This window comes from Lithobates pipiens, unplaced genomic scaffold (assembly GCF_037356315.1).
Source record: "Lithobates pipiens isolate NorthernLeopardFrog02 unplaced genomic scaffold, aLitPip1_a1.2 Scaffold_18, whole genome shotgun sequence".
Lineage (NCBI taxonomy): Eukaryota > Metazoa > Chordata > Amphibia > Anura > Ranidae > Lithobates > Lithobates pipiens.
The window spans coordinates 112,637,979-112,926,336 of NW_027507758.1; the positions used below are offsets into that span (position 1 = coordinate 112,637,979).

At 42.8% G+C, this 288,358-nt stretch overlaps 1 protein-coding gene across 1 annotated transcript; it reads left to right on the plus strand.

The window, feature by feature from the left end:
• Positions 1-13,656: 13,656 nt before the first annotated feature.
• On the plus strand, positions 13,657-175,509 carry LOC143987361 (bifunctional protein GlmU-like). The gene is made up of 4 exons (XM_077486021.1): positions 13,657-13,817; positions 22,527-22,586; positions 147,439-147,621; positions 175,057-175,509. The coding sequence occupies exons 1-4, from the start codon at positions 13,815-13,817 to the stop codon at positions 175,315-175,317; spliced, it is 507 nt and encodes a 168-aa protein (XP_077342147.1). The 5' UTR covers positions 13,657-13,814; the 3' UTR covers positions 175,318-175,509.
• Positions 175,510-288,358: the final 112,849 nt, after the last annotated feature.

A 288,358-nucleotide genomic window follows, 5' to 3' on the forward strand; every position in this document is an offset into this window, starting at 1 on the left:
CGGAGCTCCAGCTGCCCCGAGAGACAGACAGTGGCTTTGGCCTTAACACAGGGAGTTGCGGCCATCTTGCTCCACCCAAATACTTTGTCAACGCTGCCTCCAGGCTTTCCCACCTGCCCTATGACCGGCTCTCTCACCGCAATGACACCAGAGACATCCAGCCTGTCATCTGCAGCCCGCAATCTTCCCTGTGACACTCTGGTATGCCAGCCTGAAGGACCTGGTAAGTGATAGCGGCCATCTTGCTACACCCCAGTGGCCTCCCCATCCCCTCTGGGCACTGGTCCAAGCCCCATCCACCCCTCCGGATACGCCAGCCTGGCAGATCATGGCCCCAGACGGTGATATTAACAAGCATCCACTCCCATCTGTGCAGCAACGGCCCTGGCCCCGGAGACCACATATGGTGGCCATCTTGCTACACCCTGCTGCAGTATCCACATACGCTCCTGGTCCCCTTAATCCCTTTGAGCCTGATCACTCTCTGCACAGCCACAAGAGCTGCCCAACAGGTTCAGCTGTCACCTATGGCCCCATTTATAAAGTTCATGCGCCACATGGTCTGCCCGCTCCTAGACCTGATATGTCAAGACAGAGCAACGCATACATGGGGACATTAAGGTGACCAAGGCTGAGCATAAATTTGTCCTCTCTGACCCGGATCAACTCCTAGCCTTCTTCCTCTTTCTGGAGCAGGACCCAACTGATGTACCGAACTGGTTGGACCCACCAGATGACTGCATCAGGGTGCAAGCACGTGACCCTTTCCCACAACAACGTAGGCATCCAAGGTCCACATCACAATCTATAGGCCCTAGAATGCATCAGCCTACCTCACCAAAAGATTAAGGCAACTTTAGGATGCTGCATGAAGCCATATCAACACTCCTCACATAACTAGCACCATTCTATTACACTGCTTACTTCTTGTCTCATGGACAGGTTGATGTTTGGAACCCCCCCTTTTTCCCCCTTTTTTTTTATTACATTTTCCTTCTTTGTTCCAACTGTTTTCAGTCAATTATGTTACAATGGGTGACGGAATGACCTGCTCAATACTCTAATGTCTCAAGATAGCTGGTGCAACAAATTGTCGGACCTTCACCCTGGCTTTTGTTGGTGTGCTATACCTAGTTGGGGTTCGGGAGGGACTATGGGTCTGAAAATTTCTCATGTTTGATTTGGTTATGCAATTATTGAGCTTCTAATATACTTTTGCACACTAGTCAAATCTTCATGTGTTTAGTGAATACAGGCAGAGGGACCGATAGATGGACTGATAGATGGACTGGTTGGGTCCACAGCCTTTTGCCATTGTCCACATGGACACCTATAGCTCTCTGTATAAGGTTTCTCATACACCCATTAGTTTCACCTTAAAATGTTAATCCGAACTATTACTGATTTTAGTATTGATACTCAGATTTGTTTTTACAGGGCCCCTGTTGGGGTCTGTGGATAGCATGTGTTAAAAATTATTACTCCCCCGAGAGAGGGTGATCTTGATCAGGGATATTTGCCCACACAGACCGCCACCCTCCTTCACAAATGATCCAATGTGTGTTCTACTGTTTAAATGTCTTATTATACTGATGTGCCTCAATTAAGCTATATATGCCTGTTATGCTATTGGGATCGTGGCTCGGACTTTCCACCTCAACCTCCCACCCTCAATAGGCTTGGCACGGACTGAGTTCAATAGGCTCCTTATTTAAGTGTCTCCCTACCTAGTTTTTGTCCTAGTCTATCTCTTCCATCTTACAATTTCCCCCTTCCCTATCTTTCTTCCTCTCTCTGCTGTCTATAGTCTGATTTTCTTTTTCTCATTCCACTATGGCCCACACAGTACTATCTCGTCCTCACCTAAAATTTTCCTCCTATGATGTAAATGGCCTCAATATTGCATCCAAAAGAGGGCAAATCCTCTACTGAATGCATAAACGACAGGTAAATGTGTTGCTGTTACAGGAAACACATTTCCAAAAGAATTCCACCCCTTCCTGCTCCAACAGGTACTTTAACAGATGCTTCAGTATCCTTCCACAAAACCCTCAGGGAAGGTATGTGTTCATGAAGTTCTCCTTATGGGGTACGAAGATCACTATCGCCAACCTTTACTTACCAAATACTAACTAAATATTGTCTGCTCTGTAGTACATGAGTATCTTGTCAGAATTCGCAGAAGGTAAACTAATCTTAGGCAGGGATTTTAATGCCCCCTTGGAGCCACTCCTAGACTCATCAACCTCTCACTCAGCCATCTCGTTTACTAAGCTGAGGGCATTCAGACGGGCTATTTACAACCTCTGTCTGATCGACAAAAAATCGCAACTATACTCATTTCTCACAGGTCCATCACTCTTATTGTCAGATGCACTATTTTCTTATTCATCATAGTTGTTTGGATTAGTCACCTGAATGCAAGATAGACTCAATGGTCTGGTCTGACCACTCACCTATCTATCTGACACTATCGCTCCCTTCCACTCCGATGAGGGAATGATTCACTTCTTACGAACCCTGACTGTTCCCACAAGGTTTTAGAAACCATTACTAATTTCTTAACAGATCATGCCACAGATACTACCCCACTACCCTTACAGTGGGAGGCACTTAAAGCTGGCATGCAAGGAATCTTTATTCAGATGGGGTCCTGCTTGAAAAAGGCACGATCAGCCGCAATAATGTCAGCAATGCAAAAACTTCAAGACCATGAGACCCAACATAAAAGAGCCCGAACAGTGGTGACCCTTACAGAGGTATCAACGGCTCGAACCCAACTCAAAGAATTATATGAGGCATCAGCTCATACCTATACAGACAGACTTGCCCTACATCAGTACCGATTCCAAGATAAATGCGGTAGACCGATGGCTCGCTCCCTCCACCCAAACACGTCTTCCACATTTATACCTCATATTCGGGCCCCATCTGGGGAAATGATCAGTGAGCCCTCTAAGATATAACAAACATTCCGAGATTTCTACCAAACACTTTATAATCTACCACCTGGCGTCTCTTCTAGCCCCGCCCTTACCACTAAGACTGATAGACAGTCCTATATTGAGGAAACAGCATTCCCTACATTGGATGGTGACACTGTAGAAGAGCTAGAACAGGTAATTACAGCAGAAGTGGTCTGAGGAGCGATAGCGGCCACACCATGCAGTAAAAGCCTGGGTCCCGATGGTTTCACGCCTAAATTCTACAAAATATTTGCCCTCCTACTGACCCCCTTCTTATCTAAGGTGTTCAATCCCTTATTTGAAAGCTCGCTGTTTCCTCCACAAACGCTAGACGGCCATATTGCCATTATCCCAAAACCAGATAAGGACCCAACTTTATGCGCTAATTATAGGCCCATATCGTTAATTGGAGTAGACTTAAAAATATACGCCAAAATACTATAATGCTATAATAGATTGCAGCCACTGCTCCCCCACCTCATACACCTGGATCATGTGGGTTTTGTAAGTGGTCGCAAAGCAAAGGACAACACCCTGAAAACCCTGCTTGTTACTGACTATACTTGCACCCATGATGTCCCTCTATGCCTTTTGATGGTCAATGCGGAAAAAGCATTTGACCGGGTTGACTGGCAATTCCTTCAGATGTCTCTGGCGCAGATACAGTGGTGTGAAAAAGTGTTTGCCCCCTTCCTCATTTCCTGTTCCTTTGCATGTTTTTCACACTTAAGTGTTTCGGAACATCAAACCAATTTAAACAATAGTCAAGGACAACACAAGTAAACACAAAATGCAATTTATAAATGAAGGGGTTTATTATTAAAGGTGAAAAAAAATCCAAACCATCATGGTCCTGTGTGAAAAAGTGATTGCCTCCTAAACCTAATAACTGGTTGGGCCACCCTTAGCAGCAACAACTGCAACCAAGCGTTTGCGATAACGTGCAATGAGGCTTTTACAGCGTCCTGGAGGAATTTTGGCCCACTCATCTTTGCAGAATTGTCCTAATTCAGTTACATTAGAGGGTTTTCGAGCATGAACAGCCTTTTTAAGGTCATACCACAACATCTCAATAGGATTCAGGTCAGGACTTTGGCTAGGCCACTCCAAAGTCTTCATTTTGTTTTTGTTCAGCCATTCGGTGGTGGACTTGCTGGTGTGTTTAGGATCATTGTCCTGCTGCAGAACCCAAGTTCGTTTCAGCTTGAGTACACGAACAGATGGTCGGACATTCTCCTTCAGGATCTCTTGGTAGACAGCAGAATTCATAGTTCCTTTTATCACGGCAAGTCTTCCAGCTCCTGAAGCAGCAAAACAGCCCCAGACCATCACACTACCACCACCATATTTTACTGTTGGTATAATGTTCTTTTTTATGAAATGCAGTGTTCCTTCTACGCCAGATATACTTGGACACACACCTTCCAAAGAGTTCCACTTTTGTCTCATCGGTCCACAGAATGTTGTCCCAAAAGTCTTGGGGATCATCAAGATGTGTTGTGGAGAAATTGAGACGAGCTTTGATGTTCTTTTTGCTCAGCAGTGGTTTTCTCCTTGGAACTCTGCCATGCAGGCCATTTTTGCCCAGTCTTTTCCTGATGGTGGAGGCATGAACGCTGACCTTAACTGAGGCAAGTGAGGCCTGCAGTTCCTTGGACGTTGTTGTGGGGTCTTTTGTGACCTCTTGGATGAGTCGTCGCTGCGCTCTTGGGGTAATTTTGGGCGGCCGGCCACTCCTGGGAAGGTTCACCACTGTTCCATGTCTTCGCCATTTGTGGATAATTGCTCTCACTGTGGTTCGCTGGATTCCCAAAGCTTTGGAAATGGCTTTATAACCCTTTCCAGACTGATAGATCTCAATTACTTTCTTTCTCAATTGTTCCTGAATTTCTTTGGGTCTTGGCATGATGTGTAGCTTTTAAGGATCTTCTGGTGGACCTTACTGTGTCAAGCAGCTCCTATTTAAGTGATGCCTTGATTGTGAACAGGTGTGGCAATAATCAGGCCTGGGTGTGGCTAGAGAAATTGAACTCAGGTGTGGACAACCACAGTTATAGTATGTTTTAACAAGGGGGGCAATCACTTTTTCACACAGGGCCATGATGGTTTGGATTTTTTTTCACCTTTAATAATAAACCCCTTAATTTACAAATTGCATTTTGTGTTTACTTGTGTTGTCCTTGACTATTGTTTAAATTGGTTTGATGTTCCGAAACACTTAAGTGTGACAAACATGCAAAGGAACAGGAAATGAGGAAGGGGGCAAACACTTTTTCACACCACTGTAGGTCTGGGCCTCAATATGCTATCCCGAATTATGCCCCTCTACTCCTCTCGCTCCGCTAGAATTTGGGTGAACAGCTCATTGTACCCTACATTTTCCATCCACAATGGGACACAACTAGGCTGTCCTTTATTTCCCCTTCTCTGTCCTTGTCATGGAAAACCTGGCAATCCCATGTTTCGATATTGCTCAGAATTGGTTCCTTGGGCTGCAGAGGACTCCACCATGCAACTGTCTAACCTAAGTGTAATCTACCTACCTACTACCTTACTTATACTACTACCTACCTACCTACTATCTACCTACCATACTGCCTTGACTCCTCTATCCTCATCTTCATTACCCTCTTCACTCCATATGTTACAGTGCTACACGACCACCCAAACCATAGTCTCATCAGATGGAAATTGTGACACACATAGAGTTTCCCCCTAATAGAAATCGCACTTAGCACAACAACAAAAGTCCTAGCATATTTGTAATAAGTGGGCATCACTCAATGAGTGGATAGTGCTGCTCACCGACCCTAAATAAATCATGATAAACGATATAGCTACACAGGCTTATATATCAAACTATCTAACTATTGAAGCTAAAAAATTCCCTATACCATGAGATGTTAAGGAAACGGTATTAAAATTATGTTTATCTCTTTATAGGTGTTATTGAATGACATATTTGTGTACTGTAAACTTTCCTTTCTCAATAAAATAAGATTGAATTAAAAACCATAAATGCAGTGGTGGCACAGGCCCAGGACCTCCTCCTTCAGCAAGCTCTTGCTTAAATATAGCTGGGTCCATGAGGCCTAATGCAATGCGATTCCTAAAAATCTGAGAGACAGTCCCATGTAGCACAACTTCTTTTCAGAGAGCATGTGGCACTTACAATACAGCAATCATCTCTCCTCAGTCCTCTTCAGCAGTCACATAGCTCCCAGCTGTCCCTGATTTAGAGGGACTGTCCCTCTTTCCTTCTCATTTGTCTCTTATTTTGGTCTGATGGTCTGATTTGTTCTATACTTGTATATAAAATGTACTTTTTATCTTTCAAAAAGTGTTTTCCAGTGCTTAACCTTTCATCCAATCTCTAAATTGCTGCATTTGAAAATGTCAAACGTCAGTATAAAGGAAAAAAAATTATAGAGAAAAAGAAAAAATTGCACTAAGGCAAAAAATATCTAAAAAAATAGATCTCCTATGGAGATCTATGGGAAGCTGCAACTCTGCTGTACAACATAATCTACAGTAAAAGTAAACAAAAATATAAAAAATTGCGCTAAACCTGTGTCACAAAATAATTGAATCTTGTGAAAAATTCCCCAATAATTGTGTCATCAATAGAGAAATACAACAAAATACAAAAGTGATTAAACACAAACTTATACATATATGTGCTGTGTATATATTATACAATGAAAAGTATACGTGAAAGAGTCCTCACAAAATGATAATCAACATCGATAATAACAAGTCCATGTGTTAAATGGAACACCAACACCCGTGCAACAAATGAAAAATAACAGGAAAAAAAAACTTTGTAGTGTTGCAATTTATATAAAGTCCATCCGTGAGTGAGAAATATTCATAAATGTGTGCCGTGTCCGATCCACCACCAAAGATATAAAGATTTACTTCTTACCAAAAGTCTATGACCCCCCCCATTACAGAGGATCATAAGAAGTCAGAAGAAACAGGAATTTCTTTGCACTGTGCTCAGGTACAGAACAAACAACCCGACTGAAGGTTGCCACAGGATGTCTCTCTGAAACCTTTCTCAGCTGCCTTCTTCCAGAAATCTCTTGTCTTACCTGACATCACATTTACACTCCAAACGGACACATTGGAGTACATTTACTAAAACTGGTGCACTCAGAATCGGGTGTAGCTCTGCATTTTAGCCAATCTGCTTCTGACCTCTGCTTGTTCAATTAAGCTTTGGCAATAAATTCTGGAAGCTAATTGGTTTCTATGCAGAAGTGAGAATGATTTTGCACTCTCCAGCTTTAGTAAATAAACCATATCTGTAAAAGATCTCATTGAATCAAATTTTGCCAGCCATTTTGGGTAGTCAGAATTACATTGGGCTACAATTGCTTGCAAGCTGTCAGTAACAATGACCTCTAGTGGCAAGAAACATCTATGTGAAAACAATTGCTGCCACCTAAATGTCAGTTTGCAAAGTAAAGCAGTTCAGTTGAACATCTATACAACAAGTAGCAATGCAAATGTCTCTGAGCTGGGTGCACAGAATTTGTCAAGGCAACTGCCCTGGAAGCAGAAGTGTGCTGTTTTGGCACCTTGCCTGGTAAAGATTAAGGATGATCTTCAAAAAGGGGAACTAAATAGCAAGATTTGTTCAGTTTGCTCACTTGCCCGTCCAAATATTTGGCTGCTGCAGCTGCAAGTCATTCATTTAGTGGCAGGATCTCGATGGTCACTAAATGACAGCTTCCGCTGCCTTGTTTCATATTTCATATTTGGTCAAAGACAACAGCCACGGAGCTGTCATTTGTGGAAAGAGCCTGACGAGTTGTTTGTGTTGGAGGTTGTTGGGGCATTGTTTGCTTTGACTGATGTTGATCTACATCGCTGGATGAAAGTCGTACGATCATATGCAGGGGCCATTAGAATAAGGGACTAGTTTGGGTTTTAAGGAAGTCTTCACCATTTAAGGTAAACCCCATGCCCCTCCCCAGAACAATACCAGGCCACATGCCCCAAGAAGGCTTTCCTCCCCCTTGGGTACAAGAACCTCTGTAGGGGGATGTATCAGATTCTGAAGCCCCTTTAAAATAAGGTGGGCCCTCTGATATCTGGCCCCCTCCAATTTAAATGTGCAAGGGGCTGTACCTCTTGTTACTCAAAAAAAGTGACAAAGTAAATAACCACAGAAAACAGAATTTTATTAAAAACATGTCCAACTATACTAATGGTATGATGTCACTTGCTGTAGCACATCCTACAGGTGCACCATGTTACATGCAGGTTTAAAGCATCTTCAAGCATTTTATTCTAAGAAATTATGTGTTTTAATGTTGCACTTTAAGCCCTTGTACACATGGTCGGACATTCCAACGGAAAATGTCCGATCGGACCGTGTTGTCGGATAATCCAACCGTGTGTGGGCTCCATCGGACTGTTTCCATCGGAATATCCGACGGACCAAGTTTTCCAGCTTGGCTATAAAATTTTCCGACAACATGATCCGATCGGACCTTGTCCGATCATGTGTAGAGAATTCCGATCGGACAAAGTGCCACACATGCTCATATCAAATTCCTACACCAAAGCTATTGGCTACTAGCCTGAACATAGTCCCGTCGCAACGAAATAGCGTCACCACGTTCTAAACAATTGGATTTTCCGACAACTTTGTCCGACCGTGTATATGCAACAGTTTGGGACAAAATCCATCGGACAAAATCCGACGGATTTGGTTGTCGGAATGTCCGACCGTGTGTATAAGGGCTTAGACTTCTTAAAATACCCATTGCCTGTTGACCGATATTTAAAAAATAATTATTTTGCATTGCACATGTCCCAAAATAACAGTGCATAACTACTAATGCTGTTTGTTTGTTTTTTTTACCAAAATCATGCAAATTAGCCCTGAAAAAAGTAGAGAACGTTTTGTCTCCTTTAGACTTCGATGGGGTTTGGGTGCTAAGTTCGGGGTTTGCTGATTTTAGACTGTGTTTGCGGATCCTCCAGGGAACTAAAGCAAAGCAAATTTCTTCATCACTAGTGAAGATACTTAGATTGGACATGGAGGGAAGGTAATGCATACTATTACACTTGCTGTGATCTAGAAGTCAAATGCGCATATATTTTTGAGACATATCCATTGGTTGTGGTAAATACTTTTATTTATTGGTAAGCTACTATGGGAAAGTTAGAAAACAGGGTTCCTAGGGACTAAGGATTAAAATAAACAATATTTATTACAAAATTAGGTTAAAACATTATATCCGTATAAAATGTATTACATTCATGACCCATTTTCTTTATTCCTTTTGTCCAGGGGTAGGGAACCACGGCTCTCCAGCTGTTTTGAAACTACAAGTCCCATGAGACATTGCAAGACCCTAACAATCACAGGCATGGCTCCTAGAGGCAGAGGCATGATGGGATTTATAGTTTCAAAACAGCTGGAGAGCCAAGGTTCCCTACCCCTGCTTTAGTCCATAGCGGTATTATGGTGGTGAATCCCAACATGTTTTGCCCGCTGGACTTCTTTAGGGAATGTACCGTCCGCTAAGGTGTCATGACACTAAATCAAATAAAGACAAAATATAAATATACATTGATCTCACAACAAATGTGTACATATATTCAGAAATGTGGATCCAACATGCTTACCCCATAACTATATCCACATATAATATTTAGGGTATAGATATGGATATAGTTATGAGGTAAGCACGTTGGATCAGCATTTCTGAATATATGTACACATTTGTTGTGAGATCGATGTATATTTATATTCTGTTGTTATTTGATTTAGTGCCATGACCTCTTAGCGAATGGTACATCTCCTGAGGAAGCCCAGCGGGTGAACCATGTTGGGATTCACCACCATAATACCGCTATTGACTAAAGGAATAAAGAAAATGGGTCATGAATGTAATACCTTTTATACGGATATAATGTTTTAACCTAATTTTGTAATAAATATTGTTATTTTAATGAATCGCTTAGTCCCTAGGAACCCTGTTTTCTAACTTTCCCATAGTAGCTTACCAATAAATAAAAGTATTTACCACAACCAATGGACATGTCTCAAAAATATATGCGCATGTGACTTCTAGATCACAGCAAGTGTAATAGTATGCATAATACTGCTATGGACTAAAGAAATATAGGAAATGGGTCAATAATGTATTCAATTTTATATGGATATATTGTTTTAACCACATTTTGTACGAACATTGTTATTTTAATGAATTGCTTAGTACTGGTGTTACACCTTAAAAGTCCCTAGGAACCCTCTGCCTCTACCTTTCTCAATTTAAGGGATGTGATGCTTTACTTAAAGTACAACACACCCACACTAATCCATATCATAACTTCCTCCTAAGTTTTAAGCTCCAACGAGCAGGGCTCTCTGATTTTCCCCCTGTATTAAATTGTATTGTATTTATACTGTCTTCCCTAATGTTGTAAAGCACTGCGCAAACTGTCGGCGCTATATAAATCCTGTATAATAATAATAATATTGTACTATGGGAAAGTACATTATTGTTGTGGTGAAAACTAAAGATCCAACAGACTAGTAAAGGTTTGCACTGGGTGGAAAATAGGAGAATGCAGTGTTCAGGCGACTAGTAGCCACATTTCGGCACTTGGTGGTTATTTCTGACATCTGCACACAGTTCTGACAGTGTTCACTCAGTATACTCACCTTTGCTTGCCAAGTTAAGTGGCTGGTCCAAATTTTGCACACATTTCTGTTTGCGACATCCTTTCTGCTTCTGCATGCAGGACCTGTGAAGAAACCTCAAAAACGTTATCTTCCAACTTCTATAGGTTGGTTACAAGTGCTTTGATTTGCTAGGGAAACTGGTCAAATAGGAGGGCTTATTAGGTGTTTTATCACTGTAAGTACGACACAAGTATGTAGGTCTGCTTAGTAATAAAAACTGTCTGAGCTCAATTTGGCAAATACTGATCCTATCAGATTGTAGAGGAAATATATTCAGTATTATTCTTCTGGGTCAAGATGAAGAAACCAATCATTACCATCTTGCTGGTTAAATAATAATCAGTTTTCCTCCAGCAGAGGGCGCATGAAATCCTTTATTAAAGAAGCCATCCTGTGACCTGGAATATATCACGTCATTCGTGACCTTTAGACCACAACTAATGGTCTTTTATAAGAAAACAGTGCAGCTACAAGTGTGTGTCATCCTAAAGAAAACTCTGGGTGCTGTTCATTAGTCATGGTGAGTTTAACTTTTGTGCATGTGTTGTAAGTGGAACTAACCAGCTGAACAATACATTGTGTATTCCATGGTATACATTTTTTTATATATCACTTCAGGATTTTAATATAAAATTATAAGTGCTTTGCATTTTATTACCCTATTCAAACTTTGTTGCAAAAAGTCGATTTTCAAAGTGTGCCTCTAAAATCAGCAATGTATGTTGCTTTTTGCTTAATAAACAGAAGGCTACATGGATTTTGAAGTTAGTTAAAAAAAAATAAAAAATAAACCTACATATAGGGGCATGCTCTGTTGAGTAGTAAGGATGAGCCGAACACCCCCCAGTTCGGTTCAGACCAGAACATGCGAACAGGCAAAAAAATCAGTGGAACACGCGAACACAGTTAAAGTCTATGGGACACGAACATGAAAAATCAAAAGTGCAAATTTTAAAGGCTTGTATGCAAGTTGTTGTCATAAAAAGTGTTTGGGGACCGAGTCCTTCCCCAGGGGACATGTATGAATGCAAAACAAAGTTTTAAATACTGACTTTTTTGGGGAACAGTAATTTTAATAATGCTTAAAGTGAAACAATAAAAATGAAATATTCCTTTAAATATCTTGCCTGGGGTGTCTATAGTATGCCTGTAAAGTGTTTTTCTGTGGATCATTTAACATTGCATTACTTATTCTACTTTGCTGCCTAAAAACCCCACTTTAGGGACATTTTTATTTTCTGTTTTGTACTTTTGGGGTGAGCAGCACCTTTTCACCTCTCTTTGTGTCCCTCCCTTGCTAGATTTTCTATGTTTAGAACAATACCACAGCAAAATTACATTTCTAAAGGAAAAAAGTAATTTAAAACTGATCGCAGCTGTAATGAATTGAGTCTAAGTGATATAGATAAAACTCATTGAAAAAATGGCATGGGTTTTTTGACAAAAACTTGCATTTAATCCTTTAAAATGAGCACTTTTGGTTTTTCATGTTAGTGTCCCATAAACTTTAACAGTGTTCTGCGGCTTTTGGATTTGCCGTAAACACTGCATAATGTTCGTTGTTGGCCAAACGTCCAAACAACCAAAGTTCGGCCCGAGCACCGTTCGCCCATCCCTAGAGTAGTTTATTTTGACTAAAGGCTGGTGTTCCTGGAACTAACTTGCCGGTGATGTTGGAATACACACTTGCTGCCTCTCTCACATGGCATGCCAGCAATATGAAGTTTGTCAGAGCTACCATTCAGATTTAAACCTGCTTTGGAAACTTGAATGTGATTACTTGTGCATTTAGCATACTACTGAGAATTTACACAGCACTGTCTTTAGAAAGTACAGTATAATCTCACAGCTCTCCTACTGACATTTTCATTCTGTTTTCATTCATTGAGGAAAATTAGAATAGATTTTTGGCATAAATTAAAAGTAATATACCGCTCCAGGTAGCAGCCCCAAAACATCCACCCCCCGCCCCCCCAAACAGGCTGGGTGCTGGTTCTGTGTGTGGAGCACATGCAAATGAGAAAGTCCGGACAGCCGCACTCCAAGGAAAATGTCTTTATTGAATAAAAATCAGTCCATACAGCATACAGAGGGCAGTGGAATCAAAAACTACTGACGCATTTCACACCCCTTACTGGTGCTTAATCATAGCTGCTGCTTTTGATGACACTGTCTCCGTATGCTGTATGGACTGATTTTTATTCAATAAAGACATTTTCATTGGAGTGCGGCTTTTTCGACTTTCTTGTTTGCATGATTTTCGTCATAGTTTTCAGCAATTGACGCAAATTCTGTCATTTTCACTTAGTATTCATCACTGGAAACATGCCGCTGACAAAAATTACGATGAACATATTTTTGCCAGAAATGTAACACTGCTACTGACCTTCTGTGTAGCTGTATATGTTCTTATGCCACAGAGGATTACACCAAACTAAAAGGAAAACATATTTAGTAAACCTTATGACTATAGTATAGCTGCAGCTTTTCATTAGATAGCACTTTTAGCTCACCTAGTTACCTGGAATTAAGCTAGAGCACTGCTCTTCGCTTGGGCACTCCATATAATTTGTGAAAAATTCTATGAAATTACCATTTTAACAGAAAAAATAATTGGCTGAATGATCAGACAAGGTGTAGGCCTAATCTAGATCTGCAAATGAGGGAAAAAAAGCTGTTGCCTTCAGAAGCTAAACACCACATTGGAATGCAACAGCACTCTGTGCTATGGCTGCACACAAACTGAGTGATTAGCTGTGGCCAGTTTGTATGTGGCCAAAAATGCTGTGTGCATCTAGGATTGATCAGGGCTCCTAATCTGATTATTTAAAGTGATTGTAAACGATCACCTTGCAAAACAACTAATTCAGTTTAAAATAGAAATAAAAGGCAAAACATTTATGTATAGATATAAAAACACATTATATATACCTATTTTCCCCTTTTTTATAAGTGATCACATTCCCTCTGTTCTCAGCTAAATAAGAGCTGGAGGGAGGAGAAGCAACAGCACATGGAGCTTCCCAGTGAGAGGTTTTGCAGAGGGGACCTATCAGCACAAGCAAGAGAAGCCGGAACACCAGGGATTTAACACAAAGGAAGCGTTTCAAAGAAAACAGGATACCTTTTCATACAAGTACATGGTACAGCAGGCACAGATCAAGAATATGAAATAATAGCGTAACAAAAGCTTTAAATACAAACATTGCTGATGCTGGCCATTGATTTGTGCAGGGTGCAAATGTGTGTAATAGTTGCAGTTTACTAAACAGGTACAAAGTTAAAAACAAAAAAAGCAAAGCAAGTTCAGGATGGCAAAGAGCATGCATATACTGCAAAAGAATACAAAACAGGTTATAAAAGCTTCAGACACATGGACTTTGAACAGCAATGTCTCTGTGGCTCAATCAGGGTAACACGTGACTGCATAGAAAAGTCTCTATAAGCCCTTGTACACGCGGTTGGATATTCCAACAACGAAATCCATCGGATTTTGTCTGAAACTTGTGTTGCATACACACGGTCGGACAAAGTGACGTTATTTCGTTACGACGGGATTACGTTTGGGGTAGTAGCCAATAGCTTTGGTCTAGGAATTTGATCTGAGCATGCGTGCCACTTTGTCCGATCAGAATTCTCTAAAAACGATAGGACAAAGTCCCATCGGACCACGTTGTTGGAAAATTTTATAGCCCAGCTCTAAAACTTTGTCGGTCGGATATTTCAACGGAAACAGTCCGATGGAGCCCACACACGGTTGCATTATCCGATAACACGGTCCGATCGGACATTTTCCGTCGGAATGTCCGACCGTGTGTACAAGGGCTAAGACTCTATAATAACAGAGAAATAAGATGACATCACTACTTCAGAACACAAACATCTACAGTGGGGAAAATAATTATTTGATTCCCTGCTGGTTTTGTAAATGTACCCAATTAGAAAAGAAATAAAGGGTCTATAATTGTTATCATTTTAAATGCTAGAGACAGACTATCAACCAAAAATCCAGAAAAAAAAACAGGATACCAATGTTATAAATTGAGTTGTAGTTCAGAGAGTAAAATAAGTATTTGATCCTCTACCAACCAACAATAATTCTGGATCCCACAGCCTGGCTACAGTATGTGGTACACAGATTAGTCCTGTCAATTTAAGAAGGTGCTAATAATGACAACTCATTATGTCTATAAAAGACACCTGTCCACAGACTCTCTTTCTTTCATTCAAACCTCACTATAATGGGATAGACCAAAGAGCTGTCAAAGGACTTCAGGGACAAGATTGAAAACCTGCACAAGGCTGGAATGGGCTACAAGACCATCAGCAAGAAGCTTGGTGAAAAGGAGACAACTGTTGGATCGATTATTCACAAAATGGAAGAAATAGAAAATAATCATCAATTGCCCTTGGTCTGGAGCTCCATGCAGGATTTTGCCTCATGGGGTAAGAATGATCATGAGAAAAGTGAGATTTCAGCCCAGAACTACACAGAAGGAGATTGTGAATGATCACAAGGCAGTTGAAATTGAAATTGTGTAGCATCTGCAAGGTCCCCCTTCTCAAGCAGGCACATGTACAGGCCCGTCTGAAGTTTGCAGATGAACATCTAATTGATTCAGAGAAGGATTGGGAGAAAGTGCTGTGCTCTGTGTGACCAAAATTGAGCTCTTTGGCATTAACTCGACTTGCTGTGTTTGGAGGAAGAAAAATGCTAAGAACACCATCCCTACAGTCAAGCACGGAGGTGGAAACATTATGTTTTGGGGCTCTTTCTCTGCTAAAGGTACAGGCCGACTTTGCCGCATTGAGGGGACAATGGATGGTGGAATATATTGTAAAATCTTGGATGAGAACCTTCTTCCCTCAGCCAGAACACTGAAGATGGGTCAAGGGATGGGTCCTCCAGCATGACAATGACCCAAAATATACCCCCAAGGCAACAAAGGAGTTACTAAAGAATAAGCACACTAAGGGCATGGAGTGGCCTAAACAGTCTCCAGATCTTAATCCTATGGAGGAAGCTGAAACTTCGAGTTGCCAAGTGACAGCCAAGAAACCTTAAAGAGGAAGTAAACCCCGTAATTTAATTTTTTTTTTTTATATATTTAAATGCTGTTAATCATTGCTAAGAAATACACATTTAAATTTGTCCTAAACTAGCTTTCTAAATACCTTATTTAGAAGTTTTATATTTTAGTCTCTTCCGGGTATCGGCCGCGCCATTCATCCTCCTGAATGTTGAAGCATTTATGGACGTCATTTCCGCCCCTACTAAGATATAGTCAAAAGGGGGAGAACCAGGAAGGAAAGGAGTGCAACATCGTGAGGCTTCGCTGTGTGCCGTTCTTATTGTCAGATAAGGACAAGGCAAGCAGAGAAGATGGAAATGGATATACTTAATGCGCAATCGCGGGTGACGTCACAGAAAATAGGACAATTTATATTGAAACCAAAACAGTGAGTGTACTTTCACAGGCAACGATCAGCTGCCTGTGCTATATTGATTAAGATTAGCAAAAGTAGTAGCGGAGGGTTTACAACCACTTTAACCTCCCTGGCGGTATGATTATTTCAGATTTTAGGTGCTGAAAGCGGTACAATTATTTTGCATGAAAATGTGACGTTTTATATTGTAGTCTTGTAATTCTTAGGCCGCGTACACACGGGTGGACTGTATGGCCTACTTAGTCCGTCGAAACACATTTCAGCGGACAGTCCGCTCGTGTGTGGGCTTCAGCTGACTTTTTCAGCGTGCAGTCTGGCGTACTAAGTATTTCGGATTTTTCGAAATTCTGTCCGGACCGTCATACTTTGGTTTCAGCGGACAATCCGCTCGTCAGTAGGCTAGTTCGACGGACTAAGAATGGCGCATGCTCAGAAAGGATTTACACGGCGGAAAGTTGCATTGCTGTGTATTGGACTTCCTATTTCTAGTCCCGTCGTACGTGCTGTACACGTCATCGCGCAAGCTTTCGACGGACTGTTTGTGCATCCGTGTGTGGTCAAGTCCGTTCATTCGAAAGTATGACGGACTGTCCGTCGGATTGTATGACGGACTAAGTAGGCCATACAGTCCGCCCATGTGTACGCGGCCTTAGGAATAACTCACTTAAATCTGTCCAAACCAGAGTCTAGCAGACATCCCGGATATGATAAAGTTTGAAAAATTAAATCATAAATTATAATATAATAAATAACTATAAATAATGATACCAAATAATAATATAATAATAATAAAAATTATTCAATAATGTAATCAAATCAAAAACACTGAAATTTGCTCAGTGGCAGAATTGTCGCTGTCATTACTTTTCAGTATTTGAAGACGGATCTCCTCACAAATCGCTATCGCTCAATTCTGCGAGTGACTCTAATTTACTATTGCTGTTTTCTAGCTAGTCTAAAACCTCTTTTGATGTAAAGGCACAGTTTTGGTTGCTATGGACAATCTCCAGTTTTCAGGCATAAAGAACAGTTTTTATATTATAAAACTGCATGCAGGGCACTGGGCAGACCACTAGGGACAAAAGGGGTGTGAAATAATTACATACAGCAATGTAATCTGTAAGATTACATTATACTGTATGTATAGTGTGTGTTTTACTTTTTGAATTTGGCGCCGTTCTCCGCCCCCATGAGTCACAAAGCTCGCAGGGAACAGAGCCTGGCGATGTGATACATCGATCGGAGGACAAGCCGCTCGCAGTGCGGGGACATCGCTGGATCCAGGGGACAAGGTAAGTAAGCTCATCCTGGATCCAGCGTTGCGATCCCGAGTCTGGCTCGGGGTTACCGCTAATGGTACTGAATTTTCACCCTGAGCCAGACTCGGGAATACCGCCAGGGGGGTTAAGGATTTAGAGAAGATCTGTAAAGAAGTGTGAACCAAAATCCCTCCTGAGATGTGTGCAAACTTGGTAACCAACTAGAAGAAACATCTTACCTCTGTGTTTCTCACCCAAGTACTAAGTTATGTTTTGTTTGGGGATCAAATATTTATTTTACTGAACTGCAACTCATTTTTTAGCATTTGTATCATGTGTTTTTTTTCTGGATTTTGGGTTGATATTCTGTCTCTATCATTTAAAATATACCTATAATAACAATTATAGACCCTTAATTTCTTTGTAAGTGGGAAAGCTTACAAAATCTGCAAGGGATCAACTAATTATTTTGCCACTGTACTTGTGACCATCCTTATAGACAATGGGGGTTATTTACTAAAGTAAAATCCACTTTGCACTGCAAGTGCACTTGGAAGTAAAGTCGCTGTAGATCCGAGGGGGACATGCAAGGAAAATAAAAAAAAAACAGCATTTTAGCTTACACATGACTGGATGATAAAATCAGCAGAGCTTCCACTCATTTCAGATCTAACCCTTAGATTTAGAGCGACTGCACTTCCAAGTGCACTTGCAGTGTAAAGTGGATTTGCCTTTCGTAAATAACCCCCAATGTCCCTTGCAGTGAAGTCCAGAGTAGCTCTGGTAACACAGGCAAACAGCTGTAGGGATCCAAACCCCATGGACAAAGGGTCACCCCAGTGGAACTAGAGTACTCTGGTAGCAGTTTAAAGGGTTTCTGGAAAAGCTGCATATTATTAGGCTCTGGTCTTACTGCCCACACACCAGTTAAGACTTTAGAAGATCACTCACCAGGCTGCAGATTACTTGTACCTTTGTCTCATCAGAGATGCTGATGGATGGAAGCAGAAAAAAATCTTCATGGGGAGTGCTGACACTGATAAACAGGCTGCTTGTAGAGGGACATTAAGTATGGCAATGTTTTGTGAACTACAGGGCTGTCTAAACAGGCACTGGATTTAGTAGGGCATCCAATAACATGATGAGTTATCTGATTTGTGAACTCTTGGGCTTGTACACAGAGGGGCTAGATGCAAAAGCACATCCACTCTTGTTAGATTTAATTACCATTTAAACTAAAGGGTTTTCTGTTCAGGAGAAGCAGTTTTAAAGGAACCATCACTTTCACTATGTAAATTATATACATACAGTATATAATTGCTTCTCAGTTTGAAATTTGTATTTCAATCTCCAAAAAGCTTTGGTTCTTTAAACCTGCCAAATAATTCAAAGGTCTCTTCTGTACATTCATGGCAAGAGTACTTATTTTTATAAGGAGCTTCCCAGAATCCCTATCCGCCTTTTTGGGATGTGATGGGTTTACCACTTGCCACTGAAGTCTGTATGGAGGTTTGAGGCTTATCATGTGATTATAGCGGAAGCAGATCCTCCCACAAAGTAAAATCGCTTTTAAAATTTAAAGCATACACAGTAGTTGACCTGGAGAAAATTATGTTTATCTAAAAAAAAACTGGCATTTCACATACACTATTTTGTCAAAGTTTTTGGGACACCTGCCTTTACATGCACATGAATTTTAATGGCATCCCAGTCTTAGTCCATAGGGTTCAATATTAAGTTTGTCCCACCCCTTGCAGCTATAACAACTTCAACTATTCTGGGAAGGCTGTCCACAAGGTTTAGAAGTGTGTCTATGGGAATGTTTGACCATTCTTCCAGAAGCACATTTGTGAGGTCAGGTACTGATGTTGGGCGAGAAGGCCTGGCTAACAGTCTCTGCTCTAATTCAACCCAAAGGAGTTCTATCGGGTTCAGGTCAGGACTCTGTGCAGTCCAGTTAAGCTCCTCCACCCCAAACTCACTCATCCATAGCTTTATGGGCCTTGCTTTGTGCACTAGTGTGCAGTCATGTTGGAACAGGAAGGGGCCATTCCAAAACTCTTCCCACAAAGTTGGGAGCATGAAATTGTCCAAAATGTCTTGGTATGCTGATGCCTTAAGAGTTCCCTTCCCTGGAACTAAGGGGCCAAGCCCAACCCCTGAAAAACAACCCCACACCATAATACCCCCTCCACCAAATGATTTGGACCAGTGCACAGAGTCCTGACCTCAACTCATAAACCACCTTTGGGATGAATTAGAGTGGAGAATGCGAGCCAGGCCCTCTCCTCCAACATCAGTGCCTGAACTCACAAATGCGCTTCCAGAAGAATAATCAAACATTCCCATAGACACACTCCTAAACCTTGTGAACAGCCTTCCCAGAAGAGTTGAAGCTGTTATAACTGCAAAGGATGGGCCAACTCAATATTGAACCCAACAAACTAAGACTGGGATGCCATTAAAGTTCATGTGCGTCTAAAGGCAGGCTTTCAAATACTTTTAACAATATAGTGTATATACAGACACTTGTAGGCAACCTTCTTACGGCTTAATAGTCTGACACCTGATGGCACTGGGAGCACATTGGTGCAACCATTTGTTTAACACTACGGTGAGTTTTTGGGGGGGAGGGGGCTTGGTGGCTTTAAGAAACATTCTGTCCTGGGTTTTATCTAGCTTAATTTTAGTTTTGCTATTACTTGTCCCATTTAACCCCCCCCCCCCCCCCGCAATGAAGATTTCGATCTTTTCCTACAAAATTCAAGAAGTCTTTGCAAGAAATATGATGCAAATATTTTTTAAAACAGTATTCCAGGGCATTTTTTAAATAGAGTATCTACACAGGGAAACAATCCCTCTGTTTGCATAGCTGATTATCACCTTTCCAAAAGATTTTACTCATATAGCACATACTAGTTGTTAATTGTTTTTCAACACAGGTTTTACCACAATTACCATAAACAACAGCAAATCAAAAAATGACATAATATACTGTATTAGACATTAGGATACCCTTATAATAAAACTGATAGTGTCCATGTTTCTTACTTAGATGGAAATGTTTAGTCATTCATTCATTGTAAAATATAAGACTATAATATCATTATCTATATTTTGAATGTATACAGTTACCACTTTATACATGCTGCACTGCAGGAATAGATCACATATAAATATTCTGACTTGAAGGACGAAGTTGATAAAAGATCACAAGTGAGTGTAGAAGACTGTTTAGCCTCGTACACACAATCGCATTATCCGCCAACAGCCTGTCATCACACAATTCCTGTTGAAAAATTGGATCATGCGTAGGAGGCTTTAGACTCAAAGTCATGCCCAAATAAAAATAAAATAACAAAAAACAAACAAACCAAAAAACATTAGCCTACCCTTCAAATCACTCCGCTGGGTTATGTTACTAAAGGAGTAGAAAATACCCACTTAGCAAAAGGTAATAAGGTGAAGTTGTGTTTTATGATAATATGATTTTATGTTCAACGCAAATACATTTTCTACTTGAAATGTAAAACCTTAAAATGAACTTCTACCTAAGTATACAACTGAAAGTGTTTTGTTACATGTGTTTGAACCAAAAAATACCTGTTAATCCTGCAAGAAATCCAGTAAGCTCATAACCTCCTATGCCCTTTGCAGCGTTCTCTTAGCCCTTGTACACACGGTCGGACATTCTGACAACCAAATCCGTTGGATTTTGTCTGACAGATTTTGTCCGAAACTGTTGCATACACATGGTCGGACAAAGTTGTTGGAAAATCCGATTGTACATAACGCGATGACGTTATTTCGTTATGACGGGACTACGTTCAGGCTAGTAGCCAATAGCTTTGGTCTAGGAATTTGATCTGAGCATGCGTGGCACTTTGTCCGTCCGCGTAGGCTACACATGATCAGAGTATGTCAGATCGGAGCATTTTGTCTGAAAATTTTACCGGCAAGTTGGAAAAGTTGGTCCGTCGGATATTCCGACGGAAACAGTCTGATGGAGACCACACACAGTCGGAATATCCGACAAAACGGTCCGATAGGAAACATTCCGTTGGAATCTCCAACCGTGTGTACAAGGGCTTAAGCAGCCTTATCAGCCTGATCAGTTACCTGATTTGCAAACGTCAACACTGTGAACTACACCCCCCGCCCCCTCCATGTTATGGAGAGAGGAAGGTGTTCCATAGTCCTAACAAACTTCCTGTTCTAGGGTCAAAACACTGCTCTTCCAGTAGAGTGAACACGAGTTGTCACCCTAGGACAGAAAGTATGCTCCTGGCAGAATAACCAGGTTAAGAAGAAAGAAACAAAGCCTAAAAAACAAAAAGCAATGGAGCTGTCACATCTAAAAATTGGTAATCTGCAATTTGTTACCATTTTGTTTTTGGGTTTTGAAGTAAATAAACCCCATGTATGCACTTCATTTTGTTCTTACATTTTATGAAATTTTATGTGCAAATCAGTAATGAATAACAGCTGATAAAGAGCATAGATTACATAGATAAAACTATTTTCACACTACCTCACCAGCTGCTCTACCAAAATCAATAAAATAAATACAATAAGTGTTTCACAAACACAAATAAGTAAATTGATATAAAAAAAATGTAAAAAAAATAGTAGTGCTACGCTGTTTTTTTACAAATGTTTATTTTTGTTTTTGTTTTGAATGTTTTATAAAAAAAGTATTTTTTAATATAAAAAATTTTTGGTGAATCATTTTGAATGAAGGTCTCAACACATCTGAAAGTCCCATTGTTTCTTTTTCAAAAAGTTTTTTCTACGCTATTTTTTACATTACTGAATAACAGCTGTTTAGTATATGTCTTTGTTTTTAGATTTCTTTAAGTTAAATTGTTGTTTTTTAAGTTTTGAACAAGAGCTGTTTAGTAAAGAATGCTGATTTGTATATCATACAATCAACCAATTAGATTGCGGGGAATTTTTTTCTACTGTCCCCAACTGTGTGATACACGAACAGGTCTTGCCCTATGTATTAACTCACCCTATAAATGTGCAGCAAAGATAGTAAAGTTAGTAAAGCGTTTACACGTACAATATTTGAATTAAAAGTATACATCCAGTATGAGAACTTTTTACATTTAAAGGTGGTAAACCTTTCGTTTTTTTTTGCAGTCTCCTGTTCAGTGCTTCGGGTTGTTACTGATGACAACGTGTGCATTTGCCTATATTCAGGTACATCTTCAAAATAAATGTTTTTAGCCTACTTAATTGTTAGATGATTCCCTATTGGGTGTTCCTTAGGGATGGATGAAATTAGAGGTTTTCATATCCCTGAAATTTCAGTAAAAAACATGAGATTTTAGCAACATTTTGTAATTTTGGTGAACTGTTGGGCGGTCAATAGAGAGGGCAAAAGAAGGTTATTTTTGGGGGTGAAACAGGATTTAAATGGCTCCTTTAAAAGCTCATTTCAACTATTCTTAATCAGTTCTTGAGCCAAAAACTCATGGAGAGGTGAGAACGCCTTGAAACACTGTCCTTCCTGTGCATGCACCACCAGTGACACAGACATGGCCACGAAGGAAACACCATTGTCATGGCTGTACTTCTGGGTTTCATACGCCAAATCAAGATATCCTCAGCAGTGCAGGAGTCTGGGTCTCATCCATCTCCCTATGCATGTGGTCTGTATCCATCCATCCCTCTTTCATTAAGCCACTTTTGTCTGTGCATTTTAATTGGTTTAATACATTTACATGGTTTTAATATTTACTATACTACTACTGGAGTTTCTGCATTTTTTCTTTTCCTTTTTCGTTTAAACCAACATACATCCCAGCATTACCTCATAATTTTACCTTCAAAAAATGTATGTAGCAAAAAATAGTTTTTTTGGCTATTGTAAAGGTAACTCATCCATCTTAACCATTATCTACAAAAAAAAACTATAATAATCAGACTTTACTGGTACCAGAGAGGATCAAACACACAAAATTATATAAAAATATTAATTTTATTCCAAAACATTAAAAATATTGTTGGTAAAACCATCAAATACAATTTCCTGGGCAATGTTGACCATACTAAGAAACTGTCATTAATAAGCTTTGCAAAGATGATCCAAGAGGTTGATGCTTAAATAAATAAAAGCAATGAAAAAGGAGTATGTTGTAAAATAAAAAAATAAAGCAACAGCACACAACTAACAATCAAATACACCCAAAAGAAACAAAAACATTAAGACAAAGAACATTAAAATAAATAAACTACCTTAAGGCTGGGTTCCCACCTATATGAATTGGATGCGGGTTTTTCCACATCCAATTTGCATAGCAGGAGATTGTGACTGCCTCTCTATAGATTCGGTTTACACATCTCTGCAGCAACACTGGAGCCCTGTGCGTCTTTTGGTCCTTTTCAGGTCTGATTTCAGTCCAAATTTGGCCAGTGAATGGAGATGCACCGCACTCCTGCTGTGAGTCGCTGCGTGTTCTAGTGTGAACCCAGCCTAAATATTTCCCTCACAAGAAACTCACCCTTTAAATAAAGAAAATATTGAGAGTTTCCACTTTGGCAAAATTTTTGTAAAATCACTATGCTCATTCCTAGTGCCCCTACCAAGATATGTGAACTTTCATGATAACATATTGGCAACAGAAATAAACTGATGCTATGAGGAAGGCTTTTGCCGAAACATGTTAGTGTTTTGAGGTCACACTGCTGTTTGTGCTCAAAGATTTAAGAAGAAGCAATCGAGTTGTCGCCATTCTTTTTGCAATTTTGATGTAGGGGACACAATGGCCTGAGCACCATTATTCAGCTCATCCTCCTATAAACATGCGGTAGAGCTTGGGTGAGTTTTTGTCTATACAGCCTAAATATTTCCCTCGCAAGAAGCTCACCCTTTAACCATTTGCCAACCACTGAACGCCGATATACTTCCTCACTTTGAGGATGCATATCATTGTTATGGCAGCAGCTAGCTGCCATAACCCCAGTATCCCCGTTGTTCAGCCAGCGGTCAGCTACAAGGTAAAATTGGTCTCTGCGGCAGATTCACCGCAAGATCACTTTTATCAGCGGCGGGGGTGGGGTTCCCCTCGTGCCACGCTTCGGTGCCCTCCGCCACTTACCAGAGCCATCGGCAGTGGCGGAGGCGATCCGGTCCTCTCACTGGCTGCGCATGGAGACGAGTGAGGGGAAGATGGCCACCCATCTCCATGAAACTGCAGGGCGGAAGCGACGTCAAAACGCCACTTCTGCCCATAGATCTTAAAGGGCCATTTTTTTTAAATAATTTTTTTTTAAATGAAATTTTTTTTAATTTTTTTTTTTATTGCATTTTAGTGTAAATATGAGATCTGAGGTCTTTTTGACCCCAGATCTCATATTTAAGATTATTACATTGCTTGTAATAGGAATAAAAGTGACACAATGTTTTTTAAAACAGCGTAAAAATAAAAAATAAAAGGTAAAATGAATAAGAAAAAAATAAGACATTTTTTTAAACGTGCCCCTTCCCGCTGAACTCGCGTGCAGAAACAAACGCATACGTGAGTAGCGGCCGCATATGAAAACAGTGTTCAAACCATACATGTGAGGTATCACTTGCGATCGGTAACTCAAAACATGCAGCCTGTAGGATTTTTTAAACATCGCCTATGGAGATTTTTAAGGGTAAAAGTTTGTCACCATTCCAAGAGCGGGCGCAATTTTGAAGCGGAACATTATCTTTCACAAAAAAATTGGGCTAACTTAAATACTGTTGTCTTCGTTTTTAATTTAAAAAAGTGTATTTTTTTTCAAAAAAAGTGCGCTTGTAAGACCGCTGCGCAAATAAGGTGTGACAGAAAGTATTGCAATGAACGCCATTTTATTCTCTTGGGTGTTAGAAAAAAAATATATAATGTTTGGGGTTCCAAGTAATTTTCTAGCAAAAAAAAATGTTTTTAACTGGAAAACAACACATCTAAAAAAGTAGCCTGGTCCTTAAGTGGTTAAATAAAGAAAAAATTGAGAGTTTCCACTTTGGCAAAATTTTACTAAAATCACTACGCTCATTCCTAGTGCCCCTACTAAGATATGTGAATTTTCAGGATAGCATATTGACAACAGAAATACCATAAAAAGACCAATAAGATAACAACTTTTATTTATTTTTATTTTATTTAAGCACTGGTCGTGATTAGTGATGGCCGAACGGTTCGCCCGGCGGTCGTTTCGCGGCGAATTTCCGACATTCGCGGTCCGCACGTTCGAACGCCTTTTTCCGTCGTTCGCCGCGGCGGACTTACGTGTTTAATGTATACAAGAACTTTAACCTTTGGTGACACGTTTATCATGTGATACAGGACAGCCAATTGAGACATGACAGCACATGGACACTTGTACATTCCCCCTAACCTATAAATACACCCGATCCGGTGGCCATTTTACATTCTTTCTTCTGTTACGATAGGGACAGGTTCCTGTGTGGAGTAGGGAGAGATAAACCACTAGCTATTTGGTACACAAAAGTTCTTTTCAGGACTGGTATAGGTGTTAGGTGTTGATAGGTTTGCTGTGCTGCTGATTCTTGCAGCAGCCTGAGTGTCTTTTGTTAGTTTAGAGAAAGGGAAAGGACGGTGTATGCTACAGGGACAGCCAGATTAGTCTTTCATCATCATCATCATCATCATCATCATTAGCTGTTACTATCAAGGTCCACAAAAGAGCTGTTCCAGTAACCACTAATCGTTCTCTTTTTTTGCCAATTTGTATAGGGACAGGAAGGAAGCAGTGTTGTCAGGCAGTGAGGGTAATTTTAAAGACTTGCTGTTATTATTAGTTCCACAAAGGTTCTTTTCAGGACTGGTATCAGTGGTACAGTAATAGGCTTGTACATGTATAATATTCTTTCTTCCAAATATAGAAAGGATATTATACTTGACTGCTGCCCTTCTGCTGCAGTCTGCTAAACATTCACAACTCACTTGTTCCACAAAAGTTCTTATAAGGACTGGTAACTTGGTATAGGGTGCTACGGTACATAGGCTTGAGTGCGGTACAGTCTGCTGTTCTGTAAGGACCGCTATCGGTCCACAATAGATAGGGTTGACGTGCACCACTGCTGACCGCTGCCCTATACTGCAGCAGTCCTTCAGCGGTATAGGGACTGACGTACAGTCTGCTAAACACTAATACACAACCTGCTTGGTCCACAAAAGTTCTTATAAGGACTGGTAACTTGGTATAGGGTGCTACGGTACATAGGCTTGAGTGCGGTACAGTCTGCTGTTCTGTAAGGACCGCTATCGGTCCACAATAGATAGGGTTGACGTGCACCACTGCTGACCGCTGCCCTATACTGCAGCAGTCCTTCAGCGGTATAGGGACTGACGTACAGTCTGCTAATCACTAACACACAACCTGCTTGTTCCACAAAAGTTCTTATAAGGACTGGTAACTTGGTATAGGGTGCTACGGTACATAGGCTTGAGTGCGGTACAGTCTGCTGTTCTGTAAGGACCGCTATCGGTCCACAATAGATAGGGTTGACGTGCACCACTGCTGACCGCTGCCCTATACTGCAGCAGTCCTTCAGCGGTATAGGGACTGACGTACAGTCTGCTAAACACTAATACACAACCTGCTTGGTCCACAAAAGTTCTTATAAGGACTGGTAACTTGGTATAGGGTGCTACGGTACATAGGCTTGAGTGCGGTACAGTCTGCTGTTCTGTAAGGACCGCTATCGGTCCACAATAGATAGGGTTGACGTGCACCACTGCTGACCGCTGCCCTATACTGCAGCAGTCCTTCATCGGTATAGGGACTAAGAGTTTTGTCACAGGGTCATTTAAAAAATGACAGGCAGCGGAAGAGGCAGGCCCTTCCGCAGGGGTGGTAGGGGTAGGGCAGGAGCAACAGGCTTGAGCCAAAGTGGGAAGTTGCAGAAGGTGCGTTCAATTACTTTAAAGGATGCACCAGACTTGGTTGAGTGGCTCGCTCAGCCTTACTCTTCTGCACCCTCCTCATCCTCTCGATCTGCACCCTCTTCTTCACTAGTGATGGACGAACTTCCGACGGGACGTTTCGCGAACGCGAAACGCGAACGGACACAAACGTTCGCGAAAACGACCGTTCGCCGCGGGCTCCATTGACTTCAATGGGAGGCGAATTTCGCAAACCTTTAGGTCGAATTTGCGGCCACGGGGTAATTATTAGGGGGTAGCACGTAGTCCCACCACCTGGACAATAGCATAATACATGTATGAGGTGAATTTGGGATCGATAACTACAAGCATTTTTTTTTTATTTGGGAAATTGTTCTGACAATTCAGGACTATGGAGCTAATGAAGGCAATGGAGGAGAGGGAAGGTCAGGGACCAGGGTAGGCAAACAAGAGGGTGCAGGAGATACAGAGCACTGACAGCAGCACCGTAATACAGAGCACTGACATCAGCACCGTGACATACAGCGCTGACAGCAGCTCCGTGACATACAGCGCTGACAGCAGCTCCGTGACATACAGCGCTGACAGCAGCTCCGTGACATACAGCGCTGACAGCAGCTCCGTGACATACAGCGCTGACAGCAGCTCCGTGACATACAGCGCTGACAGCAGCACCGTGACATACAGCGCTGACAGCAGCTCCGTGACATACAGCGCTGACAGCAGCTCCGTGACATACAGCGCTGACAGCAGCTCCGTGACATACAGCACTGACAGCAGCTCCGTGACATACAGCGCTGACAGCAGCTCCGTGACATACAGCGCTGACAGCAGCACCGTGACATACAGCGCTGACAGCAGCTCCGTGACATACAGCGCTGACAGCAGCTCCGTGACATACAGCGCTGACAGCAGCTCCGTGACATACAGCACTGACAGCAGCTCCGTGACATACAGCGCTGACAGCAGCTCCGTGACATACAGCGCTGACAGCAGCACCGTGACATACAGCGCTGACAGCAGCTCCGTGACATACAGCGCTGACAGCAGCTCCGTGACATACAGCGCTGACAGCAGCTCCGTGACATACAGCGCTGACAGCAGCTCCGTGACATACAGCGCTGACAGCAGCTCCGTGACATACAGCGCTGACAGCAGCTCCGTGACATACAGCGCTGACAGCAGCTCCGTGACATACAGCGCTGACAGCAGCTCCGTGACATACAGCGCTGACAGCAGCACCGTAAGCAGCCCCAGGAGGAAGTCAGCACAGCACAGGGATGGTGTGATCCCCTCATAATAAGAACCCCCAGGAGGAAGTCAGCACAGCACAGGGATGGTGGGAGCCCCTCATAATAAGAACACCCAGGAGGAAGTCAGCACAGCACAGGGATGGTGGGAACCCCTCATAATAAGCAGCCCCAGTAGAAATATGACACCGCTCAACCTCTTCAAAGAGGAGGGTAGGGGCATATAGTACGGTGTGCTTTTTTGGGTCAGGGAAGTGAGCCAAATGAATTAAGAAGGTCTGTGTGCTTGATTCCAAAAATTGTTTATAGACATATACATGGTCTACTGATCACATGTGTTGAATTCCTCCGAGATCCATGCCTCATTCATTTTTAGAAATGTGAGGTAGTTAACACTGTCGTGAGCTAGGCGAGTACGCTTATCGGTCACAATCCCCCCTGCTGCGCTGAACGTCCTTTCGGACAGGACACTGGATGAGGGGCAAGCCAACAGTTCGATTGCAAATTGGGCAAGCTCTGGCCAGAGGTCAAGCCTGCCCACCCAGTAGTCTAGGGGTTCATCACTCCTCAGAGCGTCCACATCGGCCGTTAACCCAATGTAGTCGGACACCTGACGGTCTAGGCGTTCCCTGATGCTGGATCCGGATGACACCTGTCGATGGGTCGGCTGAAAGAATGACCTCATATCCGAAGTCACCAACACATCTTCAAACCGGCCTCTTCTTGCAGGCGCTGTTGGATTGGTACCCGCAAATCCTTCTCTGGGAGTGGGAATTGCTCCTCTGCCAGCGCACGCAAAAGCAGAATGCAGCATTTCTCGAAGCAAGGCCTGGAAGTGCTGCATTCTGACAGCCCTCTGCGACGGCGGTAACATTTCCGCCATTTTGTGTTTGTACCGGGGATCTAAGTACGTTGCCACCCAGTACTGGTCCTTGACCCTCATGCTTTTTATACGGGGGTCCCTATTAAAACACTGGAGCATGAAGGCCCCCATTTGCACTCAAGCGGAAGGTATGTGGTGGTGGTGGTGTTGTTGGTGGTAGTGTCTTTGGGGGTGCACATAGCAGAGAGTGAAGAAGAGGGTGCAGATCGAGAGGATGAGGAGGGTGCAGAAGAATAAGGCTGAGTGAGCCACTCAACCAAGTCTGGTGCGTCCTTTAAAGTAATTGAACGCACCTTCTGCAACTTCCCACTTTGGCTCAAGGCTGTTGCTCCTGCCCTACCCCTACCACCCGTGCGGAAGGGCCTGCCTCTTCCTCTGCCTGTCATTTTTTAAATCACCCTGTGACAAAACTCTTAGTCCCTATACCGCTGAAGGACTGCTGCAGTATAGGGCAGCGGTCAGCAGTAGTGCACGTCAACCCTATGTATTGTGGACCGATAGCGGTCCTTACAGAACAGCAGACTGTACTGCACTCAGGCCTATGTACCGTAGCACCCTATACCAAGTTACCAGTCCTTATAAAAACTTTTGTGGACCAAGCAGGTTGTGTGTTAGTGTTTAGCAGACTGTGCGTCAGTCCCTATACCGCTGAAGGACTGCTGCAGTATAGGGCAGCGGTCAGCAGTAGTGCACGGCAACCCTATGTATTGTGGACCGATAGCGGTCCTTACAGAACAGCAGACTGTAACGCACTCAGGCCTATGTACCGTAGCACCCTATACCAAGTTACCAGTCCTTATAAGAACTTTTGTGGACCAAGCAGGTTGTGTGTTAGTGATTAGCAGACTGTACGTCAGTCCCTATACCAATGAAGGACTGCTGCAGTATAGGGCAGCGGTCAGCAGTAGTGCACGGCAACCCTATGTATTGTGGACCGATAGCGGTCCTTACAGAACAGCAGACTGTACTGCACTCAGGCCTATGTACCGTAGCACCCTATACCAAGTTACCAGTCCTTATAAAAACTTTTGTGGACCAAGCAGGTTGTGTGTTAGTGTTTAGCAGACTGTGCGTCAGTCCCTATACCGCTGAAGGACTGCTGCAGTATAGGGCAGCGGTCAGCAGTAGTGCACGGCAACCCTATGTATTGTGGACCGATAGCGGTCCTTACAGAACAGCAGACTGTAACGCACTCAGGCCTATGTACCGTAGCACCCTATACCAAGTTACCAGTCCTTATAAGAACTTTTGTGGACCAAGCAGGTTGTGTGTTAGTGATTAGCAGACTGTACGTCAGTCCCTATACCAATGAAGGACTGCTGCAGTATAGGGCAGCGGTCAGCAGTAGTGCACGGCAACCCTATGTATTGTGGACCGATAGCGGTCCTTACAGAACAGCAGACTGTACTGCACTCAGGCCTATGTACCGTAGCACCCTATACCAAGTTACCAGTCCTTATAAGAACTTTTGTGGACCAAGCAGGTTGTGTGTTAGTGATTAGCAGACTGTACGTCAGTCCCTATACCAATGAAGGACTGCTGCAGTATAGGGCAGCGGTCAGCAGTAGTGCACGGCAACCCTATGTATTGTGGACCGATAGCGGTCCTTACAGAACAGCAGACTGTAACGCACTCAGGCCTATGTACCGTAGCACCCTATACCAAGTTACCAGTCCTTATAAGAACTTTTGTGGACCAAGCAGGTTGTGTGTTAGTGATTAGCAGACTGTACGTCAGTCCCTATACCAATGAAGGACTGCTGCAGTATAGGGCAGCGGTCAGCAGTAGTGCACGGCAACCCTATGTATTGTGGACCGATAGCGGTCCTTACAGAACAGCAGACTGTACTGCACTCAGGCCTATGTACCGTAGCACCCTATACCAAGTTACCAGTCCTTATAAAAACTTTTGTGGACCAAGCAGGTTGTGTGTTAGTGTTTAGCAGACTGTGCGTCAGTCCCTATACCGCTGAAGGACTGCTGCAGTATAGGGCAGCGGTCAGCAGTAGTGCACGGCAACCCTATGTATTGTGGACCGATAGCGGTCCTTACAGAACAGCAGACTGTAACGCACTCAGGCCTATGTACCGTAGCACCCTATACCAAGTTACCAGTCCTTATAAGAACTTTTGTGGACCAAGCAGGTTGTGTGTTAGTGATTAGCAGACTGTACGTCAGTCCCTATACCAATGAAGGACTGCTGCAGTATAGGGCAGCGGTCAGCAGTAGTGCACGGCAACCCTATGTATTGTGGACCGATAGCGGTCCTTACAGAACAGCAGACTGTACTGCACTCAGGCCTATGTACCGTAGCACCCTATACCAAGTTACCAGTCCTTATAAGAACTTTTGTGGACCAAGCAGGTTGTGTGTTAGTGATTAGCAGACTGTACGTCAGTCCCTATACCAATGAAGGACTGCTGCAGTATAGGGCAGCGGTCAGCAGTAGTGCACGGCAACCCTATGTATTGTGGACCGATAGCGGTCCTTACAGAACAGCAGACTGTAACGCACTCAGGCCTATGTACCGTAGCACCCTATACCAAGTTACCAGTCCTTATAAGAACTTTTGTGGACCAAGCAGGTTGTGTGTTAGTGATTAGCAGACTGTACGTCAGTCCCTATACCAATGAAGGACTGCTGCAGTATAGGGCAGCGGTCAGCAGTAGTGCACGGCAACCCTATGTATTGTGGACCGATAGCGGTCCTTACAGAACAGCAGACTGTACTGCACTCAGGCCTATGTACCGTAGCACCCTATACCAAGTTACCAGTCCTTATAAAAACTTTTGTGGACCAAGCAGGTTGTGTGTTAGTGTTTAGCAGACTGTGCGTCAGTCCCTATACCGCTGAAGGACTGCTGCAGTATAGGGCAGCGGTCAGCAGTAGTGCACGGCAACCCTATGTATTGTGGACCGATAGCGGTCCTTACAGAACAGCAGACTGTAACGCACTCAGGCCTATGTACCGTAGCACCCTATACCAAGTTACCAGTCCTTATAAGAACTTTTGTGGACCAAGCAGGTTGTGTGTTAGTGATTAGCAGACTGTACGTCAGTCCCTATACCAATGAAGGACTGCTGCAGTATAGGGCAGCGGTCAGCAGTAGTGCACGGCAACCCTATGTATTGTGGACCGATAGCGGTCCTTACAGAACAGCAGACTGTACTGCACTCAGGCCTATGTACCGTAGCACCCTATACCAAGTTACCAGTCCTTATAAGAACTTTTGTGGACCAAGCAGGTTGTGTGTTAGTGATTAGCAGACTGTACGTCAGTCCCTATACCAATGAAGGACTGCTGCAGTATAGGGCAGCGGTCAGCAGTAGTGCACGGCAACCCTATGTATTGTGGACCGATAGCGGTCCTTACAGAACAGCAGACTGTACTGCACTCAGGCCTATGTACCGTAGCACCCTATACCAAGTTACCAGTCCTTATAAGAACTTTTGTGGACCAAGCAGGTTGTGTATTAGTGTTTAGCAGACTGTGCGTCAGTCCCTATACCGCTGAAGGACTGCTGCAGTATAGGGCAGCGGTCAGCAGTAGTGCACGGCAACCCTATGTATTGTGGACCGATAGCAGTCCTTACAGAACAGCAGACTGTACTGCACTCAGGCCTATGTACCGTAGCACCCTATACCAAGTTACCAGTCCTTATAAGAACTTTTGTGGACCAAGCAGGTTGTGTGTTAGTGTTTAGCAGACTGTGCGTCAGTCCCTATACCGCTGAAGGACTGCTGCAGTATAGGGCAGCGGTCAGCAGTAGTGCACGTCAACCCTATGTATTGTGGACCGATAGCGGTCCTTACAGAACAGCAGACTGTAACGCACTCAGGCCTATGTACCGTAGCACCCTATACCAAGTTACCAGTCCTTATAAGAACTTTTGTGGACCAAGCAGGTTGTGTATTAGTGTTTAGCAGACTGTGCGTCAGTCCCTATACCGCTGAAGGACTGCTGCAGTATAGGGCAGCGGTCAGCAGTAGTGCACGGCAACCCTATGTATTGTGGACCGATAGCGGTCCTTACAGAACAGCAGACTGTACCGCACCCAAGCCTATGTACCGTAGCACCCTAGACAGACCAAGTTACCAGTCCTGATAAAGAGCTTTGTGGAACAAGTGAGTTGTGAATGATTAGCAGACTGCAGCAGAAGGGCAGCAGTCAAGTATAATATTCTTTCTATATTTGGAAGAAAGAATATTATACGTGTACAAGCCTATTACCGTACCACTGATACCAGTCCTGAAAAGAACCTTTGTGGAACTAATAGTAACAGCAAGTCTTTAAAATTATCCTCACTGCCTGACACACTGCTTCCTGCCTGTCCCTATACAAATTGGCAAAAAAGAGTAGGCTGGAACGATTAGCTGGAACAGCTCTTTTGTGGACCTGATAGTAACAGCTAATGATGATGATGATGATGATGATGAAGAAAGACTAATCTGGCTGAGCTGTCCCTAAAATAGCAGCATACAGCGCTCTGTCCCTTTATCTAAACTGACAAAAGAAACTCAGGCTGCTGACCTAACACCTATACCAGTCCTGAAAAGAACTTTTGTGTACCAAATAGCTAGCGTTTTCTCTGTCCCTACTCCACACAGGATCCTTTCCCTACAGTGACAGAAGAAAGAATGTAAAATGGCCACCGGATCGGGTGTATTTATAGGTTAGGGGGAATGTCCAAGTGTCCATGAGCTGTCATGTCTCAATTGGTTGTCCTGTATAGTGATGGACGAACTTCCGACGGGACGTTTCGCGAACGCGAAACGCGAACGGACACAAACGTTCGCGAAAACGACCGTTCGCCGCGGGCTCCATTGACTTCAATGGGAGGCGAATTTCGCAAACCTTTAGGTCGAATTTGCGGCCACGGGGTAATTATTAGGGGGTAGCACGTAGTCCCACCACCTGGACAATAGCATAATACATGTATGAGGTGAATTTGGGATCGATAACTACAAGCATTTTTTTTTTATTTGGGAAATTGTTCTGACAATTCAGGACTATGGAGCTAATGAAGGCAATGGAGGAGAGGGAAGGTCAGGGACCAGGGTAGGCAAACAAGAGGGTGCAGGAGATACAGAGCACTGACAGCAGCACCGTAATACAGAGCACTGACATCAGCACCGTGACATACAGCGCTGACAGCAGCTCCGTGACATACAGCGCTGACAGCAGCTCCGTGACATACAGCGCTGACAGCAGCTCCGTGACATACAGCGCTGACAGCAGCTCCGTGACATACAGCGCTGACAGCAGCTCCGTGACATACAGCGCTGACAGCAGCACCGTGACATACAGCGCTGACAGCAGCTCCGTGACATACAGCGCTGACAGCAGCTCCGTGACATACAGCGCTGACAGCAGCTCCGTGACATACAGCACTGACAGCAGCTCCGTGACATACAGCGCTGACAGCAGCTCCGTGACATACAGCGCTGACAGCAGCACCGTGACATACAGCGCTGACAGCAGCTCCGTGACATACAGCGCTGACAGCAGCTCCGTGACATACAGCGCTGACAGCAGCTCCGTGACATACAGCGCTGACAGCAGCTCCGTGACATACAGCGCTGACAGCAGCTCCGTGACATACAGCGCTGACAGCAGCACCGTGACATACAGCGCTGACAGCAGCTCCGTGACATACAGCGCTGACAGCAGCTCCGTGACATACAGCGCTGACAGCAGCTCCGTGACATACAGCACTGACAGCAGCTCCGTGACATACAGCGCTGACAGCAGCTCCGTGACATACAGCGCTGACAGCAGCACCGTGACATACAGCGCTGACAGCAGCTCCGTGACATACAGCGCTGACAGCAGCTCCGTGACATACAGCGCTGACAGCAGCTCCGTGACATACAGCGCTGACAGCAGCTCCGTGACATACAGCGCTGACAGCAGCTCCGTGACATACAGCGCTGACAGCAGCTCCGTGACATACAGCGCTGACAGCAGCTCCGTGACATACAGCGCTGACAGCAGCTCCGTGACATACAGCGCTGACAGCAGCTCCGTGACATACAGCGCTGACAGCAGCTCCGTGACATACAGCGCTGACAGCAGCTCCGTGACATACAGCGCTGACAGCAGCTCCGTGACATACAGCGCTGACAGCAGCACCGTAAGCAGCCCCAGGAGGAAGTCAGCACAGCACAGGGATGGTGTGATCCCCTCATAATAAGAACCCCCAGGAGGAAGTCAGCACAGCACAGGGATGGTGGGAGCCCCTCATAATAAGAACACCCAGGAGGAAGTCAGCACAGCACAGGGATGGTGGGAACCCCTCATAATAAGCAGCCCCAGTAGAAATATGACACCGCTCAACCTCTTCAAAGAGGAGGGTAGGGGCATATAGTACGGTGTGCTTTTTTGGGTCAGGGAAGTGAGCCAAATGAATTAAGAAGGTCTGTGTGCTTGATTCCAAAAATTGTTTATAGACATATACATGGTCTACTGATCACATGTGTTGAATTCCTCCGAGATCCATGCCTCATTCATTTTTAGAAATGTGAGGTAGTTAACACTGTGGTGAGCTAGGCGAGTACGCTTATCGGTCACAATCCCCCCTGCTGCGCTGAACGTCCTTTCGGACAGGACACTGGATGAGGGGCAAGCCAACAGTTCGATTGCAAATTGGGCAAGCTCTGGCCAGAGGTCAAGCCTGCCCACCCAGTAGTCTAGGGGTTCATCACTCCTCAGAGCGTCCACATCGGCCGTTAACCCAATGTAGTCGGACACCTGACGGTCTAGGCGTTCCCTGATGCTGGATCCGGATGACACCTGTCGATGGGTCGGCTGAAAGAATGACCTCATATCCGAAGTCACCAACACATCTTCAAACCGGCCTCTTCTTGCAGGCGCTGTTGGATTGGTACCCGCAAATCCTTCTCTGGGAGTGGGAATTGCTCCTCTGCCAGCGCACGCAAAAGCAGAATGCAGCATTTCTCGAAGCAAGGCCTGGAAGTGCTGCATTCTGACAGCCCTCTGCGACGGCGGTAACATTTCCGCCATTTTGTGTTTGTACCGGGGGTCTAAGTACGTTGCCACCCAGTACTGGTCCTTGACCCTCATGCTTTTTATACGGGGGTCCCTATTAAAACACTGGAGCATGAAGGCCCCCATTTGCACTAAAGTGGAAGCGGTGTGGTGGCCTGGCTCCTGCTCATCATCCAGGATAATGTCGTCCTCTTCATTCTCCTCTCCCCATCCTCGCACAACAGGGATCCCAGAAAGGTTTAAAGCATGCTCTTCTTGCTCCTGCTCATCCGCCCCGGCACCATCCTCCTCTGACTCCTCATCAGACTCCTGTTGTTGACTTGTCTCAGATAGAGTAGCCCCCCCTGGGAATTCATCCAGCATTGCGACTTCCTCATCTTCCCGCTCCTGCTCCTCCACAGCCTGATCAATGACACGACGCAATGCACGCTCCAGAAAGAAGGCATAAGGTACCATGTCACTGATGGCGCCATGGCTGCGACTGACCAGTTTGGTGATCTCCTCAAATGGCCGCAGAAGTCTGCATGTGTCGCGCATGAGCAGCCACTGGCGCGGTGAAAAAAAACCCAGCTCCCCAGAACCGTTTCTTTCGCAGAGTTCATACAGGTAGACGTTAACTGCACGTTTCTGCTGGAGCAGCCTATCAAGCATATAGAAGGTTGAGTTCCATCGCGTCGGGCAATCGCAAATAAGACGTCTGACCGGCAGATGGTGTCGCCGCTGAATGTCAGCAAGGCGAGCCATGGCCGTGTAAGATCTTCTGAAATGGGCCGAGATTTTCCTTGCCTGCCGCAAGATGTCCTGGACCCCAGGGTATTTGACAAGGAATCGCTGCACGACCAAGTTTAAGACGTGTGCCATGCACGGCACGTGCGTGATTTTGCCCTGTTTCAATGCGCTAAGCAGATTGGCACCGTTGTCACACACCACTTTACCAACTGTCAAATTGAGCGGTGTTAGCCACTCATCTGCCTGTGAACGCAAAGCTGAAAGGAGTGCCGGGCCAGTGTGGCTCTTTGCTTCCAGGCACAACAGACGCAGCACGGCATGGCAACGTCTCACCTGGCATGTGGAATAGGTTCTGGGGAGCTTGGGCGGTGCAGTGGAAGAGACGCTAGCAGCGGAAAAGGAGGAGGCAGCTGAGGAGGAGAGGGAGGAGGATGGAGTAGGAGGAGGAGAAGAAGAGTCAGGCCTGCATGCAATCCGTGGCGGTAAAACCAAATCTACACGGGTGCCACGGGTTACATGCTTGACGGCCGTCAGAAGGTTCACCCAGTGGGCAGTAAAACTGATATACCTTCCCTGCCCGTGTTTGCTAGACCACGTGTCTGTGGTCAGATGTATCTTGGCACCGACACTGTGTGCCAGAGATACATTCACTTGCCGCTGAACATGGCCATATAGCTCTGGGATGCCCTTCTCTGAGAAATACTTCCTTCCTGGGACCTTCCATTGTGGTGTTCCAATGGCCACAAATTTGCGAAAGGCCTCCGAGTCCACCAGTTTATATGGCAGTAGTTGGCGGGCTATGAGTTCTGACAAGCCAGCCGCCAACCGTTGGGCAAGAGGGTTATCCGGCGTCATCATTTTTTTACGCTCAAACATTAGGCCCACGGAAGCCTGCCTTTTTGCAGAAAAATGTGAGCTTGGCGTGATGGAAGGTGGAGTGGAGGACAATTGTGAGGAGAGAGGAGAAGGAGAAGTAGAAGACGAGGCTGGACGGTGAGAGCCTGCAGTGTGGCTTTGTGTGTTCCGTTGCTCCCACTGGGCTCGGTGATGGCTGCTCATGTGCCTTCTTAAGGCGGTCGTCCCTAGGTGAGTATTGGGCTTACCGCGACTAACGCGTTGACTGCAAAGATTGCAGATGGCAACGCTATTGTCAGCAGCGGACACGTTAAAAAAAGCCCACACTGCGGAGCCATGTGCCGGTGTCCTGGGAGCGCCAGATGTGACCGTACATGGTCGATGACTCGCTCCTGATACATTTGCAGTCTGCTTTGTCCCTGCTGTGCAATGTAAGTCATTGCTGCTTCTCCTCCCTATCTGCTGGTCCATATCTCCCTCTGAACTCCCCTCCTCTTCCTCTCTTGTGGGCACCCACGTGACATCACTAGACACGTCATCATCAACGTCACCTTCCCCACCGCTATAAGTAGAGTAGGCAGCAACACCGGGGACCAACCTCCTCCTTGGGCTGATCTGGGTACTGGCGTCAGACTGCTGAGTAGCGCTTGTTGCTACCTCCTCTTCCTGATCCAATACCAAGAGTGGCTGCGCATCAGAAATGTCCTCTTGATATGGATCGGAAAATAATTCCAGTGACTCAAGCGGAAGGTATGTGGTGGTGGTGGTGGTGGTCGTGTTGTTGGTGGTAGTGTCTTTGGGGGTGCACATAGCAGAGAGTGAAGAAGAGGGTGCAGATCGAGAGGATGAGGAGGGTGCAGAAGAGTAAGGCTGAGCGAGCCACTCAACCAAGTCTGGTGCATCCTTTAAAGTAATTGAACGCACCTTCTGCAACTTCCCACTTTGGCTCAAGCCTGTTGCTCCTGCCCTACCCCTACCACCCCTGCGGAAGGGCCTGCCTCTTCCTCTGCATGTCATTTTTTAAATGACCCTGTGACAAAACTCTTAGTCCCTATACCGCTGAAGGACTGCTGCAGTATAGGTGAGCGGTCAGCAGTGGTGCACGTCAACCCTATCTATTGTGGACCTATAGCGGTCCTTACAGAACAGCAGACTGTACCGCACTCAAGCCTATGTACCGTAGCACCCTATACCAAGTTACCAGTCCTTATAAGAACTTTTGTGGACCAAGCAGGTTGTGTATTAGTGTTTAGCAGACTGTACGTCAGTCCCTATACCGCTGAAGGACTGCTGCAGTATAGGGCAGCGGTCAGCAGTGGTGCACGTCAACCCTATCTATTGTGGACCGATAGCGGTCCTTACAGAACAGCAGACTGTACCGCACTCAAGCCTATGTACCGTAGCACCCTATACCAAGTTACCAGTCCTTATAAGAACTTTTGTGGACCAAGCAGGTTGTGTATTAGTGTTTAGCAGACTGTACGTCAGTCCCTATACCGCTGAAGGACTGCTGCAGTATAGGGCAGCGGTCAGCAGTGGTGCACGTCAACCCTATCTATTGTGGACCGATAGCGGTCCTTACAGAACAGCAGACTGTACCGCACTCAAGCCTATGTACCGTAGCACCCTATACCAAGTTACCAGTCCTTATAAGAACTTTTGTGGAACAAGCAGGTTGTGTGTTAGTGATTAGCAGACTGTACGTCAGTCCCTATACCAATGAAGGACTGCTGCAGTATAGGGCAGCGGTCAGCAGTAGTGCACGGCAACCCTATGTATTGTGGACCGATAGCGGTCCTTACAGAACAGCAGACTGTACCGCACTCAAGCCTATGTACCGTAGCACCCTATACCAAGTTACCAGTCCTTATAAGAACTTTTGTGGACCAAGCAGGTTGTGTATTAGTGTTTAGCAGACTGTACGTCAGTCCCTATACCGCTGAAGGACTGCTGCAGTATAGGGCAGCGGTCAGCAGTGGTGCACGTCAACCCTATGTATTGTGGACCGATAGCGGTCCTTACAGAACAGCAGACTGTAACGCACTCAGGCCTATGTACCGTAGCACCCTATACCAAGTTACCAGTCCTTATAAGAACTTTTGTGGACCAAGCAGGTTGTGTGTTAGTGATTAGCAGACTGTACGTCAGTCCCTATACCAATGAAGGACTGCTGCAGTATAGGGCAGCGGTCAGCAGTAGTGCACGGCAACCCTATGTATTGTGGACCGATAGCGGTCCTTACAGAACAGCAGACTGTAACGCACTCAGGCCTATGTACCGTAGCACCCTATACCAAGTTACCAGTCCTTATAAGAACTTTTGTGGACCAAGCAGGTTGTGTGTTAGTGATTAGCAGACTGTACGTCAGTCCCTATACCAATGAAGGACTGCTGCAGTATAGGGCAGCGGTCAGCAGTAGTGCACGGCAACCCTATGTATTGTGGACCGATAGCGGTCCTTACAGAACAGCAGACTGTACCGCACTCAAGCCTATGTACCGTAGCACCCTATACCAAGTTACCAGTCCTTATAAGAACTTTTGTGGACCAAGCAGGTTGTGTATTAGTGTTTAGCAGACTGTACGTCAGTCCCTATACCGCTGAAGGACTGCTGCAGTATAGGGCAGCGGTCAGCAGTGGTGCACGTCAACCCTATGTATTGTGGACCGATAGCGGTCCTTACAGAACAGCAGACTGTAACGCACTCAGGCCTATGTACCGTAGCACCCTATACCAAGTTACCAGTCCTTATAAGAACTTTTGTGGACCAAGCAGGTTGTGTGTTAGTGATTAGCAGACTGTACGTCAGTCCCTATACCAATGAAGGACTGCTGCAGTATAGGGCAGCGGTCAGCAGTAGTGCACGGCAACCCTATGTATTGTGGACCGATAGCGGTCCTTACAGAACAGCAGACTGTAACGCACTCAGGCCTATGTACCGTAGCACCCTATACCAAGTTACCAGTCCTTATAAAAACTTTTGTGGACCAAGCAGGTTGTGTGTTAGTGTTTAGCAGACTGTGCGTCAGTCCCTATACCGCTGAAGGACTGCTGCAGTATAGGGCAGCGGTCAGCAGTGGTGCACGTCAACCCTATCTATTGTGGACCGATAGCGGTCCTTACAGAACAGCAGACTGTACCGCACTCAAGCCTATGTACCGTAGCACCCTATACCAAGTTACCAGTCCTTATAAGAACTTTTGTGGACCAAGCAGGTTGTGTATTAGTGTTTAGCAGACTGTACGTCAGTCCCTATACCGCTGAAGGACTGCTGCAGTATAGGGCAGCGGTCAGCAGTGGTGCACGTCAACCCTATGTATTGTGGACCGATAGCGGTCCTTACAGAACAGCAGACTGTAACGCACTCAGGCCTATGTACCGTAGCACCCTATACCAAGTTACCAGTCCTTATAAGAACTTTTGTGGACCAAGCAGGTTGTGTGTTAGTGATTAGCAGACTGTACGTCAGTCCCTATACCAATGAAGGACTGCTGCAGTATAGGGCAGCGGTCAGCAGTAGTGCACGGCAACCCTATGTATTGTGGACCGATAGCGGTCCTTACAGAACAGCAGACTGTACTGCACTCAGGCCTATGTACCGTAGCACCCTATACCAAGTTACCAGTCCTTATAAAAACTTTTGTGGACCAAGCAGGTTGTGTGTTAGTGTTTAGCAGACTGTGCGTCAGTCCCTATACCGCTGAAGGACTGCTGCAGTATAGGGCAGCGGTCAGCAGTAGTGCACGGCAACCCTATGTATTGTGGACCGATAGCGGTCCTTACAGAACAGCAGACTGTAACGCACTCAGGCCTATGTACCGTAGCACCCTATACCAAGTTACCAGTCCTTATAAGAACTTTTGTGGACCAAGCAGGTTGTGTGTTAGTGATTAGCAGACTGTACGTCAGTCCCTATACCAATGAAGGACTGCTGCAGTATAGGGCAGCGGTCAGCAGTAGTGCACGGCAACCCTATGTATTGTGGACCGATAGCGGTCCTTACAGAACAGCAGACTGTACCGCACCCAAGCCTATGTACCGTAGCACCCTAGACAGACCAAGTTACCAGTCCTGATAAAGAGCTTTGTGGAACAAGTGAGTTGTGAATGATTAGCAGACTGCAGCAGAAGGGCAGCAGTCAAGTATAATATTCTTTCTATATTTGGAAGAAAGAATATTATACGTGTACAAGCCTATTACCGTACCACTGATACCAGTCCTGAAAAGAACCTTTGTGGAACTAATAGTAACAGCAAGTCTTTAAAATTATCCTCACTGCCTGACACACTGCTTCCTGCCTGTCCCTATACAAATTGGCAAAAAAGAGTAGGCTGGAACGATTAGCTGGAACAGCTCTTTTGTGGACCTGATAGTAACAGCTAATGATGATGATGATGATGATGATGAAGAAAGACTAATCTGGCTGAGCTGTCCCTAAAATAGCAGCATACAGCGCTCTGTCCCTTTATCTAAACTGACAAAAGAAACTCAGGCTGCTGACCTAACACCTATACCAGTCCTGAAAAGAACTTTTGTGTACCAAATAGCTAGCGTTTTCTCTGTCCCTACTCCACACAGGATCCTTTCCCTACAGTGACAGAAGAAAGAATGTAAAATGGCCACCGGATCGGGTGTATTTATAGGTTAGGGGGAATGTCCAAGTGTCCATGAGCTGTCATGTCTCAATTGGTTGTCCTGTAACACATGATAAACGTGTCACGAAAGGTTAAAGTTCTTGTATACATTAAACACGTAAGTCCGCCGGGGCGAACGACGGAAAAAGGCGTTCGAACCCGCGGACGGCGAAAGTCGGAAATTCGCCGCGAAACGACCGCCGGGCGAACCGTTCGGCCATCACTAGTCCTGTAACACATGATAAACGTGTCACGAAAGGTTAAAGTTCTTGTATACATTAAACACGTAAGTCCGCCGGGGCGAACGACGGAAAAAGGCGTTCGAACCCGCGGACGGCGAAAGTCGGAAATTCGCCGCGAAACGACCGCCGGGCGAAACGTTCGTCCATCACTATTCTTCACTCTCTGCTATGTGCACCCCCAAAGACACTACCACCAACAACACGACCACCACCACCACCACCACATACCTTCCGCTTGAGTCACTGGAATTATTTTCCGATCCATATCAAGAGGACATTTCTGATGCGCAGCCACTCTTGGTATTGGATCAGGAAGAGGAGGTAGCAACAAGCGCTACTCAGCAGTCTGACGCCAGTACCCAGATCAGCCCAAGGAGGAGGTTGGTCCCCGGTGTTGCTGCCTACTCCGAGATCTCTACTTATAGCGGTGGGGAAGGTGACGTTGATGATGACGTGTCTAGTGATGTCACGTGGGTGCCCACAAGAGAGGAAGAGGAGGGGAGTTCAGAGGGAGATATGGACCAGCAGATAGGGAGGAGAAGCAGCAATGACTTACATTGCACAGCAGGGACAAAGCAGACTGCAAATGTATCAGGAGCGAGTCATCGACCATGTACGGTCACATCTGGCGCTCCCAGGACACCGGCACATGGCTCCGCAGTGTGGGCTTTTTTTAACGTGTCCGCTGCTGACAATAGCGTTGCCATCTGCAATCTTTGCAGTCAACGCGTTAGTCGCGGTAAGCCCAATACTCACCTAGGGACGACCGCCTTAAGAAGGCACATGAGCAGCCATCACCGAGCCCAGTGGGAGCAACGGAACACACAAAGCCACACTGCAGGCTCTCACCGTCCAGCCTCGTCTTCTACTTCTCCTTCTCCTCTCTCCTCACAATTGTCCTCCACTCCACCTTCCATCACGCCAAGCTCACATTTTTCTGCAAAAAGGCAGGCTTCCGTGGGCCTAATGTTTGAGCGTAAAAAAATGATGACGCCGGATAACCCTCTTGCCCAACGGTTGGCGGCTGGCTTGTCAGAACTCATAGCCCGCCAACTACTGCCATATAAACTGGTGGACTCGGAGGCCTTTCGCAAATTTGTGGCCATTGGAACACCACAATGGAAGGTCCCAGGAAGGAAGTATTTCTCAGAGAAGGGCATCCCAGAGCTATATGGCCATGTTCAGCGGCAAGTGAATGTATCTCTGGCACACAGTGTCGGTGCCAAGATACATCTGACCACAGACACGTGGTCTAGCAAACACGGGCAGGGAAGGTATATCAGTTTTACTGCCCACTGGGTGAACCTTCTGACGGCCGTCAAGCATGTAACCCGTGGCACCCGTGTAGATTTGGTTTTACCGCCACGGATTGCATGCAGGCCTGACTCTTCTTCTCCTCCTCCTACTCCATCCTCCTCCCTCTCCTCCTCAGCTGCCTCCTCCTTTTCCGCTGCTAGCGTCTCTTCCACTGCACCGCCCAAGCTCCCCAGAACCTATTCCACATGCCAGGTGAGACGTTGCCATGCCGTGCTGCGTCTGTTGTGCCTGGAAGCAAAGAGCCACACTGGCCCGGCACTCCTTTCAGCTTTGCGTTCACAGGCAGATGAGTGGCTAACACCGCTCAATTTGACAGTTGGTAAAGTGGTGTGTGACAACGGTGCCAATCTGCTTAGCGCATTGAAACAGGGCAAAATCACGCACGTGCCGTGCATGGCACACGTCTTAAACTTGGTCGTGCAGCGATTCCTTGTCAAATACCCTGGGGTCCAGGACATCTTGCGGCAGGCAAGGAAAATCTCGGCCCATTTCAGAAGATCTTACACGGCCATGGCTCGCCTTGCTGACATTCAGCGGCGACACCATCTGCCGGTCAGACGTCTTATTTGCGATTGCCCGACGCGATGGAACTCAACCTTCTATATGCTTGATAGGCTGCTCCAGCAGAAACGTGCAGTTAACGTCTACCTGTATGAACTCTGCGAAAGAAACGGTTCTGGGGAGCTGGGTTTTTTTTCACCGCGCCAGTGGCTGCTCATGCGCGACACATGCAGACTTCTGCGGCCATTTGAGGAGATCACCAAACTGGTCAGTCGCAGCCATGGCGCCATCAGTGACATGGTACCTTATGCCTTCTTTCTGGAGCGTGCATTGCGTCGTGTCATTGATCAGGCTGTGGAGGAGCAGGAGCGGGAAGATGAGGAAGTCGCAATGCTGGATGAATTCCCAGGGGGGGCTACTCTATCTGAGACAAGTCAACAACAGGAGTCTGATGAGGAGTCAGAGGAGGATGGTGCCGGGGCGGATGAGCAGGAGCAAGAAGAGCATGCTTTAAACCTTTCTGGGATCCCTGTTGTGCGAGGATGGGGAGAGGAGAATGAAGAGGACGACATTATCCTGGATGATGAGCAGGAGCCAGGCCACCACACCGCTTCCACTTTAGTGCAAATGGGGGCCTTCATGCTCCAGTGTTTTAATAGGGACCCCCGTATAAAAAGCATGAGGGTCAAGGACCAGTACTGGGTGGCAACGTACTTAGACCCCCGGTACAAACACAAAATGGCGGAAATGTTACCGCCGTCGCAGAGGGCTGTCAGAATGCAGCACTTCCAGGCCTTGCTTCGAGAAATGCTGCATTCTGCTTTTGCGTGCGCTGGCAGAGGAGCAATTCCCACTCCCAGAGAAGGATTTGCGGGTACCAATCCAACAGCGCCTGCAAGAAGAGGCCGGTTTGAAGATGTGTTGGTGACTTCGGATATGAGGTCATTCTTTCAGCCGACCCATCGACAGGTGTCATCCGGATCCAGCATCAGGGAACGCCTAGACCGTCAGGTGTCCGACTACATTGGGTTAACGGCCGATGTGGACGCTCTGAGGAGTGATGAACCCCTAGACTACTGGGTGGGCAGGCTTGACCTCTGGCCAGAGCTTGCCCAATTTGCAATCGAACTGTTGGCTTGCCCCTCATCCAGTGTCCTGTCCGAAAGGACGTTCAGCGCAGCAGGGGGGATTGTGACCGATAAGCGTACTCGCCTAGCTCACCACAGTGTTAACTACCTCACATTTCTAAAAATGAATGAGGCATGGATCTCGGAGGAATTCAACACATGTGACCAGTAGACCATGTATATGTCTATAAACTATTTTTTTAATCAAGCACACAGACCTTCTTAATTCATTTGGCTCACTTCCTTGACCCAAAAAAGCACACCGTACTATATGCCCCTACCCTCCTCTTTGAAGAGGTTGAGCGGTGTCATATTTCTACTGGGGCTGCTTATGATATCCCTGTGCTGTGCTGACTTCCTCCTGGGGGTTCTTATTATGAAGGGATCACACTATCCCTGTGCTGTGCTGACTTCCTCCTGGGGGTTCTTATTATGAGGGGATCACACCATCCCTGTGCTGTGCTGACTTCCTCCTGGGGCTGCTTACGGTGCTGCTGTCAGTGCTGTATGTCACGGTGCTGCTGTCAGCGCTGTATGTCACGGTGCTGCTGTCAGCGCTGTATGTCACGGTGCTGCTGTCAGCGCTGTATGTCACGGTGCTGCTGTCAGCGCTGTATGTCACAGTGCTGCTGTCAGCGCTGTATGTCACGGTGCTGCTGTCAGCGCTGTATGTCACGGTGCTGCTGTCAGCGCTGTATGTCACGGTGCTGCTGTCAGTGCTCTGTATTACGGTGCTGCTGTCAGATGCCTCTATCACGGTGCATGTGTCATTCCGGTATGTCACGCTGCTGGTGATCATCTCCTGCACCCTCTTCTTTGCCTACCCTGGTCCCTGACCTTCCCTCTCCTCCATTGCCTTCATTAGCTCCATAGTCCTGAATTGTTAGAACAATTTCCCAAATAAAATAAAAATGCTTGTAGTTATCGATCCCAAATTCACCTCATACATGTATTATGTCATTGTCCAGATGGTGGGACTACGTTTTACCCCCTAATAATTACCACGTGGCCGCAAATTCGACATGAAGGTTTGCAAAGTTCGCCTCCCATTGAAGTCAATGGGGCCCGCGGCGAACGTTCGGTTTCGCGAACGTTTGGGTCCGTTCGCATTTCGCGTTCGCGAAACGTCCCGTCGGAAGTTCGTCCATCACTAGTCGTGATGTATAACTACAGAAATTTGCTTTACTCAATTATTTTGATAAATAATCCTTGTACAATCCGATATTTAATGTTTTAAAATATAGGTTTTGGTCTATTCTCTATAGAGAGTGTTTTATGATACTTTTTCATTTTGCTCCTACCTAAACTTGAAGATCAGCAGTTTATTAGAACAAACACATTTCCTTATATGATTTTTTTTTCATATTGTTGTATAACGAACATGAGACTATTAGGAAGAGTTGCTTTAAACACACGGCTGTGGTTGTCCAGATTTAGTTCTTGTAACCTGGATTTTTACAATATGCATTATTTTTGTGGATTACTTTTATTTTTATTTGCCTTTTTACTTTTTTTTCAGTCTGTTGGAGTTACATAGATTGAAATTGTACAGCTCTGTTTTCATTCACACTGTTTTTATTCTTCTTCTTCAGGTTCTATTATTATTATTATTATTATAAAAAAAAAAAAAAAAAAATAATAATAATATTTAAAATAATTTTTCTATTACTGACATCTTCTATAGGTCTGTGCAAGTCATATATAAACAACAATGAAATCTAACCCTTAAAAAAATGCTGCTCCATTTAAATATTGTGTTTTGTTCTCCTAAACTCATTATTGAAAATGAACCCAAAAGACTTCATATTCCCATACTGAGTATCATATTCCCATTAGGTACATTACATTGTGATTTTAAAGTTCACTCTAGGAGCTGCCATGTTGAAGTGTGCAGATGCAGAGTAGTGCTACAAGGTCTATCTTCAAGCAGCTTTTCTGCAAAGGTGGTAAAGATTTAAAAATAGGCACCAAAAGCAAACATCAAACCCCTGTTTGTACATGTAAATTCTAGACTTTCTTAGTATACATTATAGCTCTGTATTTTTACACATAGGATAGCTGTGCAGTGCTAAAGTGTTTTAAATAAATTGTTATAGGTATAAGAGGACTGTATTCAAGGGTATGAGATTTCATATTGACATGCTCATGCTTTTATTTATCCTCCACTATTTATTTAATATAATATTTTTTTTATTATTATTAAACTGGAAATAATATACATTTAAAATGTTTATATTCATAATTTCATATATATTTGGAGGCAGACATCTAAGTCTAATTTAAAAGATATAAGCAACCTTCTGTCACTTTTTTTGTGAATTTTAGGTTTCTGCCTAATAAATGCTTTCAGTACTCCTCACTTAACGACCAGGTTCCATTCCAACGACCAGGTTGTTAAACAAATTGGTTGTTAACCGCTTAAGGACCGAGCCTCTTTTTGAGATTTGTTGTTTACAAGTTAAAACAGTTTTTTTTGCTAGAAAATTACATAGAACCCCCAAACATTATACATTTTTTTCTAACACCCTGGAGAATAAAATGGCGGTCATTGCAATACTTTCGGTCACACCGTATTTTCGCAGTGGTCTTATGCCTGCCCCATGCACACGGTCTGATTTTCCAATGGAAAATGTGTGATCGGATCATGTTGTCGGAAAATCCGGCCGTGTGTGGGCACCATTGGACTTTTTCGGATTTTCTGACGCACAAAGTTTGAGAGCAGGATCCAAAAATTTCCGACAACAAAATCCGATCGCATAAATTCCGATTGTGTGTAGACAATTCTGACGGTCAAAGTGCCACGCATGCTCAGAATAAACTAAGAGACGAAAGCTATTGGCTACTGGCCCGTTTATAGTTCCGACGTACGTGTTTGACGTCACCTCGTTCAGAACGATCAGATTTTCCGCCAACTTTGTTGGACCGTGTGTATGCAACGCAAGTTGCAGCCAAAATCCATCGGAAAAAATCTGATGGATTTTGTGGTCGAAATTTACAACCGTGTGTATGGGGCATTACCAGCACACTTTTTTTGGAAAAAATACACTTTTTTGAATTAAAAAATAACAGACCAATAAAGTTAGACCATTTTTTTACATTGCAAAAGATAATGTTACGCCGAGTAAATTGATACCCAACATGTCATGCTGCAAAATTGCGCCTGCTCGTGGAATAGCGACAAACATTTACCCTTAAAAATCTCCATTGGTGAGGTTTAAAAAATTATACAGGTTACATGTTTTGAGTTACAGAGGAGGTCTAGGGCTAGAATTATTGCTCTCAGTCTCGATCATGGTGATACCTCACATGTATGGTTTGAACACCGTTTTCATATGCGGGCGCTACTCACGTATGCATTCACTTCTGCATGCGAGCTCGGCGGGACGGGGTGCACTTACAATGCTTACTTTTTTTTCTTATTTATTTTACTTTTTATTTTTTATTTTTACACTGTTCTTTTTAAAAAAAAATAATAATTGTGTCACTTTTTTTCCTATTACAGAAAAAAAGCATGACAGAACCTCTTAAATATGAGATCTGGAGTCAAAAAGACCTCAGATCTCATATTTACACAAAATGCAATAAAAAAATAAAAAAATTGTCATTTAAAATAAATAAATAAATAAATGGCCCTTTAAGAGCTATGTGCATGACGTTTTGACGTCGCTTCCGCCGTGCAATGGTATGGAGATGGGTGAGGGCCATCTTCCCCTCCCTCGTCTCCATACCCAGCAAGGGACAACATCCGATCGCTGCCGACGGCTCTAGTAAGTGGCGGAGGGCACCGGAGCACGGCTGGAGGGGGGGGGGTCCTCTCCCACTGCTGATAAAAGTGATCTTGCGGCGAATCCGCCACAGGAACCACTCTTATCGGAAAGCGGACCGCCGGCCGAAGAAGAGGATACCAGGGTTATGACAGCTAGCTGCTGCCATAACAATATTCCTTTTCAAAGTTAGGATGTATATCGGCGTACGGCAGTCCGTAAGTGGTTAAACGAGGAGTCACAAGAAATCAATATTTTAAGCATTCTTAACTACTGTACTGTACTGTATTATGAAAAAAAGGTCTAAGCACAAAACTCCAGCTCATTAACCTTGTTTTAATTTGCATAAGTACAGAATGCAAATGAAAATTCTGTACTGTACTGTACAATACAATGATGTATAGCACATCATTCAGGTGGGGAGAGCTGGTCGTAAGTCTGAGCAGTCGTTAAACAGGTAAACTGTTAAACGAGGAGTATCTGTATTTCTGAAGGAGACTAGCCACTTATTTTCCCTGTTAGCTACTTAGCATTGCCAACAAAAAAAAAAAAAAATTTAATAAAACATTTTCTTTATGCTGTGCAATTCTGTAATTTTGCTTTATATGCCAGATTTCCTTTAAAAAGAGAGAGTTTATACTACCTGCAACTATATATGGGGCATATAGCAATTGGCTATATTTGCAAAGTAAAATACTTTTATGGATTAAAGTTTCAGAATAATATATTTACTGTAAGAGCCAGTATACGGAATATACTGTATCTCTGCCGGGACCATACCCAATGTCGCGCCACTAATAAAGGCTAAATACATATATTTTTCATTCTAATCCTGTAATTTCAAATAATGTTAAATAAATGTTCCAGGTAAAATTGTATCTTTCGAGAAACAAATCATATTGATAATAAAAATAAATCCGCTTTTGCTGCCTGGAATGTATGTCCTCAATAGAAATTATGTTTTCCCAGAGGTCTCTTTTTTCCTCCCAACCATATCAGTGTATTTCATATGAAGAAATGTGATCTGTATCCTTTCATATTCTGTATTTAAAAAAAAACAACTGCTATCTTCTCACATATTAAAACTCCAGACAATGCTACATGGGGTTCAGTTATCAACGTTGATTTATTTTTTTTCTTTGCTATGAAAGCAAGATTTCTTTTCAATATGTATGTTTTGTTATGAACTTTTAATTATTTGTGCATTTGCCAGAAGAATTGGAAAGTTGCACCGATGAAAGATTAAAAGCCTAGAGTAACTTCAAGGCAAGAAATGGTAGAAGGAAAATCAATTTTCCCAGCCACTGAGATTTATATAGCGCCCTTTGTTATTTAGAATCAATAGTGCAGTCTCTGTGAATAGCTGAATAATCACTTTTTGTATAGTGTTGGTATACATGTAGACTGAGTCACTGAACCTTCAGTTGCAACACTTTTTGATCATTAACAGATTTTTACTCTTATCCTGATTTCTCTACATCTGTGAATTTCACTTACTGCCTAGAGCAGAGCAATTATTCCACGCTGTGTGTCCATCGTGCCTTGCTAAAATAAATTGATTCTTCAAATACACATTTCCAGTAAATAGAACATGAAATGTAAAGCACAATAGATCTCGTAAAATGAGCGTGAACCCCCCGGTAAGATGTCCTGGAGTAAAAGGCGTTTTGTGACGTGATTATATTCACAGGGGATCCCACTGATCTTTGCTTTTATGGATGCCGCTATCACCACAATTTAACTTTGAACTGACATTTTCAACTTTAATCAGGCAGTGTTGGGAATTTTTTTTTATTCCTGCTTAAAATGTACTGTCTTGCAGGATTTTTTAAATCAATTGCCTTTTTTGCTGCTACTGAATAAGTTTGTGGTCTGCTAGGTGGTGGTGGTTTTTGGAGTTCTGCAAGAGAGAAGAGAAGGTCGGGCAGTACAAGGCAGCACACATGTGATGGAATTTTTGGCAGAGCTGTATTTATTGATTGTGTGCCAGGAACATCGAAATGATGATGGCTCTTTGTATAGACTCCACCCTTTGTGTCATGTGATTATTGGAGTGAAAAATGTTGCTTAAATGTACTATTGGAGGCAACTGACCATCTGCTTCAGATGTAGAGATCCTTTTCGATTGCATAACCACCAATCAAGAGATAGGAGAAATGGTTTTATGTTTCCTGAAATATAAGGAGTGTATTGTTTTAACATAATGGAATGCATTATAAAAAAAAAGGAATGGACAAGACTCAAGTGCACTATATGGCTACAATCACCTCAAGCAAAAAAAAAGGACACAAACAATTTTTCTAAAACAAGGTACCACAGTGCAGAGTAGTGCTATTTCACGTGTTGTGGTGCACTAAAATAAATGTTTGTCGGAGATACATGGCCCTAGCGTGTTAGGGTACTATCAAAATTGAATTGCACCAAAAAAAGGTAATGCTTGTAACGTGTCTGTTAGCTTGTGTGTTATGGCAGTGCATCACAATTGAGAGGTGTGAATGTACCCTAAAGTGTATAGATCACCAGAGTATTTTTAAAGAAATGGATTTTACCACAAAAGGTCCTGGCGATACTTACTGCTCAATGAGAAAAAAATCAACTTTTTTCTTTATTTAGAGAGTGTTTGTGTGTTCTGCAGTGTGTATTTATTCATTTTTCACAAATTCATTGAATTTATTTTAATATTGTTTGTATTTGTGTTACAGTTAATATTTAATTAATATTTGTATAAAACCACATAAACTTTTTTCCACTTATGCTTTATTTATTTCTTTAAAGAAAAAAAGTAAAATAATTGTGAGGTAATGAGGGGCCATTGTTTTAGCATATGAACAGGTATAGAATAGTTAAAAGGAACTTCATTAACCATCAGAAACCATATATGCTAATGCACTATATTAGGACACTTGCCTTTACACACACATGAACTTTAATGGCATCCCAGTCTTAGTCCATAGGGTTCAATATTGAGTTGGCCCACCCTTTGCAGCTATAACAGATTCAGCTCTTCTGGGAAGCCGGTCCACAAGGTTTATGAGTGTGTCTATGTTTGACCATTCTCCTTTCAGAAGCGCATTTGTGAGGTCAGGCACTAATGTGGACAGGAAGGCCTGGCTCGCAGTCTCCACTCTAATTCATCTAAAACATGTTCTATCGTGTTGAGGTCAAGACTTTGTGTGGCCCAGTCAATTTCCTCTACCCCAAACTTTCTCATCCATGTTTTTATAGACTTTGCTTTCTGCACTGGTCCGAATAATTTGGTGGAGGGGGGGTTGTTTTTCAGGGGTTGGACTTGGCCCCTTAGTTCCAGTGAAGGGAACTCTTAAGGCGTCAGAATACCAAGACATTTTGGACAATTTCATGCTCCCAACTTTGTGGGAAGAGTTTGGGGATGGCCCCTTCCTGTTCCAACATGACTGCGCACCAGTGCACAAAGCAAGGTCCATAAAGACATGAATGAGTGAGTCTGGGGTGGAGGAACTTGACTGGCCCGCACAGAGTCCTGGCAACCAAATAGAACACCTTTTGGGTGAATTAGAGCAGATAATGTTAGCCAGGCCTTCTCGTCCACATCAGTGCTTGACCTCACAAATGTGCTTTTGGAATAATAGTCAAACATTCCCATAGACACATTCCTAAAACTTGTGTACAGCCTTCCCAGAGTTGAAGCTATTATAGCTTCAAAGGGTGGGCCAACTCAATATTGACAATGAGAAGAAGAGAAAAGGGGTGGTTTGGGACTTTATATGAAGACATTTGATTGTACCTCCATCCATGGCATTTGAGGTATATAGGAGCAAGGTTTGAGACTTTGTGTGACACATTCAGCCAGGGAGGCAACACAACATAATGATGTCTGGTGGGCAAACCATATTTGTGACCAATATCTTGCATGATAACGATATACATCCAATATAATAAAGTAAAACAAAGAACCTTTAATTCCATAATATAGTACATAATAATATAATAATATATTGGCATAGTAACATAGTATTATCACAATAGTAACATCATAGAAACACCAGACTCATTAATATGGGTCTCCACAGTAAAAAATATAATTTAAATTAAGATTGTCAGAATCCAAAAGAGCATATTGTAGATATTAGATAAGAGTAATATGTGGGGCGTCTAATAGCTCAACACGTTTTGTGACTAATTTGCCACTCTTCAGGAGAAGATGTGGTGTAGATGTCTATAAAAGTATTAAAGGTAAATATTAGATAGGGTAATAAATAAATGAAGTAGTACAAGTGTAAGTCCCCCACTCATACTTACAGACCAGCCATGAGTCTGCACATGGGCTGGGGAGGGTGGTGTCATCAGCGCCGGGAGCTGAGGTGGTGATCCCCATAACACGGATGGAATAATTAACAAGGGAGGCAGTCCCCGGGGACAAATACCCCATGGACAGTGAACCAGGGGAGATAATTAGCGTGTGAAATAGAAAAAGATCACCAAGGAAGAAAGAAAATACAGAAGAAACTGTAAATAATAAAAATGAACTACCAATATTATACCTAAAGGCTCCTGTGTAGATATCTCAATTCAATGGTGTGCAGTGTCCACGGTAACTTGAGTCCAGGGGGTGTCTCGGATGTATGAAGTATGGATACTTCAGTGTAACTAGGGATGACCGCTATGATTTTACTATTGTGATAACACTATGTTGCTATGCCAATATATTATTATGAACTATATTATGGAATTAGAGGTTGTTTACTTTTTATATTGGATGTATATCGTTATTATGCAAAATATTGGTCACAAATATGGGTTACCCACCAGACATCATTATGTTGTGTTGCCTCCCTGGCTGCAATTTTCACACAAAGTCCCAAACCTTGCTCCTATATACAAACTCAATATTGAACTCTACGGACTAAGCCCTTGTACACACGGTCGGACATTCCGACAACCAAATCCGTCAGATTTTGTCCGAAAGATTTTGTCCGAAACTGTTGCATACACACAGTCGTACAAAGTTGTCAGAAAATCCGATCGTACTTAACGTGATGACCTTATTTCGTTATGACGGGACTACGTTCAGGCTAGTAGCCAATAGCTTTGGTCTAGGAATTTGATCTGAGCATGAGTGGCACTTTGTCCGATCTTAACTCTACACATGATCGGACAAAGTCTGATCGGATCATGTTGTCAGAAAATTTTATAGCCCAGCTTGAAAACTTGGTCCGTCAACACTCTGACGGAAACAGTCCGATGGAGCCCACACACTGTTGGATTATGCGACAAAACGGTCCTATCGGACATTGTCCATCGGAATGTCCGACCGTGTGTACAAGGGTTAAGACTCCGTGTAAATGCACGTGTCCCAAAACTTTTGGTAATGTGGTGTTTATTGGTAGCTTTCTTAGACTATATACTGTGTGCGTGTGTATATATATATATATATATATATATATATATATATACGCACACATACAAATGCGTCCAGTTAGGGTTTAAATAAACAGAAGCTTCCAATTGAGACAATTTAAATGCATGCTCACCTTATTTGGTAGTTATACTACTGGGTAATGACACCTTTTACCTACACAGGGCTCAGTGCAGGTGCCAGTTGGAGTGCCCTGAGAAATATCAGGAATTTCTTTCTTCCTGGGCAAATACCACCGAAAAAAAAAATTATTATTAATAGCAAGGGTAACAGCATATGTTCCTTGTGTGAAAGTTCTGTCCTCTAATGGATGTGTTCATTGCATATGCTGGACCACCAGCCTTGTCATTCCCCTGGATGTTGCCTCTCTTGGCCATCCCTTGCCCTCCTCTGCAGTTCCTGATAATTGGGTAATCCCCTGTGATAACTATTTGGTGTGATTAGAAATGTCCATGTTCAACAACATTGATCTCATTGGTCACAGGCCACATCTTGGCTTTCAAGTGTTAATCACTTTTGTGTCATTGTGTCCCCTGACTCTGGGTAAAGCTCAGAGCCCCTGTCAAAGCTGTCAGTAATGTCCCCTACCTCGTAATTGAAGACAGAATCATGCAGAATATTGCTGTGTGTTGATGTTCATTGCATACATGTACAAGCTAGGTTCGAATATGGCAATTAGAGAGAGAAGAGAGCATCTGATTTCCACATTGGCTTGGAACGTATTCGGGGTGTTCAGGAAGAGACTTGTCAGTCATATCTTCCTGAGAGATACATTTGTTTTAGACTCTCCTCTGGGACAGCATGTATTGATGGAACGTCCAATTATTTTCACTGGAAAACTTCTGCTATGTATCTCTCAAGCTCAGTCTGCAGAATGCAATGTAGTTGAGCTTGTAATATAACAACTGTGTTCACAATTGTTACAATTATTTCTGAAATGTGGTTAATCATTATAAGAATCTGCTTAACCAAACTTTTTTTTGTCTAAGGCCGCGTACACACGCGCGGACTGTTCGCCCAACTTTGTCCGTCAAACAGTTTCGGCAAACAGTCCGCTCAAAATTAGCATGGACGGACATGGCCACACACGACGGACGAACAGTTTGCTGAAACCGTGCGCGATGACGTGAACGGCACGTACGACGGGACGAAAAATACGACGTCCTATACACTGCATTATAACTTTCGGCGTGTAAATCCTTTCTGAGCATGCGCGGAACTTAGTTTGACGAACAAGCCTACACACGAGCGGACTGTTCGCTGAAACAAGGTTTCAGCGGACAGTTTTTCGGAAATTCCGTAAAACCTTGTTCGTCAAACTGTCCGCTGAAACTGTCCGCTGAAAGCCCACACACGAGCGGACTGTCCGCCCAAACACTGTTCAGCGGACAAAGTTGGGCGAACAGTCCGCCCGTGTGTACGCGGCCTAAGGCTTTAAAGTGAACCTCACTCAATTTTAAACATTTAAAAGTAAATGCTCTGTTTAGAAAGTACCTGCTAGTACCTGCAATAAATGTAAAAGCCTTTGCTGTGCCCTTCTTTGATTATGTTTAGTTGTGTAACTGGGGTGTGACATTTGTTGGCCTAAAGAGTAACTCCACTTTTATTGAGGAAAAAAACAATGTATGTACAGTGCATACTTTTTTTGCAGAGTCTGTTTCTGATCTGAAAGAATAGCCCTTTTTGTTTTTGGTTATGTTGTGTGCAGAGTAATGAGAGTGCCTTATTAATTATAAGCATCTGGTGCATGTTCAGAATCTTGATAAAAAAAATAGTTGCAGTGTCTGCCTCCCTTTAGAAGTGATAAAAAATTTGGAAATCTGAAAATCCGAAAATAAGAAAGGAAAATCCAAAAATTAGAAAGAACAAAAATCCAAAAATTCTAAATAATAACTAACTAATAATAATTAAATATATTATTAGATATTGGATACTATAGATATAGATGTATAAATATTGGAATTTCCTTTCAAATTTGGCTGTTAGTACATAACAAATACAAATTTATCTGAAGTTCCGAGTTATCCAAAATAAAGAATGCCGCATCTAAACAAATGGAACAAAATGAAATAATAATAATAATAAGTTATTATTATTATTGTTATTTATTATTATTAATTTGTTACGATCCATTCGTTTAGATATGACGGATAATTCATGACTTCGGATGAATTCTTATTCGTTATGTTCACTAACAGCCAAATTTGAATGGAAAATCCAATACCTATACTTTAATAGTTAGTAATAGTTAAGTTATTATTAGTTAGTTATTATTTCAGATTTTTGAGTTTCCTGTTGTTTGAATTTTCAGATTTTTGTTCTTATTTTCTGATTTTCATTCTTTTGAATTTTTGGATTTTCCTTCTTATTTTTGGATTTTCGAATTTTGAATTTCCGTATTTCTGAAATTTCAAAATTTTGAATTTCCGAATTTCTGAAATTTTGAATGTTTGAATTTCTGAATTTCTGAAATTTAGAATTTTCTAATATTCAGAAAAAGTCAGAAATTCTGATATTTCTATACTGGTAAACTATACTATTTTTTTAATTTGCTTTTTTTCCCCCACAAAAGTTGAGTTTCTCTTTAAAGTGTATCCAAAGTATTTTTTGCACATTTTGATAGTGCCAAGGAGTTAGAACCCCTGTCTGGGTTTTATTGCTGCCTGTATCTACGTTGGGGATATTCACTCTCTCTGTTTGTCCCTAAGACCACTGTCCCAAGCAGGGCTGGGACAGGGTCATCTGGAGCCCAGGGCGAAAATGCCAAACTGCACCCCCCAAAGATGTATGAGCATTATGTGTCAGCAAAAACACTGAGCACTAATCTTCATGCTTACCCCCTAAGCATAAATTCTCCTCCTCCCAGTACAATTCTGCCCCCCTGCTGCAATCCCCTTCCAAGCACAAATTTTTGTCCCCACAGTTCAAATGCCACCCCCAAAAAACATTCACCACTCCTACCACAAATCCTCTACCTCTAAAATTTACCTCCTAGTACATCTTCTCCCCCACTTCTCCCTACTTCAAATCCCTCCCTCCCAGCACAAATCTTCTCCTTACCATCCCCCCTCCTAACACAAATCTTAACACCGCCAAATTTCCCCTCTTGGAACAATACTTACTCCCTAATGCTCCCCAAATTCTCCCATCTGACTCAAGTCCCCTCCCCCCAATCTCCCTGTTGTTCCCCCCACCTCACATGATACCACAGTGCCCAGGGCAGCCGACCCGCTTGCCCACTGCTTGTCCCAGCCCTGCTCCCCAGGATCCCAAAATTTAGAGTTGTTACTAGAACAGAAATACAGGGGTCACAATGGGGACACTTCTTTCAGTCAAACTGTCTATAAGAGAATTTCTCTCACTTGTTATCACAGGAAGCAAAGGGAAATCTCCCAACTGAGACAGATGTGACAAAAAAAAAATATCCAAAAGAGAAATATCCAAAAACTATTTGTACCCATTCATAACTCTATCCTAACTAAAAAAAAAAAAATGTTGGCTTTACATATACTAACTGCAATCCAATAAGTATGTCTTTACTGGGGCTGTGTCACCAGACAGTGGAATGGCAGTTGGCACTGGCAGGGCTCAGTCAGAGGAAGTCAGGCCCCAGTAACAAAGTATAATTGAATCAGAGAGGGCACAGAAGAAGATTTTATTTTTTGGAAGAAAATTTGTGTCAAAACTTTAACATGGCATGTAACTTTAACATGGCATGTAATTTGTCTTTAGAATCATTTATGTACAGTATATGTTTTCCTTATTAGTTATGGTGAGTTTACTTGAGATCAAGTACTAAAATGTTACATTGGCATAATATGATTTCTTTTATCAAATTCTATCAGCCCAAGGCTCCTTTTTCTTACTGCCTGTTCTAAAAACCATATTGTTAACAATAATGATCATTAGCTCGAAAATCTACAGTAAAAGCTACAAGCACAGGTAAAAAAAATGTTTTGTGAAGGGGTTGAATACTTATTTCAGTCATTAAAATGCAAATCATTTTATAACTTTTTTGAAATGTGTTTTCTGGATATTTTTGTCTCCCACTCTTAAATAAACCTACCATTAAAATTATAGACTGATCATTTATTTGTCACTGGGCAAACGTACAAAATCAGCATGGGATCAAATACTTTTTTCCCTCACTATATATATATATACTACAATATATATATATATATACACAACACACTTGTGTGTTTGAGCTTTGGTGTGTACACCCTAATGCCATAGGCTGCACCCACTTATGGCTCTGAAGTAAGAGAGAAGGCAGAGACACTCTCTTACCCCTTTTATCATTTGCAATGGTAAAACCAAAAGTCAGCACGTCTATACCTGCAATATGGACGAGAATGCCCAAATGTAAAATATTTGTTTGCTCACCTGGTAAATTTATTTGTAGTCAGAGTCTTCAAGCGGGAAATGCGATATTCCTAAGAACCAAGGCCTGAGGTGTGCCTTGGCCTAGCTGGTCAGTATGCCTGAAAAGAGGGCAAAAAGACACAAATATAGGTGAAGAAGGGAAGGTAATGAGCCAACGCATATAATGGCGCGCCCGGATGGCTACAGTAAGTAGGTAGCAAGTATCCAGTAAGTATCCGCTGTGACAAGAGAAATCCACCGACTCCTGACTTGGTGATTAGAAGGAACCCCCTATAGAACTTTCGAAACTTCCCCCAAACCCAACTGAACATCCCGTGAAAGATTGGATGAGCCTGATGTCTGAGAAAACCCAGACATGAGAATGAACTGCTTGTGAAATTAGAGGATACGTGGGAGAAAGAAGTAAGGCCTGGCCTAAGAAACCCCTGCAAATGATGGCTGAGAAGATCTAAATACTTCAAACGGACACCAGTGAAAATAGCTCAGTGACCTGCCCCCCAATCCCTGGCCTACCCATACTTGGTATGGGGAAGTGAGAGGGTGAGTGCAAAAAGACCACTGGCAGGAGTGCGAAATGCTGGATATCTGATGGATGTGATGGAGTAAGTGGATAAGGCCCATACGCCATGGCAATAAACATCGTCTGAGACCTAATAACCTAGTCTGAATCCTGAATCAAGGAAGGAGGGCCAGACTTCATCCCAGGGAAACAAGTCCCATGGCATGATACAGACATACCCCAAGTGACTGAAGCCCCCCCCTACCTGAACAGGCTGGGGATCGGAAAAGACGACTGGACTGACGTCCCTGAGCAGTACTCCAGGCAACCTGCTAGACAAGATCAGAGCCAAAAGTGGAATCCAGAATCATGACGACGTTTGCCCAAACCCACCACTCAAGGACCGTCAAGGGAACGTGGCTTAGCACATACCCTGAGAGAGAATATACATCCCTGGGCGGTAACCAGGGCCTCTACGCAACAGGACGTCAACTGAAGAAAAATTGACGACTGCTGCCCAGTGGCGAAATGACATCAGCACCAATCAACTAGCCCCCAACAACAGGCAGGGCTGATGGAAGTGAGTGCAAGCATGGTTGATATCGGTATGGATGCCAAGACAGCCCAACCTTAAAACACAAACCAGAGAAATGACAGACAACCGGACATCGGACATGAGAACAACAATGCCCCTCTGCCTACCTAAGAATGAAACATGAGCAGAAATGTCAAAACCACTGTGCGTAAATGAACCTGATGATGGACCCCCCCACCCTCATGTAAGTGGTAAGTGAGCCCGAGTAACCTGCAGCGCAGAGACAGGTAATTAACTGAAAAACTCAGGGCTAGTGTACCCACAGGCCATGGTGGGTAGTCGTATGGATGTGGTGAAGGAACTTTGTATGGTGTATGGTATACGGGCGAGAAGATTGTGGACAACAATCAATTAACAAACGAAACCTCAGCCCATATGAATCTGTAGACGTGACAGATCCTGACGTGTGAGCCCTAGCTAACTGACCCAGGTACAAACATGAACGCAGATACGATGGGACATGACAATCAATGAAGACGAAAAACTACCAGAGTATGCCATGAGTGAACAACGCCCCTCTGAGAAACTTTGAGACTGAACACCAAGGCTGAAAAACTATGACAGAAAAGCTGGGCAGCAACACAAGGACATCAACGCTATGACAGAAACGCTATGACAGAAACACAAAAACGCCATGACAGAAAAGCGCCATGACATAAATGCTGAAACTTAGTGCTGATGCAGAAACATAGTGACAGAAATCCAGGGGCAGAAACGCAATGACAGCAATACCCAGACTGAAACACTAAGGCAGAAATGCAATGACAGAAATCCGGGGGCAGAAATGCTATAACACAAAAGCTGAGAAAGCAATGCAACAGTAGAATCCTGGCCAGAAATGCAATGACCGAAACACGCTGAGACTGAACGCTGAGACAGAAATGCAATGACAAAAATCCTGGGGCAGAAACGCTATGATCAAAATGCTAAGACTGAACACTGAGCCAGAATGCTGAGACTGAACACCGAGCCAGAAATACTGAGACTGAACGCCGAGCCAGAAAAATGCTGGGGCAGAACACTATGACAGAAATGCACGCAACAACAGAAATGCTGGACCGAACGCTATGACAGAAATGCTGGACCGAACGCTATGACAGAAATGCTGGACAGAACGCTATGACAGAAATGCTGGACCGAATGCTATGACAGAAATGCTGGACAGAACGCTATGACAGAAATGCTTGACCGAACGCTATGACGGAAAACGCTGGACAGAACGCTATGATGGTAAAATGCTGGACCGAACGCTATGATGGAAAACGCTGGACAGAACGCTATGAAGGTAAAATGCTGGACCGAACGCTATGACGGAAAATGCTGGACAGAATGCTATGACAGAAATGCTGGACCGAACGCTATGACGGAAAATGCTGGACAGAACGCTATGACAGAAAAATGCTAAGACAGAAACCTGGGGCCGAAAACGCCATGATGAAACACTTGCGACTGAAACGGTGGGTGCCCGGAAGACGCGCGGGGATCCCCCATGTGAGTACCAAGAGGTGAGCAGGCGGGTGAGTGCCCCCCCATGAGAACCAGGAAGTGTGCGGGCATCCCCTCCATGGCACATAGCGTAGGCTCCAGGGAGGTGAACTGGCGGGTGCGTGGCAAGTGGTCAGTGTAGGGTGGACGAATGGACGCCCCCCGCATGAGTGCCGGGAGAAACGGGCGCCCCCCCAGCGCTGGCAGGAAACACATGGATGAAAGGCAGAAGTGGGTGACGGCCCCGCCGACTGTGTGGCATTGAGCCCAGCGAAGATGGTGGGTGGACAGACAACACCCCTCACCCCTGCGTGAACACTGTGGGAAGCGGGCGGCACCCTGGCCAGACTGAGCCCTGGGGAAGTGGGTGAGAGGAGATGGATGAATGGACGCCGCCCCGCATGAGCGCCGGTTGAAGCGGGCGGCTGCACGCTGGCCAGCTGGAGCTGAGGGGAGAGTGTAAGGTGGAGGACGACCAATCACCCCCTCCCCCCGGCGGGAATACCGGGAGAAGCGGGTGGGCTGCATGCTGGAGAGCTGAGGGGAGAGTGTAGGTGGAGGACGGCCGATCACTCCCCCTCCCCCCGGCGGAAACACCGGGAGAAGCAGGCGGGCGGCCCCCAGATCTGCCGCCGCTGGCGGCGGCCGAATCACCCCCCCGTGGGAACAGGGAGCCAGATCAGCCCAGGAGAAAGGAGCTGGCGGGTGGCCGATTCATCCCCCCCCAGCGGGAACACCAGGAGAAAGCAGGCAGACGGCCCCCAAGGGGAGCCAGATCAGCCCAGGAGAAAGGAGCTGGCGGGCACGCCGATCACCAACCCCCCCGACGGGAACCCAGGGAGAAGCAGGCGGGGTTCAGAGTGATGAGGGGGTGGGTGGCGGGCAGACGGTATCCCCGGTAGTGTCTTACACCCCCCACTCCACCGTGACACGCGATTGTCACTCAGCAAGGACCCAGCAGTTTCGGCATAACCCAGAAACGCCGAAAACACTGGCCCTGACAGAGAAGGAGGCTTAAACAGCCCTCTCAGACTCCTCACACAAGGCCAGCCTTTGCACATATGCTGATCCAAAACCCAGGAACACGGTTGTCTTTTTTTTATATAAGTTGCTACAGCCAAACTTTTATAGGGCTTTATTATTGTATTATTTCTAATCTGTATTTTTACAAAACGATTCACACAGTGGCATATTTGCCTCATTTAATTATGATAATATTTTACGTAGTGCGTCAGTGTTATAATTTTCTTATCATGTAAATTGTAGGGTAAATCATCCATTAAAAAGGGTCATTTAAAAGTATAAATTGCTTTCAGAATAAAAATAATTAGATGGCCTTCACACTTAATGAATAATAAATTTGGTTTGGGAATATACCTTTATTTGTACTATGTGTATTTAGCCTATTAGTAACTATGGATGAGGTTCAAATTCACTTCGAATCCTGTGTGTATGAGGTTTTCAGACCCAGCTAAATAATGTGGGTTTTTGGAAAGTAGTAACCATAATGCAATGCCTGGCTTTCAAATGGCGTGTAGAAAGAAAAATGTTGTGTATGGTGGTGGTGGTTGTGGAAGTGAGGTGGGGGCATTATCTTTTTTCATCCATCTTAATTCTGTAGTCTCGGTACAGGATGTCCATGTCCACGTGCACTACCATGATAACAGGCTGCATGTGTCTTTCACAGGGCATATTTCAATACTGTTGATAGCAATTGAAAATTACTTACTTCAGCCCCGACTTCTGGGATTTCCAAGAGGTGTATTTGATATCACCATGCCTGAGATGGTTTACAGGCAGGAGATAGTGGGAGGTTGGGCAGAATATTGTCACCCCATTACACAAAGTGCCTTAACAAGGACCTTTACACTAGTTGTAACTTTCATGAAAACTGGTGAATAAAATAAAAATAGGCTTTCTAAGGCTAAGTTCACACTGGCATTAAAAGCAGGCATTTGAGAGGCATTAAAAATGCCCCTCAAACACCTATGCACATGATACAATAGACAGCACATAGTGCTGTTTACACAATAAAAACATTAGTGTTGCTTCAAAATTGAAGCCTCGTGTCAAGTCAGGAGGTGTTTGAAGCCTTTTTCATTGCCTCCCATTCAAGTCTATAATAACGCTTTGCAAAAACTGTGGCAGGCAGTTGTGGTGCGGTTGTGGGGCATTAAGATTAGTTTATTTACTGTAATGGAATAGGCATTTGTGGAGCAGTTTTAACACACCTTAATGCTCATCAAACGCTTCAAAACTCTAATGTCCATACTAACACTATAGGAGCATTTGTCAAGCTTTAGAAATTTTGTCAAGTGTGAAAAAGCCCTAAGTGATATCATGGTAAAGCTAAACTAATATGAGCTTTTTTTTCTCTTCAAATCTTTAGACAGGAGTGAGGCAATCAGGTAGGAAAAAATGGATCGCAGTTGCCAAAAAAAAAAAACACCAAAAAACCCGGAAAGATACAATACCAAGAGTCATAGCAAAACAGATACACTAACAGATAAAGTGATATAGATAATATAGGACTGAAGATTACATCCTCCAACATCATAAACAATTCATCCTATGTTTGAAATGTAATCCTGTAATTTCTAGATCCAATACTGCAAAGAGTAAAATCTGATGCTTACTCCAACTTAATTAAACTTATATTTTTCCTAAGGGGAAGAAAAAACCCAGACTAAAGTCAACATCCATGTGTTACTACCATCAACACAGTGGGTTGGGAAAAATATGATGTTCGTCTGGGGTACAAAAATAACAGATAACATGTATTTAATGTAACCATACTCATTTAAGTGGCCAATATCTTTCTGCAACAACTGATTGAAAGCTCTTCAATTTTCAATGCCTTAGCTTACTTTTTCTATTAATTGGGTTCTTTGTATTTTTTTATAAACAAAGTTTTGTTTGGAATGTTTAGTGCGTCAGGAAGTTGTTGCTAACAGTCTGCTCAAGGGTGCATTTTTTTTCACAGTACCTTACTGCATCCTTTGAGAAAAAAAACCTCTCCCTCGTAGTCATGGCCCTGTTCTCCCCAATATCTGAAAGGGGAAATGCTTGTGCATTACCAAGACCATTGTCAGTGATTGTGTGCTTGAATAATTACTTTGACTCTTCATAGCCAATTTGCAGGGCTATGGTGAGATTAGGAGAAGAGGAGGAGAAGGAGGAGAAAAAGCGCGCATTGGCAGCACTTGCAGATAACTGACTACCCTGTGCCTGGAAGGAGAAATAAGATAAAGGCTTTGTCAGCCACTTCACAAGCTTTTGCATGTGTTGTGGCTGAACAGCATAGCCACTCTGAAATAGAAAAGACAGACATGCCCTGACTCTAGATGGTGCTGCCTGACCATCGCTTTGTTAAATTTAATGACAATAGGGGGATAAATATGTGGTGCTTTGGTGCACACTTTGTCCACAATCTATGCTAATAAACTATTTTACCACTGGCCAATTTGTACGAAGCTGACAGCTTTCGCTTTTTTTTTTTTTTTTTTTTAAGAGTAAACATTCATATAGCTTTTAAATCTGTTGTGGCTTCTACAGCCATCTGTTAGTGCATACCTGTTACCACTTGATAAAAATCAGATGTCACAGCCAAATGTATGTATTAAAGCTTATTTTCCAAGTTAAATTGAATCAGATTGGATTCATTGCTGCTGGCTGTGTTTAAGCCAAGCTAAATGTAAATGTTAAGAAATCAGTTACACATCCAAAATATGTGATGGAAGAATACAATGTCTCTGATGCTGTCCAGGAGAATCATACTGTTCTGTAATACTGCATAAAGCTTGAGGGTTTAAAAGTTAAAAATTTACACTTATGACAACATCTTGTCTATTATTCCTGGAAATGGACAGAATTTAGTATCAGGATGCCCCCCTTTGACTTCAAAGAAGTTCACAGCTATGTTCAGATTGCATGGATTTCAAGCAGGAATTGATAAACCTTCTGGGAATTGATAGCAGGCAGATTAGATTTGCTCATCAATATTAGTGACCTTTGAATTGTAATGTGGTATCATATGTGTAACACCATGCATTGTTACTGAGAATCCAGAACTTTATTTATCCACAAAGTGGCAGCATTGAGTACTTTTACTTGCCATAGCCTTAACACAGGTGTTCAGAGTCTTCTGAGAGTTGTAGGCTAAAAGCAGAACTTTCCTCACAGTAAACCTGAAGCTGAACTACAGAGCCCTTAATTATTTGCAAGCGGTGGGAAGATATAAAAGGAAAAGCCAGGAAAGACACAAGGGGAGTTGGAGAGAGACATTGCAGAGAAAGGAGTATGTAAGCATTTGTGCCGAACTGTGCTGTGTTGTTCCAGAATGTCGAGTACAGCTAAAGGAAGCTGAGGAGGAGACTGTTAAGCTGAACACCGCGTGGACAAGGCCGCTCCAAAGAGATCGTTCAGCTTCAGGGGTATGGGAGTTACAATCAAAAGGGGCCCCTCACAGCCAGATGAAAGTCACTTTGCTGAGTTGTCACAGGGGGACTAGATGAGGGGGTTGCACCATAGCTACCAGCTAGATTCAGTTTGTATTGCCAGTTAGGCTTGCTGAGACTACAACATTGTTCAGGGTTTGCATTTAGCAGAGACAAATATATCTTCGCCATTTATTGCTGACAACCGCCATACCTTGTTTGCTATTGTGGCCACTGCCCACAAATTGCTGAGCTAAGTCACCTCCTTTGCTCCCTGCTAGGCAGAAGAATTTTTCCCTGTAGCTGCATTTAAGCTCAGTGAAAGCCATTTATAGAGGGCACTTTTGCTGTTCAAGTTCAAATGTGCCTGTTAAAGTGAACCACACCTACAATTCCACTATCCTAAACTAACCCTAGCCAGCAACTTCATATTTTTAAAGCAAACTGTGACAACATATATACATCTTAAAGGGACCTATGACAGTAACTTTTGATCTTAAAGGAAATTCTCATATTAACTCTACATCCTAAAGAGACAGCACCTTGCATTGCGCACCAACATAAGGGGCCCAACTAAGCCTGCAGAAGAAGAAACCTTCAGACTGTTTACACTCAGGGTTAATCCTTTTAGAAGTACTGGTGTGCAGGAGGTCTAACAGATTTTGCAGGCTTAAACCAAAGCCCCGTACACACAATCAGACTTTCCAACAACAAAACTGTTGAATTTTGTCCGAAGGGCGTTGTCTCAAACTTGTCTTGTATACACACGGTCACACAATTGTTGGCCCACAATTACGAATGTAGTGACGTACTAGATGTACTATATGGTTTTTCATCCCTTTAGGCTCCTTCTGCTAATTTCATGTTAGTAGAAGTTTGGTGAGTGTTGATTTGTGCTTTAGCTCTTTTCAGTTTGCGTTTTTCATTTGGTGCTTTTCAGTTCATTTCTGAATAGCCGTTCGTCAACCAGACATGTTGCAGAATCAGAGGAGATAACGTGTTATTTATTATTGGCCTTGGAGTTGCTTTGCCATTATTTTCTTGGTTGAATAATGATTTGATTTGGTATATTTTCTATATTTTTGGATGCATATAATTCACTTTTTGGTTAAGTTCTATTGGCAGATAGCATGTCTAATTTTATTTGTTTTTCTGTAAAATTAACAAGGGACACCAACATAGTTACATCTTTGATCTAAAAAACTACGGGATAATGGTGTTGGGTTAACTTGACCAAATAAAAAAATAAAAAGCATAATAATATTATTCTTGATATCATTAGAAAAAAAAACCTTTGAAAATGAGTTTGCAATAACTCCATGGGTCTCACCAGCAAAGCAGCTTCATTATTATCCCATTAAAGAAGAAGAGAATATGCGCTGCATTTGGAGATTTCATAATTTGCCACGTCACCAATGTTAATTCTCCATACTCCCTCCTAAATTGTAAGCTCTAACGAGCAGGGCCCTCTGATTCCCCCTGTCTTGAATTGTATTGTATTGTAATGTCTACCCTAATGTTGTAAAGTGCTGCGTAAACTGCCGGCGCTATATAAATCCTGTATAATAATAATAATAATTATAATTACGAGCGCTAGTTTACAAGACTGACCGCTTCTGGCTTGTCCTTGCTTCCGAGCATGCATGTTTGTACTTTGGACTTTTGTCAGACGGACTTGTGTACACACGATCGGAAAATCCGACAACACACATTTGTTGGCGGAAAATTCGAAGACATGCTAGCCAACATTTGTTGGCGGAAAGTCCAACAACAATTGTCCGATGGAGCATAAACATAGTCGGATTTTCCATCAACAGCCTGACATCGAACATTTCCTGTTGGAAAATCTGATTGTATGGACAGGGCTTTAGACTCTCCAGACTAAGGACCTACAATTGAGTTAGGCTGTTGTTTCCTTGCCAACCTTATATGTCTCACTTGGGGAGTGATCTCTCAGTCAGAGAGCTATTGTTTGTTTGTGCTTAGGGATGGCCGAACTTTCGTTGTTCGGTCATTCGGCAAACAGCCAAACAAACAGGCTGTTAGACCGTTTGTTCTCCCCCTGAACCGACCACAATGCATTGCGGCGCCGACCAGTGCATTGCAAGCCATGATTGGCTGAAGCAGTGAAAGCTTCAGCCAATCAGGGCACAGATCACTGTCAGAGTCATGATTGGACACTCTCATCTTGACTTTATCCAATCATGGCTTATTCCCACCCCACAGTATCAAAGTATTCTTTCAATGGCAGCCATTTTCAGTGTGATTTTGGCATGGAGAGATATAATACAGGGATCTGTTCAGTGCTATTAGTTTGTTAGTGTGCTACACTGTGCTATTTTGCTTCAATTTTCAGTGTACAATATTAGTTTAATATAAGTCTAGGGATAGTGTGAGTGTAGTGAGGAGGACCATCATTCAGCTTTGCATAGTGTGCAGCTAGAGTAGGTACAGCTCAGATAGTTTCACTGTAGTGTAGTGAGACCATGTCATTCATACATACATTAGTGTAGAGTAGGGATAGGTCAGATAGTTTCAGTATAGCGTAGTGAGACTGTCAGTAATCTTTACATTTGTGTATAGCTAGAGTAGGGACAGTTCAGATAGGGTCAGTGTAGTGACTGTTGAAGGCCGTCTATTTGATTGTGTTACTGCTAGTTTAACAGCATTTACTTTTGTGTGCGTTACTGCCAGGTTAACGCCATATAGTTTTGCATTCGCTACTGCCAGTTTAACGCCATATCGTTTTGTGTGTGTTACTGCCAGTTTAACGGCGTATATTTTTGCGTGCGTTACTGCCAGTTTAATGCCATTTACTTCTGCGTGCATTACTGTCAGTTTAACGTCATATAGTTTTGCGTGCATTCCTGCCAGTTTATTGCCATATAGTTTTGTGTGTGTTACTGCCCGTTTAATGGCATTTACTTCTGTGTGCGTTACTGCCAGTTTAACGCCATCTAGTTCTGTACGTCACTGTATGTTTGGCGCATTATATTGTAGTATATTATAGTGTATCCATGGAGTGTGTCTGTGTAGTGTGAGTACTCAAATAAAAGTGCATCAAACACCTCTTTACATTGATTAACCACTTGCTTACTGGGCACTTAAACCCCCCTCAGTCCCAGACCAATTTTCAGCTTTCAGCGCTGATGCACTTTGAATGACAATTGCGCGGGCATACAACACTGTACCCAAATGAAATTTTTATCATTTTTTTCCCCACAAATAGAGCTTTCTTTTGGTGGTATTTAATTACAGCTGAGAGTTTTATTTTTTGCTAAACAAACAAAAAAAGATGCAAAAAAAAAAAAAATCATGTTTAATAGTTTGTTATAAAATTTTGCAAACGGGTCATTTTTCTCCTTCATTGAAGTGCGCTGATGAGGCGGCACTGATAGGCTGCATTGGTGGGCACTGATAGGCTGCATTGGTGGGCACTGATAGGCTGCACTGGTGGGCACTGATAGGCATAGTTAAGGCGGCACTAATAGGCACAGATAAGGCGGCACCGATGGGCACAGATAAGGCGGCACTGATGGGCAAAGATAGGCACAGATAAGATGGCACGGATGGGTGGCACAGATGGGTGGCACGGATGGGTGGCACTAAGGGGCACTGATAGGTACCACTGATAGATGGGACTGATGGGCACTGATAGGTGGCACTGATAGGTGGCTCTGATAGGTGGCACTGCTGGGCACTGATGGGCGGCACTGATGGGCACTGGTAGATGACACTGATGGGCACGGATATGTGGCACTGGGGTGTAGCACCTTTGTTGAGGCAGATTGTGGGCACTGCTGGGTGGCACTGTGGGCACTGCTGGGTGGCACTGCTGGGTGGTACTGTGGGCACTGCTGGGTGGCACTGTGGGCACTGCTGGGTGGCACTTTGGGCACTGCTGGGTGGCACTGATGGGGGGCACTTATTTTTTAATCATCTTTAGTGATGAGGGGGCAGGTGGGCACTGGCAGGGGGCAGGTGGGCACTGGCAGGGCTGGCCGTGATCGGAACTGATGTCCCGATCACGGCCGCCGGTGATCGGCTCTTTTTTTTCCTCCTCGCGCTGTCAGCGCGAGGAGGAATAATAGCCGATTAACGGCTCCGTTATATCACATGATCAGCTGTCATTGGCTGACAGCTGATCACGTGATAAGGGGTCGGGATCGACCCCTTGCTCTGATCGGTGATCAGGCGAGTCTCATAGACTCGCCGATCACAGAGCGCGCCGCGCGCGCCCCTCAGGGGGCGTGCAGGCCGCTCGTGCATGGGACTACGTCAATAGACGTAGTCCCGGCAAAGGAGATCCACGCTGTAGCCGTCATTCGGCTATAGCGCGGGTCTCAAGTGGTTAAAGTGCATCTACGTATAGATTTCAATATCTTCTTTACATTTGCTTATAAACACTGCCCCCTCACTCCCAATAATGTCTGGGAGGACAACAAGGAAAGGCAGATGTTCCTTTGGCACTGTAAGAATACCAGCAACAAATGTGTCCACAGGCAAAGGTGGACGAGGAGGTCAATCCTCAGGCAGGGCATCATTTTTTCTGTTTAGTGAATTTGCCCATGCTATCCAGCCACAGAATGCAGAGGAGGTGGTGGGCTGGCTTACTAAACCTTCCTCATCCTCTGTCATGCAAGCAGAGACAAGTGTCCCCTGAAGTTACCAGAGTGGATAAACCTGCCTTCTTGTCCACATCTATTCCTGCCATAGCCCCAACATCAGCCATTCAAGAGTCAGCTGAGTTATTTGACCACAGCGTTAGCCACTTGCCCCTTGATGATGCTCAGCCATTGCTGGATTCAGATGCTGGTTCTGAGGTTGAGGATGACAGGAACTTGAGCCTAGAGAGAGGGAGGAACACTGGTAGCCAAATTGGCATTCATGTTCCCCAAGCCGCAGCGTATTGCCAAATTGTCTCCAGTGGTAATTATGAAGATGGAGGAGATGGAGATGATGATGATGATGAGGTCACTGATGCGACTTGGGTTCCAGATAGAGCAGAGGAGGAAACTGAAGGTGAGGCGGCACAACCCCAAGTAGGCCGAGATCAAGAAAGAGCAGAGAGCAGCCAACCTATTCCATCACATTCTAAAGCAGATGGCACTGTTGCACTTCTTACTTTCATCAAGAGTAAGGATGAGCCAAACACCCCCCTGTTCGGTTTGCTCCAGAACCTGCGAACAGACCTAAACTTTGTGTTCCCCTAAATTCAATTACCAGGCCCTTCAGGTCTGGTATGGATATTAAGGGGAACCCCGTGTCAAATTAAAAAAAAAAATTGACGTGGGGGTCCCCCTAAATATTCATACCAGACCCTTCAGGTCTGGTTTGGATATTAAGGGGAACCCCGCATCAAATTAAAAAAAATTGACGTGGGGGTCCCCCTAAAAATCCATACCAGACCCTTTATCTGAGAACGCAACCTGGCAGGCCGCAGGAAAAGAGGGGGGACGAGAGAGCGCCCCCCCTCCTGAACCGTACCAGGCCACATGCCCTCAACATTGGGAGGATGCTTTGGGGGGTCTGTGATGTTGATGGGGACAAGGGCCTCATCCCCACAACCCTGGCCGGTGGTTGTGGGGGTCTGCGAGCTGGAAGCTTATCAGAATCTGGAAGCCCCCTTTAACAAGGGGTCCCCCAGATCCCGCCCCCCTGTTTGAAATGGTAAGGGGGTACAAAAGTACCCCTACCATTTCACAAAGAAAGTGTAAAAATTGTTAAATAAGACAAACACACTTTTGAAAAATTCCTTTATTAAAAATAAAAAAAAGATTCCAGTGGTGCTAATCCACTCTTGCTATCCAGCGACGGATGATCATCTCTCCGGGGTCCAGCGATGGCTGATCTGATACAGCGACGGGTGATTTTTAGTCCAGCGCTGTCCATACATGCATCCGTCTTCTGTCTCCACTGCGGGGATCCCAGTGCTGACGTTTCTTATATTAGGAGGGTGGGGCCACCCGTCACCTGACCCCGCCCCCTCTGACGCTGGTGAGGGAAGCCATGGGGTTCCCCAGTGACGTATGGGTGACCCCGCCCCCCTCTGATGTAACCCATAAATCTGCAGGGGGGGCGGGATCTGGGGGTCCCCTTGTTAAAGGGGGCTTCCAGATTCGGATAAGCCCCCCCACCCGCAGACCCCCACAACCACCAGCCAGGGTTGTGGGGATGAGGCCCTTGTCCCCATCAACATGGGGACATGGTGCTTTGAGGGGTCACAGACCCCCAAAGCATCCTCCCAATGTTGAGGGCATGTGGCCTGGTACGGTTCAGGAGGGAGGCGCTCTCTCGCCCCCCCTCTTTTCCTGCGGCCTGCCAGGTTGAGTGCTCGGATAAAGGGTCTGGTATGGATATTTAGGGGGACCCCCACGTCAATTTTTTTTTATTTGACACAGGGTTCCCCTTAATATCCATACCAGACCTGAAGGGCCTGGTAATTGAATTAAGGGGAACCCCCACGCTTTTTTTTATTTATATTTTTTTATCAATTAATGAATTGTCGGCTAATACAGAGAACACTCATTGAGTGTTCACTGTATTACGGGAGCTGACAATGGAAAGTGATTTTAAAAGACTTTTTTTCCTTGCGAAATGACATTTTGTGCAGGGACAGTTCTAAGCACGGGAAACATGCACCCCTTCACAGGCATACTATAGACACCCCCCAGGTACGAAATTTAAAGGAATATTACACTTTTATTGTTTCACTTTAATCATTATTAAAATCACTGCTCCTGAAAAAACTGCAATTTTTAAAACTTTTTTTTGCATTGATCCATGTCCCCTGGGGCAGGACCCGGGTCCCCAAACACTTTTTTAGGACAGTAACTTGCATATTAGCCTTTAAAATTAGCACTTTAGATTTCTCCCATAGACTTGTACAGGGTGTTCCGGCTTTTCGAATTTGCCACGAACAGCCCAAATTGTTCACTGTTCGCTGAACAGGCGAACAGGCAATGTTCGAGTCGAACATGAGTTTGACTCGAACTCGAAGCTCATCCCTAATCAAGAGTATCTCTACAGGGTTATGGTGGGACGGCGCCACTGACACCCAAAGACCAATTTTTACGCACCTGTTATTTCTATCCAAAGTCAAAGTGACACCAGAATGTATCCAAAAAATCTCTAATCTTGTTCCCAGTGCACTAAATTGTGGCCTCATCATACACAGTAGCTCCCAACTGTTACTGAGCAAAATAAAGGCAGCTCGTAGGGAAAATTTCATTTTTTTGGCTTTATAAATGCAATTATTTCTGCAGCAGTTTCTAGACATGGTACAGATCTGCCACTTTACAGGTAGACTAAGGCGGACCCCCAGGCACTACATTGGAAGGAATTTTCAATTCTTATGCTTTCACTTTAAAAATCAAAAAATTACTGCGCATTTAACCGGTTCCCGACCAGCGCACGACGATGTACGTCGACAGAATGGCACGGGCAGGCATATTGGCGTACAGGTACGGCCAATCTTCAATGCCGCCCTGCCATCGGGAGCGCGCCGCCGCCGGCGTGCTCCCGCGCTGGTCGGGACCCCCGTGAGTCCGGTTGCGGGACCCGCGGACTCGATCGCCGTGGCCATCCCCGCGATCGTCTCACGGGACGGTTGAATGGAGGAAATGCCGTGTAAACAGCATTTCTCCATTCTGCCTAGCAACTAGTGACGCTGATCTCTGCTCCATGTGATTGGAGCAGAGATCAGTGTTCACTAAATGAAAGCCCAACCCCCCCACAGTTAGTAACACACCCCTAGGAACACTTAACCCCTACACTGCCACCCACTGGTTAACCCCTTCACTGCCAGTGTCATTTACACAAGAATCACTGCATTTATATAGCAGTGATTACTGTATAAATGACAATGGTCCCAAAAATGTGTCAAAAATGTCCGATGGGTCCCCCACAATGTCGCAGTCACAATAAAAATCGCTGATCGCCGCCATTACTAGTAAAAAAAAAATAATAAAAAATTATTAATAAAAATGCTATAAAAACTATCCCTATTTTGTAAACGCTATAACTTTTGCGCAAACCAATCAATAATCGCATGTTGCGATTTTTTTTACCAAAAATATGTAGAAGAATATGTATCGGCCTAAACTGAGGGAAAAAATGTTTTTTTTTATAGATTTTTGGGGGATATTTATTATAACAAAAAGTAAAAAATAATGCGTTTTTTTCAAAATTGTCGCTCTATTTTTGTTTATAGCGCAAAAAATAAAAACCGTAGGGGTGATCAAATACCACCAAAATAAATCTCTATTTGTGAGAAAAAAAGGACATCAATTTTGTTTGGGAGCCACGTCGCACGACGGCGCAATTGTCAGTTAAAGCGACGCAGTGCCGAATCGCAAAAAGTGGTCTGGTCTTTGACCAGCAAAATGGTCCGGTCTGTAAGTGGTTAAAAATGACGTCTTTCAAAACCTTTTTTTTATTGATACATGTCCCCCAGGGCATTACCCAAACCCCTATAACTATTGTATGCCAAATCACTTGCATATAAAGCCTTCAAAATGGGCACATTGAATTTTTGATATTTGGGTCCCATTGACTTTAATGGGGTTCGTTATTCGGGTCCAAACTTTCGCGGTGTTCAAAAGTTCGGGTGCAAACTAAACAGGCATCCGTTTCGTCCCATCCTTATTTTTGCTCTTGGTCTTGCAGGACATAGATGGCCATGCTTTAAAGTGTATTTGACTGTACTCTATTTTTACTGTGTTGATTTTCTGTGGTTTAACTGCTAATATTCAAACTGAGAACACCACAATGCACAATAAAACTGTTAGGCTACTTTCACACTGAGGCGCTTTACAGGTGATACAGCTCTAAAAATAGTGGCTGCATAGCGCCTGTAAAGAGCCTCTCCTGTCTCTCCAGTGTGAAAGCCTGAGTGCTTTCACACTGGAGTGGTGCGCTTGCAGGATGGTAAAAAAAATCCTGCAAGCTGCATCTTTGCAGCCCTGTTGGAGCGGTGCATACACCGCTCTTAAAGCGCCCCCTGCCCATTGAAAACAATGGGGCAGTGCCGCCAAACCCTTTTTTCGACCACTAGCAGAGGTTAAAACCGCCTGCTAGTGGCCGAATATTGCCACTAAAACAACGGTAAAATATTACCGCCGATGTCCACCCCCTCAGTGTGAAAGTAGCCTAAGATAAAAAACACTCATGCACTATTTGGACTTTACAAAGCAGTAAAAAAAAAGCAGGTTTGGTGTAAAATATGGAGTTAAAATACATCTGTACCTGTATAGTTTGACTGTGTAGCTTGCCTGTTACTCATTTATAGCCATTGTAAAAGATGAAACTATGCTGATTTTGAATACCCATTGATGTGATAGGGGAGGAAAAAAAACATGATTTTTGCTTGCATTGCATGATTGGATGATGGAAATGGACACAGCTTCATCTTATTAATTAAGTTAAATAAATATTCACTACCCAAAGTGTTCATACACCTTCTAATTTGAACATCCACCTTACTAATTGAGTAATCTATTTTACGTTAGTCAATCACCTTGTGTATTCTCAGTTCACTGTTGATTATGTACCTAACTTAGCTCTCCTTTCCTGTCATATGTACCCTGACTCAATACTCAGCTATGTATTTTTAGATTTGTCCACCTTATTTGCATTAACTGCATTAAAACAGAATAGGAACCTAGGAAAGGTAGCAGTTTTCACATCCCATACCTTCAATTGACATTGATTAGGATTGCAATAGGCAAAGATAAGCTGTCTTTTTGCATTGTCTGTATTGGTATGGTCCCATTAGATACCAACTTCCTGAAAGTACATCCTCCTTTGTAATTTCACCTTGGCTTAATGTAGGAGCATGAAGATTGTAGCTGGGCCCCCTGGACGTCCTCTGGGTCATAGAAGTTTGTTCAGGTTGCCTTGTGGATGATCTGGCTTCACCTTGTTTATGTATCCTATCTGCTATTCCTGGTTCAGTCTTCCAAGGGTATTGATGTTGCCTCTTGTCATGTGACATTGACTACCAAAAGATTTGTTTATTTTCGTTTTCGTTTCATTCATTTTTCTTTTCATTTATTGGTTCACTCTTTGTGATCGGCATTCGTTACTTCAGTTTAATCGTAACTTTAGATGCATTCATATTCCTTACGTTCCATTTGTTTAGATGCAGCATTTGTTCCTTTGAATAATTCGTAATTTTGGATGCATTTGTGTTCGTTACGTTCGCTGACAGTTACTTTAGCCAAATTTGAAAGAAAATTCCAATACCTATAATTGAATAGTTTATAATAATAATAAATACTAATAATGATAATAATAACTATAATAGTTAATCCTTTAATCACAATAGAAAATGTGGATTTCGGATTTACGTTCTTTTGGATTTTCACTCTTTCTGAAAATTCCTTTTGTATGCATTCATCAAGAGTCTTTCGTTCATTCGGATGCTTCCGAATGAAAGAATATGCCGAATTTTGATTTGAAAACAAGTTTGTAGGGAAACAAATTGCACACATCTAGTTGCCTCTGCATAACATCTATTTCTGTCTTCCAAGGGTATTGATCTTGCCTCTGTATGACATCTCTGCTCAGTTACAGCAGAGGTTCATCCAGTGGTAAGTCCTGAAGGCAAATCAAGTGTGCCTCAACATATTAAGATGATTTATTAAAAGATTAGAGACTGTTCACTTAAGAAATGGAATAGTCACTTTGCAAAGCAAATGTTTAGTGAGCTTAGTAAATAAGGAGAATATGTGTTTTTTTTTTATTTGCTTCACACATAATTTGGTATTCTGAGTGAACAGATTTTACTTCTTTAGTTAATCTGTCTCTTTGAGTTTTACTTAAAGAGCTCTCACTGTCTATGTTCTATCTTATGTTTTCTGTCCCTTGTTTTCATATTGGTCTCAAACCCCTTAAAATGTAATCAACACGTACCTTCTGCTCGTGACTATTGTGCATACTTATTGAGCCAACTATTCAAATGGTTCTGCCATGTAGATTTTCTGCAGTCTTTATTCCATAGAAGCCATGTTTCACTTTTGTACTGCCATGAATAAATAATTCTAAATGGAGAAAAGGAGATCAGACGGGGATATCTGATACAATAGAGCACCTCATCCCAGAATTTGTAGTTAGAAGAAATAGTACTGGGGGGATGGGATTATTGCGGTGCCTGTTTATCTAAGGTACATAGAGAGATCTAATTAAATAAAAAGAATACAAAATTTGTATGAGGTACATGATTAAAAATAGAATGCTTATTTATTTATTAAATAAAATAAAAAAATATATAGTCAGAAGGTTTACATAGATAAAGTACACAATTACATAGATTTAAGATACATGTCTACTCAATCTATTTGGTCGAAAGATGTTCCAACATGTTTCGCCATTACAATGGCTTCTTCAGGGGAACCAATACTTGACCCAAGGAGAGACGGAAAAATTAACCCTGGCTCAATCCCAAATACACCCTGCTGGCTCTGCGGGGATGCTGATCTGTGGTGCATGCTTGAATAAGGGACTATACAATCAAGCACTGCGCTTATTGTTGTGCTTAATGTTCGGTACTGTTTCCCAGTTGGATATTGATTACTGTCTCTGGATATCCCATTATTTTTTAACCCACTTCCGGGTTAGGCTGGCTGACAGCGCAACATTTCGGTCCACCTTTCCTAAGTTTTGGCGTCCCTGCTCCACATATAACCACTACAGCAATTTGATTGTGTCACCTGTGGTGGTGTATAAGGCTGGATTGCTTTCTTCTCGATAAGATTGTCCCATCCGTCGTGTATTTGGTATTGAGCCAGGGTTAATTTTTCCGTCTCTCCTTGGGTCAAGTATTGGCTCCCCTGAAGAAGCCATTGTAATGGTGAAACATGTTGGGACATCTCTGACCAACAAATAACTTTAGACCAAATAGATTGAGTAGACATGTATCTTAAATCCAAGTAATTGTGTACTTTGTCTTTGTAAACCTTCTGACTATATATATATTTTTATTGTATTTAATAAATAAATAAGCATTCTCTTTTTAATCACGTACCTCATACAAATTTTGTATTCTTTTTATTTAATTAGATCTCTCTATGTACCTTAGATAAACAGGCACCGCAATAATCCCATCCCCCCAGTACTATTTCTTCTAAATAATTCTACATGTTATAGGGGTGGTGCTTAACAGGCAACCTCCTAGAGCCATCTTGTGATGGTAGAGTTGAGAATAGAAATTGACTGGACTAAAATTACAGTGTTTCATTGTGGTCTTCTGGCAACTAGTGGTAGTGAGGTAATAATAGGAAAGACATTGTAACAATAAAACATGTGCACTTTATGTAAATCAAAGGATTAAAAAAGGCAGCAATTTCTGGTCACAACCATTCAAATGTGGAAGGATGTGTATTATAATATCCCCAAACAGGTATTTCTTGCAAAAGAAAACATATTCATGCCTTCCATGTTAGAAGTCACTTGTTTCATGATAACAAAATTTGACGTTTCTTAACGAACTCCAAAGGTAACATAAAGGGGAGAAGAGAAAAGAAAAGAAAGTACAGAACAGGAAAGAGACAAGTAAATAAAGAAGGGAAAACAGGAGATGCATCGGAGGCCACCATTTTAAACTATTTGTTTTTGCCTGAGAGATTCTGTATCCAATGTTTTCATGTGTTTAATTTACCATAATCCACAACAGTTTTGCTCTAAATAAGTTGAACAAAATGGATAAGGATTTCCAAGACCTATTGGATGCTATTCTAGCTACTAAGGGGTTAAAAACTTTCTCGCGCTATAGGAAAAAAAGTTTTGCCTTTACATACACTTTAATGGCTCTCCATATAATAAAAGTGTTTAGCTGATTTGTGTAGAACAATTGTTTAGAGGAGCATTCTCTTCACATTCTTTAATGGGAAAATTAATGCAGCCTTCCTTTTCCTTGCACCTTCCCCCACTCTTCCCAATAGGCCCCATACCAAAAGAGTACACAGCAGCTGAACTGATTGCAATTCTGCACCAACACTTATTGAGAGCTCTACCATTTTTAGTGCCAAAGCTAGATCATACTCATCATTCCTTTTTAATGGTCAGATATTGTCAACCCTATAAAATCTGGAGTACAGTGAAGATGTCCCTTGAGTGCGGTCACAAAAAGGTAAAGGTAATAAAAATCTATTGTTTGTTTTATGTGTAACTTATTTCATTATTGACTGGTAAAGCAACATCAATAAACTGCTCCTTAAGAATGTTTTTCAACTGAAAGTGCCAAATGGTTCAGTCAAATGGATGAGATTGCTTTCTAATGCTGTAGAAATCAGTTACATAAAAACAATGGAAACTAGGAAAAAACTAGGAAAAAAGTTTAAAGTTTATTTAAAGCCAATTTGTTGTAGTTTTGAATAAACTGTTAAAGGTCTGTTAGTCCTGTCAATTTTTTTATTGTGGTTTGTGTCCCTTCCGTGGAGATAGAGGGGGTTATTTACGAAAGGCAAATCCACTTTGCACTTGTAAATGCAATCGCTGTAAATCTGAGGGGAAGATCTAAAATGAGGGGAAGCTCTGATGATTTTATCATCCAATCATGTGTAAGCTAAAATGCTGTTTTTTATTTTCCTTGCATGTTCCCCTCAGATCTACAGTGACCACACTTCCAAGTGCACTTGTAGTGCAAAGTGGATTTGCCTTTTGTAAATTACCCCCAGAGTCTCTCTATTTATCCTGGTTACCTTTGTCTCTAGAACAGAAAGTGACTGGGAATACAACATTTTTGAACTGTAAAAGAAGAGGAGGTGAGGGAAAAACTGTAATGAAGTGGTTAAGCCTACCTATGCTTTTTTTAAATAAAGTTTGTATGCTTTAAAATTTCTGTTAGATTATTATTTCTGCCTGTGTTTCTATGAGGGAGATATTTACCTACTTTTCTGTCACTGTGACATGAAATGCATGGGCAGCAGACTCCGAACTCTCCCTTGTTGCACTAAAAATATGTTTTTGCTTGTGTCACTGTTGCATAGATTTCCCTTCATTTCCTGTCCTGACAGGAAGTTGGGAAAAATCTTCACATTTTTCACCAAGTTGCATTAATAATCTGATAGAACCTTTTATTTTTGTTATAGGCCAAATCAAATAATATATTACAAATAGTGTAGGGCTTTTAAAGCAAACCTGTTTTTTACATCCCAAGTTTGATTTACTTGTAAACTTTTTATGGTGAACTGAAGAGTAATTTAGCAGTTATAAAAACCATCAAATAAACATTGAAAACTCTATCCATGACCCATAATGGATCTACTGGTTGGATGAAACGGTAATAAAACTATGTTCTGAGGTGTCTAAAAAACCCAAAAATTGATGCATTGATTCTAGTGACAAAAAACATAATTTACGTTTGAACAGGATACAAAAGATACTCTAAGGAGCAGGGATTTAAAGGGAACTAAAATTACATATTTAATTAAAAATTCATAACTTTATTCAATATTGATTGAATAAAGTTATGAATTTTTAATTTGATATGTAATTCATGTTAGAAAGAGAAACATATGAACAGGCAAAAAATAAATATTAAAAACATTGAACCATTTTATTCTGAGTACTCAAACAGATAGTATTATTGGAGGTTTATATTTGTGGTACATTGAGATCAGGAGATCAGTCCCTTATTTCTGACAGATCATCCATTTAAAAAAAAAAAGAAGAAATATGAAACAAAAAAACTTTTTGGTGTAACAAAATGGGGGTTACCTCCCGGAGGGTTGGATGATGCGTTATATGGCTAGCAGCAGGAGGAGCCTTATAGGGTGGATGTTGGCTAGAGAACCCTTAAAGACATGAACAGCAAGTTAGAAACTTAGTGTGTTATCACAGAGCCACCCAGGAGATGAATCCCTAAGGGCCATTCCTTGAATTTACTCAGATAGAGAAACATCACGTGTGGACTCATAGCGTCCTCCTGCTGGTCCTTTTGTTTATGTTTATTTTTATTATGTTCATAGTTATGCTTTAATTACCAAACTACGCTAACTTCCATTCCACTGTCCAATGAGATTACCCCTGTGACCCATAAGGGAACTCTCATTGGACAGGTGTATGGCAGTTGGTGGTACTTAGAAATACACAAGAAAAACATATATAATTTGGCAATACAGTGATAAAGCTGCAAAATAAATTTGTAAAATATAGACAGGCTCTTAAAATGTAGGTTTTTAAAAAAAAATATTAGACAACTGATAAGTATGAACACTATTCATATTTTTGAAATTAGAGAGATAAATTATTCTAACATGGTTGTCAGATGATGAGTTTTTCTAGTCCCCTCAAACACATGAAACATTCAAGTGGGAAAAGAAATAGGCAGTTTTTTATTCTGTCATTAATTCTCTCTTGAAATCTTTGCAGCACTAGACTTCTTTGTTTAAGTTTGAGATATCGGAAAGTTTTAGTTTTGGTTCCTGTCAAACAAGTCGCAGTAGTGAAAAAGAGAGATCCCTATTGTTTGTTTTCCCAGAGATTACAGCAAAGATAAATAAGTGAACAATACAGGTGATTCTGTCTTGGCAGAGAGGTATAGGGCTTCTATTAGGACCTATCGAATGTATTAAGCTGGGAGTCAAAGCCCTCTGCTTTCTGCTGACTGCTTGTCTATGCCAGAAGACAATCAACCCATAAGGGTCATTTTCTGCATGAACTAACCTTTTTCCTCTCTTAAGGTTTGAAGTCTTTGTTGACAATGAGATGCTCAGTGGGAACATTAAATTAACACTTCATATTCGTGGCTGTAAATTTACTGGCAGGCTGAAAGAAAGTCAAGGAAAACAAACACTCCATCATTTCTGCTTCATTTAGCTTGTGAATGGGGACACTCTCACCTGCAGAGAAAAGAGGTCAGGCCAGACAGGGATAATTTTAATCAGACTCTCAGACTGGTCTTTAGTTGTAGTGGATTGAGTTGCATTCTGTGTTTAACGGAAAGGTGAGATTGAGGTGAGAGCAAGCAAATAGATAATAAGTACTCCGCAGAATATTTAAAAGGCCTCATTGCGGTAACCAAGGTAAGGAGTCACACTCTAATGGGTTGCCAAGGAAACGGGAAGGTCTTAAAGATTGTTAATTTTAATCGCTGGTAGAAGAAAATGTGTTGCAATCTTAATAAGGGTTTCTGATTTGTGTAAACCAGCTAAAATTACAAAAGACGTTTCTTTTCTTGTGTGGAAAATAAAAGCAGATTTCTCAGTGCTTCATTAAATAAGTTCTTCTTTTACTCCTTCAAAAGGCAGGTTTATTAGACTTTTACCCTAGAACTTTTCAAAGACTACGTTTCATCATTAGGGGTAATAAACTAAACTAAAGAAAAATATTCTTGTTTGTAAATAGCATGTTCATATTGAATGGTGACACAAATATGTTTACAAACTTGAGCAACCATCAGAGTAACATGGACAACCAATGTGCGCAGCTTATTGCCTCCCCTACCTAGTACGTGATCCTGCACTTCTGGGTCTGGGGTGCGAAAGCGCAGCACACTCCCACTATGATCACACACACTGGGAGCTGATCTGCGGGTACTGTGAACTCTATGTTCGCCAGCACCCGCCAATCATTAGACAAAGAGCCAGAACAGCGATCGGCCTATGTAAACAAGGCAGATTTCTGTTCTGTCAGTAGGGAAGGCATTGAATACAGATCATTTACTGCCACTAGTCCAAGCTCCTTCCACACAGTACACAAGCACTAGCTAAGCACACAGTTAACCATTTGATCGCCCCTGATGTTAACCCCTTCCCAGCCAGTGACATTAGTACGATGGCAGTGTATATTCGCAGTCTCACTATAAGTCGCTGAGCACCACCATTACAATTATTTTTTTATTTTTTTTAAATCATAAAAATATCCCACAGTTTGTAGACACTATAAATTTTGCACAAACCAATCAATATACAGTGCCTTGCAAAAGTATTCATCCCCTTGGCTTTTTACCTATTTTGTTACATTACAGCCTTTAGTTCAATGTTTTTTTAATCTGAATTATATGTGATGGATCAGAACACAATAGTCTAAGTTGGTGAAGTAAAATTAGAAAAATATACATATAAAACTATTTTTCAGATAATTGGCATATGCGTATGTATTCTTTCCCCTTGTTATGATGCCCATAAAACGCTCTGGTGCAACCAATTACCGTCAGAAGTCACATAATTAGTGAAATGATGTCCACATGTGTGCAAGCTAAGTGTCACATGATCTGTCATTACATATACAAACCTTTTTGAAAGGCCCCAGAGGCTGCAAAACCTAAGCAAGAGACACCAGTAACCAAACACTGCCACAAAGACCAAGGAACTCTAGGACAACAATAAGCCGTACGCTCCATAGAGTTGGGCTTTATGGCAGAATGGCCAGAAGAAAGCCATTACTTTCAGAAAAACAAAATGGAACATTTTGAGTTTGTGGAAAGGCATGTGGAAGACTACTAACATGTATGGAGGAAGGTGCTCTGGTCTGATGAGACTAAATTTGAACTTTTTGGCCATCAAGGAAAACGCTATGTCTGGCGCAAACCCAACATATCACATCACCCAAAGAACACCATCCCCATTTGAGTAGCATGACTTCCAGTTATATCCTGTAAGTGTTTTTAATCTTTTGCAATAAATGTTTCTATTTTAATACTACACTTTAGAGTGCTGCTTCCCCCTCCCTGTTTCTCTGGACAAGGGGGAGCTTTTTATTTATAGAGCATTCATGGACAGACAGTTGATAAAACACATATACATAAGTGAAAGTGATTCAAATCTTCTCAATGGTCCGCCGTCTATCCAGAGTCCAGTCGGACTCAATGGATACAACTGGTCGGCCTGAATGAACCTGAATAAGGCAGAAAACCCAATACATTAGGATATGGTAACCTGAACAGGTGAAATCCTAAAATGGTTAATAGTGGGTGACAGTAGCCAGCTCGGGAGGTGTAATTTCTGCTTTTTACGATACAGATAGCAGGCTCGATTAGTTTTATGCTTGTATGTGCGCTGCTTCTGGAGCTAAGTCAAGGAGGCAGAACACCTAATTAGACACAGACTGCGATAGGGCCGCAAGGTCATGCAAGCATGGGGACACAATGCAAGCACGAGCCAGTCCCAGGATCTATAGTATAATTAGAGGTTATGTATATGAGGTAAGTATTTCTACATCTGATATTAATCTGATCAGGAAGGTGCTGCTGCTGTCCTTCTGCTTATCTTAGATAGATATACTTTTCTTTACTTTAGACAAGTTGTCCTCTTCCTTACCTCAGCCGGTGACTAAGCTACTGTGGCTGAGCAAAACTCCTTGCCCACTTTTAATGCAGCAGAGTCACATTCTACTATTGCATGCACACCCTCTTCTCAATGGACCCTAATGAAAAAGCTATCTACTTGAGACCTGGGCATCTGGCTCATTGGATCTACTTTACACTTGGGTAACTGGGCCACTGCTGATCTGAGACAGGTATAAGGGCATATAGGTAGCATGAGGTTGGTGAGAGGTAAATTAGTCTTACATTTGGTAACAGGACAGTTAACCATACAGAAGGAAAATCAATACAAAATTTGCCAGATGATTCTACTGTAATTGAAATATAAATAAATTAAGCTAAGGATAAATTTGACATACGATCTAGCGCTGTTCCCATCTGTAGTGGAATTCCCTACTCTCACAAGTTTTGATGAAGCAGGGGTAGCCATTGGCTCCTGCTACTGTCAGTCGAGTCCTGTGACAAGGAATGGGGGGGGGGGGGGGGGGGCACGTGATGCATTGTCTTTAGATGCATGCAGCATGACTTGGGATTGAGCTGACAGGTGTGCCCCCATTGAAAGTGGCTTCCTATGGTGGCATACAGAGAAGAGGAGGTGCCAATGGTGCTTGCTGTGGGAACCCTAGAAGAGGAGGATTGGGTCCACTTTGTACAATTCTATTGCACAGATCAGGTAAATATAACAGTTTGCTATTTAAAAAAAAGTATTTAGATTTTACAATTAATTTAAGTCTGCCTGTCTCTGCCTCTAACTATTTATTGCTACATTTTTATTTATTTTCTTCATTGCATTTTGTTTTCTTCAATTAAGATACTTGTATGCAACACCTCCAACTCAATAGGGCAGTACACAAAACTGTGGGATTTTAAAGATGATTAGGCTCTCAGAAAATTAAGTACCAACACTAAATTGTATATAAAATCCAAAGTTTATTCTACTTGACTCAACCCGAGCACAGGGTAATCATCTTAAAAACATAGTTACTGTAAGTGGTAAATCTCAGTATAGTGCAAATCCTTACATAACACAAATCATACATAAATCAAAATGTAAATATAAAATGAAAAATATAACAGTGTAGAAATATGTGTCTTCAATAGTCTCTCTTTTAACTTATATCAGTATTTCGATATCACACCACTGTGTCTTGAGCCAGTGACAGTATACATTTTCACAAGTGTGTCCCATGAGCCACCTCTGAGTGCAATGCCTGCTCACCTCCAGAATCAGACCCCACTACAGAGTCTAACTTGCCTTTATTCCATTCCTCACCACTGATGCTCGGATAACTGTTTGTGCGACTTCACAGGCTTGGCTCCTCCCACCCTTACACGGTACACCCTCCTATTGGGCTTCTTCAGTGCTCTCTATTAGATAAGTGGTAAAAACATCAAGGTGTGGAATGAAACAGAAGCCCATATATTACTCCACCACTGTCAGGTCTGGGCTCAGCCCTTCCTTCTTCTTAGCTGGCCGGTCAGCTGTTGGCTAATTGCCAGCTCCTATCTCTCCACAGTGACTCACCTGTTGATGATTTCCTGTTCGTCAGTCCTGCCTACTTAAGCCGATCATCCCAGTTTACCTCTGCCTTCGCCTTGGTCAACATCACAGAGACTATCTTCTGTGTTCCTGTTAAAGACTTGCTTGACTTGGTATGGCATGGCTAACCCTCACTGGCCGTATACATATACTATACTCCAATTAGGAGAGTATTGCAAGGTATATTTACTGATAAAGTACACCAAGATGAAGCCAACAGGATCACACAGAAACTACCATTTCCCCAGAACAGCAGTGGATGAAGAGGGCAGTGATAATGAGCACCATAACGTCTTAAAATGGAAGAAAAACACACTAAAGTAATAAAAATGAAAATGAAATAAATTAAAGCAAATTAGCTATTAAATACAAAAAAAATGCAAAAGGAGCTGAGATGCTTCCATCAAAAACAAAGGGATGTTACATGAACATGCACAAAGTCAAATGAAAATAAATATAAAGGAAAAAATGCTCATATGGAGACTACTCTAGTCATGGGGCCAAGTGTCATAATTACAACAATACCTAGATGGCAATGAAAAACCCAAAGTGCAAACCCAGTATCCAAGGAGGGTGAAGACCCAGGTGTAGTCCAAGCCTCTGTGATGAATTAGACAGTAGTAAAAATGTATTCAATAAATTGTAGGAAGACTTAGAAAAGCACAAACTAACACCCCCAGTTGGGGGGCTCACTACACCCCAATCAATAAACCATAAAAAGAACCAAGAGATAGCCTATGTATGATAGAGGTCTTGCTTTTCCCAACCTGAGCAATATGGTGCAAGTGAATCCATGTTAGATATGCTGTCTAAAATATCCCTTTTATTTATGACACCAGCTGCCGCCCTTCCACCTGCCCCCTCCTCGATACTGCCCTCCTTCACTATCCTGAAAGACAAAGAAAAATGTAGGGCGATGAGACCTGGCCCACCACCAGGCATATGCCTTCTGTAAGCAAGGACTTGACAGTTCTGAACCTTGATCACAGCACTGACCCATAGTTATTTTTTATGGCATCTCCGTCATGGAATGCTTAAGAGAGTCAGTTTCCTGGTTTCTCACAATTTGAAAAATGCTGTCACTTGCAAACCTTGTCCAGATATGATTTTCAAACAATCTACCACCATTAATCTTGGGTCATCTTTGAGTGGAGTTATTTGTCTCAAGCCCTCACACAGAAAGTCCACTCTCTGTGGTCCTTTGACCCTTCCCTTACATAAAGAGTTTTTCCTGTTCACCGCTTTCAGGTTTTGTGGTATTTTTGGGGAATTCCCATCTGGCATGGTTCTCCCTATTTCTGCAATATCTCAATCCCTTTTGGATCATCTTTCGGAGTTAGCAAGTCTGGAATCTGGGCAAGGCCTTTGGTCTACTGGAAAAAATCCTGTATGCTATTCACTCGATTCTGGCCAGTGGGAGGATGGCCTCTTCCCCCATCCTAGGAGGACACCCCTAATAGACATATTCTCTTGCCTACCCTTTGAGCCTGATTCTCTGGAACAGACAGTTCCCCAGTCATCAGAGGATCCTTCTGTTAGTCGGTTTTGTAAACAGACTTTTGCTGGACCAAAGATCCCAATGCTAAAGAATAAGCATTCATTGTGTGAGTGTCCCTCTTTCTTCCTTTGAATGGATTATCCATGGCTGGAAGGCCTTGTGCTTCTCCAGGATGGTCAGCAGGCAGGACATACTGTTACCCTGCTATCGATTCTCCCTAAGGCTGATAGTTTAAGTCAAGAGCCCTTTGGGAGACCTGATCTACTATTCTCTAGCAGGTGAAAATACCTAGTTCTGTTACTAGAATTTTAACCCCCTCTTCTCAGAAAAGGACCCTGCTCTTCACAGGGGTAGGTAGGATTATTCCTAAAATAATATTTAGGAGCTAGTTAGGAAGTTTTGCAGTATGGCTTTCACACCCCATAAGCACCTATGAATGTTGCATTCTTTCTTATCATGGACCTCTCTTTGCATAAAATCCAGGGTTGAGAGTTTACAGCTCAAGCCTCTGGTTATTTACTATCTGGTCTTTAACTGAACATGCTATGTCTGTCCAACTTCTTTTCCCTGGAGTTAAGGTTTAGTTATGCTATGCATAAGTTTTCTTTCAGTTAACCTAATTTTTTTTTCTATTAGACATGGCATGTCTGATTGAACTTAGTTAATCCTTCACTTTGCTGACTGAGGCCCATAAGGCCCTGAGGTAGCCCTCCCCTTGGACAAAACAATTTCCATTATTGGTTTGGCCTTTTCTTCATCTAGCTTTGATTCCTTTGGATATTATTTTTGTGATGACTCCACATCTGTTTGATCTCTCAGATGCTATTGCCCACTTCAACTGCTTTTCTGCACATGGACCTATGGTTTAGGAATTCCTAAATGATAGACTTCAAGAAAATAAAATGTACTTACCCTTTTGAGTGATGCATGCCCTGCCGCTTCTGTGTTAATGCCTGTTCGTATTGCTTGTTCAAGATTTGAGGTAAAACTGTTAGTTAGAGACAGCATTATACCAGGGCTGACAGTGTTTTCCAGTGTTTCAACTTACTTTTGGCAGCAGTATAACTGGACTGTTTAGGAGTTCCTTGATTCCTGTGTCCATCAATAGACAAGAGATTTTGTGGTTACTACAACACTTCTATTATTATTAGGCAGCTTTAAAACAAGCCTTTACTGCAGCTGTATGTCCCAACAATGTGGTTTAAGTTATTCTCAAAGCAGCCCAGCTGACCCTGCTTCCATCAGTGAGTCAGCAGCAATCTAGTCCTCTAATCCCTAAAGCAAAAACAATGCAAGAGGTAGCAGGGGGAGCTGTGTAGTGCTTATGCTGTGAAATTTGAGCATGAATTGTTACACAGTGCCTGCACCTCAAGTGATCAGTAGAGGCTTGTTTTTAAACTCATCTACTGCTTGTTAAGAATATGTAATTTATTCAGTGTCTGCACCACAGATTCATTTCAAAGCAAGCCTGCTTGAACCAGGTATGCTCTGCCATAGATAAGTTGGTATCAAGTGATTAAATTAGGTTAGTGGGTGAGTAGTGCCTTTTCATTTAGCTGTATGTTTTCACATACACAAGGCGTATAATAAAATGATAAGTTATCTATAGATGTTATAAACCAGGCTAATGCTCATTCTGACTGTCATAGCCTTTGTTCGTGCATATATATGTATCCATAAACGTGCATGCATATGTGTGGATGCCTTTGGTACCATGATTATCTCAGGGGCAAAATCTAAGTCATAATTAGCTAAATTTAAAACTTTTCTAAGCAATGGGCACAGATCTGCGAATGATGTGACTATATGGTCAAGACTCCTACCTCCACTGGTACACACATAAACTGATTTTCTGATCTAATCATACCTATATTTTGTCTGTTGGTATTGACAGTGAATAAGGGGTCTATGTGTAACTGTTTAATAAGTAGAAATCTTTCTGTGTTGTAGTATTTTTTCTGTATAGTTAGATAATACACCAGTAGACCAGTCAGTGCTCTAAACAATGATACCAATTGGTCACTTCTATGCAAATGATCATGATGTCCCAGATCTGCATACGAACAATCCTATTAGACTAAAATATAGGCAATTGCTTATGCAAATCTGTCTTTTCTAAATCTCCATTCATGTTTGGCATTAAAATGTATCCCTCTAATTTGCTTCACAAAATGTTCTTTAACTACATTGCACTTCTGTGGAGACAAATTATCTACATCTGTCTAAAATATACTTGCCAATATAAATATGATTTCTATTTGGTATGAATATTTGTTACACGCTCTTCTTTTCCGTTTTGCTTTATTTATACAAAGAAAATTACCCGATACAATATTCATTTTCTGAGGAGATCTACATTTTTCTAATCTTGTGTCAGTATACCATGGTGATTTGTTTTGGATGTGTCCTAGCATGCCATCACCAGCCACTTCATTTACTTAAGTCTTTAGCTTATGATGCATACCGTTTTTGTTTTTTTTACAAACCACAAAACCAACTTTTTAGATGCGTTAAGAAAGGACAAATAAAAACAAATAATGCCCAAGCCAATTTCACAATCTGTTCGAAAACAGTGATTCTTGACCTGAAACACAGTTTTTTTGTTCAGTGGCGTTAAATAATCTTAAATTGGATACACACTATACAACTTTTATTGTTTGACTTCCTTTAGATTTACCAAAACCATGTAGCGCAAGGGCCTGCCTGATTGCATACAAATTTAAACTGTTAAGGTTTGACCTCATATTATATGGTTTTGGTAAATCTAAAGGAAAAAATCTAAAGAGAATTGTATAGTGTGTATGGCCCCAAACACAAACACAGTAATTCAAGGCCCCTGGTAAAATTACAGAAATGGCATTACTCACCAATTCTAGATATTTTTTATAATCTGAATTTTTATGGAAAAAAAGATATATAATTCTATATACTGTGCATACATATATATGAATATAAATATGTAAATGTGCATAAATATGCATGCAAATTGTTATGTAAATAAGTAAATACTGTATATATACTAAAAATAACTATAACTATACATTGTTAATTTAAAAGTGCCCTTGTAAATTATTATCTAAATAAGGAAATAGTTTAGGAAAGAAAATATATAAATTATAATTTGTAAAGTGTACATAAAAATTGTTATGTGAAAAATAATTTCTAATCCCTTTTTTTTTTACCACTGATATGTTTTTGCTTGAAGTGACTAATGTGCACTTTCCCCTGGCTCCTTGCATAGGCTAAACATGAACAGTTGCAGTTGCAGTCATTCATGTTTAGAGACCCATCAGCTGACTTAAATGTGTGAGGGTGTTTGGACTGTGCATGCAAGTCCAACTGACCTATAATGTCTATGGCAGCCTTAAGAGTATTAAATCATTCTCTGAAATTACTGTAAATTTGAAGAACAGGTATGTTACCAAATTGTTACATAAATATTTTTTTGTCATTATGCACTGGATATGCAATAGGTAAAAAAAACATAGTATTACATTAAGAATGTGAAAGTCCTCGAACAATTTACCTGAATTTTACAGATCTGTATGGAAGTATTTTTCTACTGTTATGTCTGTGTTCTTCGTAGCTTTCACATAACTGGTTTTCTGCATAATATACATATTCATAGAAAAACTTCCTGGGAACCAAAGCATTTGTATTTTAAAGTTTTTTTTTTTTAAGTGGCATGCAACTTATTTTTTGTCAATTGTTTTTATTTCGGCTGTGGGAGAGTAGAATCAGCACCGTGTTAAAATGAGCCTACCAGGTGGTCTGTGAAAGTAGACACACTGTGTTAAATAAACTGAAAAGCTGCGGCTCTTTGCAGTTGGCTGGCTGCTGTAGAGCCTGGCAAATGTTGCACACTGGGGGTGGCACTGATGTAGCTATTGAGATCCCAGGGAATTCTCTGTCAGGCATGGTTTACTACAATCAGAGCAGTGATTAGATTTCTTTTGATCGCAGGGTTAGTGTTCATCCTATCAAGGGACTGGGAGAGATGGGATACATATTAATGTCTAGCAGTGGGCCCACGTAATTTCCCAGAGGGTCGCAAGGTCAGGTTTGTATTTAGTTAGCTGTAATGATCTCGTTAGGGATCTGAATGGACCACCGTCCAAGCCCTTTCAGGGCTATGAACGTGCCTCCCCTTCCCCCTCTTTTCCTTACCTTGTGTGGGCTTACACAGGACATGAACTGTGATTAATGGACTTCCAGTGCTTAATAATTTGCAAAACAGTATTAAACAAGGAGAGTTAAGGACAATTGGAATTGGACACAGGAGGGGCAAGAGGTTGTTGTAAACAGAACCAGTACAATCCCAGCGCATGGAATTAACTAAGATGGATGCATACAATGACACAGCTGGCAACTGGCAGGGAGCCAGTCCAAGGATAAAGCCCTATTGCTGTGTCCAGGTGGTCAGGCTGAGCTGGGCCTTTTAACTTTGCACGTCTTGAAACAAAAATGGCAAGGGGGAAAAAGAATACACTTGCAGTGGGAAAAAAACACAATGGGAAGCCATTGAGCACAAGAAAGAAAGAGATTATGAAGCAAAGAAAGTGACAAGCTGATAATAGAAAACACGTTCAATAGTGCTAATCCTTGACATACAGGCAGAAATATGAATACTTTCGTCTTGAATTTAGATGAACTTTCACTTCAATAGTAAAATAAGAGTAGATGTTTAAGTTGGTGCTCACTAAACAATTTAAACGACTTTGAAAAAAAAAAAGTTTCAAGTTCACGATGTTGACCTGTCCAAGGTTCCTCATCAGACTCAGCCAAAACAAATAAACAAATAAACAAAGGCCATGGAAAGGAGTCCCAGGCTTGTGCGTGGGTGTGTGTCTGTCAGATCTATGACCTGCTGTGTTATAGAGACATGATTTATGGTGAGAGATTTAGGGATTCCTAAATGGGAAACAAATGAAGAGCTCTCCACAAAGTTACTAGACCTTGTTTTGGGACAATGTGTATACCTGTATTAATTTTACTAACTGCTGCTTTCCCAGTCTTTTGAATGCACTTTTTTAAAGGCCATAGAAAAAATCTTACAGAATCAACATACAAACAGATTACTACGGTAGTAGCTGGATTTCAGTTTCTGTTTTTTTTGTTTTACTCTTTTATATATGCCTTTTTATTATTTTTAGCAGTTTTTGTTGTATGTGGATTGTATTTTCCAGTCTAATATCTACATAAAACGATGTGGGACAAGCACTTCATAGAGCAGTAGGAGTAGAATAGGACTATCTTTAAATAATCAACAGGGATCGAAGGGAAAACCAACTTCACCTGTTGACTTCCAGCAGTCTGAACTTACACTATATTACCATAAGGATTGGGACACTTGCCTTTACACGCCCATGAACTTTGCCATCTAAATCCTAATTGGACATGTATTGTATGTCTATATATATATATATATATATATATATATATATATATATATATATATATATATATATATACACACATTATATACTCTAAGAAAGCTACTAATATAAACTTTATTAGCAAAAGTTTTGTGACACCTGCCTTTACATACACATGAACTTAAATGGCATCCCAGTCTTAGTCCATAGGGTTCAATATTGAGTTGGCCCACCCTTTGCAACTATAACATCTTCAACTCTTCTGGGAAGGTTGTCCACAAGGTTTAGGAGTGTGTCTATGGGAATGTTTGACCATTTTTCCAGCGCATTTGTGAGGCCAGGGACTGATGTGGATAAGAAGGCCTGGCTTGCAGTCTCCACTCTTATTCATCCCAAAGGTGTCCTATTGGGTTGAGGTCAGGACTCTGTGCAAGCCAGTCAAGTTCCTCCACCACAAACTCGCTCATCCATTTCTTTATGGACCTTGCTTTGTGCACTGGTACGCAGTCATATTGGAACAGGAAGGAGACATCCCCAAACTGTTCCCACAAAGCTGGGAGCATGAAATTGTCCAAAATGTCTTGGTATGCTGATGCCTTAGTAGTTCCCTTCACTGGAACCAAGGAGCCAAGCCCAACTCTAAAAAACAACCCCACACCCTAATCCCCCCTCCACCAAATGATTTGGACCACATAGGTCTGCAGCTACACAACTGATGGGTTTACAGAGAGCTTGGCCAAACCTTTTACTGCCTGCGGAGCAAGACATCACAGAGCTTTTGGTGAATTTGGGCAGTGTGCTACCAGCTATAAAGAAGAAATGAATAAAGGACTAATGCTAGTCTAACTGAAAACATGGCTTAGGAGCACTACAAGCACTACACCCTCTTTATGAAAAAAGAAAACAACACTGTATATATGTTCCCCCTATGCCTCTGACCAGGCCCGGACATGGAAAAAAAATAGGCATATGCATTTTAGACTGAGCAGCCCATTTTTTTCTGTTATAAACCAAATGCCCGGTGTGCTCTATGGCCAGTCTGGGCCTCACAGCCACTACTATTTACAGCTGAATCTGTTTTCACATATTTATAACCACCGGCAAGAATATACTAATTCCTCCTGGGCCGCCCCTGGCTGCTTCTTTTTGAATGTAGCCTAATAGGAAGTCCCTAAACAAGGACTTTTATGGCTGGATGACAAGGTATTTTATATATATATATATATATATATATATGAAAACTGCAGAATAAAATACTGAAAATACACTCACATTGTAAAACATGCCAGAAGCATTAGTGATCGGGTTTCTCTACTTTAAGCCTTTATCCAGTAATTAGTCCCTCTTAGTGACAGTGCCCCTGCGGATCCTCTTACTCTCCTGAAGCAGTATCCTCAGGTCCCATAACAGTTCCCAGTGATGTTGGTTCTCATCCTCTTATTTAGCTCCTCGTCCTCCTCTGTCAGGGTCATATCCATGCTCTTCCTCCTGTTCAGCCAGATCTGGCTCTCTTGGCTCCCAGACAGGTGGAGGGCCCCAGCTTTGGAGGTGAAGTGTCTGCAGAGCCTGACATGGAAGTGTTGGAAGGGTAAGTGCTTTAGTGGCTGTTCCAGCAGCCCCTCGTATTCCCTCTATCCCAGGCTCCAGGTCCAGGACCCTGCAGAGGGAACTTTACCCCAGAAATGGTGCCCCCTCCTCTCCAGTCCAGGTGATAGAAGACCTTCTGCAGCTATTGGTCCATCCCATGGCCCAGTCTATAGTAATGAGCCAGGACACTGAACAGCCACTGAATGCGGTGGGCCGCCTGCGGAAGGGAGGTACCAGGAGGTTATTCCTGGCTCCTCCTCTAGCATGACAGGTAGAAAGGGATGATGTGGGTGCCAGCCTTGTGACATACGTCTCTGGCCCACCAGGCCAACACCTGCGCACCCTATGTCTGTGCCTGCCTCTGACTAATAAACATATTCAGAAGAAATGAACATGCCATAGCTGTCAATAGTGAGGTGAGGCAGAGAAACCACAAAACTCTTTCTGACTTCTAGTGGTCTCAATACAGGGTGGCCAAAGACAAAGATTTATTATGGGTGACTGAATTAGGAGACTGGCTTTTTTTTAGCTGTCCTCCTAACATTTAGACCCCTACACACTGAGCCGCCACTGGTGTCAGTGGTAAAGCGGCGCTTTACCTTCGTTTTAGCGGTGCTATTCAGCCGATAGCGGGGATGGTTTTAACCCCCCATTAGCGGCCGAAAAGGGGTTAAATCTGCCCAAAAAATGCAGCCATTGATTTCAATGGGGAGCAGCGGTGGAGGAGCGGTGAATTCAACGCTCCTTCACCGCTTCAAAGAAGCTGCTGGCAAGACTTTGTCTGGCACCCACTCGGGCTTTCACACTGGAGTGAATGGAGCAGCTGTTTTAGGGCGTTTTTGCAGACGCTATTTTTAACGCTATAGCACCTGCAAAATGCTCCAGTGTGAAAGGGGTCTAAAGCAAAATTATTCACAGGTTTTATTTAGAGAACTATACTTCTCTGCCATGAGAATCTATAAAATATTTGAGAATGCAGTTTTTCAATACTAGTTGGTGAACAACTGATTAAAAGTTAAGAATGAAAATTACTTTTCATGGTCACATTCAGATTCAAATTATATTAGTTATATAAGTCTCAAATATTCTCTAAGATGCAGAAATCCAATAAAGATGCACTTATGAGTACAAGTGAGCACAAAGGTCATGCAGTACATGCTGGTCAGTGGTGCAGTTGTAACGCAGAGGGCTGTGGAAACTGCTCAGACAGGAACCTGGTCATCACAAGTTTAATGGTTGAACACTAAGCAGATGATATATTAAAGTCTACAGCCACTGAATAATAAATTACTTCCATGTAATCTGTATCTTTCTCTACCAGTATGTTTTTCATTATAACAGGTTACAGGTTATTTTTTTTTTTTAATAATCTAGATAACATTGGTATCTGCTTTTCTAACAATATTTGAATTAGAAAGGAAAGTTTGAGTGACATTTTCAAATGCCACATTTTGACTAGAGCCGTTACCTCATTCCTAAAAAATAAATTCTTCACATATTTTCGTGTTCACTCTCTGTACAAATAATCTTTTTTTAACATTGTACAGTGCAACACATGTTGTAACTTTGTACTAAGCGACTAAATTTGTACTAGAAAATTATAGAGGGCCTCCAGTGCAGCTCTTGATATTTCCAGAGAGCCTCACAATAGCAGCTAATTTTCCTGCATTGAGGGACATGGCACCAAGTTAGGCAGTCTATTCAAAAGGGATGGGCTGTATCTCATCTCACTTAACGCCAACATTTTTTGACCCTGCTGAATTTTTGCAGTGTACCATAATAACTTACAGCATTAGTGCCGGTGGGTGCAATAATAAGCCCCCAGCATTGGTGCCACTGAACACAATAATAACTCCCATCGTTGATATCAGTGGCTTTATTAATAAACCCAAACAGTGCTGCCAGTGGACCCCCATCATTGGAGTCAGCAAACACAATAATAACCCCCAACATTGTGCCAGTACAATAGTAAAACCTATATAATGAAAACAAAAAAGTGCAGTTCTAAACAGATACATATTACTTAAAAATCATATTCAATTCAAATCATGCAAATTGAAAGCAAATCACAAAAATTGCTAAAGCAGAAGTAAACCATTTAACAGTTTCAAAAAACAGTTACATTTCTGGCACATGCCGGGAATGTAACACTCCTATTGGTTGTGCTCTCAACCAAACTGTGAAACCATCCAATGGCTGGTGTCATAGCTGATCACATGTGCAGCATCATGGCAGTTGTAGATTAAACAGAGACCAAGATGACAGCTTCCTTGGCTGAAAACAATAGGGGGGTTTACTTCCACTTTAATCATCATACATATAACAATTTGTGATCAATCTCAAAGTGCAAGCACATTTTGTGTAGAAATCTGTGTCAGAATGTCCATACACAAGCCAATCTGTGACCAGTCTCAATTAATACAATTTGTGACAAATCTTGCTGTGCACAGAGAAGTTCACACAAAAGTGACTTGAATGCATAAGTACAAATAACTCAATGTGAAGATTCTGGTATTATTTTGGATTGCAAAGCAAGTCAACAGGAGGTGAACTTCCTAGATTTCAGAATTAAGGCTGTGGGAAGTCCATTCTGACTACACCTATTTTAAAGATACTGACCGGAATGCATACAGTACATTTCACTTAATAGTTTTTTTTTTTTATATATTCTTTATTTTTCGTTTTTAGCAAAGATGTATAAAATACTGGTATCTTTTATATCATTAAATCATTGCCCCTTTTTACAATTGTATTTCACATCCAATTACTTAACCTATCCCCCCCCCCCCTTCCCCCCGAGAAAAGAAAAAAAAAAAAAAAAAAAAAAAAAACCCCCCCCCCCTTGCCTCTCCCTTCTATTCCCTCTATTCCTCTCCCCGTCCCTCCCCATTCTCTTCACGCCTCTTGGGACCATCCTCCTTCAAGAAAGTTCTCCATTGTTGCCATTTTCCTTGATATTTTTGCCCTATTTCTTCCAGTTTCTGTATAGACTCTTCTATTACCCTTTTGTATTCTACTTTCCGCACCCATTCTGATATTGTCGGGATTTGTTTGGATTTCCAGTGAATTGGGATTAGAGATTTTGCTGCGTTCAACAGGTCTGGGACCAGTGTGTTTCTATATTGTGTGATCCCTTTCTCTGTATCGTGAAACAGACATTTCCATGGAGATTTTTCAATCCTTTCCCCTGTGACTTCAAATATAATTTCTATTATCTTCTCCCAGAAAGGGACTATTTTGGGGCAATCCCACCATATATGCTTAAAAGTCCCTGGTGCCTTGCATTCCCTCCAGCAAAGAACCCGGGTGTCTTCTCCCACTCTCTGTACTCTTTGGGGGGTCCAGTACCACCTCGCTAGTAATTTGAAGGACATTTCCGCCGTTTGGACGTCTCTTGGAAGTGAGTGGGTCATTTTAATTATTTTTCCCCTATGCTCGTCATTTCTTAATGGACCAATCTCCTCCTCCCATTTCCCTAGATATGCTGGGAACTCAGAGTCTGCCTCATGCCTTAATATTTTATAAACTTTAGAAACCCTTTTCTCTAAACATTGTGCTTCTTTAAATAATTTTTCTAATGGTCTAAGTAGTGTTTTTCCTCTCAGCGGCTGTGGGAGCCCTTGAATAAAGTGTACTATTTGCGTGTATCTCCATCTATCTAATGGCTTCTGTCCCCATTCTTGTGTAATTTCACTAAACGTGCTTATCCTATTTCCTTTCATCACTTCCGCTATTGTTATTTCCTCTCTCTTTGCCCACCTACTAAAATATAAACGCTTCTCTTTCCCTGGGAGAAAATAATTTGTATCTAAAAGTGACATTAAAGGGGAATTATAGTGCCAATTGTGCCTCTTATTAATTTTATCCCAAATTTTTAAAGTGTGTCTTGTTAAAGTGCTCGTGCTAAGCCCTAAGTCCCTATATTGGGGAGGTATCCATATCATCTTTACCAACTCCGTGCTACTTAGTGATCCCTCCAACTCTACCCAACTCTTCTCATGCTTATTGTGGTTCCAGTCAGCTATCCTTGAAATGACTATGGCTTCGTAGTATTTTTTGAAATCTGGCAATGCTACCCCTCCTTTATCTTTCTCCTTCACCAGGACATTATAGGCTATTCGCGGGTTTTTTCGTACCCATATAAAAGCTGTTATCATAGATTTTAATTTTCTAAGGTAACTTGAGGGTAAGGGGACTGGGATCATTTGAAACGTATAGATTACTAAAGGCAAAATGAATATTTTAATTGCGTTTATCCTCCCCATCCAAGTCAATCTTTTATATCTCATTTTATTTAAATTATCTTTAATTTTATTCAACAGGGGTATGTAATTAGCCGCATATAGATTAGAAACTTGCGCCGTCAATTTTATGCCTAAGTAAGACAGTTCTCCTTTGCACCACTTAAATGGGAGGTAGGTAGCTAATGCTGTCCGACTCTCCTCTGCTAGATTCAGGTTTAAAATCTCCGACTTGGTCATATTTATTTTAAAATTGGACAATCGCCCATACTGTTTGAACTCTTTTAGGAGAGTTGGGATTGTTACTCTTGGGTTGCCTATATATAGCAAGACGTCATCTGCAAATGCAGAGACTTTGTACTCCTTCTTGCCCACTCGAATACCTCTGACATCTTGATTCCTCCGGATTGCCACCAGGAGAGGTTCTAAGGCAATCACGAATAGAATCGGCGAGAGGGGGCACCCCTGCCTCGTCCCATTGAACAATTCCAGGGGGCGAGACAGGGACCCATTCACTCGGACTCTAGCTGTCGGATGTGAATATAACGCTTTGAGCCATCTCATCATCTTCTCTCCTAGTCCCATATATTTTAACGTCTCATATATAAACTCTTAATCCACTCTATCGAAAGCCTTTTCGGCATCTACCGATAGCAGTACTGTGGGGGTCTCTCTCCTGATGGCTTCCTGGATCAAGGCTATGGACTTCAAGGAGTTATCCCTCCCCTCTCGCCCCTGGACAAACCCTACCTGATCTGGATGGATCCATCTCGGGAGGAGGGTTTTTAATCTATCCACGATTATTTTCGCAAAAATCTTTATGTCCGTATTTAAAAGGGAGATCGGACGGTAGCTCTCTAGAGCTGCTGGGTCCTTATCCTCTTTTAGAATCAGTGTTATGTGGGCACAGAGAGCCTCCTCCCGAAACTTCTCCTCTACTCCTACTGCATTAAAGTAATCGCGGAGTTTCGGCGCTAAATGTTTCTGAAATTTTTTATAGTATAGAATAGAGTATCCGTCGGGGACCGGGCTTCCTCCGAGGGGGGTGTTTTTAATTGTTCTCTCCACTTCCTCTATTGTTATGGGGGCCTCTAAGGCCTCCATTTCCTCCAACTCCCCTCTTGGGAACTCCAAGCCTCGCAGGTACTCCTCTACTGCTTCTTTCCTTTTCCCCTTGTCGCCCCCTTTCCCCCTTATATTGTACAGCTCACTATAAAAGGTGTGGCAGTTCTCTGCGATTTTTGGGGTGGAATACTGCTTCTCCCCCCCTCTATCTTTAATCATTGGGATGTGGGTCCTATTTTTGTATTCTTTCACTCTTTTTGAAATCCATTTGCCTGACCTATTTCCCCATTGGTATCTTTCTTTGTTTATTTTGTGAAATGCTGACTCCCTTTCTTGTTCTAGGGTATCCTCCAGTTCTCTCTTTTTCTCTATTAACTCCTGTCTATCCCGTACCCCCATTGGCCTAGTTTTCTGCTCTAATTCATTAATCTCTCTATATAATTGGACTTTTGGTTTCTCCCTCTCCTTCTTTTTCCCCGATCCAATACTGATCAGGAGCCCTCTTGTGACTACCTTATGTGTTTCCCATAATGTGGCTCGGGAAATATCTGGTGTGTCGTTTGACTCAAAGAAGTACGACAACTCCTGTTCTATCTTGCAGATAACGTCCTGGTCCTGTATTAGGGAATCATTTAGTTTCCATATTCTCTCTGCCCCCATCTCTCCCTGTACCTCAAGTTGTACTACTACCGGGGCGTGGTCTGAAAGTGTGATTGGTTTTATTTCTGCTTTTTTGAGGTTCGTCACTAGTTGATGTTCTACTAAAATATAGTCCAGTCTGGCAAAGGAGTTATGGGGTGCTGAGAAATGGGTGTAATCCCTCTCGTTTAAGTGGCCTATTCTCCATGTATCCATTAACTGCATATTGGCCAAGGTTTTCCTCAAAGCTCTATATCTCCGCTCTGGCGCCCGGGTACAGCCCCCCGAATTATCTAGTTTAGGGTTCAGAGTCCAGTTCAAGTCCCCTGCTATAATCAATTTTCATGCTCTGAATCCCTCTACCTTCTCTAGTACCTTCTTTAGGAACTTGTCCGGATTTCTATTGGGGGCATATATGTTCACTATTGTACATTTCATACCAAGCAGTTTACCCTTTAAAAATAGGTACCTCCCTTCCGGGTCAGCCAAACGCTCCTCTATTTCGAATCTCGTAGATCTATCGAACCCCGTGACCACCCCTCTTGAGTGGGCTGATGGCGTGTCCCCATAAAACCAAAGTGGAAATTGCAGTGATGTCAATTTTATCATTGATTCGTTAGTGATGTGTGTCTCCTGGAGGCACACCACATTACCACGCAAGAATTGAAGTTCTTTGTTTATTTTATACCTTTTTTCTTTCATATTTAATCCCCTTACATTGTATGATATTACGTTAACTACCGCCATCAATCACTGTTGCCTGGGATCGGAGCTTCACGTAGGCTGACCCGAAGGCACGCACCTTTGGGGGTTGAGAGGGAGGGGGAGAGCGGCAAGGATAATGAAAGAAAAAAAAAAAAAAAAAAAACCCCCGAATCCCCCCCACCTTTGTAACCCCAACCCTTTCCCACCCCCACTCCGCAACAATACCCCTAGAAGGGTTGGTCGGAGTCCTCCCCTTTCCTTGTTGCTCTTATGGGTTTGACACATATCTCGTTGGTGTCCTCTCGTCCCCATAATTACCCGGGGTCTCACACCGGTAGCTCTCCAAGGGTCTCCTCCCTCCCCCCCTCCTCCCTCCCCCCGCATCTCCCTTCCCCATGTCTCTTTCCTTCCCCTTTCATTTCTCTGGGTCTATCTTTACGTTATCTTAGGGTGACCCCCTCTGGATTAAACTCTGCTCCTCTCCTTCTCCTCCATCTTAGGTCCCTTTGTGTAGGCCTAGTGCCCTTCTCTTCTTCCTCCCACCCTGGTAACTGGGGAGGTGTTATGTTCAACCTTTCACAAAACCCATTCAAATCCTCAGGGAATCGCAGAATTGCAGAGCGGCCCTCTCTTTTCCCTTTCAGGCAGGCTGGGAAGCCCCATTGGTAGGTTGCTCCTTCTGCCAACAACCGTTGTGTAAGGGGTTTTAGTAATCTCCTTCTCTTCAACGTTTCTGCCGCAAGGTCGGGGAACACCTGCAATTCTGCACCTTCAAAGGTCACCCCTGTCCTTGTCCTCAGTTTTTCCATTATTAAACCTCTCTCTTCCATGTAGTGGAACCTTACTATCACATCTCTAGGGGATTCCTCCCTTTCTACCCTCTGCCTAGTAATTCTGTGGACTCTGTCTATCTTTAAGGTGTCAGTAGGCTCTCTCTCCAATACCGGGTTAAATATCTGCTGTACTATACCCCCCAGTTCCCCAGTCCTATATTTCTCTGGGAGGCCTTTGATGCGTACATTCTTCCTTCTGCCTCGGTTCTCTTGGTCCTCTAATTTATACTGGAGGTTTCTGTTCGCTGTCTGGAGAGAGGAAATTTGACCTGTTATCTCATTCAACCTTTGCTCCTGGTTGTCTAATCTTACCTCTATTTCTTCCACCCTCCCGAGGATTTGGCCTATGTCTGCCCTTACTCCTGCTATTTCTATTTTTAATGACTCCTCCATTTTGGCAAACATCTCCGCTAGCATTACCTTTATTGAGGATGCCTCCTCCCCCTGGGGTATAAGTTGCGACGTCCCTTCCCTTCTATTATCCTCTTCTACTGCTATTATCTCTTCCCTTTCCTGAGGGGGTCTGCTATTATTATGGTTGGGGATACCTACTTCCTTCGAGGCCCCCATCTTGGTTCCATTTACCTTACCCCCTTTACTTTCTTCTGGTATCTTCTGCCTATTGAGTCCTGATCTCCGCATTGTTCCTGACTTAGGGCTGATCGGGCCTTCCTCTAATAAGCTAGAATTACTTGCCATATACCGCTGGATACCCCCTGGGCTGGGCACCGGCGGCACATTTTTACTTGATTTAGTTTTCCCTCTCATTCTTCCGTTTAAGTCTACCCAGTTCTTTTCTACTTCTCCCGCTCCCCTTCTCGCCCTCTGACTCCTCCTATCTATCTTCTCTTTATGATCGAGGCCTACCACTTGTTACTTCCCCTCTAGTCTATCTGGGGGTCCCCGTAAATTTCAGGTCGGGAGTGTATATAGTGAGGTCAAGATAAGCACACCCCCTTCAATCAACCAACTAGACCCAAGTGTCCTTCCCCATGAACCTGTTAGCCGGCTCTCCCTCCTTTCTATCCCTCTTACCCAGCGAGGGTAAGGATACAGCCGTAGATACCCTAAATTTGGGGGACACCGACACTAGGATCAGTTTCTACCTAGGTCTAGCTTCCACTATCCACGTCTCCACTTCCTACTACCAGACCCCGACCCCCCTTACTTCAATGGGTTTCAATGGGTTACATAGGCCCTTTGAACAAAAAGTGTCCAGATTCAAATACCAGTACAGGATAAGTATGTCGGAAAAAAAAAACCAAACAAAAATGAGGGCAGAGAGAGTCAAGAATCCGGGAGACCACTATGGGTGATGGTAGTTGTCCGCCCAGTCTTTGTCACTTTATCTACCTACATAAGTGGGCACAAGCGGCGTATCTACAAATATTCCGACTTAACACTGTAAGGAATGGCAGTAATACCAGTTGTCTACAGTATCTTTATCCGTTTAACCCTCTCCTGCCACCAGAGTGTCCTGTCCCCTTCTCCTTCCTTCAGAGCGATACTTCTCCACCTGTTACTGCCTATTACCGTGGTGCCTTCTTGGCTTCTCTATTCTAGTTCTGCTTCCCTCCTTCCAGACACAATCAAGGTGATGTAGATCTGGGCTCAAATACTGCAGAGTTAAGTTGGGGGTGTGCTGTTAGCCGGGGGGTATTTGCGAGCCCCTGTTTACCCTGATTAAGGTTCTTCGGCTTATAATCCTCTGACGTTCCCTTGCATTAGAGTCAAACTTCAGGGTACTGTTGTCAAAGCGGGGTGTTTCCAGGGCTCTACCCCCCCCTCTCAACACGTTCGGGGGCCAGAATGTTATGGTATCTCCGTTTGTACCCCCCCCCCTATTGTTTGTCACAGCTACTAACGCAGGTATTTATGATGCAAACTATTGACAACCCCACATGGGACATAAGCCGCCGCTCCGAATGCTCACTAGTACTCGCACACCTCCACCGGTCCCCTACTCAGGGCCATTCTCCTCTGTCCGAACATTGACTCGGGGGGTTAGTGTTTCGTACAACTTGGTTCGCTGTTCGGAGGGCCTGCACACCTCTACGCCTTTTCTGATTGAGCGAATCTTCAGGGCTTTTGGTTATTGCCTTTACACAGGCAGCCCCCCCTCTAATAATGCTACTATGCGCTCTCTCAATGCGAACAGAGCCTATATAGATGAGCGAGTTTAAAGCAGTCCTTTTAAAATCTTTCCAGGACTTCTTTCCTACTTTCCCTCAAATCAGCTCCTCGTGCATGCCCCAAAGAAATAAGGAAGAGTGTCTATATTATTGCGTCTCTTACTGTGCACCTCTCCGTATGTCACAATCCACAGTTCACAGAGTTCCCTCAGATCTGCTGCACTTTTCCTTTCTCCCGGGACAGCCACCCCTCACTCCCCAGCTTAACTCACGTTTTGTTGGTTTCCAGCAATCCGAGCCAGGAGCCGGCCTCTTCCAGTGTCAGACCTTACCATCCCTTAACAGAGGGACGTGTCTCTCGCTTTGCCGTGGAGGACGGATTGTTGCTGATCTTTATCTCGGGGAGTGCCTCTGACCTGCGACCTGGTGTGTCCTCTGTGTATACTGCGTGAGGCGGGGGCCCGCTGTGCTATCCTCCGCATGGATTGGAGGGGGGTGACCGGTCCGTTCGCCGCTCAGCTGTCACCGCGTGGCGGGGGAGGGAGCGATGATCCGCGGGGATTCCATAGGGCGGGGAGGGATGGAGACGCTCAGCTCGAGCCTACCTCCTGGTGCTCCGCCCCATCCCAGCGACGCAACCCCATCAGAGGTACCTTCCTCACCCCCACTGACAGAGTATGGTGGAAATTCTTGTCCATCACCTGGCTTTCACTTAATAGTTGTCATCACCTCTTTTGACTCAGGTCTGATCCTTAAAGACAATTCTTAAAACCACCCTGGTGGTATGATTATGTCAGATTTTTGCATCTTAATGCGGTACAAATTTTTTGCATAGAAATTTGGCGTTTTATATTGTTGGCCTCTAATTTTTAGTGATAACACACTTAAATCTGTCCAAACAAGAGTCTAGTAAACATCCCGGGTATGATAATGTTTGAATCACGAAATAATAAATTATAATATAATAAATAACTGTAAATAATTATAAAAAATAACAAGTTTTCAAATTTACTATCGCTGTTTTCTAGCTGGACTAAAACCACTTTTGACGTAAAGGGACACTTTTTGGTTGCCATGGACAATCTCAAGTTTCCAGGCAGAAAGAACAGTATATATCATATAAAACTGCATGCAGAGCACTGGATAAAGCACAAAAGGGATGTGAAATGATTTGATACAGTAATGTAAACTGTAAGAGTACAATGTACTGTATGTGTTAGGAATTTTGTACTTTGAATCTGCTGCCCGGCTCTGCTACCAGGTGTCTTGGCGCTCGCAGGGAGAAACCTTTGTTTTGCCACTGCACTTTTACAAGCTTAGGGGTTGAAAGTTACTTTCCTTTCAATCTCAACAAACTTCTAGGGAGTACAATATTGATATATTCATAACATGGTCTTTCAAGAATGAGGTTTATTTATTGCAATGCCTATGTGGCCTGCAATACATGGGATGAACCACACATACTTTGCAGACACATCTCAATTAACCTATTGGTAATAGTAAAAGAGGCTTCCCAGGACATAGTATCAAAATATTATGCTATGCACCATCAAACAAAATCATGTTGGTACCCTATTTATGAGTATTGATACATTTATACTGCATTGGAGAACAAGCCATATTAAAGGTGACATTTCCAGGCTTTAGACATATTGGATATACAATCATAGAATGTTTACCCCATTTGGTTTAAATATTGAATGGATGTACACTGTTTTATTAATCATAGTTGATGCAGTATTGTTACATTATAGGATACAGGTTAAAAATTAGAGTTTGCTTGCACATCCACATACTGTATATGAGTAATACTGGTAGCTGGATAATGGTTTTAGTATTGCTATTCCTCTGTTGTATTACTCCTTTTTCATTTATGTATCTTTTTAATATATTTCTTATTTTTTAGTTTTTGATTAATATAAATGTATACATTGGATGTATTTAATGCTATAGCCCTTTGACTTTTTAACACTTTTGATTTTTGTTAGGAGTTAATAGTGTTGCTCTCACTTGGATACATATATAAAGACTATACGTGATTGACATCATCCAGCCAAGCCCCTTGATGATATCATTTAGTGCCAAAACACACGGGGCAAAGCCAGACGTAATGTCATCACGCAAAGTAGCCTATAGTTGACATTTTCTCAGTTTGATATGCAGTTTGGACTGATTTTTTGATATGCTGTACCGATCTTTCTTTTAATGTGAGTGCACACATTACTTCTTAATAAAGCCTGTTTATTTTAATATGCTATACCTACACTATATAGATTGCTCTCCATTTTGTTTTTTATCTGTTTGTGAGTATGCTCTTATACCAGAGGGACAAGTGTGATCCTGGGCATTAGGAAATATTCCCACAAGCGCTAATGACAACTCAATCATGGTGGGTCATTTCATTCTGGTAAGCAGTTTGAGTTTATCGTGTTCACATTGCTTGGATATATTTTTAGATACAATAATCTTCACATTGAGTTCTTCATGCTTATGCATTTAAGTGTTTTAGGTTGGTTATACACCCTTATGTTTTAACCTTTATGAGCACAGCAAGATTTATCACAAATTGTATTAATTGCGATTGGTCTCAGATTGTGTATGGAAATTTTGACAGAGATTTCTCACATACACAACATTTGTTTACACGTTGAAATTGATCACAGATTGTTATATTTATGATGAACAACACTTATTGTGATTTGCTTTCATTTTGAAAGGTTTCTGTTGAATATGGTTCTTAAGTAATATGCATCTGCTTAGTGCTGCACTTTTATTGTTTTCATTTTATATATGTTTTGTATCAGGGCTTGTGTGGCAGCAGCTTTACAATATAGTGGACACAATAATAATCCCCAACATTGTGTCAGTGAGTGCAATAATAAAATCTGACATTGGCACCAGTGAACACAATAATAACCACTAACGTTGGAGTTTGTGGACACAAAAATAACCCCCAACATTGGTGTCAATGGATGCAATAATAACCCACAACATTCATGTCAGTGAGTGAAATAATAATACTCAACATTGATGTCAGTGGATGCAACAATAACCCCACTCCTAGTGTCAGTGAGTGCAATAGTACTCTCTAGCACTGGTGTCAGTTATATTAATCCCCCATTTTGTAATCAGTGGCAGTTAACGTTAACTTCTACCCCCATATTAATCAATAGATATAAAAGTTACCCCCCCCTTTCTCCTTCACATTGGTGGTCATAAGGAATGAACATTAGCCCTCTATCCTCCATGCATTGGTCTTCAGTGGCAGTGAAAGGTAACCCCATCATCAGTGGCAGTGAAAGGCAACCCCATTGGTGATAAATAGCAGTGCAATTTCCCATATTGATGGTAAATGGCAGTGAAAGTTAACTCCTTTTCCCCCTATTGATGGTCATTAATTGATCACCCGCGCCTGTGTGTCTCTCTCTCTGTGAGACCAGTAATTTACTGCCTCACAGTACAGCCCAGCACTTGTGGGCTACATGCAGAATGCTGACAAGACCAAATTGTTGCATGTTGCGCACCAGGGGTCTAGGGGGATTGAAAGCGTAATACTTACCATATTTACTGCTCCTGCAGCGGGAAGCACTTGTACATAATATAATGCTGTAAATCCTGTAATGGTGAAGCAGTGAAGAGAAGTGTTTTTGGAGGACTTGTCATGCAGCTATGAGGAAGCCTTCTAGGAAAAAAGCAAACTATATATACCTGGAGTCTCTTTTTAGCCAGCAAGTGGCGCTTAAGACTAATTTTACAAGTTTTCCAGCTTATCAGATGTTGTAAGAAGCATTTTTTTACAGAGTTCAATAACTCAAGCTGAAATTTACACAGCTATTGATTGTGTCAGAACGGGTTTTTTTCCTCTTTTCAGCAAGCCTGAAGGGAGGAATCTTTCTATGTACCCTTTTTTTCAGAAAACCCATATTGACTTTTTTATTTTGTAATAGCTGTACCCTAAGACTGCAGAGTTATTTGTACCCAAATACTTGTTAATTCTCTATACTATTCATATTGTCTGTTAACACTAAAACTATCTGATCATTGCTGGAAATACATGGATTTGTGGTAGATACTAACCAGTCTGTGAGAATGCACATTGATCATCAAAGTTGGATTTGAACAAATCATTGCTTTGCCTCTGAGATACGGTTGACATCAGGAGTACTTGCACTCCATATAAACATGCCACCGTTCGGGTATAATATTTTACAACCTCTATCTTGGGTCTATCGGCAACCCACCAGGCACTGCCTGAAACCAGGGGCTAAAGAAGTATGACTGAATAACTCAACACACCATTTATCTGTGCTGCCTTGCCTCACATTGTGCATTTTACTCTGCAGTTTACACCATTTGAACTGCTCTGTACCCACCCAGTTTTAAGTTGGGTTTGGGTCCCAATAATACAGCAGCAGGAAAGTGACTCTTGTAAGGGACATTGTCCTGGTGGAATCCTATAGAGATGTGAGATGCCAGTGGGTGAGTTGACCCACCAGTAGCCGCCAATTAGAAAATATTAATATCAGTTAGGAAAGATAATGCTTACAGGCTGCACTCCTCTCTCTTCTGTCCAGGCTGCAGGAGCTGGCTCTCCAGAACAAATGGGAATTATTGTCTGAGAACCTTTTTTAGATGAGGAGGGATAAGGTGCTCTTGCCGTAGTCTTTTGAGATATCCTCGTGATGTGGTCTCCATGTCCAAAGGTAACATTTATGAAATCAAACAGTTGGTTAACTGCTAAACACAATATGCAATATAGTGTATGTCATTACATATGAAGAATGTGGGTTACAGATTGCAAGATTGCCTACAGAATATCAAAAGAAATAATCAGACCAATGTAGAGAAACATTTTATAGATTCACATGGCAAAAATGTTGAGAGTTTTAAAATACAAATTATTGAATGTGTAAAGAAGCCAACAAGAGGAGGTCATAGGCTTTCAAAGTTATGTCGTTGAGAATTGTTTTGGATTTTCACTTTGAAAACTTTTATACCATGTGGTAGTAACTTTGAAAAGGACGTTTTCCATTATTATGGATAAGTTATTTATTTTTGTTACAATCCGCCTGTTGTGTTCAGGAATGTAGATGAAAAAAGAATAAAAAGTAAGAAAGAAAAACAATGTTTTTAAAAAAAAAACATGGATTAGTGAGTTTAATTTATATTTATTATTATTATTATTATTATTATTATTATTATTATTATTATACAGGATTTCTATAGCGCCAGCAGTTTGCGCAGCGTTTTTCAACATGAGGGCAGACAGTACACTCTCAATATAAATCAATACAGGAGGGACTAGAGGGCCCTGCTCCTTAGAGCTTACAATCTATTCTTGTCTTTTGAAGATGATCTTTGATAATTGTTTTTTAGTGAGTTGGTAATAAATTGTATGTTTTAACTTTTATTTTGTTGATAATGATGAGATGAATAAATAATTTTATGTTATAAGACATTTTTTTTGTACACGTGTTCTTATTGGCTTAGTGTTGAGATGGTTACACTGGATGTGAGTTTTTCACATTTTTTGTCCAGTCTAGTTTTTTTTGATAAACATTGCAACAATGATTTAAAGATAAACTATAGGCAAAACTTTTTTATAGTTTGGCTAGAGTAAGATATTGTTATAACCACTTTGCTAAAGTAAGAGAGGGTTATAACCCCTGACAGTTTTTTTTGTCATCTGTGTCTCATTGGGGAGATTTCCTTTCACTTCCTGTCCCATAGATGAAACAGGAAGTGAGAGGAAATCCCTACAAAATAAGATAATCCCTTGGGGCCCCTCAGGTAACCAGAGCTAATGTTTCCTTTGGAAGATTTCTCCTTCATTACTTTTCTGGGGACAACACAAAATTTGTGATTTTCTTTTACTTTTGGGTGATAATGGTAAACAGGAAAATTAGGGGTTAAATCTCCCTAACAGTGGCACAGACAGCAATACAAACCTAATGGCTGCTCAATATATCTCCACTCTATCCAAAATGAAAAAAAAAATAGTTTTGCCCTTAGTTATACATTAATATAATTCAGTTTCCAATTATTTGGATACATCTTTGAGCCTGATATTATTGTCACAATATTTCTTAATGGGGGTCTTCACTGCACTTTGTCTATTTACTTTATTTTATGTTACAATAGTATTGTGGTTTAACCACAGTGAAACTGCTTTTGGTACGCAGTAGAATTGTCCACTCAGCTAATAATAATAATAATAATAATAATAATAATAATAATTGAATGAATAATTAAACTGTTACAGGTGTAGCTGTTAGATTTAGATATATGGATTGTCTCTGCATGTACTTTTCTTTATAATTAAGCTCCTGTGAAGAGTGAAATGTGGCAGAGCTGTTTTGGCACCAGGTGAATTGTTGGTGCATCACTTTGCTTCAATAAACTAAAGTTGGCTTTTATGGTGGAGTATCAAAGTGTTATTATGTACAGTAATGCTATACAGTGCACATTTACCATGCCTTTGCATAGTCATGAAATCTCCTCCTTTATTTGTGTTCTCACTTAAAGTGGGGTGCCCCTAAAAAAAAAAAAAAAAAAAAATTAAAAGTCAGCAGCTACAAATACTGCAGCTGCTGACTTTTAATAATCGGACACTTACCTGTGCCAGGGTCCAGCGATGCAAGGGAACGAAGCCCCCCCTCGTTCCCCGCTCCGCTCGCAGCACCGTCATTCGCACTGTGGGCACCCGGCTGTGGCTTCACAGCTGGGCACCCACTGCATATGCGCGAGCGGCGCAGTGCACCGTTATACGCCGCACAGTCACCTGGGACAAATGACAGGTCCCAGATGACTGTGCGGCGCGAGGGGAAGTGATGTCACCAGCCCAGGCAAGGAAGAAGGCAGACTACGAGGGACCCCCTAGCAACAGGTATTTAGAGGTGAGTAAAACATTTTTTTTTCCAATTATTTTTTTATTTTATTTTTTAAAGAATTTTAAAGATTTTTTTTTTTTTTTTTTGGTGGCAACACCACTTTAAAAGATGTATGAATAAAGTCTGTCATTCTGTTGCTCTACTTTGTCAGGGAAGAACAATTAAAGCCCCCCTCATGGGTCTCTATATATGCTTCTAAATATCACAAAAGGCTATAGACTTTGAGCTTTCATTTAGAACAAATCCCATTAAAAACATATTCAGTGTATCTAAATTAGCTATGGATTGCTAACACCATGGGTGAATTGGGCAGCAGCTAAAGACAGAGTGAGGGATGGAAGGGACAACAACTATCTATTTAGTTAAACATTTTAAAACAAATGGCACTTGTACGTGGAATGGATAAATAGGTTGTAAATTAGCAGATGCTTTAGATGCATTTTATTACCTATTGTGCTCTGTTTTACCCATTGCAGCAAATAGAACATGCCCTCACTTCAATGGGAAATAAATGTTTTCCCAGTCCATCTAAGCTGTCATGGGATTCGGTTATTCAAGATGAAATACACTGTGCGTGTATATATATATATATATATATATATATATATATATATATATATACATACTGTATATATATATATACTGTATATGTATATACATATAGTATATGTTACACATATACTGTATAAAGGGTGTCCCAAAAATGTATGCACAGTTTGTATGCTTAAGTCAGTATTTATTTTTATTACCATACAGTTCCCTTTCAAATTTTAAAATAAATTACATAAATGTACTTTTTATACTTAGTGCTTGTTCTCAAACAGATGACCATTCTGGTTAAAGCATGGCTGATAACGTGATGCATAGAATCACTTTGTTTGCAACTGGGGTGCATTCTTTTTCAATGGCTATTCTTAATTTGTCAAGAGTTGCCAGTTTTGTAGCATAAACATAATTTTTTAGAACTCCCTATAAGAAAATGTCCAGTGGCGTGAGGTCTGGTGAACACTGAGGGTATTCTACTGAATCTCTTCGCCCAATCAATCTGTTTGGCAGATTCTCATGTACAGTAGATAGACCCTTATATCACGATAATAGTATGAGGATGCTCCATCTTTTTTTTGTTCCAAATAACATTTTATTATTGTTTGTATTTGCCAAATTGCCATACAAAATAAAGAAGTACACAGTTTCAAAGGTGCAAATCGTAGTATGCATCATTAATTTCAGATAGTTACTCATGAATACTGATGCTATGTTCAAAGACAGTAGTAAATATTTATCTAGTGTTATCATTTAGTCAAATATGCTTCGCTGAATCATTTAATAAATCGTAACAGTTTGTATGTGGCAATGAACCCTTGTACACACGGTCGGACTTTCCGACCGAAAATGTCCGATCGGACCGTGTGTGGGCTTCATCTGACTTTTTCAGTCGGAATGTCCGACCAACAAAGTTTGAGAGCTGGATATAAAATTTTTCCGACAACATGATCCGATCGGACTTTGTCCGTTCGTTTGTAGAGAATTCTGATCGGACAAAGTGCCATGCATGCTCAGATCAAATTTCTAGACCAAAGCTATTGGCTACTAGCCTGAACGTAGTCCCGTCGTAACTAAATAACGTCATCACGTTACGAAGATCGGATTTTCCGACAACTTTGTCCGACCGTGTGTATGCAATACCAGTTTCGGACAAAATCCGTCAGAAAAAATCTGACGGATTTTGTTGTCGGAATGTCCGACCGTGTGTACAAGGGCTAAAGCCCAATACACACTATCAGTTTTACTGCTGAGTTTTTCCATCAGATTTACCAAAACCATATAATATGAGGTCAAACCTTAGGAGTTTCAATGTGTATGCAATCAGGCAGGTCCATGTACTACATGGTTTTGGTAAATCTGAAGGAAAAACTCAGCAGAAAAACTTATAGTGTGTATGGGGCTTTAGAGTCACAAGAATACTCTATATGAAGGAAAGGAGGGGGGAAGAGGAAGAAATGGCAAAGAAATCATCGAGATAGCTTTAAAAAAAAATGTATTACCTGTTCATGGTGGGTCCTGCCGAAGGTGCCACAGCTCCCAGACCTTATTATAAGCCTCCAATCTGTCCTGCATCCTAGCCATCATTTTCTCCATCAGTTTGACATCCTTAATTCTGGAGAAAAGGCCTTCAGGGGGCGCAATGTTTCAAGTTTAGGGCTATGAGACAGCGCGCTGCTGTGAGGACATGGCACACTCATTTTTTATAGGGTGTGGGGAGCTTTAGTGGTGACAGACCTAGTAGGAAAAATGTTGGGGTCACCAGGACCAGTATCTCAAGAAGGTAGTCCAATACAGGGTGATTAGTGGGCAGCCCCAATAGATATGGAGGAGAGTACCTTTCGCCCCCCTGACATCACCAGCACCTATCTGTGCTGGTAGAATAGATGGCATGGAGTATATCTGGGGTCAGGTACCAGAATAGGAGGATTTTGTATGTGTTTTCTTTATATAGTGTACATATTGAACTCTTTGCTGCTTGAGACCATATCACCTGCCACTGTTCTATGGGGATTTCCTCATTGAGGGCTTTCTCCCATCTAGTCATGTAGCAATTCTTCCCCTGATCTTCTAGGGGGCAAGTATTTAATATCTTATAAATACCTGATATTGTAGTTAGCGCAAAGGGGGCGTCCTTGTCTGGTTTTAGAAATAGGGTAATAATGGAGCGCTGCATGTCCAAGGAAATGGGGGTGTCCTGGAGGAAGGCGTTAAACAGTTTGCATAGGTGGGAGAGTAGAAGGGGGAGAAAGGTTTCATAATATTTATAGGGCAATCTGTCCTGGCCTGGGGCTTTGAGAGATGGTAAGGATTTAATAGTCTATTCTATTTCTTCATTGGTCACAATACGTCAGAGGGTTGAAGATGGGGGATCCTGCTTTGTTCCAAATATTGTTGCATGTGATGGGAAAGGTCAAGAGAGGGGGGGTTACTGGGGATGTCCAGGTGGTTATAGAGATCCTTATAAAAATCTGCAAATGTATGGGCAATCTCTGTGGGGTGGGATAGCATGTGGCCCGATTTGCTCTTAATCTGGTGTGGGGTCTGCATGGGGGAATTTTCACATAGCTTCCTTGCCAGAAGGGAGTGCGCTTTGTTACCTTTGTCGTAGAGCAATTGTTTCAGTCTGGTCAACGCTTTTTCAATGCAGCCTAGGGCCAATTCACTGAGGGTTGCACGTAGGTTAACTATCTTTTTAAGGAGAGATATTGTAGGGGTTGAGTTGTAGTTGACGTTCAAGAACTCAGAGTTCCCTCTCTCTTTGGAATTTTGTGGCCATTGTGTCTTTTTTCATTGCGAAGGACAGTGCCATGCACCTACCTCGGAGGACTGCCTTGTGGGCTTCCCATACTGTGGGAAGAGATATATCTGGGGTATTGTTCTCCATAAAATAGAATTTGAGGGTGGTGTTTAATTCTTCTCGTGTGGGGAGGTGTTGGAGGAGGAATATGTTTAGTTTCCAATGATATGGTCTACGATTGGGGGAGCCTAGGTCTAACGTAAGCAGGATAGGGGCATGGTCCGACCAAGAGATAGGGAGTATCTGAGCTGTGTGTGTTATTCTGAGTGTGGCGTTATTAACGAAAAAATTGTCAATGTGGGAGTGTGTGTGATGGGGGGGCAGAGTAGAAGGTGAACTTGCTGATCACCTGGGTGGAGAGCCCTCCAGGCATCAAAGAGAGCATAATGTCTGGAGATTTTTCGGAAGATCTTCGAGTCTCTAAGGGCCCAAGAAGGGGATGCCCGGGGGCTCACCACATGGCGATCCACAGTTGCTGATTGGGTTAGGTTGAAGTGCCCTCCCACTACAAGGATCCTGTGATTTGTCTGGAAAATGCAGGCTTATACTCTGGACAGAAAGCTGTGTTGCTTAGTGTTTAGGGCATATAGGGCACAGAAGGTGACCTCTTGTGTTTGCCAAAGTCCCTGCAGTATGATAAAGTGACCACGAGGGTCGCAGTAGTGAGCCGAGCAGGTAAAGGGGGACCCGTGTTTCATAAGTATGGCAACTCCAGCTTTTTTATGGGGCCCCAATGAGAGGAAGATCTAGGGGTAGTATTTGGAGGCGAATGCAAAGGAGCCCCCCATGTCAAAGTGAGTCTCCTGGACCAATACAACATCCGCTCCTGACTGTCTAAACTCCCTCAGTGCCAGATGCCTCTTTCTGTTGGAGTTGAAGCCGTGTACATTCAGAGATAGGATCTTAGCCATGGTGTTGGGTATAAGCAAGAGGTTGCATGCTTACCTGATGAGAATGTGGAGTTTCCCAAGGCTGAGGACTGGGAGCGGGCACTCCTCGGGAGGAAACCTATGCAATCTTCGCAATCTATATGGCGGGCCAGACGATGACCGGAGAGGAGAGAGAAGGAGGGGAGGCTGAAAAAGAGGAAAGTTAGCGCAAGATAACAGGGAGAGCAAGGAGCAAACATTGTCATAAAACCTTAAGAGGCTAACAAGCCTAGGTTAATGCGGTTTCCATGGTGTCCCCAGGACCCCGTACCAAATGGATGGGCCGGGGGGGGCACAGGGGGGCCCTAAACTGGTCAAAGAAAACAAGTAAACTTCAGATAGCTCTAATCTATAAACTGGGGGGGGGGGGGGTGGTAGGGGTGTGAGAGAAAACCATCACTCTGAATTCTCATCGGAGACATGCCCTTAGAATAAACTGAGGGTTAACGCTGGGGCGCTATGGGGGACTATGAGCTGAAAAAATTTTGCAGGGCTGATTCATCCACAGTGTCTAAGTGATTGATTCTTGATCTGGAGCTGCAGTTAGTATAGTTCAGCTGCTTTTGTGCTTGGCGGATCTGCGGGGAGTGTCCATGTTCCAAGGATGGTTAGAGGGGGTTACTTTCTGCCAAACTGTGGGTGGTGTTGGTGGTGTAGCCACTAAGTCCCAATCTGGTAGTACTGTTACTGATACTGTGTGTATCCCCAGAACATCACAGAAGGCATGTAGATCTTCTGGGTTTCATAGATTTGCCTTGATGTTTTGCAGTGAGGCTGAAGGGGAACCCCCATCAGTAGGGGATGGTTTCTTCTTGCAGTGTGTGCAGTAAGGGTTGGAGCAGTCTGCGTTTTTGCAGAGTGATGCAGAAAAGGTCGGGATACAATTGTATCTGGACACTGCCAAAAGTCACTTTGTGTGCCAGGCAGGCTTGCCGCATAATTTCTTCTTTGAGGGGATAGGAGCTAATCCTGCATATGATATCTCTCGGCTTAGAGGTGGCTCCCTTGGGTCATATGACTCGGTGGGCTCTATCCATTTCTATGTGTTTTGCAGATGGTTCGCCAAGTAGGTTATTGAATAAGGTCTGCAGGGTCGATTGCAGGTCTTCGGAAACCCTCTGGTTCAGGTATGCCTCTCAATTGAATGTTGTTTCTGGGTCCCCTGTTGTCCAGTTCCTCTACGTGTTTCTGCATGTCTCTGAGCAGGGATTGGTGGTCCGCTCTCTGGAGTTGAGTCCTATGCATGGCCAGTTTTTTCCTGTTTTTTATCCGGCCATTTCTAATCTATCTGCGAGATGTTGAATGCCTGATTGGAGTACTTGGATTTCTGGATTTCTGAATTTCACATACTCTATTAGTTGCCTGAAGTCCTCTTTTTTTGACATTGCTTGCAAATAGGTGTGCCACTAGGGGGGGGGGGGGTAAAGGAGGTGCTTGAACAGGCCCATAGAACTGGGGTGGTGATGATGGGCAGGGTGGCAGTGGTTGGGGGCTCATTGTAGCCATGCCAGAGGCCAGGTGCGGTTTTAGTACCGGAGGGTCCCATGGTTCTAACCATGTCAGAGCCTTCACTAGCTGGAGGGGCCTCATACTGTGTGCCCCTTGTTGGAGGGGCCTTTTGTGCGTATGTGGCCCTTTGTGCTGGCTGCATTCTGGATGAGCTAGGATCCCTTAAGCGGCATAGTCTCTGTACTTTAGGGGGGATGAGGATACAGCCGAGGCCTAGGATGCCACATGTAAGCCTGTAGACTCTTGAGGTGTCTAGCTGGAGGGGTATGTGAGGCCTGGTAGGAGCACGAAGTCCAGGAAAAAGTCTGAGGTGGTAGGGGATCCAGGATCTGTCTCATGGACACAGGGGTCTGAGGCTGTCTTCAGCAGCCTCGGGAATGCTTCTGAGCACTGTGTGTAATGCTGGAGAGGGGTCAGACATGGAGGTCTGTAGCCCACCTGGTGAGGTGGGATGGTTCGGGGGACTCACCAGTCCAGAGTGTAGGGCGGACTCCATGGGGCCCGTAGCAGCCAGCGGGGGACCTGTAGAGGTCCAATGTGTGGAGGGAGCTGAAGAAGAGAGCTGCATGGTGGTCACGGAGTGGGATCCGGCACCATCTTGTCCTCTCCGCCTAGCACCATTTCCTGCGGATAAAAGAAGGATCGGAGGTCCGTGGCGGAGCTCGGACAGGGCTGCGATGGGCCCAGGGCTTTGGATGAGCGGGTGGTCCTTGATCTGCCCATGTAAGTGTGCTGAATCCTCCCCGATTGTGCCTTTTATGCTGCAGGATGAGAGAGCTGGGAGATCAGGCACCCATCCAGGTGGGATTCCGGTCACGCCCCCCCGAGGATGCGATATCTTATTGGAAATAAAAGGTCTCATCTCTAAAATCTTCTTGAATACGTGGCATGACAGATTCCAGCAGCAAGTTCAAGTAAATGACACCAGTTACAATACCATTAAGAAAGAATGGTACAAATAATCCATGCACTGACAAGCTGCACCACACTGTCACTCCTGGTAAATTAACATGATGTTCCTCCATAATGTGCAAATTCTGAGGTGCCCAGTAAGTGCAGTTGTGGCGGTTAATTGAACCAGGTGCTAAGTACAAAAAGTACATGTATATTTTATTTTAAAATTTGAAAGTGAACTATATTATAACTACTGACTTTAATATCACTTTAAGATACTGTATCACTAATTGCTAAAGGGTGTAATTACATATAAAACTCTACCCATGATACCCATAGAGTACAATTATTACAATTTAACAATATATTCAATTTAAAAAGAACAAAGGTATTTTCAAAAAAAAACATTGGCGTAGCTTCAACCTTCTATATACATCTACTGTATTTACACATGTAAATATAGTCTGAAAGAAATTCCACAGTTCTTATAGATGGCCATTAACAATGCAATATTAATAACAAGAATGGAGAAAATGGGAAAATAAGGGAGGGAAAAAGGGAGGGGGAAGGGGAGAGGGAAATCAGGACTTTAATTGAAACTTGTGGGTAAAAGGTGAATAAATATAATTAATTGAGTAAAATTAATATTTAATAGTTCATGGCCAGGATATATTATGGTAATAATACAAAAACCCAATTTGATTCATACATGGTAATGATACAAAATCAAACAATATGCATGATTGAACATATACAAATACAATATAGACAATATAATCTGGGGCCTCTCTTAATTCCCAACATTAATTATACACAAGATTATACAATAAGGCAATACAGGGTCCAATGGATCACATACATACACACAAACACAATAATGCCCTATTGTGGGGCCTCATAGATCCCTATCATAGATACTAGTTAAAATATCCCAAGAAGGATTGACACAGAAACTCATGGAACCTATTATCTGAGATAATAACATAAAGTAGTTGGAATTGGTATGATGAAGTAAACTGCATCTGTAGCTCGACGCGTTTCATGGCTGTAGCCAATCTTCAGAAGCGAAGCACCTGAACTGGATATATGGTTAAAAACTATTAATAAAGTAATTTTTTCTTTTAGTCTATATACATGAGCTGGTGTCTCATGAGAGTGCTTGCGGCATCCACTAAATAAGAGCATTCCTCACAAATCCCATTTAAGCGCAGGAGTCCATTGAATATTAATAAAGTAATGCTGTTAATAATTATATTGGTTCCAAAAAAAGTTTTTAGGGCAATACTGATAAATGGCAACAATTGGGTGGATATGAAAAATCCCCCTAGGGCGTGTTACTCACAGGGTGTCTGAGTAGTGAAGACGTGGCACTGAAGGTCGAAAATCCCCCAGAGAAAGCCAATTTGCGGGAGCTGTATCGGCGCGCCAACAGATGTCGGCCAATGCGTGGCATCAATCAAGGTGGGTATCGATCAATGATAGTGGTTGGGTAGATGAGTGGGATCAATCAATAAGGGCCTCTGTGAAAAATAATATAATAGATTAAATTGTGTAGATCAAAATTGTGCAAACTGGCCCAAATATATGGTTGGCCAGTTATAATTATTCAACAGTGGCGTATTAAGAGTCCAACTACAAGGTTAAAAATAAGAAGTGGGAAACGTGAACAGGTAATTCACCCAACTGCAGGACAAAAGTTAAGCGAAATCAAAACAAACCTGTGTGGTGACTGTTGAAGGCTGAGATTGCCTCGTTGTAGGATATAGATTGAGGTCCCATGTGATACCAATATCCAATGTGAAAAAATGACATGAGTGCAAAAACCACCATGGACCCATTACACATGAATGAATGAAATACTTGTATAGCGCACAATGCGAACTGAATCACCTCAAGACACTGCAGCACACCACTAACTTCATGCAACTGTGCAGAGCGAGAGGTGCACCAATGATATAATCAGGCAATTAGCACCAATCAGCTCTCACCAAGCTTGCAGGTGTAACAACATCATGGGCAGGGCAGCGCCACGTGGGCACCGCATGTCCGGCGTGCAATACACGACGTTGACGCGCAGTGTCAGCGCACCCGCCCATCCCACATTAGAGCGGCAGGGATGAGGGGGAGCCCGCAGTGCACATTGCAGCTCCTGGATTAAATGATAGCTAGGGTGGCCACAGCCACTCAAGCCACAACCACCATACACAGCAGCCTGAGGGGACATGTTAAGTAGTTAAAACAAATGAAGGGAGCAACTAGGGCCAACCGGGCATCATGAGAGAGTGTACCGTATATAATATCATCCAATGGACTAAAGACTACTTCTCAAATAATAAAAGGCACACAACTACATGTTTCCATCCCTATACTGACTATTATAAGAAAGGAAAGAAATTGAAATTTGGGACTTTAAATGAGGAAATGGTCTGGTAAGGTTAAGCACCTCCATCCCTGTCATTAGGGAGAAATGGGGAAATAAGGGAGGGAAAAGGGGGGGGGGGCACACAATCATATAGATACTGTATGTAGACATCAAAGCTATAATATGCGAAATAAATCCTCAGTGTTAGACTTTGAGCTCTGTGTTCTCATTACTTTTAAGCAGAACTCTGGGAAAATAGCTAAAATCACAGTATATATACGTACAGAAAAAAAAAAAAATATATATATATATATAGTTACATAGTTGGTGAGGTTGAAAAAAGACACAGTATGTCAGTATTACATATAATACTATATATATATATATATATATATATATATATATATATATATATATATATATATATATATATATTCATTTACATTTTTGGTTGTAACCTGACAAAATGTGGTTATAATATATACACACACACATATATATATATATATATATATATATATATATATATATAGTTACATAGTTGGTGAGGTTGAAAAAAGACACAGTATGTCAGTATTACATATAATACTATGTATATATATATACGGTATATATATATATATATATATATATATATATATATATATATATATATATATGTGTATATATTATAACCACATTTTGTCATGTTACAACCAAAAATGTAAATGTGTTTTATTGGGATTTTATGTGATAGACCAACACAAAGTGGCACATAACTGTAAAGTGGAAGGAAAATGATAAATGGTTTTAAAAAATGTTTACAAATAAATATGTAGCATATAAACCATAAATATGTAGCATATACCCCAGCAGAAGTCTATGAGGACAAAACGTGTCGGGTAGATATGCCAGTCTAGCCACTTTTTTAACCCTTGTGCAATTTTATCTGTTCAATTGAACCATTTTTTATCGTTTTGTGATGTTGGAAAATACACTCGATGAATACATTTCTATTTGCTATTGGATTCACGATATGTGGAGGCTCCTTTTTTTCAATTTTTTCTATATCCTGAAAAAACTTGAATGATCTTTGAGAGGAAAATTGGAGCAGTTAAGGAGTCCATTTGAGGCAATGAACGTGTAAGCTGAATGTTTGAGTCTAAGTGCACTGTCTTCTGAAAGGTGTCGTTCCGGGTCCTGAGTCCTAGTGGGAGTATTCCATTGACATGGATTTGACCCTCGTTTCACCCCTTGTTGGGTTACGCCTGTCTGACTCACGGCCGCTGGTCTGGAGTCCAACACTATTGGTAAGCGTACCCTATCTTTTTTTTTACTGTCATCGCAGGAAGACACCCACCAGAGTGTTGGATACCTTTTAGAATATACTCAGAAGCCACGCAGAGATTTGGATATTTCGATTGATGTCTATGAACTTCTTATATACTGATGTGGATTTTATTTGCCATTGATATTTTTATCCAATACATTTGATTCACATTTTTGCACTTTAAGAGTTTTCCCTATTTATTAGTTCCGTTGACACTAACGTGTGACGGTTCTGATCCATTTGCTTTTCAGTAATTGCATTTAGTGATGGCCGAACGGTTCGCCCGGCGGTCGTTTCGCGGCGAATTTCCGACATTCGCGGTCCGCACGTTCGAACGCCTTTTTCCGTCGTTCGCCGCGGCGGACTTACGTGTTTAATGTATACAAGAACTTTAACCTTTGGTGACACGTTTATCATGTGATACAGGACAGCCAATTGAGACATGACAGCACATGGACACTTGTACATTCCCCCTAACCTATAAATACACCCGATCCGGTGGCCATTTTACATTCTTTCTTCTGTTAAGATAGGGACAGGTTCCTGTGTGGAGTAGGGAGAGATAAACCACTAGCTATTTGGTACACAAAAGTTCTTTTCAGGACTGGTATAGGTGTTAGGTGTTGATAGGTTTGCTGTGCTGCTGATTCTTGCAGCAGCCTGAGTGTCTTTTGTTAGTTTAGAGAAAGGGAAAGGACGGTGTATGCTACAGGGACAGCCAGATTAGTCTTTCATCATCATCATCATCATCATCATCATTAGCTGTTACTATCAAGGTCCACAAAAGAGCTGTTCCAGTAACCACTAATCGTTCTCTTTTTTTGCCAATTTGTATAGGGACAGGAAGGAAGCAGTGTTGTCAGGCAGTGAGGGTAATTTTAAAGACTTGCTGTTATTATTAGTTCCACAAAGGTTCTTTTCAGGACTGGTATCAGTGGTACAGTAATAGGCTTGTACATGTATAATATTCTTTCTTCCAAATATAGAAAGGATATTATACTTGACTGCTGCCCTTCTGCTGCAGTCTGCTAAACATTCACAACTCACTTGTTCCACAAAAGTTCTTATAAGGACTGGTAACTTGGTATAGGGTGCTACGGTACATAGGCTTGAGTGCGGTACAGTCTGCTGTTCTGTAAGGACCGCTATCGGTCCACAATAGATAGGGTTGACGTGCACCACTGCTGACCGCTGCCCTATACTGCAGCAGTCCTTCAGCGGTATAGGGACTGACGTACAGTCTGCTAATCACTAACACACAACCTGCTTGTTCCACAAAAGTTCTTATAAGGACTGGTAACTTGGTATAGGGTGCTACGGTACATAGGCTTGAGTGCGGTACAGTCTGCTGTTCTGTAAGGACCGCTATCGGTCCACAATAGATAGGGTTGACGTGCACCACTGCTGACCGCTGCCCTATACTGCAGCAGTCCTTCAGCGGTATAGGGACTGACGTACAGTCTGCTAAACACTAATACACAACCTGCTTGGTCCACAAAAGTTCTTATAAGGACTGGTAACTTGGTATAGGGTGCTACGGTACATAGGCTTGAGTGCGGTACAGTCTGCTGTTCTGTAAGGACCGCTATCGGTCCACAATAGATAGGGTTGACGTGCACCACTGCTGACCGCTGCCCTATACTGCAGCAGTCCTTCAGCGGTATAGGGACTGACGTACAGTCTGCTAAACACTAATACACAACCTGCTTGGTCCACAAAAGTTCTTATAAGGACTGGTAACTTGGTATAGGGTGCTACGGTACATAGGCTTGAGTGCGGTACAGTCTGCTGTTCTGTAAGGACCGCTATCGGTCCACAATAGATAGGGTTGACGTGCACCACTGCTGACCGCTCACCTATACTGCAGCAGTCCTTCAGCGGTATAGGGACTGACGTACAGTCTGCTAATCACTAACACACAACCTGCTTGTTCCACAAAAGTTCTTATAAGGACTGGTAACTTGGTATAGGGTGCTACGGTACATAGGCTTGAGTGCGGTACAGTCTGCTGTTCTGTAAGGACCGCTATCGGTCCACAATAGATAGGGTTGACGTGCACCACTGCTGACCGCTGCCCTATACTGCAGCAGTCCTTCAGCGGTATAGGGACTGACGTACAGTCTGCTAAACACTAACACACAACCTGCTTGGTCCACAAAAGTTCTTATAAGGACTGGTAACTTGGTATAGGGTGCTACGGTACATAGGCTTGAGTGCGGTACAGTCTGCTGTTCTGTAAGGACCGCTATCGGTCCACAATAGATAGGGTTGACGTGCACCACTGCTGACCGCTGCCCTATACTGCAGCAGTCCTTCAGCGGTATAGGGACTGACGTACAGTCTGCTAAACACTAATACACAACCTGCTTGGTCCACAAAAGTTCTTATAAGGACTGGTAACTTGGTATAGGGTGCTACGGTACATAGGCTTGAGTGCGGTACAGTCTGCTGTTCTGTAAGGACCGCTATCGGTCCACAATAGATAGGGTTGACGTGCACCACTGCTGACCGCTCACCTATACTGCAGCAGTCCTTCAGCGGTATAGGGACTGACGTACAGTCTGCTAATCACTAACACACAACCTGCTTGTTCCACAAAAGTTCTTATAAGGACTGGTAACTTGGTATAGGGTGCTACGGTACATAGGCTTGAGTGCGGTACAGTCTGCTGTTCTGTAAGGACCGCTATCGGTCCACAATAGATAGGGTTGACGTGCACCACTGCTGACCGCTGCCCTATACTGCAGCAGTCCTTCAGCGGTATAGGGACTGACGTACAGTCTGCTAAACACTAATACACAACCTGCTTGGTCCACAAAAGTTCTTATAAGGACTGGTAACTTGGTATAGGGTGCTACGGTACATAGGCTTGAGTGCGGTACAGTCTGCTGTTCTGTAAGGACCGCTATCGGTCCACAATAGATAGGGTTGACGTGCACCACTGCTGACCGCTGCCCTATACTGCAGCAGTCCTTCAGCGGTATAGGGACTGACGTACAGTCTGCTAAACACTAATACACAACCTGCTTGGTCCACAAAAGTTCTTATAAGGACTGGTAACTTGGTATAGGGTGCTACGGTACATAGGCTTGAGTGCGGTACAGTCTGCTGTTCTGTAAGGACCGCTATCGGTCCACAATAGATAGGGTTGACGTGCACCACTGCTGACCGCTGCCCTATACTGCAGCAGTCCTTCAGCGGTATAGGGACTGACGTACAGTCTGCTAAACACTAATACACAACCTGCTTGGTCCACAAAAGTTCTTATAAGGACTGGTAACTTGGTATAGGGTGCTACGGTACATAGGCTTGAGTGCGGTACAGTCTGCTGTTCTGTAAGGACCGCTATCGGTCCACAATAGATAGGGTTGACGTGCACCACTGCTGACCGCTGCCCTATACTGCAGCAGTCCTTCAGCGGTATAGGGACTGACGTACAGTCTGCTAAACACTAATACACAACCTGCTTGGTCCACAAAAGTTCTTATAAGGACTGGTAACTTGGTATAGGGTGCTACGGTACATAGGCTTGAGTGCGGTACAGTCTGCTGTTCTGTAAGGACCGCTATCGGTCCACAATAGATAGGGTTGACGTGTACCACTGCTGACCGCTCACCTATACTGCAGCAGTCCTTCAGCGGTATAGGGACTGACGTACAGTCTGCTAATCACTAACACACAACCTGCTTGTTCCACAAAAGTTCTTATAAGGACTGGTAACTTGGTATAGGGTGCTACGGTACATAGGCTTGAGTGCGGTACAGTCTGCTGTTCTGTAAGGACCGCTATCGGTCCACAATAGATAGGGTTGACGTGCACCACTGCTGACCGCTGCCCTATACTGCAGCAGTCCTTCAGCGGTATAGGGACTGACGTACAGTCTGCTAATCACTAACACACAACCTGCTTGTTCCACAAAAGTTCTTATAAGGACTGGTAACTTGGTATAGGGTGCTACGGTACATAGGCTTGAGTGCGGTACAGTCTGCTGTTCTGTAAGGACCGCTATCGGTCCACAATAGATAGGGTTGACGTGCACCACTGCTGACCGCTGCCCTATACTGCAGCAGTCCTTCAGCGGTATAGGGACTGACGTACAGTCTGCTAAACACTAATACACAACCTGCTTGGTCCACAAAAGTTCTTATAAGGACTGGTAACTTGGTATAGGGTGCTACGGTACATAGGCTTGAGTGCGGTACAGTCTGCTGTTCTGTAAGGACCGCTATCGGTCCACAATAGATAGGGTTGACGTGCACCACTGCTGACCGCTGCCCTATACTGCAGCAGTCCTTCAGCGGTATAGGGACTGACGTACAGTCTGCTAAACACTAATACACAACCTGCTTGGTCCACAAAAGTTCTTATAAGGACTGGTAACTTGGTATAGGGTGCTACGGTACATAGGCTTGAGTGCGGTACAGTCTGCTGTTCTGTAAGGACCGCTATCGGTCCACAATAGATAGGGTTGACGTGCACCACTGCTGACCGCTCACCTATACTGCAGCAGTCCTTCAGCGGTATAGGGACTGACGTACAGTCTGCTAATCACTAACACACAACCTGCTTGTTCCACAAAAGTTCTTATAAGGACTGGTAACTTGGTATAGGGTGCTACGGTACATAGGCTTGAGTGCGGTACAGTCTGCTGTTCTGTAAGGACCGCTATCGGTCCACAATAGATAGGGTTGACGTGCACCACTGCTGACCGCTGCCCTATACTGCAGCAGTCCTTCAGCGGTATAGGGACTGACGTACAGTCTGCTAATCACTAACACACAACCTGCTTGTTCCACAAAAGTTCTTATAAGGACTGGTAACTTGGTATAGGGTGCTACGGTACATAGGCTTGAGTGCGGTACAGTCTGCTGTTCTGTAAGGACCGCTATCGGTCCACAATAGATAGGGTTGACGTGCACCACTGCTGACCGCTGCCCTATACTGCAGCAGTCCTTCAGCGGTATAGGGACTGACGTACAGTCTGCTAAACACTAATACACAACCTGCTTGGTCCACAAAAGTTCTTATAAGGACTGGTAACTTGGTATAGGGTGCTACGGTACATAGGCTTGAGTGCGGTACAGTCTGCTGTTCTGTAAGGACCGCTATCGGTCCACAATAGATAGGGTTGACGTGCACCACTGCTGACCGCTGCCCTATACTGCAGCAGTCCTTCAGCGGTATAGGGACTGACGTACAGTCTGCTAAACACTAATACACAACCTGCTTGGTCCACAAAAGTTCTTATAAGGACTGGTAACTTGGTATAGGGTGCTACGGTACATAGGCTTGAGTGCGGTACAGTCTGCTGTTCTGTAAGGACCGCTATCGGTCCACAATAGATAGGGTTGACGTGCACCACTGCTGACCGCTCACCTATACTGCAGCAGTCCTTCAGCGGTATAGGGACTGACGTACAGTCTGCTAATCACTAACACACAACCTGCTTGTTCCACAAAAGTTCTTATAAGGACTGGTAACTTGGTATAGGGTGCTACGGTACATAGGCTTGAGTGCGGTACAGTCTGCTGTTCTGTAAGGACCGCTATCGGTCCACAATAGATAGGGTTGACGTGCACCACTGCTGACCGCTGCCCTATACTGCAGCAGTCCTTCAGCGGTATAGGGACTGACGTACAGTCTGCTAAACACTAACACACAACCTGCTTGGTCCACAAAAGTTCTTATAAGGACTGGTAACTTGGTATAGGGTGCTACGGTACATAGGCTTGAGTGCGGTACAGTCTGCTGTTCTGTAAGGACCGCTATCGGTCCACAATAGATAGGGTTGACGTGCACCACTGCTGACCGCTGCCCTATACTGCAGCAGTCCTTCAGCGGTATAGGGACTGACGTACAGTCTGCTAAACACTAATACACAACCTGCTTGGTCCACAAAAGTTCTTATAAGGACTGGTAACTTGGTATAGGGTGCTACGGTACATAGGCTTGAGTGCGGTACAGTCTGCTGTTCTGTAAGGACCGCTATAGGTCCACAATAGATAGGGTTGACGTGCACCACTGCTGACCGCTCACCTATACTGCAGCAGTCCTTCAGCGGTATAGGGACTAAGAGTTTTGTCACAGGGTCATTTAAAAAATGACATGCAGAGGAAGAGGCAGGCCCTTCCGCAGGGGTGGTAGGGGTAGGGCAGGAGCAACAGGCTTGAGCCAAAGTGGGAAGTTGCAGAAGGTGCGTTCAATTACTTTAAAGGATGCACCAGACTTGGTTGAGTGGCTCGCTCAGCCTTACTCTTCTGCACCCTCCTCATCCTCTCGATCTGCACCCTCTTCTTCACTCTCTGCTATGTGCACCCCCAAAGACACTACCACCAACAACACGACCACCACCACCACCACCACATACCTTCCGCTTGAGTCACTGGAATTATTTTCCGATCCATATCAAGAGGACATTTCTGATGCGCAGCCACTCTTGGTATTGGATCAGGAAGAGGAGGTAGCAACAAGCGCTACTCAGCAGTCTGACGCCAGTACCCAGATCAGCCCAAGGAGGAGGTTGGTCCCCGGTGTTGCTGCCTACTCTACTTATAGCGGTGGGGAAGGTGACGTTGATGATGACGTGTCTAGTGATGTCACGTGGGTGCCCACAAGAGAGGAAGAGGAGGGGAGTTCAGAGGGAGATATGGACCAGCAGATAGGGAGGAGAAGCAGCAATGACTTACATTGCACAGCAGGGACAAAGCAGACTGCAAATGTATCAGGAGCGAGTCATCGACCATGTACGGTCACATCTGGCGCTCCCAGGACACCGGCACATGGCTCCGCAGTGTGGGCTTTTTTTAACGTGTCCGCTGCTGACAATAGCGTTGCCATCTGCAATCTTTGCAGTCAACGCGTTAGTCGCGGTAAGCCCAATACTCACCTAGGGACGACCGCCTTAAGAAGGCACATGAGCAGCCATCACCGAGCCCAGTGGGAGCAACGGAACACACAAAGCCACACTGCAGGCTCTCACCGTCCAGCCTCGTCTTCTACTTCTCCTTCTCCTCTCTCCTCACAATTGTCCTCCACTCCACCTTCCATCACGCCAAGCTCACATTTTTCTGCAAAAAGGCAGGCTTCCGTGGGCCTAATGTTTGAGCGTAAAAAAATGATGACGCCGGATAACCCTCTTGCCCAACGGTTGGCGGCTGGCTTGTCAGAACTCATAGCCCGCCAACTACTGCCATATAAACTGGTGGACTCGGAGGCCTTTCGCAAATTTGTGGCCATTGGAACACCACAATGGAAGGTCCCAGGAAGGAAGTATTTCTCAGAGAAGGGCATCCCAGAGCTATATGGCCATGTTCAGCGGCAAGTGAATGTATCTCTGGCACACAGTGTCGGTGCCAAGATACATCTGACCACAGACACGTGGTCTAGCAAACACGGGCAGGGAAGGTATATCAGTTTTACTGCCCACTGGGTGAACCTTCTGACGGCCGTCAAGCATGTAACCCGTGGCACCCGTGTAGATTTGGTTTTACCGCCACGGATTGCATGCAGGCCTGACTCTTCTTCTCCTCCTCCTACTCCATCCTCCTCCCTCTCCTCCTCAGCTGCCTCCTCCTTTTCCGCTGCTAGCGTCTCTTCCACTGCACCGCCCAAGCTCCCCAGAACCTATTCCACATGCCAGGTGAGACGTTGCCATGCCGTGCTGCGTCTGTTGTGCCTGGAAGCAAAGAGCCACACTGGCCCGGCACTCCTTTCAGCTTTGCGTTCACAGGCAGATGAGTGGCTAACACCGCTCAATTTGACAGTTGGTAAAGTGGTGTGTGACAACGGTGCCAATCTGCTTAGCGCATTGAAACAGGGCAAAATCACGCACGTGCCGTGCATGGCACACGTCTTAAACTTGGTCGTGCAGCGATTCCTTGTCAAATACCCTGGGGTCCAGGACATCTTGCGGCAGGCAAGGAAAATCTCGGCCCATTTCAGAAGATCTTACACGGCCATGGCTCGCCTTGCTGACATTCAGCGGCGACACCATCTGCCGGTCAGACGTCTTATTTGCGATTGCCCGACGCGATGGAACTCAACCTTCTATATGCTTGATAGGCTGCTCCAGCAGAAACGTGCAGTTAACGTCTACCTGTATGAACTCTGCGAAAGAAACGGTTCTGGGGAGCTGGGTTTTTTTTCACCGCGCCAGTGGCTGCTCATGCGCGACACATGCAGACTTCTGCGGCCATTTGAGGAGATCACCAAACTGGTCAGTCGCAGCCATGGCGCCATCAGTGACATGGTACCTTATGCCTTCTTTCTGGAGCGTGCATTGCGTCGTGTCATTGATCAGGCTGTGGAGGAGCAGGAGCGGGAAGATGAGGAAGTCGCAATGCTGGATGAATTCCCAGGGGGGGCTACTCTATCTGAGACAAGTCAACAACAGGAGTCTGATGAGGAGTCAGAGGAGGATGGTGCCGGGGCGGATGAGCAGGAGCAAGAAGAGCATGCTTTAAACCTTTCTGGGATCCCTGTTGTGCGAGGATGGGGAGAGGAGAATGAAGAGGACGACATTATCCTGGATGATGAGCAGGAGCCAGGCCACCACACCGCTTCCACTTTAGTGCAAATGGGGGCCTTCATGCTCCAGTGTTTTAATAGGGACCCCCGTATAAAAAGCATGAGGGTCAAGGACCAGTACTGGGTGGCAACGTACTTAGACCCCCGGTACAAACACAAAATGGCGGAAATGTTACCGCCGTCGCAGAGGGCTGTCAGAATGCAGCACTTCCAGGCCTTGCTTCGAGAAATGCTGCATTCTGCTTTTGCGTGCGCTGGCAGAGGAGCAATTCCCACTCCCAGAGAAGGATTTGCGGGTACCAATCCAACAGCGCCTGCAAGAAGAGGCCGGTTTGAAGATGTGTTGGTGACTTCGGATATGAGGTCATTCTTTCAGCCGACCCATCGACAGGTGTCATCCGGATCCAGCATCAGGGAACGCCTAGACCGTCAGGTGTCCGACTACATTGGGTTAACGGCCGATGTGGACGCTCTGAGGAGTGATGAACCCCTAGACTACTGGGTGGGCAGGCTTGACCTCTGGCCAGAGCTTGCCCAATTTGCAATCGAACTGTTGGCTTGCCCCTCATCCAGTGTCCTGTCCGAAAGGACGTTCAGCGCAGCAGGGGGGATTGTGACCGATAAGCGTACTCGCCTAGCTCACCACAGTGTTAACTACCTCACATTTCTAAAAATGAATGAGGCATGGATCTCGGAGGAATTCAACACATGTGATCAGTAGACCATGTATATGTCTATAAACAATTTTTGGAATCAAGCACACAGACCTTCTTAATTCATTTGGCTCACTTCCCTGACCCAAAAAAGCACACCGTACTATATGCCCCTACCCTCCTCTTTGAAGAGGTTGAGCGGTGTCATATTTCTACTGGGGCTGCTTATTATGAGGGGTTCCCACCATCCCTGTGCTGTGCTGACTTCCTCCTGGGTGTTCTTATTATGAGGGGCTCCCACCATCCCTGTGCTGTGCTGACTTCCTCCTGGGGGTTCTTATTATGAGGGGATCACACCATCCCTGTGCTGTGCTGACTTCCTCCTGGGGCTGCTTACGGTGCTGCTGTCAGCGCTGTATGTCACGGAGCTGCTGTCAGCGCTGTATGTCACGGAGCTGCTGTCAGCGCTGTATGTCACGGAGCTGCTGTCAGCGCTGTATGTCACGGAGCTGCTGTCAGCGCTGTATGTCACGGAGCTGCTGTCAGCGCTGTATGTCACGGAGCTGCTGTCAGCGCTGTATGTCACGGAGCTGCTGTCAGCGCTGTATGTCACGGAGCTGCTGTCAGCGCTGTATGTCACGGAGCTGCTGTCAGCGCTGTATGTCACGGAGCTGCTGTCAGCGCTGTATGTCACGGAGCTGCTGTCAGCGCTGTATGTCACGGTGCTGCTGTCAGCGCTGTATGTCACGGAGCTGCTGTCAGCGCTGTATGTCACGGAGCTGCTGTCAGCGCTGTATGTCACGGAGCTGCTGTCAGCGCTGTATGTCACGGTGCTGCTGTCAGCGCTGTATGTCACGGAGCTGCTGTCAGCGCTGTATGTCACGGTGCTGCTGTCAGCGCTGTATGTCACGGAGCTGCTGTCAGCGCTGTATGTCACGGAGCTGCTGTCAGCGCTGTATGTCACGGAGCTGCTGTCAGCGCTGTATGTCACGGTGCTGATGTCAGTGCTCTGTATTACGGTGCTGCTGTCAGTGCTCTGTATCTCCTGCACCCTCTTGTTTGCCTACCCTGGTCCCTGACCTTCCCTCTCCTCCATTGCCTTCATTAGCTCCATAGTCCTGAATTGTCAGAACAATTTCCCAAATAAAAAAAAAATGCTTGTAGTTATCGATCCCAAATTCACCTCATACATGTATTATGCTATTGTCCAGGTGGTGGGACTACGTGCTACCCCCTAATAATTACCCCGTGGCCGCAAATTCGACCTAAAGGTTTGCGAAATTCGCCTCCCATTGAAGTCAATGGAGCCCGCGGCGAACGGTCGTTTTCGCGAACGTTTGTGTCCGTTCGCGTTTCGCGTTCGCGAAACGTCCCGTCGGAAGTTCGTCCATCACTAATTGCATTCTCTGTAGAGATTTATTGTCAGGATCGGGAGTGAGGCCGAAATGCTGAGAGGGCTCCCCTTGCGGCCGAGCGCAGCACAACCCTGAAGTTGACACAGGGATGCAGTGCCCACAGTAGCACAGGTTGCCAGGTAGCAGCAGCAGAGGTCAAGTACCGGGTAAGCAAGCCTAGATGGGCAACTGGGCTAGGAAGTCCGAGAGTAGGCAGCGGAAGTCCAGAGAATGGTCAAGACAGGCCGGGATCAGGTGCAGGAAGCAGATCAGGAACGTCAGGTACAAGCCAGGAGTCAGAGCCAGGAGAATAACAGGAGCGGGTCAAGCAAGCCGGGTCGGTACACTGGAGGTCGGATAACAGGAAACACGGGTACAGGTTCACAGGAGACCTGACGATAATCCAGCAATGCGGGACTGACAGGCGAGCGTTTAAATAGGCGAGGTGACCGGGTCACGTCGTGAGCGCGTCAGAGCGATCGTACGGCTACGTCGAGTACGTTGTGTATTCGTAGCATCACCGCGTATGCCCGCCCGGTTAGACGTAGCGTCGGTCGTTCGTCTAGAAACTACTTTGCGCTTACGTAGGCGCCGACGCGCGCTAACACGAACGTACCTCGTGAGATTGCGGCTATTTCCCTGACATTTATTTTTCCTCCAAGCAATATATACATAGTGTGTTTCTGTATATTTTAGGGTGAATGCGAATTCGTGTGCCTTATCATTTTTCTTACATCATACATCCCATTGTTGTGTAGATTTCAGTCGCTGCATATTTCCCAATCTGGATTGGCAGGGAGCAGGCCTCCTTAAATACCCTGGGTCAGCCCAGCAGAGGAGCAGTTGGAGTTGTTCAGAGCTATGGAGAGGGAGTGCTAGGCTGTCGGGGCCTTTGAGGGAGCCCCCTAGTCTGGGGTGGTGACCTTGGGCCTGGGCAAGTCCACAGAAAGAGGAACAACTGGTCACAGCCAGAAGGACTGGTGACTGACACGCACAGTCAGGAGGACTAGGGAGGCACACCTGACAAGGATGGGATGGGAGCAGAATCAGTGGTGTGGACTGTGGTGTCATGGGCAGTGGGGAAGGGCAGCTGCAGCCAGGAGGGCTGGTAGGGCCTGAAGATGGGTTACTGGGCTCAGTAGCTGAAGTTAGGACAGTTAGCACCAGGAACTTTGTATTGCTACACTATAGGGGCCCGTGGTCCTTGCCTGCAAAAGTCAGTTGCTAAGGCCTGGCTGAGCCAGTGTCAGGCCTACCCACGCAGTGCTAGCTCTGCATGGAAGCTCAAGCAAGTAGAGTGCTGGAGGAGCTGATAGTCTGGTAGTCTGCAGCAAGAGTTGTGTTGGAGGAAGAGAGACGTGTATATACCAAAGTGTATATAGGTTGACCCAATCAAATTGTTCAAACTCCACTGGGTATTTCATATTTCCCTTACCCCATCCAAGTTCAATTCCCTCAATAAAAATACAAAAACAAAGCATATGGACTGTTCATTGTCTTAGAGTGTCTGAGGATTGAATGCCAGGCTGGGCAGGGTGACAGGTGGGCCACATCACTTAGCAGCCCCTACGGGGGTACAGCTACAAATATGTGAAAAGTGTGGTGTGCATTTCTATTCAGCATCCCTGAGTCAATACTTTGTAGAACCACCTTTCACTGCAATTACAGCTGCAAGCCTTTTGTGGATGTCTCTACCAGTTTTTGCACATCTAGAGAGTGACATTTTTGCCCATTCTTCTATGCAAAATACGTTAAGCTTTGTCAGATTGGATGGAGAGTGTCTGTGAATGGCAATTTTCAATTCTTGCCACAGATTATCAATTGGATGTAGGTCTGGACTTTGACTGGGCAATTCTAACACATGACTATGCTTTGATCTAAGCATTCCGTTGTAGCTCTGGCTGTATGTTTAGGGTCATTGTCCTGCTGGAACCTCTGCCCCAGTCTCAAGTCTTTTGCAGGCTCTAACAGGTTTTCTTTTAAGATTGCCCTGTATTTGACTCCATCCATATTCCCATCATCTCTGACCAGCTTCCTTGTCCTTGCTGAAGAAAAGCATCCCCACAAAATTATGCTGCCACCACCATGTTTCAAGGTGGGGATGGTGTGTTCAGGGTGATGAGCAGTGTTAGTTGCTTTTAGGGCAAAAAGTAAAATTTTGGTCTCATCTGACCAGAGCACCTTCTTCCACGTGTTTGCTGTGTATCCCCGCATGGCTTCTCGCAAAATGCAAATGGAACTTTTATGGCTTTCTTTCAACAATGGCTTTCTTCTTGCCACACTCCCATAAAGGCCAGAATTGTGACGTGCACAACTAATAGTTGTCCTGTGAACGGATTCTCCCACCTGAGCTGTGGATCTCTGCAGCTCCTCCAGAGTTACCATAGGACTCTTGGCTTCTTCTCTGATTAATGCTCTCCTTGACCGGCCTGTCAGTTTAGGTGGACGGCCATGCTTTGGTAGGTTTGCAGTTGTGCCATACTCTTACCATTTTCGGATGATGGATTGCACAGTGCTCCATGAGATGTTCAAAGCTTGGGATATTTTTTTATACTCGAACCCTGCTTTAAACATCTCCACAACTTTATCCCTGACCTATCTGGTGTGTTCCTTGGCCTTCATGGTGCTGTTTGTTCACTAAGGTTCTATAACAAACCTCAGAGGGCTTTGCAGAACAGCTGTATTTATACTGAGATTAAATTATACACAGGTGGACTCTATTTACTAATTAGGTGACTTCTGAAGGCAATTGGTCCCACTAGATTTTAGTTAGGGGTATCAGAGTAAAGGGGGATGAATATAAATCTACTCCACACTATTCAGATATTTATTTGTAAAAAAAAATGTAAAACCATTTATAATTTTCCTTCCACTTCACAATTATGTGCCGCTTTGTAATTGTCTATCACGTAAAAATACATCACAAAAAAAATACATTTATGTTTTTGGTTGTAACATGACAAAATGTGGAAAAATTGCTCTTCTGCCAGTCTTGCGATCCAAATATTATCCAAAATAATCTGCCAGATAGTACAGCCAGTGACCTCACTAATTTCCCTACCACTTTAAGAAGATAGCCTGGTCAAAAACTCACCTCCAGTTGGTTGACTGGAATATGGCAGAACACTCATTTGCTGATTTCAGTGCCTTTCAATCCTGTAAGCTAGCTATCCTAGACCTGTTATTGTGCTCAAACGCAACCCCTGAATACATTAAAAGTATAGATTTTGCCAAAACAGCTCAGTACGATGTAACTGGTAATTTTTCAGCAAAATATATATATATATTTTTTTTTCAGAATAACAATACCCATCCCTATTTCCAAATATTTCTACCACTTTAGATACTAAAGAAACAGTGCAGACACTATAATAGACTCTACATCCTTGCAGACTCTTCAACAACTATCTATCTATCTATCTATCTATCTATCTATCTATCTATCTATCTATCTATCTATCTATCTATCTATCTATCTATCTATCTATCTATCTATCCATCTATCTTATTTATCTCTTACTTTAATTATGTCTTTCTTTAACATAGGAGGTTGCATATACATTTTAGCAGCTGTCCAAATATTCATGTTTATCCTCTGTTATAGGTTAATTTCCATATTAAATATGTGTAGAGTAATACATTAACAAACCCAGTATAAAGGACAGTATTACATAGCGCCTCTTCTATTTCTACCCTGGCCTGAGAGGTTTTAGACATGGAACCTGACACTTTCTGTGAGGCAGGTGCATGGAAATTAAATCTCTATGCATAAAGGATAATTGTGCAATGTGTAATGCTTAGATGCCAGTTCAAACTCGGCATAAATGGTTAATTAATGTTCAGTGTATAATACTAAGCAGCGTATGCGATAATATTCTTTTTATGTAACACTTAATATATTTATCAGGCATTTTTTTAGTAATAGTCAAAGGTTGTATGAACTTTCTTGTAGTCTGATTAGGTCGATTTTAGCATTAGCCTATGTCTAACCAGTTTTAACCACTTCCATACGTGGCCTATTCTGGCACTCAATCATAATTTTTTTGCTAGAAAATTACTCAGAACCCCCAAACATTATATGTATATATATATATATATATATATATATATATATATATATATATATATATATATATATATATATATATATATATGTATATGTGTGTGTGTGTTTAGCAGACATCTAAAGGGAATAAAATGGCGGTCAATTAAACTTTTTATTTTGCACGGTATTTGCGCAACAATTTTTCAAACGTGTTTTTTTTGGAAAAAAAACTGTTTCATGATTTAAAAAATAATGAAACAGTAAAGTTAGCCCAATTTTTTTTATATAACGTGAAAGATGATGTTACGCCGAGTAAAGAGATACCAACATGTCATGCTTTAAAATTGCGCAAACTCATGGAATGACGCCAAACTTCAGTACTTAAAAATTTCCATAGGCGACGCTTTAACATTTTTTACAGGTTACATGTTTAGAGTTACAGAGAAAGTCTAGTGCTAGAATTGTTGCTTGCACTCTAAAACGCACGACGATACCTCACATGTGTGGTTTGAGCGGCGTTTACATATATGGGGGGAACTAAAGTGTGTGTTCACTTCTGAGCACAAGCTACCGGGGACAGGAGCATTTTAAATTATTATTTTTATTTTTTATTTTACTTTATTTTTTTATTTTTACTTTCTTTTACAACATTTGTTTTTTATGTATCACTTTTATTCCTATTACAAGGGATATTACAAGGGATATTACAAACATCCCTTGTAATAGGAATCATCTGTGGCAGGTCCTCTTTATGGAGAGATGCGGGGTCAATAAGACCCCACATGTCTCCTCCAGGCTGGAAAGCATGAGATCGGGAAAAAAATCCACAATCTCATGCTTACCAGCCGCGATCGCTGCTTTGTTTACATCTGTGGCCCGGACGTGACTTCATAACGGTGTGCCCAGGCCTCCGACAGCCATAGTGATGACCGGTGAACATCTGGTTACTGGTCGTCTCTATGCTCGTCATCCGTTAGCGGACGATTCTTTCTGTGGGTCCCCGATGGCTCGGGAGAGGCTGGAGAAGCACCGGATGTCGGCGGGATGTCCTCTCCCGTCGCCTGTAAGAACGATCAATCGGCGGAACTGCCGCTACGATCATTCTTATGGTGCACAGAATCTCCGGCGGAAAACAAGAATATCTGAATGATGCCTGTAGCTGCAGGCATCATTCAGATATTCCCACTGAAAGTCCAGGACGTCATATGACATCCTTGGGCGGGAAGTGGTTAAATTTGAAAATAGATCTTTGTGTTACATTGGCAAAAATATGTGAAAGATACACAAGGTGCCTCTGTAACCTTTAGTTCTACTCTAATCAATGAACATAGCATCAATGTGTTGCAAAACAGAAGTAAATTTGCAAACATGTATGGAAACAGTAACTTTAGGCCTTTGCTGTCTGTGTGCAACCCAAACAAGTGGCCACTTACCCCATATTTTGCTTTGCATGCCTGCGGCCACTCTTGTTGTTTATACTATTTATCTATCAAACATGGTGTCTAGGCATGCCCAATATATCCAACATGTTAAAATTGTTATTAGCTCTGGGTGTACTTTCATTTCAGTAGGAACAGCAGCCCTGATCTGCCAAAGAAAATAGCACATAGGTAAGAAGATAGGGAGTGGGAGGCTGTAGAGACACAGGCATACAGAAAGGAGAATGTGAAGTGGAAGATTGTGTTGACACAGACACAGAGTAGATGAAAGGGCGAGTGAGAGGCTGCAGAGACACCGGCACACAGGAGAGGAAGGGGGTAGTGAAAGAGTGTGGGGACATAGGTACACCAAAGAGGTAAGGGGTAGTAAGTGGCTGCAGAGATACAGGCACAAATAAGAGGAAAGGGGAGTCAGAGGCTGCAGAAGTAAAGGAACAAAGAAGAGGAAAGTGGAGTGAGAGGCTACAGAGACACAGGCACAAAGAAGAGGAAAGGGGAGTGAGAGGCTGCAGAGACACAGGCACAAAGAAGAGGAAAGGGGAGTGAGAGGCTGCAGAGACACAGGCACAAAGAAGAGGAAAGTGGAGTTAGAGGCTACAGAGACACAGGCACAAAGAAGAGGAAAGGGGCGTGAGAGGCTGCAGAGACACAGGCACAAAGAAGAGGAAAGTGGAGTGAGAGGATGCAGAGACACAGGCACAAAGAAGAGGTAAGGGGAGTGAGAGGCTGCAAAGATGCACACATACAAGAAAGGAAAAGGGAAAGACTAAAGAAATACAGGTGCACAGGAGAGTGAAGAGAAATATACAACAAATCATACAAGAATGGAGTGTAGTTTATGTCCAATACTATTATTAGTAAATATAATTTGTACACATTGCTTCAAATCATTTATGGTACACAGTAGCAAACGTCATCGATAATATGTTCCCATTATGTGTGTGTTTTGGGGGTGTCTAGTCTTTTTATCAATTTTTATTCTGTTCCAGAGCATATATATTCATTTGTTTTCAATTTTTTTCTCGATTAATTTTATTGGTTTTCATTATGCTCACTAGGCTGACACACATTGGTACACTTACATTTTATTTTTATTTTATTTTTTTCTATGTGGATGAATACATCAGTCACTTTAAATGAACAACTTATTAACAATAATTACATCGATCACTTTAAAGTGTTATTAAACAGTAAAATCAGTCTGTATATGCAGTAAAGCATGCTTGTTATACTCACTGTGGAGACCTAAGGGGTTAATCCTATGCATTCTGTAAAAAGCCTGTTTGATCCTGTCTTCTCTGATCCACCCCTCCTTCCACTGTCACCTGATAATTTCCTGCTAACACAGAGCCTATGGAGACAGGCTGCACATGCTCAGTTTGGTGTGTATTGCTAGAGAGATTTTTTTGTCTTGGGAGAGTGCATGTGATCAACACAGGACCAATCGGCACTATCCAGAGGGTCAGGGGGCTTGCAGTCTCATAGGACACTCAGAAAATTTGTCCTACAAGCTTTAACCGGTGCTTGACTAGATACTGATAGAAACCACAAGAATGCTCTAACTGTTGATGAGAAAAGGTATTTAGCAGTTTATATTTACTAAAATAATTGCATTCCCATGCTCTGTGTACTGTGGGGGACCAGATATAGTGAATGCAGGGTCCTTATTGTTTTGCAATTTTTTGTAGTTTTGTTTTATCATTCTCCCTTATATACATCTGCTGTATAATAGATATTTTTCAATCTTGATGTTTGTGACCAACTTTGATATCTGTGGCCGTTTTTACCCATTTGATTGCTTGTTTGATTACCTGTGTATTTTGTTTGTCTGTGTCATCCATTTCTATCACATGGCAGCCAGTGATGCTCTTATAAACACCCCCTTATGCTCAAAACTCCCATCTCCATGAATAAGCTTCAAGGGGCGGAGCCAAACATGTTGGGACATGGCCTGGCTATCCTAGAGTCCGGGCTGAAGCTGCCATTCATCTCGCTTCAAGCACATTGGTCTGCTTCATGATGTGTGGCTTATGGATCGTTTCCTTTGACATTGCTGAAGAATGTAGTGTAGCTGAGTGTCAACTGTTGTGATCTATTCCTGCTCATTCTCCCCTCCCCCACCACTGTGGACATTACGGTACAGAAGAAGAGGCATCATGTGTGGGTTGCCTTCCCCTCCCTTCCGACACTGCTGCACAGGGACCGTAGTGGCTCTAATCTGATAGAGGCAGATTCATGAGTGGCTTCATGAGTGTTCTTTGCTCCATCCCTGCTCCTGCTCAGAGACTCAAGACCTAGGAGGAGGGAGAGGAGGATTTTGTTATCAAACTGCCTGGGAAAGTTCAGGGCTTTTTCGCTCAGGATCCTGAAGACTAAAGCTCCCTGCCAGTCTGCTCCTCTAACCCAAAAGCCAGTTAGAGAGGGAGACTTGGCACTAGACCAGGGAAGGAAAGAGATGTCCAAGCTAGAGTGATGAGTCCATGGGCACTCGCCTTACAGTGTGGCCTAAGCAGCAGCATCCACAGCCACTCAGAGTGGGTTAGCGGGCCTACAACTGCATCTACAGCCACACAAAGCAGATTTGACAGAGTCAAGTCATTGATCCATGAGGGGCCCCTCCGCTGTTTGTATCAACAGCTGAAGAACAGGATTGGTGAGAGGGATGCCAACCCATCAAACACTCTGCAGCACAAAAAAAGGCAAGACACTAGATAACACAGTTTGCTATCCAATTTCTTAGATACTAGCATACTTATGCAGTATACCACTGAGCAGTACCACATCGCCTGTTCTGGATTACCCTAATAGCTTAGATCCACTTAGCCCATTCCTGCACTTATTGTTTGCCCTTTTCATTACTTGTTCAAGTTGTTCCTGCCAGAAATCTTCGTCAAGTTCTCACCTTTTTGAACTGGGAGTATAGTTGGCCGAACGGTTCGGCCCAAGCATGAGTTTGGGCCAAACATTGGCTGTTTGCCCTGTTTGGGGAACATTATCATTTGCAAGGTGTTCAGCAGGTGTTTGCCCTGCACAATGAATTCTGTGCCCTGATTGAGCAAAGCTTTGTCCAATCAGGGCACAGTAAAAGCTGGTTGTTAAGGAGCATGTTTGGGAAGCCGACTGACCGATAAGTCTTCAGCTGTCAATGGGCTTCCCAGATGACAGGTGAATTAAAAAAAATAATAATAATTTTCCGTTAAAAAAATTGTAAAATAAAAATGGCAAATATAAAAATAAAACAGTATGGGGGTCCCCTCTAAAGTCCATACCAGACCCTTATCCTAGCATGCAGCCTGTCAGGTCAGGAAAAGAGGGGGGGCGAGCATCTCCCCTCCTGAACCATGCCAGGCCACATGCCCTCAACATGCCCCCTCACCCTGGCGGGTGGTTGTGGGGGTCTGCAGGCAGGGGGTTTATCGGAATCTGGAAGCCCCCTTCAAGAAGGGGACCCCAATATCCCACCCCCCCATGTTGAATGAGTATGTGTAAGTGTAAAAGTGTACAAAATTGTAAAAAAGTAATAAAAACACAGAGACAGTTTTTGACAATGCTTTTATTCAAAAATAAAAAAAATAGAAAAACAGTGTCCCCTAATGTAAATCCATCTTCAACCATGCTGCCCTCCACACCTGGAAAAGAAAAAAATATATACAGTAACACTCTGCACTCATTGACTGCCGACCACCGAATGCCTTCTCTGCCATTTGACAGTTCTTATATAGGTAACGGAGGGGCCACCTGGCGATGTTACCTGGTGGCACTGTCCTCTTGTGATGTCAATGACACAGCATGCACATATTATTTTCTATTTATTCATGTGAAAATTTATATCCCAAAAGGAAAAAACTGTTTGCTGTAACTGGTTATAAAATGTGAGCTGGAGTTTGGCTTTAATCTGTTAGGGTATCTAAATCTGCTAATATATTTAACATTACCCTCCCCTAGACTGAAAATGCTGCTGTCTGCCATGCCCCCTATGCTCATTCATCCAGAGTTGTGTCTTACTAATACAGGAGGCATGTTACTGGCCAGATAACCAGGTGAAAACGAATGCAGCCACCACAGCTAATGATTGGTAAGCTGCAATATATTGGGTGATTCTTTTGTGAATAGGAAGTGGCGCAACTCCACATTTTCTCCAGGATGAGTGTTTCTTTATGAGGAAGGATGACGTAACATGAAGCTGGATAGGGTTGCTTTATTTAGATAGGGAGAATAGGATTAGCTTGTGTATACCGTGCGTGCATAACCCACATGACTTTCTCATACAGAAAAGACAGGCTATCATTGAGTTTTATAGTCTATGTACCATTTAGGGGGCAAACATTTCTGATTTTTAATATATTTAGCGTGATAAGACTATACTGTATTTTTTGAAAGTGTTAATAATAACTATTACCATTTCACTAAGCAGTCTGCTACTTGTGTGAAGATTTAATTTTCAGCACCAAAGTTAGCAACTAAAGAGCAAAAATACAACATCAGATTCTTCAGCCAACAAAAGTAGCGACATCCAGAGAAATTAAGTTGGCAGAATATAAAATCTCAGTAGGGCAAAGATGCGTCAACACTTCTTCCTGTCTCCCAGCAGGCTAACTCACAGGCAGCGCTTGGAGCTCAGGGCAGCTAGAAAACTTAATGCTAAAAAAGCTTATCTTATCTGCATAGCATTTTTCAAACTGTTCATATAGATTTATTTTGATTCTTATCGCATATCTAATTACATACTAAACAGCAACCAGCCACTGGTTGCCATTTCTTATAAGATATTAGAGTTATCTGCCAGAGGCAGCCTGTTCAGGCTGAATGTAATTTTTTAGAAAATAATTTTTCTTATTTTTTTTTATCTGGTGGAATGGATTTTAGTGTTCTACAGTTGGATTAGTATACTGCTGTTTCTAAGGTCAGTGCCTTTCTAGATGTACAACTTGGATATTAATAGTGTCTTAGAATGTTAGCAACAAAGAATGGATATTTTAAATCTATTACTTTATTTTCAAACACTCTAAGGTCCATACAATGTCTCTTATTCTAAAAGGCTGTTTCATTTTAGTGTTATGATGATGATGATTTTGTGTTCACTGCTCAACCTTTGCTATATGCTCATACACTATACAAATATTTGCCTTTGTATCTGACATATAAGACTGTCAGGGCTTTGGACTTCAAACTTAATGACCTGAATGTAGAAATAAACAGAGCCTGAATGTTTGGTGTTGCAAATACAGGGAAGGTTAGTGTTAGGGTTCGGATTTACAGGGAGGTTAGTGTTGAGGTTAGGGAAGAAATTAAAAGCTAAGTTCATCTTTGTTTACTTTTTTTTTCTAAATTTTAGCTCCCCTATGTACCATAATAGCATTAATGTACTTCTTTTGCAATAATAAAACAGCTTTCCATTTATTCTACACAGGCTAACCTCACTCTCTTCATGGATGTTTAAAAACCCTGCTCCATTACTTCTGCCTTACTTCCTGGGCAGATTTTAGGTTATAGTACAGGAAGGACTTGATCAGCTGATCTCATTAGCACACACCCTGGATCATCTACTTTCACCTGGTCAACTCCTTCCTGTGCCATGACCTAAAGTCTGACCAGGATGTAAGCCAGAAGTAATGGAGCAGGGTTTTTAAACATCCATGAAGACAGTGAAGTAAGCGTGGGTGGAATAAAGAGAAAGCTGTTTTATTGTTGAAAAAGAAGTACATTAATGCTATATTGGTACATAGGGGAGCTGGAATTTAGAAGAAAAAAAAAGAGAACAAAGGTGAAATTAGCCTTTAATTTTAGGGTTTAGTAAGGATTAGAGTTGCGATTAGGGAAGAGATTAAAGGCAATGCTCATCTTTGTTCACTTTTTTTTCTCAATTCCAGCTACCCTATGTACCAATATAGCATTAGTGTACTTCTTTTACAGAAATAAAAACAGCTTTCCATTAATTCTACACAGGCGTACCTCACTCTCCTCATGGATGTTTAAAAACCCTCCTCCATTACTCCTGCCTTTCTTCCTGGGCAGACTTTAGGTCATGACACAGGAAGGAGTTGACCAGCTAATCTCATTAGTTCACACCCTGCATCATCTACCCTCAGCTGGTCAACTCCTTCCTGTGTCATGACTTAAAGTCTGTTCAGGATGTAAGGCAGAAGTAATGGAGCGGAGTTTTTAAATATCCATGAAGACAGTAAGGTAAGCGTTGGTAGAATAAATAGAAAGCTGTTCGCTTTTTGCAAAAGAAGTACATTAATGTTATACTGGTACATAGGGGGTGCTGGAATTTAGAAAAAAAAAGTGAACAAAGGTGAACTTAATGTTAGAGTTTAGTAAGGATTAGTGTTGGGGTTGCTAGGTGGATTAGTGTTAGGGATTACAAGGAGGGTTGTAACTACAGGAAGGGTTAGTGTTGAAGTAACAGAGTGGGTTAGTTTGCTATTATACAAGGGTCAATATTGTGGTCATGGGTAAAAAACGGGGGGGGGGTTGTGTTAGACACACAGGGATTATTAATGTGAGAGGGCAGTGGGGTAGGGCATTGCGCTTTCTTTTTCAAAAACTACCAGAGATGATCTCTCAACCTTTGTACCGTGACATTAGGTTTATCTCTGACTGCACAGCCCCCCCCCCCCCCTCCAACTGTTAACATGCATATTCATCATGAATGTTTATTACATAAAAAAATAAAAAAAGTAATAATCATACACCTGCTGTACCCACTACAGTCTATGGAAAGTATCAAATGTAAGAGCTTTAGAAAAAAAATGAGCATTTCTTAAATGGCAAAAAAATCTGCAGCTCTGTTGGAAAGTTCTGATCAGATAGGCTACAAAACATTAAGGAAAAATTACATGAAGCTTAAACTACAAATATAATACTAGGGTAATCTAATTTTAATACATGTTCATATTTTTTTTTTATAGAATAGTTCTTTATTAGTACTATATTGTATTTTGTATATATTTTGTATATATTTTATTTCTATTTTTTATTTTTTTACAGGACTGAAAAGATAAAATAAAATAAAACTAATGGATTTCATTTAGCTTAATATGGCATCTTGCATATAATTATTTAGAGCCAAACTCTGGCAAAAAAAACTTAGTGTTAATTCTGCACCAGCTATGTATGTAGGAAAGAGGTAATAATAGGTAGGCTGTGTGTGCAGCACAATAACAAAGGAAAAAGCAGAAGGTGCCACCGTCTCTGTGTGGTGCTGCTATATACATGGTAGCACAGGCTGGCTCTACTGGATTTCCCAGTGCTGCAGACATGAGAGCAGCGACTAATGATAATGAATTTCTGGAGTTTCCTCCTCACTTCATGTCCAGTCATAAAAAGCCAAAAAGAAGGGTGTGGATGGACATGAATCTCATCCTCCAATCACAGAACACCTTGTATCCTGTGAAAAAGAAAACAAGACTTTTTGTGCATTGGCATTGAGTAAGGAGGGGGCTTGGTAAGACCTGAGCCCGTCACTGATGTTTTTCGCAGCTCTCATGCCCGCAACACATGGAAATACACCAGAGCTGGCTTTTAACAAGGTATTATTTTACTACTATACACAGCACACCTATTATTGCCTCTTTGGTGGAGGATTTACAATAACAGTTTTTTCCAGAGTTGCATTTTAATATTTACTGTTTTGAGACAGCAGGTGGAGCTCCAGGTTTCATTTAATTTGCTACTGGGCTAATCTTTATGGCTTTTCTGAGAAAAAGCTTGTTGCTTTCAGAACTAGATAGCTGAAGCTCAATTTTTACACAGTTTTGGAAACAGTCTTCATGGAAAAAGTTACCCTGCAAAAAGAAATGCTATGATGGAACTCTTTATTCAAAGTTCAATTGTAAAATAAAAAATATACAGTATAGATAATAAAAACATTACAAACAACACTTCAAAAAATGTGTAAATTAAAAAAAATTAAAACAAATTGACTCAAAGGAGTTGTAAAGGCAGAAGTTTTTTTTTTATCTCAATACATTCTATTACTTACCTGAGCCCCATCTCCCTTCAGCAATGTCCAAGTGTCACAAGTGTCTAAGCTGTCCATGACACTCCTCCTGATTGTCTGAGACACAGCAGTGGTGCCATTGGCTCCCGAGGCTATCAACCAAAGTCAGTCAGCCAATCTGGCGAGAGAGGGGAGGGGCCATGTTGGGGCTCCGTGTCTAAATGGATACACAGAGTTCTGACTCAGCTCAGCTGCCCCCATAGAGAGCTGCTGGCTGAGTGGGTACTCGATAGGAGGGAGGGGCCAGGAGCAGCAAAGAGGGACCCAAGAAGAGGAGGATTCGGGCTGCTCTGTACAAAACCAACTGCACAGAGGAGGTAAGTACAACATGTTTGTTATTGTTTAAAAGAAAAACGAGACTTTACAATAGTTTTTTATTTTCATTTAACTGCTTTTCGGTTTACATGGTTTATATTATCTATTGTATTACTGCTGTTGCAACAGGCCCGGCATCCTAGGCTGGGGTTTTAGTTTGTCCTATCCCCTTTCACTTTTGTGGACAGGTGTGTCTGTGTGAAAATTTTAATAAAAACTATAAACAAGGGAATATAAAAGAATGAATAAAAGCACTATAATCATTACATATATTGACAATGCCGTTATCAGAATACAATATTTTTTGTCATAATGGTTCTTAATGATAAATTACAAAGTAGAGCATAGGGTCTTGCTTAAGGGCCTGTTCACACCACTTGTGGTGCAGGAAGCATGCATTTCTGCATGTGTTTCCTGCACCACATGGCTGCCCTCTGTTAGATGCGCATCCGTGCCTTTATTTGTTAACAGCACCCCAAATGCATCTAACAAACTGCGTGCCACCAAATGGTATAGTAGAATTAATGCTTGCCATACTTTTTGCATGGTATTTCCGAGTTTTCGGGCTCCGGCGCTGTGATCTGGAGCCACGATGAGGTAACTCCCGCGCATGCCTACCTTATTATAGGCTTACCTGTAGGTAAAAGTGGTGTAACAGGATTTACAACCACTTTAAAATAGTTCTAAAGGCTTAGGGCCCTCCCTCCAATTACTTACCTGAGTCCTGTATCCATCCAGTGCTGTGCCCGAGAGCAACATTGCTACTCTAGAGACAATGGCTCCTGCTGCTGTCAATCAAATCCTGTGTAGAGGGAGGGGAGAGGGGGCAGGGCTGAGATGTGCTGTATGTGTCTATGGACACACAGAGCTTGGCTCAGGAGTGAGCCTGCATATCTGCCCCAGTAGCAAGTGGTTTGCTATTGGGGCAAGACACAGAAGAGGAGTAGACAGCACTGGCTGAGGACCCCAGAAGAGGAGGTTCAGGGCCTCTCTGTACAATACTATTGCACAGGGCAGGTGAGTATAACATGTTATTTTAATTAATAAAAAAATATTTTAATAACGTTTTAAAGTGTTTAAAGATTTGGGCTTTTGGTCTACTTCTCTCCTTAGGGATTAAAAATTAGAACTCTGAAATACTTATATATTTGCCGGTGTGGGTTACCTCTAAATCTGGGTGACCTGACACTTCTGGTTCTCATCCGTAGCCAAGGATTCATTCTGTGTGCAGCAAAAGCATCGATTGGCTACAAAGCCTTAGGAGAGAACCAGAAATGGCAGATACGCTGTGGCTGGCTAGACCCAAAGGAATTCCACTCCAGTAAAAATGCCTTCTTCTTTTAGAGCTCTAGCTTTTATTTATTTATTTATTTTTCATACAAGGGGGAGTAGCATAGCAAAATCAAAAATACATGTAACACAATCTTGCACATTTGAACCAAACTTAGATTGCATTTTCTATCCATATCTAACTCTCTGTCTTGATATGCATGGGATATACTTTTCTGACAAATACATAAACAATTATCTCTTTTTCTGTTCTTTCACTCAGGGGGGACCGAGCTCTCTGTCAGTGTACGCCTTGCGATTGGGACCAGGAGAAGAAATAGTCACATCATTGTTTAAATTTGTGCAAGAGAAGGAACTGAGAGCGCCGTTTGTTATTACATGTGTGGGCAGTGTCACCAAAGCAACACTTAGACTGGCTAACGCAGATGCGGTGAATAGGAATGAGGTACCTGACAGGTCTGCTTGATATACTGGATCACTTTAAGTCATGCATAGATACAGCAAGATGGCCGTGGAGTGTTTCAAGAGAAGTGTACTGTTCCTAATTATGTAATTATAAGATTTTGGTGCCACACTACAAGCTGTTCCTAAAATCTGTTCTTTGTGTCTTGCTCCAGAAATGCAGAGAATGAAATGCATTTCCCCTGAAGGTGTCCTGTCATCTTTAATTTGATATAATCTTTAATTAAAGACATTGGCAGTGCTGAAATGATAAAATATGTAGAATATTTCTTATGTCACAAAGGAAATACCTCTCTTCGCACTCCTCATCTCAATTACTTGGCATGCATATTCTTTCCAAGCTCCGGCTGTTGAATAGAATTACTGTATAATGGTTCTGGTAGATACAAGGGCTACATTTATGTCTTTCGCATTATTTATTTTTTATGATTCTCCAGAAGAATGGCTGTTTTGGTAATGTGCTGAACATTATATAGGATAGGCAGGTACATGGATCCGATTATAATTAGAGTTGTTGTGGACTAATTCACATTTAACCAGAGATACCAGTGAAGGCACTAATGGCATTCTCTTGAAGGTTAATGGTGAATGAAAAAATGCTGCAGTCTGTAGAAGCTAAATAGATGATAGATTTATTTTACTATACTGTCCTAGAAAATTACATCTTACTGACCAGCTATGGCTATATAAAAGTTGCATAAATAACCAGGGCTGCATGCAATCTTAGGCCACATGTAGGCTAGGACTGCACAGTCAGTGCAGTAGCGGCTAGCAACATGTCATGATATGTGTGACTGTCATCTAAGCAGGTTCCAGTATACAGCCTGGGTCCTTCCTGTTGCCACTCAGCACAAACACAATGTTATTGCTTTGATTTTGTATGCTGTGACGGACCGCCTTGCACCCTGCTTAGGTGCTTCCACCAAGATACAGCTTCCTCGAATCTGGAACCAGGAACCAGGTATTATAGCTAAATATACATACCCAGGAACTAGAAGACACTAGCTTAGGTGCAAACTGGAAGTGACTTTATCGTAAACTCACACAGAATATATACCACACAAAATCAGATGCGATCCTAAACAAAGCAAACTGTAAACAGTAATATCATTAGCACATCTAAGGAACAGGCAGCATAAATATAAACAGTAATCTAACTAAACAGTAAGCTAATTAACAACTAGTCACCTAGACAAGCCTAGGTAACTTAGGTCACTGGCCACCCAGACAGTTTGGCACCAGTATTCAAGAAGACCCAGGGCTGTCCAATTCTCATTAACCAGCTTTCTTTTTACATACATCTTTTTACTGAGTTTCACATTGGCAGAGATCATCATTGCTTCCTTAACTGTTAAATGTGGTAATGTAATCTTGCATTCTATAACAGGACATCTTCCTGAATGTTTGTTGCTCCCTGAAATGCCAGGGCCCATAGTCAGTAGGCAAGAAGCTACCCTGCAGTCTCCTCCAAAAGCCCCTGTACTGGGTCGGTCTGTCACATATAAACAAAAAACTAGCACAGCATTACAACAGTTGCAGATATACTATGGCAAATCTGATAAATGGTATTTCTTTGCCTTAGCATACCCAATGCAGCCTGATGTCATTATGCCAGTCAGTGTTATGCTGGTAGTATGAAAGTGAAAATAAGCTACAAGGAATCAAAATGAACTGGGTAGCATTGTAGTTGTTTTCCAAAAGGTAAGGAGGCTGCTGACAGGAAAAAATGCAGTAAATTGCTTTTCTGGGAGGTCATGGAGCCTGGAAGCATAGATTATAATGCTATCTCAGGTGTGGGCGTCAGGAGTCAAACATAGATGCTACTTTGTATGGAGAACACCTGTGACCAGAAAGCCAGAGCATTCCCACATATGTGGAGATAAGTCCCTTCAGCCGATCCACACCTTCGGCAGGTGGGGGGGGGGGGGGGGCGGGGGTTGGGCGACGTCAATATTTTATGTAAGGACTGGGGGGTCCCTGTACCATCTGGAGAGGAGTTTAAAATTTTCCTCCTGCGTGTAGCAAGAGATGGAGGATTTATGCGTAAAGTAGAATGACTTCTACCAGTCGACCATTGAAAGCTTCTTCCACAAATCCGTGGAGTTGATCATGTAGTAAGGTGTATAGTTTATAGGTGGAGGAGAGTAAATGTCTGGGAGTTTTCGGGGTGATCAAATAGTGATCAAAAAATATAGCTGCGCTAAAACTTATAAAACAAAATTATAAAGTGACATAATTGGAAATGCGGTGACGTCAGCACGCCGCTCACCCTACGTCGTTTCGTCAAAAGTGACTTCTTCCTGGTACCCCAGGAAGAAGTCACTTTTGATGAAACGACGTAGGGTGAGCGGCGTGCTGATGTCACCGCATTTCCACGTTAATCCGGAAGGGCGGGCAGTGCAAACAAGAGAGAGCCGGCCGGCTCGTTTTTTATACGCTATACGCTTACACTCTGCTGGGAATTCGTGAGTTGTTACTTTACTTTTTATATTTTAATAAATCTTTACGTAATTATGCTATGGGAGCTTTTTTTCTTCTCTCTTTGCCGTACTAAATGATTGTGGTGGAACGAGATATACCATAAAGAGGGAGCAGATAGATTGGTGTTACCAACAGAGCCCAGTGTGGGGACCAGGAACGTAACATTTTACAAGCCCGTATGATCTCCTTAAAAAGAGATCTTGACAGCTGGTAAGCCTCCTCTAATTTGGTGGTGGATAATCTCTTTCTACTCTGGGTGCACCTGCTACGTGTGTAAAGGGTGGTTTTTGAGAGTCACAGAAAATGGACTAAGATTCAGCATCCTATCCTATCCACCTTTCCTTTTCTTTGGACTGCTTATATGCCTGGAAATCATTACTTTGGCACTATTTTTGCATGTTTTTGGGATTTTTTGTAAATTAGAAAAATTATGTCACTTTATAATTTTGTTTTATAAGTTTTAGCGCAGCTATATTTTTTGATTGTTGTATATTGTGTGTGTCTCGCATTGGGTTGCAGCAAGAACTTACTACTGTCAGTATTAACACTAATATCAAGTTTTTGTTTTATTTACACTTGATTTTTTCATATATATTTGTCTAGCACTTTGTTTAGACCAGCGCTGTTTTTCAAAGGTTTTATTGATCAAATAGTGAGGTGAGAGGTGAGGGTCCATAGGTAGAAGGGAAGACATCCCCTTCCTGTACCATAAACATAAGGCAGCAATGGTCAAGGGGGAAGAAGAAGAAAGCCCTTGTAACTCCTGTCCGTATTCCCAAAGAAGGGCCTGTAGGTCAAAGTCAGAGAGGTCCTGTTCAACCATAGTGGATGCTTTAGGGATGGGATGAGGGGACCATTCCAATATCCTGGCTAATACCCTGTGGTAAAGTTCAAAATCTGGTAGGCCCACCCCTCCCTGAAGTTTGGGGTAGGTAAGCAATGTAGGGAGGATGTGGGAGAGCACCTGATGCCAAACAAAACGTATAGACATAGAGCATAGGGAACTAAAGAAACATTTAGGGACAGTTATGGGTATAGTCTGGAACAAATAAAGTAGTTTAGGGAGGGTGTCCATTTTGAGCGTGTTGATGCAACCAAACCATGGCATAGAGGATGAATTCAGGCATCTAGGTCCTTTGGTTTGAGCTAATAAGGGAACATAATTCAGTCCGTATAGGTCTGACAAGTTATAAGGAATCATTATCCCTAAATATGAGATTCCCCTAGTGCCCCAAAAAAAGGAGAAATTACATCTCACTTGAGCAAGGGTATTGGCAGGTAGGGATAGGAAGGACAGAGATGTTAGCGAATAGAAGGTCTTTAGAGGGTAAGTGGGAATAGTCAACGGAGTTGAATGCTGTCCATAGTAAGGGAGCAAGGAGAGGGGCAAACAATTTATAGAACCTAGGTGAGAACCCATCCGGGTCTGTGCATTTCCCTGGTTTCAGAGCTTTAATGGTGCCTTGGAATTACAATTTAGATAAAGGTTTTAAGAGGTCAGTTGCCGCTTCGGCATCTACATTTATTAGGGCTGTATCTACGATGTAGTCTTTCATGGTAGAGAAAGGGGGCCCATCTGTTGAGTCCTAGGTTGTGGGGGGGGGGGGGGGGGAGATTATATAATTTTGAAAAAGATTGCTGAAAGGCAGTGGAGATGCCTTGAGTGTTGCAGATACGCTGCTGATCAGAGATGCAAATGAGTTGTATGGGACGATGAGGGGGGCTTGGGTGGAGGGCCTTCACTAAGTGCTGCCCACAATTGTTGGCTTAGAAGTAATGGTAGTTACGTGCTTTATCCCAAGCTATAAGAGAGTGGGAGTCTAGGATACCCAGCAATTCTCAGTGAGTATAAAGGAGAAGACCTTCGCACTACTAAGTGGAAGAAAAAATAGGGTATATAAATACCTCTAAAAATATATCAATAAAAGCAAATAAACACTGGTAAATAATAACAAAGTGCACGTGCAAGAAAATGCAAAAAATGCAGCAAGACGAGATAGTGAACACAAATTACCGAATACAGTGAAATACAAAATGAAGTCCTTTGTCCATCCATTTCTCATCATTGGTGTTTATGAATATATGGACTATTTTGTTACACTATTGAATAATAATATTTTTATTTTTTTTTCACACGGTTTTTTGCACTTAGCAATTTCTGGACTGTATTATTTTGGCATATTTTGCGCAGGACTTCATTTTGTAATTCTCAGTGAGTGTTAGAGAGATCTTCATAGATCATAGGATCTAAGTTTCATTTGTGGGAGAGTTCAAGGGTAGCTATAGTTGAGAGAAGACAGGCTATATCAGCAGATCTGGCTTTCTTTAAGCATGAAAAGCGTGCTGTATGAAGACCATGCAGCACGCATTTCAGGGCTTCCCATTTAACTGAGGGACTAGTATCAACAGATCTATGATCCAAAACAAGGTTTTGGATCGCTAGTTTAATCACAGCCATACAAGGAGTCTTTTAATAGGTTTTCATTTAAGCGCCAAGAGAACTTCTTATGGACCTTAGGGGGGTGTGCTAGTTGTAGATGTATAGGATCGTGGTCGGTCCACAATAGATTACTAAGGGACGCTCTAAGAGGAAGGTCTAACAGGGATTGGGAGACAAGAAAATAGTCAATACGGCTATAGGAATTGTGGGCTACTGAGTAACAGCTGTACTCTTTCTCGAAGGTATGCTGTATATGCCAAAAGTCCACCAGTTGAGCGGAGTGTAGAAGTGACTTGATATGCTTGAGGGTGGAGCGAGGGATGGAGGACTTACCCGAGGAGGTATCCACGGCTGGGGAAATAATCAAACTGAGATCACCACCCAGAATGAAGCAGGGACCACCGGAAGAGATTAATTTGTTCAGAACCACGGACAGAAAAACTCCCTGATCATAGTTAGGTCCATACACATTAACCACTGTAAAGATAAATGATTTAGATTTTAGCTTGAGAAAAAGGAACCTGAAGGAACAATAAAGGAATCCAGAACCTCTGGATTGAATGTTTTATGAAAGGCTATGGAAACCCCTTGAAATTTGGCTTGCGGGTTCGTGCTGTGGTACCATGTTCGGTAATAGCAATTATTAAGGGCAGGGATGTCCGTGCTCCTAAAGTGGGTCTCTTGTAGGAGTAAGATTTGAGAGCGGGCTTTGTGGAAGTGGTATAATATCTGAATACTCTTTTCTGGGGTGTTAAAACCCCTGCAATTGAAAGAAGTTAACGCAATATTGTTATGGGACATTATGACTGTAACGGAAAAAAAAAAAAAAAAAACACGGCTATTCAATTATATATTCATCACTTGACCAAGTGTGTAACAAGGTTTGCTCAATAGAGGAAGACAGGAGAGGGTTAGCGAAAAAAGGTAGGTAGACAGAAAGAAAAGAATAGGAAAGCGTGAACAAGTAAGGAGAGTGGGCGGGTTCCAACTCCAGGTCAGGGGAGAAGTAAAAGTCAAGACAGTATGATAAGGAAACCACCTTCCAGCTAAAAATGACAGGCCACTAGGTGGCAGCAATAAACCACAGAATGAATAGAAACATACAGTAGCTCTACAATATATAGCAATCTAGAAAATGTACAGTGCATGGACACTGCAGGTCCTAAGGAGTGTAGTCGTGTTAAGCACACATAGCATCTCACAGTCCCATTGGGGAGCCGATTGTAGGCAAAAAAAAAAAATGGACACCATATATTATATATAGCATATCAGGAACCATAAGGCGATAAAGCTCAATATGTGAAATTCCGCCAAACTATTGTAAGGCAAGGGTTTTGAAGCCCACAGGGGGCACTGAAGAAAACAAGATTAAAACAACATTCCATATTATATGGGAGGGCAAGGGAACGATTGGATATAAGCACTGATCCCGGACAGTTTAAGATATGTGTCTCTTTGACACCTGCAAACAAGAATGGATTAGAGAACATAAAACACAAGACATAAACTGTGCATAGGTAACTTGGAGAGCCAAATGAGCAGACCCTAAGGGGTCATGGGTGCAGGGTGTAAACCATGTATAGGGGCAAAGAATAGTACTGGCCCCCAAAACAAAAAAGAAGGGTAAAAATAGCAGGAGCTATCAGAAGCTCAGTCATCTGGGGGCAGCTGAGAAGGATCTGGGCCACTTCTTCTTGCTTGCTGTATTTCTGCCACAGTGGAAGGAATGGGAGTCCTGGGGATATAGGTGAGAGGGGCCAATCTGGAAGAGAGACCAGAGACAGTTCCAGGGAAATTTGGAAAATCCCCCAAAGTGAGGAATAGGGCCGCCATTGGTATTTTATGTTATTTTCCTGGAGGAGGGATGTGAGCGGTTTCAGAGAGCGTCTCATGGCCAAAGTTTGGCAGGATAAATCCAGCACTCTACACAGAATGTCACAAACAAAGGAAGAATCAAGGTTCCTCTGGCCTGAGGTCCTGTGGACTCCAATTCAATAGGGGAATCTTTAGGCTTTTGGAGCAACTGGTTAAAGAGGACGATGACTGCCCCCCCAGATCCTTATGCAATACTGATTCAAAAATGCCACAGATCCTAATGTTGTTCTGTCTATTTCTGTTTTCAATGTCATCCTGCTGGTACATGAGCTGTTGCAGTAAGACAGTATGAGAGTTCAGTCTCTCCTCACGGGATTGAAGAGCAACACCATCCGTGGTGTTTTCAATGTCCTCCATGCAGACCCCCCAGGTCTTTCTTGAGCTCAGTAATCTCCTGCTTATATGTCTCCTCAATGCATTTGACATAGTGTTCAAAATCAACCTTAGTAGGCAGAGAGAGCATATATGAATGTAAGGATTGCATCTGCGATTCCATATCTCATCCATCCCCCGAGCATAGTGAGGCCTGAGAGAGGCTTTGAGAGCTGCGTGCGGGTGGATCAAAATCAGCAAGGAACAAAGCATCAGAGAGAAACAACACTTAAGCCCCATACACACTATCAGATTTTCTGCTGATTTTTTCCTTCAGATTTACCAAAACCATGTAGTGCAAAGGCCTACAAATTAAAACTCCTAAGGTTTGACCTCATATTATATGGTTTTCTGCAGCATGATGCAGAAAGGGGTCCATTGATGTCTATGTGGAAGGAGAGCTTTCCATTCAGCATTGAGCAAGCACTTAGCTGATTGCAGAGCTATTGTAAGGAACATTGCGCAAGCCATTGGGCTTTCTTTATTGTACATCACGGCACACAGAGCCACAGTAATTACTGTATGGGTTATATGGCACCTTCAGGTGATGGACACTGGCACACCCTAGACAGGAAGTTCAACTCCCCATATAACCCCTCCTCAGTTTTTTCGCCAGTGTCTTAGGTGTTGGTCATGAGTAAAGATGTGCTGTTGAGCTCCGCTGGAGAAATCTTTGCTGGGGTAAGCCATGCAACCGGATCCATTCAAAGTGTCTTTTCAAGCCAAATTGAATGGTACTCGGGCCACGTGGCGGAAGAAACAAGGTTTTGCCTGTGATGCTTCTCTTTTTAGAGAGCTGGACCCCAGGATCCAGTGCTTTGGTTTTTTCAGCCATATTTACTGGCGAGGTGCTTTACAGGTCCAGGGGTATGCAACCCCCCATAAAAAGGGGCCACGTCCCTGAAGCTTTTTTAAACTGAGCTCACCGTGAGTGGTGAAGATTGGGTCTGTCTGGTTTACCACAGAACCCTGTAGCTGGATAAGGTAAGTGGAGATTCCTAAGGAATTTTTCTAATTCTTGTGGGTTTTCTCCTTTTAAGTAAATGTTGTCATGCCTAAAGTCACCACCGGGGACTGTCAAGAACACGTACCTTTTCCATGCTTGTCAATCTCTCTCTGTGTCAATACAAGCTGCATGTTTACTCCAGCCCGAGCCCAGGTAAGATGTGGGAAGGGGTTTTTTTTTTTTTTTTAAACATCCCCCACCTGGACAACTTCTCTCCAGGAGGCAGAAGGTGCATGGGCCAGTCGGCGGTATGCCGCTCCCACTGCCTCCGCCATAATATTGGTTCTCTGTCCATCAGCTCTCCTCCTCTCCTCCACCCCAGCCCCCCCTCCACATGCGATCTGGTCGCATCAGAGGCCCGCTTGCGCAGGAAAACAATCTTTTTTTGAAAAGACTGGAGGGGGGCATGGTGGGAAGATGGAAAAGGGGGCGGGGCTTAGCGTGGTGTTGATGTGCCTCAGACGTTCACAAACGCTGGGCTGTGTAAGCTATAAAGTGCACCTTTTTCCAGCTGTTAGAGGGATACAGAGCAGACGGGGGCATGTGAGTGTTGGTGACACAGGCATTCCCAGGGCACATTTACTTAGCATCAGGCTGAGCATTAATAGCAGTGGTAGTTGCCGGACTATTTTCTCAGCAGTGGGTGCATTTTGGTAGTACCTCTGCATTTGTGCTTGGCACTATGATTGGGGGGGGTACAAATACCTCAAAAAACAAGGGCACAAAGGGGTCGCCCTCAGGCTCTAAGGATCCTTCATCTGCAACACCATCCCCCCCTGAAAGGCCTAGGGAGGCTGGTCAGAGTGAGCCATCAGGGTTATCAGGGGTTTGAATTACTTCCGACAGTTCAGCCCCTGTCTATGTTACTGAGGAGGAAAGATTGGTGGCTTTAATCGCATCTTCACATAGTGGAAGAAAACGCATTAGGTCCCCATCTACCACCCAGGATCCTCAAACAGAGGAACAGTGGGAAAGGGAAGATGAATCCCCCTCAGGGGACTGTGAAGAGACTGATGACTCCTCTTCCGAGGGATCAAGTGGGGAAGGACCTTCTTCAGCTTCACAATTTGAGAAATTGCTGGTGCATTCTCTTACTGAAACGGTCCGCTCCACATTTAAGCTACCCTTAACTTAGTCGGTTGAAAAGCTCACTTATTGTTTGGGTTCACTAAAACCTCCTCAGGCTTTGCGTGCCTTTCCTGTCCATTTGTTGCTGGAAAAGCTTATGTATTCTGAGTGGGATCACCCAGATAAGCATTTTTTTACCCCCCTAAAAAGTTTTCAACACTTTATCCTATGGAGGAAAAATTTACTAAGATGTGAAGTATATCAGCAATTGATGCTGCTATATCCTCTGTGAATTACAGCTTGACTTGTCCAGTTGACAATGCACAAATGCTTAGGGATCCAACTGATAAAAAAATTGGAATTCCTGTTAAAAAACATTTTCTCCCTGGCAGGTTCAGTGGCTCAACCTGCAGTGATGGCAATTGGGGTATGTCAATCCTTGAGTGACCATTTGAAACAGGTCCTCAAGGTTTTCCCTGAACAGCAGGCCCAGGATTTAGCCAAGCTGCCAGCGACTTTGTGTTTTGCAATCAGACATTCTATTATTTAAACCTCTCACCTTACGCTTGGGTTGATGCATATGTGTAGAATCTTATGGTTGAAAAGTTGGTCAGCCGAAGCGCCATGCAAAAAGCTCCTGGCTGGTTTTCCTTTTTGCGTTGAAAAGCTGTTTGGGGATGCTTTGGATAAATATATCCAAAAGATATCAAGTGGGAAAAGTACCCTTTTGCTAGTTAAGAAAAGGAGTAAATGTCCCTCATTTAAATGGGCTCTTTCTCCAGTACCAGGGGCATCAGCCTCCAGACAGTCGCGACGGCCTCCACCATCAGGTTCAAGAGGTAAACCTCCGGGTCGACCCCAGGCACAAAAGAAGTCCTGGGGGAGGAAACCTGCAAGACAGAATACTAAAGCCTCTTTATGAAGGGGCGCCCCTGCTCATTCGAGTGGGGTGAAGACTTCTGCAGTTCTCAAGGGTCTGGCAGGAGGAATTTTGAGACAGATGGGTGGTCTCTACACTAGCTCTAGGTTACAAACTAGAGTTCAGAGAATTCCTGTCTCCTTGTTTCCTCAGGTCAAATGTTCCCAAAGATCCAGAGAAAAAGAAGTCTCTTTTTCAAGCGTTAGACCGACTTTTGTCGCAAAAAGTGATCATGGTGGTCCCCATGGAAGAGCAGGGGTAGGGGTTTTATTCAAACCTTTTCACGGTGCCAAAACCAAATGGAGATGTCAGACCCATTCAAGATCTCAAAGATCTAAACCAGTTCCTGATGATCTGCTCTTTTCGCATGGAATTAATCCAATCAGTAGTCTCCATCCTTCAATGGGGAGAGCTTCTGGCGTCAATTGACATGAAGTATGCATACCTGCATGTATCTATTTTTCCCGCTCATCAAAAATATCTGCGTTTTGAAGTAGAAAAACTTCACTTTCAGTTTGTAGCCTTGCCTTTCGGTCTAGCTACTGCACCTCAGGTGTTTACAAAACTTCTGGCCCTTTCTCTGGCCAGATTAAGGACTCAAGGTATAACAATTATAGCATACCTAGATGACCTGCTCTTGATAGATCGGTCAGTAGCCTGCTTAGACCAAAGTATGGTCATCACAGTCAACTACCTGGAATACCTATGTTGGGTCCTCAACCTAGAGAAATCTTCTTTAAAGCCAGTAAGAAGATTAGAGTACTTGGGTCTGGTTATAGATATAGCCCAGAAGAGCTGGTTCAAGGGGTCAGGGTGAAGAATGGTCCTTCTGTTCACCTTTGTATGAGGTTGTTGGGGAATATTGTGTCTTCTTTCGAAGTGGTTCCCTATGCTCAGTTTCATTTGAGGCTGCTACAAAAACAGTATCCTATCTGCCTAGAACAAGAAGGTCGAAGCACTAGATTTTCCGATGCGTTTGTCACCAAAGGTGTGCCAGAGCCTCAGTTGGTGGAGGATATCCGAGAATCTGCAGAAGGTGAAATCCTTCTTACCATTTACCTGGAAGGTGGTAACAACAGATGTCAGCCTTTCGGGTTGGGGAGCATTCCTGGACGAAGCGTCTGTCCCAGGGAAATGGTCCAGAAATGAAAGGACCTGGCCCATCAACATTCTAGAGATTTGGCAGCGCACTTAGCCCTAAAGGCCTGGACATTCAGGTTGCAGAATTCTCCTGTTAGGATTCAATGCCACAGCAGTTACTTATATCAATCACCAAGGGGGCACCAGAAGTCATACAGCCCAGGGAGAGGTAAACCATATCCTAACCTGGGCAGAAAAGCATGTGCCGTGCATATTGGTAATCTTCATTACATGAGTAGGGAACTGGCAGGTGGACTACTTAAGTCGCCAGCAGTTGTCTCTGAATGGTGCCTTCACCCCATCTTCCTTGCTATATGCCAAAGATGGGGGATCCTGGACGTAAATTTGTTTGTGTCCCAGTTCAACAACAAAGTTGACATCTTTGTGCCAAGAACAAGGGATCCACTCGCATGCGGAACAGATGCGTTGGTGACCCCATGGGATCAGTTCTCACTGATTTATGCATTCCCTCCTATTCTGCTGCTACCTCGACTTCTTTGCAGGATCAAGCAGGAAAGGAAGTCAGTAGTTCTTGTGGCCCCATGTAAAGTAAAAATGGTGGTAGGGGCCCCATGGACCCTACCACCACGTCCAGATCTGCTATCGCAGGGACCAGTATTCCATCCTACCTTACAAATGCTAAATTTAACGGTTTGGCTATTGAAACCCACATTCTGAAGAATCGTGGGCTTTCAGGCTCAGTGAAATCTACTTTGATCAATGCAAGGAATCCAGCTTCCAGAGTCATTTATTATGAAGTCTGGAAGGCATGTTTCCTGGTGTGAATCCAAGGGTTGGCATCCTAGAAAGTATGATATAGGTATAATCCTTGCCAGGTCTCCGCCTTATCAATTTTGTTTCAATGACCACTTGCTTTGCATTCTTTGGCCCAAAGCTTTATACAGGGGTAACGCGGCTTAATCCACCGGTTAGAGCACCCCTGAACCCTTGGGACTTGAATTTAGTTTTGTCGACATTACAGAAACAGCCTTTTGTGCCAATACAACATATTCCCTTGGCCCTGTTGACAAGGAAGCTAGTTTTTCTGGTAGCCATATCTTCTGCAAGAAGGGTATCAGAATTGGCTGCTCTTTTGTGTAAAGAACCATATTTAATCATTCACAAGGATAGAGTAGTGTTGCGTCCTCATCCTAGCTTTCTGCCAAAGGTGGTTTCAGATTTTCATCTAAACCAGGATATTGTTCTGCCTTCATTTTTTTCCAGAACCCTGTTCTACGGAAGAAAAGTCACTACAGTCTCTGGGTGTAGTAAGAGCAGTCAAAATCTATTTGAAGTCAACAGCTCAGATTTGGAAAACTGATGTATTGTTTGTGTTGTCTGAAGGTCCTAGAAAAGGACAGGCAGCGTCGAAATCTACTATTGCTTAATGGATTCAGCAAATAATTATTCAAGCTTACAGTTTGAAGAGGAAAGTTCCACCTTTTCAAATCAAAGCGCACTCCACCAGTGCTTCGTGGGCAGTGCATCCCCAAGCCTCCATGGCTCAAATCTGCAAGACTGCAACTTGGTCTTCAGTCCATACATTCACCAGATTCTATCAGGTGGATGTAAGAAGACATGAGGATATCACCTTTGGGCGCAGTGTACTGCAGGCAGCAGTATAGGTCCTCAGGTCTGATTGCACCCTACTTTTGTTTGTGTCTCCCTCCCCTCAGATAGCATTGCTCTGGGACATCCCATACAGTAATTACTGTGGCTCTGTGTCCTGTGATGTATGATAAAGAAAATAGGATTTTTATAACAGCTTACCTGTAAAATCCTTTTCTTGGAGTACATCACGGACACAGATGTCCCTCCCCTCTTTCTGGTTACACGTGTATTGCTTTGCTACAAAACTGAGGTACTCCCGGTAAGGGGAGTGTTATATGGAGAGTTGAACTTCCTGTCTAGGGTGTACCAGTGTCCATCACCTCAAGGTTCCATATAACCTATAAAGTAATGCACTCCAAGAAAAAGATTTTACAGGTAAGCTGTTATAAAAATCCTATTTTTGTGTGCATGGACATAAACATGCACATGTTTACTCGTATAGAAACCTAACTAGATGTGCGACTTTGCTCACACATATGCGCTGTGACTTTTGATCTTGAAGCTTATGCTGACCTTGTTGTTGACCCAGCTTCCACCTGACCTGCTTTTGGAATTATCCTTGTCTGTCTGTGATTTCTGCTCATCTCCGTTACTGACCTCGGCCTGGACTTCTGACCAAGATTCTGCCTATTGACTTAGTACCTCGCTGCCTGCATGCTGTTAACCTCTGCTCTTTCTTGACTCTGATCCTGCATGCAGTTCAGTGCTTTCTTGCTCGGCTGTTACTGGACTCCACTCCACTCATCCAAACCAATAAATACTATGAGTTACGCTCATTGTTTTGGATAGACAGTTTACCAGGCAAATAATTTTATTTGTGTGTTGTGTGTAATGTTGAGTGATTAATTAATTTTGGTTTTTCACATTCAACATTAAGTTTCCTGGACGTGGGGAGTATAAGTTTAATATCACAGTCCACACCACTCATAACTTAACTTTGTATACCACCAGCTGTACCCCTACTTATCTTACAACAGCACTCACAATATCCAGTCTTTATTGTCTGCACACTGGCATATGTGCCCTTCCATTGCCCTTGCAGATCTCCTCTTAACTTCCAGTAGTGATCAGACAGAAATTGTGCAAGAAGCCACCCTCATCATCTCAGGCTCCTCATACGGGTATGTTATCGCTATAGCTCTGACTCAGTACAGGATGGATCAGACCTCTGCAGAGAGACCACTGCTTCTACACAGAAAGCAAGTAAACTCCTAGCAGGGAATAGGCTTTTTCTACTCATTTGAACGCATTTTGTTTTGTTGCAACCTGGAATATATTTAGCTGATTTAAACTGAGGGTTTAATTAGGCTTCAACCCTCAGCCTAACCCTAATGCTTAACATGACCTATAGTACAAGTCCCTAACTGTTACCCTTTTGCCTAAATGACAAACAAAACCATAAACCTAACATCTAACCTTAGTTCCTTAAATGAAATCTGTGCAAGGAAAAACTGAGACTGCTTTTGGTGACCATTCATGCTAGTTTCAGATTGTTATGATGATGCAATAGAATTTTTTATGTTACTGGCAGATTGAAAGCTTTGACTTTCTCAATTTGCATGGTTGTTTTTGGTCAATATCTCAAAGTACTGAAGCCAGGGACCTCCTGGCAACTAGCATGTTTGAGGGATTGGCAATAGAAACATTTTTTCTCAGTACAAGTTTCTTTTGAGCCATTTGGATGCCAGAGTCTAGTGTTAACTTAACCCAACCCCCTAAACTAAATTCTCACACTAAACTAACCCCACATTCACCATATGTGCCTTTTCTGGTGCTGGAAGCCTCTGTGCTGAATCTCCACACCTGTGCCACCAGCTCTATGCTGAAAGATAGTGGCCTCAAGCTCACTGTGCCCAGCATTCATGATTACAGAGAATTGGGGGGTAGAGCTAGAGACTTTTCTTTTTTGCGGATTATTATTTTTTACACAAAACTTTTTTAAGTTCTTGCTGAAAATTGAGCCTCTGCTTTCTGCTGGAGCAAAACACAGATTGAAGCTGCTTTTGTTTTCTGCAAAAATTATAATTTTAAAGTCTGGCCTTTCAGCTTGTCTTAGAAGGGCACATAATGAGGCCCTTGTTATGTGCCAGCCCCCTCACTATGAAAAGGGTGGGCTCCCAGCAGGCATTGTGTGCTGGAGTAGTTAAGGAAGAGCTGATGGTCTTTGCAGGGAGAGTCAGCTGATACTGTGCTATACTGTGTTGCATTGTATTAAAGTGGGAGTAAAGTCTTATTTTATACTTGCACCTACAGGTAAGCCTATAATAAGACATACCTGTAGATACTGCGAATATCTTCTAAACCTGTACAGTTTAGGAGATATCCAGAGTGCATGCAGACGATGATGTCATCAGAGCCCGTGCAGGGTTTTCTTTTTTGTTTTCTTTCACCACGGTTTACAACTGCTTTAAATTACTGTATTTTGCAAAGTGGTAGGCTGTACATTTTGTATACCACCTGTGTTCACAATTCAGAAAGGTTAAACAAATTGGGTTGGTGTTTAGTGTTTCAGACATAAATTTTTTTTTTTTTTCTGTTGCTAGGGCATTTGTTTTTATTATTATTATTACAGGGTGCACACCTATTGATGAAACAGGCAAAGCTGCCCTTTGTTTGCAGCATGTTACTGCATACAGCTTCCCACAGGGTTAGGCAATCCCCTTTATAAAACAAACAAAAAAAAAAACCTCAGGAAGGCCTAACATAACAGCAGGTTTTGCAAAATCCGAAGGACTTGAAGTGTTTTTGTGCACTATGTTTTGGCATTTTATTAAACTTTAAGAGAATATAGGGTGGTACTGCAAAAGTAGAATCTCACAAACTTTGTACAAAGTTGAGGGCTTTAGCTTTATTTTTTTATAGTAATGTTTCCTATAATTTTTAAGATCTCTTTTGGCTGCTACTTACACTGTTCAATTTAGGCTTATTACTGCCTAAAGTAAAAAAAATCAAGTTTCTGTAGCCAATACTAGCTAAAAACAACTTGAAACTAGCTAAAATATGTTTAACTTAATCAGATTGGAGTGCTACTGCGGTCATGCAACACTGTACCCAGATACAATTTATATCATTTTTTCTTGATCATACATCACGGGACACAGGAGCTTCATTACATAGTGGGTTATATAGGCACCTCTGGTGATTGGACACTGGTTAACCCCAATTAAGGAGAATTCCTCCCCTATATAACCCCTCCCATATGGGAGGCACCTCAGTTTTTTCGCCAGTGTCTATGGTGGTTGGTCACATAAAACTTTAGCTCTGTGCAGGTCCCTGCGGGGGCCTAAGGTCTACAACAAACCGGATCCATACCTCGGGCCGATATTTGACTCCCAAGATGGTATGGTACCCGGGCCTCGTCAGCCAAAGAAGCGAGGTTTGGCCTGTAAGTCCTCTCCTATTGGAAGACTGGGCTCTGGGAAAACCAGACTTGGTGTACTGTTTATACAGAGCGCACAAAAGTTTCTGGCAGTCTTTTACATGGTCCAGGTAGGAGGCTCTTCCGAGAAAGAGCCCCAGATAAACCTGAAGGTTGGCTAACACTGCCCGCCGTGATGTGTGAAGGCTGGAATTTGTAAGGGAAGTTAATCCTATATATGTAATTATATAATGGATTTCTTCATTTTGAGTAGTTGTATGTCTTACCTGGTTTTCACCACTAGAGGGAGTAAGAGCAGCCTGATGCATACTTACATGCCTTTCAGTACACACGCTCAGTGAAGCCTGGTTCTCCAGCTGTCTCACGTCTCCACTGCAGTCCCTGCCACAACAAGGTAGCACAGGGGTCCCACGCAGCTCCGGTGGAGTTCTCCTTTCCCCCTGGATCCTGCGGTCCTCATGCACGCACACGCGCGTGCACGCGTGTCGGGCGCATTCCCGGCCTAATGGAGGAGGGGGGAGTGTGGTTGTGAGCCATGCACGTCAGTGTGCACGGCGCTGCACTGCGCAGGCGCCAGGCGGCAGATTTAAAAAGCCAAGAGCGTCAGGGGGCTGTAAGTGTGAGACACAGGAGTTGTGGGCAGTAAGCATCCGAGGGGATTGGATCCAGGCAAACCTTAGACACCTACTCAGCATCAGGTTGTGCAGTTTAAGCATATATATTTATTGTGAGACTTTAAGCACAACAGTGATTGCACTTGTACTAGTACCTCTGCTTTGTAGCTTAGGACTATGTCTCCTCATAAGAGGGTCTCAGGGGGAGGTAGCAAAGGCACTGGTAAATCACCGCCTAGGTCCAGGGGTCCTAAAGGTGCCTGTAAGTTACCATCCTCCCCTGCAAGACTGCAGCCAGCCTCTCAAGACGAGTCAGTGCCCCTGTCAGGTTTTGCAGCCTCTCCTAATGTCCCAGCCCCGGTTTATGTCACTGAGGACTCCCTTAGGGCTACATTGGAGGGTTTTGAGGGAAGAATAATGAATTTTATTTCTGCTTCCCTGAAAGATAGCAGGAAAAGGGGTAGATCCCCTCCCTCTGCTGAAATTCCTCTCTCAGATGATTCTTCTGAAAATGAGGAGAGATCCCTGTCTTGGGCCAGGGATCAGGAGCAGTCGGATGATTCAGAGGAAGAGGAGAGAGTCCCCTCCTCCCAGGCGCTCAGAAAACAGGTGCAGTATTATACTGAATTGGTGCGTACCACATTCAGAATGCCTGCTGCTGAAGTCGCTACGTCCTCTGTTTCTTCCCTGGGAGTCAGGAAAGCCCCACAGACTGCCTATTCCTTTCCAATTCATCCCTTAATGGATGAATTGTTGTATGAGGATTGGGGACATCCCGATAAACTATTTGCTCCTCCTAAAAGGTTTTGTATGCATTATCCTCTGGAGGAAAGTTTCACCAAGAAGTGGGGGGTCCCATCTGTTGATGCGGCTGTTTCTTGCGTGAATAAAAACCTGACTTGTACCTTGGATAATGCGCAGGTATTTAAAGATCCAACTGATAAGAAGCTGGAAACCTTATTAAAAGCCTCCTTTTCCATGGCTAGCGCTGTAGTGCAACCTACAGTTGCAGCCGTGGGCTTGTGCCAGTTCCTCAAGGAACAGGTTAAGCAGATGCTTTGGGCTCCTTCCCAGCGAGGAAGTAGAGAAGTATGCAGAAATGCCTCATATTCTGTGTTTCATGATTGATGCGATTTTGGATTCTGTCCAACAAGCATCACGTTTGTCCCTCATGTTGGTACACATGTGAAGGGCCCTATGGCTAAAGAATTGGGCAGCTGAGCTGTCATGCAAGAAGCATTTGATTGGGTTCCCGTTTAAAGGGGAACGTTTGTTTGGAGAAGAATTAGACAAATTCGTCCAAAAAATTTCAGGGGATAAATCTACTCTCCTTCCAGTCAAAAGGAGCAAGCGTCCTTCATTTAGGCATGTTCTCTCTCCCGGAGCATCAAGCTCTAAGCAGTGGCGACGGCCTTCTCAACTCTCCTCTACAGGAAAGGCTCAGGGCCGGGCCCAGGGGCAGAAAAAGACTTGGGGGCGAAAGCCTGCCAAGCAGAGCCCAAAAGCTTCCTTGTGAAGGGGCGCCCCCACTCGGCCGAGTGGGGGGAAGAGATCCGGGACAAGTGGGTGATCTCTTCGATATCTCTGGGCTACAGGATAGAGTTTCAGGAGATTCCACCTTCTCGCTTTCTAAGGTCAAGGATCCCCAGGGATCCAGTAAAGCAAAAACCGCTATTTCTGGCCTTAGATCACTTACTATACCAGGGGGTGATAGTAGAAGTGGACCCAAAAGAACAGGGTTCAGGGTTTTACTCAAATCTCTTCACCGTTCCGAAGCCAAATGGAAGTGTCATACCTATCCTGGATCTGAAGGATCTGAACCGGTTTTTACGCATCCGGTCCTTCCGAATGCAGTCAATCCGCACTGTGGTCTCCTCCCTGCAAGGGGGAGAGTTTATGGCATCAATAGATATCAAGGATGCATATCTCCATGTGCCAATTTTTCCCGCACACCAAAAATTTCTAAGGTTCGCGGTAGAGCGGCGGCATTTTCAATTTGTGGCCTTGCCGTTCGGGCTTGCTACGGCCCCTCGAGTCTTCACAAAGATTCCCGACACTCTCTTGGCAAACCTAAGAGCTCAGGGTATAGCCGTCATGGCTTATCTAGACGATTTGCTTCTCATGGAGAAAACAGCAGCGTTCCTGAACCACAGCGTCCCCAGAACGCTAGAACACCTGGAACGCATAGGTTGGATCATAAACCTACAAAAGTCATCCCTACAGCCTGCCACCAGGTTGGAATACCTGGGTATGATCATCGACACCGCTCAAGGCAAGGTGTTTCTTCCAAGGCCAAAGGCCTTGGCCATTGGGGATTTGGTGCGCCTAATTCTGGGCAGGAGATCTTCCCCCATTCGTTTGTGCATGAGACTGTTAGGGAAAATGGTCGCCACCTTCGAGGCCTTCCCATTTGCCCAGTTCCACTCAAGGCCTCTGCAAAGATGCATCCTTGTGGCTTGGAACAGGAAGCCCCAATCCTTGGATCTTCCTATGCGTCTATCCCCAGGGACACGCAGGAGTCTCATCTGGTGGTTACAAACCAAGAATTTGCTGAAGGGCGAAACTTTTCTTCCTCTTCCATGGAAGATTGTCACGACAGATGCCAGCCTGACAGGCTGGGGAGCAGTGTTGGAGGAGACGTGCTCGCAGGGGAAATGGTCTGCGATCGAGAAGCTATTGCCCATAAATGTCCTGGAGATCCGGGCAATTTATATGGCTCTCATAAAGTGGTCTTACAGACTACGAGGTTTCCCTGTTCGGGTTCAGTCCGACAATGCCACAGCAGTGGCCTATATCAATCACCAGGGCGGTACCAGGAGTCTGGGGGCCCAAAAAGAGGTGAATCGCATAATTGTCTGGGCAGAAAAGCATGTTCCATGTCTATCTGCAGTCTTCATTCCAGGAGTGGAAAATTGGCAGGCGGATTTTCTGAGCCGCCAGCAGTTGTGCCCAGGAGAATGGGCTCTGCACCCCGACGTGTTTCGGAACATATGTCACAGGTGGGGTACTCCAGACGTAGATCTGTTTGCATCCAGGTTCAACAGGAAACTGGACAATTTTGTGTCAAGGACAAGAGATACACTTGCTCAGGGGTCAGATGCTCTGACAGTTCCCTGGGATCAGTACAATCGGATCTATGCCTTCCCCCCGAGCCCGCTTCTGTCGCGGTTCCTGGGAAGAGTCAAGAGGGAGACAAAATCAGTCCTCCTTGGCCCAGACGACCGTGGTACGCAGAGATCAGGAAGTAGGCAGTAGGCAGGCCATGGATCCTCCCTCTCCGGCCAGATCTGCTCTCACAGGGTCCAATTTACCATCCTGCTTTACGCAGTCTGAATTTGACGGTTTGGCTGCTGAGACCCACATTCTGAGAGACCGTGGCCTTTCGGTGCCAGTCCTTTCTACTCTGGTCATTGCCAGAAAGCCGGCCTCCGGGCTCATTTATTACAAAATCTGGAGGGCATATGTTTCCTGGTGTGAACTCAGGAAATGGCATCCTAGAAAGTATGTCATTAGCAGGATCTTGGCCTTTCTCCAGTCAGGCCTAGAAATGAATTTGGCCATAAGCACTATCAAGGTGCAGATTTCGGCCCTGTCAGTATTTTTTCAGAAGCCACTTGCATCGCATTCCCTGGTGCGGGATTTCATCCAGGGGGCCATGCGGATAAGACCGCCAGTCAAACCTCCGGTATGCCCATGCGATCTGAATTTGGTTCTCTCTGCTTTGCAGGGGCAACCATTTGAACCTTTGCATCTGGCTTCATTAGTTCTCCTGACTAAAAAGTTGGTCTTCTTGGTAGCCATATCTACGGCTAGAAGAGTATCAGAGCTAGCAGCTCTTTCCAGCAAAGAGCTGTATCTAATTATTCACCGGACCGGGTGGTCATGCGTCCCAACAGGTCCTTTCTACCTAAGGTGGTTTCGGGATTCCATTTGAATCAAGACGTAATCCTACCATCCTTTTTTCCGGACCCACAGTCCGCAGAATAAGAATCTTTGCACACTTTGGATGTGGTTAGAGCAATCAGTATATATCTTCGTGCAACTGCTCAGATAAGGAAAACTGATTGCTTGTTTATTTTGCCGGAAGGCCCTAGGAAGGGCCAGGTGGCGTTAAAATCCACTCTCTCAAGGTGGATTAGACAGGTTATTTCTCAGGCCTATAGTGTAAAGGAGAAGATTCCTCCTTTTCAAGTGAAAGCGCACTCTACTATTGCTGTAAGTGCTTCTTGGGCAGTGCATCACCAGGCCTCCCTGGCTCAGATCTGTGAGGCCGCGTACACACGGGCGGATTGTCTGTCCAACTTAGTCCGCTGAACCGTGTTTCAGCGAACAATCCGCTCGTGTGTGGGCTTCAGCGGACTTTTTCAGCGGACTGTCTGACGAACAAAGTCTTACGGAATTTCCGTAATTTTGTCCGTTCAAACTTGGTTTTGTCCGTCCAAACTTGGTTTCAGTGGACAGTCCGCTCGTGTGTAGGCAAGTTGGACGGACTAAGTATGGCGCATGCTCAAAAAGGATTTACACGGCCGAAGGTTGCATTGCAGTGTATAGGACGTCGTTTTTCTAGTCCCGTCGTACGTGCTGTACACGTCATCACGCACGCTTTCAGCGGACTGTCTGCTCATCGTGTGTGGTCAAGTCCGTTCATTCAAATTTTGAACGGACTGTCTGTCGGATTGTCTGACGAACTTAGTTGGGCAGACAATCCGCCCGTGTGTAAGCGGCCTAAGGCTGCAACTTGGTCATCAGTCCACACATTCACCAGATTCTATCAGGTGGATGTCAGAGGGCAAGAGGATATCACCTTCGGGCGCAGTGTACTGCAGGCTGCAGTTTAGGTCCTCAGGTCTATAATTATGATCTGTGTCTCCCTCCCCTCAATCTGAGCATTGCTTTGGGACATCCCACTATGTAATGAAGCTCCTGTGTCCCGTTGTATGATCAAGAAAATTGGATTTTTATATACAGCTCACCTGCAAAATCCTTTTCTTGAGAGTACATCACGGGACACAGGGCTCCCGCCCCTCTTGGGTTTTACGTGGTTTCTTATTGCTTTGCTACAAAACTGAGGTGCCTCCCATATGGGAGGGGTTATATAGGGGAGGAATTCTCCTTAATTGGGGTTAACCAGTGTCCAATCACCAGAGGTGCCTATATAACCCACTATGTAATGAAGCTCCTGTGTCCCATGATGTACTCTCAAGAAAAGGATTTTACAGGTGAGCTGTATATAAAAATCCAATTTTTCACACAAATAGGGCCTTCCTCTAGTGGTACTTAACCACTTGACCTCCGTATGATTTACCCCCCTTTCATTACCAGGCCATTTTTTGCAAACCGGCATTGTGTTACTTTAATTGACAATTGCGCGGCTGTGCGACACTGTACCCAAATGAAAGTGATGTACTTTTTTCCACACAAATAGAGCTTTCTTTTGATGGTGTTTGATCACCTTTCATCTTTTATTTTTTGCGCTATAAACAAAAAAAGATTGACAGTTTTGAAAAATAAATAAAAACAATTATTTTTTACTTTTTTCTATAAAACATATCCAATAAATATCTAGAAAAAATCCAAATTCCTTCATAAATTCAGGCCAATATGTATTCTGCTACATATTTTTGGTAACAAAATCCCAATAAGCATATATTGATTGGTTTGTGCAAAGGTTATAACTTCTACAAACTATGGGATAGTTTTATTTATTTATTTTTTAATTTTTTTACTAGTAATGGTCACGATCAGTGGTTTATAGCGGGACTGCGATATTGCGGTGTGCATTCTTACACTGACACATTTGACACTTTTTGGGGACCAGTGACACTAATAGAGTGATCAGTGCAAAAAAATATGCACTGTCACTGTACTAATGACACTGGCTAGGAAGGGGTTAACTGTGTGTCTAGTCAGTGTTTTACTACACTGTGTGAGGTGCTTTTACTAGGGGAAGAGATGGAATTTATTTCCTGTCTTGCAGGAACACAAATTCCATCTCTCCCCTCCAGTCAGAATGGCAATCTGCCTTGTTTACAGGTACTTTGCGGGTGCCAAAGGACAACAGATCCCAGGCGCCTGTGGATCGGCTTCCGCTATATGTGATCACTCTCATCAGAGAAGTTCAGTGTCATCATAGTTATAATGTACTACTCTGTATGGGGTGATCAGATATTTTCATTTTTTTTTTTACACTGTGATTGTTTGTTACAGTGATGTTCACTGTAACAGCAATCATTTGAACTGTAATAATTGTCTTTCATTCATGATTTATTGTTTACTATTGTGATGCTGTGATTGGCCCACAGCTATCACATGGTACAAGGTGCTGTGATTGGCTCTTGTGATCACTGGTACCTAATCACAGATCACAGACAATAGTAAACAATGATGTCATAAATGGATCACAGCAATCACAGCTGTTCGATACCAAGCTCATAGCAGCTTGATACCGAGCACTGCAATTCACCATGCGCCATCCAACATGCGCCAGGGAGCGTGTGCACCGCATCGAAAGTGGTTAAGCAAACCTCAACTTCCAAGTCTGTAAATTGGCGCAGATACATAGACATTAGGGTGGCCGGTGCTGTTGTACAAGCAGTTCCCAGTGGAGGCTGTGATGTACTATGCATTGTACTGAATGAATCCCTCCACACTTCCCAATCATAATGCTGTGGATACAGCACCAGCTCCTCACAGGTATCCCTGAAGGTGTTTTTACCAGTTTGCTGTAGCTGTGTTTCTTAACCACTTGCTTACTGGGCACTTAAACCCCCCTCAGTCCCAGACCAATTTTCAGCTTTCAGCGCTGATGCACTTTGAATGACAATTGCGCGGGCATACAACACTGTACCCAAATGAAATTTTTATTATTTTTTTCCCACAAATAGAGCTTTCTTTTGGTGGTATTTTATTACAGTTGGGAGTTTTATTTTTTTGCTAAACAAACAAAAAAAGATGCAAAAAAAATAAAAAATTATGTTTAATAGTTTGTTATAAAATTTTGCAAACAGGTCATTTTTCTCCTTCATTGAAGTACGCTGATGAGGCGGCACTGATAGGCTGCACTGGTGGGCACTGATAGGCTGCATTGGTGGGCACTGATAGGCTGTATTGGTGGGCACTGATAGGCTGCACTGGTGGGCACTGATAGGCATAGTTAAGCGGCACTAATAGGCACAGATAAGGCGGCACCGATGGGCACAGATAAGGCGGCACTGATGGGCAAAGATGGACACAGATAAGATGGCACGGATGGGTAGCACAGATGGGTGGCACGGATGGGTGGCACTAAGGGGCACTGATAGGTACCACTGATAGATGGGACTGATGGGCACTGATAGGTGGCACTGATAGGTGGCTCTGATAGGTGGCACTGCTGGGCACTGATGGGCGGCACTGCTGGGCACTGGTGGGCACTGGTAGATGACACTGAAGGGCACAGATATGTGGCACTGGGGTGCAGCACCTTTGTTGAGGCAGATTGTGGGCACTGCTGGGTGACACTGTGGGCACTGCTGGGTGGCACTGCTCAGTGGCACTGTGAGCACTGCTGGGTGGCACTGTGGGCACTGCTGGGTGGCACTATGGGCACTGCTGGGTGGCACTGACATTGGGGGACACATTTTTTATTGATGTGGCACTGGCAGAGGGCAGGTGGGCCCTGGCAGGGGGCAGGTGGGCACTGGCAGGGCTGGCCGTGATCGGCTCTTTTTTTTTATAATATATTTTATATATTTTTTAATAATAGCCGATTACCGGCTCCGTTGTATCACATGATCAGCTGTCATTGGCTGACAGCTGATCACATGATAAGGGGTCGGGATCGACCCCTTGCTCGGATCGGTGATCAGGCGAGTCTCATAGACTCGCCGATCACAGAGCGCGCCGCGCGCACCCCTCAGGGGGCGCACAGGCCGCTCGTGCACGGGACGACGTCAATAGACGTCGTCCCGGCAAAGGAGATCCGCGCTGTAGCCGTCATTCGGCTATAGCGCAGGTCTCAAGTGCTTAAAGAGGACGTAAACCCTGATGGGTTTTACTTCCTCTTTATTTCCCTGCTAAGGTAAAGCATATGATATGAAGTCCCAGTCAGTTTCTCCAGTGGTGCCTAAGCTCTTTGCTGGAACTTCTTCTGCCCTGGAAGAAGTTTTACATGGTGAAGCAGTAAAAGAGGCATGTGGAGCATTGCATCCTCTCAGTCAGAATCAGACAGTGAGGCTGATTCCAAGAATGGAGATGGGCCATCTAAAGGTGATAGAACTAGATACAATTTGTGCCTTGAGGACGTTGATGATCTGCTCAAAACCAATTATGAAACTTTGGAAATAGAATAGGAAAAGGTACAGCTCTCAAGGCATGAGCTTATGTATAAGGGTCTGCAAAAGAAGTCCAGAGGTTTTCCTGTGCATACAACTCTTTTGAATGCTATACAGCTGGAATGGTCAGAAAAAGAGATGTCTTTCTTTTCTAATAGTTTAAACTGAAGGTTTCCCATTGATGAGGATCCTACACATTCTTGGAACAAGTAACCAATGCTAGGTGTACCACTTTCCAAGTTTTCGAAGAAAGTCGATTTGGCTTTTGAGGATATGGGAGTCTACAAATATCCCATGGATAAGAGGGGTGAGGTTTTTTTTCCGTAGGGCCTGGCCTCCTCCATCTTTAATCTCAAACCTGTGTTAGCCTCTACTTGTGTGGCAAGGAACCTGGCTCACCCACTTGCAACCATACTTGGTAGCTGGTATTCTTAAAGATCATCTATTAGATTTGTTTCCTATGCTTTTTAAGGCTGTAGCCCTCATTGCGGATCTTGGCCTTAATCAATTTGGCCAGACAGACACTCTGGCTAAAGACCACTGGCTGAAGACCTGGTCAGGGGATTCGGTCTCCAATTTGTGTTTATGTGGCCTTCCATTCTCAGAGGATCAGCCCTTTGACCCTAATCTTCAGGGGGCATTGGAGAAAACCACTGAGAGGAAGAAAGCATTTCCTGAGAAAAGGAGAAGGGCAAACAATACGTTTTTTTTTCGGTCAAAGATTTTAGGGAGAAAAATAAACCAAACCTAAGAAAACATTGGGCAGGCAAAAAAAAAATCAACTGCATTGGGGTATCCTGTTCCACTTTGATCTTGGCAGCATGGTTTCTGAGAAACAAATTTTGAAATCCCAAGGTTTTTTGCAGTAATTAAAAATCTTTTGAACTGTTGAAAGCTTGTCACTAGAGTCATTTATCAAAAGGGCCACAAGAGGTTCAATTCTCAGATGGCAGAGCATCAGTTTTCATTGGCTAGCTTCCAGAAAATCCTTCTATTTTTGTAGGATGGTGCGAAGCAGGGTTTAGCCCTTAAAGGTGCAGGCAGCAGCTCTCAATGTCTTTCAGAAGCATATTTTCATAGAGGATCCCACAGTTTCCATATTTTTCAAGACTGTCTCTAGAAGGAAACCAATAGTTTCAAGGACTTTCCCTGCTTGGGATCTATCCTTGGTCCTTCAGGCTATTATCCTTGCCTCTTTTGAGCCTTTGGAAAACACCTTAAAGGATAAGTTCACCTTTTAGAAAAAAATAATAAATGCACATTTTTTTGCAGCTATTATTTTCTTTGCTTTTGGAACCTGTAAAGCATTGCACCAGTGATCAGTAAATCATGCACATCTCCTTCAGATCTGTCAGTATATCTGTGTTCCCCTACATCCCGTATGGGCAGGCAGAAACACTGACAGTAAGAATTCAATGAACTACAAGCCTAGCAACTGCAAAGGATGTTGGGGCTTGTAGTTCAGTCACACACAGAGCCATATGCAAAGCATACTGGATCATGCAGACGTACATACTGGATCATGCAGACGTCTTCACCGTTTGTGAATGCGCACCCAACTTGGGCCTTGTCTACCTCTTGGGCATAGAGAACTGTTGTCACACCAGGACAAAGTTGCAGAGCAGCAACTTGGTCAAGGTTCTCCACCTTTGTAAAGCATTACTGTTGGGACCTGTTATCAGTTCAGGGTCAAGCATCTTGTGGAAGGGTCCTCCAGGTTCCTCCTAGACTTTGTAAGGACTTGCTTATTGTCTCATGGGCTTTCCTGGAAAACGATTTGGGAACACAGGAGTTGGACTTACTGATAACTCTATTTCCAGTAGTCTGGCAGGACAGTAACGTGTTTTCTGTTCTGGCGGGAGGACCTCTAGGTCTCATTGGCTGTCCTGGAAGACTACTGGAAATATAGTTATCGGTGAGTCCAACTCTGGTTTTCTGATTCATTGCTATAGGCTACAGCACTTCTCACATAACAGTTGCTGGTTGCCAATGCATTTCTCCAAAATTTTACCTAAGAAAAAATGCTTAGTTTCACCTATCCTTCTAAGATGAGAATTTTTTATCACATTTTTATCTAAATGAACTGGAGTCAATTTGAGGTGAATTTAGCTGAAATTGCATCCTATATTTTTTCTGAAACTATGCTGGGGATGCATGTGTTGTTCATTTATAAATATGTTTTTCCCTGATTTGTTTTTCAGATAATATCTCTAAATCAAAAATTTGAAATTGTTTCTTTGGTTGGAACACTAAATGAGCATGCTCACTTGCACATCTCCCTGTCTGATAAAGATGGAAGGACCATCGGTGGCCATGCAATAGGAGATTTGGAGGTCTTCACCACTGCTGAGATAGTGATTGGGGAACTCAGTGACCTTCAATTCACTCGGGAGATGGATGAACGCACGGGCTTCCCAGAACTCGTCATTAGTCCGCGAACAGAAAACACTACCTCTGCCTAGCTCTTAAATTATTTACCATTTTTCCTTGCCAGCCACTGAATGAGATAAATTTGCTTCAGAACATGTCCTTAGACTGCTCTTTGCATTATTGTATTGATTTCAACCATCTGATCACTCACAACATAATCAGTCATGTATGAAATACACACGGCAAAATCATCTCAATAAATTCTTTAAATGTCTTGTCATTAATTTCTGCTGTTTATCAACATGGGCTGCCTTTAATGTTTGGGGATTTTTCTTCTCATGCCAGCCGTTCTGCTAGGATTTTATGAGACTGATTGCCCCAGAGAGGGTATAGGACAATGACAATTGCTCGGAAGGCTAATGAATGTACCGTTTGCTCATCTTTATATGGTTACTAGAACACTAATTGGGAGGGACAGGGTGAACAAATGCAGAGGAGCAGTTATCTGATATGCGTGACTTGGATTTAAAGCAAAAGCTGTAGCAATGTACTTCCTAGTCCTGCAGTTTACTGTTTACAAGTACAAACTATGCTCTTATTAAAGGTTAACAGCTGTTGTAACCTTATGGATCCTGGAAGAGAATTTTTACCTGTTCTTCATAATATGTTAGATTGTATAAATAAAATGATTTTAGTTGTGACAGGATTTTAAAGAGCAGGCATGGTTAATATATTTGGTATTAATAACAATTATACATGCAATCATAAAAATGGAAATAATTTCTTATCACTATTAATATTAAAAGCTGGAATTTGGCCATTGGAGGGGGTAATTTGGTGATTGTGTATTTTTTTGTATGGTGTGGTGATATTTTTTTTTTTGTTTGGAGTCTCTTTCTGCTGACTGTCCACTTGGAGAACTCATTCTGCACTTTGTGCATTACCAATTTTGTAGGGGAGAGAAGGTAATTTGGTGATTGTGCATTTTTTTTTGTATTGTGATAGAGATTTTCTTTTGTCTGGAGTTGCTTGCTGCCCACATGTATGCTGACTTTTTTTTCACAGCTACCCACAGCATAGTTTGAAAAGTATTTTTTTTTTTTTTAAAACAGTGTGCATGCCAAATTCTGCACACCTCACTATCCCCATATGTCTAATAATAAAAAACTATGGGACAACAAGCCTAAATGTAAAAATGCAAGCAACAGGAGGTGTCCTTCTAAATTACAGATGCATCATTTAAGTATTGGTGGATTAAAGCTGACCAGCGGCACCAAGGTTTGACAGCAGTGGACAGGCAAATGTGAAGGCACAAGGCACAGGCAGACAATTTACCTAAAGAAACTGCAGCTACAGCCCTCAGAAGCATGGATGGGTAAAATTGGTTAGTGTCACCACAGTTTGGTGGCAGCATTAACGGGCCTAATAATGGCAGCACTAGTCATGATGAGGGTTAAAAAAAATTGGTCGGCAGTCTTTAGGTTTGAGAAGATAAAAACTGGCCATTTGCACCACAATTTTATGGCAATGCCAGCAGGCAAATACAAAGACCTAGGGTAAAGACAGCCATTTGAATAAGCAAAATAGTGCTTCAGCCCAGAAGTGTTTTTTTTCTACATTGCCCCCTACAGCTGTGCCTGTCTTCCCATGCCTTAGGAGTGAAAAGTTTGTCCAGGGTTAAGGGCCAAAATTCACCCTGATTGACTTTAATGCAATTTATATTCAAAGTTCATAAAAGTTTTGATATAATTTAGCAGGTTTGAAGTGAATGAAAATGTAACTAATTTGCTGATTACTAACTGTCATCAGAACAAAAGATGCTTAAAGGAACTTTAGTAAAAAAAATGAGGTCCTGGTAGATCACTTCAGGCTGACCCCTTTTTCAAGTAAATCTCTGTAAAAAAAAAAATGCCACGCTGTCTGTGTCTACGGATGTATACAACCTGGCTCAGTGCAGCTGGCATTTTTTGGGGGGCGGGGGGGTGTCGTTTGGTGATTGTGTTTTTTTGTATGGTGACATGGTCTTTTTTGGTAGATTTGTAGACAGTCACAGTGTAAATGTAAAATATTAAATGGTAAACTAATATATTAGGTAATAATGGGTAATTTGATTAGTTTTCTGATAGGTTTATGTTTTGTTTAAGGTATTTAATAAATTAATTAATTAGTGTTAGTTTGATTAAATACATTTTTAGGATTTTTTGTTATGAATTATAAGCGTTGAATTGAGAGCACATTACTGAAAAATGTCCAGCATCTAAAAATCTAAAATGTATGCATCTGCTTAACAACCACACAGCATTGGCATATACATCAATGCATATTTGGGTTCTCTGTATTCAAAGTAAACAAAAAAAATAACATTAAACATAAAGAATAGTACGCCAAGAAGGTGATTGTGTAGTTTTGAGCTGGGGTGCCTATCTTACAATAAAGGAAAGTGAAGATTAATAAAATTCTCATATATATATATATATATATATATATATATATGTGTATATATATATATATATATATATATATATATATATATATATATATGTGTATATATATATATATATATATATCTTATATATTATCTTATATCGTATAAGAAACTGATCTATAACCACAGAGACTGCCCATAATGAATTCTGAACGTTTGGGGTATGTGCAGGCACAGTCATATACTCTTTTGTGATCTGGTATGTCTAAGTGTACTACTCACCAAATATTCCTATATTTGAGACTGCACACTTCAGTTTTGATTTAAGGTTTCATATTTTATCAACTGATTATAATTATATGGTCTTTGATATATTATTTTGCAGCTATTTCTTGAGTAATGTATGATTAGGTCTCTCATTTCAATTGTCTTCAGTATTTTTTTTAACTTGGCAATTGCCTATACAATACATTCCTTCTGTGTATGCTATATTGCAGAGTTTTATGTTTTATGTATTCCTTTGACTGAATAGGTACGACTTATGCCGCATACACACGGTCGAACTGTTTGACGTACTTAGTCCGTTGAAACACATTTCAGCGGACAATCTGCTCGTGTGTGGGCTTCAGCGGACTTTTTCAGCGTGCAGCGTGTGTGGTCAAGTCCGTTCAGTGGAAAGTACGCCGGATTGTACGTCGGATTGTATGACGGACTAAGTACGTCAAACAGTTCGACCGTGTGTACGTGGCATTAGGTACATAGCTTTGACTTTGACAGTCTTGATGTTGTTACTTTAAGCCCAACTCAATGTTAATAAAAACCTTTTTAGATTAAAAATATATTAAAGATGAATTCCAGCATGATATATTTTTACATAATTACATTGGTCCAGCTTGGGCCATGCAACTATGTTTATACCATACCTGGCTGATGTCCTTTTAGGCTAGAAATCACTGAAGTAGGCACCGCTACTTCAGTGTTCTCCACTTTCTTCTGGGTCCCATGCTGAGTGGCCAGCCTGATGCATTCTGCATACAGAAGATTGGCTGCAAAGCATGGGCCCCATTCAGAGAATGCTTTGGATTTTCTGAATAAATGCAAAACATTCTCTGATTGGATGAGGTGAAGAGTGTTACTTCACTGCCCTGCCTCTCCTCCTTGTCCAATCAGAGAATTCTTTAAATTCTGAGCCTATGCTGAGTGTGCAACCCCCTGTGTTCACAATGCTTCAGGTTGGGCGCTCGGCATTAAACCTGGAAGCAAGTGGGAATCAGTGAAGAAGCGGCCTCTACTTCAGTGATTTCCAGCTTCCAGAGGCATTGGCCAGGTATGGTATATACATAGTTACATTATTCTATGTAAAAATATAACATGTATGAAATTCTTCTTTAGGAAAATGGTTTTAAAAAAATTGAATACAAGATTTTTTAACTTTGTCAGTTTAACTACTATTTATTAAAAATATATAATAAAAATATTTTTACAAACCAAATGGCAAATTGAAAGCCTCATGCTTTAGGTGCTTAACCCCCTGTTGAGCAGTGCACGACAATATACGTCGGCACAATGGCACAGCTGGGAAAATGGGCGTACAGGTACGTCCGTCCCCTTTAAATCACGGCATAGTGGGCATGTGCGTGCCCCATCGCGTACTCCATGAGCGTCATTGTCTGCCGGTGGCCCGCAATCGTGTCACAAAGTGACAGAACGGGGTGGTGTCTATGTAAACAAGGCATTTCCCTGTTCTGCCTAGCAAAATGACAGAGATCTACTGCTCCCTGTCATCCGGAACAGTGATCTCTGTCATGTTCTAGTGAAACAATCCACCCTCCAGTTAGATTCACTCTCTAGGACACACTTAACCTCTTTATTGCCCCCTAGTGTTTAACCCCTTCCCTACCAGTGTAATTTACAAAGTAATCAGTGCATTTTTATAGCACTGATCGCTGTATAAATGATAATGGTCCCAAAATAGTGTCAAAAGTGTCTGATGTGTCCGCCATAATGTGGCAGTAACGATAAAAAATCGCAGATCACCGACATTACTATTAAAAAAAATTCCATAAATCTATCCCCTATTTTGTAGACGCTATAATTCTTGCGCAAACCAATCAATATATTATTACGATTTTTTTTACCAAAAATATGTAGAAGAATACATATTGGCCTAAACTGAGAAAGAAATTTGTTTTTTTTTATATTTTTTGGGGGATATTTATTATAGCAAAAAGTAAAAAATATTTCTTTTTTTTCAAAATCGTCACTCTTTTTTTGTCTATAGCACAAAAAAATAAAAACGCAGAGGTGATCAAATACCACCAAAAGAAAGCTCTATTTATGTGAAAAAGGACGCCAATTTTGTTTGGGTGCAACGCCGCATGACCGTGCAATTGTCAGTTAAAGCGACACAGTGCCGTATTGTAAAAAGTGCTCTGGTCAAGGAGGAGGGTAAATCCTCCCAGGGCTGGAGGGGTTAAAATGGCGTGAAATCATTTTAGCAGGAAAAACAGTTAAAACATTATCATTAGAAAAATTTTGCTGTACACTCTGACCAATAAACAGAGGCAGGAAGCCATTTAACTTTACATGTGGCTTGGATTACCTCTTTGAGTACTCTCCACCTGAAGCTGAACCCCACAATATAATGTATAAAAAAAGGAAAAAGTGTGTCTTTATTAGGACAGAAGTGTGGATAAAAAGTAACATTTAACTAAATTTCTGCAGTTTGAGAAAATTCAATAAACAGAAGATATTTTACATAATTAGTAGGAATATATCCCAACATTATTATATGCTGCACACAATGACGCATGTATATATATGCACTCAAATAAAGTATTTATTTTATTATTCGTACTGTAAACAATACTTTTGATTAATTGTACTCTACAGGCGGAACATTAGTCAGTTTAGCTAATAAATTGTCATTAGTATAAATCTGGCATAATCGTTTTGCTCTGATAGCTTTATTTAATAAAGGGTGAAAAGTGCCAATTTAAAACATCTCCATTCATGTCAATTGAAAAATGAAGAGCTTTCAATAAAGACTTCACTTCTTGCTGTGACCCAGATTTCTCAAAAACACTCTATTAAATAGATCTCTTCTCTATGGTCACTTTAGGTCTGTGCAGCTTTAGAGGACCAGTAAGCCAGGGCTAATAATTTACAAACACGCAAGCTAAGGTGTATCTACGTAGAAGAAGCAATATACTGTATGGTCTCATCTTTAAATCTGCTGTGTGACAAGCTGGTAATTGTGCTTACTAGAATATTTACTAAAGATAATTATCTCCACTTACTATTTAAAAAAAATCTTTGGTTTTGTTTATTTTGAGTAATGCCCCATACAAATGGTCAGAAATTCCGACCGAAAAAGTCCAGTCGGATTATATTGCCGATTGTGCGTGAGCTCTATCGGACTTTTTCGGTCGGAATTTCCGAAGGAAAAAGTTTGAGAGCTGGATCTAAAATATTCCGACAACAAAATCCGATCTGACTTTTTCCGATCCTGTATAGTGAATTCTGACGCACAAAGTGCCACGCATGCTCAGAAAAAATTTGGAGACAAAAGCTACTGGCCTCTTTATAGTCCCGTCATACGTGGTTTACGTCACCTCATTCCAAACGATCAGATTTTCCGACAACTTTGTGTGACTGTGTGTATGCAAGACAAATTTTTGTGGTCGGAATGTCCGACCGTGTGTACAAGGCATAAGAGTTTGTGATGCAAGGTAAATGTGAAAATCAAAAGCAGTGTTTCTATTGGTTTGTGTTGAATACTAAAAGTAGGACCTGGAGAAGATAAAAAGGATGGAGGGTTTGCATAATTAAAGAGAGGAACAGGTCAGAGAAGGGTTAACTATGATGGTAGTGGGGAAGGGGCATGGTTCTTACTCGACTGGCGGCTCAGATGGGCAGGATTGAGCCACAAGGGTGGTGCTTGCAAGGGATGTTGGGATTCTAGAACGTTCTGACAAAGAGGAAGTTTCCCCTCCTTCCCGCCCTGTATTCTTGGTTCCTGCTGTATGTGGGATTGTGGGGCAATGTTTTGTGGTTACAAATTTTATTTAAAAAAATGAATAATAATGAAAAGAAATTGACCATTTGTATATTTGTCACAGCAGCTTGGCGGGTCAGGGGGTCTAAGGGGGGTCAGTGTTTAATTATATTTTTACATAAATTGGGGAGCTCATCTAGGGTGTGGCGCCTCAAATTGGTTATTGCTGGTTCTCCCAGGAGCTAGATCTCCCAGGGGAAAATGTAAGATTGTTGAGTGCGTAATCAACTTCGAGCTGGTTGGGGTGTAGCTGAGGACATGTGAGATTATGGTTGCCTTAAGAACAACTAAAGACCCCCTCCTGGTTGCATTGGTAAATTTGCATTATTGAAATTTTTGTAGTTAAGTTATTTATTCATTTGTTAATAAAATCACTGCTGTGGCCATTTTGAACTCATGTCAAGCAGTCTGTGTCTTTATTAAAAAAGGGTCGAGGGGAGCGAAGTTGACGTATCCTTTTGTCAAGAACTTGTCATAAGCTGTAGGGGACTACTGTCCATATCTAGCATTCTTGGAAACTCCTGGGGTAACGGAACTTGGCGACTGGACAGGAGTTGATGGTGTGAACAGGTATAGGTTCAGAACAGACAAACGTTTAAATACTGTATTGCCAGCCAAGAGTAAATGGCTCTTCTTGGAGTGCAGGTACTTCTTTAGAAGTGCTGAAAGTACAGATAGAGTTGTGCAGCAGTACCTGGTCCATGGCATTTCCTAGATGTATGCCTGCATGAGCACACACAGGAGCAGACAAAATGCCAGTACAAAGCAAACAGACAGTATTAGAAGTGAAGCCAAAACAGGTGAGGGTTAGTACAGTCAACTCAGAGAAATGCACCAGAACGGGTGAAAACAGACTGACAGGAGAGCCCCCACTTAAAAAGAATATCAGACTTGAAATATTAATGGGGGACATTCCAAATTTGTGACTAGCAACAGATACAGATATGTGCCTGTATCATCCAAGTTGTTTGATGTCTGGATGGGAAGTTCTGTTTATTGCATTAGTCTAATCATTTAATATAGGAAAGAGCTCTGTTCTAAAAAAAAGTGAATATGAAATTAATGGCAAGTCCCAACTCAAGGATTTACTTCACCTTCACCCTCTTCCCTGCCCTACTTCTCCTCCTTTTCTTCCTCTTCCCTGGTCGTCTCTTGTATCTATCTTTCTTTCCTATTTTTTTGGTGCTTTCCTGTCATAATGATGCAGTAATGTTACATAGTTCCCAATTGAGGACCTTGTCTTCAACTACACCATTTTATCACAGCTGGTTCTTCTCTATTGCAAAGATTGCTGGGATTTGCTCTTTACAGTATTTCACCTTTTTTTTTTATCTGGCCACAGTTGTCAACAGTAGTTTTAGGCCCCTTTCACACGGACGATCCGTTCAGGTCTGCCTGTCAGTTTTTTAGGCGGACCTGAACGAACACTCCATAGAGGTCTAAGGAGGAACAGATGTCAGTGGTGACATGTCCGCTGACATCTAACCCGCTCTAATCCGAAAAAGTGTGACGGAGGAAAAACCTATTTTTCCATCCATCTGTGTATTGGATCGGGTGATGGATCGGATGATGACAGACTCTACGGTCCATCGTCATCCAATCCCCCATAGGGGAGAGAGGCACTCTGACAGGTCCATCCCTGCCCAGTGTAAAGAGACAGACCTGTCATCTTCTGTGTGAAGGAGCCCTTATGTTTACCTGTGGGAACAGAGGGACGCCAGACTGAGTGCAGTATAAATCATATATTTAATAAAAACAAGTAGTAACTTACATGTTAAATTAGATGAGTTCAGTATGTGGTGAAAATCGCCAGTCCTGGAGTCTCATAAATGTCTTCCCTTTGCAGCCTGGGGCACTGGTGTGATCTTACAGGGATCCATTTCCTGTTCCTGTGAAGTCACAACCAGCTGCTTTTCATTACATAGACGTGGCACTTCCCATAGTGCACTGTGTCCAGCATCCGAACACAGTGCACTTAAGGACCTTTTTTTGTATTTTTATTTTTTTAAAGGTCCAGTTTAAAAAAAAAAGAAAACATTTTTTTTTCTGACTGCCTGGAGGGGTCATGGGCCCCCACTGACCAGCTCCCATTGACCACCAATAACTCTTCTTGACATCCACCATCCCCTGCCTCCCACACCATTCAACATCAGCTCATATTGCTTACCTCACCATCAACTTCTACTCTCTTTCCTTCACCATTATCACCCACCCCCACACTCTAATCACCACACTTGCTTTTTTCCCCTAAAGGCACCCCACCCACATTAGAAATGCCCAGGGATATTATTTGATCACTGTTAGTTCTAAGGTCAAAATGAAAAAGAAGTGAGTGAACAGGTTGGAAAGTTGTTGAGAGTTTTCATCAGCGCTCTGGCATTTGTTTAAATCAACCAACTGGCAACTGCCAACTGGAAATTAGAAAATAAACCATCAAAACACCAGTAATGAGGCTCTTCAAATTGATTAAAATGCCGCATACACACGACCGGACTTTTTCGACGGACTAGATCCAATGGTCTTGCCGATGGACTTTAGGCAGAGGTCCGACGGACTTTCTGAACGAACGGACTTGGCCACACACGACTGGACTAAGTCCGTTCGAAAGTCTGTTCGTTTTGAGCGTGATGACGTAAATGGGACTAAACAAGGAAGTTCAATAGCCAGTAGCCAATAGCTGCCCTTGCGTCGTATCTGGTCCGTCGGACTAGCACACAGATCCTTATTTTTAGCCCGTCGGACTTGAGTCCGTCGGATAGATTTGAAACATGTTTTATTTCTAGGTTCATCGCACTTTTGGGAAAAAAAAGTCCGCTGGAGCCCACACACAATCTAATTGTCCAACGGATTCCCGTCCGCTGGAAAGTCCGATCGTGTGTACACGGCATTAGCTTGCTAGCTGTCACAGGACAAATATTATCTGAAACAGTCCTAATAAGTTATAGTGGCGTTATAGAAAACATGTACCAACTTACAAAATGATTTATACTGTTCATGAATTTTTTTGTAATACAATATTACATACAGTACATACTGATGTTGTAGAATGGAAAGAAGATTAAAGAAACCAGCATTTAACATGGAGTGTAGCTTTAAATGTCTGATCTTTTTGTTATATAGTACATTTAATACATGTTTTAATACAGTGGAGGTTCTGTTCTGATAAAAAAAAAAACAACAACAAAACTTCAATTAATTGTGAGTCCATGAATAATGTGTCTTCTTGAAAAATCGAAAAAAAAAAAAGGAATCAAAGTGACAAGACATCATAAAGTGATTTTTTTTTCTGTTTTTTTTTATTTTTTTTAAACTGTAGTTTAGAATAGTGGCAGAACACATTCCACTCTTGCTGCTATGGAACTGCATGTCAAGAAACTCATTCTAGTGATAAACGATCATACTTAATATATCTGGAAAAAAGGAGCAAGTTCACAGAGTTCATCCCTCTTTACACAGCCATACAGTCTTATGTTAATCCTTGGAAGGTAAGACATGTCGTTTAAAAGCCCATTGGTTAGAAGGCCATAAAACAGCGCTGGTAAAATCTAAGGGACAGTAACTCCCTGTGCTTGAATGAATTACATGCTGTTCTTGTTTCCTCCTTGTATCTTCCATAGAAGAGCCTAGTATTTCTTTTTACTACACCATGACACAGTGATAACAAATTCATGACAATGGCAGTCTGGCACCAACATAATGCTGCACTGTAGTACTGAATTTTGACACTGATAGCTGAAGACAATCATCAATTGTATTTTAAGAAGCACAAATCTTGCTCTTAATATTTCTTCTAAACAAGTTAAAATGCTAAAAAATACATGAAATTGCTTTAAATAAAGAGTAACTAAAAACATGCTGAAAAAATGTACATGTAGAATAAAATAAAACAGAATATAGTACATTGATGTTTTTCTTGAAAAGATGTTTCTTGAAAACATGCTATATAGAATTCAAGTAATTATTTAAATTAGGCCGAATTGTATAGGGGTGGCAGTATACTACTACTATATTCTTTTAATAAAAAAGGGAACATAGGTTTTTAGCATGTATTTATTATAGCTTTAAACCAAAACAGAAAACCATACATTCTAAAACGGGTTCCCTTTCTAAGGCTATTTTCACACGAATCCACATCAAAACGGCTTGTAAAATGCCTATGCATTAATGGATAGTTTGTGCTGCGCTTTTGCAGAGTTTGCTGTGTTTTTTTTTTTTAAAGGACATGTGACTCATAAACTGCAACAAAAACGTTTAGCGTTTGCCTTTTTGAGGTGGTTTTGATGCGGTTCCCGTTCATTTAAATGGGGAGGAACGTTTTGGGTGCAGTTTTAACTCACCAAACTTGCTCCAAAAATGTGCCAAGTGTGATTTTTTACACCGCAATGGAAGCGCTCCACCCCGGTGTGAACACATAAATAGAATTTAAAGGGAAGCATTTTTATGAGCTTTTCATGTGCTTTTTTTATGTAAAAGCGCTTCAAAAACTCCTCAGTGTGAAAGCAGCTGTCAAGTGCCTTTACAAATATTTCTGGAAATGGACTTCACTTCCTGCTTTACCTGGCAGCCAAAACTCATTATTAGCGAGCCTTATGCCCTGTACACACGATCGGATTTTCTGACAACAAATGTTAAATGTCCGACTTTGTGTATGCTCCATCAAACATTTGTTGTCGGACTTTCTTCCAACAAATGTTGGCTAGCAGGTTCTCAGATTTTCCACCAACAAATGTTTGTTGTCGGACTTTCTGATTGTGTGTACAGAAGTCCATTGGACAAAAGTCCACGCATGCTGGGAATCAAGTACGAGCCAGGGATATAACTAGTGTTTGTAATGGAGACATCACATACGTCTTGTACGTCACTACATTCGTAATTGTTGGCCAACATTTGTGTGACCGTGCGTATGCAAGACAAGTTGAAGCCAACATCTTTCGAACAAAAATCCACTGTTTTGTTGTCGGAAAGTCCGATCGTGTGTACAAGACATTACAGTGTGAGATCACCTTAGACACTCTAATTAACCCTTGACTGTTAGTCTGAGGCCCTGCAAACAAGGTTTTATTTGCTAATGCTTCTTTTAATCTGTAGAACTATACCTCTTGTACCTCACCAGATGCTTTTTAGAATTGTAGCCATGGGCCCCTTACCCCTAGAGGCCTAATGGTGAACTCCAGAGTCAGGGAGAGCTGACATCCATCTTCACAGTGTGGGTTACTAGGCATAGTGGATGTGGTATAGATAGAGTAAGTTGGGCGCCAGACACTTTGAGAATGCAAAAAGAGATTCATTGTCTCTTAACAGAACTGAGGAGAGATGGTTAGAGCCTAAACACCCTTAGGCAGATGCTTGACAGACTCTGAGACAAAAAATAGGAATAAAAGAACAGCTATACAATTTGAGGGCCTTTAAGCTGAATCCCAGCAAACTGTATCTGTAGACCGCTGTCTCCTATAGCAACTGATCTGATAACTTCAATACAGATCACAACTCACAGTCTCCTATTATAGATACTCTTATTGAGCTCCCAGTCTCTCACTAGACTCTTCAGATCCCAGTTGCAACTGGATCTCTTGAGCTTCTTCACAACTATCCCGCTGTGGCTTCCAAGTGTCACCCACACTGTCCCGCTGGGTCCCTAGCTTGACTCTGCTGAAGCTTTCCCAGCTTCTTCACCATCCCCGGATAGTGAAAAAGGCTGCCCTGATACTTCTTCAGCCTGTGTCCCCTTTACTTCAGACTCTGGTTCTCACTTGCCTCTGGCAACAGGTGTGGTCATCTCTGACTGCAACTGCTTTCCTTCACCTGTGGCAAATACTTGGTTCTCACTGCAGCTTGGTTGGGCTCCAAGCCTGAATGCCACAGGTAACAATGCCACCCAGTGACAGAAGAGAGAGGTACGTCAAACCCAGATTTAGGAAAAGGTCAGTGAATCTCCCTAACAGGCTGGTTACCGCCGAGCAAACTCAATTTGTTAGTAACCCTGCCTAACACCAGGGTGCTACATAATTAGCACACAAGTTATTGGGGAGCAGCTGTGACATGAGGAATCAAAGCCCTGCTCCCCTACCAAGATGGCTACCTCCACACACAGACACCATGTAAAAGGCATTATAAGTCAGTTTTGGAAAAAAGAACAGCATGAGAGAGCCCACATGCAATACTGATTTATAGCCCTTTGTCCCTTACTTCTCCTTTTTGGCCTCAGCTACTACATTATGGGTCCTTCTTAAAGGACCCTCCACCTGGCTGCTCCCACCCTGCCCTCCCCTCCACCTGGATGCTCCCACCCTGTCCTCCTCTCCACCTGGCTGCTCCCACCCTGTCCTCCTCTCCACCTGGCTACATCCATCCTGTCCTCCCCTCCACCTGGCTGCATCCACCCTTTCCTCCCCTCCACCTGGCTGCTCCCACCCTTTCCTCCCCTCCACCTGGCTGCTCCCACTTTGTCCTCTCCTCCACCTGGCTGCTCCCACCCTTTCCTCCCCTCCACCAGGCTGCTCCCACTTTGTCCTCCCTTCCACCTGGCTGCAACCACCAATACTTTTTCAGGACACTTTGTATTTATATATGTGTGCATATATATATAGAATTTCATTTTATAGTTACCACCCCCTACTTTTGTCCCTGTCCCCCCATGTGTCCCCCTAAATATGAAAGCTGGATACACCACTGTCTCACACCGCCCCCCACCATCACCACATAAAGGAATATATAGAAGAGCGCCAAATCAGTAAAAAGTGCATTTATTTTATACAATTAATAAAAGTCTCACTTACATCCTTAATTATTATTGTCCTCCGTTTGATAGTCAAATCACTGTTCCCTTTCGCTGGTGCTGTTACTGGATGAATCCTCCTCCACAGCGCACTAGGGGAAGCTCTGCTGTGTTCTGTATATATACCTGCACTTGAGAAAGGAGCGCGCATGCCCGAACGAGGCTTGCGCAAGCTCAGAAACGCGTTGTGCTTTTGGGTACCCCCCCAGCTGATGTCACACGCTGTCCGCAAGCCAGTCTGATTCTCTGTGCACCACAGAACACAGCAGAGCTTCCCCTAGTGCGCTGTGGAGGAGGATTCATCCAGTAACAGCACCAGCGAAAGGGAACAGTGATTTGACTATCAAACGGAGGACAATAATAATTAAGGATGTAAGTGAGACTTTTATTAATTGTATAAAATAAATGCACTTTTTACTGATTTGGCGCTCTTCTATATATTCCTTTATTGGTATCCTATTCATGAGATGACTTCACTCTAAAGAAGCAGCTGCCGCAGGTGATTGTGCACATACATCCCTTATCCTCTAAGGACAGCAAGCAACCTTTCTGGATCTTCAGCAAATTCCAAGTACTGTTTTCTCAGATAACTTTTTTAAAAACATCTTGCTTTTATAAAAACTGTTTTGAATCTATTTTAATGAACAATACAGACTGAACTGAAAAGGACACACCAGTATCTTTTAAAGCGCTAGTATTTTGTGTTGTTTTTTTTCACCATCACCACATTTCTGCATCTAAAAGACTGCTATTACTGTGCAGGCCTCACTCTGGGACAACAGGGACACTGTCAATGGCCACTGGCGGTGACATCCTGCATCTGATGTCAGGCAACATAGCAAGTTAAAAGCCCCATCTGAAGGCAGGTGACAGTGGCAAGTGACACACTCAGAGCCCCCACTGATTCTGCCTTATGGTGAGTTGAACTACATCATTTTATATTATAATGTAATAAGAGAAATAATGTGCTTCAATCATCCTGACACCATATCAACCATGGTGCCGTGATGATTGAAGCGCCAACACCAGCCATTTCCCCTACAAATTGCCCGCAAAAATGTTGGCAGTGCCCCTCCCGAGATTATACTCTGGATCCGCCCCTGTATCCAACCAAGCACAGGAATAGAAGTATAGATAGTTGGATAAAACCTTTATAAGCCCACAAACAAAATTATGGTTGACATTGACTCGTATGAATATAAATATAAAGCTACTCTTCACACTCAGTATTTCATAAATGCTACACATAATAGTTCAGTATAATTGTTTTCCTTTATTGACAAAAAAACGGTGTCATTCTTTTTTCTTTTTTTTTCTTTCTTAGTACTTGGGTAGAATGACTTCTGTTGTACCCTGAAAGCTTTTAAGCAATGGTGCCGTACAGGGCAAGTACAATGGCCCCTTCACTTTTGCATGAATGCTTTCTGTTATTTTCCACACGCCCGGAAGTCATCTATTTTGTCCTCCTGACATCTGTAAGCCTTGTTTGTTTATAATGCTTTCAGGGCACTCAGCTAGAATAAAAATGTTGTAAAGCTTGTTTATTATTAGAAAAGATGCTCTATATACCGCATTGTTTGTAGGACATTGTCCTTTACCCATTATTAAACAATGGAAGCACATGATATGGTGCATCAAGGCCAATCTAGAACCAAAGAGTACAAATGTAATATAAGTATCAATCTGCAGTAGTGTAAGGTACTGATAGACTTCAACTAATAAAGTAAATGTTAACCCTAAAAGGCTGATATTTAATTTGCTAAACCCTGTATACCATAAAAAAACAAACATTTCTTTGAAATAAGCTTTTTTAACATTTTTGCATCTCAGTACTGCTGATCTCCTGCAACCTCTTGCAACCATTTCCTGTCTACATGCACTGCATTAATGGCTGCATCCAGGGCATTTTTCTCAGGGAATAGGTGCAGGTTCTCCCCCCTTCGGAATAACACCTTGTATCTACCTCACATCCACCTTCGAGCACCATCCCTTTGTTCCACCCCTACCCACCTCCCAGTGCCACCCCTTTTAACCGCTTGCCTACCAGGCACTTACACCCCCTTCCTGCCCAAGCCATTTTTCAGCTTTCAGCGCTGTTGCACTTTGAATGACAATTGCGCGGTCGTGCTACACTGTACCCAAACACATTTTTTTTATCATTTTCTTCACACAAATAGAATTTCTTTTGGTGGCATTTAATCACAATTACATTTTTTTGAAAAAAAACTTGTTTTTTACTTTTTTTTTTGTCAGTAAATTTTGTAACTAAGTAATTTTTAGCCTTCACTGATGTGCGCTGATGGAGCAGCACTGATGGACACTGATAGGCTGAACTGATGGGCATTGATGAGGTGGCACTTATGAGAATGATGAGATGGCACTAATGAGGAGGCACTAATATGCCGCACTTATGGGCATTGATAGGTGGCACTGATATGTGGCACTGATGAGCACTGATAGGCGGCACTGAGGGGCACTGTTAGGTGGCACTGGTGGGCACTGATAGGCAGCACTGATAGGCGGCATGGATAGATGGCATAGATAGATGGGACAGATAGGCGGTACTGATGGGCACTGATGGGCATTGATGGGTGGCACTGATGGGCAACACTGATGGGCATTGATCGACAGTAGTGATGGGCAGCACTGATAGGCGGCACTGATTGCCAGCACTGACTGACATCGCTAATGGGCACTGATTGGTGGCACTTGTGGGCAGTGGTGGGCACTGACTGCTGCCACTAGTGGGCACTGATTGCTGCCATTGGTGGACAATGGTGGGCACGAATTGGTGACACTGTATTGCTATATTGTAATCAGGCACTGATGATCAGTGCCCTGATATACATTTCTAGATTTTTCCCTGTGTGAAGATGCCACTGATCAGCTCTCCTTGCCACACACTCTGTCAGCGTGAGGCGAGGAGAACCGATTACTAGCATCTCCGTGTTTACAGGGCGGCACAGTGGTGTAGTGGTTAGCACTCTCACCTAGCAGTAAGAAGGGTCACTGGTTCATATCCAAAACACGACACTACCTGCCTGGAGTTTGCATGTTCTCCCTGTGCCTGTGTGGGCTTCCTCCGGGTACTCCGGTTTCCTCCCACAATCCAAAGACATGCATGTAGGTAAATTGGCTTCTGTTCAAAAATTGGCCCTAGGATATGAATGGGGACCTTGGATTGTGGGCTCCTTGAGGGTAGGGACCAACATGAAGGTGCAATGTACAGGGATGGGGACAATTGTAGACACTCACTCAGGTTGAACTGGATGGACTGGTGTCTTTATTCAACCTAACTAACTATGAAACTATGTGACCGGCTGTGATTGGACAGACATTGGGGTCGCGCCGCGTCCTAGCGTGTCCTAGTGTGGCTGTGATCGGCGTGCTGCGCTCCCCCGAGGGCACAAAAGAGTGGCCATTCTGTGACGCCGTCATATGGCGTCGCCCCAGATCGAGAGCCGCACCACCCCGCCGCCGTTTGACAGTGGGCGGGCGGCAAGCGGTTAAGGAATACAGAACCAAGTAATTTGTATGGAAGTAATTTGTATGGAATTTGACGCTGATGACAGGAAAAGCAATAAAATCAATCCCCTGCAGCCAACAACAATAGACCCCCACATCCACCATAGACACCCCCAGCAACAAAAAATCCACCCAGCAACAGTAGATCCTCCACCAGCTACAATAAACCTCCCCAACAACACTAGACCCCCCTCTCCCAACAACAATAGATCCCCACTGCGCCCATAGATCTCCCAGCAGCCAGCATCAATAGACCCCCCCAGCACACTCTAGTTCCCCTGCGTTTATGTTTAAAAAAAGCCCTGGCTACATCACAGCAAATTTCCTGATGGTGACAACAGTGGACCGTGGCTACATAATTTGTATTGAAATGGCCACAATATAGAAACACCTCTGGGAGACAGAGACAGACTAGTAGTAGCTCACCAAGGACATTCATGGCAGGATCTCCAGATATTATCTTGATTTAAGATATTGAAAATTACATTAACACGTTAAAACATATGTGGGTTTGTAATGAATACATTTGCATAAACTTTGGCTCATTTAAAGTGATAATAAAGTCTCATTTTTTTCCCGTTAAAAATAACAAACATGTCACATGTTTGTGCAGTGGTTTTGCACAGAGCAGCTCAGATCTTCCTCTTCTCGGGTCCCTCTTTGGTGCTCCTGGCCCCTCCCTCCTGTTGAGTGCCCCCACAGCAAGCATCTTGCTATGGGGGCACCAGAGCCGAGCAGCAGCTCCCTGTGTCCACTCACACACAGAGCTGCGGTCTGGCCCTGCCCCCTTTCTCTTCTCATTGGCTCACTGACTTTGATTGACAGTAGTGGGAACCAATGGCGCTTGCCAATGGCCCAGACAGCTGAGTCTCTTGTGCAACATCGCTGTCTCTACACAGACCTCAGGTAAGTATTGGGGGGGGGGTTGAGGGGGGCTGCTGCAAACAGAAGGCTTTTTATCTTAATGAATAGAATGCACTAAGATAAAAAAAAACCTTCTGCCTTTTCAACCACTTAAACTGTACCTTTACTGCAGTTGAGCTTGGTTGAGTTGAATCAATCCTACGGAGAGTTTTTACTGTGTGTTGTGATGGACATTTTCAAAAGTAAACTCTTAGCCCTTGTACACACGGTCGGACATTCCGACAACAAAATCCGTCGGATTTTGTCTGATGGATTTTGTCCGAAACTTATGTTGCATACACACGGTCGGACAAAGTTGTCGGAAAATCCGATCGTTCAGAACGTGATGACGTTATTTCGTTACGACGGGACTACGTTCAGGCTAGTAGCCAATAGCTTTGGTCTAGGAATTTGATCTGAGCATGCGTGGCACTTTGTCCGATCGGAATTCTCTACACACAAATGGACAAAATCCTATCGGATCATGTTGTCGGAAAGTTTTATAGCCCAGCTCTAAAACTTTGTCCGTCGGATATTCCGATGGAAACAGTCCGATGGAGCCTACACACAGTCGGATTATTCGACAACACGATCCGATCGGACATTTTCCATCGGAATGTCCGACCGTGTGTACAAGGGCTTATTGGTTCCTAATAGTAACATAGAGGTTCCAGTGAAATGTTCCAAGTAACAGCATATGATCATGCTTTTTGGTGGTCAGGTCCAGATCCAACATTAAACTGCAGTTTAATCTCTGTGAGTCACTTATAGTGTGCAGTCTGTTAAATATTTTTTAGATACAACTGATAAAGAGTCAATGTAAATTGTATCAATACATGTTAATGCCTTAAAAGCCTTTTCCCTATAATTTGTAACTATATATGTACATAGGGGCAGCAATATTACATCATTATTTGCTTTCTGCTGTGCAGTGCTACACATTGTTGTACTTTAATTTTCCTTCTTATGACATAAGTGTGAGTCCAGGTTGACATTTGTGTGTTTCAGGAATGTGTGCAATATCGTGTACTTTCCCACAGCGCACAAAAAGGTGCAGCCCTTTTGCAGTTGTGTCACTCCCAAGCATCTAGGAAAGCTTTCTGGTGAGGCACAATTTTACAAAATGGTCATGGGCTTCACAGGCACATCATTTGCGCATAGGGCAGCCTACTGAAATCAATGGGTTGCCTTAAACACAATGCACAGAAACGCACAAGCTCTCTCTTGCATCTGCATAGGTGTCAACAGAGCCTGAGAGTGAGTTGGTGCATCTAAAACAATGTACTTTTTGTATGTCTGTTATATCTAAAGTTCCTAAAGTGGAAGTTCACCCGAAAACGAAAATCTCTGAATCTACTGGCACCCACAATCTAAGACTAACCTATCTAGTCCTGCAAAGAAGAAATTACTATACATACCTTTTCTGAAGCAGCTCCGGTCCGGTCACCAGTGGCAGAATCTCTGCACAAGAGACAGCCGACAACGGCTGTGAAATTAATAGGAAGTGACGTCACTCATACAGTTACTATGCGGCTATACATTTATAGTGATTTCTTCTTTACAGGCTAGATAGGTTAGTCTTAGCCCTTGTACACACGGTCGGAGATTCCGACGGAATGTGTCCGATCGGACCGTTTTGTCAGATATTCCGACTGTGTGTGGTCTACATCAGCCTGTTTCTGTCGGAGTATCCGACGGACCAAGTTTTCCAACTTGTTGGTAAAATTTACCGACAAAATGCTCCGATCATGTGTAGAGAATTCCGATCGGACAAAGTGCCACGCATGCTCAGATCAAATTCCTACACCAAAGCTATTGGCTACTAGCGTGAACGTAGTCCCGTCGTAACGAAATAATGTCATCACGTCGGATTTTCCGACAACTTTGTCCGACCATGTGTATGCAAAAGTTTCGGACAAAATCCGTCAGACAAAATCCGTCGGACAAAATCCGTCGGACAAAATCCGACAGATTTGGTTGTCAGAATCTCCGACTGTGTGTACAAGGGCTTAGATTGTGGATGTCAGTAAATTTTTAGATTTTAGCATTAGGGTTATTCAGGAAAAACCTAAGCTTCTCCCTGTAAGCATATTATTTCTTTGCGCTTAAAAGCACAAAAAGCCCTCTTATATAATGCCGGGAAAGCGCGCCCTTCTTTCTCTCCAAGTAAACACAAACAGTTGTTGGTGTAACCTTGAGCTCAGATGAAATCCTGAGCAAAATAGCCAAGTGGCTTTTATTTATACTAAACACATTGATAACAAAAAAGTCTGCTGACTTCAGAATCAGCTAATCAGACACTTGTATTCATTCAAAAGAACCAATGACACACATGCATATATTCAAACAGAAATACAGTAGTGACTTGTGCAGACAGGGGTGTGCAAAACCCTGTGGCAAGCACATGGCTTTGAACACAACGGCGTGCACATTCCCACTGCTACCAGTGATGCGAGCCATACCAAACTATGGCACAGTGGGCTATAATTTTGTATAGTTATACTATGGTTCCCAAATACACTGATCTGCTTACTTAGGAGTTTAAACGTGGTCCCCATAGAGTGGCCAGTTCCTTGGTGAGGCATAAACAAACAACCTTAAATGAGCAAACAGATCCGCCATTTCCAAGGGAAGGTTTCCACACCCAATGGTCTTCCACCAACGTCTGTATGTGTGAATACCCTCACATGAGTGTATTGCAGAAAAACTGACACTGGGGGGCATGTGACAACATACATTAATAAAATTTTCCACAACAGGGTGAACTTCTACTTTAATAGAAAAACAGAATAGTTGCATTGAACTACTGAAAGCTCCCTCTTGTGGCTTATCTATAAACAATAACAAAAATATATAAGAACAAGTATATAAAAATGTAGAAGGCATATCAAAATTCCTTTAAGGTAAACACTACACTAAGAACTCAAAATATGCATTCACTAAAAATAAATGTTACTGTGGAAGTGGAATCTTTCAAAAAACAAAATACCCACTGAATAATTTAGAGCAGCTCTAAAATTTTCCACTCTCCTACTGGCATTTTGTGAGTGGAAAATGAGGGCTGGCGAGCATGGGCTGGCGGGGGGTGGGGGGGATGAGCCCAGCCGGCAGGCAGGGTTGAATGAGAGCTCATCTCCCAGTGATTGCTCAGAGGAAGAGAGGGCCAGCCGGATCATCACATGCAGCCCTGCCAAAGAATCCTTTGTCCCTGATTCTGATTCTTATCTGTAATTGTATTCTTTGTAGAATGTTCTGTAGCGGTAATACTTCACATGGAATGCCCCTGAAGAAAGGACTCTATATTGGTCCTGAAACACATTGGCTCAATATTGAAGAAAACTATAGTCATATGATCCTTTGCTGCTCTTTGTTTTTATGTATCTGTATCAATGGTGATGTATGCACCATGTTTTTAATAAAAATACATTTCTATTTTTTGGATATTTTGATATTTGTTAGTTGCCCTTAAAGTTCCAAAGTACTTTTACTGGGGGGTACTCTTTTCTCATTATTCCTTATAATGGGATGTTGGCGACCTATTTGGGGGAATTTCTATAATTACTCTGTGGAATGTTTTTTCACAGAACAGCGCCGATACTTCTCTTCTCAGGTTCCCCCCAGCGTTCTAGGCCCCCGCCGAGTGCCCCCATTATAAGCCTCTTGCTATGGGAGCACTCATGCGTCCTCACTCACCTCTGTATATCCATTAACACACAGAATGGGGCGCAGCCCTGCCCCCCACTCCCTACTCACTGGCTGTGACTGACAGCAGTTGGAGCCAATGACTCCTGCTGCTGTGTCCGAGCCAGTGAGGAAGAAGAGAGCTGGGAGAGCAGTTGTTCTGGTGCACATTGCTGGATCGAGATCGGGCTCAGGGGAATATTAGGCGGGGCTGGGGAGGAGCTGCGGACAGAAGGTTTTTTACCTTTATGTATACAATAAACCTTCATCCTTTAAGTTTTATCCCTATGGTCCACTATTATTACAAAGTGTAAGTCAGTTCCTGTATATACAGAATCTGCAGTCATTTTCTATTTTCTGCTAAGCACCTAATATCTTTCAAATCAAGCAAGGAATTTGAGTGGTTTCTATAGGCAACTGTATCTGGTTTCCTTGTCTAAATGTGTGAAAGGTCATTGTTTACTTAGAGTGATGTCATGGCAAATACTATGATAATGTAACTGAGCTGCATCTATGCTGAAGATATTGCATTATGCAGACACAAAGGAACTAAGGTACACTTATATTTCTGATTCATAAATACAAATCTTTGATACAAAAGCCTGCAAGAATACCTTTCCATCTTTTTACATTACCACTCCACTCCATCTCTAAAATAATACAATTCTTTTTAGTGTTTGCTTAAGTGTCCACTTAACATGATGAATTAATTTCAGATTTATTATCCCACACCAGCCAAGAGAATTGTTTAGTATGCATGTCCATGTAACATGCAGTTTTTAATTTTGCTACATAATTTAGAGCACATTAATAGGCATTATAAATAGCCACTTGTATGCTGTGCTTTATCTGTATTTAAAAATAAGGGTAGGACATGGAACAAATTAACATTATTAGAACCTGGATAAAAAATTGTTTGGTTTGAAATCTTAACTTATAAATTGTTACTGTACAAAGTCAGCAGGAGTACTATTTATCTTCTGAAGTCCTGTTTTTTTTTTTCTTTTTTTATGCAAGTTCTGTAGGATTAAAAAATGTCTATAATTTAATTGTAGGAACTTGGCTGCTACTAGGCTGGACAAGTACTTTCTGTACTGTCTGTAACCTGACTATGGGGTAGATTTACTAAAGCCGGAGCACTCAGAATCTGGTACAGCTGTGGTAGCCAATTAACTTCTCACCTCAGCTGGTTCAGTTAGGGTTTGGTAATAAAACCCGGAAGCTGATTGGTTTCTATACAGAAGTGAGCCTGATTTTGCACTCTCCAGCTTTAGTAAATAAACCCCTATATCTCCTAACAAATAAAGGCAAAGTGGGTTTGCTTACGCCAAGGTCTTGCTTTTCTAGATGAGTGTTACAGCTGGCTTTACTAGCAATCTTCAATGCCCATCTGGTATTGAAATATACATACTGATTCCAATACCATAGCTACTGACTGTCCCTGATTTGGAAGCACTGTCCCTCTTTTGGAACCATATCCCCCTGTCCCTCGATATAAAGAAATGTAATATTTAGCTACTGGAATGGTTATACTGCAATAAACTGTACATCCAACCACTGAATTATTGAACTTGTTTGCTCGAAAAGCCAATCAAAAAAGTAATGGAGAAAAATATCATTTGTGAGTTTAACCAATCTTTTTTGGGTATAAGTTCTTCATGGGCCATATAGCTTGAAGCATCACAGGGATGTGTCCTTTACCTTCCTACTTTATACAAATTTGTGCGTCTTTCTCATCACAGAAAGTTGGGAGGTATGACCAATACCTATGTTAAGCCACATAAAAAAGATTCTGTGGGAGAGTTGACCATAGGAAGATATACTATTTTTGCACCCTGTACTGCTAAAGTAGGGACAAAATTGTACATTGGTGGAACAATGTTAAATATATATTTAAATGTAATGTTCTCTTTATGCATCTGATTAAGAAACACTTCTATTCATATTGTAATCACTGGAGAATTTAAATAAAATGCTTGAACACCTTATTTATCTCAACTTAACACAAAATACTCAACTGCCTCTAACCAAAAGCATTTGGTGTTTAACCACAATGATCCTCCGAATATTGCTTTGTAAACTTATAGATCTAACTGATTTGGCCATATATAAAGGACATCTGACACTCCATAAAGGACTTAATGTGTTACCAACTGCCACCGGCACCCACTCACTTCCACCTCCCTCGCTTTTTAAATTTCTTTTGTTTCTGTGATATGTACTAATATACTATAATGTACAGTATGCAGTATTGGGTATTATTTACATTATTTAATAAAAACAAAATGTAAACTGAAAAATGCATCATGATGGGAAATGTTATAACCGGGTAATATGTATAGATGTGGTTACTGTTCAAAAGACACTTCAACAAACCAGATACTACTAGTGGCAACATGGAAAGGGACATAGCTGGTGGGAAGGGAGCAATCAGTGGAGGAATGTGGTAGAAAAAGGAGATAAAATGATTTTAAATCATAATGGGTCCTGAAAAGAGCAATTGATAGTGATTCAAGCTGCACCCTGCCAATATGGTGCACATGGATGTAAACCCATTGTTATAGATTTTAAAAGAGTCCAAAGTAATCCCCCTGTATAGGGGTTCAATCCAATTGGTAAGTGTGCATTTACAATTACAGAAAAAACGATTCCTTATAAAACAAGGCTAAAATTATTAATAAAGCAGTGCTACTGTCACAAAGTTCATGAACAGCTTTCATGTGAAATAAATACACATGAGAGATAATACTAAGTGAGTTATGGAAAGACAGTCTCAGAAACCTCAGGTGGAAGGAAAAAGGTGTTGCTATGTTGTATCTTTAAAACACCCCACTGCACTCTGTGTGTCACACTCCCCTTTGGGGTTCAAACTCACCAAAAGATTATCAGGGTCAAGCATGAGTAGATAAACCACAGATCTCCTTAACAGGGCTGCAGGTGTCACAGCAAAATCCACTGGTTCTCAGGACTGGAAAAGAGACTCAACATAGTGTAAATCCGTTTTATGCCTCTTTATTTAAAAATTTCTCCATACAACTTCAATAAGTAACATCAGGCATTCCTTGGTATAAAAACGTGTGTTCCTTGCATTAATCTGAAGACAGTGAATCACACTCTAATGGAAGCAGCATTCAGCACTCACTTCTTGGTGTGTCTTCCTGTCTATAGTGGAACGTACGCGTAATTTCCGGTTGTTAAGCCACGCCCTGACTAATTTAGTCGTTACGAAAGGCAGAATTTAGTATTAAGTGCGCAGGTGCCGTGTAGAGCTGACGATCAGCTGTCCATCTATGGAGACTTTCGACGTCTCCTTTGTCCTCCGTACAGCGCAAGTGCAGTATAAGGCAGACACTGATCCGGTGGGACACATTTCTCGACAGGACACTGGCTTTTATACTAGCAGGAACACAAGTGACAACCAAAGCTGCACATGCGCACCTGCTATCATCACCTTCATCAACCAATAGCAGCGTCAACACGCGAGAACAATGCGATCACATGGAGCAACGCTGCCGAAAACAGAGGCAAGTGTGCTTTAACAATTAAAAAAATCTAATATAGTATATAATGCACTAAAATTGCGGCATTAACCGCTTGATAGAATATTTGTACAGCAATATAGTTAAACGGCTATAGCAGCATTTTAAAAGTGGCTACAGTTAATATATAAAAAAAGGACATTACAGGAATAGCAACAACACATTAAGAGCAATTCATCGGTAAATAAAAAATATAAAAAAATATGAGTATTTGAAGGCAGCTTTCAACATTCATAATAATATGACCCTCAAAAATGTTTTCAATAATAATATAACATCTGCTTCCTTGTGAAGATTTTTCCTGGTCAAATGGGCACAATAATACATTAACTACTGTATTTGTGCTTGCTCCATGTAAAAAGCCTGATGTTTTCAGATCAATATCCAAGTTGAAATTTACACACAGACCTGAACAAGTCTAAGGCCGCGTACACACGATCAGAAAAAGCTCTGATGGTTTTCCTGACAGAATAGCTCAAGCTATCTTGCATACACATGGTCACAGCAAATTCTGACCGTCAAGAAAGTGGTGACATACAACACGTACAATGGGACTAGAAAAAGGAAGTCCAATACCCAGTAGGCAATAGCTTCCATCTCAAAGTTGAATCTGAGCATGCGTGAGTTTTTGCATGTCGGAATTGCATACACACGATCAGAATTTCCGATAGAAAGTTTTCTGTCGGAAAAATTGAGAACATGCTCTCAAATTTTTGCTGGTGGGAATTCGGCCAGCTAAATTCCGATGGAGCCTACACACGGTCGCATTTTCCGTTGAAAAGCTGTCATCTGTCTTTTGCTGGCCGAAATTCTGATCGCGTGTATGTGCCATAAGTGTCTTATCCCTTATCAGAATGCTCAGACCAAAGTTTCATTCAGATAGGGCCAATTTTAAAGGAAATTGCTTTTGCTGTGTTATCTCCTTAGATAACCTCTAATGCGCTGGAAATCTTTTATCATGTAATAAATATTGCTCTTTAATAGCAACAATATGGCATTGTATATATATATATATATATATATATATATATATATATATATATATATATATATATATATATATATATATATATATTGTGGCAGCACGCAGGTAAAATCACCTGGCTGTATTCAGGATGGGAAATATGTGTGTCCTAGATTCAGGCTTTATGCAGACTTTTACAATTAGAGGGGAAGAGTTAATGAGCCCAGCTGTAGTAAGTGGGCTCATTAAGACCTCTACAAAAAACCCCAGCATGCATAGGGAGATGCTCCATCCTGGAACCAGTTTTGTGTGTGTAGACTGGGGAGTCTGAGATCTGTTCTGTGCGGTGAGTTAACGCCTGTGTGGCAAACCCCTACAATAGAGAAAGGGACTGGGGCAGCACAAGGCTGCACCCAGTTGTTAGACAGGGAGTCTACGTGTGTAGTTAGAGGTCAAGCTGACCAGGATTTATTTTCTTGTTTTATTTTGTTTGGCTGTTATATGTATCACTGCATGTAGCCTAAATAAACCGTATCTTTTATTTTTTGCACCTACACCGCTGTCTGCTGTGCCTGACTTTGTGTTGTGAACCCATCCAGGGGGTCACACACACCCGCTACCGAGCGAACCCCCTCACAGTTGGTGGAGAATGCGGGCAGTTTTTTTATTTTTTTTTTTTTTTGTTGTTAAGGCCAGCATGGAGGAGATACTGAGACAGCTGGCTCTAGCAAATGCAAACCAGCAGCAAACAAATGCAGCTTTACAAAAGAGCCTTGCAGCTCAACAACAAGCCCAGCAGCAGGCAAATGCAACTTTGCAGCAGAGTTTGGAAGCCCAGCAGCAGGCAAATGCAAATCAGCAGCAGACAAATGCAACTTTGCAGCAGAGTTTGGAAGCTCAGCAACAAGCCCAGCAGCGATCTGAAGCCCGCTTCATAGACCTGTTGCAGAAGCAAAAGCAGAATTTTCAACAGCAAATAGAGACATTGATACAGCAACGTCCGCAGACCAATGAAGCAAGTGGGTACAATAATACCGCAACCTTTGGTGTGAGCCGTTTACTGACAAAAATGACTGGAGAGGATGATCCGGAAGTGTTTTTGACCACATTTGAAAGGACTGCTGAAAGGGAAAAGTGGCCTAAGGAGCAATGGGCTGGACTGGTGGCCCCTCTGTTAACTGGGGAATCGCAGAAAGCTTATTATGACCTAGAGCCTGACCAAGCAAAAGACTATGTGGTGCTAAAAGCAGAAATATTGGCACGGCTGGGTGTCACCCTGGCAGTCCGGGCTCAGCGTGTGCATAACTGGACTTTTCAGGTTGGAAAACCTCCCAGGTCTCAAATGTATGATCTCATTCACCTGAGCAGGAAGTGGCTGCAGCCAGAGATTTTGACTGCACCAAACATTGTGGAACGTGTGGTTATGGATCGTTTCCTGAGAGCTCTTCCTATTGCCATCCAAAAATGGGTAAGCCATGGAGACCCAGAAAATGCAGATAAACTTGTGGATCTGGTTGAGAGGTACTTGGCTACAGAGAACTTGACCACCTCTTCCAGGGACTCACGGACTTTCCCCCCTAAGACCAGATCATCCCCAGTGGCGGGTAAGATGACTCCAAGGGGTGAGGGTGGAGAGAGTGAGAGGGTGGGAGTTCTACCTAAGGTCTGGCGGGAGCAGCCCAGGAAGCCCATGCTGCAAGAGGCAGCGAAAAAAATTATTTGCTACCGCTGCCGGCAAGAGGGACATATTGCAGCCAATTGCCCAGTTGTGGATGAGCCTATGCAATGTGACTTTATAAGGGAGAGACGTCAGTCGCTGTTTGCGACAGTTGCATGCACTGCCATTCGGGGACCTGAGAAACATTTATGTAAAATGTGTATTAATGGTAGACATGTTGATGTGTTGCTAGATTCAGGTAGCCTGGTAACATTGATAAAAGCTGAATTAGTTACTACAGAGGTCTCTGGGAAGAACAGGGTGGCTGTTATTTGTGTGCATGGGGACACCCGAGAGTATCCTGTAACTTCAGTGTTTTTTGAGACCCCCAAAGGTAACCTCTCTCATCAGGTGGGGTTAGTGTCTCAGTTACCACATGATGCTATTGTGGGAAGGGATTTTCCAAAATTCTGGGAACTCTGGGATTGTCCTGAGGCCCCCATTGGTGCCCCTGTAAACCAGGAAGATGACCAGAATTCCTCTGGGAGTGGTGAGGACTCTCCTGAATTTCCCTTGTCGGTATTGGCGGGGGAAACTCGAGAAACTGGGGAGGAGCCAACATCCTCAGATGAAAACATGCCGTCTGTGGAGTTTTCGGATCTTGAGGTTCACAGGGAAAATTTTGCCACAGAACAGTTAAAAGACCCCACCCTAATAAAGGCACGGGAAAATGTGGTGAAAATAGATGGCGAGTTAGTGAACCCAGATAAGACTTGCCCTTATCCTTACTTCACTATGGAAAGGGACCTGCTATATAGAGTGGCTCAAAGGGCAGAAGAAACCATTGAGCAACTTGTAGTGCCCAAACCTTACAGGAAGTTGGTGTTAGAATTGGCTCATGGACACATTCTGGGAGGTCATCTGGGGACAGAGAAAACCAGAGAGAGGGTATTGCAGAGATTCTATTGGCCTGGGGTCATGAAGGAAATAGAAAAGTATTGTTCCTCCTGCCCTGTGTGTCAGAAGTCGGCACCTATGCCACATTTCCGTAACCCACTGGTACCTCTTCCTATCATTGAGGTCCCCTTTGAGAGGATCGCAATGGATTTGGTAGGTCCGATAATGAAGTCTGATAGGGGGCATCAGTACATTTTGGTTATATTGGACTATGCCACCCGTTATCCGGAAGCAATTCCTCTCCGAAATACCTCGGCCAAAACCATAGCCAAAGAGCTATCCCTTGTTTTTAGCCGCGTGGGTATTTGTAAGGAACTGCTTACGGACCAAGGTACACCCTTTATGTCCCGGGTTATGAAAGAATTATGCAAGTTGTACAAAGTGAAGCAATTGCGTACATCTGTGTATCACCCCCAAACAGATGGGTTGGTTGAAAGATTCAACAAAACCCTAAAGCAAATGTTAAAGAAGGTGGTGGATAGAGATGGAAAGAATTGGGATTGTCTAATACCCTATCTGATGTTTGCCATTAGGGAGGTACCCCAATCCTCTACGGGTTTCTCACCCTTCGAGTTGCTCTATGCGAGACACCCAAGAGGGCTGCTGGATATCGCCAAGGAAACTTGGGAAAATGAGAGTTCTCCTCACAGGAGTGTGATTGAGCATGTCGCCCTGATGCAAGATAGAATTGCACAGGTAATGCCAATTGTAAAGCAACATTTAACCCAAGCGCAGTTAGCACAGCAGAGAGTGTACAACCGTGGGGCCAAGACACGTACTTTTTCCCCGGGGGATAGGGTCTTGGTGCTAGTCCCTACGGTTGAAAGCAAATTTCTGGCCAAATGGCAAGGTCCATATGAAGTAATTGAAAAAATTAGTGAGGTGAACTACAGGGTTAGACAGCCAGGAAGGCGAAAGCCGGAGCAGATCTATCACGTCAATCTGCTGAAAGCCTGGAGGGATAGGGAATCCCTAGTCGCAGAGACTTTGTCACAAGTACAGCCTGATTGCTTAGTTCCTGAGGTTGGAATAGCAGACACCTTATCGAAACCCCAACAACAGGAGGTTAAAGAGTTTGTACTTCGTAACAAAGAGATTTTCTCTGAGCTTCCGGGACAAACATCTGGCGTAGAGCATGACATTATCACCCCGCCAGGAGAAAGGGTAAAACTAAAACCTTATAGAATACCAGAGGCCCGACGGGAGGCAATACGTGGGGAGGTTCAAAGGATGCTGGAATTGGGTGTGATAGAGGAGTCCCAGAGTGACTGGTCCAGTCCTATTGTACTAGTGCCCAAACCTGATGGGAGCTGGCGGTTTTGTAACGATTTTAGACAATTAAATAAAGTTACAAAATTTGACACCTACCCCATGCCACGTATAGATGAGTTGGTTGACCGGCTGGGAACAGCCCGATATATGACAACTCTTGATCTCACCAAAGGGTATTGGCAAATTCCCCTGGCCGAGTCGGCCAAGGAGAAAACTGCGTTTGTAACCCCAGATGGGGCCTTCCAATATAAGAGAATGCCGTTTGGGTTACAGAATGCACCGGCAACATTCCAGCGGAAAATGGATAAGATTCTGAGGCCCCATCATAAATATGCTGCAGCTTACCTGGATGATGTGATTATCCATAGCACAGACTGGGTCTCACATTTGCCAAAAGTACAAGCAGTCCTAGACTCTATCCGGGAAGCTGGGTTTACGGCCAATCCAAAGAAGTGTACCATTGGACAGGAGGAGGCCAAATATCTTGGGTACACTATTGGGAGGGGGGTGATAAAACCCCAAGTCAAAGTCGAGGCCATACAGAGTTGGCCACGTCCCAACAGCAAGAAACAGGTACGAGCCTTTCTGGGAATCGCTGGCTATTATCGACGATTCATTCCCCATTTTGCTTCTCAGGCTGTGCCCCTCACCAACCTGACAAAAGGGAAAGAGTCGGTTATGGTTAAATGGTCCCCAGAGGCTGAGGAAGCATTTCAGTCCTTAAAAACAGCCTTATGTAGCCAGCCAGTGTTGTACTCACCAGACTTCTCTAAGGACTTTGTTGTACAAACTGATGCATCAGACGTTGGGTTAGGAGCAGTGTTATCCCAGGTCTGGAACGGGGAAGAGCACCCAGTCATTTACCTCAGCAGGAAGTTAAAGTCCCATGAGGTAAATTACTCCACGATTGAGAAGGAATGTTTAGCAGTGAAGTGGGCTCTAGATTCCCTTCGGTACTATCTGCTAGGTAGGCACTTTGACCTGGTGACTGATCACGCTCCTTTAAAGTGGATGGCTCAAAACAAGGAGACCAATAGAAGGGTAAATAGGTGGTTCCTGGCCCTACAGGAATTTAACTTTACAGTTAAGCATCGCCCTGGTGTTAAAATGGGGAATGTGGATGCTTTGTCTCGGATACATGCGTGTCTGGCTGCTTGTGTTACAACCCCAAGGTTGAAACAAGAGGGGGGGGTATGTGGCAGCACGCAGGTAAAATCACCTGGTTGTATTCAGGATGGGAAATATGTGTGTCCTAGATTCAGGCTTTATGCAGACTTTTACAATTAGAGGGGAAGAGTTAATGAGCCCAGCTGTAGTAAGTGGGCTCATTAAGACCTCTACAAAAAACCCCAGCATGCATAGGGAGATGCTCCATCCTGGAACCAGTTTTGTGTGTGTAGACTGGGGAGTCTGAGATCTGTTCTGTGCGGTGAGTTAACGCCTGTGTGGCAAACCCCTACAATAGAGAAAGGGACTGGGGCAGCACAAGGCTGCACCCAGTTGTTAGACAGGGAGTCTACGTGTGTAGTTAGAGGTTAGGGATGAGCTTCGTGTTCGAGTCGAACGTACGTTCGACTCGAACATTGGCTGTTCGTCCGTTCGGCGAATTCCGAACGTTTTGGCCGTTCGCGTCAAAATTCGAGTGACGCGCGCACGGACCACAATGCACTGCGTTGGCGCAGTGCATTGCTGCCCGATGATTGGCCAAGCATGCACTGTGACCCCGCATGCTTGGCCAATCGCAGCGCCGGCAGCGAGGAGAGCCATGATTGGCCACAGGCAGGATGCCTGTGGCCAATCATAGCTCAGGCTGTGTAGTGCACGCCCCACACTATATAAGGCCGCCTTTAAGGCGGCCTCCTGTAGTGTGTTACTTTGCATCTGAAGCAGTGGGTGTTCTGTGTACCTTCAACACAGTACACATCAATCGTTTTTGGCTGATTTCCTATCTTGCTGCTGTGTAGTGGTTGTTGTCTGTGCCCTGACTGCAGTATACACCACTATATTCACCTCACCTATATAGCTAGTGATCTAGCTTTAACCACTTAACAACTGCCCATTGCCGATTAACGGCTTCAGGGCGGTTGTTTAACTCAGAGAGGCCGTTAATTAACGGCCTCCCAGAATTCTGCTCTCGCGTGCCCCGAGGTGTGCGCACTCGAGAGCATCCGTGACCGCCGGGTCCATAGGACCCGGCGCATCACGGTAAACGGCCGCTCATAGCGGCCGTTTACCACGTGATTGCTCCGTCAAATGACGGAGTGATCACTTGGAAACAAACCGGCGTCATGTTATGATGCCTGTTCCTCCCTCCCCTTTCTGTACCGATCGGTACAGCGGAGGGGAAAGAGATCGGTGTCAGCAGCGATGTGGGCTGCATCTGCAGTGCCCACATCGCTGCTCACCGAATTTAACCCCTCAATTCCCTGCCAATACTCTGCAATACCAGTGCATACTCTGCAGTACCCTGCCATTACTCTGCAGTACCCCGCCATTACTCTGCAGTACCCCGCCATTACTCTGCAGTGCAGTACCCCGCCATTACTCTGCAGTGCAGTACCCCGCCATTACTCTGCAGTGCAGTACCCTGCCATTACTCTGCAGTGCAGTACCCTGCCATTACTCTGCAGTACCCCGCCATTACTCTGCAGTACCCCGCCATTACTCTGCAGTACCCCGCCATTACTCTGCAGTGCAGTACCCCGCCATTACTCTGCAGTACCCCGCCATTACTCTGCAGTACCCCGCCATTACTCTGCAGTGCAGTACCCCGCCATTACTCTGCAGTGCAGTACCCTGCCGTTACTCTGCAGTACCCCCCATTACTCTGCAGTAACCCCCATTACTCTGCAGTACCCCCCAATACTCTGCAGTACCCGCCATTACCCTGCAGTACCCGCCATTACTCTGCAGTACCCTGCTATTACTCTGTAGTACCCCGGCAATACCCCGCCAATACTCTGTAATACCCTGCCATAAATTGCCATACCCAGCCATACTCAGAGATACCCAGCCATACTCGGTGATACCCTGAAATACCCAGCCATAGACGCCCCCCACCCCTCACCGCCCTCCGGTGCTTCTACCAACTCGCCAGTACGATCAAAGCCAGAATCTTTTTTTTATTTTTTATTTCAGGCTTCCCAGCCTAGAGGTGAGATGTGGGGTCATATTGACCCCCCAGATTTCACTGTAAAGAGGACCTGTCACCCCATATTCCTATTACAAGGGATGTTTACATTTCTTGTAATAGGAATAAAAGTGATCAAAAATATATTTTTGGGAAAAAAAATGTCAAACTAAAATAAATAAAGTAAAATGAACAATAAAAAAATAAAATAAAAATTAAAGCGCCCATGTCCCCATGTGCTCGCATGTGCCACACATGTGAGGTATCGCCGAGAATGTTAGAGCGAGAGCAATAATTCTAGTCCTAGACCTCCTCTGCAACTCAAAACATGTAACCAGTAAAAAAATATTTAAAGCGTCGCCTATGGGGATTTTTTAAGTAGCGACGTTTGGCGCCATTCCACGGGCATGTGCAATTTTGAAGAGTGACATGTTTGATATCTATTTACTCAGCATAACTTCATCTTTCACTTTATGCAAACATTGGGCTAACAAGTGGTTAATAATAGAGCTTTCAGTCAGTAGTGTTAGGAGATAGTGCGTGCTGTCTGCGTGCTCTGTACCCAGTACATACCGCTATAATATAGGGCAGGCCCCTACTTTCAAACATCCAACTTACAAACATCTCCTACTTGCAAACGCAAGGAGACAGCAGCAAGTGAGATGAAAAAAGATGGACGACAAAACAAATTATACAGGGGTGATAACCCTTCCCTATGTTTTCCAAAAAGCTTAAAGATAGTTTTTTTGACTGGAGCTACACTTTAAAAATGTACCAGTTGAAAATTACAAACAGATTCAACTTAACACAACAAACCTACACAGTCCCTGTCTTGTTTGCACCGCCTGTATACTGCTGTTCTGAGTATATAGGGCCTGGGGGCCACACGCATTTCCTTTTTTTAATATGGGTACGGGGTTCCCCTTAATATGCGTACAAGACCCAAATAGGCTGGTAATGGGCAGGGAGGGCTACCCATGCCATGTTTCTCAATGATTTTCAACCATATTGCAGGAACCAGATATAACATTAAAACCGCAAGCAGTTTTAAATGGTGTTATTTCCGTTTAATGTCATTTTGTGCAGGGACTGTTCTAAACACGGGAAACACGTGGCACTTCACAGGCATACTACAGACACCCCGCAGGCACCATATTTAAAGGAATATTTCACTTTTTTTTTTCACTTTAATCGTCATTAAAATCAGTGCTCCCGCCAAAACGGTAGTTTTTAAAACTTTTTTTTGCAGTGACCCATGTCCCCTGAGGCAGGAGGCAGGTCGCCAAACCCTTTTTAGGACACTATCTTGCATATTAGCCGTTAAAATTAGCACTTTCCAATTCGAACGTTCGAGTCCCATAGACTTCAATGGGGTTCTAACGTTCGTACCGAACGCGGGGGTCGTTCGCAAGTTCTGGTGCGAACCGAACCGGGGGGTGTTCGGCTCATCCCTATTAGAGGTCAAGCTGACCAGGATTTATTTTCTTGTTTTATTTTGTTTGGCTGTTATATGTATCACTGCATGTAGCCTAAATAAACCGGATCTTTTATTTTTTGCACCTGCACCGCTGTCTGCTGTGCCTGACTTTGTGTTGTGAACCCATCCAGGGGGTCACACACACCCGCTACCGAGCGAACCCCCTCACAATATATATATATATATATATATATATATATATATGTATATATATATATGTATATATATATATATATATATGTATATATGTATATATATATATATATATATATATATATATATATATATATATATCCGCACACACACACACACACACACAGAAGAATAAAACATAAATTAACAACTTGCCGCCTGCCCACTGTCAAATAACGGTGGGGCAGTGCAGCTCTCGTTCTGGGATGACGTCATATTAAGTTGTCCCAGAACACGCACTCTCGCACATCCTCGCAACGCGGCGTGACTCCAATCTCTGTACAGAACCATCGCTCTTTAACCATGTGATTGGCTGTGTCCAATCACAGCCAGTCACATGTAAAAACGGAGATGATGGTAATTGGCTCTAATCGCCTTCACAATGACAGAGTGTGGGGTGAGGAGAGCCGATCAGCGACATCTCCTCCCATTGGAAATCAAGACATGCAACCAGGGCACCAATCATCAGTGCCCTGCTTACAATAACACCCAATCAATGCCGCCTATCGTTGCCCACCATTGCCGCCTATCATTGCCCACCAGTGCCACTTATTAGTGCCTCCTCATCAATGCCCATATGTGCCACCTCATCAGTGCCCATAAGGGCCCCTCATCAGTGCCCATAAGGACCACCTCATCAGTGCCCATTAGTGCAGCCTATCAGTGCTGCCTCATCAGCACACATCAGTGCAGGACAAAAATTACTTATTTAGAAAATTTACTGGCAGAAACTAAAACACTTTTTTTTTTCAAATTCTTCAGTCTGTCTTAAGTAGCAGTGAATAAATACCACCAAAAGAAATCTCTATTAGTGTGCAGTTACAGTGTAGCATTACCGTGCAATTGTCATTCAAAGTGCAACAGCTCTGAAAGCTCAAAATTTACCTGGGCAGAAAGGGAGTGAAAGTGCCCTATAGGCAAGTGGTTAAAAAATACAGTGGGTATAGAAAAGAATCACCCCTTTTTAAAATAACCACATTTAGTTGCTTTGCAGCCTGAAATGAAGACAGACTCAGTTTTCCTCTAGAATTTGATGGTATTTTGCCCCATCCATTTCTCTTCTATCATGACAAGTGCTCCACTGCTGCAGAGTAACACCCCAATAACAGGATCTGACCACCTCCGTGCCTTACTGTACGAATGGTGTTATTTTATATGGTGAGCTGTATTGGATTTCTGCCAGACATATAGTTTGGTGTCGATGCCAAATAATAAAATTTTAGTGTCATCTGACCATAACACTTTTTTCTATGTGGCCTCAGAATCTTCAAGGTGCGTTCAAGATGCGTTTAAAGTGATTAGATTAGAAGAGATTAAAATTCAATTATTTGGCCTCAAAAAATTTTTAATATACCCAGAACCTTTTTTCCTTACAGCAACCCTGTTGCTTAGTTGAAAAAAAGAAAAAGCAGGCAGTCTGTAAAGAAGAAGATTATTATGTACCTGTCCTGGCAATAAAAAACGTTGTTCTTCATAAAATACTGGCACCAATGCTATCCAAGACTTTCAGTGGCTTTGGAATCCCTTGAAGGCAATTAAGATTTTTCTTTGCCATCTGTTGGACAAGTAAGTATTAATTCTTTTACAGGTTGCTCTCTTTGTGATTTTTTTAAGGTTGCTTTAACATGGAATAAGATTTTCTAACTTCTGTGCACACAAGTGAAGGGCAGTAAACTAAATTATATACTACTTTGAGTCAATCAAACTGGAATTACTAACTTAAAAATCTGTAAGCAACGTATTTTTTTAAAAATTTGTTCCTGCTTTTTATTTGTAAATCTTGGCATTTGTTAAAGGCAATCTCTGCGCAACATTTATTTATTTTTTTTAAATCCCAGAATTCAGATTTAAGCTGCAACTACAGTACAAAAAAATAAATCTTGACAAAAGTTTTAACCTACAATGGGGACTAATGATCCAGAGCTGCAGCCCTTGCCTATCGTTGTGTCTCTGTTGGAGGACTTTTACCCCAGTGACTTCTTCTCCCAGTGACATAAAAGGACATTAATATTATTCTCCTATACAACAAAGGCACTGATAGAATCCCAGTAGAAACTTTATTCTATTTCCCCATTCTCTCAAGACAAGTAAAAATTTTTGATGTAGGTTCACTGTAATCTGGCAGTCTGAGAATGACTCTTTACCTATATATCTATAGTAGCTGCTAGGAAAAAGAAAAGCCACTATTTAAAAAAAAAATTGAAACAAAACTTGCTCCTATGCATTTTTAATTAAGCTTATTTTATACCCTTTTGAAGCTTACTATCTTAATTAAAAAATTAATTTTAAAATGCTCCATAATTAATATATTATGCTGATGATGTAACAAGAATGTTTAATTATTAAAATGCATTAACTACTTCTGCATTTTTATATTTTTATTTTTGGATCCACTTTTAAAAGACTCTTGTGTGCATGTTTGATTTTGCTTAGCATTTCAATTTCAAATGTTCTGTTTTCTTTTTTTCTGAGCAAATGATATACATATATATTTAAAATATCATCCTCCACATCTGCAGATTACAATTTGCATTTTGAAATTGCCTTATTGAATTGCACTGGGCTTGTTCTGTCAGTGTTTTTTTTCCTAATGATTTATTTAATGAAATGCTATAGGTCAACCCTTTGTCGTTAAATTAGTTTCTTTAAAAATACATTTTCCTGTACTTGTGAGCTTTCTTGCAACATTTTCAGAGTGAGAAAAAGAAAAAGGAAAGAGTGGCTTGCATTAATTAAGTCTTTGTTAATATGGATATCTGCTCACAGTTAGTTAAACAGTTTCAAATAAAATTAGCAGTGAGAAACTAGGAGGCCAGCTTTAGGTTTCTTATCTGAAAAATTTCCTTTCAGTGAGAGAATGCTCCTCTGTGAGTATGCATTATCTAATATATTCAGCCCTCATTCGCTGCTTCTTTTCCCAGATGAAGATGGGCCTAATTGAGGTGGCGCTTTCATGTTTGTAGAGCTCTTGAGGATCTCATACAAAAGCATCTAGAGTCTTCTCATTTGTCTGGAGTATGTTTTAGATGTATAAATATTATTTACTTTAAACTCTGAATCAAAAGGTAATGTAATTATTGTATGTGAAACATACTGAAGCAAGGACATTTGTTTATTGTTTTGGTGTCTTTAGCCCCCTACCTCCTCTGCCGGGTGGATACTCCAGGTGGTATGAAATGACCATGGGTGCACTCGTGAATTTTACTTTTTTGGTTTAAATGAAAAAGTTAGCCTTATGATGTAACCCCCAAATACAAACAAGAGAAACATGCCACAATGCCAAACAATAAATCTTTTGGGAGCTGTGTGTAATGCATTGCAGAATATAGGGGGTGTGTCTCAGTGGGGTGATTTACTAAAACTGGAGAGTGCAAAATCTGGTGTAGCTCTGCATAGAAACCAGATTCCATTTTTTTTGTCAAAGCTTAATTTAGCTGAAGTTAGAAGCTGATTAGCTAACGTGCACAGCTACACCAGATTTTTCACTCCCCAGTTTTAGTAAGTCAACTCCAATGTATCTTTCTGTAAAGTCAGCTTTACATGCTATGTGTACCCGGGGTTCAGGAGTGCTGGAATGAAAGTGTTGACATAAAGTCTGTGTCAGTGCCTTATCCATAGGCATAGTGCTTTATTTAGTAATAATGACAGGTTTACTTTACAGTGAACCTGTGACAATGCTATGGGCATACAAGTATTTATATATTCCTAACAAATAGTAAATGTGCTTTAAAACAAGCCCTTATGGAATCATAGCTGCTGGAACTGTGAAGTAATTCACCTAATTCATAGCAAGTATGCTGAAGTGGTTCAAGTTGTTCACTTAGCACAGATGTATAAAAATGATGGCTCTCCAATTGTTCTGGAACTACAATTCCCATCATGCCTAGTCATGTCTGTGAATGTCAGAGTTTTACAATGCCTCATGGGACGTGTAGTTACTGCCACAGCTGGAGGGCCGTAGTTTGGAGATCCCTGAGTTAGCACATACTGCTTCCCTCCCAGCAATAACTCAGCAGCATTTAAATCTACCAATCTTTACTAAAAACACAGAGCAGGTTCTCTAGTAGGGGGAAGGATGACCTGAGCTGTTAGAGAATAACTTGATGATTTCAGTGCTTTTTTTGTAAATGTTGAGGATGAATTGGTCAGCAGTGCCTGCAGCTATAGAGGTCAGTGAGGATTTGTTTTAATAGAACCAGGAGGGGTTAGAGCAGAAAGCTAAACTACTTAATAATGCATATTTATCACCACAATTGCCTCCTTTTCTGTTAGGCTACTGCTAGTATGTATGCTAGTATGTTATTGCCCTAATATGGCCATATTAGGTCAGTAATGTCACAAACAGTCCCCAGACTCTTGTATACATGCAGCTACGGGCCATGGGATCTTTTTCCGCAGCTCATTGGCACAGTAAATTACAGTTAATGAAAAAAACAAACAAAAAAAATATATGTATTTTTTTAAAAGTACATGACTTTAATCTAAAAGTTTAGATTAGACAAGGTGTTTCCAGTGAAGTGTATTGTTAATGCTACACCATGGAAAGGCATTTTAGTCATTTGTATATAAACAGTGTCGCAAAGGAACTGGCTCTGCATAACTCAAAGTATGGAAAGCTGCAGATCTCAGACTTTGATTGATCCTGAAGAAAACCCAAATAAAATAAATCTGCATAGTTGTCTGCTGAACCATATCATAGCTTAACATATTAAACATACTGTAAATATGGCTGCTGGGAACCCATCCTTTTATAGTGAAGGGGCTTACTTATCCAATACCCCCCTTCATTGACTCTTTGTAAGCCAGCTGACCTATTTTCAAAGGACAGGAAGTACATTATGGCTAGTTGATTTCTATGTACGTGAAATCCAGCAATAGCATGGCATGTCCTTGAACCTTGAATGAGCAGGTTTCGTCTCAAACCTATGGTAGGCTTGAACCAGAACCTCATTCGTACATATCTTCATCTGAGATCTTGTGTGGTCTTTTTTTAAGAAGAGGATGGGGGTATAGTACTTTTGATTTTCAAAAGCACACTTGATCTTTAAACCTAACTTTTGTACATGATGTGCCAATGAATAAAGCAATTATTATTTCTTCTAAGAAGCAGACAATCTTTGCAGAAGTAAAAAAAAAAAAACATAACCTATAGGAGCAATCAGAAAGATTGTTTTGTCAGTGCTTAATAAGTTACTTTTGCTCAATTTACCAAGTAAATAATATATTCTACACCCAAGTGGCTGGAAAAAATGATTTTAATGAGCACTTGTTAAAAAATAATTTCTTGTTTGATTATGAAAATTGCAAATGTTGCTAAAAGGAAGCTATTCCTGTTTCTTGTTCCTGAATGTCCCAAATGACCTCTGTTGTTTACACACAGGCTTGAACTTTAAAGCTGAACTCCAGGCAGATATTAAAGTGATTCTGTTACTTAAAAATAAAGCTGCTAGCAGGTGTAAAGTGTAAACACCTAAAGCTTTCCACAGATACAAGCAGCAGCTCTCATCTCTTTCTGCTATGGCAAAAGGTCAGCCCATTATGAACAGGAAGAACTTCAATTCTTTCAGAGAGTTATGGAGCTTGCCTGCTTTCACCTATACCTAGAAATTCACTGTCATGGACTGTCTTATTGATTGGGGTGGGCATGCTATGTCACTACCAAGAAGAGCTTTGGAAATTTAGAATGGCATGACATTTGCCAATAGAAGAGGGCAATGAGAGCTATTACAGATATATACAGGAACATCTAGGTGCCTACATTCTAGGTGCCATGACATTTGGCAATAGAAGAAGGCAATAAGAATTACTACAGCTATATACAGGAACATGTAGGTGCTTACACTTCATATCTTCTTGAAGTTTTTTTTTTTTTTTTTTAGGTTTAAGGCCGGTACACATGATCGGACTCTCTGACAGGAAATATGGGATGTCAGGCTGTTGGCGGAAAATATGACCATGTGTATGCTCCATTGGACAATCGTTGTCGGACTTTCCGCCAACAAATGTTAGCTAGCATGTCTTCAAATTTTCAGCCAACAAATGTGTGTTGTCGGATATTCCAAGGGTGTGTACACAAGTCCGTCGGACAAAAGTCCAAAGTACAAAAAGGCATGCTCGGAAGCAAGGACGAGCTGGAAGTGGTCGGTCTTGTAAACTAGCGTTCGCAATGGAGACTTAGCATTCGTGACGTGGAAAATTATGAAATCTCCAAATGCAACGCACAATTCTCTTCTTTTTTAATGGAAAAATAATGAAGCTGCTTTGCTGGTGATACTGATAGAGTTATTGCAAACACATTTTCAAAGGCTTTTTTATTCTATTGATATCAAGAATAATATTATTATGCTTTTTTTTTTCTTTTTTATTTGGGCAAGTTACCACAACACCATTATCCCGTAGTTTTTAAGATCAAAGATGTTGGTGTCCCTTGCCAATTTTACATTGTATTTTTTTAAATCTAACTACCTACTACCAAACTGTCAGTAAAACACAAAGCCAAATATTATTCTACACAATTTTTTTATTGTGCATTATTGTGCATTAAAAAAAGAAAACAAATTAGACATGCTATCTGCCAATAGAATGTAACCAAAATGTGCATTCTATGCATCCAAATATATAGAAAATATACCAAATCAAATCATTATTCAACCAAAAAGCAATAACTCCAAGGACAATAATAAATAAGATGTTATCTCCTCCAATTCCGTAACATGTCTGGTTGAGGAACGGCCATTCAGAAACTAACTGAAAAGTGCGAAATGAAAAGCGAGAATCAACACTCACCAAACTTCTACTAACACTAAATTAGCAGAAGAAGCCCAAAGGGTGGGGCTAAAGAGCTGATAAACCACACAGTACATCTAGTACGGCACTACGTTCGTAATTGTTGGCCAACATTTGTGTGACCGTGTGTATGCAAGACAAATCTGAGCCAACGCCCTTCAGACAAAATTCCACGGTTTTGTTGGCGGAAAGTCCGATCATGTGTACGAGGCATTAGAGTCACTTTACAGAGATATTGGGTTTGGGTCCTGGAACAAAATGATGTATTAACATATTTAGTGCAAAATGGGACATGAGCGCAGTGATCCAAGTTAGGCTGTTCATATACAAAAAAGGGCCATGGACTTTGGGAGTGAAAGAGTACCACACTAATCTGAATATGTGTGTTTCATCATAAAACATTCAAAAAAAGACAACACTTTTTGAGGTTTTGAATGGTCTCCATCATCATGGCTCATTTTGCCTGTTAAAGCGAACAACAAAGATATACAATCTGAATGAGGGATACAAATTAAGATAATAGTGACCATACTATGGCAAGCATCACAACTGATTTTTTGCAGGCTGCATTTGTTTAGGTTATGTTTACTAAACATACTGACCTACTGACATAGCCTAAATGGACATGAAAGTAGTTTGTTTCCATGGCAGATGTTAGTGTTATGGGTGAAGTTTCATTAAACTTTATTTCCCCCTGGCTAGAAGATGGCGGCATAAAGCCAGAGCTCCCGCCACTACGGGTTGAAATCATTCTCCTGCAGTGGTAAAAACGCCCTAGACTGCACACACACCATGGGGACAGCTTGACAGCTTCCTGCAACTCCTCGGCATCCTGCTTCACCCGCAAACAAAATGAAGGTTTGAACCAAAACATCCCGGAGATGTTCCGGACTGAAAGAGGCATATGGCATCTTCCTGCTACAGACGAACACAGGCTGCATCCACGGCGCTGCCTGGAACACCACCCACTCCTCCTACGATGGGTACAATGGGATCAGGGGAGAACAGTATCCCTCCCCCACAGCACCTCAACATACAAGATCTGAGGAACATCGCTGCAGACATCAAGGATACCCTGTCAACCACTATCCCGAAACTGCGGCTAGATATACACCTTCTGGCTGACAGGGTCCATGAGGTAGAATGAATCTCAGCGCAACATGACAGTCCTCTGCAGGGCTACCCAGAAAGTGGGCATGCACACCCTCCAGCTCAGGGAACTCCATTGCCACATTGAGGACCTAGACAACAGGGGTAGACACCATAACCTGAGAATCCACGACCTACCCGAATCAGTGGAAACAGAACAGCTCACTCCTACTGTCACTGGCCTGTTTAACAACTTCCTTAACTGGCCAGCGGAGAAGGTGATTGATATGCAAAGGATTCACCGAGCCCTCCGGCCCAGGGGACGGGAAATGGATCCCCCCAGGGACATCATCCGCTGCATAGTAGTTTACAAGTTAAAGGAAGAAATACTAAGAAAGGTGAGAAGCAGAATACAGCTCGTCTATGAAAGAGCATAACGCTGCAGCCAGGACCTGAAACCCCTGCTGGACACCTTACGTGCCAAGGGAATCCATTACAGGTGGAAGTTCTCCTACTGTCTTTCGGTCACCGCGCAGGTCCATACAGCGTTCCTGAAAGTTCCAGAAGACATGCAGCACTTCTGCGATACCTTAGGAATCCTGATATTTGAAGTCCCAAATTGGTATGCATAATTCCGTCCCACAACCACAAGGAAGGAAATACACCACGAAGAACCCATGGATGTGCAAGACACCTGGTCCCAAAGACAGTGCTCCCCCTCGGGATCCAGACCCCCCACGGTTTCCCAAAGCATCCCTCACGGATCCAGTTCAACCGAGTCACCTAGGCCACGGAGGGCCCAACGTGACAGCTAGCACTTTCTCAAGTATTCCCCCTTAGATACTGCCGCAAGATACTACCAGTTCAGTTCAATGCCTCACTTCTATTCCAGGCAAGTTACTCATGCAATTTGAGTTAAGTTAACTTTTTATGTACAAAACCCTTATCATCTGACGCTCTCACCACCACAACCAATTTAAGTACAGACTACCTTCTGAATGATCAGATTGCCATATTACCCACCCACCCCTCATATTACACTTCTCTGAAATGCCTTTATCACCTCACTGACGGCAGTGCAGGGCATGCGGGCACATAAAGCAACTCTTAATGCCGGTCTCTCACTACGTGATACTAACCACTGTGCTTAACCCTCCAAGAAGAGACCCAGTAGCGACATGCTTCCCAAGGGAGACTTACCACCCCACATCAGACACGTACCCCAGTCTGAGTCCACAGTTGGACAATATTATTCATTGCTATACCTGCTCCAATACCTGAGACTGCTCTAGCTAAGCTAGGTAAGGAAAGATTTGATGGAGATGCATGCTGGGGTTTCCCTACATTTCTGGGAATAGGAGACCCCCCCATCCATATCCCTTCATGAGATCCAGGTTAAAACTGCAACTAAGGGCATAACAATACGCAAGCCACCATTCCTATCACCTTGCTCACCTATTAGGTACCTATGGAGACCCCAGCATGCACTTCTACCACTAATGGAATAGTCGAGACCTATCCCATGTGGTAAACACCTCCATCGCACTGTGGTGGCTGCCTATCCTATATGGCGCCACCACCAGGTAAACTGCTCACTCGCACCCCCTATTGGGTTTACTGTGAAATCATGCCTGCTGACTTATTATAACATGCCGTTGTACAGTATATGGCCTGCATGGGGGGAGATGGAAGAGAGGCCCTGCTTTTAATGAGCTGCCCCTATGACAAGGGAGCATACAACGCTGTCGACTAGCATAAAAACGCCCACCCTATAAGATTATCAATGCTTTCTTTATAACCCACTAATGGGGGGCTCGAGTGGATACAGACACCCAATCCACTCCCAACTTCCAGATCGATAAGCTACACAATTTACCAAGCTTAATGGACTCTTCTCACCATCACACAACAAATACTCCAGAATCGATTACTTCTTTATATCACAAAATGACTTGACATTTATCACTGAAGCAACCATAGACCCCATGCTCCTATCAGACCACAACCCTATCTCCATGACCTTGACACTTCCATCCTTACGCACCACATTTGGTGCCTTGACAACTCCTTCCTGAATGACATCAAAATAATGCAAAAAATCACCTTGCACCTCGCACAATATTTTCGAGAGCACAAATCTGCAGATACCATGCCTACCATGTAATGGGCTTAAATGTGTAATCAGGGGTGAAATTTTCACTATAGCCGCTAAAAGACACAAAGCCAGAAGAGCACATATTGAGGAACTATCCCTGCTCATCCGCTCTCTCGAACAAACGCATAAACAAACGTTAACCACCAAATCCCTCAACGACTTGATAAAGGCCAGAGAGGATCTCTTAGGAGCTAGGAAAAAACTTTAAAGTGCAAATATGTGCTGACAAAAAAGGTATTTTAAGAATTTGGAAACAAATCAGGGTAAATGCTGGCTGGAGCACTTCAACTTGAAAAAGCAGCATCAACCATCCATACTATCAAAGACCCTTCGGGTACCACATTCATAACGCCAGAGGACATACTGTAGCTAACCAATTTGTACAATACTTCACAAAACTGTACAACTTACCCACCCCAATGCGATCAGGAAAGACACCGACCGAATAGAAGTAATTGGTAATTTTCTTAATATAGCCCCAAACCCATTACTGTAGATGAATTGAGGGAACTAGACCACCCCATTTCCATGGACAAAACTATTGTCGCTCTAAAACAACTGAAAACGGACAAAAGCCCTGACGGCCTAACCGTTAGTTATCACAAATCCTTTACTGACACACTACTCCCCCACTTTCTAAAAGCATTTAATTCATTATCCTCCTCGCCTCAAGCCAGCAAAGACATCTTGGAAGCTCACTTAAATCAGACAAAGACACAACTATAGTATCAAACTACCCATATCACTCCTAAATGTAGACATGACGCTCTATGTGAAAGTCCTAGCTCACCGCTTACTTCACCTACTCCCCAAACTGGTCTCATTAGACCAGGTTGAATTCCCCAGACGAGAGGCCAGAGATAACAACATAAAAACTATCAACATCCATCAATGGCTATCAACGTCTTCAACCAAGGCTTTTTACTACCTCTCTATGCGGAGAAGGCATTTGACAGAGTGGCTTGGGACTATATGACAGTGGCGCTAAAGGTCATGGGATTGCCAGATAGCATGCTTCAACCAATACTCACTCTTTACTCGTCGCCAACAGCAAAAATCTGAGTCAATGGCCGCCTGTCAAACGCCTTCTCCATCTCAAATGGCACACGCCAAGGTTGCCATTATCCTATCTTATCTCATCTTTGTACTTACCATGGAACTCCTATTAAGCAGAATAAGAGACAACCCCGACATCAAAGGAATTGACATTAAAAACAAACATTGCAAAATAGTGGCCTACGCAGATAATATTCTACTATTCCTTACAGAACCCATAATCACCCTACCCAACCTACTTAAAGAGTTCACTCTCTTCAAAACACTCTCTAACCTCAAAATCAATTTCACAAAATCCAAGGCTCTAAACATCTCCCTACCCACAGTCATCGTGACACAATGCCAAACTAGCTTTCCCTTTGGTTGGGAACCCCATGCTATCACATACCTAGGTGTCCAGATCCCCAAATGACTATCTGAGTTATACTCCAGAAATGTTCTACCCATTCTTACAACTATTCAGCAGGACCTCCACAAATTGAACACGGGCCCCTTCTTTTGGTTTGGGAGGCCAGCCATCATAAAAATGAATATCCTACCCAGAATCCTATATCTTTTTCAAATCCTGCCAATCAGAATCCCCTCAACATTCTTTACAACATATAAACAGCTGTGTAGAAATTTCATCTGGTCCTCTGAAATGGGACAGACTGGTACTCCCTAAATTGAAAGGAGGAATTGGACTTCCAGATATTGTCAAATACCACTGGTCAAGCCCCCTAACAAGAATAATCAATTGGCATGTCTACCCAAACACAAAAGACTGGATTAAAATTGAGGACTCGTTCACCCAGGTACCAATCTCTCACCTACCATGGATCGAACAGACAATGATCCCCAAAGAAATCGTTACTCATCCGCTAATAGGCCCTACCCTACTCGCTTTTAAGATGGCATGCAGGAAACTCAATCTAGACTTCTCATCTGGGGCCTTGACCCCTATAAGTCAGAACCCTGATTTCCTTCCTGGTCTTCCAGAGCGCAACCCGAATAACCCTCAGCACGAACTTTCACTTAGGGCAGAGCACCTCTTTCATAATGACAAGCTTCTAACATACCCAGCCCTCTCCTCCTGATTTCCTGAGCGAACCGTTCCCTTCTTTAAACACCTACAGATCAGACACTTCCTCAATAGCTCCAAGCCCCTCGCCAAATGGCACAGAGGCTACAGTCCCTTGAAGCGTTATGTACTAGCACTGAACCCCAAAGACACTCGATCTCGGCAATATATTTGCTCCTATTCTTAGGCTGCAATCCCAAGGCAAACCCAATCAACCAGCAATGGGAAAGAAATCTTACACTAGACCTGCCTAAGGAAGAGTCGGAGCGAATATATGACCATATCCATAAGGAATCCGTCAACATATCTGCACAAGAAAATGGTTTCAAGATCTACTCTAGATGGTACAGGACCCCAATAGGATCTACAAATACCACCCCAGTGTATCCCTGCTTTGCTGGAGATGTGAGCTAGCCCCAGGCTCCTTGATCCATATGTGGTGGGACTGTCCACTCATTCAATATTTTTATCACCTTACCACTCAAATGACAACCTGCACTCCAGACTTTACCCCGGGTCAATGCCTGCTCCATCACACCTCCGTACCCCATTCGGCTTACAAACAATCTCTCACCCTCATCAACGCTGCCAAACAATACATACCTGTACATTGGAGAAATACTAATCCCCCAATATGTCCGAATGGCTCCATCGCATAGAGAAAATAATGGAAATGGAAGCACTAATTCACCAAACTAAAGAGACCCCAACAAAATATCAAACAACCTGGGCCTGTTGGTTACACTTTAAGGAATCCGCAGAATCCCGCAATCTTTTAACTAACCCCTGATCATTTGACTTGGGGAGACCGACAAGACTTTGTATGCTTACACACTGAACACAAATACACGCAGGCACTCCCCCTTTTTTTTCCTCGCCTCCCCCTGAAGAATAACAAAAGCCTCCCAGGTAAACCTAATATTTTCCGAGTCTTCCAACTGGCAACCATACTATACTAGGTCGCCTGGGGATTATCCCTGGCTATCCACCCCATATGAGGAATTGGCTATGAACTAAACCCCAACGACGCGCAGTGACTCATCTAAATCTCTTAGTAAACCAAATCTGATGGGAATACAAATACCAACAATCATTGCTCACACTCACTCACAGTCAGTTCCCAATAGGGGTGTTTGGGTGTCAGGGTGGCATATATGGTTTACCTGCATTTACCATATAAAGTCCTCCGAATACATTACCTCCATTCCTCAACTATTTAGACACCTGTAGAGCCATATGCACATACTTTTAGGAAGTCCTGTTTACTGGATATCTTACGTTGCAATGTTATGTTAATGTTTTGGTACCTTTCATGTTTTACCATGTATGCAACATATAACTGCTGCATTGTTTTGTTTCTGTGAACCTGAATATCATAATAAAATATTAAAACAAAAATACTTTATTTCCCATGAATTTAGACATTTCATGTTTGCGAATTGTTGTCAAAATTGATAACAATAATTAAGGGCGCTCTGCAAAAAACATTTTCTAAACCACCAATTTGCAAAATATTTTCTAAACCACTAAATTACAATAGCTGTGACAAAAATACTTGAAACAATATAGTGATCACCAGAGTAAAAATATGCACATATATAATGACAATAATTACACTGGAGAAATAGTGAACATCAGTGGACCACCATAAATAATAATAATAATTAGCAATGTAAAGTCCCAATGACGTGTCTCTACAAAAAATGAATTCCGACGAATTCTACCGATCCGGAATGTGGAAAACAGATAGTAATCGTGATATAGCAACAAGTCGGGAAAAAGGCTTGCGACTCCCTCCACCATACACGTAGAACTACACCAGTAGTGAAGATACAAGTCCAAACTGCTTACTAGATCTGTTTGACCACTTTAATTAAAAAGTCAAACAATGCTTGTACAGCATAATGCCTGTTCATATGGATACTGATACAAATGATAGTAGATGGTGTATCTCTCTTCACAGACTCAAGCGGCAAATGTGAAAAAATACAAAAAGATCCATAGCATAATACTGACTTTAATAAAAAATAAGTAAAAAACAGACAGCCAAAAGGCACCTTACATGGTTATGTGCCTTCCTGAAGACGTTAACAATGAAACGTACGTCGGAACGGTACTTGGTCACGCTATTCAACGCCATTTGCGGCCCTCTGGTTCGTCGGTCAACAGGCCTGGAACGCACGCCAATATCTAATGCGGAAGGACTTTTTCCTTGGGTTGGAGAGCGATTCTTTCAGTCAGAGCGAGCAGTCCCAGTGCCAGGTCAGGCAACACGTACATCGGGACTATAAGCGGGCCAGTAGCCAGTAGCTGTGGTCTCTTAATTTATTCTGAGCATGCATGGCCCTTTGTCCATTGGAATTGTCTACACACTATGGGAATTTAAATGATCAGATTTTGTTGTCAGAAAATTTTAGATCTGGAAATTTCCAAAGGAAAAAGTCAGATGGAGCCCACATACGATCGGATTTTCCGACAACATGATCCGATCACACATTTTCCGTCGGAAATTCCGACCTGGTGTACAGGGCATTAGACCCTGGCATGTCATTATTCTTCCTCCCCACTGCTCAGCAAGCAACCTTTGTTGGCTTTTTGCTTCTTTTTGGCTTCAATGATTGTGTTCTGTTTATTAATAAGCCCATTCATTAAACTGAGTCTAAAATGAATACATGGTGGGGATGATCTATTGATTTATTAAAATTGGGGGTGCAAAATCTGGTGCAGCTCTTCATAGAAACCAATCAGCTTTCAATTTTTTTTTCAAAAAAGCTTGATTGAACAAGCTGAAGTTAAAAGCTCATTGGCTACTATGCACAGCTGCACCAGATTTGGCACGCTGCAGTTTTAGTGTCATTTCCTCTTTTACCCTTCTAATGTTTATCAATCAGTTCTTTTTACTAAACAGCCCAATTATAGGGAACTTAATTTATAATTCCTTTATCAATAAGCTGTACAGTAAACTGTGATTACACTTTGCGAAGGTATAATAAGGACATTTTACACTGTGCAATGAATGGGTTTGTTGCTAAACAGCAAAGCCCATTCATTTAGTAAAATAAAAGTAAAAACAAAGAATTTAACTATAGAATAATCGTGTTCTGTTTCCCGTTTTGCAAATTTTTTTGTGCATTTTGTTGTAGAGTGAGTTTTTTTCAGTCAATGGGAAAAAACAACTTTACCCACTTGCCGACCGCCTCACGCAGATATACTGCGGCAGAATGGCACGGGCAGGCAGAGTAACGTATGGGTATGTTACTCCCCTCCCACAGGCGGGGCGCAACCGCGCCCCCCCCCTGTGCCCGGGGCAGTCGGCATAGTTGCAGGAGCGATCCATCCTGAGGGGGGGGGCACTGATTCATGGCCTCTCCCTCACAATCGCTCCTGATGAAATGTAAACAGAAGCAGAGGAAGTGATGTCATCTCTACTCGTGGAGCCTTTTCGTTCCGGCTCCCGAGGAGAGAAGACATTAATGTGAGTTTGCACCAACAGCACACTAACACCAGTACACATAGGCACACAAATCACCCCCCAATCACCCCCGATCACCCCCCCCCCCCCTGTACCCTCTGTCACAGTGACACCAATAGCAGTTTTTATTTTTTTACTAATCACTGCGTTGGGGTAATTTTGTGACTGTTATAAGCGTTAGGGCAATTAGTGGTAGGCCCCTTTAGGTCTAGGGTACCCCCCTAACCCACTTAATAAAGGTTTAACCCCATGATCACCCCCCAGTTAACCCTTTTACCCGCTATCACCAGTGTCACTAATCAATAATTTTTCTGATTGCCGTATTGGTGTCACGGGTGACGCTAGTTAGTTATTTAGGTCCACCATCAGCTTTTTATAGCATCAGGTACCCCCATATATTACCTAATAAAGGTTTTAACCCCCTGATTGCCCTTAGTTAACCCTTTCAGTGATCACCATATAAGTGTTATGGGTGACGCTGGTAATTTGTTTTTTATACCCGCCATTTATTACCCAATAAAGCGGGTGATATTAGTTAGGGTCTGCATCGCCCCAGGCATCGTAAGATTAGTGCCAGTTCCGCTAAAACCCACGCACGTAGCATACACCTTCCTTAGTGGTATAGTGTCTGAATGGATCTATATCTGATCTAATCAGATCTATACTAGCGTCCCCAGCAGTTTAGGGTTCCCAAAAACGCAGTGTTAGCGGGATCAGCCCAGATACCTGCTAGCACCTGCATTTTGCCCCTCCGCCCAGCCCACCCAAGTGCAGTATCGATCGATCACTGTCACTTACAAAACACATAACTGCAGCATTCGCAGAGTCAGACCTGATCCCTGCGACAGCCTAGGAACTTTTTTACCTGTGAGTCTCACTAGTGTACCAGCACCAGTACACCCTGGTCATACATCCATCACTGCAGTATCACGTGGTGACATGGCGAGTCCATAAGTGCAGTTCAAGCTGGCGAGGTGGCAAGCACAAGTAGTGTCCCACTGCCACCAAGAAGACAAAGACAGGCCCTTTGTGCCTATTGTGTCCTTCCTGCAGAATTTGTCAATCCTAATTGGGAGCCCACCACTTCTGCAGCACCCATACTTCCCCCATTCACTGGCCAACCCGGAATTCAGCTGGAAAAAGTTGATTTTATGTCACTTGATTTTTGTTCACTGTTTTTCACGGAAGATCTCTATAGATCCATTGTGGACCAAAGTAAATTGTATGCTGGTCAATTCATCGCTGCTAATCCCCACTCCTCCCTTGCCAGAGATTGGAAACCAATTACATTTTCTGAATTTAAGACCTTTCTGGGCCTATCCCTGGACATGGGCATAGTTAAAATGACCACATTATGGTCATATTGGCCTACTGATCCAAATGACCATATGCCCGTGTTCTCTGCCTCCATGACCAGGGCATGATACAAGCAGATCTTGAACTTCAACAACAATGAACTCTGTTGTCATCATGGAGACCCTGGATATGATCGGCACTACAAAATTCGGCCCCTCCTAAACCCCTTCAACCAATGTTTTGCAGCCTTGTATATTCCCCATAAAGTTGTCGGTGTTGACCCCGTCCCTGATTAAGTTTTCTGGCCGCTTGTCTTTCAAACAGTATCTTCCCAGCAAGCGTGCCCGTGACGGGGTCAAGATGTATAAGCTCTGTGACTGGGCCACAGGCTATGCATATAGTTTTGTGGTTTACGAGGGAAGAGATTGTCACGTAGAGCCGCAAACTGCGCAGATTACATAGGGAGCGCTAACAAGATCATGTGGGACTTGGTGTCACCCTTATTCGAAAAGGGGTACCATTTGTATGTGGACAATTATTACACTAGCGTGCCACTTTTTAGTCACTTGTTTGATCATCAGATTGGTGCATGTGGTACCATGCGATCTAATCGCCAGGGCTTACCGCAGAGGCTTGTAGATTCCTGTCTTAGGCTGGGGGAGAGAGCCTGCTTGAAGTGTAATAACTTGCTCACTGTGAAGTGGAGGGATAATAAGAATGTTTTCTTCTGTCCTCTCTTCATGTAGACACAACGGTCCAAATTCCTACGGCGACTGGTGTTGTGGAGAAACCCCTCTGTATCCACGAATATAACCAAAATATGGGAGGGATGGCCAGTTGTTGGCGCCATACCTAGTTGCCTGTAAGGCCGGACGCTAGTACAAAGTGTCTGGATACATATTTCAATTGGCTTTGCTGAATACTCATGTGCTATACAGAGCTTCAGGACAGCCTGTATCTTTCCTTAAATTCCAGGAAGAGATCGTAGGAGCCCTTCTGTTTCCAGACGGTGCTCCACCTCACCTTCCCAATCAAAATGCAGTAAGCTGGCTACATGAGTGGCATTTTCCATATGTCCTTCCGAGTACCCCTACCCAACGAGCCCCCCAAAGAAGATGTTATGTCTGTAGCAAGCGCGGATATAGGCGTAACACCCGCTATTATTGGCCCTCCTGTCTTCACAATCCTGGTCTTTCCATTAGTGAATGTTTTGAACGCTACCATACACTAGTGCAGTTTTATCGTAGGGTACAGCACTGCACAGACTAGGACACACTTTCACAGGGTCTCCCAAGATGCCATGGCATTTTGAGAGACCCAAACCTGGAACCGAACCGTTACAGTTACAATTACAGTTACAAATAAAAGTGTAAAAAAACCACAAAAAAATATATATATAAAAAAAAAAAAATTGTTGTCGTTTTTTTGTTCTCTCTCTCTCTCTTCTCTCTCTATTGTTAAGCTCTTTTTTACTGTATTTTATTGTGCAGTGTTTTATTGTTATTATGTTTTATCATGTTTGCTTTTCGGATATGTAAGTTTTTTTATACTTTTATACTGTTTACTGTGTTTTATTTTTAACCATTTTTTTGTTTTCAGGTAAGCCATTCAGCTGCAGCATGGATTTATTTATCTTGATAGCAACAGCGTCTGCTCCCACGACACATAAAACCATGACTCCAGTGCTGTAGGAGGTGATTTCACCACCACAGTTAAAAACAAAATGGTGCATGTATGCCCATCATTAGAAGTGGGTGGATGAACGGAGGTATTCTAATGGTGGGCATACCCACCGATCAATCTCTTTTTTTCATGCAGCCCACAGGCTGCATGAAAAAAAAGATTACAATATATGCTCAACAAGGAGCAGCAACGTACTTGTATGTTTGCTGGACTTTGAGTGGTTATACCAGAATGATGCCTGCGGGTTTAGGTATCATCTTGGTATCATTCTTTTCAGCCAGTGGTCTGCTTTCATGTAAAAGCTAATTAGCCTCTAGACTGCTTTTACAAGCAGTGGGAGGGAATGCCCCCCCCCCCACTCCACCATCCTCCATGGTTTTCTCTGGCTCTCCGGTCCCAACAGGGAACCTGAGAATGCAGCCGGTGGTTCTGCCAGCTGATCATAGAGCTGATCAGAGACCAGAACTGCTCCAATCATCTCTATGGGCTAAGAAACCGGAAGCTACGAGCATTTCATGATTTAGATTTCGCCGGATGTAAACAGCGTCATTGGGAAATTGGGAAAGCATTTTATCTCACCGAATTTGGTGTGGTCAGATGCTTTGAGGGCAGAGGAGAAATCTAGGGTCTAATAGACCCCAATTTTTTAAAAAAAGAGTACCTGTCTCTACCTATTGCTATCATAGGAGATATTTACATTCCCTGAGATAACAATAAAAAGGATAAAAAAAAATTTAAGTAACAGTTTAAAAATGTAATAAAAAATCAAAATAAACAATAAAAAAAGCACCCCTGCCCCCTGCTCTCGCACGAATGCAAACATCGGTCTGGCATCATATGTAAACAGCAATTGCACCATGCATGTGAGGTATCACCGCACCTATCAGATTGAGGGCAGTAATTTTAGCAGTAGACCTCCTCTGTAAATCTAAATTGGTAACCTGTAAAAGCTTTTAAAGGCTTTTAAAAATGTATGTAGTTTGTCGCCGCTACACATTTGTGCGCAATTTTAAAGCATGTCGTGTTAGTGTCCATGTACTTGGCCTAAGATCATCTCTTTTATTTTATCAAACATTTTGCCAATATAGTGTGTTTTAGTGCATTGAAATGTAAAAAAATGTTTTTTCCAAAAAAAGCGTTTGAAAAATCGCTGTGCAAATACTGTGTGAAAAAAAAGAAAAACTCACCATTTTAATCTGTAGGGCCTTTGCTTTAAAAAATATATAATGTTTGGGGGTTCAAAGTAATTTTCTTGCAAAAAAAGTAAACAAAAAGTGTCAGAAAGGGCATCGTCTTCAAGTGGTTAGAAGAGTGGGTGATGTGTGACATAAGCTTCTAAATGTTGTGCATAAAAGGCCAGGGCAGTTCAAAACCCCCCCAAATGACCACATTTTGGAAAATAGACACCCCAAGCTATTTGCTGAGAGGCGTGTCGAGTCCATGGAATATTTTATATTTCGACACAAGTTGCAGGAAAAAGACAATTTTCTTTTTCTTTTTTGCACAAAGTTGTTACTAAATGATATATTGCTCAAATATGCCATGGGCATATGTGAAATTACACCCCAAAATACATTCTGTTGCTCCTCCTGAGTACAGGGATACCACATGTGTGAGACTTTTTGGGAGCCTAACTGCATACGAGACCCCAGAAACCAAGCACCACCTTCAGGATTTCTAAGGGTGTGAATTTTTGATTTCACTTCTCACTGCCTATCACAATTTTGGAGGCCATGGAATGTCTACTTTCCAAAATGGGGTAATTTGAGGGGGTTTTGTGCCATCTTGACATTCTATGTCCTTCAAAACTGTGATAGGTAGTGAGGAGTGAAATAAAAAATTTACGTCTTTAGAAATCCTAAATATTCCATGGATTCAACATGCCTCTCAGCAAATAGCTTAGGGTGTCTACTTTCCAAAATGGGGTCATGGGTGGGGGGGTTGTGGCATCTTGGCAGTTTGTGGCCTTCAAAACTATGATAGGTAGTGTGGAGTGAAGTAAAAAATTTACACCCTTAGGCCGCGTACACACGAGAGGATTGTCCGTCCAACTTAGTCCGCTGAAACGTGTTTCAGCGGACAATCCGCTCGTGTGTGGGCTTCAGCGGACTTTTTCAGCGGACAGTCTGGCAGACTAAGTCTTTCGGAATTTCCGTAATATTGTCCGTCCAAACTTGGTTTCAGCGGACAGTCCGCTCGTGAGTAGGCTAGTTCGACGGACTAAATATGGTGCATGCTCAGAAAGGATTTACACGGCCGAAGGTTGCATTGCAGTGTATTGGACGTCGAATTTCTAGTCCCGTTGTACGTGCCGTACACGTCATCGCGCAAGCTTTCAGCGGACTGTCTGTTCGTCGTGTGTGGTCAAGTCCGTTCATTCAAAAGTAGGACGGACTGTCTGTCGGATTGTCTGACGGACTTAGTTGGACGGATAGTCCGCCCGTGTGTACGCGGCCTTAGAAATCCTGAAGGCAGTGCTTGGTTTTCGGAGCCCCGTATGCGGCTAGGCTCCCAAAAAGTCCCTGTACTCAGGAGAAGCAGCTAAATGTATTTTGGGGTGCAATTCCACATATAACCATGGCATGTGTGACCAATATATCATTTAGTGACAACTTTTTTTTGTCATTATTCAATCACTTGGGACAAAAAAATGTAATAATCAATGGGCTCAACATGCCTCTCAGCAATATCCTTGGGGTATCTACTTTCCAAAATGGGGTCATTTGGGGGGGGGGGGTTGTACTGCTCTGCCATTTTAGCACCTCAAAAAATGAGATAGGCAGTAATAAACTAAAAGCTGTATAAATTCCAGAAAATGTGCCTTAGTTTGTAGCCGCTATAACTTAGTATACACTTGTTAACATTTTTTTTGCCAAAGACATGTGGCTGAATACATTTTGTCCTAAATGTATGACTAAAATTGAGTTTATTGGATTTTTATTATAACAAAAAGTAGAAAATATAATTTTTTTAAAAATTTTCAGTCTTTTTCAGTTTATATCGCAAAAAAAAAAAAAAAATTGCAGAGGCAATCAAATACCATCAAAAGAAAACTCTATTTGTGGGAAAAAAAGGACACAAATTTAGTTTGGGTACAACATTGCATGGCCGCGCAATTACCTGTTAAAACAGTGCAGCCAAATGGTCCGGGGCTTAAGTGGTTAAAAAACTTTTATAGCGACAGTAAACAAGCATGCTATCATTGTTAAAAGTTGCTCATTTGACTTTTTTTCTTAAGCTTAGCACACATGGGCCATAAAGGCTCATGACCGTAAAAGGTCTGCTGACCACCTCCTGACCAAAGTGTTCTGGTGGTCCCCCTGTCAGAATACAATAGCTCAGCAGGGGAGATCGCTGTACTAACATCAGACTGTTAGTAGAGTGGCTCCGATCTAATAGTGTGTACTAGGCTTTACTGTCTAAAAAAATTGTTTGTTTTTTTTGGTCACATCATACATGATCATTATTGTTTATTGTGATTATGTATGCAAGACTATAAAATAAAATTTAAAACATGGGCCTTTTCTGATTTTTTTTTCTTTCTGATATTTTGTGTTTTTTTTAGACAAGAGTCTGAATAGCAACTTGAGAAAAGAACACTCAGAAAAGAATTAAAAGGCACTCAGAAGCTATTCAAAACCCTTAAAATCCTTTAAAATAGCCGTAACCACTTCAAACCACACGTATCACATATTGAAGTGCCCATTTGTCATATTATATGCATGTGAAAGCACTCATAGAGTGAGGGATTGGGTGCCCTAACATAGGTTATTCTGTTTACTCCCATCAGAAAGTTCCACTGGCAAGGCACTGTATTGAGAAGCACTACGAACATTCAGTATTTCAAAATGGCCATTGATCAGGTCCCAAAATTCAGATAGGATAGTGACTGTAGTATGAAAAGAAAAAGGGAAGAGTTTTTTTTTTGAGCTGGGAACAATGTCTCCACATGACTTAAACTATCATTGATTTGTAGTTATATTTGTAATTTTGTTTACTGTTAATTGTGTTCAAATCTTGTGAGCTATCTCCTTACTCACCTTACGTCCCATCTCCTTACTCGCCTTCCCCTCCTTCTTGAAAGACTGGTCTACAACTGACTGGGCAACCATCTGACCATGAATAAACTTCCTGAGCCCCTTCAGTCCGGATTTCTCCCTCAACACTACATGGAAACTGTTCTCCTTAAACTCACAAATGACCTATTAACGGCTAAAACCGGCAGACACTATTCTGTACTACTTCTCCTGGATCTCTCTGCTGCCTTTGACGCAGTGGACCACCCCCTCCTCCTCAATAAACTCCACTCATTTGGTTTCTGTACTCTTCACTGGTTCTCATTCTACCTATCCCACTGCTCCTTCGGTGTCACTTACAACTCTACTTCCTCCTCTACTCTTCCTTTCTTCATTGGGGTCCCCTAAGGTTCTGTTCTTGGACCTCTCCTTTTCTCAATCCACACCACCTCCCTGAGTCAGTTGATTGCCTCCCATGGCTTTAAATATCATCTCTACGCTGATGATAAATTCAAGATACTAACTATAACTTACAAAGCCATCCACAACCTGGCCCCCAGCTACATCACTAAGTCTCAAAATACCAATCTAATTGTTCTATTCACTCCTCCCAAGACCTCCTGCTCTCAAACTCCCTTGTCACCTCATCCCATGCTTGCCTTCAGGACTTCTCTCCCATCCTCTGGCTGCTCTATGCCAATCTGTCCGATTTTCTCCTACTTTATCCACTTTCAGACCTGAAAACTCATCTCTTCAGAGAAGCTTATCTGGCCCCTACCTAACAACTGTACATTTATCTTCTCAGTCAGCACATCGCCTACAGTTATCGCCTCTTGTATGTCTTGACCTTCCCTCTTAGAGTGTGAGCTCCAAAGAGCAGGGCCCTCTGATTCCTACTGTATTAAAGTGTATTGTATTTGTACTATCTACCCTCAAGTTGTAAAGTGCTACGCAAACTGTTGGAGCTATATAAATCCTGTATAATAATAATAAAATCTATGAAATTCCTAATGAGGATTCCTCTCCAGCTAACCAAATTTGTTTTGGATACATGTATCTTTTTGGTAGTTACTTTTTAACTACATGGTTACTTATGTTTGAAACATTGCCACACCCTTTCTTGTCTTTTTTGCTATCTCTGTATTTGGTGTGTGAGAATTGTAAAACTTGAGAAGAGGCAATGATGCCCAAAAGCTCACTTGTAAAAAATTGGTCTTGGAACTTTTTGTACCACAGTTGTGTGTTAAAGTACTGTACAGTATATGGGAACTATAGTCATGTGTAAAAGCCAGAGACAGTGGTACACTGTGGCGAGTTGTTCCTTGTGACAAGGTGGACATGTGGGCATGTAAGCAAAAGTCTGACCACAGGCAAACAGGTACTCTGTGCATGAGCACACCTTCTTGAAGCTCCCAAGTAGAAGGCAAAGATGCAAAACGACCATGCTGGGGGGAAGTGCCTCCATGGCTGGTGTGCAAACCACTTTGCATATTATTTTATGTATACTGTAAGTCTGTACTTGCCAAATATGCTGCAGAAATCTTCCTCCACTGAGTCTGGCTGCAATCATTATAACTGTGGGCAGCTGAAGCTGCTGCCTGTTCTCTTTCTGGATTTACAGAGATTTGGCAAACTTTCACCAGAGTGAGAGAGAGAACTGTGCATATTGTCATAAGCCTAGGCTTTTTACCAGACAGGAAACAGGAAGTGGGCTGTATAAGGTATTTACTGGCAGAAAAAAAAATGTTTTACTATCCAGAGTGAAAACAACAAGGACAGAAGATTTAATAGATGGAAAGATTAAAAAAAATGGCTGAAGGTCCAAGTTAATGTTCAGGCAGATTTTCATTATCAATTGTAACTACATTTGTTTAGTCTAACATAGATTTAAATTGATTGTAAAGGCAGAGTTTTTTTCTCTTAATTAATGCTATGCTTTAAGATAAAAAGCCTTCTGTGTGCAGCAGCCCCCCTCAGCTCCTCTAATATTTACCTGAGCCCCATCTAGATCCAGCAATGTTGCAGGAATGACTCGACTGCCTGGGACTCCCCTCCTCAAAGGCTTAACTGCCGGGTTCCCTTACCAGGCACTTTAACTGGTAATTGAGCGGTCATACAACACTGTTCCCAAACAAAATTTATATATATATTTTTTATATATATTTTTTACACAAATAGAACCTTCTTTAGTGGTATTTGATCACCACTGGGTTTTTTATTTTTTATTATATAAACAAAAAAATCCAATAGGTGTATATTGATTGGTTTGTGTGTTATAGTGTCTACAAGCTATGGTATATATACTGGAATTTCTATGTATTTTTTATATCATTAATGGCTGTGATCTGCGACACTGTGAAAGGGTTAACATTTCTGGATAATCAAGGGGTTAAGTGTGCGCCTAACAAATGCTAATGTGTATAGTATGTGTATAGTATGTGCTACTTTTTACTAAAAATCTCTTTGTTCAAAGAGATAGTTCCCACATGCTCATCTATGCATCTAGGCTTTGCATAGATCTCACGCATATGGTATCTCCATACTTGAGAATCATAGAAGAATGCGTTTTGGGCTGTAATTGTAAATATACCTATGCTGCGTGTGAGAAATTACGTGGCAAAATGACAACTTTGTAAAAAAAAAAATTTCCAAAAAATAGTGACCAGAAGTTACAACATCTATCAAGATGCCTCTTACTAAATACTTTGGACTGTCCACTTTCCAAAAAGGGGTAATTTGGGAAGTATTTGTACTGTCCTGGAGTTATAGGGCCTCACTAAATAATATATATCAATTTTGGTTATTTTTACCAAAAAAATTTAGCAGGATACATTTATGAAGAAAGATTTATTTGCAAAATTACAGAAATTAAGAAAAACTTTTATTTAACCGCTTCCCGCCCGCCCTATAGCTGAATGACGGCCTTCGGGCGGGCGGCTTCCCTCGCCTGGCCGTCCCTGGACGGCCTGGTGTTTACTTCCGCGATGCGCGCCGCCGCGGGCGCGCATCGCGGAAGTTCTGTGTTTGCCGTGTCCCCCGGGGACAGGCAAACACAGATCGCTGTAAACGGCAAATCACAGCGGCCGTTTACAGCGTGATCGGCGTGTCCAATGGGAGATGATCTTATATGTAAACATATGAGATCATCTCTCAGCGCCGCTCTCCCTCCTCACACAGACAGCGTGTGAGAGGGGAGAGAAGAACGGCTGCAGCAGCCGTCAGTGTACAAAAAAAAAAAAAAAAAAAAGTGTAAAAAAAAAGTTAAAAAAAAGTGCCATCCTCCCCCAGAGCCATCCTCCCCCAGTGCCATCCCCCCCCAGTGCCATGCCCCCCCCAGTGCCATGCCCCCCCCAGTGCCATCCTGCCCCAGTGCCATCCGCCCCAGTGCCATCCGCCCCAGTGCCATCCGCCCCAGTGCCATCCTGCCCCAGTGCCATCCGCCCCAGTGCAATCCACCCCACCCCAGTGCCACCTGCCCGCAGTGCTATCTGTCCCCAGTGCCACCTGTTGTCAGTGCCATTTGTCCCCAGTGCCATCTGTCATCAGTGCCACGTATAAGTGGCATCTGTCATCAGTGCCACGTGTTATTAGTGCCACATAGTGCCATCTGTCATCAGTGCCACGTATTAGTGCCATCTGTCATCAGTGCCACGTATCAGTACCATTTGTCATCAGTGCCACCTGTCAGTGTCACGTGCCATCTGTTGTCAGTGTCACGTGTCATCAATGCCACTTATCAGTGCCATCTGTCATCAGTGTCACGCGTCATTGGTGCCACGTATTAGTGCCATCTGTCACCGGTGGCACGTATTAGTGCCACGTATTAGTGCCACGTGTCATCAGTGCCACGTATTAGTGCCACTTGTCATCAGTGCCACGTGTTAGTGCCACGTGTCATCAGTGCCACATATTAGTGCCACGTGTCATCAGTGCCACATATTAGTGTCATCTGTCATCAGTGCCACATATTAGTGCCATCTGTCATCAGTGCCACGTGTCATCAGTGCCACGTATAAGTGTCATCATTGCCACGTATCAGTGCCATCTGTCATCAGTGTCACGTGTCATTGTCCTGGTATTTCAAAAGTGTAATAAATAGTCAACAAGTTAGATGTGTAATTTATGCTTCTAGAACACGTGATGGCGCTCCCTGCATGTTGGGCCTCTCTATGTGGCCAGGCTGTGAAAAAGTCCCACACATGTGGTATTGTAATACTCAGGAGGAGTAGCAGAATTTTTTGGGGGGTGTCATTTGTGGTATACACATGCCACGTGAGAGAAATAACCTATTACAATGACAATTTTGTGGAGAAAAATAAAAAAAATGAAAAATCTTCATTTTGCAAAGAATTGTGGGAAAAAAATGACAACATCAAAAAGCTCACCATGCCTCTTACTAAATACCTTGGAATGTCTACTTTCCAAAAAGGGGTCATTTGGGGGGTATTTGTACTTTCCTGACTTGTTCGGGTCACAAGAAGCGAGATAGGCCACCAGTACATCAGATGTGATCAATTTTGTGCGATTCGCACCACAGCTTGTAGACTCTATAACTTTCACAAAGACCAAATAATATCCACTAATTTGGGTTATTTTTACCAAAGATATGTAGCAGTATAAATTGTGGCCAAAATTTATGAAGAAAAATTTATAATTTGCATAATTCTGTCACAGAAACAAAGAAATATGCGTTTTTTTTCAAAATTTTCGGTCTTTTTTCATTTATAGCGCAAAAAATAAAAACCCCAGAGGTGATCAAATACCACCAAAAGAAAGCTCTATTTGTGGGAAAAAAAGGACACAAAATTCATTTGGGTACAGTGTTGCATGACTGAGTAATTGTCATTCAAAGTGTGAGAGCACCGAAAGCTGAAAATTGGTCTGGGCAGGAAGGGTGTTTAAGTGCCCAGTAAGCAAGTGGTTAAACATTCTTGGTCTTTTTAAGTTTATATAGCATACAATAAAAAACCCAGTGGTGATTAAATACCACCAGAAAACAAATCTCTATCGGTCTGAAATAGCCTGGGCAGGAAGGGAGTAATATAGTCCAGACTTAAATTGGTTAATGATGGGAAAAGGTTAGAGATTTTTGCCAGTTCCTTTATGTACAGTTGAAAATACAAACACCAAACATAAATTGCATTACACTTTTCAAGCCTTCATTTGAATAGGCTGCAATTACTGAGGGAGAGGGTAAGCAGATTGCATCCACAAGAAAAAAAATGGCTTCTTTTTACACAGACTAAATAAATAAAACATAACAGATTTCCTGATAAGCTTTTTAATTATTTTTAGGCAGGCCACTTTTTGTTGTAGAGGGTCGATTGCAGCTAGAAATAAGCAATTTGATGCACAGAATCATATCCTTTGTAATCCAAAGCAATTTCAAAAACAGGGAGAGTGATATTTCACTCTCAGAAACAAGTGTTGAGACTGTTATTTTAATTTTATGTTATTTAAACTATATTTTGTAATGCTTGTATTAAAAATATTCTCTTCTTTTACAATAAAAAAGTTATATATTTTTAGAGACAGGTTAAAAATTTTAAAAATAGGATTACATTTTAGAAGTAGAGAGAAGTAAATTTGCAGCCTAAAATAATCAATCATGCTTATATTTTTGGATACATAATTGATATATTATATAGATCAGCTGCACAAAATCTAATTATTTTCCATATATCATCCATGTCTTTATGGACCTTGCTATGTGCACTGGTCCAGTTCACTTGGTGGAGGGGGGATTATGGTGTGGGTTTGTTTTTCAGGGATTGGGCTTGGCCCCTGTGAAGGGAGTTCCAGTGAAGGGAACTTTTAAGGCATACCAAGACATTTTGCACAATTTCATGCTTCCAACTTTGTGGGAACAGTTTGGGGATGGCCCCTTACTGTTCCAACATGACTGCGCACCAATGCACAAAGCAGGGTCCATAAAGACATAAATGAGCAAGCTTAAACTTTGTGGACAGCTTTCCCAGAAGAGTTGAAGCTTTTAAAGCTGCAAAAGGTTGACCAACTGACCAACTGATTGAATCCTACAGACTAAAATTGGGATGCCATTAAAGTTCATGTGTGTGTAAAGGCAGGTGTCCCAATACTTTTGACATAATAGGATATGTTTTTTCTTATCTTAGACTGTACATCTCATCCTTACTCCTGAAGAAGCTGAACATGTCAACATAATGGGGGACTTCAACTGTCCAGATATTGACTGGGCAGAAGGGACAGTTCGCTTATTAAAGGCCCTTAATTTTTCAAATGTCTTACAGGACAACCTAATGTCCCAAATGGTAGTTGCCCTGACTAGAAATGATGCATTGCTAGACCTATTAATTACAAATTATTTAGATCTGGTCACAGATGTGGATATATGGGACAACTTGGGAACTAATGATCATAGAATAATTACATTTAGCATAAATCATAGGAAAAGGAGGCACGAGAGTTGTACAACACAAAATTTCCAAATAACCAACTTTTCTAAACTGCACTCAATATTACAAGATATTAAATGGGACCAAATCCCAGAATCGTTTAACACTGAGGAAAATGGGAGCTCTTTAGGAACAAATAAGATATTACCAAGTGCATTCCAATAGGCAATATATAAAGAAGAATGAAGGTTAAACGTGGGTGGCTAAACCATAATGTAAAAAGTCTTATTAAAGATAAAAAAATGACCTTCAAAAAATATAAAGCGGAGGGTCATTGTCAGCATTCCAACACTACAAGGAACGCAATAATAATAAGAAAATCAGGGTGGCTAAAAAAAGACTACGAGAAACACATAGTGAAAGAGAGTAAAAAAAATCCCAATATATTTTATAAATATATCAACAGTAAAAAAGCAAGTTCAGAGCACATAGGCTCCATGAAGGATGATCAGGGGAAGTTGGTTACAGATGACAAGGAAAAGGCAACTGTACTAAGTGATTTCTTCTCCTCAGTATTTACACAGGAAAAGGAGATGTGTTAAGTATAAGTATAAGAAGCATGACTCTACTGTTAGTAACACATCACAGGATGCAACCTTGTGGCTAACAGAAGCCAGTGTTCAGAACACTTGAAAAGCTTAACACAATTAATTTACCAGGATTGGATGGCTTACACCTGAGAGTGCCCAAAGAACTTTCAGACTACATCTAGACCGTTATTCCTAATCATTATGGACAGTATATTGACAGGAATGGTACCAGCTGATTGGCAAAGGGTCAACGTGGTACCAATATTCAAATAAGGGCAGGGATATATTCCTGGAAACTACAAGCCTGTCATTCTAACATAGATAGCATATAAACTATTGGAGGGATCATAAGGGACTATATGCAAGAATTTGCTGATGAAAACAGTAGTAATCAGCATGGTTTTACATAAGGTCATTCTTCCAAAATCAATCTGTTAACATTTTCAGAGGAAGTGATACCGGCCCCCCACCCTATGTGAATGAGTATGGGGTACAATGTACCCCTACCCATTCACCTGTAAAATAAAGTACAAAAAAAAACACAACACACAAGATAAAATCATTTATTGCACAGCTCCGGGGGTCTTCCGTCTTCGGGGGTCTTCTCCTCGGACTCCTCCGCTATCTTCTTGTAGCTCTTTTGCTAGCGGAGGAGCCCGGCATTCTTCCTCGCCGCCGGCCTCTTCTTCCGACTTCGGGGGTCTTGTCCCCCTTTTCGGTTCTTCTGCCGGGCCACCGCACCTTCTTCTAGCTCTTTTACAGGCGGTGGCCCGGTCTTCTGTCGCCGCCGCAGCCGCCTTCCGTTCTTCTGTTCTTCTCTTCTTCTTCTTCTTCAGATGTTGCCTCGCCGAGTCCTCCGCTCACAATGACAGGGACCGGGCACGCGGCGACTTATATAGGGACAAGGGGCGGGGTCTTCGGTGGATGTCACATGGGTTCATGTCACATGGGTTGATGTCACATGGCGGCCCCTTACGATGTCACAGTCCCGGAGGATGCTGGGACTGTCGCCATGTGACATCAACCCATGTGACATGAACCCATGTGACATCCACCGAAGACCCTGCCCCCTTTCCCTATATAAGTCGCCGCGTGCCCGGTCCCTGTCATTGTGAGCGGAGGACTCGGCGAGGCAACATCTGAAGAAGAAGAAGAAGAGAAGAACAGAAGAACAGAAGAACGGAAGGCGGCGGCGGCGACAGAAGACCGGGCCACCGCCTGTAAAAGAGCTAGAAGAAGGCGCGGTGGCCCGGCAGAAGAACCGAAGAGGGGGACAAGACCCCCGAAGTCGGAAGAAGAGGCCAGCGGCGAGGAAGAATGCCGGGCTCCTCCGCTAGCAAAAGAGCTACAAGAAGAGCTGTGCAATAAACTATTTTATCTCGTGTGTTGTGTTTTTTTTGTACTTTTATTTTACAGGTGAATGGGTAGGGGTACATTGTACCCCATACTCATTCACATAGGGTGGGGGGCCGTATCCGGGGCCCCCTTATTAAAGGGGGTTACCGGATTCCGATAAGCCCCCCGCCCGCAGACCCTGACAACCAACAGCCAGGGTTGTCGGGAAGAGGCCCTTGTCCTCATCAACATGGGGACAAGGTGCTTTGGGATGGGGGGGCCGCGCGCCCCCCCCCCTTCCCCAAGGCACCCCCCATGTTGAGGGCACGCGGCCTGGTACGGCTCAGGGGGGGCGCTCGCTTGACCCTCCTTTCCTGGCCGGCCGGGTAGCATGCTCAGACAAGGGTCTGTTGTGGACTTTGGGGGGACCCCCACGCCGATTTTTTTGGGCGTTGGGGTTCCCCTTTAAGTCCATACCAGGTGGCGGGGCCGGCGGCGTCTCCTTCGCGGGCCCTGCCTACCTGGAGACCCGCTCGAAATGAGCGGATTTTTCTCCGGGCTGGAAAAGTCCGCTCATTTCAAAAGTACGGCGGACTGCCATACACACGGCCGGATTGTCCGCCGAAATGCGAGTCCGGCGGGAAGATTGGAGTGTAACACGGCATTCTAAGTCCGCCGTACTTTCGGGTCAAAAAAGTATGCCGGAGGCTACACACGGGCGGACTTGAGTTTGCCGGACTTTTCCACCCGCTTGTTTGATCGTGTGTACGCGGCATTAGTGAACATAATATACAGGGATATGGGAAATGTTGATCAACATGAATACACATACACCAAGTACACAGGTTGGACTGGATTGATTAGTGTCTTTTTTTCAACCTTACTATGAAACTATGATTCCAGGAAACACGTTGGAAGGATTATCACACTCCCAGTGTGATATTACAATAGTGCTTACATTGTCTTCTATCACTGACAGGTTTCCAGTAGTGATCTGAAACACCTACACTTGGGGTGTGATATACTCTTTAGATGAGGTCTAAACATTATATAGTACGTTGGAGTATTATGGTGCGGGAACTTTAGCATGTTTTACCCATTTGCATATCAATGAAATCGTGTGTTTTATACTCTATATTGTCTGGGTTCCTTAAAAGCCTGCTTTGTGATTTTGTTTTTCCAAACCCAAAGAGCAACCATGAAACATTGTAAGCAAAAAAAACTCATTTTTTGCTTTTTTTATGCAGAAAAAAACGCTAAAGACAAATACAGAGAAACCCGCCCCCCCCCCCCCCCAAATAAATAAATAAGGGGGAAGGGACTGTTGGGTCTTGGGCAGAAGAGCTTGAACTCCACTCTCCCTATCCACACAAATTGCAATACACTGCATAGTATCACTGACAATAAGTACAGAAAACTATAGAAACTAAATATTGTGCTGTATATTGGAATGTATAATTGTATTAGCACACCACACCTCCAACTCTCTCTCCCTGAAATACTGTCAGCTGCCCCTCACACTAAACTCCCACACATCTGACAAAGGGCTGTGGAGACAGCAATCTTTAAGAGTATGTGGGCCACAACCTTGTTAAAAACCATCACTGGCCAATACTTAAGTCAATGACAGTTTGCAATACATTATGGGATGTTCTGTGGAGCAGTTCCCACTGAATGTCTCTAAAGTTTGGATTGAGTCTGAACAGCTGACGTTTGACCTGAACGTTTTGGATTGGACCATACTCTCATCCCATTCCTAGCCCATTAATAACAAACTATAGACAACATCTATAGAAAACTATAGACAACAATATGTTTTTTGTTTTTTTTAATCTACTACTAAGGGATTTTAAAATGCTATTTGGAAAATTCACTCAATTTACCATTACTTTAAATGTGGTCTATTGCAGAAATAAGGTAGTTTATTTGTAATGCAAACTCTCTGAAATTGCAATTTTATGGTATATGCATGGCTACTTGCAAATCTGTATACAATTGTTCTTCATCATTAGTGCAGGATGATGCTACCATATTAAGAAAGTGATGTAATAATTTCCTCACATAATGCTATCTGTACTCTAGGAACTATTTTTTTTTGTTCTTGCAAAGAGTTTAGAATATGTTAGGGTGGCTCTATCCCCACTCGCTTCTCCAAGTTTACAGCCGCTTGTTACTTGTTTAAAAAATGTAGCTGTCCCCAAATAAGAAAGGAGAACACATGATAGGATTAGGTGGAGCCACACTGTAAGTTATGGTTTACCAAGTATCTATAGACCTGTTAGTTTAACTTCTATATTTGAAAGATACTGGAGAGTTTAATAAGAGACCACATAGATGAGTTTTTGCTAGAAAAAAATATTTTAAGCAACAGACAACATGGATTCATGAAAAACAAAAGTTGCAAAAGGAGTGGCTGTGTATATAATAAAATTGGATTTTACAAAAAAGCGTTTAACACAGTTTCCCACACACGGCTAATGCGTAAGGTAAGGTCTACTGGCTTGGAAATGGATAGAAAAAAAGTCGGTATTCGGAGAGTAGTGGTTAATGATTCATACTCTGAATGGTCTAAGGTTATTAGCAGTGTACCTCAGTGTTGGGACCCTTACTTTCTTAATATATTTATAAATGTTATAAAGTCTGGGAATAAAAGTGCAATTTCAGTGTTTGCAGTTGACACCAAGCTATGCAGCGGAATAACATCCTTACAGGATGTCTCCAACTTACAAGCCAACCTCAATGCACTGTTTAATTGCGTGATTATGTGGCAAATAAGGTTTAATGTTGATAAATGTAAAGTTATTCACTTTGGGGGCTAAAAATATGCATGCATAATACATACTAGGGGGGAAAACAGCTGGTGGGAATCAATAGTGGAGAAGGATTTGGTTGTTCTGGTTGATCAAAAGCTTAATAATAGTATGCAATGCCAAGCTGGAGTTTCCGAAGTGAGCAAAATCCTTTCTTGTATTTAAAGAGGTATAGACTCCATAGAGAGAGAGAGAGAGAGAGATTGAGATAATTTTGCCCCTGTACAAATCATTAGTAACACCTCATCTGGAATATGCAGTTCAGTTTTGGGCACCAGTTCACAAAAAGGATATTGGGGAACTGGAGAAAGTGCAGAAAAGGGCAACCAAACTGATAAGGGGCATGAAGGAGCTTATTTATTCACTCTTGAGAAGAGGAGAATAAGGCAGATATAAGGGACATGTATAAATACATAAGTGGTCCAATTAGTGAACTTGGCGTAGAGTTATTTTCAGGGCGTCCCTTTCTTCTCTGAGCGGGGTGCTCAGCTGTCGGCTAATTGTCAGCTCCTATCTCTACACAGTTACTCAGCTGTTGATGATACCCTGCTCGTCAGTCCTGCCTACTTAAACCATTAAACCCAGAGGATCTCTGGCTTTGCCTTAAAAGACTTGCTTGGCTAACATCCCTTCTGGCTCCAGATCCTGCTTGCTGTTTTACTATGCTCATCTCCGGCTCCCCGACGTTTGGCTTGTCTGACTATCCGTTCCGGTTCCTGAACTCTGGCTATGTTTTAACTACGTCTTGTTCGATTTACTTTTATTATTAAACAAGTTTGATTTAACTGTACTTCTGTCTCAGTCTGATTTAATGGTTTCTGACAGTAGGTGAAGGCCATGAATTCAGAAGATACAATCAATCCACTTGTTGGTAATATTTTTTCCAGATTAGATGAGCAAAATCACCTCAAGGATCAATTTGCCATTGCATTACAAATGCTCCTGAGTGGCTCACCTGAAATCTCCCACTGTGGCTGCTCAGGTACAACCTGAGTTGCAGGCCATCCCCGCTGCTGCGCCAGTCTCTGTACAGGCACCCGCTTTGAGTATTACCTCTATGAGAGATATGTCTGTTTTCCTTCCACTTCCCCAGCAATTTGGGGGCGAACCAGTTCAATGCAGAGGGTTTCTCAACCAGGTTAACATATACTTTGAGATGATGCCCCAGGCGTTTCCCATGGACAGAAGCAAAGTAGGTTTCGTGATATCTTTACTTTCTGAGAGAGCCTTGGCCTGGGCAAACCCTCTATGGGAGACACAAAAACCTGCTGTCTTGCATTACCTTGAGGTTGTGGCCTCCTTTAAAAAGGTATTTGATGTTCCCACATGCTCCGCTTCTGCTGCCAAGTGCCTCATGTCCATCAAACAGAGTATGAGAACTGTTGCCGACTACACCATTGAATTACCTACTCTGGCAGCAGAGGTTGCTTGGAACAATGAAGCCCTCGTGGCTGCTTTTTCTCATGGCCTCTCGGATTCCATCAAGGATGAGATAGCAGCTTGAGATATATCCACTGAGCTGGAGAAGTTGATCACGTTGCCATCCTCATTGCCTCCAGACTCAGAGAAATACTCTCTTTTAACCTAAAAAACCAATGGACACTATTCTGTACTCCTACTTCTGGACCTTTTGAGTACCTTTGATATGGTTGACCACCCCCTCCGCCTTAAAAACTTTAAACCTTTAGTCTCCATGGTTGTGCTATTTGCTGGCTCTCATCCTACCTATCCCACCGCACCTTCCGCGTCACATACAATTCTACTTTCTCCTCTTCTTTTTTAGTTGGGGTCCCCCAAGGTTCTGTTCTTGGACCTTTCCTATTCTCATTCTACACCTCCTCCTTGGGTCAGCTCCCATGGCTTTTAGTATCATTTGTACTTTGTCATTTGTCCCACTATCGAACCCGACACTTTGTGGTGTAATCTGCATCCATACAAAATGAATGGGAGCAAATCACACTGCAAATAATCGAATTGCTTTTTGCACAGTAAGGCAGTACGATTTCTGTCCAAATCGCATTCGATTTCCCCCACCGAGCTGTGTGTGTGAACTCAGTAAAGAAAGTACAATAGGCAGTTTATTAAAATGTTCTAACAACTCACAAAGTAAATATCTAGTCAAATCTATATATTCATTCTCCCCATCCCGCAGATTATAGAAAACCACGGCTGCTGGGAGGTGCTCACAAGGCTGGAGGAAATGTCCAGCAATTCGCCCACAAGCTGACATCACTTCTGCAAGGGACTCACAGGAGTCCCTGAACTTCTCCTCCAGCGGCTGTGGCTTGCTATCATCAGTTGGAAGGGGACAATGCAGATATGGATTTGATTAGATATTTACTTTGTGAGTTGTTATAAGCCTGGAAGATCCTCCTCTTCTCAGGCCTCTCTTCAGCTCTCCTGGCCCCTCACTCCTGTTGGGTGCCCCCACAGCAAGAAGCTTGCTATGGGGCCACCCGAGCCCAGTCACAAGCTCCCTGTGTCCATTCCAACATAGAGCTGAGGCCCAGTCCCACCCCCTTTCTATTCTCATTGACTGACTGACTTTGATTGCAAGCAGTGGGAGCCAATGGTGCTGTGCTGCTGTCTCAGCCAATGGGGGGGGGATCCTGAATGGCTGAGACATTCCTACAACATCGCTGGAGTTAGAGGGACTTCAGGTAAGTATTAGGGGGGCTGAGGGGGGGGGGCTGCTGCACACAGAAGGCTTTTTATATTAATGCATAGAATGCATTAAGATAGAAAACCATCTGCCTTTACAACCACTTTAAGCTTAAAGCGCTTGTTATGCCAACACTTCATATTCCTGATCCCATGGCTGATCTACTGCCACCATCCCATAGGAAGCACAAAATGTGTTACTTTTAGCAGGCACCACTTAGAGGCAGCTCCTTAACCATATGATTGCTGACTACATCAGGATATGAAGAGGAGGATGGTTGGGGTGCTGGCGATGAGGAAAAGAAGGAAAAAATGGGACATATTGTATATTATTACTCTTTTTTCAATATAGTCAGGACACTGGAGGCATAGCTGCGGTGGAGAAACTATGGCCATCGGCTGCTTGCCATTCAACAATCCAGGGGGAAGGGCAAGAAGCAGAAACTTTAAGAGGGAAATCCTATTGTAAGAGGAAAAGGCAAAGGGTAAAGTTTATGTCCATGTGCTGACTGTCATCTCTCCCCCCCCCCCCCGTCATGTTTTTTTAGGGAAGATAAATAAAAAATTTTTTATTTTGCTAGAGACTTTAATTTCAAGACCAAAGACTGTACACTTGTTGGGGTCCTGGCAAAGTTGCCCTTTGTCTTTAGCACATCACTGAATACTTGTGCAGTAAAGTAGTACCACATATACCACAACTCAAATAAAACTTAGGTAACCCTATTTAAAATAAAAAAGTCAGGCAGGCCTAAATTAAGAAGCAGTGGCTCTACATGCAGAGATAGTAGGCTTTGTTATTTTTATTTTGCGTGTCAAACATTATATTATAGAATAGTTCTTATAGAACAGTTCTTTTTTTGTCCCTGGGGTAAGGACGGTGTGTGTGTTTTTTTTTAAAGGATGCAGTAAGGTGCTGTGAAAAATGAAAGATCTTGAATGAACTGCCAGAAATCACTGCTTGATTTACTCTAATCACCTCAAGTTCTAAGTTATAATCTAAAAAAAAAAATATTTAAAGGATAAAATACCCCATTAATAGAAAAATATCTCTGTTATGAATCAGTTGTTGCAGACAAATACTGGTCCATAAAGGAGTTCTATGGCCACAGAATACTATACACTTTCATTTTAAAATATCAGATTCGTAATAGCAATGCAAACATTTATTTCTGACAATTCAATATAATCTAACTTAAAAAAAAAAATTCATGTTGTGAGTGCCTGTCTGCTGGACATCTCTTTCCACAACTTTTCAAAACTTCCAAAACAATTTTATCCAGAAACAATTAGGAATTAAATATGCCCTGTTAGAAAGCACATGCTGCTTGTTATCAGTGCAGTGAAAAGGGACAAACTGAAACGGGCCTGTAAAAAAAAAAAAAAACTATTGAAGCCAGCAACAATTAGGAAATATGCCTTGTGAGAAAGACAGACTGTGAGAAAAAATTATTACAGAGAGAAACAATTAATGAATGTGCCCTGTGAAAAACCACATGCAGCCTGTTATTAATGTAGTGGATGTGGACAGTTACAGGCTGTGAAGAGGCTGCAGTAGCAGCTTTGAGATGCAAAACTCTTTCCCTATCCAACCTCCAAATTACACAACATTTTACTACCTACAAGCTATATCCGCATGCCCTGTGTTAATCTGTTTCTATGCACTTTATTAACAGCACTTCTTATGCTTTACCAATCACAGCTAAAGCACATTGCCTGTATAGCTGCTGGGAACCCACCATTTTATGGTGACTGGACTGACTTATCCAAAAGCCTTCTTATTGTCACTTTTAAGCAGCTGTTCTAACTTCAAAGGCCTTAAGGTGCATTATGTCTAGTTGGTTGTGATAGTAGTAAAATCCAATATTACAGTATCTCACAAAAGTGAGTACACCCCTCACATTTTTGTAAATATTTTATCTTTTCATGTGACAACACTGAAGAAATTACACTTTGCTACAATCTAAAGTAGTGCGTGTACAGCTTGTATAATAGTGTAAATTTGCTGTCCCCTCAAAATAACTCAACACACAGCTATTAATGTCTAAATCGCTGGCAACAAAAGTGAGTACACCCCTAAGTGAAAATGTCCAAATTGGGCCCAATTAGCCATTTTCCCTCCCCGCTGTCATGTGACATATTAGTGTTACAAGGTCTCAGGTGTAATGGGGGAGTAGGTGTGTTAAATTTGGTGTTATCGCTCTCACTCTCTTATACTGGTCACTGGAAGTTCAACATGGCACCTCATGGCAAAGAACCATCTTAAAAAAATAATTGTTGCTCTACATAAAGATGGCATAGGCTATAGGAAGATTGCCAAGACCCTGAAACTGAGCTGCAGCACAGTGGCCAAGACCATACAGCAATTTAACAGGACAGGTTCCACTCAGAACAAGCCTTGCCATGGTCGACCAAAGAAGTTGAGTGCACGTGCCCAGCGTCATATTCAGAGGTTGTCTTTGGGAAATAGATGTATCAGTGCTGCCAGCATTGCTGCAGAGCTTGAAGGGGTGGGGAGCCAGCCTGTCAGTGCTCAGACCATACACCGCACACTGCATCAAATTGGTCTGCATGGCTGTCGTCCCAGAAGGAAGCCTCTTCTAAAGATGATGCATAAGAAATCCCACAAACAGTTTTCTGAAAACAAACAGACTAAGGACATGGATTACTGGAACCATCTGGTGAACTCCATGCCCAAGAGAATTAGGGCAGTGCTGGAAAATAATGGTGGCTACACAAAATATTGACACTTTGTGCCCAATTTGGACAGTTTCACTTAGGGGTGTACTCACTTTTGTTGCCAGTGGTTTAGACATTAATGGCTGCGTGTTGAGTTATTTTGAGGGGACAGCAAATTTATACTGTTATACAAGCTGTATACTCACTGCTTTACATTGTAGCAAAGTGTCATTTTTTCAGTGTTGTCACATGAAAAAATATAATAAAATATTTACAAAAATGTGAGGGGTGTACTCACTTTTTTGAGATACTGTAATTTGGTGAAACCATGAACTGCAAACAGGCAACCCGAATTTCATCCCTAGGTATTGTATCAACACTTGAAATACGCTGGCATAGAAGGCTAATGGGCACCTTATTGCCAGCATTGCAGACATGTGACCAGTTAGTGAATTGACTTGTGTTCACTATCTAGACAACTTGCTGGGCAATAAGAGTGTTAAGACTCAACGAGGCATCAAATCTTTTCACATCTATTTATCATCTGGCTATTTTAATGTAAACATTTGTTCATTTAGGTGAAGTGTTTTCATTATTAAGCTAATTCTGCCATCTTTCACACAAAGTGATGGGCTGGAGGGACAGCACTCACTGCAAGGCTCTGAATTCTGCACTAGCTCATCTTGCTGTCAGATACATCTTCATTAGTTTTTTTTTGTCATCACTGATGGCAAACGTTGCATAAATGGGATGACGATCAGGTCTGCCTTGATAACATGCCTTATCTCATTAGTTTTCACATCAAAGTTAATCAGCACTGTGAATTGTAATTGCGGCAGAAGACAATGCAATAGATCACTGGAACCCCTTTTTCCGCATGGCATCTTGAAACATCAGCAGGCTGTTGTGAGTAGATAGGCTCTGAATTAGAACATGATGTGAAAGGCATAATAAGCAAGCTGCTCGGAATTAATGAGCTTAGCCAATAAGAAAAGAATAACCAATCAATGTGAGATGGGCAAATATAATTTAGGAATAATTACTTGATTGGTTGTCTATAGTAAACTGATTTGACAACACTGGAGGATTAAGTATTAAGATGTCAGCACAAGGAGAAAAAACAGAAATTTGGCAAGTTCAGGATGTCAGGATTTACAGATTACTTTGTGACTAGGCAACATTGATCATTCATATACTAATCATTATTGATTTGCTTCCCGCATTTACTGTATTTATTGACATATTCTTTTTTTTTTCTTTTCATTTTTGCATTCAATAAAATTAAACAGCTCAGATACACATGTCCTTTCATGACTACACTATACCAAATTAAATTTGGGGAATTAGGATCTTAGAAATATTATAATTATTATGAATATCAATATTATGTATTATTATTATTATATAGCATTTTCAAATTGCAAGGGGCTACAGATAATTTAGAAAAATGTGACAGAATGCAAGGGTTTACAGATATTTCAACAAACCATGACCAAGAGTGTATATATATATATATATGCACAGACCGTATATGTATGCATTTACACATGACAATCTTCTGTTGTAATATGAATGTAGTGACATCAGAGAGATAGAGGGAGGGTGCAGATATATGCCTGGCCATCTGACAATCCGTAAAGGACTTATTAATATAAAAACATCTCCAAGCATATGTATATCATTAAAGTAGCAGACGAAGAATTTTTACAGCTTTAGTAGCTTTTTGACATGTCAATATAAACGCGGAATTCCCATTTTGATTTTTATTATTATAGAAGCTTTAGGAAAAAAACCTGTTATATACTGTGTTTGTACTGTATGTGTATATATATATATATATATATATATATATATATATATATATATATATAGTTATATATATATAGTTTTATATATGGCAGTATGAACAATTTTATTGAGTGTGATAAATATCACACTTTTACAGCTGGTTTTTTATAATATTAAGAATATCTCCAAACAAGCATGCAGAATGACGTAATGTTACTTAAAAAAAATCTAAATCCATTATCTTATAGTCTAAGTTATCTGGTGGAAACAAGAATATTTCCATTATGGAATAATACAGTATATGTCCTTTTTCTAAAACCTTCCTCTACAAGAAAGACAGAGGAAACAATACATATAATATAATAAATGCAATCTAACATAAGCCTGAGAGTGAAGGGCTAGGCACTGTGTCAAAGAGCTCACAATTTAAATAACAACACAGATATTAGTCCCAGTGAAACGTAATTGCTTTTATGAGATGTTGGGCATTGTAGAAGAATTATAAAATGATGGGAGGTATAATAAAGCTTAGTGTCACGCTCATTGAGACATTTGCAGTGTTTGTTTTTTTCCAATGCACACAGGCTTTTGAGACTATTTCACCAGCAGCTATATACATTTAATCAGGCACCTTTCTGTTCTCCTATCTCCACGGCAGAAAAGGTTCAGCCAGAAGGTAAATTTGCTTTGATCTACATTATACCTAATTGAGTCACCAGCAATGTCTCTATCCCAACATCAAGAAATGTGAAAATGTTAGATTATTTCACTGGGGATTAAACCTAATTTTCGCGTGTTCTGCATTAACCTATTAGGCTGACTGATCTGCATTGCTAATGTGGCTCAGGCAGCTGTCACTGCCAAAGCAAGACATGATCGTGCAATCCTTGAATGAATGATTCCGGCACTGATTAGTTTTAGTGAAGTTAGCTGAGCCAGAGCGATAAGGAAGAAAAATTCCCAAGTTGCCAATAGCTTTGAAAATTATCAGACTGTACGCAAAAATATACTGGCGGTTTATAGCAATGTGCACAGCTCTGAGTGATAATATTTATGGCTTGTGTTGACTCCTTTGCTTGTTTATATAGTATATTGCCTTACTTTGCTAGAATTTGACCTTATTTTAATTACTTTAACCTTTTGTTGCTGTGGCTATAACAACATCTTTCGATGCAATGGAGCACCGGCTTGCCTGGCTGTAGGAGCCTAAAATACATATATACTAAATAGAGATTACATTAAATCTCTGTTAGGGGCTTTTATATTAAAAGCCTTACTAGAACAAAATGTACTGTAGTTGAGACAATTTTTTTTCATGCATGATCCTTTTTATTTATTTTTTAATTTTTTGTGGTTCGACTTATAAAGCTGTTTCAATAGATTTCTCTTATTTGAATGCTCATTTTATTCATTTTATTTGCATTCCTAGAAGTTACCTTCCCAACAGCTATTGTGCAGGCTGATATCTTAAAATAGTTTTATTTTAAACCAGGGATCTCGACCATGATAAATTCTGCAAACAACAATAAAAAGGTAATAAACACAGCCCAGACAAGATGGCTCAATGGTGTTTAACTGCGGCGTTCTATTCCCTACATCTCATCGATGGGCTTTGTCTGCATTGTGAGAAGCCACTGCTATAATCTCAAGTCTGTACTTGCTGCTTTCTATCGGTGTGATTTAAATAGGGATGCTGAGGAAAGCAACAAAGACACATCCCCTTGAGATGTGAACATTTTTGGAATGAGTTTAGGCTCCTAGCTGTAGAGCTAGCAACCAATTTAATCCGATTAGTGGCAGCCAACAATGGATGTTGCTAACCCATTGTGGACAGAAGTCCTTATTTCGTTTGTTTCTATTAGTCAAGAAGCGGCGATATCAGGAATGGGGATGCTGGTCCATCTGATTTCTTGCACACTCCACAAAAACAAATTTAGAAAATAATCTAGTGTGTCAATATTTATCTCTGGCCTTAATTGTATATAAGAAGAGCTTGTTAAGTGTGCAAAGTTTGCAGTAATAGGTTTGTGGAAGGGCTCTTGATTCTTGCTATTGTGTAGTATGCAGCCACATCTCGGAACATAATAATGGACAAGAAGCACTGGAGCAGGCGAAACACAAAAGAAACATCATGATGGAAAAGAGAAACACAAGAGCAAAACAAACTGTTATGTTAAATGTCCAATGGGATGGAGCACAAGTTGGGAAATCCTTCATGAGAGAGTTATACTTATTATCCAGCATTCTAGTAGTGAGGTATCCCTGTAACTGTTTAACTTGTAATGTTTAAAGCCCAGAGTTATTCTGCTTAGCATGTTCTACTTGAATTTCAAGTGGCGTGTATAATCACAAACAAGGCTTTAGTTAGCTCATAATACAATGCATTGTCCTCTTCATTTCCTGTGCTCCCTATAAATCTGTTTGATTGAATCCACACAGTTGTCGGATACAATGAAGCCACACAGTTCTATAAATCTCACTAAATGGAAAACATTGCTAAATGCCACCATTGTGGTTGCAATATTTTGAAACATGTTTCTCCTCCTTTGAATGTGTTAAAAAGGAAATCACACTTAGTAAAAGCTCAGTATAATTAATCATAACACACTAATTCTGTTGACTTCCTAGTAGAGTCAAGCAGAAGTAATTCTTTGTGATTGGTTGAAATGATTTAACTCTTTCCAAGATATTTAATGTGGATAATGGTTGACTTCCCCTTATGCTTATGTGAACTCTGAGGGCACCAACACTTACTATCTGTGTCTACAAATATTATTTTAGGAAACATAATTTACCTGATATTCTAATGAATGGATAATGCTAACCACAAGTTCTTTTGTTTTTAAATTATTAAAAACTAAATCCACTAATTCAGTTTGCCAAAACCACAGTAGATTATGCAAAGTCCCAACATTTCTTCTTGTGGTTTTATGTATCTGTTTTAATACTGCAATGTACTCCCAGTATAATGTAAGTCTTTGGTTTGATTGCTCAATTTCTTTATTGGTAAGGACAGTTTTATCCTTGGCCCAAAAACACATTAAGAGTCACTTACAGTATCTGAAAGAAAAATAGGCAATACTTTAATGTGCCTGTACTTATAATGGTAAAACTAACTAGACATACTCTTGAGACGAAGGAGACAATCAAGAGGCCAGATTATCTTTCTTTCAACCAGCATGCACATCCGCTATTCCGTGCATGTCCAGTGATAACCCATTACAGCCTATGAATGACAATACTAGTTTATCTCTATTCTTCTCTGCCTTATCAGCAAATAAATGTAATAAAATGCAATAAAATAAATCAGGAAAGCCACTGTCCATTCTTCTTACTATGCCTAGGATGCACCCTAGATAAATCATGTGACAGACAAGTACAGACACTTTAAGACTGGCCATATATTGATGGAGCTCCCATCAGCTGTGGAGAAATATAAACAGTCTACTTGTGCCTTCTAAAAATGCTATTTAGTCTCTGCTTTGAGCTATTCTCATCCCACTCAGATGGTACAAAATTGAATAACCTTATCTGCATCACCTTTCATTTTTTTCAGTTGATCCCACCTCGCCCTCCTTTCCTATGCCACATATTGTACATTCAATGATAAAGGGTTGATCAGACCTTTAACTATTTAAATAATAGTTGTCAAAACAAGTACTTGATCAATTCAGTTGAATTGTATTATATACTGTGTAGGACTATGATCAAAATGATCTGTTTAGTACATTAATTTTCTGATTATATATTTTTTATTAAAACCATTATTATGTGCATGGCCAGCATTACCATTTTCCTAACTTTGTCTTATTTTCTTTTTTTTTTTACATGTTGTACTATATGCTGAGTATAGCAAGTAGACATTGAAATACATACTTTCATACATAAATACATCAGTTACAATGCTGTAATGGACGGCTCAACCCCGTGAGAGACAGTGAGGAAAAATATTAACCTTATAGTTCATTGTGCCCCCAATAAATCCCCAACATAAAGTAGAATAACCTTACAGTTCTTCTCACTGTGCCCCCCAATAAATCCCCAACATAAAGCAGAATAGGATTCTCTGTACCACAACCAACAGCAGTCTCCACTGTAAAATATCAACTAAAATCAAAGATGTTAAAAGGTGTTTCTACTCTTTGTGGTTGATTTACTAAAGACAAATAGGTTGTTCACTTTGCAAGGAAAGCTGCACTATGCAAGGGAAATATCCACAGAACTCAGTGAATGTGATGAAATGTAAATTCGCAAATAATACGAGCTGGACAAGGAGTTTCCAGGACTCTCTAAGTTAAGATGGGTTCCACAAGCCCTCTGCCCAAAGTCACACACAGGGACTATGATCAAAATGATATGTTTAGTACATACATTTTCTGATTATATATTTTTTATTAAAACGATTATTATGTGCATAGCCAGCATTACCATTTTCCTTACTTTGTCTTATTTTTTTATTTTTATTTTTTTTACATGTTGTGCTATATGCTGAGTATAGCAAGTAGACATTGAAATACATACTTTCATACATAAATACATCAGTTACAATGCTGTAATGGACGGCTCAACCTCGTGAGACACAGCGAGGAAAAATTCTAACCTTATTGTTCATTGTGCCCCCCAATAAATCCCCAACATAAAGCAGAAGGACCTTACAGTTCTTCTCAATGTGCCCCCCCCCCCCCAATAAATCCCCAACATAAAGCAGAATAGGATTCTCTGTACCACAACAAACAGCAGTCTCCACTGTAAAATATCAACTAAAATCAAAGATGTTTAAAGGTATTTCCACTCTTTGTGGTTGATTTACTAAAGACAAATAGGTTGTTCACTTTGCAAGGAAAGCTGCACTATGCAAGGGAAATATCCACAGATCTCAGTGAATGTGGTGAAATGTAAATTTGCAAATAATACGAGCTGGACAAGGAGTTTCCAGGACTCTCTAAGTTAAGCTGGGTTCCACAAGCCCTCTGCCCAAAGTCACACACAGGGCCCCCACCTAAAGTGCCTCTGGTCACAATAACCTGTACTGAGCATACAACCATAAGGCATGAAGAAGTTGGCTGAAAGGTTTGTGCATAGAGATTTTTCAGGTGAGTTTCATTACTGAAAATAGCAAAAGTGTAACTGCTACAGAACAGACAATTGCAGAATGTAGCAAACAAAGTTAAAAAAGAGTCTTACAGGGCATAATGTGAATGTAATGACAGTAGGCAGTATGCGCAGTATATGCAGTTCTGTATGTGGAGGAGGAGAATGCAGAGGGTATGAAAGAGGGTAGTATATGTAGACAAGGAATACAGAGGGTATGACAGTGGGCAGTATGTGTAATAGAAAAATACAGAAGGTATGACAATGGGCAGTATGTGCAGGAGATGAGTGGAAAGGGTATGACAGAGGACACTATGTGCAGATGAGGTGTGCAGAAGCTGTGATATTAGGAAACATGGAGTGCAGAGGGTATGACAAGTGGAGGTGTGTGCAGGAGAGAAATGTGGAGGTTATGACATATGTCATTGACCAAATATGGTGATGACCCTATTTGGTCAAAGACATCAGCCAGCATCATCTAATGGCTTGTTGATGTTCAGGGGCCGGCCAGGGAGCTCTGCCATTAAGAACAGAAGTGTGGCAGAGAGAATTATTGTGAGCAGGTCATCATATTTCTGTTGGAGGGTCGTCAGGGCATTGCTCATTGTAAATGGTGATTGATCTACATCGATGGACAATGTGATTGACAATGAAGTTAAACTATGGGACATTGGGGGAGGTTAATAAAATACTTTTCAACAGTGTCTTAATTTCATTGTACATTTCTTTGTGAAATAGTAGCAAGGTACTCTGCACCCATTACTTATTCACAGAGGAGGTCTCAGATATCAGGGGTCCCTTATTCTAAAGGGGGCTTCATAATTCCAATAAGTAATTCACTGCAATTCACATGTAAGTAAATTTAAAGAGCTTATCATCAAAGTTCAGCCTGGTGAAGTTATGGTTCTAGTAAAGCAGGGAACAGTAATCCAATTGGATTTCCTGTTCCCTGCCTTATTGAGACCATAAGGTAGCTATCCCCAGGAAACAGGAATCCCCATAGTTGCTCATGGGAGCTGGGTATTGTGGTACATTGCAATGCACAAGCTTTATCCCAAGTCACACTGCACAAGCATTAGTCCAAACTGCAGCCTGCGTGTGCCCAGTGATCCATATTACTGTTTTGGATTCCTGCACCAGCATCTGTAAACAATATTGGGGGCTGGCCAGGAACCAGAAGGCACATGCTGGACATGGGGGATATCACACCAGGTGCAATCTGTGCATTACTTGCTCCTGACCCCTAGGTTGTTTGCATGACTTACTCCTAACCCCTTAACTTTGTGTGTTACTTGATCCTTACCCCTGAACTTTGTGTTACTTACTTCTGACCCCTGAATTCTGTGTGTCACTTAATCCACACCGTTGAACTTTATGTATTACTCCTGACCCCTAAACTCTGTGTTATTTAATCCTGATCCTTTAAACTCTGTGTATTACTTAATCCTGACCCCCTAAACCTTATGTGTTACTTAATCCTGACCCTGGAGCTTGATTCATTAGTTCATCCTGATCCCTGAACTCTGTGTATTACTTTCTACTGAACCTTAAACTCTGTGCTTTAATTAATCCTGTCCCCCTAGGATGGGGGGTGTCAGTGGCCGGGTGGCATTGCTATGGGGGTGCGCTCCATACCCGCGTCGAGTGACACTGTCTGATACCATCCTGAGGGCATCCCTGGCTCTGGCTGCTCAGTTTGGTAGTTTTTTTTCTAAGCTGGAACACCCCCAGAGCTGCAGCTGAAATAGCCTCCCTGACCGTGGCACGATCTGTCCAAAAATGTGGGATCTGCTCACACCTGAGTGACTGACACTCCTTTCCTGTCCAGTCTATTGTCACTGGCTGCCATGGATGAACAGCATTAGCTGTTATTACAAGGAGCTATATGTTAGCTTGCGGGGTCGGAATAGCGACAAGGGGGGGTGCCAATGCTCAAGGCCAACGGTCGCGATGACCGCCAGCCACAAGTGATCATGACCAGGAGACACAGAACAGGGACGAGTGTGTGTAAACACATACTTCCTTGTTTTGTTCTGACAAGAGTGGCAGATCGTGTGTTCCTATTAGCTAGAAACCATGATCCATCATTTCCTCTAGTCAGTCCCCTCCCCCTTCAATTAGAATAACCTCCCAGGGAACACAGTTAGATCGCCCCTTAGTGTTAACCCCTTCCCTGCCAGTGACATTTTTGCAGTAATCAATGCATTTTTATAGCATTGATCGCTGTATTAATGCCAGTGGTCCCTGTGTCAAAATTGACTGATGTGTCCGCCATGATGTCAAAGTCATGATAAAAATCACAGATTACCACCATTACTACTAATAAAATAATAATAATAATAACAATGCTATAAAATGATCCCTTATTTTGTATATGCTATAATTTTTGCGCAAACCAATCAATATACGCTTATTGCGATGTTTACCAAAAATATGTAGAAGAATACATATCAGCCTAAATCGAGAAAAAATTAGCTTTTTTAAAAAAAAAAAAAAAAAATGGGGATATTTATTATAGCAAAAATTACAATATAATTTGTTTTTATTAAAAATTGTTGCTCTTTTTTCGTTTTAGCATAAAAAATAAAAACCACAGAGATGACCAAATACCACCAAAAGAAAGCTTTCTTCCGGAGCTGAAGTGGTTAACAGAATCCATCCACACCAATCAGACTTTTATTAGAAAAATTGCAGTCTATTAATTTTGCTAAAAAAAAGCATTCAAACTATCCCAAAATGTACATGCAGTCAGTCTGTAAACACTTTTATTAGGCCCCATTTTGAAAGCGATCCACACCAGCCATTTGACAAATAAATTGTCATTAGAGTATAATTACTTTGCAGATAAAAGCACCGAAAATATTAAAATACCTGCTGTATGTGCACAGTACTTAATCTCCTGTACAGGACTCCATCAGCAATGTTCTCAAACAAATATTTTTTTTAGCATTAAGCCCCTATTTTAACAGGAGCAACATAGAAATGAAAAAATCTAGAAATGAGCATGGCAGTGTAATTTTTTTCCCCACAAAAAATTGTATCACCTATGTTCTCTGTATAAAAGTAATGTTTATTTTCTCTCAAGACCCAGTTTGAACAGGACCACCAACAGAAATTTTCTCATAAAGAAACCAACATTACAGTGTAATGTATGTACGGTAAAATTTCCCCCATTTTTTTTTTTACCCAGTATTTATTAGTACTCGGGTGCATTAAGGGCAGGACCCCACCATCCATTGCAGAATCTAGAAATCAACATTATAGTGCTGAATACTTACAGAAAATTTGCTCTAAAATATTTTTTGTGCCCAAGTAACCAGCATGTATTCCTTTGTAGTAGTTTACATTTTGAACAAGGCCCCTCCACCAACAGTACAAAACTTATTAGCAGTAGGCCACAATTTAAACAGGAAAACACAGAAATTGGAACCTCTATAAATCCACATTACAGTGTCATTTTTTTCCCAAGAAAAAGCTTACAAAAAGTGTATTGCCTACATTTCCTGTATTCATTTATTTACACTCAAACCTCGATTTGAATAGGACCTCCAACAACCATTTGTACCTTTCAAAATCAACATTACAGTATCATTAATTTCTTGGAAAAACACCCTAAATATTTGAAGTGAGTACTTTCCCAATAACAATTTATTTGAGCTCAATCCCCATTTTGAATAGGACCACTAACAATCATAAGTGCAGTGCCGTGCAAAACTATTCACCCCTTTTGCCATTTTTTGTGTTTTGTTGCCTCACAACCTGGAATTAACATGGATTGTTTGAGGATTTTGCATCCTTTAATTTACAGAACATGCCCACAACTGAAGATTTTTTTTTTTATTGTGAAGCAAACAACAAATAGGACAAAATAACCAAAAAAGTCAATGTGCATAACTATTCACCCCCCTAAAGTGAATACTTTGTAGAGCCACCTTTTACAGCTATCACAGCTCCAAGCCGCTTTGGATAAGTCTCTATCGGCTTGCCACATCTTACCACTGGGATTTTTGTCCATTCCTCCTTGCAAAACTGCTCCAGTTCCTTCAAGTTGGATGGTTTGCACTTGTGAACAGCAATCTTTAAGTCTGACCACAGATTTTCTATTGGATTGAGGTCTGGGCTTTGACTAGGCCATTCCAACACATTTACACCTTTCCCCTTAAACCACTCAAGTCTTGATTTATAAGTGCGTTTGGGGTCATTGTCCTGCTAGAAGGTGAACCTCCGTCCTAGGCTAGCCTCAAATCACACACAGAGTGGTACAGGTTTTGCTCAAGAATATCCCTGTATTTAGCACCCATCTTTTCCTAGACTCTGACCAGCTTCCCAGTCTCGACTGCTGAAAAAAATCCCCACAGTGTGATGCTGCCACCACCATGTTCTTTAGGATGGTGTTCTTTGGGTGATGTGATGTGTTGGGTTTTGCGCCAGATATAGCTTTTCTTTGATGGCCAAAAAGTTCAATTTTAGTCTCATCAGACCAGGGCACCTTCCTCCATACATTTTGGGAGTCTCCCACATGCCTTTTCGCAAACTCAAAATGTACCTTTTTTTTTGCTGAAAGTAATGGCATTCTTCAGGTCATTCTGCCATAAAGCCCTCTGGCGTTACCTTAGGTCTCTGTGCTGCCGCCCTGATAAATGACCTCCTTGACTGGTTCATGAATTTTGGTGTGCGCCTGTCTCTTGGCAGGTTTGCTGTTGTGCCATATTCTTTCCATTTGGTTATGATATATTTGATGGTGCTCATAGGGATAATCAAAGATTTGGACATTTTTTAATAACCTAACCCTGACTTGTACTTCTCAACAACATTGTTCCTTACTTGTTTGGAGAGTTCCTCAGTCTTCATGGCAGTGTTTGGTTAGTGGTACCTCTTGCATAGGTGTTGCAGCCTCTGGGGCCTTTCAAAAAGGTTTGTATATGTAATAACAGATCATGTGGCACTTAGATTGCACACAGGTGGACATTATTTCACTAATTATGTGACTTATGAGGGTAATTGTTTGTGCCAGAGCTTTTTATGGGCTTCATAACAAAGGGGGTGAATACATACGCACATGCCATTTTTTTTTTTTCTGAAAAATAGTTTTATGTATATATTTTTCTAATTTTACTTCACCAACTTAGACTATTGTGTTCTGATCCATCACATGTAATTCAGATTTAAAAAAAACATTGAACTAAAGGCTGTAATGTAACAAAATAGGTAAAAAGCCAAGGGGGTGAATACTTTTGCAAGGCACTATAACGGTGAAAACCAAAATGACAGTTTAGTTTAATTTATTTCTTAGAAAAGACACCCTAAATATTGTAGTGCATATGTTCCCAGATTTAATTTATTGCACACATTCCCAGTTTGAATAGGATTCCCAACAGGCTTCTTAAAGCAGAACTTTACCCATAACAACTAGCGTTCTTTAGCAAGGATCATGCATGAGAAATTAATAATTATGTTACTAATGAAATTAGTGTGTGCTGTAAATTGCCTCAGAATTGTTCCTGTTTCTTCTTGCTGGCGTCTGCCATTTTGCAGCCACTGAACAGCAGTAAATAATAAATCAGAACTAAACTCATCAATCTAATGGTTTAAAAAAACTGTTATATTCCTGGAATGCCGTAAAAAAATAATTGTGTCCTCAACCAAACTGTCAAATCATCAAATGGCTAGTGTCATAACTGATCACATGTGAAGCATCATGGCAGTTGCAGATCAAACAGAGGCAGCTTCCTTGGCTGTAAAGAATAGGAGGATTTAATTCTGCTTTAGCCATCCAAGGACCAGTCCTATTTTTAAAACTTAACTGTTTGCAAGTTAAAATAATTTTTTTTGCTAGAAAATTACTTAGAACCCCCCAAACATTACATATTTTTTCTCTCAGACATCATAGAGAATAAAATGGCGGTCTTGCAATACTTTATGTCACACCGTATTTTCACAGCGGTCTTACAAATGCAATTTTTTGGGAAAAATACACTTTTTTGGATTAAAAAATAAGAAAACAGTAAAGTTAGCCCAATGTTTTTCTATATTGTGAAAGATAATGTTACGCCGAGTAAATTGATACCCAACATGACATGCTTCAAAATTGCACCTGATCGTGGAATGGAATTAAAAATCTCCAGAGGCGATGTTTCTACAGGTTACCACTTGTGAGTTAGAGAGGAGGTCTGTTGCTAAATGTATTGCTCTTGCTCTAACGTGTGTGGTTTGAACACTGTTTACATATGTGGGCGCAACTTACGTATCTGCTCGCTTCTGCGCACGAGCACGGCGGGTGCTATATATATATATATATATATATATATATATATACATATATATACATATATATATATATATATATATATATATATATATATATATATATACAATACAGACCAAAAGTTTGGACACACCTTCTCATTCAAAGAGTTTTCTTTATTTTCATGACTATGAAAATTGTAGATTCACACTGAAGGCATCAAAACTATGAATTAACACATGTCCAATTATATACTGATCAAAAAAGTGTGAAACAACTGAAAATTTGTCTTATATTCTAAGTTCTTCAAAGTAGCCACCCTTTGCTTTGATTACTGCTCCGCACACTCTTGGCATTCTGTTGATGAGCTTCAAGAGGTAGTCACCCGAAATGGTTTTCACTTCACAGGTATGCCCTGTCAGGTTTAATAAGTGGGATTTCAAGCCTTATAAATGGGGTTGAGACCATCAGTTGTGTTGTGCAGGAGGTGGATACAGTACACAGCTGATAGTCCTACTGAATAGACTGTTAGACTTTGTATTATGGCAAGAAAAAAGCAGCTAAGTAAAGAAAAACGAGTGGCCATCATTACTTTAAGAAATGAAGGTCAGTCAGTCCGAACAATTGGGAAAACTTTGAAAGTGTCCCCAAGTGCAGTGGCAAAAACCATCAAGCACTACAAAGAAACTGGCTCACATGAGGACCGCCCCAGGAAAGGAAGACCAAGAGTCACCTCTGCTGCGGACGATAAGTTCATCCGAGTCACCAGCCTCAGAAATCGCAGGTTAACAGCAGCTCAGATTAGAGAACAGGTCAATGCCACACAGAGTTCTAGCAGCAGACACATCTCTAGAACAACTGTTAAGAGGAGACTGTGTGAATCAGGCCTTCATAGTAAAATAGCTGCTAGGAAACCACTGCTGAGGACAGGCAACAAGCAGAAGAGACTTGTTTGGGCTAAAGAACACAAGGAATGGACATTAGACCAGTGGAAATCTGTGCTTTGGTCTGATGAGTACAAGTTTGAGATCTTTGGTTCCAACCACCGTGTCTTTGTGCGACGCAGAAAAGGTGAACGGATGGACTCTACATGCCTGGTTCCCACCGTGAAGCATGGAGGAGGTGTGATGGTGTTAGGGTGCTTTGCTGGTGACACTGTTGGGGATTTATTCAAAATTGAAGGCATACTGAACCAGCATGGCTACCACAGCATCTTGCAGCGGCATGCTATTCCATCCGGTTTGCGTTTAGTTGGACCATCATTTATTTTTCAAATAGGACAATGAGCCCAAACACACCTCCAGGCTGTGTAAGGGCTATTTGACCAAGAAGGAGAGTGATGGGGTGCTGCGCCAGAGGACCTGGCCTCCACAGTCACCGGACCTGAGCCCAATCGAGATGGTTTGGGGTGCGCTGGACAGCAGAGTGAAGGCAAAAGGGCCAACGAGTGCTAAGCATCTCTGGGAACTCCTTCAAGACTGTTGGAAAGCCATTTCAGGTGACTACCTCTTGAAGCTCATCAACAGAATGCCAAGAGTGTGCGGAGCAGTAATCAAAGTAAAAGGTGACTACTTTGAAGAACCTAGAATATAAGACATATTTTCAGTTGTTTCACACTTTTTTGTTCAGTATATAATTGGACGTGTGTTAATTCATAGTTTTGATGCCTTCAGTGTGAATCTACAATTTTCATAGTCATGGAAATAAAGAAAGCTCTTTGAATGAGAAGGTGTGTCCAAACTTTTGGTCTGTACTGTATATATATATATATATATATATATATACGTGTGTGTAAGGCTGACCGCAGGTCAGCCTGTATATGTAGGAGGAGTCAGGTTGCATAAAGCCTGCCCTCCTTTGCCTCCTCCCTTGTGGTCGTAAGCTCTCGTGTGAGCAGACACATCATTTCCGGGTCAGGGCAGGTCACGTTGTCACTTCCGGTTTTCGGCTAACAGAGTAGCAGCACAGTCGGCTGCAAGGATCTTGCCAGTTCTCTCTCCCGGTGGTCGTGGTTCTGGTAGGTGGGTGGGTGGCATCAACAGAGAACCCGCATCGGATGCCACCTGTCCTGCTCAGGTACCTGCTCAGGCAGAGGGGGGGTCAGCCTGAGCGCAGGGGCTTGGCGGCTCGGGGGGCTGTCCTGGGTGATATTTTCATGTTTTTGCTATCCCCAATCGCTCCCCCCGAGTACGGCATGTGCTGCTTCCATTGTCAAGTGCTCTTGTGCTTTTGGATCCTGGGGTTGTTCAAGGGAGGATACACGTGTGCATGCTCTGGGCCATTTTCTGTTGGTAATGGTGCATCTGTGTGTGCCAGTGAGGGTGCTGAGTTTTGTGTATGCAGGGCAGCGTGGCTTTGCAGGGGGGGGTGGGATGGGGCTGGAGGAGATTCAGGCCTTCCAATTGGATCTTTGCAGCACAGTAACGCTGGTGGGGACAGTGGGTATTGGCTTATCTCGTTCCATAAGGGAGAGAAGGGGGAAGTTCCTCCTTTCGTTTCAGGGCAGTGAGCAGAGCTGTGCCAGCCATTCCTTGGCACACCATCTGCCAGATTGACGTACTTATGGATCCTCCGATGTATGGTGCAGCATGGCTTCTTGTTGGTGTGACATTTGTTCCGGGCTGTATGCTGCAGTTGGGGGGCATTTTGGCCATCATCCGTGCAGTGTTATGGGGCCATGGCGTCTTTGATGTAGAGCTCGGGCACCCAATGATAAGGTATAACCATACAGGTTCTGTTTTTTCAAATGCACACTTTGGATGTTTCATGCACATAAGGGGCTCTTTCTGTTGTTCTACACTGTGATAGACATGTGGGTTACCTGTAGTGTTCATCGTGGGAATGAGTCCGTCAGGTCCCATCATGCCGTGAGATGATTTGCACAGTGCTCCTCATTTCCTGTGCATCTCACATCGGCCTAGTCTATTTGACATTTGATGATTTCTCATGCAATTTATGGTTTCTCATGCAATTTATGGTTCTCATGCAAGTTACGGTTCTCATGCCTCATTCACGTTTTTTCCCATGTTTCTTACCTTTATCATGTTTCTTACATTTGTCATGTTTCTTACGCTTCTCATGTTTCTCATGTTTCTCGTGTTTCTTATGTTTCTTGTGTTTCTTACATTTCTCATGTTTCCTGTATTTCTTAGGCTTCCTGTATGTCTTACGCTTCCCATGCTTTCCATATTTCTTACGCTTCCCATGCTACCCATGTTTCTTACGCTTCCCATGTTTCTTACGCTTCCCATGTTTCATGTCATATGCCTTTTCATGTCATTGCCTTTTCGTTCGCTGCATTTCCGTTAGCTTGTGCTTACATCCAGGATCTGTCACCTATACAGATCCATACATGCTGAGATTTCATTTTTAATTGATTGTCGTCCCACAATCTTCTCACCTGTAGTCTATACGTCATATGTGCACTTTCACCATTACACCTTTACTACTACCCACCACAGTCTGTGGGTACCTTAGCCCTAAGTGTTTGTTTTTTAATTTCCCATCTTGGCGCACATTCATGCGCTGTTGGTCTTGTCATTTCTGCACCCACATCCTCATACTTGTCAGGTACCAGGGGTGTTGCTATGTCAGGGGGCGGGTTGTCTGTTATGTTCTCTGGTCATTTTCACGCAGCTGGGTTGTCCTTGCTCTTCCACTACAGGTTACCCATCACGTCTATGAGTTTCACAGATTGAGGTGATTGTTTTTAATTGGCTTGTTTGGTGGAAAGTCTCCTCATCTGTTCTTACACTGCTCACATATTTCGTACAAACTCACGTTTCTCATGCAATTTAGTTTCTCATGCAATTTCGTTTCTCATGTAATTCACGTTTCTCATGTAATTCACGTTTCTCATGCAATATTTTTGTTTCTATGCCAACTCACGTTTCATGTTTCTCTCGTTTTTTCCCAGGTTTTTCTAGTTTTTTCCAGGTTTCTCATGTTGTCCCGTGTTTCTCTCGTTTCTCATGTTTCTCACGTTCATCAATTCACATTTTCGTGCAACCTGCATCTCTCATGCAGTTTTGCGTTTTCCTTGCAGCCTCGGTTCTTAAGCTGCTCATGTTTTCATCAGCTCGCGCTACTCATGTTTCTCGTTCAGTCAAGTTCCTTCACACAGCTACATTCCTGTCACAGGTTTCTCAGTCTGCTCACGTTTTTCTCACAGCGTATGTTACGGACCCAGTTGTGTGTCATTTCCACACTACCTTAATTTCCTACCTATGTCTGGCCAGGAGTTGTGCAATAGTATGGAGCCATTGGTAAGTCAACCCATTGCAGCTCCAGCAGCTTCTACGGGCTCAGGGGCTTCAGTGGATTCCGGAACCCTCTCAGTGTTTAGGCCGGTACCAGTAGGCTCAGGTCTTGGATGCAGATGCCGGCGTCACGCCTTTTCTTCAGTTTCCAGCATTTGTGATGGGTTAGGGTCCATTGGGCTGACGCAGCAGCCTTGATCGATAAATCTTTATTTTGTATACCAGGAATGACACTGCTTGGGATGTTTTCCAAGCTTTCCGGTCAAGGTTTCCTAGTCCTGACGGTTAACATCCAATTCCTATTTGCTTTTCTGTTTTTTGCCACTTCCAACTCATATCGGCCTACAGCACTATTGGGGCATATCTGGCTGAGACTCAGCATTTCATGTTGTTGGAAGACCCCGATAGGCCTTTCTTTATTTTCTATGCACTCTAGTTAAGCATCCTCAGGGATCCAGAGGTGTAGCCCTCCTACTATGCTCAGCAGACTTCCCATCGTGAGTCATATTTTGCGTGACATATCTGACATGCTCACTAGGTCTCCTTTGGCGTCGTTTACCAGCTTGGTGCTCAGGTAGCACAATAACTGGATTTTTATGGTTCCTAAGGCCAGGGGAGTTGAGCTTCTGGCCCAGGGTCTTGCATACTTTTGGCCAGTCAACTGGTTTGTCATCCCCCCCATGCCTTTTCAGTTACATCTGCATGCTCACAGATGCAGCAAGAGGCGGCACTGCCATTGGGTTCTTGGAACCGGGCAAGGCATGGTACCCAGTGTTGGTTTTAAACCAGCTCATCAGTGCCACATCTGACAAACCCAGGGATGGTCCTCTGTTGCCTTTTCCCAGGGCTCCCTTCTCCGCAGCTCAGTGCAAACTTCATTACCGTCCCCTTTTTGGCCAAACGGGGTCTGGACCCTAAGCATTCTTTGGCTATTCATTCAGGATAGGAGAAGCTTCTGTGACTTTGCGCCAGGGGGTCCAGGCTATCATTATTTGGAATTTGGGTAGGTGGAGGTCATCTTGTTTCTCGGGGTATGTCCCAGAGCCACTTTTTGTGATGTCATAAGTGTTGTCAATTTGGTAGTTTGAACGTTAATTCAGGGTGCAATTAATCTGTTTGTTAATCTTTCATCCTACTGTGTTTATTGTTTATTGTTGCCCCCTTTTAGGCATACTGACCACGTGACCCCGGCACACCTCAGGTCAATGTTCCCTGTTGCTCTTTTGTTCCTTTCCTATACTATCTGCAGATTGACTCTGAGTACAAATATATTTAGTTTACTAAACATCCCTTGTAATATAAAAAAGCATGAGAGGACCTCTTTACTGTGAGATCTGGGGTCAAAAAGACCTCAGATCTCACATTTACACATAAAAGCAATTAAAAAAACGTATTTTTTTTTCCAATTAAAAAAAAAAATTCCCTTTAAGGCCGTTGGGCAGAACTGACGTTTTACATTGCTTCGGTCCTCCAAGAGTCGAGTGGGGGTGATCATTCCCTCACTCAACTTCCTGCCCATCAGGGGACAGCATCGGGTCATCTCTGCCGCTACCGACGGATCTGGTAAGCGGCGGAGACAACCAGGACACAGCGGGAGGGGGCACCTCTCACACCGCAGATAAAAGTGATCTCATGGCAATTCTGCCACTGAGACTACTTTTATCTTAAAGCGGACAACCCGCTCTTTAAAAAAATCCTGAGGTTATGTAGCTATCTGCTGCTATAACCCAGGTACTTAACGCCAAACTACTGATGTATAATGACAGAGGGAGGTCCGTAAGTGCATGTGTAGCATCATGGCAGTAGCAGATCATTCAATATAGCAAAACAAAATACTCTTGTGCCTGAATGTGTTAGCCAAGCAGTCCAAAGTTCAGGATGGATAATAGCTAGCAGCCTTGCTGCCCTCCAGGATAGGGGTATCCTAGCAATCAAATGAAAAAAGAGACTTGTGCATTATCCTTTGATACATTTATTGAGAAAAAACATTATTAAAAACTACTCACAAGGGTAGAAAGATAATCACGCTTGTAACAATCTTTGACTTGTGACAGTCCATCCACTGATCGCAGTCTCCAGTCTCCTCAGAGCCTCCGAGGAAGAAGGTAAACCTTCCAAACACGTCAGCTAGCAGCGGTTCGCACGTCCTCTCTTCAGAAACCTGGATACTGTGATCAGTGTATGGATTGTCGCAAGTAAAAGATTGTTACAAGCATGATTTTCTTTCTACCCTTGTGGGTAGTTTTTAATAATGTTTTTTCTCAATAAATGTATCAAAGGTTAATGCACAAGGCTGGTACGCCCTCTCTTTTCAGTTTTTTTCCATCAGTAGCAGATCAAACAGAAGCAGCTTCCTTGGCTGTAAAGGATAGGAGGGTTTAAAGGGGTTGTAAAGGTTCGTGTTTTTTCACCTTAATGCACCCTATGCATTAAGGTGAAAAAACACCTGTCAGTGACCGGCCCACCAGCCCCCGTTTTACTTACCTGAACCCTCAAACTTGTCCCATGGGGACGTGCTCTCTGTCTGCCCGGGGTTCTCGGCTCTTGATTGGTTAGATTGATAGCAGTGCAGCCATTGGCTCTCGCTGCTGTCAATCAAATCCAATTAAGCGGGGGGTGGTGCCGAGTCCTGCATTAGGTGTCTATGGATGCCGAATGCTAGACTCGGGTGCACGCCTGCAAGGTAACCCCATGGGAGAGCGCTTCTCCCAGGGGGTTATCTGATGTGGGGAGGAGCCGGGAGAGCCACTGAGGGACCCCAGAAGAGCAGGTTCGGGGCCACTCTGTGCAAAACGAGCTGCACGGTGGAGGTCAGTATGACATGTTTGTTTTTTTGTTTGTTTGTCAGAGGATTTGCCTCTACAAATTCAGCAGTGCATAAAAATGGCTAAACAGAGAGAGCAAATGAGCATGCACAAAGCAGAATGAGAGTGTATTACTGGATTTTAAACAGTATAGGCACTTATTTATAAAGTTTTAAATACTGTAGCTATACCTGCAAAAAGTGGCCAGGCTGAATTGATCCAGCAGGACTTAATTTTCTGGCTAAAGTTCCACTTTAAATCTAGAAATAGAATGTATCCATTTATACCTCAACCCAAACCCTAAGCTCATCTCTAATAAAGACTATGATGGATACCTGAGTCTTACAATCAGCCCACAGCTGATTGTACCACTTGCAGCATTCCTGAATTGTTTAAACCTGCTGTGACAAGGCAGGAACCCAAGCCATCTGCTGGAAGATATCTTTATAAAAGGTGTTAGGCTGCTTTCATATTAATGTAATACACCTCTAGTGATTGCTGCTGAGTTAGGGGTCCCCACTGCTTTAAGTCACTTAGCATTTCCTTCATTCACTCAGACACAAAAATCAACCTGTGGCTTGTTTTTGTTGTTTTATTAGGTGATGATACCTTGGATGGGGTAGGGGAATTATGGGATACCTAACTTGAAAAATTTCCAAAACACAAAGGGACAACTTCCTCCCTATTTACACAGATTGTATTCCTTCCTCCTGCACAAACCTGGTTCCTTTGTACAGGACCTGCTGCTCACTCCTGGTGGAACTAGCAGTAATATTGCTAGTTCAGCAAAGGCCTATTACAGGCAGGGACTCCCAGTCCTTTGACAAGTAGCACAAATCGAGCGAACAGCAAAACATCTCTCCTTCTGCTTCCTTGTGGCCACTGATCCCAGTTCCACTTGCCTGCAGAATGCTAGCCCACCTGGCTGCTACCAGCAATGCCTGGCTGCTCTTCCTCCCTGTCCTCCCGACTTACTCTCTGCCCCAGTCCTGCCTGACTGACACACACATGGAAATTTCCCAGGGCAAGGTTAGATGAAGGCTTGACCCTCTGCAGTCTTCAAGAGAACATTGTTACAGCTGACAGTCTCTCACCTTATCTTGTCCCTGCACTGTGCTGATCCACTCGCTGTCTCTGCCTCTCTGGCATGGATCCCTCCAACTGGCTCCTGTGGTGGGATCCTTCCAGGCCAGCTTTCCTGGGCTTCCAGACCAAGATAAATCCCCTCCCCGCAGGGGTTCTTCAAAGGCTACCAACAACTTCCCTCAGCACTGCTCAGCACTATGGGCTGGGAGCCCATAAATATTTAGGGCATCCTCATCCCCCCCCCCCCCACTAGTTCTAGAACGTTCCCCAACTTTCCAGATACAGGGGGGATGCACCAGAGAGCTGCCAGGATGAGTCATCAATCCATGGCCTCTAGTAACCCTGACCCAGATTCAGTAACTTGGGTTTATCCCAGAGCCAGACAAATGCTTTTACCTGCACTACACTTCTAATAGCACATATTAGAGGGTGCTACACCAAGGTCTCCTGTGTTAGGCCATTTACAAATTGTTTGTATTTATCATCTATCTGTGATTATTACCTTGCTCAAGCTTGGATATCTGGATGTTATATTGCTTGTATATTTGTCTGCCAGACCTGACCTCCAGCTTGCCCTGACTTTGTCTCTGCTTAATGATTTAATATATTTTTGCATTCGATTCTGTACTATGTGCTGTCACCACCTGGATAAACCTGAGGATTAGGATGAACTGAACACCCCCCCAGTTCGGTTTGCAGCAGAACATGCAAACAGGCAAAAAAATAGTCTGAACACGTGAACACCATTAAAGTCTATGGGACGCGAATGTGAAAAATCAAAAGTGCTAATTTTAAAGGCTTATATGCAAGCTATTGCTATAAAAAGTGTTTGGAGACCCGGGTCCTGCCCCAGGGGACATGCTTAAAGTGAAACAATAAAAATGAAATATTCCTTTATATATTGTGCCTGGAGGGTGTCCTTAGTTTGCTTGTAAAGTAACACATCGTTCCCATGTTTATAACAGTACCACAGCAAAATTACATTTCTAAAGGAAAAAATGTAATTTAAAACTGCTTGCGGCTGTAACGTATTTTCTGATCCTGGCAATATAGGTAAAAATACCAAAAATACCACAACAAAATGGCCTGGATGTCCCCCCCCCCCCCAAATCCATATCAATCCATGACCCTGCACCATGGTAAATAGAATTTTTCCACATGTATATGTTTCCATCCCAACACCCATACATTTATTTCATTTTATATTTCTCTGCCTTCTTTTTTCCTTCCTTCTCTGGTTTCCGCTTTCTTTATGCTTGTCTTCTTTTTTCCCTTCTGTTTCCACCATAGGTTTATTGCCCATCCATTTAATCTATTACACTTATTGTATCATATTTATTTATATTTTTTTCCTGTGTGCTGTCTTTTAAGACGAGGTTGCATGTACTGTATGTTGCAATATCCAAGTACTTGTTCTAAACATGTTGTTTGTTCCCCCTACTGATGTTTTGATATTCTTTGTTAGTAGCATTTTTGCTGTGTTTTACAGCTTAAGTGTTGTTTTATATCATTTACATATATACCTGCTTTTTTGATCAGCAGCTATACCACTCAGAACCCAGGGACCTCTCTGCTGCACATCAGCTCTGCTGAGTTTGTTCCATTTTCTGACCTCGCTGGGCATCCTTCTGTTGAGCCCCAGTGATGAGTGAGGTTATCGCATGGGTTACCCCTGGCTGGGCCTGGCTGTTTTTAAATTTGTATACTCTATGTGGCTAATATGCAATTCTTCATTGTCAACATGTAAGTCTGTTTCTGGGCTTGGTTCCACAGACAAAGGCCATATTGTCCATGTTTTGATATGCTGTATTTGTTTAAACTTTATCTATTTCCATTATTAATATGACTGTTTTCATCCATTGATACACCCCTGAAGAAGGAAGCAATTTTTGAAAAGTGTTGTGTGTGGAGTCTACTCCGTCTCTACCATGTGCTGTCTTTGGCCGCGTACACACGGGCGGACTGTCTGTCCAACTTAGTCCGCTGAAACACATTTCAGCGGACAGTCTGCTCGTGTGTGGGCTTCAGCGGACTTTTTCAGCGGACAGTCTGGCGGACTAAGTCTTTCGGAATTTCCGTAATATTGTCCGTCCAACTTTGGTTTCAGCGGACAGTCCGCTCGTGAGTAGGCAAGTTGGACAGACTAAGTATGGCGCATGCTCAGAAAGGATTTACACGGCCGAAGGTTGCATTGCAGTGTATTGGACGTCGTATTTCTAGTCCCGTCGTACGTGCTGTACACGTCATCGCGCAAGCTTTCAACGGACTGTCTGTTCATCGTGTGTGGTCAAGTCCGTTCATTCAAAAGTAGGACGGACTGTCTGTCGGATTGTCTGACGGACTTAGTTGGCCAGACAGTCCGCCCGTGTGTACGCGGCTTTCGGATCCCTTACAGTATTTAGCCATTGTGTCATGTTGATGTGTAATTGTATTAGTCACGCTTTCCTTATCAATTATATATTGCTTGCCCCCAGGCACTATATATTCTGAACAGCAGTATATATAATATACGGCCTGCCCTATATACTCTGCAGAAAAACTGGGTCTTAGGTGTTGGTACACTGTAACACCTCCCTGTTACACTTGTTGGGGGCCCTATTGTTAAATATTATATCAAAAATTTTCATTACATGGCCCTGTTAAACAGGGGCAGAAAATTGGGCTTTTGGTTTTGGTGAACCCTAGAATTTGCGGTATCAAGGAGAGGGATCATTACTGGCTGGCAACCCTTGCCAATCACGAGTACCATCTTCAGAGACATGTTGTCCATCCTCTCTCGTTCCCCATTTATCTCTCTTCCCAGCTTGGTCATTCAAGCGGCCATCCACGTGGCCTACTACGGTTTCTGCGGCCTACATGAGTTTACCAGTAATAGCCCTGCTGGCCAGGTACTTTATAGACGTCACCTGGCTCGCTTCCAAGATCATTTCATCTCCACCTCACAGTATCCAAAACCCAGCAATCTGGCCCCGGGGGTTGACATCCATCTTTTCAAGACAAACAATAGTAAATAGCACTAAACCAATAAAGAGCTTTCAACCCTACCTGAATATTTTTTGCCCCCTTTTTTGGTATACCAACCAGCAGATCAGGGCACACTTCAGGTCCATTTCATGATGTAAGTATTGTGGCACGTTCATGTGGTTCACATCCATCCCGTTTCAAGGGCTTCGACCATAAATAAGAAGGCCAGTATGGTGGCCTGAATTTATGGGAGGAGTCGGGAGGGTAATTAAGCAGTCCACTCATCTGTGGTCTTGGTTGGTTCCGGTGCGCCATACCCTCCCTCCCATTCCCCTTTACAGGGTATTTCTCAAATTCATTTCTCTCCTCAAACATCTATTACTTATCTTGGGTATACCCCCTTTTTTGGTATGTCAACTGTAGGAGAATGTATAAACAACTGACTCCATCTTAGATTCCCTTCCATTTCACATAAAGTATAAATTAGCTTTTTGTGTGTGTGAATTTTGCCATGGTCAGCTTGACTAAAAGTTTGCATAGAACCACACTCTATGAGATATTGTGGTTAAGCCAAATCTGTATCAGCAAGTCATCAGCTATTTCTTGTCAAGCAGCCTAAGCCCTTGTACACACGGTCGGAGATTCTGCCAACCAAATCCATCGGATTTTGTCCGTCAGATTTAGTCTGACGGATTGTGTCCGAAACTGTTGCATACACACGGTCGGACTAAGTTGTCGAAAAATCCAATCTTTCAGAACGTGATGACGTAATTTCATTACAATGGGACTACATTCAGGCTAGTAGGCAATAGCTTTGATGTAGGAATTTGATCTGAGCATGCGTGGCACTTGGTCCGATGAAAATTCTCTACACATGATCGGATTACGTCCGACCGACCCAGTTGGTCGGGAAATATTTCCAACATGTTGGAAAATTGGGTCCGACGGAGATTCGGACGGAATCAGTCCGATGCATACCACACACAGTCGGATTATCTGATGACACGGTCCGATAAGACTCATTCCGACAGATTCTCCGACCGTGTGTACAAGGGCTAAGACTTGATAAGTAAGTACTGAGGGTAAAGTTTGAATAACCCTTATGCCCCATACACACGATTGGAATTTATGACGGGAAATGTTCGATGTGAGCTTGTTGTCGGAAAATCCGACTGTGTGTATGCTCCATCGGACATTTGCTGTCGGAATTTCCAAACACAAAAGTTTGAGAGCAGGTTCTCAAATTTTCAGACAAAAAACTTTGTTGTTGGAAAAATTCCAAGCCTGTGTACACAAGTCCGACGCACCAAATTCAAACAGATTTCTTATTATTTCTCGTGATCTCCTGAATAATCTTTGTTTTTGTTTGTTTTTTTTCTCAAGATCTCCAGACTAATTATTTTTATAGTGATCTACTTTTTTTATAGTGATCGCCATAATATTTTTGTCATTTTGTGTGTCAAGTTACCAGAACACCATTATTATCTTGTATTTATTAACCTCAAAGAGGCTGGTTGGTGTTGGTAATTTGACATTGTACCTGCCTACTCTTAAACAAACTGTCCTTTTTGAAGTAAAACACATAGCCAAGTATTTGTCAAAACAAAAATAAAAAATGTATTAACAAAATAAAGAGGAAGGCAATGCTGTAGAAACAGTTGGAATTTGTGAAGCCTTTGTACCCCAGGGCAGACATCAATTATTTGACAGAAAAAATTAAGCCTGAAGAGTCCATTTAATAGGGAGCACAATCCGGTTCAGGACTCTGAGAGATCGGGTGCAGCAGCAGATGACATGTATTTGCCGAGGCTGTGGTCCTAAAACAGCCTGCGTCTTTTGCCAGACCACACCAAACCCAGGCTATCACTCTCAAGACTTCCATGCATGCTTCCTTCCAGGCTGTGGCTGTGGTGTTGGAGGTGTTGCTGGAGGTGGTGGAGGAGTCATATGGTCCAACTCACAGACGTGGCTTTTATTGGTGAGTTGGCCCCTCACCCCCTTATTTAGGGCCTAAAATATGACCTCCTCACAGATGAGGCATTGGCCCTCCGCCATTACTTGCAACATACTGGCTGTCATACACGTAAAGGACTCCTGGAAGCTAGGGGTGGTTGTGAGTACCGCAGTAGCCTGCTGAATCAAATTACTCTCTGACTCTGCCAGGTTTTCGCCTTCCTGGTCCTTTTTGTTGGAAGGTGGAGGGGAGGAACCTGGACTTTGGTCAGGCTGCTGGGAACGGCCACCTCTTGACTGCCACTTTCCACGGCCACCTCTTGGCTGCCACTTTCCACAGCCACCTCTTGGCTGCCCCTTTCCACGTCCTCATCCTGGCTGAGAATTTCCTGTGTATGAAAATGGTACATAGTTTTAGTTTTTTTGGTCATCAATCACACACAATTTTGAGCTCATGACTGTTGCAAATTGAATGTTAACAAATAGAAAAGACTATCATTCTAACCCCAGCATTGTTCATTCTTGTCCCAATCATTCTAGACTACTATTGTCTATTGATATGTAAACTACTTTGTGATATCAGAAATTAGTGATCAATAATAACACCTAGTTAACATCGTACATTTTTTGATAAAAAAAGGTAGAACAATGCTATGCCTGGCTCAAGCTGGGCTCCTCCACATCTTCATCCTGGGTGGAAGGCCCAGGTTGTACGTCGGAAGCCTCATCTGAGGTGGAAGGAAGAGTGGAAGGAAGGGTTGAGAGTCATGGCCAGGGTTCACTTTGGTCTGACACAAAATGCAGTCTGTCATAGTACCAGAGCCTGGGGACATATATGTCATCTGCTGCTGCTCCTGATCTCATGGAATCCTGGACTTTTTTGCTCTTCCTATCAGGCCACCAATTTTGCATCTCAAATAGGTGATGCTGTGGGAATCACCGGCTTCACCAATTCCACCAACCAACAGTTGATCCAGCACTGCCTTCCTCTTTAGTTTGTTTTTATAAAAATGGTGTTTCACTTGCCACAGACAGGGCCACTCCCTGTAATTATCAATAAAGTTGGGGAGGAAGTCATGGTCATTAAATTTATCCATTTTCTCTGAAAGACAGAACACAAGACAAACCCTAATGGCAGGCTAAACTCTCATAATCTTGTCCCAATATAGGCCTCAATCTATAAAAGCAGTATAGGCCACTAACTACTGATGCCCCAAGTTAAAATTGTACCTTAATTTGCATTATTGGCGCTTACGCTACTCCGTCCTCCACTCACAGATTGTACATACGACGCACGCATTTTATGCTTTATATACACTGCGCATGCATGAATCTCCACCCCAACCTTCTTTCTAGTGTATTCCCTGCCCCTCCTCTTTCGGCGCAGTGAGAGAGCACATGGCGGAGAGACAACAGGTGCGTGAGAATAGCAGCAATGAGGAGGATGAGGAAAGCCGGGAGCCAGAAATGTCCCGATCCAGGAGGAGATTTAAGGCCTCAAATATGGCCTTTGTAGAGATGGTGGAGATGGTGAACATATTGAAGAGGGCCGACTATGATGGGAAGTATGTACCATACAGAAACCCAAATGTGAGAAAGGCCAAGATCATGACTAAAGTTGTGAGAAGTCTGCAGAGGAATTTTGGGGTACAACGATCCAAGGAGCAATTGAGGAAACGATGGTCAGACCTTAAATTGAGGGAGCAGGATCAGTACAGAATGATCAAGAGTGTGCTGCAAAAAATTAAAAAAGAAAAAGTATTTTGTTATGTGTTCCTATTATTATTATTATTACATTTGTGCTGGTACATGTGCTTTTCTTTACTGTTGTACAGTTTAAAATGGCAAGTTTCAGGTTCGTGGGAACAGTAATCCTTTGTAGTAAACATAGTTTGTTAGACCACTAATACAATGTTTCTGGCATATGCAGGCTAGGTACATTTGTTCATGCCTATTTGTATTAAAAGAAGTTTAGTACATTGTTGTCTAGATGGGTTTGTAACTAGAATGAAATGCAAACTTGATTCAGTGTAAGGAGTGGACACTCAGCAGCTATTTACACATCTGGATGCAGGAGCACTAGTGTGGGAAACCAGAACAGCCTTTTTAGGGTGTCCCACACAGGTGCTTCAGTGGATACTAGGGGTCTCTCCATGTGTGATACTTTACCAAAAAAGGTACGTATTCCAGCTTTAAGAAAGGGAAAAAATCATGTCTTCAGCTTGGAACTCTGCCAAAACAGACAGCAATGTTTCATATTCCTATTTCTTGCCTCAAATATCTGTGTGCTAACTATACCTTTTTTTATTCACACAGGGGAGAAAAGAATCAGGACATCTGAGGACACCAGTAACCCCACTACTCCATAAGAAGGGTAAATCCTCGCACACCCTGAAGAAGATGTGGAGGGAGGAGAGGTTCATGAATTGGGTGAAATAGTGACCACAACAGGTCAGTGTCTGAGACCACAGCTTCAAGTAATAGATGTATGCATGCATATTTATAATACATGGTGTGTTTTTTTATTTTTAGGTGACGTGGATGTTGTGGAAGAAAAAACTCATTTCAACAGTGCAAGTGCACAGATCCTCATTAGGGAGATCATGGTGTGCAATCTTGGAGATTGCAATTGGAGAAGGTCAAGGAAAACATCAACGATGTTGAAAAAAGATTCAACGACATCATTGATGTTTTAGACAGAATCTAAAAAAAAAAATTTAACAGATTTTCGTTATTTTTTTAAAATAAAGTTTTAAAGTCATTTGAAAGTTACATTTTGAAGATGCACGCAGTGGGGGTTATTTACTAAAGGAAAATCCACTTTGCATTGCAAGTGCACTTGGAAGTAAACTCTCTGTAGATCTGAGGGAGACAGGCAAGGAAAATAAAAAACAGCATTTTAGCTTGCACATGATTGGATGATAAAATCAGCAGAGCTTCCACTCATTTCAGATCTACCCCTTAGATTTAGAGTGACTGCACTTCCAAGTGCACTTTCAGTGCACTTTCAAGTACACTTGCAGTGCAAAGTGGATTTGCCTTTAGTAAATAACCCCCAGTGTGTCAACATGTGCTATCTGCCAACACGGGATATCAATGCACACGTTTTGTGGGTGCAACCCCTTCCTCACAACTAAAGTAGATCAGAGGAAGGGGTTGCACCCCCCAAAACACGTCCATTGATCCCCCATGATGGGAGCTAGCACATGTTGACATTAGGCATGGGATCAGGAGGGAAATCCACATTTTGACTCCCAATTTGTGTGCATCTTCAAAATGTAGCTTTTACAGGGGTGACATCACCCCATCTGATGAATGCAAGAATAATTATTCCCAGAGCCTGCAGGGGAGATCCCACTTGATGTTCTGCAGACTTCGCCAAGTACCGCAAGGTGGCAATGAGCCTCTGATCGGGAGTGATGGCTTGCCTCATGCAGGTGTCCTGCTTCATAATATAAGGGGACAGCAAAGCCAACAGACGGTGAAAAATGGGGTGCGTCATCCGGAGATAATTCCTGAAATCATGAGGATTATTCTCCCGCATCTGCCGCAACAAAGGCATATGAGAAAATTGGTCATGCTGGACCAACCAATTCTTCGTCCATGAACTCCTCCGCGCCCTATTAATGGACTGGACTTGGGTCAAAGCAAGAACTCCAACACCAAGCTCTTGCAGAGCACAAACTCTACGACGAGTACGTACCCACTACATGGCTAGAAAATAGTCGACTGGTCAGAACAAACTAACAGAACACACTGAAAATCAGAAAGGACCTGAGAAGAGCGGTCTTTAAATCAGAAACCAGCGGACAAGAACACACTGAAAAACAGATACAAATTATTAAATAGAATGCACTGAAAGACAGGAACGAACTGACAACATGCACTGAAGAACAGATACAAATCCACAAGCACAAACTGACAAGCAGAAACTAACTGAAAAGCATGAGGCTGAAAAGTGCAAATCGTCTCTCACCATACTTCTACTAACATGAGATAAACATGAGAATGTCAGAAGGAGCCCAAAGGGTGGCGCACTGGCTATTGAATGTCCTTTTTATAGTCCCGTCGTTTGTGTTGTATGTCACCGCGTTCTGGATGTTCGGAATTTCCAACAACATTTGTGTGACCATGTGTAAACAAGACAAGTTTTAGCCAACATCCTTTGGAAAAAAATCCACGGTGTTGTTGTCGGAATATCTGATCGTGTATACAGGGCATTAGAGATGTATTTTTACTGGCATATATACTACTGTTGTATTCAATAAAGCCAGAGATCTTATGAACACACACTCAAGCCTGTTTCCTGTATCTCATTTGGTCTCTCACGGATCTGAGGGTCCTAGGGGTCTGCCTGCATAAACCAGGGTGGTCATCAAGGTGTATAATTCCTTTCACCGACCAGCAGACCAGGGCACACTTTAGGTCCATTTCATGATGTAAGTCTTGTGGCGCAATTATGTGGTTCACATCCATCTCGGTTGAAGGTCTTCGACCATATATATATATATCAATCAAAAAAATTAATCGATTAATCAAGAAATTAATCTTTAATTTCCACAGCCAATATATATATATATATATATATATATATATATATATATATATATATATATATATATATATATATATATATATTAGACATGTGCAGAGTAAAATATATAAAATATTTCGTTTCGGAATTTCGTTTTCGTCCGAGAACTTAATTTATTTAGTTACTCCCGAAATTCGTTTTTATTTATTTCGTTTTTCGTTCAAAAATTGCATTCGTCCGAAAATCCACATGAATTACGGTCGAATCTGTCTTTGAAGGCTTATGGTGTCTGTCGAATGTATAAAGAAGATTCGACAGAGCTAGTATATAGCATACTTTAGAACCCCTGTTAAAGTCTATGGGACTCCAACATTAAAAATCTAAAGTGCTAATTTTAAAGACTAATTAGTTACTGTCCTAAAAAGTGTTTGGGGACCCGGGTCCTGCCCCAGGGGACATGTATCAATGCAAAAAAAAGTTTTAAAAACGGCCGTTTTTTCAGGAGCAGTGATTTTAATAATGATTAAAGTGAAACAATAAAAGTGTAATATTCCTTTAAATTTCGTAGGGGGGGGGGGGGGTGTCTATAGTATGCCTGTGAAGGGGCGCATGTTTCTGGTGCTTAGAACTGTCCCTGCACAAAGTGTCATTTATGCAGGAAAAAAAGTCCTTTAAAATCACTCGCAGCTATTATGAATTGTCGGCTCCGTAATACAGAGAACACTCATTGAAAGTCATTGATAAAAAAAATAAATAAATAAATAAAAAAAAAAGCGTGGGGGTCCCCCAAATTCAATTACCAGGCCCTTCAGGTCTGGTATGGATATTAAGGGGAACCCTGCCTCAAATTTAAGAAAAAATTTGACGTGGGGTTCCCCCTAAATATCCATAACCAGACCCTTCAGGTCTGGTATGAATATTAAGGGGAACCCCGTGTCAAATTTTAAAAAAAATTGACGTGGGGGTCCCCCTAAAAATCCATACCAGACCCTTTATCCGAGCACGCAACCTGGCAGGCCGCAGGAAAAGAGGGGGGGACGAGAGAGCGGCCCCCCCTCCCTCCTGAACCGTACCAGGCCACATGCCCTCAACATTGGGAGGATGCTTTGGGGGTCTGTGACCCCTCAAAGCACCTTGTCCCCATGTTGATGAGGACAAGGGCCTCATCCCCACAACCATGGCCGGTGGTTGTGGAGGTCTGCGGGCGGGGGGCTTATCAGAATCTGGAAGCCCCCTTTAACAAGGGGACCCCCAGATCCCGCCCCCCCTGTTTGAAATGGTAAGGGGGTACAAAAGTACCCCTACCATTTCACAAAGAAAGTGTAAAAAATAGTTAAATAAGACAAACACACTTTTGAAAAATTCCTTTATTAAAAATAAAAAAAATAAAAAAAAGATTCCAGCGGCGGTAATCCACTCTTGCTATCCAGAGACGGACTGTCATCTCTCCAGCGATGGCTCATCTCATCCAGCGCAGCGAATACATCCTTCTTCTGTCTCCGCGGAGGAGACACTGCAAGGATTCCGGCGGCCTGACGTTTCTTATATACGGAGGGCGGGGCCACCCGTCACCTGACCCCGCCCCCCTCTGACGCAAGGGGAAACCCGGGGTTCCCTGTGACGTATGGGTGACCCCGCCCCCCTCTGATGTAACGGAAACCTGCCTGTGTTACATCAGAGGGGTGCGGGGTACCATTTCAAACAGGGGGGGGCCGGGATCTGGGGGTCCCCTTGTTAAAGGGGGCTTCCAGATTCTGATAAGCCCCCTGCCCGCAGACCTCCACAACCACCGGCCACGGTTGTGGGGATGAGGCCCTTGTCCTCATCAACATGGGGACAAGGTGCTTTGAGGGGGTCACAGACCCCCAAAGCATCCTCCCACTGTTGAGGGCATGTGGCCTGATACGGTTCAGGAGGGAGGGGGGGCCGCTCTCTCGTCCCCCCCTCTTTTCCTGTGGCCTGCCAGGTTGCATGCTCGGATAAAGGGTCTGGTATGGATTTTTAGGGGGACCCCCACGTCAATTTTTTTTTTAATTTGACGCTGGGTTCCCCTTAATATCCATACCAGACCTGAAGGGTCTGGTTATGGATATTTAGGGGGAACCCCACGTCAAATTTTTACTTAAATTTGAGGCAGGGTTCCCCTTAATATCCATACCAGACCTGAAGGGCCAGGTAATTGAATTTGGGGGACCCCCACGCTTTTTTATTTTTTATTTTTTTTTGTTTTTATCAATGACTTTCAATGAGTGTTCTCTGTATTACGGGAGCCGACAATTCATAATAGCTGCGAGTGATTTTAAAGGACTTTTTTCCTGCATAAATGACACTTTGTGCAGGGACAGTTCTAAGCACCAGAAACATGAGCCCCTTCACAGGCATACTATAGACACCCCCCCCCTCCCCTACGAAATTTAAAGGAATATTACACTTTTATTGTTTCACTTTAATCATTATTAAAATCACTGCTCCCGAAAAAACTGCAGTTTTTAAAACTTTTTTTTGCATTGATCCATGTCCCCTGGGGCAGGACCCAGGTCCCCAAACACTTTTTAGGACAGTAACTTGCAGAATCTTTTCTCTCTGTCGAATATTTTCTCTATATAATCTTGGACTAATAGAGGTTAGGTTAGGCACATTCGACCACAGGTTCTATAGACAGATTGTTATTGTCAGAGTCATGTCGAATCTCCTATTCTATATCGAACTGTTGTAACAATGAAAACGAAAATAAAGCATTTATTTATGTCGGATCTTTCGTTTTTCGGATTTTGTGCTTTCGTTATCGTTTGTCAAAACAAAAACGAAAATAGCTGAAATTCGGACGAAAATGCATTCGGACGAAAACGAATGCACATGTCTAATATATATATATATATATATATATATATATATATATATATATATATATATATTATAGTCTATACATATGTCATGTACCTTACAGCGGAGCCTGAGATGATTAGGGTGGCCTCTTGCACGGTTCCTGTCCAAGCACCCCTGGTGGTGGAGACAGGGACTGCTGGGGCAGGCTGAAGCTTGGAGACACAGGAACTCCTGTCGTGAAGACATGAAAGTGGGTCACAAGGCTGGCAGATGGGGCTGGCAGATGGGGCTGGCAGATGGGGCTGGCAGATGGGGCTGGCAGATGTCGCTGGCAGATGGGGCTGGCAGATGGGGCTGGGGCTGGCACTGGGGCTGGCACTGGCAGATGGTGCTGGCTATTTGCTCTGGCTAATTGCTCTGGTAAATGGGGCTGGCAGATGGCACTGCGGCTGGCAGATGGCGCTGGCAGGTGGCGCTGGCAGGTGGCGCTGGCAGGTGGCACTGGCAGGTGGCACTGGGGCTGGCGGCACTGGGGCTGACGGATGGCACTGGGGCTGACGGATGGCACTGGCAGGTGGCACTGGCAGGTGGCACTGGCAGGTGGCACTGGCACGTGGCACTGGCACTGGGGCTGGCGGCACTGGGGCTGACGGCACTGGGGCTGATGGATGGCACTGGCGCTGGCAGGTGGCACTGGCGCTGGCAGGTGGCACTGGCAGGTGGCACTGGCGCTGGCAGGTGGCACTGGCGGCACTGGCACTGGCGGCACTGGTGGAGGCAGGTGGCACTGGCAGGTGGCACTGGCGGCACTGGTACTGGGGCTGACGGATGGCACTGGCGCTGGCAGGTGGCACTGGCAGGTGGCACTGGCGCTGGCAGGTGGCACTGGCAGGTGGCACTGGCGCTGGCAGGTGGCACTGGCAGGTGGCACTGGCGGCACTGGGGCTGACGGCACTGGGGCTGACGGCACTGGGGCTGACGGATGGCACTGGCAGGTGGCACTGGCAGGTGGCACTGGTGCTGGCAGGTGGCACTGGCAGGTGGCACTGGGGCTGACGGCACTGGCGGCACTGGGGCTGACGGCACTGACGGCACTGGGGCTGACGGCACTGACGGAACTGGGGCTGACGGACGGCACTGGGGCTGACGGGCGGCACTGGGGCTGACGGGCGGCACTGGGGCTGACGGGCGGCACTGGGGCTGGCGGGTGGCACTGGGGCTGACGGCACTGGGGCTGACGGCACTGGGGCTGACGGCAGGCGCTGGCAGGTGGCACTGGCGGCACTGGCACTACTGGCAGATGGCACTGGGCTGACAGATGGCACTGGGCTGACAGATGGCACTGGCACTGGGGCTGACAGATGGCACTGGGGCTGACACAGGCACTGGGGCTGACACTGGGGCTGACACTGGGGCTGGCACTGGGGCTGGCACTGGGGCTGACACTGGGGCTGGCACTGGGGCTGGGGCTGGCACTGGGGCTGGCACTGGGGCTGCACTGGGGCTGACAGATCGCTCTCCCTCCTCACACGCTGTCTCTGTGTGAGGAGGGAGAGACACGGCAATGGGAGATGATCTCATATGTTTACATATGAGATCATCTCCCATTGGCAGGTGCGATCGCGATGTGAACGGCCGCTTTGATTGGCCGTTCACGGCGATCTGAATTCGCCTGTCTCCGGGAGACACGGCAAATACAATACTTCCGCGATGCGCGCCCCCGGCGGCGCGCATTGCGGAAGTAAACACCAGGCCGTCCAGGGACGGCCAGGCGAAGGAAGCCGCCCGCTCTAAGGCCGTCATTCGGCCATAGGGCGGGTGGGAAGCGGTTAAATAGGGCGCTGAGTGTCAGGATTTGTGGGTGCGTGTGTGCACACTAATGTACACTCACTCGTATGGATGTACCATTGCAAATGCCTGTTCCGTGCCTTACCCGTCTCTGTCTATGGCTCCACGCATGTGCATTGGCATTGGAGGAACGTGAATTGGCTGCTGCATGGGAACGAACACTTGCTGTACGTGTTCTCTGACACTGCCCCCTCCATAGGGGTAATCTCTGGATTCCTATTTGAGCCGTATTTTCCCGGGTGGGAACGATGAAAGGCCTGTATAAGTCTTTGGGCATGGAGATTTGTCTCAGGCTCCCAGGAATTCTCCTCAGGGCCAAAACCTTTCCACTTGATCAGGTATTGGTTCTGCCCCTGTCGTTTCCTACAATCCAGAATAGCTTCTATTTCAAACTCCTCCTCCCCATCCACCATTATAGCTTCTGAGGGTCCCACTTCAAGATTCGGAAAGGGATTCACCACATCAGGTTTCAGTAAAGAGGCATGAAACACAAGGTGAATCTTGAATGAGTCTGGAAGTTCAAGTTCACAGGCTACTGGATTAATCTTTCTCTTCTTTTATCGAAGTATATATTTTTTATCTTCCTGTGCCTTGGAAATGGTTTCTCTTAGCACCCGGTTGTTGGTGTCAAAGAAGTTCAAACTGTCCTGGATAGCTGGCAAAGGGGGATCCGGTATCAGCATTGGCAGAAAAGAGGGATGAAAACCATAGTTGTAAAAGAAGGGTGATTGGTCTGTAGTAGAGTGGGTAGAATTGTTAAATGCGAATTCCGCCAGGGGCAACAGTGAAGCCCAATCTTCCTGGGTGAAAGAAGAGAAACAACGTATGTGCTGTTCTAACATTTGGTTCGTACATTCAGTCTGCTCATTGATCTGAGGGTGGTAGGCTGAGGAGAAATTGAGTTTGTTACCCAGTGCTTCACATAGTGCTTTCCAATTTGAATTGTGTGAAGCCTTACAACTCCTTTAATGAACACCCTGGCTGTTTCTGTTGCCGATGGGGTCCCTTTTATGTTGATAAAATGTGCCATCTTGGAAAGGTGATCGACCTCTACAAAAGATGGATGAGAACCCTTCAGAAGGATGAAGTTCGACAATGAAGTCCATTGCGATCCTATCCCATGGTCTTTCAGGAATGGGCAGCAGTCTTAACAATCCCCAAGTCTTGTTATTACTGTTCTTGTTTTTGAGGCAGGTTAAGCAGGAATTGACGTATTTCCTGCAATCCTTTGCTAGGTTGGACCACCAAAAATGTCTTTCAACTAAGTCCATAGTCTTGTATCCTCCAAAATGACCTGCCAAAGGATAGTCATGGCAGACCTGTAAGATGGTAGTGCGCAAGTTCTGTGATACAAAGATTTTATTTCCATGCCAGTAAAGTCCATTTTTTTCTTGAAGGCTCATGCACGGGGGCAGGGAAGCTCCCAGGGATGCCCGATGGATCTGTGATATTAGATCAGATTGGGTTAACAGAAAATTTCCAGCTTGCATGATAGTATCTGATTGGGATAAAAGTTTCCGTGAACATGCGAGATAAGGCATTGGGTTTAATATTCTTGGATCCTGGCCGGTAAGTGATATGGAAATTAAAGCGTGAAAAAAAAAGAGCCCATCTCTCTTGTCATTTAGCAGTTCTGAGATATTCTAAATTCTTGTGATCCGTGAAGATCAATATTGGGTGTGCTGCTCCCTCCAAGAGGTAACGCAACTCTTCGAAAGCTGATTTTTTAGCTAAAAGTTCTTGGTCCCTCACTTTGTAATTCTTTTCTGATGTTGTACCCCTTTTTTGTCGGTTGGGGGTGGCCAAGACATTATATCTGAGACCTTTTGAGGATCCATTGCCATGCCCTCAGTTGATATTACCAGGCCCAGAAAGTGAAGGGTCTGATGCTCAAATTCACGATTCTCTGCCTTTGCTTAAAGTCCATTCCATCTCAGTCTGAGGATAACCTGCTATACATGGTTGCGATGTAATTCCAGGGAAACTGAGACTATCAAGATGTCATCCAGGTAGACAATCATGAACAAGTTTAGGAAGTCTCTGAAAATGTTATTAACAAAATGTTGAAAAGTGGCTGGTGCGTTGCAAAGTCCAAATGGCATAACAAGATACTCAAAGTGGCCAAAGCGTGTTCGGAAGGCTGTTTTCCATGCGTCCCCCTCACGGATCCTGATCAAGTTGTAGGCACCTCATAGATCCAATTTTGTAAATATTTTTTCAGAACGGAGTCTCTGGAATAGCTCTGGGATCAGAGGGAGAGGATAGTGATTCTTGACAGTAATTCTATTCAATTCCCTGTAATCCACACATGGGTGGAGGGAGTGATCTTTTTTTCAACTAAAAATATTCCATCACCAGCTGGAGCAGTGGCGTGCCTGATGAACCCCTTCCTGACGTTCTTGTTGACATATTCCTTAAGGACCAGGAGTTCAGGCTCTGAAAGTGGGAAAACCCTTCCAAATGAAATTTCTGCCCCTTGTAACAGTTCAATGGGGCAGTCATAAGCCTGGTGAGGGGGAGGAGTGTCTGCTTTTTGCTTATCAAACACATCCAGGAATTCATGGTATACAGATGGGACGAGTTCTTTGGATTCGGGTACAGGTTTTAAGCAACCAACTGGGCCCGCATAGTGTGAGATGTTGAGACAGTTCTGTAAGCAATAGGAAAACTGGAAGGTCACCTTGCCGGTAATCCAATTGATTTGGGGGTTGTGGGCTTGCAACCATGGCATCCCCAGGATGATCAGGAATAATGGTGAGGAGATGACATCCAAGCGCAACAGTTCTTGGTGGTCCGGCAAGATGTTGGCGGACAGAGGTTGGGTCTCATGGGTGATAGGTCCAGATTTGATGCTTGACCCATCAGCTAGCCATATAAAAAGTATTTGGTGTTTGGGTTTCAGTGGAATATTATGTACCTGGGTGAAGGCATGGTAAATGAAGCAGCTACAGGCACCGGAGTCAATTATAGCCTGAACCTAGAGTGCCCCTTCTGGAAGCTGTAGTGAGACAGGAAAAGCAATGTGAACAGATCTTGTTATAGTCAATGCACAAGGGTCATGAAGAAGAGAATCAAACTTACAGGTCTTGTTTAGGGCACAAGCTTGCATAGTGGCTGGCTCCTCCACATTACAGACAGAGTTTATTCTGGTGACGACTTTGTTTTTCCTCAGGTGACAATGGTGAGTGAAGCAGGCATCTCTCTATTGGTTCCGGAACCTCAGTAGTGGCAGAAGGTAGGAGGGGGAGGAGATTTCTGGCAGAAAAAAATTAAAAACGCTCCTAAACTCACCTCGACTATGTATGAAAAAAATGCTCTATATGAGCTTTTTCTCACCAAGGGAACTGGCGATTTTTTAAGCCCAGTGTGCATGGAGCCTAAGGCCTCATTTACACGAGGCGGCACCAGAAATGAGCCATCTAATACAGAATTAACGTGCCACAAGCAAGGTAGGCACCAGAAATGAGGCAGATAAAACAGATAAAAATATATGCCACAAGCCAAACATGAAAGTGCATTTGCTAAGACAAATGACACTGTTGAAAGGCTTACCATGTGCTCTGCCATATCCAGAATGTTTGGCTTCTCTTCTGCTAAGCTCTCCTCCGTCACTGCTCACTTCTGACAGGGCCCTGAGAAGTGTGCACCAGAAAAGAAGCACTGCTCACTGGATATGACAATACCTGCAGTAAAATACAGTTTCATGCTGGAAATATCGCAAAACATGGCCAAAAGCCGCATGTGGTGTTTTAGTAGCTTTTTCTTGTGAATGCTGAAAATTTTTTGACCCACACTGAGTCCTATTTTATGGCATTTCTTATCTACTTGCCACCTAGTGCATGACGATATACGTCTGCACAATGGCACGGCTGCGCAAATGGGCGTATAGGTATGTCCCCTGTAAGAAGCTGCATTGTGGGCAGGTGCACGCCTCCCACCACGTGCTCCGTGACCATGCGGCAGAACGAGTAAACAAGGTATTTCCCTGTTTTGCCTGGTGACAAGACAGAGATCTACTGCTCCTTGTCAGCAGGAGCAGTGATTGCTGTCATGTCCTAGGTAACCCACCCCCACCACAGTTAGAATCACAGAACACACTTAACCCCTAAAATGCACTGATTAC

Bases quoted from the DNA above. Each gene is read 5' to 3' on its own strand.
- LOC143987361 (XM_077486021.1), top strand. The intron at 22,587-147,438 runs GTACATCTTCAA...TCTTTCACTCAG, and splicing joins GTGCATTTGCCTATATTCAG to GGGGGACCGAGCTCTCTGTC. The intron at 147,622-175,056 runs GTACCTGACAGG...TTTGTTTTTCAG, and splicing joins ATGCGGTGAATAGGAATGAG to ATAATATCTCTAAATCAAAA.